Source organism: Oryctolagus cuniculus, chromosome 16 (assembly GCF_051225735.1).
Source record: "Oryctolagus cuniculus isolate XC-2025 breed Fujian yellow rabbit chromosome 16, ASM5122573v1, whole genome shotgun sequence".
Lineage (NCBI taxonomy): Eukaryota > Metazoa > Chordata > Mammalia > Lagomorpha > Leporidae > Oryctolagus > Oryctolagus cuniculus.
Genome location: NC_142882.1, coordinates 19,231,973 through 19,437,500, shown reverse-complemented (window position 1 = coordinate 19,437,500; position 205,528 = coordinate 19,231,973). Strand labels below are relative to the sequence as shown.

The window sequence follows — 205,528 nt, the reverse complement described above, 5'->3', positions numbered from 1 at the left end:
CGCTCTCAAACAAGGCCCTGCCGGTGTCCCTGCTGGGCTCGGCCTGGGACAGATGTCCCTTCCAGCCCGTTAAGGCTTTGGGCTTTGAAACTCCTCTAGACACTTAGCCTGAAGGCGATCTCCCTCACCCTAGAGCACCCTGGGGTGCCCCGAGTGGCTGAGCCCCCGCCAAGGCCTCCCAGGAAGCACTCAGACCCCGGGTCTGTGCCTGTGAGCACTCACTGGCCCTGCGCCCCTTGGAGTGGGTGGCATGGTGGACGTTGGAGCTGACGCCGAGGCAGGGTGGTTCCGTAGAACGTGCTGACTCAGCAGTCAGGCGGGCACCGTGAATCAGATGGGCTTGGCAGCGAAGGTCATTGCTCTCTCCTTTTCAGCAACTGCACACGCTCGAAAAGGACCTGGTGTCAGCCTGCGACCTGCTGGGCGTGGGCGCCGAGTATGCCCGGGTGGTGGGATCCGAGTACACACGGTAGGCACCCGCCCCTCCCCGCTCCCGTAGGAGCTTGGCCGTCCTAACCCAGGACCCTAACAGAAAGGTGCTTCAGGTGCGCGTTTGGCACAATAGCTAAGACACCGACTAGAGTGCCCGCACTCCTTATGAGAGTGCCTGCTGGCTTCAAGTCCTGGCTCCATTTCCAACTCCAGCTCCTGGCCGCGCCGCCGCTCACTTGGCTAATCCTCCGCCTGCAGCACCGGCACCTCGGGTTCTAGTCCCAGTCGGGGCGCCGGATTCTGTCCCGGTTGCCCCTCTTCCAGGCCAGCTCTCTGCTGTGGCCCGGGAAGGCAGTGGAGGATGGCCCAAGTGCTTGGGCCCTGCACCCCATGGGAGACCAGGAGAAGCACCTGGCTCCTGGCTTCAGATCAGCGCAGCACGCTGGCCGTAGCAGCCATTTGGGGGGTGAACCAATGGAAGGAAGACCTTTCTCTCTGTCTCTCTCTCTCTCTCTCTCACTGTCTAACTCTGCCTGTCAAAAAACAAACAAACAAACTAAAAAACTTCCAGCTTCCTGTTAATGCACACCCTGGGAGCCAGCGATGATGGCTCAACTAGACGGATCCCTGCCGCCCACGTGAGGGAATTAGATGGAGTTCTGGGCTCCCATCTTCGGCCTGGCCCAGCCCTCCCCAGCTGTTGTGAGCCTTTGGGGAGTGAACTGGTGGGTGGAGTGTCTCTCTCTCTCTCTCTCTCTACCTTTCAAGTAAGTCCATTCGAGGAGAGAGGCATTGCAGAAGAGCGCGGTGGCCGCCGGGTGCACAGCAAGGGACCTGCAGATCAAAGTGGGGGGGGGGGGGCGGCTGGCGTCTTGGTAGGCTCGGCGCGTCATGTTCCCAGGGCCTCTTGAGATCTCAAGTGCTCCTGGAGCTGCTTGGCCACTGTCCCTTGTGGCAGAGTGGCCTGCTCGGCCTGTGGGGTGTGTACTAACTAGAGGGGACCCGAGTGTCCCCTGCTCGGGGTGGCAGGACACGAGGGCGGCAGCGTAAGCTGGCGTGTGAGAGAGGGCTACAGGGGGCTGCTGGGCTGCGGGCAGAGGCCACCAGTGCTCCTTGCGCAGCTTCTGTGACGGATTCCTCTCCGCCTCCTTTCCCCACGTAGAGGCATCCCCTCGGTAGCAGTGCGGTTTGGTTTGGTTTTTGGTTTTTTCCTTTTTTAAGATTCATTTTTTATTTACTGAGAGGCAGACTCACAAAGGGAGAGGGAGAGACAGAAAGACCTGCCATCCGTTGCTTCATCCCCAATGGCCACAACAGCTAGGGCTGAGCCAGACCAAAGCCAGGAGCTCCATCCGGGTCTCCCACGTGGGTGCAGGGGCCCAAGGACCTGGGCCATCTTGCACTGCTTTCCCAGGCCACAGCAGAGAGCTGGATCAGAAGTGGAGCAGCCGGGACTCGAACCTGAGCCCATATGGGATGCCGGCACCGCAGGCAGCAGCTTCACCCCCTGTACCACAGCGCCGGCCCCACAGCAGTACTTTAACTGCGTGTGTGTGTCGGAGTTCTGGAGACTTCCTGCCCTGAGCCCCTGTCCGTGAGAACTTGTCCCCGGGGAGGTTAGGACAAATGAGGCCAGCTCTGTTCCAGGCTGCCTTCGAAGCCCTTGCATGTCGTTGGGGAGGAGGTCCCTGCAGCTCCCCGAGGCCAGTCCCGTCCCTAGAACACCTGTTGGGGTGGGGGGGAGTTTGGAGCCTGCTTGGCCACCCTGCCCCGATATGGCGGCCGTCGTACAATCTGGTCCAGTGGCCCTTTGTTCCAGGCCTTCGCTGTCCCCAGTGTGTCCTCTGTCACTGGGTCTGTGGGGGCACAGCAGTCCGTTAGGACACCAGGCTCCGTGGGAGCCTTGAGACAGCTCTCGCAAGGACACCCACCCACGGCCTCCTCCCCGTGAGCGCTGCCTAGGCCACATGGGCCGGCAGCCTGGTGTTGCCGTCTCTGCGCTGAGGAAACTGGAGGGTTCTGCCAGGAGACAGCGTCTGCAGGCCCCCGGCTCAGAGCCTGACGTGGCTTAGGGCTTACGAGCTACTGTGTGCGCTGTGGCGACCCTGATGGGTGGTCCTCCACTGTGGAGTTGAGCACCCAGACCACAGCTGAGTGGACCCTAGGACGTCCCCATGGAGTGCAGACAGGGAACAGTGAAGACGGGAGCCCAGCCTCGCACCTGTGTCTTCCTGACCTCCCCGCGTTGGTCTCCACCCTGCTTGATGCGGGGTTAACCAGAGCTCCCGGTGACTCTGGTGATGGCTGGAACACAGGGTTTGGTGTTGGACTAAGCCGGGCGCCCTGGGCGTGAGGCAGACCCGAGCCATCCCGCTTCCCGTCTCCGTTCCTTTGCTGGTTTCTAACCTTGCCTTCCATGGTCCGTCTTGTTATTTTCTTGTTCTGGGATAGCTGTACCTACGTGTTTAGAGAGTGTGGGAAGAGGAGTGAGTCACTGCTGGGGACACCCAGGTGCTGTGTTCGGCGCTGGTCCCTGCTGCCACCGTGGGAGACCAGGATTGCAGTCTGGGCTCCTGGTTCACCCTGGCGTAACCTCAGCTGTTGTGGGCATTTGTAGGGTGAACCAGTGCATGGGAGATGTCTCTCCTTTTGTCTCTCTGTCTCTGCCCCTCAATTACAATGAAAATTAAAGAAAAAAAAAACAGAACAGTTTAGGAGACGCTGGGCGTCTCCAGTGGTGGTGGCAGGAGTGCGGGCTGCCTGACCTGCCTGGGTGTGTCCCCTCCACCCTGCGGGGACCCTGGTGGGGATTCGGGCTTGGCTCACAACAGGGTGTGAGGGGCGTGTCTGGGGGCAGGGGGCTGAGACGGCCCCTGCCCACTGCCTGCTGTGTGAATGCCATCTCGTCCCCAGGCCAGGAAGGCAGCCTTTAGGGGGCCCTGTGTGCCTTCTGGTCACGGTACAGCAGCCGTGCAAATGGGAGACCCTCGGTGGGTACCCTGCAGTGTCACCCTCCAGTCCCTGAGGGCCTGCACCTGCACAGCCTGACTCCCTTCTCTCTCCCAGGGCACTGTTCCTGCTCAGCAAGGGGATGGTAAGTTGAGGCTGGGCAGGGTGGCAGGTGTGTTCGCAGTGAGGCCTGACTCCCCATGTGGGCTGCCCAGACCCCTGCCTGCTCTCCGTGGCGTGGCCCTGCAGGCAAGTGAGCAGCCTCTACGGTGAGGCCCTTGTGCCCTGACTGGGGTGAGAGGTGGGATCTGTGCTAGGAAGAAGTGGCTTTGCCCCTGGGGCGGGGAGGGGGCAGCCTCGTGCACCCGGAGCTCCCGCACGCCCTGCAGCCCCGTGCCTGCCCCCCCCCCCCCGCCAGCTGCTTCTGATGGAGCGCAAGCTGCAGGAGGTGCACCCGCTGCTGACCCTGTGCGGGCAGATCGTCGAGAACTGGCAGGGCAACCCCATCCAGAAGGAGTCGCTGCGCGTCTTCTTCCTGGTGCTCCAGGTCACCCACTACCTGGACGCTGGGCAGGTGCGTAGCCCTTCGCACGGGACTGCTGGCGCGTGGGCAGTCGGCAGGCGCAGGTGCCACAGCACAGGGGCTCGGGCCACCGTGTCAGCTCTGTCGTTGCGGCTTGCGCTGGCCCCGGCAGACAGTGCGCCCAGAACGGGGTCTGTCCCAGCAGCTGACCTCACATTTAGCTGGGCGTGGCCCTGGAGCAGGAGCCTCCGAGCGTTCTGGAAACCTGGGAGAATAAGCCATGAGGGCCCCGGCGGGTGGCTGGCACACAGCAGGTGCTCAAGCAGTGTCTGTCCACGCCCCTCCCCAGCTGTTGACAGCTCTGTGGGGTTCGAGTAGGGACTGGCGTGTGAACTCTGTGACCCTGGTGTGGGTGAAGAGCCGCTGTGTTTCTGTGCCAGGTACACGGTTGTGTGGCCATTCCATCACCTCAGCCCAGGGCCTCCGCGCCCTGCTGGGAGGCTGCAGGTGGAACCTGGCACAGCGAGGACCTCTCGGAAGCGGCCTCCGCGGTTCTCTTGCCTTTGAGGCTGAGCTTGCGATCAGGGAATGAGACCCCCGCTGCCAGCTTTCACAGGGTGCCGGGGACCACAGAGCTGTCTCATGGGGCCACAAGACCCAGTTGGTGGGAGCCCCAGCACCTGCAGGACTCCTTGGCACAGGGGGCGCTTGCTACCCCCAAGGACCACCTGCCCGCTGCCCAGCCTCCTGCCGTCTCAGGGTCGCAGGTGGGCCCAGCGCTGGGTGGTCGCCGAGCAGCCGCTGCATGGATAACGCACCTGGCTGCCTCGGGCCTTGAGAGCTCGGGGGTTCCTGGGGATGGGAGAAGGTGGGCCTTTGCGGGAGGAAGGGGTGAGGGCTGGGCCGGTGGGGGCGACGGAGAGCCGGCCGGTGCTGAGGCGCGTGTGCCGCCCGCCGCAGGTGAAGAGCGTGAAGCCGTGCCTGAAGCAGCTGCAGCAGTGCATCCAGACCATCTCCACGCTGCACGATGACGAGATCCTGCCCAGCAACCCCGCCGACCTCTTCCACTGGCTGCCCAAGGAGCACATGTGTGTGCTCGTCTACCTGGTGAGCGCCAGCGGGGCCCGCGGCCAGGGCAGCCGGCCGCGGGAGCCCCCATTGACCCGGCCGTCTGGTCCTGTTGCCAGGTGACCGTGATGCACTCCATGCAGGCCGGCTACCTTGAGAAGGCGCAGAAGTACACGGACAAGGCCCTCATGCAGCTGGAGAAGCTCAAGAGTGAGTCCCGTGGCCACGGCGCCCCCTAGTGGGCAGCGGCAGCAGGCCTGCCCCGCGGGTCTCCTGACCTGCAGGTGGCAGCTGCCAGCCACCCGCACGTGGGCGGGGCAGGCCAGGCCAGGCTTGGGGTCAGAGGACCCGGAGCGCCCAGGGCCTTTGTTTGCAGAAGCAGCAGCGTGGGTTGGTCGCCCTGCTCTGCTGACACGGGTGTGGGTGCTCTTGCTGATTATTACCAATGTGACGACGTGGGCCCAGGGTGAAGCCAGCGCCCGAAATCAGTCCTCGGGGACCCGGGCCAGGGCGCGGGTTATGTCCAGATGCTCAGCCGTGTTGTCTGTCCCGTGGGACCTGGGGCCTCGGACTCCCCTGGCTGGCTCCCTGTCTCCGTTAGCCTGCTGTGCTGGCTGGCTCTCCTGAGCACCGCTGGGGGAGAGGTCCCGGAACTGGGGACCGGCAAAGCTCCTGGGCCCGCGGGGCTCCGGCTGGGAGAAGCTGGGACCCTCTCAGGGCTCCCCTTCCTGCCTGACGTCAGTGTTCCCGAGCGCGCTGCGTGCGCAGGGGGAGGGTGGATGACAGAGGCTGCAGAGGGCTCTCGCGCTCAGCGCATCCTCGGGCTCAGCCCTGTTGGTGAGGGGAGGAGGCGGCACCAGCAGGGCTGTGGTCCAGAGGCGGCGGCGGGGAGGGGCTCTTCAGGACACCTCGTCCCCCACCCCCCACGCTCACCCGACTCTCGCCCCCAGTGCTGGACTGCAGCCCCATCCTGTCCTCCTTCCAAGTGATCCTGCTGGAGCACATCATCATGTGCAGGCTCGTCACGGGCCACAAGGCCACGGCGCTGCAGGAGGTGGGGCCGCGGGGCGGGGCCGCGGGGCGGGGCACGGCGCTGCAGGAGGTGGGGCCGCGGGGCGGGAGGCGGGGCACGGCGCTGCAGGAGGTGGGGGCGCGGGGCGGGGCACGGCGCTGCAGGAGGTGGGGGCGGGGCGCGGGGCGGGGCACGGCACTGCAGGAGGTGGGGCCGCGGGGCGCGGGGCACGGCACTGCAGGAGGTGGGGCCGCGGGGCAGGGTGCGGGGCGGGGCACGGCGCTGCAGGAGGTGGGGCCGCGGCGCGTGGGGCGGGGCCGCGGGGCGCGGGGCGGGGCGCGGCGCTGCAGGAGGTGGGGCCGCAGGGCGGGAGGCGGGGACGCGGGGGGGGGAGGCAGGGCACACAGGGCTGGAGGCAGGGCACGCAGGGCGGGAGGCAGGGGCACGCGGGGTGGGAGGCGGGGAGGCGGGGCACACGGGGCGGGAGGTAGGGGAACGGCGCTGCAGGAGTTAGGGCGGCCGCTCAGGGCGGGTGGCTGCAGGCCGGCCGTTTGCTCAGCCCAGAACCTGTGCGTTCGCCGTGTGGGCATGGGTGGGACATCACGGCCTGTTCCCCTCCTGTCTTTGGGATGTGTCTCCTGTGGGGGGCGGCTGGAGACTGCTGCAGAAACCAGCAGCCTTGCCCAAGCAGTCACGTGCCTGGGGCCATAGTCCTTGGTGTCTGAGGGTGTGCGGTACCCGGACAGATCCTCACACCTGCCCTGCCCCAGACCGTGAATCCCACCCCTTTCGCCCCCCGTGCCCTCCTTTCCAAGAGGCCAGGTCAGGGGGCCTTGGCTAGGGCAAAGGTGCTTTAAAGTCAGGACCTGAACTATGGGGTGGAGGAGGCGGGAAATAGCCAGCGTCACTGCCCACTGTCCACCGGGTGGTCAGGGCTGCCCAGGGCACCGAGACCTGGGGCCTGTCATGGAGTAGGCAAGAAGTGGACACCCCGCCAGCTTTAGGGTCTCCGTGCGGATGCCGGGCACTGACATTGGGGGTGTTCTGTCTCTCCCAGATCTCCCAGGTCTGCCAGCTGTGCCAGCAGTCACCCCGGCTCTTCTCCAACCACGCGGCACAGCTGCACACACTGCTGGTGAGTGCGTGTGGTCGTGATGACCCTCTCACACCCCGGGCAGGATCTGGAACATTCCCTGTGTGGAACCCAGTAGCCACCCCAGGCAGGATCTGGAATGTTCTCGGTGAGCTGTGTTCTCACGAGCAGCTCGTCAAGTCCCGAGCTGACTTGGGCAGGAACAGTCAAGCTTGCTGGTTGCTGCTGCTGCATCGGGGTCACTGGCCCAGTGGAACCACCTGTGCTGGTCTGGGTGCAGCCGTGTGTGGTCTGAGCCCTCAGTGGACGTCCCCTGGGGACCACCCCAGCTGACAGCACCTTTTCTAGGGCCTGTACTGTGTCTCGGTCAACTGCATGGACAACGCGGAAGCCCAGTTCACCACAGCCCTTCGGGTGAGTACGGTGTCATGTGCCCTGACCAGGACAGCAGCTGAGTTAGGTCAGCCTAACGCCAGCTGTCAGCCCCCCATTCCCTGGGCGAGGGCACTCCTGGCCAGCCGGGGGCGAAGCTGAAGGCAGCGGGAGAGGCACGGTGCCAGGGGCCACGCAGACCCAGTGCCTGCTGGGACCGTGGCCTGGCCAGCCACTGTCGTGTCTGTGAGACCTCTTGCAGCAGCCCACCCAGGCTGGACAGGTTCACGTTGCAGCTGAAGACTGGGGTCACCCTAGGCTTGGGGCTGCCACCTTGCCACGGGTGCTCTGGGGGCAGAGGGGAAGCCGGGTCCTGCCGGGTCAGGAAGAGGCTCTGTACTGTGGACACCCCAGGCTCCTGGCCTCAGCGTCCTCACAGGACAAGGCGGCTGTGACACCTTCTCCCCAGGGCCCCTGGGGAGGCCCCAAGTGGAACTGTCGGGGTGGTGCCACCTGCACCCTCTGACTGTCGGGCAGGGGCTCCCTCTGCCGTGCTCCATGAGCCCGCCTGCCGCCCCCTTCCCCCCCCCCCAGCAGGAAGAGCTGGCGCGGTGGCCGCTCCCCAGCTTCCCCGCCGTGGCCCTCCTACCTCATCTCACACCTGACAAGTGGCTGCTACTGCCCCTGCGGGTCAGCATCGAGGTGCCTGAGGCCCCGTACCCAAAGAGGTCCCTCAGGACCTGGGGCAGCCTGGCTGTAACCCCCAACCTCAGGGGCTCCCTGTGCTCCCACGACAAGCGTGCCCACCCCGCTGTGTCTCAGGACAGATGCACTCCGCTCACAGGCAGCCCTGTGGGCAGAGCTGCGGTCCAGCAGCCTCTGGCCTGTGACACCGCTACATCCCCTGTCCTCGTGTGGCCTGGGCCCTGCCCCTGTGGGCTCCAGCTTCCTAGTACAGAGGGCCCGCCCCCCCAGGACAGCACGAGCCTCTGTCGTGTGCTAGGGTGGCGGGAAGGGCCTCCCGTGTCCCAGGCCCGAGAGACGAGCAGAAAATGGGCCGGGGCGGCTCCCTTTCTGTTGCCTGACCATCCCGTGACGTGGATGTGCTTTGCTAGTGAGCCAGCAGCGGGGGGAGGAGATGAGGGCGGCGGCCTTTGCCTGGGTTCAGTCGCCGCCGTGGAGCGTGGGGAGGCCCCAACATGCCCTGGTAGGACGCGGCCGTGCCCGGCCATCCCCTGACACCGCGTGTCCCATTGCAGCTCACCAACCACCAGGAGCTGTGGGCCTTCATCGTGACCAACCTGGCGAGTGTGTATATTCGGGAAGGAAATAGACATCAAGAGGTAGTAGGTGACATGCTTCGTGTTTGGTATCCTTTCTCTCGGTTGTCTTACTGGGGGGTGGGGGCTGTCCTGTGCACCAGCAAATCCTAGCAAACCCCAGGGGGCCTGCTCCTTGGCAGAGGGCACACAAGGCACAGACCCAGAGCTGGTTGGGTGGCAACAGCTGGGGGCCGATCTGGGAGGGAAACGTGCTCCCAGCCACATGACCCTAACCCCTGAGGGAGACAGGCCAGGCCTGACCGAACCCCACAGCCGCAGCCTGCTGACCTGTGGCGTGAGCCGTGGGCTCCAGTCCCAGGGAGCACCCAGGGCTCCCTCATAGGCCAGCTGCCCTCACGTGAGCTCCTCGCCAAGGCTCAGAGAAGAGTCCCCTTCTCCCACGATCCCAACCCTGTGGCCAGGATGTGGCCGCCTCCGCCCTCCCTGGCCTCTGCTGTGGTTCAGACCCCGTCACCACGCTGACCTCCCAGGGTCCAGGTGGCTCAGATGTACCGCAGTGCAGGGGGCAGACAACCTAGCCCTACTGCTGCAGCTGGCAGTGCCCGCTGAGGGCCCGGGTGGGTCCCAGGATCATCAGCCACGTCGCACTGCTGTCCACGCCCCGTGGAGCAGCCTGCACCCTTCCCTCCTCCCCCTCCACCGTCCTGCAGAGGCTCACCCTCTCCGGGCACGAGGGCCCTCCCCCACACGCACAGGCAGGTCAGCCCAGACAGCGGATGTCCCACAGGTGTCAAGGAGCCCGGGGCTGGGGCTGCGGTTCCTGAGACCTGTCCTTGCGGGTGAGCCCCGCGGGCTCCCGCGGCCGGCCCCGTCAGCCCAGCAGCACCTGGGCGCCCTCGCCGTGGCGGTGCCCAGCGCTGACTGAGGTCTCCTCCACAGCTGTACAGTCTGCTGGAGAGGATCAATCCCGACCACAGCTTCCCCGTGAGGTGAGCCTCCCGGCCCAGCCTCCCTGAACCTGCCCCTCACCCCCCGCTCCACGCTCTGATGCCCTCCCCTCCCCCGCTCTGCTCCGCCAGCTCCCACTGCCTCCGAGCAGCCGCCTTCTACGTGCGTGGGCTCTTCTCCTTCTTCCAGGGACGCTACAACGAGGCCAAGTGAGTGCCGGGCACAGGCAGCTGCCTCTCCCCGCCCCCAGCCGGGCCCCACTGCCTCTTCCTGCAAGCTGTCCCCAGGCAGCAGCACCCCGTTCCCTCGCCATCCCCCGGGCAGCAGCACCCCGTTCCCTCGCCATCCCCCGGGCAGCAGCACCCCGTTCCCTCGCCATCCCCCGGGCAGCAGCACCCCGTTCCCTCGCCATCCCCCGGGCAGCAGCACCCCTCTTCCCTCGTGCAGGCGATTCCTGCGAGAGACCCTGAAGATGTCCAACGCCGAGGACCTGAACCGCCTCACAGCCTGCTCGCTCGTGCTCCTGGGCCACATCTTCTACGTCCTGGGGAACCACAGGGTCAGTGTCTGGGCCTGGACCCTCCCTGCCGTCTGCTGGGCTGGGCCAAGGGCTAGGAGGTAGCCAGGGTGGCGGCCTGGGGGACGCCGCGTGCAGCCCAGCGTCTCCCTGACGCTCACCAAGGACAGGTGTCTCAACTCCGAGGGCCTGGGCCGGCCTCACAGCTCGGCACCGTGGAGCCTGCACCACAGGGCCAGCTGACGCCCAGTGCCGGGCAGGCGGAGTCCCGGAGCTCAGAGGGGCTGCCCTGTGCTGTCGGCCAGGAAAGGGGTCCCCATCCTGTGTGTCAGCACCCGGGAACACGAGGCAGAGAGGCACCACCAGCTGCTCTCTCCCGCGGATTTGGCAGGACCTCGCCTTTGTTTTTGTTTTAAGATGTATGTGTGTGTGCATTTAAAAGGCAGAGTTAGAGAGAGAGAGAGAGATACCTTCATCTGCTGGCTCACTCCCCAGATGGCTGCAACGCCCTGGGCTGGGCCAGCACGAAGCAGAGAGCTCATCGGGGTCACCCATGGGTGCAGGGACCCACACCCTTGGCTCATCCTCCGCTGCTTTCCCAGGTGTGTTAGCAGGGAACTGGATTGGAGATGGAGCAGCCAGGACTAGAACTGGCACCCGTATGGGGGGCTGGTGCTGCAAACAGCAACTTAACTGCTGTACCACAGTGCCAGTCCCCGCTTTGTTTTCTTAAAAGAGAATTTTCTCGTAATATAGATAAGACACACACGTGTTAAGAAGTGTGGGAGGCCGGCGCCACGGCTCACTAGGCTAATCCTCCGCCTTGCAGCGCCGGCACACCGGGTTCTAGTCCCGGTCAGGGCGCTGGATTCTGTCCCGGTTGCCCCTCTTCCAGGCCAGCTCTCTGCTGTGGCCAGGGAGTGCAGTGGAGGATGGCCCAAGTGCTTGGGCCCTGCACCCCATGGGAGACCAGGAGAAGCACCTGGCTCCTGCCATCGGATCAGCGCGGTGCGGCGGCCATTGGAGGGTGAACCAACGGCAAAAGGAAGACCTTTATCTCTGTCTCTCTCTCTCTCACTGTCCACTCTGCCTGTCAAAAAAAAAAAAAAAAAAAAAAAAAAAAAAGTCTGGGAAACAGGAGAAAGAGGCGCATGTCCTCTGTGGTGGGCCCGAGCCCCACTCCCATCTGCGCCCTTCCCTGCTCTCTCCAGTGCCTGTAACTGGGCACGTGCAGCGTGGGGTGAGGGCGGTGCGTGTTTCCCAAGGTGGCCCAGAAACACTGCACAGGGGCCGTTTGAGGTGGGCTCTGGGGGAGGAGTAGGAGTTCATCAGGCAGTTCAGCGGCAGGAGGGCACAGCCTGGCCTGTGTTCAGCGGGGGGATCCTGTCCTGCTGGCCCCACAGTCCCCCCTTGGCTGCTCCCGGTTACAGGAGAGTAACAACATGGTGGTGCCCGCCATGCAGCTGGCCAGCAAGATCCCGGACATGTCAGTGCAGCTGTGGTCGTCAGCCCTGCTGAGAGGTGAGGCCCCCGCTGGCCCTCCCCCTGACCTTGGCCTGGCCCCCCAGAGATCCTGGCCGCTGGCCAAGCCTGGCTCGGCCGGCCTTGTCCGTGGCCCGGTTGTCACGTGGGCAGGGAGACCCCGTTGGCGGGCAGTGGCCCTGGGCGCCCCCGCCTGCTGTCTGCTCAGTGCAGCGTCTGCTCGCTGTTCACGACCCCGGAGGCTGGGACTCGGTGTCCGGTAGGCCCCGGCTCTCAGCCTCCGCGCCCCTTGGGCAAGCTACCCAGGGCGCTGTGTGCCCAGTGTCGGTGTTTCCGGAAGCCAGGAAGCTGGGCGCTGCAGCAGCAGTGGGCTCTGGGTGCCCTGCCCACTGACTTCCGTGCCTGAGGCTGTCCAGGGGTTCCCTGGGGTCGACAAGGGACCCCCCCCTCAGGTTACCACCACCCACCCAGCCTGTGTCTGCCGCTGAGGGGCTGCCGTGGGCCTTCATCCCCGGGATGGGGTCCACGTGGGCAGGGGCCAGGCACACAGAAACCCCTCACAGGGGCCGGAGTCTGACCCTTGGGCTGGGGCCCCTCACGCACGTGTCCTCCCAGACCTGAACAAGGCCTGCGGGAACGCCATGGACGCCCACGAGGCCGCCCAGATGCACCAGAACTTCTCCCAGCAGCTGCTGCAGGACCACATCGAGGCCTGCAGCCTCCCGGAGCACAACCTCATCACGGTACGGGCGCAGCGCAGGGCGGGAAGGCACCGGCGTGGCCTGCGTGACCCTCGCTCTGCCTCGGGCACCCTCGGGGAGGGAGACGACCACAGCAGCCCTGCCAAGCAGTGGCCAGGGTGCCTCTCGGGGGCCTGGGGTTTGGGTGTGAGGGTGGAGGGGCCTGGCTGAGCAGCAGACGCGGGAGGCTGCCTGTCGGGCTCTCCCAGGGCCAGACTCCTCACCCGTGTGCTCTCCCTCACAGTGGACGGACGGCCCGCCCCCCGTGCAGTTCCAGGCCCAGAACGGACCCAATACCAGCCTGGCCAGCCTCCTGTGAGGCCCCTGGAGGGGGGCCCCAGCTCCTCAGGGCCTCGGCAGGACCCTGCGTGTCCCTGACTTGCACCCAGACAGCACTTGAGCTGCCCGGAGCTCGCTGGGCGCCCCCAGGCTTCTTCCTGATGTCCCTGGAGCTGCCGGTCCTAGGGAGCGTGTGGAGCCGGAGCTGCCGTCCGGCCGCTGGGCCCCGTGCTGCGGCTCGCAGGTGGTACTCGGAGCCAACTGCAGAGCCATCCTCTAAGCGGACGTCAGCTGCCAGTCCTGCTGCCACGCCTGAGCCACTCCGATGCGGGGGCATATCTGGGCCGGATGCCAACCCTGTGTGCCAGGGCGGAGTCCTTCCCACTCCATCACGGGAGCCCACGCGTTTCCTCTGCTCCAGGCGACTTCAGAACCCAGAGGCGCAGCACTGGTTTCCACCCTGTGTGTGGGACGGAGCACACAGTGCTCTTCCCGCCTTGCCTTCCTCTCCAGCACGTGTGTCTTGGACGGCAGGGCCTCTGGTCAAGGCCGCTGGGGGACCTGGGAACTTGGCGTCCGAACCTGGGCGCCGTGACAGGACTGGCTTCTCCCGGCGGCGTGTGCATGTGCACGGTGTGAGTGTGCGTGCGTGTGTGGTGGACTTTCGCAGTGCTAGAGCCGGGCCCGCGCCTGGGTTTGCGCCAGCCTGTTGTGTCGCTCCTGTGGGACAGGAAGCAGGGCCAAGGGACTGCCGGCCGACATCTGAGCCCCAGCGCTGGGTGCAGAGCGCAGGGCCCCTCGGACCTGGCACGGAGGCGCCTTCTTCCTGGCAGCCCTGCGCCTCCTGCGGAGCCTGCCAGGTCTCGGACGGCGCCGGAGCCTCTTCCTGAACTGGACAGCACTTGGCTTTACGCTCTTGTCTTGGATCGTCGGGGCGGTGGCAGCAGAGGTCGGACACTCGCAGTGCATGCCGAGAGGCAGTGGCCATCGTGCCTGGCACGGTGGGTGCGGGTGGCCGTTTCGGGTCTTGTCACCCTCGTGCTTTGAGGCCCGCCTCTCCGTGTCATCGTCCGACTCCCACGAGGACAGCTCAGGTCGCGGCGCGGGCCCTGGGGCCTGAGTGTGCCTTAGCCACAAGCAAGCCTATTGGCAGCCCCTTCCCTGCCTAGACCGCGGCCAGGGTGGGCTGACGGGGTTTTGTCCTGAAGACCCACCACCTCTGGGTCCCTGGCATGTCCCCTTGGCCAACACCCATTTCTCCACGAGGCCGATAAGAGAGTGGCACCCACCGCGAGCTGTGCCCGTCCTGTCTTCCTCACCAGCTGCAGCCGCTGCCCGGCTCCGCCTCCGTGGAGCCTGTGCCGCCCCGCCCCGCCCTGCCCCGCGCCACAGGCCCTGGTTCGCAGCAGTCACGCTGTGTATCATGTTTGTCTCTATTTATTTAAGTCTCTTTGCGTAGGGCATTTTGTACGTAGAACGCTGGAGTAAGGACCTCACCACTTTAACATCCGTCCTGATGTTAAAGGGCTCTCAGTGACCGCCGAGATCCGTGTCTGTACAGCTGGGGAGACCTGACGTTTACAATTAAACATTCAGTGCTCGGTATTTGATAGTCCACTCGGGCTCCTTGGAAGCCAAAGCGTGCGTGTGTGAGTGCACACACACGCGTGTGTGAGATGATCCAGTGAGCGTCTGCTTTGACCCCCCCCCCCGTGGCATCTGACGACAGAACAGCTCTCGTGAGTCCCTTCCCATCAGGCCAGAGTAAGTGCCCCAGCTTCCCATTCTATCCTGGAATGGAAGGCCAGCAGCAAGCCCCCGAGGGCACCGTACGCAGCATCCTGCGGCCAAGGGTGGAGAAAATGGACAGGAACTCCGGACCCTGCAGGAGATGGACGAGACGGGACGGGGCGGCAGCCGGGAGGGAGGCTGGGCGTGGCGGGGAGCGGGGCCACCCCCGCGGACCGGCAGCTGCCAGCTCCGAGCAGGTAACCAGCGCTCGGCGAGGGCCCTGTCCAAGGGCCAGGTGGAGGAACTGGGGGGATGCGTGGTTGCACTGTCTCGTTCCGGTCTTCTCGGACGTATGTTGGGCCTGCTGTCCCTCAAAGGGTCTGTAACATCTTGGTTATAGCAGCCTGTGACTTCTCAGCTGGTGCTTTTTAATCAGGAAAACATTTTTTACAAAGATTTGTAAATACAGAATGTTGTTTCAAAGACATAACCATAGAACATAGCTTCTCGTTTGTGGATTTCTTTTCCTATATATAAATATAAATATATATATATATATTCAAAGTAAAGTAACTTAACAAGAGCCCCTCACTGTGTCTCTCTGGGTTTGTCTCCCCGCCGCCCCCCCAAGCCCCTTGTACCATCCCAGAGACAGCTGCCACGCACTCTTCCCAGCCAGCAGGGACCCCACCGCCCGCTACGGGGCCGCAGCCTGACTAACAGGTGTGAGGTTGCAGACCCCAAATCCTGAGCCTTCATCTGTCTTCTGACAAAACTGGGTCAGCCCCAGCTGGAGGGAAGCAGACCCCAGACAGCTTGAGCGCAAGGCCCCAACTGCGGCCTGCTGCTCCCTCCTGCCCCTCCCCTTCCCTGCCTCCCTTGGACCAGTCGTCCCCACACGACAGGGTGGCCTAGCCTCTGCATTAGAAAATGAGGACCGAGCCGGCGCCGTGGCTCAATAGGCTAATCCTCCACCTTGCGGCGCCGGCACACCGGGTTCTAGTCCCGGTTGGGGCGCCGGATTCTGTCCCGGTTGCCCCTCTTCCAGGCCAGCTCTCTGCTATGGCCAGGGAGTGCAGTGGAGGATGGCCCAGGTGCTTGGGCCCTGCACCCCATGGGAGACCAGGAAAAGCACCTGGCTCCTGGCTCCTGCCAGGATCAGCGCGGTGCGCCGGCTGCAGCGGCGGCCATTGGAGGGTGAACCAGCGGCAAAAGGAAGACCTTTCTCTCTCTGTCTCTCTCTCACTGTCCACTCTGCCTGTCAAAAAAAAAAAAAAATAAAAAATAAATAAAAAAAAAAAAAAAAAAAAAAAGAAAATGAGGACCGGGCAGGTCATCCCATATGGGCGCCAGTTCAAGTCCCTGCAGCTCAACTTCCCATCCGACTCCCTGCTGTGGCCTGGGACAGCAGTGGAAGATGGCCCAAGTGCTTCTGCCACCCACGTGGGAGACTCAGATGAAGCTCCTGGATTCCGCCTGGCCCAGCCCTGGCTGAGGCAGCCACCTGAGAAATGAACGAGTGGATGGGAGATCTCTCAGTCTCTTCCCTCTGTAGCTCTGACTTTATTAAATGAATGAATGAATAAGGATCAGAGGGATTTGGTTCTGTTTTTCCATATTTTTGTTCTTTACTGGGATGAAATTCATGTAACTTTTTTTTTAAAGATTTATTTTATTTATTTGAAAGAGTGACAGAGACAGAGAGAGGTCTTCATCCACTGGTTCACTCCCCAGTTGGCCGCAACAGCTGGAGCTGTACCAATCCTAAACCAGGAGCCAGGAGCTTCTTCCAGGTCTGCCATGTGGGTGCAGGGGCCCAAGCACTTGGGCCATCTTCCACTGCTTTCCCAGGCCACAGCAGAGAGCTGGATGGGAAGTGGAGCAGCCGGGACTAGAACCAGCACCCATGTGGGATGCCAGCGCTGCAGGCAGAGGACTAACCCACTGTGCCACAGCGCCAGCCCCAACATAAAATTAACTTTTTTATTTTGAATTTTTTGATTTACATTTTATTTGAAAGACAGAAATCTTTCATCCTCTAGCTCACTCCCCAATGTCCACAACAGCCAAGAGCCAGAACTCGATCCAGGTGTCCCACATGGGTGACAGGGACCCGAGTATGTGAGCCGTCACCTGCTGCCACCCAGGGTGCCCGTTAGTAGGTGACTGGAATCGGGACTCAGACCTGGGCACTTGGATGTGGGGTGTGGCCTCAGTGGTGCACCAGACATCCACCCCGCGGGTGACACCCACCCAGCATGACCTCTGCTCATCACCCTGAATGGGACTGGGCACACCTGCAGCCGCTGTGCAGGAATTACAGATGGCCTCCCTCAGCCTGGGATCCCCGCGGGCCAGGGCCACTCAGCACCTCCTCATAGGCCGGTTCCAGGTCACTGTGCCACCTGTAGCCTTCTTGGGGACTTTGGGCTTCCAACCTCACCACCCTCAGGTGGTGTCCACATCTTCGTCCTGTCCCTGTCACCCAGCACGGGCAGCTTCCAGAACCCAGCAGCCACCTCGTGTCTGGTCTCCTGCTGTTCAGACCGCTACGACCAAAGGCTATGACTGGAGCCGGCCTCAGTGGCATAGCGGGTAAAGCCACTGCCTGAGGTGCCGGCATCCCATAGGGACACCAGTTTACGTCCCCGCTGCTCCACTTCTGCTCCAGCTCCCTGCTCTTAGCCTGGGAAAAGCAGCAGAGGGTGGTCCAAGTACTTGGGCCCCTGCACCCACATAGGAGATCCAGATGGAGTTTCAGGCTCCTGGTTTTGGCCTGGATCAGCTCCAGCCGTTGTGGCCATTTGGGGGCGTGAACCAGTGGATTGAAGAGTTCTCTCTCTCCCCTACTCTATTTCTGCCTTTCAAGTAAATAAACAAATCTTTAAAAAAAAAAAAAAAAAAAAAGCCATAGACCATGTGGCCTTTAAAAGGACAAATATTCTCATCTGGGAGGTCCACGGTGAAGGCCACGGGTTTAGTGTCTGTTCCTGGCTTGCAAATGAACGTCTTTCTGTGCCCTCGCGTTGGGTAGGTGAGGAAGGGGTGAGGGAACTCTCTTGGCATTGGGACAGGTGTTTGGCTCAGTGCTTACGACTGCCTAGACCCTGGCACTGTGGCTCACTTGGCTAATCCTCCGCCTGCGGCACCGGCATCCCATAAGGGCACCAGGTTCTGTCCCGGTTGCCCCTCTTCCAGGCCAGCTCTCTGCTGTGGCCCGGGAGTGCAGTGGAGGATGGCCCAGGTGCTTGGGCCTTGCACCCGCATGGGAGACCAGGAGGAAGCACCTGGCTCCTGGCTTCGGATCAGCACAGCACGCCGGCTGTAGCGGCCATTTGGGGGGTGAACCAATGGAAGGAAGACCTTTCTCTCTGTTTCTCACTGTAACTCTACCTGTCAAATAAATAAATAAATAATCTAAAAAAAAAAAAAAAAAGACTGCTTAGAGGGGCTGGCACTGTGGCGCAGTGGGTTAAAGCCCTGGCCTGAGGCGTTGGCATCCCATATGGACACCAGTTCATCTTCCGATCCAGCTCTCTGCTACGGCCTGGGAAAGCAGTGGAAGATGGCCCAAATCCTTGGGCCCCTGCACCCGTGTGGGAGACCCGGAAGAAGCTCCTGGCTTCGGATCAGTCCAGCTCTGGCCATTGGCAGCCATTGGGGAGTGAACTATTGGATGAAAGACCACACCACCCACCCCTGTAACTCTGCCTTTCAAATACATTTTTAAAAATCTTTAAAAACCAAATGCTTCAAGGCATGACTGCCGTCCCCAAACTCAGTGAAGAGCCTGTGGGAGACAGGTCAGCAGCACCCGTGGTCCCACCCCTGTCGTGAATGCTGAAAAGCCCTTTGCCGAGAGGGGTGTGTGTGTGCGCGCGGTTCTGAGTCAGTCTGTCCACAGCGCGTTCCTGCTGGCCCTGAGCCATTTCCTGCTGTCGCAGGCTCTGAGCACAGAGGCCTCCCTGAAAGGGTTAAGTGCAGACTGCTCAGCCCTCTCGTCGTGAACCATGAACCGGAAGTGTATCTCCCATTCTGTCTTCACACGTCCCAGTTGCTGCCACTGGTCCTGCCTTGCCCTGCCCTTGACCGCCAGGGGGCAGTGGCGTGCCCAGGAGCTACACAGGGCAGCCTGAGCAGCGTCTCCAGTAGGCAGAGCAGGCAGGAGTCACAGAGCCGACAGGACAACCTGGTGGTGACTGAAGACAGAGAGTCTGGTGGCAGGATTTGACCTGCCAGACTGAGAGGGAGGAAGGAATGTTCTGGAAGGAGGGCAGAGGCCTGGACTGCAGGTGTGATGCACCTGCCACGTGCAGGGAGCAGGGAGGCCTCCCTTCAGGCCCAGGGCCCGGGGCAGTGGTCTCAGGGCCAAAGGAAGGGGGTGAAACGCAGCAGGATGAAGAGTAGGACCTGAACGAGGGCATTCAAAATACGCATAGAAAATGTAATTAACTGACAAGCTGGGGCAGGCATCTAATGGTGTGGGTGAGGTGCTGCTTGGAGGGCCGGCGCTGTGGCGTAGCAGGTAAAGCCATTGCCTGCAGTGCCTGCATCCCATAGGGGCGCTGGTTCAAGTCCTGGCTGCTCCACTTCCGATCCAGCTCTCTGCTATGGCCTGGGAAAGCAGTGGAAGATGGCCCAAGTCCCTGGGCCCCTGCACCCGTGTGAGAGACCTGGAGGAAGCTCCTAGCTGCTGGCTCCTGGCTTCGGATCAGCGCAGCTCCAGCCACTGCGATCGGTTGGAGAGTGAACCAGCGGATGGAAGACCTCTCTCTCTCTCTCTCTGCCTCTCCTTCTGTGTCTGTGTAACTCTTTCAAAATAAACAAATACTAAAAAACAATGCTGCTTTGGACACCTTTGTACATATCAGGCAATCGGGTTTGAGTCCTGGCTCTACTTCTGATCCCATCCCTCCACCCCACCCCACCCCCACCGACTAATGGGCACCTTGTCCTTGGCACCCACATGGGAGACCTGGATGGAGTTCCTGGCTGTGCCTGGCCCAGCCCTGAATGCTGGAAGCATTTGTGGAGTAAACCAGTAGACAGAAGGTTCCCCCTCTCTGCCTTTCAAATAAATAATAATAAATACTTTTTTAATTATAAAAAATAGGAGCTGGCATTATGGTTAAGCTGGCAGCCGCAACACATCATCCCATACTGGAGTGCTGGTTCAAGCCCTAGCTCCTCTGCTTCCGATCCAGCTCCCTACCGACACCTGAGAAAGCAGTGGACGATGGCCAAGTGCTTGGGCCACTGCACCCCTACGGGTGACATGGATGGAATTCCTGGCTCCTGGCTTAGGCCTGGCCCAGCTTCAGCCACTGGGCAACTCAGGGAGTGAACCAGTGGATGGGACATCTTTTTCTCTCTCTCTGTCACTTGTAAACAAAGATTTATTTTCTTTATTTGAAAGGCAGAGAGAGACAGAGGCAGAGAGGTCTTCCATCCACTGGTTCACTCCCCAAATGGCTGTAACAGCCAGAGCTGAGCCAATCAGGAGCCAGGAGCTCCATCCGGGTCTCCCACACGGGTGCAGGGCCCAAGCACTTGGGCCATCCTCTACTGCTTTCCCAGGCCACAGCAGAGAGCTGGATCGGAAGAGGAGCAGCCAGGACTCGAACCCTGTGGGATGCTGGCTCCTCCATGGTAGTCTGGAGTACCTTTTAGAAGTCTGCTTCCGGCGTGACCCAGGGTTTGGCTCCTCCCTCCTGCACACAGAGTGGCCACACTTATCCAAGATTGACCGCCTTCCTGTTCAGAAACACTTTTCCTTCCTGGTTGGGCAGGTCACCATTCTGACTTAGAAGTCTGCCACGCTGTTGACAAGTAGGTGTAGATAATACTTTTATTAGAGATAAAGGGTTATCACTAATCCCACTTAATTATGCCAGTAAGAACTAGGTAATATTTGCTGCTAGGCTTTTGAGCGGGCAATCAACAACAGTCCTGCTTAAAAAGAGTTCTTGAGCTCCACCTGGACTTGATTCCAGGTTTTCTTGGCAACCAGGACCAATAAAGCTACACTCTGCTCTCCACACCTAGGTCACACAGGTGCTTCAGGCTTTCTCTGGGGAAGCACTAGGCCAGCCTAGTTCTGTTTATTTCTTTTCTTTTCTTTTTGAAGGTTTATTCATTTGAATAGCAGAGTTACAGAGAGGGAGAGACAGAGACACCAGAGATCTTCCATCTACTAGTTTGCTCCCCAAATGGCCACAACAGCTAAGTGTGGGCCAAGCCAAAGGCAGCAGCCGGGAGCTCCAACCAGGTCTCCCACACGGGTGGCAGGGGCCCAGGCACTTGGGCCATCTGCTGCCTCCCCAGGCACTTTAGCAGGAAGCTGAATTGGAAGCAAACCAGCCAGGATCCGACTTGAACCACTGCCCTGATAGGGGATGCTGGGGTCTTGGGTGGCAGTTTAACCTGCTATGCCACGACACTGGGCCCAGCAGTTCAATACACTGCGCGCATCTGCATCGAGGGCACCGCTGTGCACCTGTCCCTGAGCAACACTGGAGCCTCTATCTCTTCCCCCCGCTTAGCACTCTTCCCACTGGTAGTTACAGGCGTCATTCTCCATGCCGGGTTCCAGACCACAACACCAGCAGGAGGTCTCCTAGGCTGGCACCCCCAGCACTCGCTTTCCCAGCTCGCCCTGAGGCCTCGCCTCCCTCGCCACCTGCGGTGTGTCCTGGCTAAGTTCCTGTTTCCCTGTTTGGATGTGAATGTCACTCAGCCAGTTTGCCTACAGGATTCCTGAGACCCAGGGAGGGACGTGCCTCGGTGCACAGATGCTATCGCTGCTGCCCCACGGAGAAGACAGCACATCCTTGGTTCAGTCATGTGACTTCTTCATTTTTTTTTTTTTTTTAATGTCAGAAACTGTGATGGGGGGGGGGTGCTTGGCACAGTGGCTAAGATATCCTTGTGCCTACATGTATCTTGGAGTGCCCAGGTTCCAATTCTGGCTCTGCTTCTACTTCCACCTTCCCGCCGGTGTAAAACCTGGGAAGCAGCTGGTGATGGTTCAAGTAGTTGGGGTCCTGCCACCCACTTGGGAGGTCTGGATTGAGTTCTGGGCTCCAGGCTTCAGCCTGGCCTAGCCTCAGCTATTCCCAAGTATTTGAGGAGTGAATCACACATTATCTACACCTATATTTGAAAGGCAAAGTTACAGAAAGAGAGGGAAAGATGAGAGAGAGAGAGAGAGAGAGAGAGAGAGAGAGAGAGAGAGAGAGAGATCTTCCATCTGCAATAGCCAGGGCTGGGCCAGGCTGAAGCCCGGAGGCTGGAACTCCATCTGGGTCTTCCCAGTGGGTGATGGGGCCCAAGTACTTAGGCCATCTTCTCTGCCTTCCCAGGAGTATTAGTGGGGAGCTGGGTTGGAAGTGGTTGGTAGTGGAGCAGCGTGGACTCAAAGCAGCGCTCATATTGAATGCTGGTGATGTAGGCGGTAGCTTAACCCGCTGTGCCACATGACCAGCCCCATCTGTCTTTCAAACAGATAATTTTTAAACACGTGATCCCAGTTAAACATGAATCTTAATGAAGAATGCAATGGGAGAGGGAGCAGGAGGTGGGATGGGAGTGGGGGTGAGAGGGCAGGAATGGGGGCAAGATCCGCTATATTCCTAAAAGCTATACCTATGAAATTTATATTCATTAAATAAAAAGCTTTTAAAAAATAAAACTATTCACACTAAAAAAAATTTGATCATATAGGGGCCAGTGCTGTGGCCTAGTGGGTAAAGCCACCCCCTGCAGTGCCGGCATCCCATGTGGGTGCTGGTTCGAGTCCCGGCTGCTCCACTTCCCATGCAGCTCCCTGCTGTGGCCTGGGAAAGCAGTAGAAGATGGCCCTAGTCCTTGGGCCCCTGCGTCTTCCTGGGAGACCCAGAAGAAACTGCCAGCTCCCAGCTTCAGGTTGGCCCTGGGGGGTGGGGGTGGGACTAGCAGATGGAAGATCTTTCTCTCTCTCTCTGCCTCTGTCTGTAACTCTGCCTTTCAAGTAAATAAATTTTTTTTTTTTAAAGTGATCATATAACCCATTTTGATGGGGCATTTCCCTCCCTCCCTCCAATCAAAGTCCATTTGTTTTGAATTCTTCCAGGGTAAAATTCCCCATCTCACTGAGATTATTTCTTATGCCTCAGATACCAAATTTTATCAATATCTCAGTCTCACTCACATCTCTGCCTCCAGGCAGTACCTTCATCCAGAAAATCAAAGAAATTCTGAGCATTCTGGAAAAAAAAAAAAAAAAGGTGAGATATAATGATAGACCCTAACATTTCCATGGGATAGTCTGGAAGCAGCACAGGGTAGGTCTGAAATAAGCTCAGTGCAATTGCAAGCTCACTTTCACAAAGTTACTTTGGGTGCCCTTGACTCTGGTCAGGGGCCCCACTTGTTCTTGACCTGGGGTTTGGGGATTCTATTTGACCTATATCCAACATCTCCCTTCAGGGAAATGCTCCTCACAGCTTGTCAAAGACTCAGGAAGTTTTAAGTTCTTTTTTTTTTTTTTTATTTTATTTTATTTATTTATTTTTTTTTGATAGGCAGAGTGGACAGTGAGAGAGAGAGACAGAGAGAGAAAGGTCTTCCTTTGCCGTTGGTTCACCCTCCAATGGCCGCCGCTGCAGCCGGCGCACCGCGCTGATCCGATGGCAGGAGCCAGGATCCAGGTGCTTTTCCTGGTCTCCCATGGGGTGCAGGGCCCAAGCACCTGGGCCATCCTCCACTGCACTCCCTGGCCATAGCAGAGAGCTGGCCTGGAAGAGGGGCAACCGGGACAGAATCCGGCGCCCCGACCGGGATTAGAACCCGGTGTGCCGGCGCCGCAAGGTGGAGGATTAGCCTATTGAGCCACGGCGCCGGCCTAAGTTCTTTTTTTTTAAGATTTATTTATTTTTATTTGACAGGCAGAGTGGTGGGGTGGGGGAGGGGGAGAGAGAGAGAGAGAGCGAGCGAGCTTCCATCTGCTAGTTCACTTCCTTGCAATAGCCAGAGTTGGGCCAGGCCAAAGCCAGGAGGCAGGAAACTCATCCAGGTCTTCCATGTGGATGGCGGGGGCCCAAGCACTTGGACCATCCCCTGCTGCTTCCCAGGCGCATTAGCAGGGAGCCGGATGCGAAGTGGAGTGGCCGGGCCTGGAACTGGCGCTCCAACAGGAGATGCCAGCATTGCAAGTGGCGGCTTAACTCGCTGCACCACAATGCTCTCTGTAGTTTAAGGTTCTTCATATGGCTCTGCTTTGCATGAGGGAGGACTCCGTGGCATAGGACCCACGTTCCTTTCACCTTTTTTTGCATAGGAGCCCCAAAGTGAGACTTAGACAAGGCAAGCTGGGTGCGCGCGGGCCTTTCTCGTCAGCGGTAAAGACACTGGTTAGGACACCCTGTGTTCCACATCGGAGTACCTGCATCTGATTCCCAGCTCTTGGCTCTGGTCTTCTACTAATGCAGACCCAGCGGGGCAGCCATGATGGCTCAAGCAGCTGTGTTCTTGTCATTTATAGGGGAGACCTCGATTGAGTTCCAGCCTTTGGCCGGGCACAGCCGCAGCCATTTTGGGCATGTGGGGAGTGAACCAGCAGATGGAGCTCTCTCTGTCAGTCTCCATCTCCAAACAAACAAACAAACAAACAGAAAACAAAACAAAAACCCAAACCCACCAAAACCTGTCGGCTGGGGCTTTAACCCGCTGCGTCATGGTGCCGGCCCCATAAGCTACTCTTTGATCCCAGTTTGACTCAACAATGATGAAGTCTTGTGAAATGGACAGAGGAATTCCTTAAACGAGTAAGTGAGATTCCTGCTACTGGGACGCATTCCAGGTAGCGACTGGAACAACATTAGAAATGTGAGAGTCCTACTGTGCACCAAGTACCCAAGTACTTTGCAGGGAATTTCCAAGTCACAATCTGCAGTGTAACCCTTAGAGACCCATGTCCTGTTTAAATTCATTTTTAAAAATGTATTTTCATTTTATTTGAAAGGCAGAGAGACACAGACAGCTCATCCGTGGCCTGCTTCATTCCTCAAATGTCTACAACAGCCAGGGCTGGGCCAGGCTGAGGCCAGAAGCCTGGAACTCCATCCGGGTCTCCCATGGGGGTGGCAGGGGCCTAAGCACTTGAGTCATCTACTGCTTCCTAGGATGGGATGGGTTAACAGGAAGTTGGATTGCAGATGGAGCCAGGACTTGAACCCAGACAATGAGTTCAGTTTAACTTCTGAGTTAAATTCTGTCTCTCTGGGGGAACCTCAGACACAGTCTGACCCCGGCTATGCCAGCTACAAAAGCCTAAGTGTTCATGGCCCACGTGGATTGTTGCAGACACCTGCATCACGTGTCAAGAGCCACACAGAGGTGCAAACAAGGCGCCCAGGGAAGGCGCCTCCATGTTTCCAAGGGTCTGTTCTTAGCCCAGGACTCTGCCAGTCTTGTCACTGGACAACAGGCTGCCAGCCTCCCTTCATTGTAACTTTGAATTTCTTCTCTACTCTCCTTTTAGGAACATCCGTTCACTTGTAACAATAACAAGCCTCCTTTCCCACGTGGGCACAGTGTCTCAAGGTTTCCAAAGCACTCTCCCGTCTACTATCTCATTTAATCGCTCGCTCCTCCACATCCAGACAACCTATTCCTGGTATCTCTTGAAAAGAACTTTCTGTGTCCTAGTAGTAGCAGGCCAAGCTCCCTTGATAGCATCTACCTCGTCTCATAAGTTCAGTCCTCAAATTCAGGACACGGGGCACGTTTCCGGGCACACCGAGTGGAGGAGGTGATAGTCTCGCCACATCGCGGCGTCTTCCATGTTGCAGGTTTGCCCACGGCTGCCTTCTTCAGCCCTTCCACTGAAAGGACACTGGATGCCTACTAAGGTCCACGACAGCGTCCTTCCTTCGGGGGTGCCAATCAGGCAAGGAGTGAACAGCCAATTGGGGAAAGACAGCAGCAAAAGCTCTCAACTCCTGGTGGGTTACGGTCTTTGGTACAAACGCCCCCCGAGGAGCCAGGGCCACGATTCCCGAAGATTCTCCTCAGAACGAGGGGGGCCGGGGCAGAGAAGAATCCCGAAGATTCGCCTCAGAACGGCGCCGGGGGGCCAGAATCCCCGAGATTCTCCTCAGAAGTGGGTCGAGGCCACGACTCCGGACCGGAAAGAGCACGAGGCGAGAGAAGCCCCCGAGGAACAAGGCCCGGCCAGGACTCGCGCCCGGGAGTCTCCTCTCAGGCGCCTCCCGTGGCCCCGCCTGCGTCACTGCCCCACGCCCGCCCGGCCCAGGCCGCCGCCGGTGCATTGTGGGTGGGGCGCCCCTGCTGAGCACTGTGGGGAACCCCCTGCCCAGACAGTCGCCGGCCGCCGGGAGGCCCAGCCGAACCGCCCTCTGGGGTCCAAGCGAGCCGGCCACCGAGTGACGCGTCTTCCAGGCCCCGCCTCTAGCGGCGTTCCCGCCCCAGCGCCTAGGTCCCGCCCCTGGAGAATTATGATTGGCCCTTCGGCCCGCTCCTGTCTCTCATTGATCGGACGCATGTCAATCACCTCGTCCCGCCCCCCCCGTTCGGGCCCGCCCCGGCCGCCGGCGCGCTCTTGAAGACCAGCCGGCCCGCGCGGTCATTGGCCGCCGCGCGCTGTCTGTCGTGAGGCAGGCCACACCCTCTGTGAGGTGCGGATCCTGGGAGCCTCAAACGGACCTCATTGGCCTGCGGCGCCGCCACTCGGAGAGACGCGCCTCAACCCGGAAGTGTGCGAGGCGAAATCTGCCTAGCAACCGGGGAAGCCGGGCTGCGAAGCGGGCAATTTCAGTGTGAGACGGAGCCGCGAGACCGAGCGGCCGCTCCGAGCGCGGCGCGCCGGCTCCTCCCGCCCGGGGTCAGCGCCCCGGCGCGCGCACGCGCACCCCCGCCGCCGGAGCGCGCCCCGCGCCGCCCGCGCAGTCGGTCGGTCGGTCGGTCGTCCGTCGAGCCGCGGGCGCCACCTGAGGGAGCCGCAGTCGCCGCGGGACGCGCCCGGACCCGCCGCGCCCGCCGCGCCCGAGGCCGTCCGGGGGCCCAGGCGCCAGCGGCGGGCTCGCCAGGCAACTTGGGTGAGTGAGGGGCGGGAGCCGCAGGGGTCCCCGGCTTCCGGTGCCTTGGGCTTCCGCTTCTGCACTTTTCGCTGGGGAGACCCTTTCTCTGAGCCGCGGAGGGGTCCCCGGCCTCGGGGAGACCCCTCCCCACTTCGTTAAGGAGACCTTTTTCTGAGGGGCCCCTCACTTCCCTGGGACCCCCCCCCACTTTCCATGGGGGCCGCTGCTTCCCTCGGGGGGGGGGTCCCAGCTTCTCTCAGGAGCCCCCTGCTGTCTGAGGGGATCCCCGCCTGCTTCCGGGGGCACCCCCACTTACCTGGGGGGTACCCTACCTCTGCACGGGACCCCAACAATCTCCAAGGAGATCCCTGCCAGCCCCTCCCCCCTCCTTGCCTGCCCTTTTTTTTTTTTTTTTTTTTTGTCCCCTCCTGCTTTGGTCAACAACTTTCTCTGAGTGGTGCCGCACTTTTGCTTTTTAACTTTTATTTGTTGGCTTATTTTTGCTTATTGGAAAGGCAGAGAGAGAGAGAGAGATCTCTGATCCTATCCACGGGTTCACTCCCCAAATGCCCACCACAGCCAGGGCTGGGCCAGGCTGGAGCCAGGAGCTCCATCCGGGTCTCCCCATAGGGGTGGCAGGGGCCCAAGTATCCGAGCCATCATCCGCCGCCTTCCCAAGTGCACTAGCCGGAAGTTGGAGCCCAGACTTGAACCCGTGCATCCCAAGGTGGGATGTGGGTGGCCCCAGCCGGTGTCTCGGCCGCTGGCCAGGTCCCCGCTTGGGGACGAGCGCCTGCTCTGGGATGCCCGGGAGTGACCAGATCCTCAGGCGGCTCTGAGTGGTTCTGGCCTTTCGAGCCCCCTACTCGTCTCTGGATGCCACAGTTTTCTGAGGGCTCCCCCGGCTTCTCTGCCCGTCCTGGCTGCGATTCAGGAAGCCCCAGGCCTGGCTGGGAACAAGCCTGCGATGAGCAAGCCGGCGCTTCTGCGGGGCACCCGGCGGGCCCCTTCTCCCAGAGCTCCCCCTGTGCTGGGCCCGAGGCCTTCCCCCCTTTCTGGAACCTTCTGTCTGGATTCTCTCCAGGAGAAACTCTCCATTTGTCTCTTCAGCCCCCAGCTTCAGTGTCCCCCTGTTCCGGTGGGTGGCACCTGTCCACCTCCGTGGGAGGGGGGAGGCCAGAAATGCGCCCCACCCCCACCTCCACCCGCCACGAGGAGTCTTGCCAGTTGGATCCAGGATCTTCTCTGGCCTGGGCCTGCAGGATTTTGTGGCTTGAGGGGAATTTGTGGACCGAGAGGCCCAAAGCGCCGTTGCCCGACGGCTAGAGCTGCTAGATTTGGGGGGGTGGGGGGCACAGGAGTTGCAGCCACAAGGCCACCGAAGTGTGGTCAGAGCAGCGCAGAGGCAGGCGGGACAGGGCAGAAACGTCGTCTCCCCATTATCGCCCTGGCAGCCTGGGGACCGACCCACACTTCCTGTCCCATCCCTCGGTCCTCCCTCTGCGTAGTGGCCCTCCCCTCCCCACCGGCAGCAAAAGGAGAAGAAAGTGCTCCCTCGGGTCTTCCGGCTGCGTCTCTCTCTCCGTGGGTGCTCGGGTTCACCCCTCGATCCAGGGAGGCTGCCCGGCTGTGGGCCGCTCTGGCCTGGGAGGCAGGGCCAGAAGCAGGAAATGGGTCACCTTGGGTCCAGGGAGGGTGGAGACGCGGCTCTCAACTGCAGTTTTAAAAAAAAGTTTTAGGTGACTGGCTCGGCGCAAAGGAAGTTTTTACGTGGCTTTTACACATCTCCTATGTGCTTTTTTTTTTTTTTTTTAATGGCCCACCCTGGATTCCAAGTTCACTGCAGTAGCTAATTTTATCTGCTTTGCCCAACGCAGAGCTCTCTGGAGCCCCAGCACATGAATGCTGGCATTGAGAGATGGTCGAGAGAGGACAGGAACCTGGGCTTGAAACCTGAGTAACTTGTAACCACTTCGTGCCCGCCCGGGTCTCAGGCTGGAGTCGTGGGGTGCGCTGGGCTGGGCGGAGGCGCGCGCGGTTCAGTGTTTGAACAGGTTCTCCCCTCTGCCCCCACGCCCGCCGCCGTTCGCTTCACGGTTTGACTTAAGGCGATCTCTCTCCCGTCCGCTTCCCTCTGGGCCTTGCCTAATTTGAGTCCTTTTGTGGAGAGCCTATAATTTGAGGTCTAAATCTGTCGGTGGACCGTGTGGACACAAGTTGCAACTCGATCTATTTTCTTCTGTGGAGAAGCACTTGGAGAGGTTCCTGGGCCCTCCGCTCCTGGGGTAGTCAAGTCCAGGCAGGAGGCTCTGCTGCCGACCTGGCTGGCTGCTCTCCTGCCTCTTCTTGGTCAGCTGTAGGCACTGCCCCTTGGGGAAGGGAAAACTGCGGGGACTAGGGGTCCTGGAGGGTGCCCAAAAGAGGGCAGAGACGTACCTGCGTAGGTATGAAAAAGGGAACGGGCGACTTTGGAGTCAGAAGCACCTAGCGCAGACCCTGCCTCTGTCTTTCCTGGGTGTGTGGCCCTGGACAAGTCGCTAAGTGTTTGAGGGAAGCCATCTCTGAACGGGTGTGAAGGCGCCTCCTGTTGGGTGGCGGCTTCTGTTTTTGGTTGGATGAATGAATGAATCGAGGATAATTAACTGGAGGCAGCCACTGGCACATGGCTGGTGTGCAATCAAGGTCGGTTGTTTTGCTCGTGAGATTAAGATCCTGGCTTGGATCTCCAGACCAGGAAGTGCTTGACATTTTGCTAACACTGAGTACTGCCCAAAGAGAAGGAAGCCTGGTGTGCCTCTTGGGAGACCCACAGCCCCCCTGAGTCTCTTTGCAGCAGTTTTTCGGGCGGTGAATTTGCTGTGTGGCAGGGAGTGTGTGTTTGCCTCAGCCTTGGCATCTCCCTCCATCAAATGGGGGTAATTTGGGAGTTAGAGGCAAGTAGGGAGATGCATCACTCTAATTAGACCAAAGGCGAAGTAGATTATAACGAACTTGGAGGATTGCGAGAAGGAAAAAAAGCAGGGGAAGCAGAATGTCGGGAGCCCAACCATATTTTGAAACTGCGTGAGCGCGTGCTAGGCAGCCGTTACCGGCAGTGATCCGTGATCCGTGCTTCCACTTTAGAACCTTGGGAGAAGCACCATTCTTCCATGGTAATGGATCAGATTTGGGGACAAAAGGCTGGCAAAGTGATGTACAAAGGCGTTTGACGCCACACAATAATAGTACTTTGAGAGGGCCAGTGTGCGCTCTGCGCCCACAGCGGTCAGAATTCACCTTGACTCCCAGGACCACGGAGCTAGAGAGCTGTCTGTGGAGTTGCTAACGCAGCTTCTGGGGGCAGGGAACACGGGGCGGGAATGGAGTGTGGGGTAGAGAAGCCGGACCCTGATTTTTTCTTTTTTTTTTAAATTTATTTATTTACGCAGAGTTAGAGATCTTCCATTCGCTGGTTCACTCCCCAAATGGCTGCAACCACTGGAGCTGGGCTGGGCTAACCCAGGAGCCAGGAACTTCATCTGGGTCTTGCCTGTGGGTGCAGGGGGGCCATCTTCCACTGCTTTCCAGATGCATCAGCAGGGAGCTGGATTGGAAGTGGAGTAGCTGGGACTTGAACCGGTAACCACAGGAGATGTTGATGTCGCAGGTGGTGGCTGAACCAGCTACACCGCAACAGCAGCTCCTTTTTTTTTTTAGCCAAATCTCTTGAATCATGGCCTATGAATTGGGCCCTGCTTTCTCCCCTTACTAGTGTGGGGACAGATGGCACTCTCCTTCCCACAGATAAAACCCAGGGGCATAACAGGTCTGAGCTGGGCCCCTAGTGGGCTGCTTCTAAGTTTGCAGAAAAGGTGTTGTTGTTGTTTTTTTTTTTCTCTTGAAATATACCTTACCTCTGTCTCTCTAGACACACACACGCACACATACAAAATGACTTTGGTACTGAAGCAAAGAAATACCCATCAATCCTAAATTTCTTTTAAGGACAATTATTACATTCCATGAGCAAGGAGCAAAGTTTATTATTATTTTTTTTTACTTTATTTTTATTATTTTTCTTTTTGACAGGCAGAGTAGACAGTGAGAGAGAGAGACAGAGAGAAAGGTCTTCCTTTGCCATTGGTTCACCCTCCAATGGCCGCCGCGCTCGGCGTGCTGTGGCCAGCGCACCGCACTGATCCAATGGCAGGAGCCAGGTGCTTCTCCTGGTCTCCCATGGGGTGCAGGGCCCAAGCACTTGGGCCATCCTCCACTGCACTCCCGGGCCACAGCAGAAAGCTGGACTGGAAGAGGGGCAACCGGGACAGAATCCGGCACCCCGACCGGGACTAGAACCCGGTGTGCTGGCACTGCAAGGCGGAGGATTCGCCTAGTGAGCCGCGGCGCTGGCCCTATTATCATTTTTTAAAGATTCACTTATTTATTTGAAAGTCAGAGTTAAACAGAGAGAGAAGGAAAAGCAGAAAAAGAGAGAGAGAGGTCTTCCATCCACTGGTTTACTCCCCAATTGGCTGCAACGGCCAGAGCTGTGCCCATCTGAAGCCAGGAGCTTCTCCCAGGTCTCCCATGCGGGTGCAGGGGCCCAAGGACTTGGGCCATCTTCTGCTGCTTTCCCAGGCCACAGCAGGGAGCTGGCTCGGCGGTGGGGTAGCCGGGACTTGAACCGGCGCCCATATGGGATGCAGGGACTGCAGGTGGCAGCGTTACCCGCTCTGCCACCTAATTTTTTTAAATATAAAAAATTTTTAAGCTTCAAAGGGCTCATGCTCCCCTTTGAGATTGTGCTGTGTCTCTCCTGTGCCACGGACTGCACTCTGGTGGGCCGTGGCGCCAACAGCAAGTCTTTATCTAGCAGGATGTTTTTTTAAAACTTTTTTTTTTAATTGAAAGATCCTTATAGCAATAAAAAACCTTGGATACTTAGAAGTGATATTGATCTTGGTACATTTATTAGATGTAATGTAACGTGGTTATCCGTTGGTGGGCAGCTCTAAAAGGCATGTGGGTCCGAGTACGGCCCAGCTCCTAACTCTGGATTATAAGCTGCTGATTTATATACCTGAAATAGCTGGGGAAGTCAGAGCTTCCTTCCTGCTGGAGACGGCACTGGGGGCATTGGATCCCTGAGAGAGCTTGAAGACGAGAAACTAGCCGGGCCCTTTTGGAGTTGGGAAGGAACTAGCGTATGGAGCGGTTCCATCCAAATGAGTGGATTTATTTTAAACGTCTGCTATGAAGTTTGCTTTGTATCCTCTCTGTGCCCTGACTGCCTTGGCATATGCTGGTGTGTTGTTTAAATACGAGCCGATTCCCCCAACCTGGCCCACAAGGCAGGTTTTCCTGTGTGACCATAAAGTACGGTGTCTTATTAAAAAAAAAAAAAAAAAAGAAGGGGGGATGGGGCTGGCTACCCTGTTCAGCTACTGGCTGCTCCACTTCTGATCCAGCTCCCTGCCAGTATGCCTGGCTGGAGGGGGGCAGCTGAAGACTGTCCTGGTGCTTGGGCCCTGCCAGCCGAGTGAGTAGGAGACCCGGATGGTGTTCCTGGCTCCTGGCTTTGGCCTGCCCCAGTGCTGGCTGCTGTGGCCATTTGGGGAGTGAGCCAAAGGATGAAAGATCTCTCCCCTTCTGTCTTTCCCTCCCTCTCTGTCACTCTGTCTGTCAAATGATTAAGTTTTTTAAAAAAATAATTTAAATGTGGTTAAAACATTACAAAGTATTAAGTCTTGGGAATGTTTGTGCACCTGCAGTGCCCGTGCTGGGTGCTGGGGGTCTAGCATTCGGCCCTCAAGCTCCTTGTATCCCAGTTGCGGACAAGTGAACAAAAATGGAAGGACACCGTGGGGTTTCTTTGGGCATATCCCTGGGTGCCGCAGCCTCACTGGGAGCTTGTGGTGGAGATTCAGAAGTGAAACCTCACTGCCCCTCTCATGTTCTCAGCTTCTGTCTCCTCCCGCTAGAAGGCGGCCGACATGACGGCATTGTCCCTGTTGATTATTGGTTGTCGGCCACAGCTGATCCACCAGGACTGTGGCTGTGACCTTGGAGCAGCAAGCGTCTGGGGTGGTCACTGCAAGGGAGCATTTCCAGTTTAGCTTTCTTGAAGCTGGCAGTAGTGCGTGTGTTTGGAACCACGTGGCATTTCTTCATGGGACTACAAAGAGTGAATAGCTCTGAAAGCCCTCCCCACTTTGCTTGAAATTAAAACAACAACAGCAACAAACACACCAGGAAAGAGGCTGTGTGGCTGTTGGAAGTAGAACAAGTGAGGTCCGATGGTGGACGGCTGCCCTGTTGTGTGCTGGTGGACTCGGTGCGAGGGCCTCCCTCTCACACTGGCACCTGCAAGGTGCTGTTTTAGCTCCAAGAGTTAGATTTGCTGTTCGTCCACTTGGGTCAGATGTGTGACAGGTGCCTTTCTGCAGTGTATCTGTGAGGGGTGGCGCCACAGAGCGGGCTGGATCCTCACTTAGGGCCCAGAGTGTTACAAGGAAACTTTCTGGTCGGCTTTTTTTCTTTCTACCCAAGCACTGACTCCCGAGGTGGAGAGGCAGTCCCAGGCCGGAAGTGGGCGTGGACACATAACGCAACTGTGCATGTGACCAGGCTCCCACCTCTGGGCTCCTGCTGTCCTTGGGAAGTGGGTGCCTGCACCTTCTTCACTTCCTGTTCTTTCTTCCTTCAGGCTGAGTTTATGTGGGCTGAAACGTGAGCAGGGAGAACAGGTTCGAGTTCCCCTTTTCCCTCGGTAAGCCACTTGATCAGCGGTGGGAGCACCAGTGGGCCTGCACTTGGCAGTGCTGGGGCGTGGGCTCGTGTTCCTCCGAACTCAGAGGCCTGTCCGGAGGGGTGTCCCACAGGCGACTTCCTGCTGCGTGGTCCTGATCGCAGCGTTCTCGGGGGCCTGCCTGCACCGCGGGCTGCGCGCTGGAGGTGTGCGTGTGGAATGGGAGGCGCACACAGCAAGGACTCGTCCCTGTGCTCTCAGAGTGGTGTGCAGTTATCTGTGCCTTTGTGCTTTGCAGAACCATGGGGGGGGGGGGTCTGTGTGCAGTAGATATCTGAGAGCCAGAAAAACTCGGGGTTTGGATCCGGATTCCACTTGCTGGCATGTGGCCTCTGGGAAGTGGCCTCACTGCAAGCAGCCTAATCTTTTTGAACCCCTCTTTCCTCTCTCAGGGGGTGTGGGGAGAGGGGTGCTGAGCACACAGCAGCAGTCAGATCCTTGCAGGTCCCTAGTGCAGGTGGTGGTTAGAGAATTATCGCCCGTCTGACTGTCCGTCTCATTGCTGTCTGTGGCGGTTAATGCTGCCCAAGATGGGGCTAGCGTTGTAGTGCAGCAGGTTAAGCTGCCGCTTGCTACACTGTCATCCCGTGGGGAGTGCTGGTTCAAGTCCTGGCCGCTGCTTCCAGTTCAGCTCTGATGTGCCTGGATGGTGACAGAAGATGGCTCAAGTACTTGGATCCCTGCCACCCCTGTGGGAAACCTGGATGGAGTTCCTAGCTTCAGCCTAACCCAGCTCTGGCTGTTGCAGGCATTTGGGGGAGTGAACCAGCACATAGAAGGTCTCTGTCACTCTGCCTTTCAAATGAGTAGTTTTTTTTTTTTGTTTGTTTTTTGTTTTTTTTTTTGACAGGCAGAGTTAGAGAGAGAGAGACAGACAGAGAGAAAGGTCTTCCTTCCGTTAGTTCACTCCCCAAATGACCGCCACGGCTGGTGCTGCGCTGATCTGAAGCCAGGAGCCAGCTGCTTCCTCGTGGTCTCCCATGCAGGTGCAGGAGCCCAAACCCTTGGGCCATCCTCCACTGCCCTCCTGGGCCACAGCAGAGAGCTGGACTGGAAGAGGAGCAGCCGGGACTAGAACCTGGCCATAGGCGCTGGCCCCCAAGCAGATTTTTTTTTAATATATTAGCTTTATGTTTGGTATCTGCCTAATTTTTTTAAAAATACTTATTTTTGCTTATTTATTGAAAGGCAGAGTTACAGAGAGGCAGAGGTTGAGAGAGAGAGAGAGAGAGGTGTTTTCCATCCACTGGTTCACTCCCCAAATGGCCACAATGGCCGGAGCTGTGCCGATGCGAAGCCAGGAGCCAGGGGCTTCTTCCGGGTCTCCCACATGGGTGCAGGGGCCCAAGGACTTGGGCCATGTTCTACTGCTTTCCCAGGCCATAGCAGAGAGCTGGGTCGGAAGTGGAGCAGCTGGTTCTTGAACTGGCGCCCATATGGGATGCCGGCACTGTAGGTGGCAGCTTAACCTACTATGCTGGCCCCATGAATAGGTAAATCTTAAAAAAAAAGTATATATACACACACACACAAACACACTACCTAAGAGTAAAAGAGTAAGCCAGTCTACTTTGGGCCACAGGCTGTGAGCATCCGAGGGCCGGTGATGTCCCGGTCGCGCACTGCCGCAGCGTGGCCTTGGTGTACTTTCTGTGTGGACTTGCAGTGACGTGTGGAGTAGGATGGCTGACTGCACTCTGTGAGGCAGTAGTATGTGCTGGAGAAACCGCACTTCTCAGTGGGGCGAGAGTTCTCATTGAGCCCGCTGAGGCTCTCAGGTGCTGGCACTCAGTGTCGTAGCTGCGTGAAGGAGGGCGGGGGCCGTGGGAGCAACTAACCTGTTACGTGGCCAGGCCTTCCGGGGAGAGGAAGGCCAGAGGAATGGCGTGGCCACTCTGGGACGTGGCAGTGCAGAACGGCCAGGTGAGCGAGCACCTTTGACCGTCAGAGTTTGCGCTGAGAACTTTGTCAAGAAAAGCCCAGCGTTATTTCAGAGGAAGAAGGTCTTGTAAAATGTGCCGTCATTTCCAGGGATGAGCAAAAGAAGAGAGCCATCGTAGGCTCCTAGGCTGAACTCAAATGCAGATAATATTTGAATTCAGTTTTCAGTGAGCCTCTTTGATTGGAAACCAGTGATATTCTGCTAAATCAGGCCATTCAGACTCCCTGTTTGTTTGTTTTTTCTTTTCATTATCTAACCCCTTGGCAGGCACATTTTCTTTTTTCTTTTTAAAGACTTATTATTTTATTATTCGAAGGGCAGTTAAGGAGCAGGGGAGAGAAAGGGAGAGGGAGAGAGAGAAAGACATACTCTGCCCGCTGGTTTACCTCCCAGATAGCTGCAGTGGCTGGGACTGGTTCAGGCCGAAGCAAGGAGCCTGGAACTCCATCTAGGTCTCCCACATGGGTGATAGGGTCCCAAGCAGTTGGTCCATCATCCACTACCTTCCCAGGCACATTAGCATCCCTGGATGCTGGATCAGAAGTGGAGCAGGGGCTGGCACTGTGGCATAGTGGGTAGAGCCGCCGCCTGCAGTGTCAGCATCCCATATGGGTGCTGGTTCGAGTCGCGGCTGCTCCACTGCTGATCCAGCTCTCTGCTCTGGCTTGGGGAAGCAGTAGAAGATGGCCCAAGTCCTTGGGCCCCTGCACCCACGTGGGACACCTGGAAGAAGTTCCTGGCTCCTGGCTTCTGATCGGCACAGAACCAGCTGTTGCGGCCACCTGGGGAGTGAACCAGCGTATGGAAGACCTCTCTCTCTCTCTCTCTCTCTCTCTCTCTCTCTGCTTCTTCTCTCTCTGTGTAACTCTGACTTTCAAAGTAAATAAATACATCTTTAAAAAAAAAAAAAAGAAGTGGAGCAGCTGGGACTTGAACCGGTGCCCATATGGGATGCTGGTGCTGCAGGTGGTGTCTTTACCTGCTATGCTACAGTGCCGGCCCCTAAGAAAACAAATTTGAGGGCTGCTTTTGAATTTTTTCCTTTAAGAATTATATTTAAACTTTTTTTTTTTTTTATTTGAAAAGATAAGTAGAGAGAGGAGTAAGGCAGGCACACTGAGCTCTCCCACCCACTGGTTCACTCCCCAAGTGCTCACAACAGCTGGGTCTGCATCAGGCTGAAGTCAGAAGCCAGGAACTCAATCTGGTTTTCCCACATGATGACAGCTCTTTGAACCACTCAAACTAAGACCATCACCTGCTGGCTCCCAAGGTGCACGTTAACAGGAAGCCGGAATTGGGACCTGAGTCAGGAGAGGAACCCAGGCACTGATAAGAGATGTGGGCGTGCCAAGCAGTATCTTTTTCTTTTTTTCTTTCTTTCTTTTTAAATATTTATTTATTTATTTGAAGGGCAGAGTTATAGAGAGGCAGGCGGGGGGTGGGGGGTCTTCCGACTCCTGGTTTACTCCCCAGGTGCCTGCAACGGCCAGAACCGAGCTGATCTGAGGCCAGGAGCCAGGAGCTGCTTCTGGGTCTTCGACATTGGTGCAGGGACCCAAGGACTTGGGTCATCTTCTACTGCTTTCTCAGGCCACAGCAGAGAGCTGGATTGGAAGTGGAGGAACCAGGATTCGAACTGGAGCCTATATGGGATGCCAGCACTGCAGGCGGTGGCTTTACCTGTTATGCCACAGCGCTGGCCCTCACCAAGCAGCATCTTAACTGCTGTGCCAGATACCCTGCCACCCCCCAACTACCACCTCCCATTATCATCACTTAAGCTGGTCTAAAAATTGTTGTTTAAGATTTATTTTATTGAGGCCGGTATTGCGGCATACTAGGTTAAGCTTCCACCGGTGGCACCAGCATCCCATGTGAGCCCTGGTTCGAGTCCCGGCTGCTCCACTTCCAGTCCAGCTCCCTGCTGATGGCCTGGGAAAGCAGCAGAAGGAGGTGCAAGTGCTCGGGCCCCTGCACCCATGTGGGAGACCCAGAAGAAGTTCCTGGCTCCTGGCTTCCGATCGGCCCAGCTCTGGCCGTTGAGGCTGTTTGGGGAGCGAACCAACAAGTGGAAGAACTCTCTCTCTGTCTTGCCCTTGCTCATCTGTAACTCTGACTTTCAAATAAATAAGTATATCTTAAATATTTTTTTTGAAATTTTATTTATTTGAAAGAGTTACAGAGAGAGAAAGGGAGAGAGAGAGATCTCCATCCACTGGTTCACACCCAAAATGGCCACAATGGACAGGGCTGGGCCAGGCTGAAGTCAGGAGCCAGGAGCTTTATCCAGTTCTCCCACAGGGGTGCAGAGACCCAAGGACTTGGGTGATTTTTCCACTGCTCTCCCTGGCACATCAGCAGGGAGCCAGATCAGAAGTGGAGAAGCAGGGACTAGAACGAGTGCCTATATGGGATGCCAGTACTGCAGGCAGAGGCTTAACCCGTCGTGCCACAATGCTGGCCCCTGGTCTAACATTCTTTATTTTTGTAAAAGATTTATTTATTTATTTGAAATTCAGAGTTACATAGAGAGAGGAGAAGCAGAGGGAGAGAAAGAGAGAGGTCCTCCATCCGCTAGTTCACTCCCCAGATGGCTGCAACAGCTGGACCTGCACCAATCTCAAGTTAGGAGCCAGGAGCTCCATCCGGGTCTCCCACGCGGGCGCAGGGGCCCAAGGACTTGGACCATCTTCTACTGCTTTTCCAGGCCATAGCAGGGAGCCGGATCAGAAGTGGACCAGCCGGGACTCGAACCGGTGCCCATGTGGGATGCCGGCACTACAGGCAGCGGCTTTACCAGCTACTCTACAGCACCGGCCCCTAAAATTCTTAACATACCAGAACAACTTTTAATCTTTCATTTCATTTTCAAGGTTTAGGCTTTAGATGTAGCCTAATACCCCTACCGATCATTGTCTTTTGACCTAAGTTTGAAATAAAGGTCTTACTCTTCCCAGAACAGTAGTAGGTAAACGCAGGGCTGCTTGTGCCTGCACAGGGGCGTGGTTGTTTGTCATCAGGTTGTGAAGGAGAACAGAAAGAGGGCTGCGCGTGTGCGTGTGTGTCCATGTACCTGTCCTACTGGGCCAACCTTTGGGAGGACCGTATTTCTTCAGAATGTGTCCAGATGGAAGACCTGCCATTTGCCGGCTAGAGAGGGCAGTGTGAGCTGGATGGGGAGTGTGAGCTGGATACCGAGTGTTGAAAGCCCGTTTTTCTTCCTGTCCACTGTTTATTAGTGGACTGTTGATGTGACTGACGCTCTTCAGGAGGTTTTGAATAGGTTGGTCACTGGACTTGTGACTGTGTTTCTAATTTTTTTCTTTAAACTCTTTAAGTGATAAAAAACATAATTCACTTACTAGTTTTTCAAAGACTTTAAGCAGATCTAAATTAGGTGGGACTTTTGTGTGTGTGTGTGTGTGTGTGTGTGTGTGTGTAAACCTTATATGGACACAAATGAGCCTTTCCTTGCCAACTGGGGACGTATACCAGTGAAGACAGAGTGGGAGACACACTTGCAGTTCATCTGAGCAGTGTGCACCTAACCCTGTAGGGGCGGCTTTGTGCTTAGAACCTGCAGCAGCAGGACATGCCCAGGGCCACCCAGGGACTCGCTGTGGACAGCACACGCCTCCCTGCCCTCCACGCTGCATAAACATGGACTATAAGGAGCTGCAGTCAGAGACTGCATTCAGGATAGCACACACGCACACTCTCTCACTCCTTGGCAGAGGGCACCGTGTCTAGAGAGCTTTTCAACATAAACGACAGATGGGAACCACAGGTGCTGCTGACCTGTCTCCCACAAACTCCTCCTGGAGCGTGAGAGTGCCGTGGCTGAAGACATGACACCGGGCAGCGGTCATGGCTCGCAAGTGTTACATTTTTCATAATGCATCATTGTTAAGTCCTGTTGGGAATCTTCTGGTCCTTGAGAAAAGAATAAAAAAATACCACAGTGCTAAGGAAATCAAATTCACATAAAAATTAATCTTTTCCTTTCCTTTCCTAAACCATGTCTGTGGCATCTCACGGTGCAAGCATGAATTTGGGGTGAAATAAGAAACTTTATAACAACCCTCCCTTAAGGAGTATGGTTATATTGTTCCTAAATTCAGTGGAAACTGTTTTAGATTTGGAGTCCTAAAAATGCAAGTATGGAAAACAGTGCTCTTTTTCAGAAGGGTTATTAAAAAAAACTTTATATGTATATATATATTCAAGATTTATTTATTGTATTTGAAAGGCAGAGTTAGAGGGAGAGACAAAGGAGAGAGAGAGAGAGAAGAATCTTCCATCTATTAGTTTACTCCCCGGGTGGCTGCAACGGCCAGGGCTGGACTGGGCTGGACTAGGCTGAAGCCAGGAGCCAAGAACTCTCGCTGGATCTCCTGTGTGAGTGCAGGGGCCCAGGCACTTGGGCCACCTTCCACAGCTTTCCCAGGTGCATTAGGAGGAAGTTGCATTGGAAGTGGAGCAGCTGGGACTTGAACCAGCACTCTTATGGGATGCCAGTGTTGTAGACAGCAGCTGATTCCATTGCGCCACAACGCCGTCCCCAGCTTGCTATATTTTTGAATGACCACTCTGTTGAGAGAACTTTGCAGAAAACAACAGGGGCCTGCTATCTCCAACAGCAGTGATCTCAACATTGGCTAAAGCCTTCATAACTTGCACTGTAGGCAGCGGCCCATATGGGTACCAGTTCGAGTCCTGGCTGCTTCACTTCCGATCCAGCTCCTGCTAATGGCCTGGGAAGGAGGCAGAAGATGGCACGAGTGCTTGGGCCCCTGCACCAACGTGGGAGACCTGGAGGAATCTCCTGGCTCCTGGCTTTGGCCTGGTCCAGCCCTGGCTGTTGCGGCCATTTGGGGGAGTGAACCAACAAATGAAAGATTCCCTCTCTCTGCTTCTTCCCATCTCTCTCTCTTTGTTTAAAAATTTTTTTAATTAAAAAAATTTTTTTTAAGATTTATTTTTTTATTTGAAAGTCAGAGTTACACAGAGAGAGGAGAGGCAGAGAGAGAGAGAGAGAGAGAGAGAGGTCTTCCATCCAATGGTTCACTTTCCAATTGGCCACAATGGCTGGAGCTGCGCCAATCCAAAGCCAGGAGCCAGGAGCCTCTTCCGGTTCTCCCACGCGGGTGCAGGGCTCCAAGGACTTCGGCCATCTTCTACTGCTTTCCCAGACCATAGCAGAGAGCTGGATTGGAAGTGGAGCAGCCGGGTCTTGAACCAGTGCTTCAGGCCAGGGCGTTAACCTGCTGCGCCACAGCGCAGGCCCCCTCCCTGTCTCTGCAAAATTTATTTATTTGAAATGCAAAGTTATAGAGAGGCAGATACTGATAGGGAGGGAGAGGGCGGGAGAGAGAGACAGAGGTCTTCCATCTGCTGGTTCACTCCCCAAATGGCCACCATGGCCTGGAGCTGGGCCGATCTGAAGCCAGGAGCCAGGAGCTTTTTTCAGGTCTCCTCCATGGGTGCAGGGGCCCAAGGACTTGGGCCATTTTCCACTGCTTCCCCAGGCCATAGCAGAGAGCTGGATTGGAAATGAAGCAGCCGGGACTTGAACCGGCACCCACATGGGATGCTTGCACTGCAGACAGCGGCTTTACCCGCTATGCCACAGCACCAGCCCCTCAAGGTTTTCTGATTGGACCGGCAGTGTGGCGTAGCAGGTAAAGCTGCCGCCCCTGATGCCAGCATCCCATATGGGTGCTGGCTCAAGTCCCAGCTGCTCCACTTCTGATCCAGCTCCTTGCTAATACGACTGGGAAAACAGCAAAAGATGGCTCAAGTCCTTGTGCCCCTGCACTCAGTGGGAGACCCAGAAGAAGCTCCTGGTTTCAGCCTGGCCGTTGTGGCCATTTGGGGAGTGAACCAGGGGATGGAAGACCTCTGTTGTCACCCCCTACCCCCGTAATTCTACCTTTCAAATAATTTTTTTCCAAAAGTACAGTACCTTGAACATTCAGTAGGTGATGCTACTACTTTTCAGTTGATTTCACAGCACTGTGGAGCCTTGGCCAATTTTTGCTGTAAAAGCAGACACAAACCCAAAACTTGGCCCTTTTTTTTTTTTTTTTTTTTTTTTTTTTAGTTCCTGTGTTGTAGGGATAGGTTCAGATGGTGCTTAGAATCTTATTTACTAGTCCATTTGAAAGGTAGTTTTGGGGTTGTTGGGGGTAAGGAGGTCTGGCTATTATCAATAATGATTTGGCTTATGAAAGACAAACTTTAAAATGAATTTAGAAGAAGAAATTTTGGGTTCAATTACAGAAGTGTAGTTACTTACTTATTTAAATTTTTTATTTATGTACTTGAGGGACAGAGAGAGACACAGGCAGTGCAAGCTCCCAGCTGCTGGTCTGCTTCCCAGATGCCAGGTGAAAACCTGGAGGTGGGAATTCCATTCAGTTCTCCCATGTGCGTGGCAGGAACCTGCTGCCTCCCAGGGTGCATACCAGCGGGAGCTGGACTTGGGAGCTGAGCTGGGACCTGAACCCAGGCGCTCCCATGTGAGATGCAGGAGTCTGGACAGCCAAACCAAATGCCCCCCCGCCCCCCCACCCCCGAAAAGTTTTACAAATGTCACATTGGCTGGCGCTGCAGCTCACTAGGCTAATCCTCTACCTGTGGCACCGGCACTCCAGGTTCTAGTACCGGTCGGGGCACCGGATTCTGTCCCGGTTGCTCCTCTTCTAGTCCAGCTCTCTGCTGTGGCCCGGGAGTGCAGTGGAGGATGGCCCAAGTGCTTGGGCCCTGCACCCCATGGGAGACCAGGATAAGTACCTGGTTCCTGGCTTCGGATCAGCACAGCGCCGGCCGTGGTGGCCATTTGGGGGGTGAACCAACGGAAGGAAGACCTTTCTCTCTCACTGTCTATAACTACCTGTCCAAAAAAAAAAAAAAAAAGTCACAATAACAACTGATATACAGAAGCTTTTTTTTTTTTTTTTTTTTTTAAGAATTACTTATTTGTGAGGCAGACAGACAGAGACTGGGCTGGACTGCTGCTGGGACCCAGGCACGCCATCCGGGTCTCCCAGGGTCGTGGTGGAAGTCTGGTTGCTTGAACCTTCACTGTTGCCTCCCAGGGTCTGCAGTGGCAGGAAGCTGGTGTCAGGAGTCAGAGCTGGGGTCCAAAGCTACAAAGCGCGACACAGGCCCCTTACCCACTGGTGGATGGAATGCCTGCTCTTTCCCCGAAGTTTGACTGCCTTGTTTGTAGGGCAAAGGGGAAACTGGGAGAAAAACATGGCTGTAGGCCTGGATGCCTCTTAGCTGGAGTTTCTTCAGCTTAGAATGGCATTTGAGGGGGATTGTATCATATTTCATAACTGTGTAGCTGAGCCATTTGCTGTTTGCCCCAGCACTAGGGAGCCAGGTCTTTAATCACTCTTCGCCCAGCCAAGCACTGGGACCCCACGGAGGTGTGGATTCCTCTCCCTGGCACCCAGATAAACCCTGGAGCTGTTTAACCCCCTGGCCCTACTCTCGCAGCTGGAGAGGTGGGCACGGCCCTTGCGCAGCCCACCTGCCACCCGTGCTCACCTCGGTGCGCAGGGGCGTGCCCCGAGCCTGTAGGAGCCGCAGGGGTGTGCCAGGAGCCCGTCGTTGGCCGGCTGGCACCTTGGTGACTCACAAGGGCCGGCTGACTCGGCTCTGGAGCCCCTACCTCCACCCGAGTCTCAGGTCTCCCAGCTGACCTGTATGTCCGGCTCTGTCGGGGGTTCATTAAGTTGGCCCAGCTGAGGGGCGGAGGGGTAACATTGCTTTAGGCTGCACCGTGTGGTTCTCCGTGGCGCTAAAGCAGCTCCCACACACACAGTGGCCAAACCAGAGTGAAGAGCTCAAGGCCTCGGCTCTCCGCGGACGGGGCGCCAGGGAGCTTTGAGTTCCTGCGCCAGGTCACCTGTTTGCGAATGAGACTGTTTTCCTCGGGACATTTAGTTTCTTTGTAGCAAAGCGGAGGGACTTGCTGACACATTTGGGCCAGGGCCGGCACCTGGGGGCGGGGGTCGCCTGTTTGTATTTTGTATCGTTTTTAGGTCGAGGAATGCTTCTCGCCTAGGGGAGGTCGCGCCAGATGTGGGGTGGTTTGGGGGAGGTGTGGAAGTCAGGCGAAACTTAGCCTGAGATTAGGGCGGGGTCTTTAGGGCACGTGCTCTGCAGGTCTGGTGTGGAGACCAGAGGTGGGGAATTGCAAAGATCCTCCCCCCGGGATGAAACGGAAGAGCGCGGAGAGGCAGTGAGCAGCTAGGTTCGGTCAGACTTGAGTTGGGTTGTCTGCGTAGGTTCCGGGGTCAGGAGCTGGAAGGCCGGATTCTAGTGTCTCGTCGTGGGCTGTTCAACGCCGGGGAAAGAGCCCGTGTAGCTGGTAATTCAGCACGCGGTCTTGGCTGCGTGCTCGCCGCACTGGATTTTCTGTGAACTTCGTATTTTCCCTGTGGAAGCTGCCTCTGCCTCGCGTACGCCAGCAGCCCCTCAGTCTTTGGGGTGAGTCCCCCCGGGTCCCCTCCACGTCGCTGCAGAGCGCACGGAGTGTGTGTGTGTGTGTGGGGGGAGGTTGGCTCGTCTTCTTGGGGCGCCAACTAGAGAGGGAGGGCCGTGGTCCCGTGAATTCCGGGGATCGGTCTGGAGCTTTCGCCGCGCCGGCAGGCTCTTAGCCTACCGCCCCGCCAGACCCCAGGGCCAGTGCCCCTGGGCAGCTTCCGCGCCGAAGGCTCCGCAGGGGCGGCGTCCCAGCCTCGGATCCGAGGCAGCTCGCAGGCGCGAGGGCGGCCCCGCGCGCGCTGAGTCCACGCTGGCCGCCGCCCGCCGCGCTCTGCAGCGCGGAGCCAGCGAGGACCCCGCGGGGGGCGACTGGCCGCAGCCCGCGTGGGAAACTCGGCCGCCGAGCCGGGCGTCGCGTGGGAGCGCGGCGGGAGGGGCGGCGCTTCCGGGGCGGGGCCGGCGGCTGCGCCCCGCCCCCGCGGGCCCCGAGCCCCGCCCCCGGGCCTGGGCCCCGCCCCGCCGGGCGCGGGCGGGCGGCGTCGCCTTTAAGAGCTCCCCGGTGTTTTGGGGGCCGCGGGCCGGGCGCGCTGACCTGGTGCGCATGTCCCGGGCGGTGACGCCGGCGCCGGGCTCCATGTGTGCGGCCGAGGGGCGCATTATCTGGCCGGCGGCGCGGGCGGGCGGGCGGACCGGCGGAGCGAGCGCCGCGGGCCCGGGCGGCCCCATAGGCGGAGCGAGCGCGCGCGGCCCGGCGCCCCCGGCCCCTCCGCCGCCCGGCCCCGCGGGCGACCCCGGCCCCACGGTCCCGAGAGCCCGCGCCCTCCTCTAGGGCCCGGCCGACCGGCGGCCCGGTAAGTTCGGGACCAAACTTGGCGGGGGGCGGGGGCCGCGGCTGGGGGCGCGCGGCGAGCACCGGGGCGGCGCGGGCGGTCCAGGGTCGTGGGTCTGGGGGCTGCGAGGGACCCCCGCGTGTGCGTGGAAAAGTGAGAGCGGGCGAGTTCTACTTGTGTTCCGTGAGCGTCTTCCTCGCGCCGCCTGCAAAGTTCCCCGCTCCGACGCCGCCCGGGCACGTGGGGGCCGGTGGGGCGGGGGTCCCACAAAGTCGCGGCGTCGCCCCGCTTCCCGCTGCGCTTCGTCCTGGGTCGGGGGAAGGGCCGGGCCGCCAGGCGCCGCTTGTGAGCGGGCGGGGGTCCGCGGGCCGGCGGCACGTGGGCGCCCGGGGCAGGGGTCCCGCGCGGGGGCGGGGGTCCCGGGCGGGCCGGGCCGCGACGCTGAACCCCGCGGCGGCGACGGCGGCGGCGGCGGCGGCGGCGGCTCCCGTGTCAGAATAAGAGTCCCCGCGCGCCCACGCCTGCAGGGCCGGCCCTCCCCCCGCCCTTCCCCCTCTCTCGCCCTTCCTGCCTGACCCCCGGGAGCCGCAGGACCCTTCCCCCTCCCTGGGCTGCAGGCTTTCCCAGGGCCCTACACTTTAAATCTGCCTCCCCGTGGAGGAGGGGGCTCTGTTGATCGCTGTTTCTCCCACCTGGAGCGGGTCGGCGTCAGTGACTAGACAGCAGCAGCTGGCTTTTTAAAGGGATTATTGCCAAGAATCGGAATTGATCACTTCAACAAGGGAAGGCTTGCCGGGCGGGCCCCAGCCGGACCCTTGCGTGTAGGTGCACACGGGGACCCAGAAATGAATGAAGTCCCCTCCCTGAGGGACGGGGGCAGTCGTGGCGTGCAAGGTTCTTGCCCTGCCCTGGGAATTTCGCAGAAAAGACTTAATTCTGTGTCTGTGACCCGGCGTCTTTGGGTGTACGGTTCATTCTTATCTTAAGAGTTTTGAATTCTTCAGCTCAAAGTCCGGGTGTGTCAACTGAGCCTTTAATTTTCGCTTTTCCTCACTTCTCTCCGCTTTCCCGGGTCCACAGTGCTGTCCCGGGCCGGGGTCCGTGTGCCCATTCCCGCAGTGACCCCTCCCGGCCCTGGGCTGTGGCGGCACAGAGACGTGGAGGGCCGGGCAGCCCTGCGTTCCACCGTCGCAGTCTGGGCTCACCCGGTTTCGCTGATGAACTTTTTCTTCTGGTAGTGGTTACAAGTTTTCCTTAGAGCGAGATAACATGAAATAATGTTTGCTGGCAGCGGTGTTCCTCTGCTGAAGTTAGTTCCCACGGCAAGCTGGGGAGGAGAGCTAACACTGGGTTCCCACTGGCCCCCTGATTTGAGTGCCTACTGTGTGCCAGGCTCCACCCCCAGGCGCCAGGCGCCCCCTAACAGTCCCACGAGAAGTAGGGCAGAACTGTCTCCACTTCATAGGTGAGGAAGTGGGGCTTCCGGGGGCCGGGCTGCCGGCCCAAAGCCACCTGGTGGAGGGGCAGAGCCAGACTAGTGCCTGTGCTGGGTTTCTGAGCCCATGGGTGCTGTGAGTTGCAAGCCCTCTGTGAACATCCCGTGGGGGCTCTTCAAATGTGAGGCAGCTTTCTCGGCTGGGATGCGGTGCACCCCTGCCTGGAGGTGGAGGAGGGAGGCCCTGCCTCGTCCTTGGAGAACGGGGCTCCTAGGTAGTCTTGAAGGGGGCGAGCGGGCAGTTGCCTCTCTGCGTTGACTTCCTCAGCCTCGCACTTGGAGAAAGCTGCCCCCGTGTTATTTTTAGGGCAAGGGGGTTTTGAGTGTGGGAATTTAAACAGCGGTTTTTCTAGACCTTCTCCACCCCCGTCTCGTTCCTTGTGTGTCCCCTGCTCGCTTGTGTCTTGGAAGTGGTGTGAAGAACCAGAGGGCTGTGCTTTGCTGATTTGAATGCATTGTTATTTCCACTCAGATGACATCATTTTTTTTAATGTCAAGTCATCTCTATTAGTGCAGTATCATTTGGCAGATCTTACAATCTTATGTTGATAGTGAGGAAAGAAAAATAATGCTACTCTCAGAAGGAAAAAAAATCCTGGAAGGATTTGTACCAAAGGATCGATAAACTCCCTCATTAGGGTAGCAGTTTTTCTTCTTCTTTTTTTTTTTTTTTTTTAAGACTTTTTGGTGTCATACTTTTGGATTTTTTTTAAAATGTGGGCATTTAAACTTTTGATTAATGAAACACATTTTAGCAACTCCATTTCTCAGTTTTTCACTAGTTTCTCTGACTTGCTTTGCATCGTTTATTTGGTGAATTCCTGGCATTGCAAATGGTGATTTATTTTGGATTGATTTATTCAATTAATACCAGTGTGCATAGTGTGCCACTGGCACTGTGCGAGGAATATCCGCGCGGTAGTTCAGTGAGATTAGTGGGCCAGGAGTCGTCCTTAATCTCATAAACGTGAGGAAACTCACAGGGGCCAAGGAGAGAAGAACCCTGTGACCTGGGGGGCGCAAGGGGGCCTTTCCCCTGCTGGGGTCAGAGGATGAGTAGGGTTAAGTGGGGGGGGGGTGCTTCTCAGAGGCTGGGAGTAGACAGGAGGTGGCGGTCCTGCCTTTCCCTTGAGCAGAGCTGTGGGACCCCGTGGAGCCGATGAGGCTCCCACATGGCACCTCTTTGGGCCTCAGACGACTGAAGATGCCTGCAAGGATGTGGGCAGGATAGAGCGGAGCCCTCCTGAGGTGTTGAGTTTTCTGGTACTCCCCGACTTGGGGAGCGAATGGAGACCGACCCGCAGTCTGGGATGTGCCAGTCCCAGCAGACAAACGGGTTAGGGTCCTTACCAGGAGTTGTGGAGGGCCCCCGGGTGTTGCTGCTGTTGCCATCGAGTCTCTAACCTTTTTTTCTGCCCCTGAGAATGGAGTTAATTTATGCACGTTTGTAGAAAACCAGGAAGGTTGCGAAACGGGCTGGGAGGTGAAGCCTTCCCGCGCAGCTGTCCTGGGGTAATTGAGCATCCCTGGGATTGCCTCCTACCCGAGCGCTGCGGAACCAGAAGAACGGGTTGGAGGTGCCACGGTTGGAGGCTGGCGGAACTGTGCTGCCCGCGCGCGTGGTCGCCCGTCAGGAGGGATGCTCGAGTGATGGGAGCTGTTCCGGGAGGTGACTGAGGCAGGCGCCTCACGCTGCTCTTCTCCCAACTTGTCTCCTGTGCTACCGTGCAAAGCTGCCGCTTTGAATTGAGTTAGGCGGGCAGCCTGTTAAGGGGTGGAGATAAAAAAGACAAGGGTCTTGAAGTGGCCGCTGCGGGTGGAAGTGCGAGACTGGTGTTTTCAGAAACAAAAGTGCGGCCGGCCCGGGACAGGTCCTGCCCGCCGAGGGCTCCGCGAACGTGATCCAGGACCTTTGAGTCAGGAGCGAGTCAGACGCTGGGCTTTCTGCCCCTCCCCCACCCGGCGCTTTCCAGGCTGTATTTGTGACCTCTTTTTGTCTGATGAAAATGTAGGTTAGTCTCTTAGAAGACAAAGGAACTTATTCTAGAAGAATTACCCTCCGGGGTGTGGGGGAGAGGACCCTCAGAGAGAAGGTGTCTCTCCTTCTCTCTCGCTCTTGCGTTTTGAGTTTGTTGGGGAACTTGGCTTTGGGGCTGGGGTTGCTAGTTCTGGGGTTCTCTGTGAAAGGGTGTGGAAACCTGGTACCTGTCCGTCGAGCGCAGTGGGATGCGCCGGGGGGAGCCGGCAGTGCCCGGGCGCGGGCCTGCAGGCACATCAGGACAGGGGATTTGGGGCAAGGTTGGAGGCTGCTTTGCTCTGATGATAGCCCAGTGGGGCTGCAGCCTGGGGGAGGAGGGGCCGTGGCTGGATGAGCAGCCTCACTCCCACCTGACCCACCTCACCAGGCGGCTTTCAGGGTTGGAGCCCTGACACTCAGGCTAAGGGGGGTGGTCCCTTTGCACACACTGGAGGCACTGCTGTGTTCCAGTGGCAGACCAGTTCCTCCTGGGCCGGGAAGGGCCCCCACGTGCAGGCTGCCTCGCTGCTTGCCCAGTGAGGAGGCCTGTGGCTGCGTAGTCAGTCCTGTAGGAGTGGTGGAGGCACCGTGGCTTTGCTCCTCAGCCTGCGTGCCATCACCTCCTGCCGCTGCTGGTGACAGCACCCAGCTGAACCTCACCCTCTTCCCCTAAGGGGCGGTGGTCGCTGCTCTCTGCCCTGGAAGTGGAGCTGGATGAGAACCACCAAGCCGGAGCCGGAAGGCCTTCGCTGCTGCTCTTGTGTCGGGAACGCCACGTGCTGCTGGGATGGGCTGCGGCTGTCTGCCGTGGCTCCTTGCAGCCTTGCCTCAGCTTTGTGCCACAGCTGTCCCCACGTTGCAGATGCAAGAAGGCAGAGCCCCTAACCAGGACTGGCACTGGCTGGGTGTGGTGCGGGTGGGACGCAGCTGCAGCCTTTCTGATTTCAGACTGGTGTGTTTTCTTCACGCGTGAAGAGAAGCAGAGTGGCCGGCTTGAGTGTCCCCTAGCAGGGGAAAGGAGGCAGCCCAGCGACCCGACTTCAGGGGCAGCCCCTCCGTCTGTGATTGGGGACACGGGTTTGCCAGGGAGGTCTGCGTGGATTCTGCCTTTGGGAACTGAGCGGGGCCCAGGCAGGTCTGGTTTTGTCTCCAGGTGGACTCTGGCCAGGGGTGGCAGTAGGTTGTACGGTGCACGTGGTGGCAGCTGAGAGCCCAGGCTGCAGCTCGGTCCCCCCGGACTTCCTCTGGACTTGAGCTCTCCGGCTGGGTTGAGAGCCGTAGGATTTGTCCCTCACTGCGTGGTCAGCCCTGGGTGGATCACCGGGCCTCGGCATTCTCATGTGTTGATGGGGTCTTGACTGTGAGGATGAGTGGGAAATGTTTGCAAGTGGCCAGCGGCATCCCAGCCCCTGCTCCTTCGTTTACCATGGAGACAAAAGCCTCTCTCCCAGGTGACACCTGCGTGGTGATTCCCTTGGTCCACATCTGTCGTCACGTGCGATGAAACCAGCACTTGGGTGGAGGAGTGAGGCCTGCGGCGGGCTGGCAGTTTGGAGGCCTTCAGAGCTCGTCACCGGGAGGTTGCACCCACAGAGGTGGCCAGATCCCCTGGGGGGAAGTGCAAGGCCTGTGGCCCGCAGCCTGTGTGATGCTTCCTCCAGCTACAGCCGTTCTGTGCCCCTAGCCTTCGAGTCCATGGCTGTCACAGCTGATCTTACCTCAGAGGCAGTGGCTCACCACGGTCTGCGGGGGAGTCGCTTCCAGGCCGGCGTTCATGTGCTCTGAGTTTCCACGTTGAATGATTTGTGGTAGTGACAGAAGACCTCCAGTCTGGTGTGTTTCGGACGGGCTTGCTGCCAGCAGGTCCGGAGAGCTTTGTGGATGCCATCTTCATTCACATCCAAGAGGAAGCGCGTTTTCCCCACCTGGTAGTGAAGCCCTATGGTTTCGTGGAGAACGCGGAGCGGCGTTCCTGGTTTGAAGACGTGGATTGACTTGGTGGAGTCGCTCGGGACCTGTCTTAGCACTCCCTCGCCATTGGCGGAACACTTGAACTTCATCTTCTGCTGTCTCCTGTGGTGTTCTGGGCTTGTCGAGGGTTAATGCCCAGCCCGTCCAGGTGATTCCTTCAGGGGACTCCCCAGTCCGCTGCCTCCCCGGGATTGTGTTAGACCCGCTGTCTACACTCTCTGCCAGTCCGCTGGCACTTCTCTTCACACACGTGCTTGGTTAGCGGACCTCCCCAGGAGTTTGTATGTGGGTCGTCTGTCCCTTACCCGCCCTCCCCAGACCTTTAGTCCAGTGTTGTCGCGTCGTCTTGTCACGTTTCTGGCTGGACGAACGACACTGCCTGCTGCTGGAGTCTGGTTGGCGTGTATGTGTGTTGGGGGCTGCCTCGTGGCTCAGCGGTAGGAGCTGCCTGGTCTGCCTGTGCTGTCCTCTTGGGCAGAGGTGCTGCGGTGCTGAGCGACTCGCAGGTAGTTGCAGCCCCCTGTCCGTCTGTATTTATCAGGCCGTAGGCTTTACAAACTGTTCTTGGAAGCTGGGCAGCAGGCAAGCTCAGGATTCACCTGAGCTGGTTTTCTTCTGTGGGCTGCGTCCTACTGAATCCAGCACCAGGCACTGGACTTCAAGATGAGCCAGGCAGCCCTTGGTGTTACGGACTGGAAACTGAGGCCTGCCCAGAGACATGACCTGGCTTAGGCAGACTTGTTCATTCTGATCTCTGTGTTGTTCGTGCCGATTTCTGCACGGCTTGATTTTGTTTTGTTTTAGCTTCCTCCTCGTTTTATTTGCGGAGGTCCATTGGCCAGTTTCCTTCCTGGGGCCTTGTCTTTTTTGAGCCCTGAGGTCATCCTGTGTGTCTGGGAGGATGCAGCAGCTCTCGGGGGAAGGGAGGGGATCTCGGACTGCTTCTGGCTCTCAGGGCTGCCTTCAAAACCAGCCAACCAGCCAGCAGTGTTTTCTGCTCTGGGATGGAGCGGGTGATGGTTTCAGAATCTAAGAGCATGAAGTGGTGTGCCCCTGTCTATTGTAAAAGATAATGGCGCTTGTAGCCGTGCTTCAGGTGATGGGTGAGTGAGCGCGTGAAGATCCGAGAAAGCAGTCCGTGGCAGTGGGGCAGGGCACGGTAAATGTCAGGTCCCACGTTGGCTCTGACAACGTTTAGGGCAAGAGTGAGGCCTTAATTCTCGGCAAAGGATGCTGGGTGGTTCTGGAACAGTGCTACCTGTTTGTTCTTGTGCACCCTGTGTATCTGGAGAAGTCTGTCCTGGCTTCTGGAGTGGTCCTCACCATGTCACAGGAGAACTGGTTAAGGAGATTGAACAGGTTTTTGTTCCGAGGCAAGAAGTCTGGGGTAGGGGGTGGGGCAGAGGTGGAGCCCACAAGGGCCGTGAAGGGCGGATGGACAGCCTTTCCTGCTGCTGGCACCGTGGCACCGTGGCGCCGTGGCTTGCTCACGCCTTTGGGAATGTGGAGGGCGGGCCTTTTTCCAGAGATAAGATCAGGTGATCCTGCCACAGAAGGCTGAGAAGTGGGCAGGAGGTCACCTGGGGAAGGCGCTCAGCCAAGCCGTGTCTCCGTCCTCTGCTGTGTCCTTCTCACTTCTGGGGGGCTGCTTGTAGGGGAGAAGGAAACTTCCCTGAAAGTTGAGTAACTCCCATCTGTGTAGCCAGTCTCCCGAGTCTGTGAGTCACTGTTGGCCATTTTTTTTTCTTTACCTTACTTAAAAAAAAAAGTTATAGAAATTTAGGAGCCAAGATATTACGGTCAATGCCTCATGGAGTGAAATGTAGGGCAGACTGTGTCACCCACAGTGAGGGGAGCAGGGCAGGAGGTGTTGCTGGCGGCTGGGGCGGGTGGCAGGCGTGTGGACAGATCCTTGTGGCCAGGCAGCCCCAGCTCTTCCAGCTGGAGGAACCTCGTGTCAGTCCAGAGTGCTGTGCAGATCTGACATTTGTGAGACGGCGCATCTGATCTGCTGCCCCTCTGCACTGTTCTGAGAAGAGTGCGATTTTCTTGGTCTCAGAGCATCTAGGGCTCCTGTGGAGAATCTGGGCTCTGGGACTGTTCATGCGGAGTTCAGGAAGGGGCGGGAGTTGGCAGCCCCCGTCCTGAGTCTCTGGACCAGTGTGGAGACAGGTCATCGCAGTGACTGTGGAAGCCTTCATTCAGTAGGAGACCGTTGGCGCTTCATCCTGAAAGCCTGGGAACCCCCGGAGGTTTCTGAGCAGAGGCGTGGCGGCCTGCATCAGGCAGGGACCTCAGGGAGGGGGGAGCGGCGGGGAAAGCCATTGACAAGAGGCAGGCGCGAGCCGAGATGGCCTTGGATTTGTCTGGTGGGGAATAAAAAGCAGGGACAGGTGCCGCGGAGAGAGAGACACACACACACGCTGCAGGGGGATCGGGTGGGGATTAACTGGGGGCCGGGGCTGTTGGTTCACCACCTGTTGGAGCCCCTTCCCTGCTCTGCTGGATCCGAGTCCCTGGGGGGTGGTGATGGTGAGATGGCCCATTCTGCCAGCCTCACAAGCAGACAGGGCAGGGTGCCTCAGAGAAACGTCTGGGCTGCCCTGGAGGAGAGGTGGAGGGACACAGGGCTGACCTCAGTGGCAGGAGGCGCTTCCTGGCAATGCAGGGGTCCTGCGAGAGGCTCTGTGATCCCAGGGTTCTGGGAACTGATGGGGAAGCTGCATTTTCTGTGCTTCTGCGCCATCTCTGGAATATCCACATGAATTATCCTAACAGCTGCTGCGTTCTGGTTTTAGGAAGTTTGCTTGTTTTGTTCGCTGCTCAAATGTTTTTGAATCCTGGCTCCTTTGGCATAGTCTGAGGGAGGAGACAGGTGGATGTCCCCCGACCACGACATTGGTTTTGAGAATGGGGAGGGCTCGTGGTCTTGGGAAAGGAAAGGAACCTGGGGGATTTAGCATTTGGATAAAAAATGACTTGGCATCTGGCTGCTGATTACCACTACCCTGTCACGGTCCTTATTTGGAGGCTGGGGTGGGAGTGAGGAATCAGATGAGTTATGCGGGGACAGGCTGGGACATGCCTTGGCCCCCGCCAGTCCTGAGAAGCCCTCCTCACGGGGCCTGGCTGTCCGTCGGGGCTGCGTTCTCTGTCGTCTCCAAGTCCCCTCGCTGTCAGTGGTCAGGGGCCGTCCCTCCCACTGGTCTGTGTCTCCTGTCTGCCGTGCTCACGCCCTCACCCAGTGGTGCTGGTGAGGAGGGAGGCAAGAGCACGTGCACGCCGCTCGGGGATCCTCTTTCCTCCGGTGGCGCCCTCAGTGCATGGAGGGTGCGTGCGCGCATCTTGTTGGAAGTGAAGGTGAAAGTAGGTCCTGGCTTGTGACCGAGGCCAGGCCGTGTTGCATTAATGCTTCAGGCTCCAGTCCTGCTGCCAGGCAGGGACTCAGAGGCAAGGGTTTGGGCAGCCAAGGCCAGGTGGTTGTATGTGCGCATTTGGGGCACACTGAGGGTTTTGGTGCCTTTTTGTTAGTTAGTTTATTTATTTATTTATTTATTTTGACTGAAACAAATAGTGTATTTGTCTTTTTTTTTTTTTTTAAGATTTATTTGAAAGGCAGAGTTACAGAGAGAAGGAGGGAAAGAGAGGGAAAGAGAAATCTTCCATCCCCTGGTTACTCTCCAAATGGCCACAAAGGCTGGGGCTGGGCCAGGCCGAACCTAGGAACTTCTGGGTCTCCCACATGGATGCAGGGGCCCAGGGACTTGGGCCATCTTCTGCTGCTTTCCCAGGAGCATTAGCAGGGAGCTGGATCAGAAGTGGAGCAGCCAGGACTTGCACTGGCGCCCATATGAGATGCTGGCATCACAGGCGACGGTTTAACCCACTGAATCACAACACCGGCCCCATTTTGGTGCCTTTTACAAAGGTGATGAGGATACATAGGAGTCACTGAATTTGCTCTGTGGGCCAAAGGACGCAGCGTGGTACAGCTGGGCTCGCTCATCTAGGCCTTATCAGGCCAGTAAGGGTTAAGTTAGTGTGAACTTGGCAAGTGCTGAGAACACGAATCCTGGGCCTCTGCTCTGCGCCTCCCCTCTTTGCTTGAAGAAGTGTTCCCAGAGCCTTGGGAATGATCTAGCCCGGGCTGTCTGCGGGTCAAGGAGGCCCTGATGCTGCAGCAGGTGGTTCAGAGCTGGGCCTGGAGTGCTTAGAGAGTGGCTCTGGGCAGTCGACTGGCTGACCTCTCTCATCTGTCCACTGTCGGTGCATTCCATGAGGTGTGCAGCTAACAGCGCAGCGCCTGGGTGACGTGTAGGTGATGACAGTGGTCGTGCCCCGTGTATGGCGTGGGTGTCCATGGTGGCATCTGGTTCTGAGGTTGGCATGCAAAGTGCTGGCACTGCTTCTGGCACCAAATAGAGACTTTAAAAACTGTTCACCACTGTTATGCAAAGTCTCTTGTCAGTGTATTAAAGATCATTCTCTGGATGTCCCTGAATTTTTCTTACGTGGGTTTTTGTATTCTAACCGCGGCTTTCTCAGTGGAGGGTCAGAGTCTCGCCTTCCCATCCCTTCAACGCCTGACAACCCACAGAGGGAGCTGGACCCTGAGGATGGTAGTAGCCTTGGTCGTGGGCATGGGCAGGCTGGGTGTTAGGCTAGGTGTTGATGGTGGCGTGAGGGTTAGGTGGGGCCTGGGTCTGCGGGAGGTGTCTGGGGATGCGAGAGGAAGTGAGTCCTAGGGGTGGGCCTTGTTGGCAGACGTAGGAGGATGCCCTGCACACTGGCCCGGTAAAGGCGAGTGGTGTGCGTGGACGCTGATGGCACCCGCCCACCGCCACGGCCCTGGCCCCCCCCCCCAGCTGTCCCTTCACCTGCCCGGTGACCTCCCTGGGGCTGTCCTGCTTGGGTTTTGCAGGGAAGATTCTTTCGGGGACTCTTGGGAGCCTGGCCACATTTAGATCGGTGCTTCTCTGTGTTGTGTGCTTAGTTGTCACCTTAGAAGTGTGGACAGCAAGGTGTGTGCCGGCCTTGTGTGCATTAGTGTGTTTGCTCATGTGTTCCTGCGTGTGTGATGGCCCCGTGTGTGTGTGCTTGTGCAGCCGGCCCTGTCTGCTGGAGTGGAGGTACTCTGTTGTGTACAAGGGGAAGAAAGACATTCTGGTCTGCCGTGGCGTATGTGGGCTGTGTGGCAGTCCTGCCTCTCTAGGCCCCGCCCTCCTTGGGGGTGAGTCTGACACAGTGCAGGCCTCCAAGGGGCACAGCCTGAGGCTGCAAGGTTTTGCAGGTCTTCAGACCTTCTTCCCTTAAGGCAAAGATTGGTGTGTCGTCGCAAGGCACCTCACAGTGCGTGCACCTGAGGTTTAGTGGTAAAACTCTGACCACCGAGGAAGACTGCTGCTCAGCGCAGAGCGTGGTCCTTGTTCAGAGCGCCTGGGTTTGGATCCCGACGGACCTTTGAGTATCCAGGAACACTTAGCTTCCTTAGACCCGTCGTTTGTTCCCAGCTTGGAGGATCCTGGGGATCTGGTGGCTTCAGGTCCGTCCTGTCCGCTGCAGCGGGACAACCTGAGCACTCTGCCTGCTGCTGAGCAGGCACCCGGCCTTGCCTCCCAGGAAGCGTCCAGTGCTGGGCGTGATGGCAGAGGGTTAGAGGTGAAAACTGGTCCTTCCCCTGGGTCGTGCTGAGATCTGCCAGCTACTCGGGGCACTGTCCCTCTGGATGCTTTTTTTTTTTTTTTTTAAGTTTTATGTTATTTATTGAAAGGCAGATTTATTATCGAAAGTTACAGAGCGAGGGAGAGACAGAGAGAGAGATCTCCATCCACTGATTCACTCCCCAGATGACGGCAGCAGCCAGGCTGAAAGCAGGAGCTGAGGAGCTGCTTCTGTGTCTGCCACGTGGGAGCAGGGACCCAGGCCCTTGGGCCATCCTCCACTACTTTCCCAGGTGCACCAGCAGGGAGCTGGATCGGAAGTGGAGCCTCAGGCTGGCCCCTCTCTGGATGCTCTGTCCTGAAGACAGGCATTCTGGGAAGTCAGGCCTGCCTGTGAAGCATCACTTGCCCCGCAGGTAGTGAGTTTTCTGCCCGTGGCAGCTCAGGGGCTTCTCCCCAGAGTGGAAGAGGGGCTCGGCTGGAGTCGTGCCCTGGTGCTCCGTGGCCACGGGACCTCGCAGAGGCAGCAGGTGCGCTGTCTATTGGCGAGGGAAGGATGCTCACCTTTCCAGGAGGAGCCTGCCACAGGGCGCTTCTTTAGAGACAAACCTACCACAAGCATAGAATGGCTGGAGGCTTTGTTTCTCCGCGTGAAATGGGCAAAGCCCAGCAGCGACCATAAAGCTAATCCAGGGAGACGGGCTCTGGAGGCCGCCTGGGTGGCGCGGCCCTGGGGCTGCTGCCGGCACTCCGGGGCCCTGCGGTGCGGGGTTGGTGTCTTCTGCCCCGGGGCTGCTTGTGCTCCTCGCTCTGATTCCCCTGTTCTTCCTGGTCCTGGCCGCTCAGCTGCACCTCCTGGCCGCCTGCTCTCCCTTTTCAGAGTCGGCCCTGCGGGCCGCGTGTGTTTTGGAGTCAGGTCATGCAGGTCTGTGTGTGCACAAGAGCCAGGGCCGCCTGTGTGTGGAGCAAAGTGGGGTGCTGGGACGGTCGCATTCACCCCGTATCCGGGAACGCTCGTTGTGGCAGCTCAGGGCACTTCCAGCCTGCAGTGGGTGAGGAAATACAGGCCCTCTCCGTGCAGACGCAGTGCAGCGCCGTGGACGGGGCCGCTCAGCGTGGCCGCTCGCTTTGGCCTGGGCCTCCCTGTTGGGTGGACAGGCCTGCTGCCCTGAACTTGAAGGGAGAGTGACTTAACTGGGGTTTTCTTTCTTAGTGGCGCTGACTGGCGGGGCCGCTGTGTGGCTGGTTGTGTGGAATCTCCCTGGTCTAGAGGTGGATGGCACTGGAACTTGGGATGCAGACTCCCATGGGCCTGTGTACGGGCCGCCTCGTCAGGCCCCGGTGTTCCAGGGAGTGGATTTGGGGCCGTCTGCAGTGTCTCTGGCTCCTACGTAGAGGAAGAATTTGTGCCTAGGATGACCATCCATCTCTGTCATTCATCTGACAAGTGTTTCTTTTTTTTTTCTCTTAGATTATTTATTTATTTTTAAAGATTTATTTTATTTGAAAGGCAGAGTTAGGGGCCGGTGCTGTGGTGCAGTGGGTTAATGCCCTGGCCTGAAGTGCCGGCATCCCATGTGGGTGCCGATTCTAGTCCTGGCTGTTCCTCTTCCGATCCAGCTCTCTGCTGTGGCCTGGGATAGCAGTGGAGGATGGTCCAAGTCTTTGGGCCCCTGCACCTGTGTGGGAGACCAGGAGAAGCTCCTGGCTCCTGGCTTCGGATTGGCACAACTCCGGCCATTACGGCCATCTGGGGAGTGAACCAGCGGACGGAAGACCTTTCTCTGTGTCTCTACCTCTCTCTGTAACTCTTTCAAATAAATAAAATAAATATATATATATAAAAGGGCAGAGTTAGAGGGAGAGAGACATCTTCCATCTGCTGGTTCATCCCTCCAATGGCTGCAACAGCTGTAGCTGGGGCAGACCTAACCCAGGAGCTTCTTCCGGGTCCCCCACCTGAGTGCCGGGGTCCAAGCACTTGGGCCATTTTCCGCTACTGTCCCAGGCGCATTAGCAGGGAGCTGGAACCGCAAAGTAGCAGCTAGGAGTTGAACCGGTTCCCGTATGGGATGCCCGTGTCAGGGTAGGAGCTTTACCTGCTTCGCCACAACACTGGCCCCAACAATATGAATGTTTTTAATGCCGCTTGACTGCGTTTAAAAACAGTTGAGGTGTACATTTTTTTGTGTTCCTTTACCTCAGGTTGAAAAAGGTGGGCTTTTGTGAATTCAGGAGGAGCTCCTGCATCCCTGTGCAAGCACCTGTTCCGTCCTCCAGGAGTGAGCTGAGGGCCTAACTGAGGTGCTCACACCAGGGGCCTCGTGCCAGGCACTAGGGGGTTAAAGGTGAAGCCGCGCGTGGCCCTCGAAGGCCCATTGTAACATCATCAAGGGAGAGAGCCTTGGCGTGCAGAGATTCCGTGGGTTTTCTTCAGCCCCGGGAGGCCAAGGCCGCCTGCTGGGGAGACCCTAGGACCCCTGAAGTCTTCAAGGGATTCAGGGAGAGCAGCGGCCAGGGACGTGAGGTCTGCGCTCCAGTGTCCTGCTCAGGGAGCACAGGTATTTCTTACTCCTCCCGGAGCTGCCTGGGAATTCCTTAGCAGGGCACTTGGTGGGGCGGGCGTGAGCATGCGTGCTTGGAAGCTCCGTCCTCCCGTACTCTCTCAAAGCAGGACACTCTGTGCCCTGAGGTGGGCTTGCGAGCAGTCCTTCCACAGCCCGGTGTCCGCTCACGAGTTCAGGGTCCACACTGTAGCTGCGGGGGTGTGTCCCATCCCACAGGTTGAGGGCGATTCTCCCCAGAACTGCTGCCCACCTCCAGTGCCAGTCGTGAACCTCAGCTTGGCTTGTGCTTTGACTGCCGGATCCAGGTGGATCCAGGTTCCCATAACACCCCCCCACCCCTCCCCCGGGGTTCGGCTGACTTGCCGCCGCAGCTCAGAGCCCTCAGGGAAGCAGTGCTGAGACCTGCTTTACTATGGAGAGTACGAAGGATGGGGGGGCACGGAGCCTCTGTACCCTATCTGGGCTCCCACCTTGTAGGAACCTCCGTGCGTTGTGCTGTTTGGAAGCTCCCAGGGCCCAGTCCTGTTGGTTTTATGGAAGCCTCATTTCCTACTCATGGCTATATCGCTGACCACCTTAACCTTTTTCGGCTCTTTCCACTTCTCACCTGCCAATCCAGCCTTGGTCTTCCTGGGGACCAGCCCCATTCTTAGGCTACCTGGGGACCTCTGGCTTCAGTTCCCTTATTAGCATATAAAGACACTTGCCACCTCGGGTGTTAGGAGTTGTGTGCCAGGAAAGGGGACACAGCCAACTGATATTCACAGTACTGAGGCTGGGTCTCATTATTACCAGAAATGATCTCTCTCTTTTGTTCTTATGACCTTTTCAGTGTTCCTTAACACTGTAAAACAATAAGCATCATAATGCTGCACACTGGAATCTTACAGAATCTTAGAGCGTGACTTTTTTTTTTTTTGACAGGCAGAGTTAGACAGAGAGAGAGAGACAGAGAGAAAGATCTTCCTTTTCCATTGGTTCACCCCCAAAATGGACGCTACAGCTGGTGCTCTGCGCCGATCCGAAACCAGGAATCAGGTGCTTCTCCTGGTCTCCCATGCAGGTGCAGGGCCCAAGGACCTGGGCCATCCTCCACTGCCCTCCTGGGCCACAGCAGAGAGCTGGACTGGAAGAGGAGCAACCGGGACAGAATCCAGTGCCCCAACCGGGACTAGAACCCCGGGGTGCCGGCACCGCAGGTGGGGGATTAGCCTAGTGAGCCGTAGCGCCAGCCTAGAGCCTGTCTTAAAGTCCAGCATATGTAGACATTTCATTTCTAGGCATTTTATTTTTATTAGATTTATTTATTTATTTATTTGAAAGGTAGTTATAGGCAGTGAGAGGGAGAGACAGAAAGGTCTTCCTTCCATTGATTCATTTCACAAATGGCTGCAATGGCCGGAGCTGCACCGATCTGAAGCCAGGAGCTTCTTCCCAGTCTCCCACGAGAGTGCAGGGGCCCGAGGACTTGAGCCATCTTCCACTGCTTTCCCAGGCCATGGCAGAGAGCTGGATCGGAAGAAGAGCCCCCAGGAATAGAACTGGTGCCCATATGGGATGCCGGCGCTGAAGGTGGAGGATTAACCCACTGTGCCATGGCGCCCTCCCCCCAGGCATTTTAAATGTGAGGGTTTCTCTGCAGCTTTGAACTGCCCAGGGGCACTGCCCAGCAGCTGTTGGGGAGCAGCGGTGGGAGCACTGAACATTCAGACAGAAAGGAAGATGTTTTGAGGACAAACATCAGTCATGGCAGTAGAAGTGGAAACTGGTGGAATCCATGTTGTGGCGTGGGAGGTTAGACGCTGCCTGTGACGCCAGCATCCTATGATGGGAGCCAGTTCAAGTCCTGGCTATTTTTTAAAAACATATATTTATTTGAAAGAGTTATATATAGAGAGAGGTCTTCCATCCTCTGGTTCACTCCTCAGTTGGCCACAACAGCCAGAGCTGTGCCGATTTGAAGCCAGGAGCTTCCTCCGGGTCTTCCATGTGGGTGCAGGGGTCCAAGCACTTGGGCCATCTTCTACTGCTTTCCCAGGCCACAGCAGAGGGCTGGATTGGAAATGGAGCTGCCAGGGCTTGAACTGGTGCCCATATGGGATGCCAGCGCTTTAGGCCAGGGCATTAACCTGCTGCGCCACAGTGCCTGCCCCGTGACTTGCTATTCTAATTAAGGACAGCCTTTATATTTGTATCCTTATGTTTTTCCTCCAGTCTGTGGTGGAAACATTGTGGCTGAGTATTGACAACAAGGATAGGATTGGGTAGGGTGGTGCCTGGTTGTGGGGACGATGAGATGAGGAAGAGCCTTGTTTGTCATGGGGCAGTGGATCACCGGTTGGGAAGGGAACCTCCTGGATGCTTGGTGTGGGATGTCAGATGTCCGTGAGTGGAGCTTGGTGCCGGCCGGGTGAGCTGGTTTTATTTGAGAGGGAGACATAGACAGAGAGCTTCCATCTCTGGTTCAATCCCCAAATGGCTGCAACAGCCAGGACTGGGCCAGGCCGGAGCCAAGAGCCTCATCTGGGTCTTGCACGTGGGTGCAGGGGCCCAGGTGGGTGGGCTGTCTTCTGCTGCTTTCCCAGGGGCTGCACTAGCAGGGAGCCGGATGGGAAGCAGAGCAGCTGGGACTCAAAGTGGCACCCACATGGGAGGCTGGCGTTGCCGCGGCAGTTTAACCCATTGTGCCCCAGCGCTGTGAGTGGGAGAAAGGCCGTTCCTTCCAGTGGGAGCAGCATTGCAGTGGGGGGGCCAGGTGGTGGGAAGGTCTGAGGAATGGGGAGGAGGCCAGGTGGTGGGAGCCGGGAGCTCGTTAAAGGGATATTTCAGCAAGTGCATGTGAAATGGAAATAAAAGATGGTGCCTGTTTTCTGTGAATTTTTGATGTGCCCCATGCATATGTGTGCACCTGGGGCTAAAACAGGAAGGGTGTTAGAGACCACAGTGGGCGCTGTGAGCACTTGGGGGCCGAAGGGGCGCTAGGAACAGCTGTGTTGCTTAGTGTGTCCCTCCCTCGGGTGGCCATGGCTACTGTAGCTGAGGGAGCACAGGCAGGGACAGACCAGGGGCCTCAAGGGCGTGGACTGACATGGACTGACTCACTCCAGAGGGTGGCTAAGCTTCAGAGTGACACTGGGACTGTGCGACCCCTCTGTTGCCAGCTCTGGTTGCCAAGACAGGCTTGTGCAGCCCGCCTTGCTGTTGGCTCCTTGTCCCTCCTGGGGCCGGTTCTTCACGTCTCCAGTCTGCCGAGTCATACTGTCCCCCACTCCATGGGGACACGGGGTTAATGAGGCTCTGTGCCTTGGCGAGAGCAGGTAGTGTGCTTCGTGTCCCCTGGGACCACCCTTGAGCCTCTCCTGTGTGTCTGCCCTGCCTTGTCGGCACCGTGCTGCCTTGGCTGAGGCCACTTCTGTCCCTTACTGAGCAGCCCATGGGGCACGTTTGCCTTCTGATCCTTCAAGGCTCAGGTGGCACTTTTGGCTTTCAGGCCTTGCCATCTCTGTCACTACCACGCGGCTCTGCCCTTGCAGGAAAGAGCCGCGGTAGGCAGTATGTACTTGCGCACTGGGCGGGGCTGTGTCCCAGCAGGACTTTCTGTGCCAGAGCAGGTGGCCATGGCGGTAGTGTGCCAACCCCCAGATCAGAAGATGTGACCTTTGTCTTGCGCATCCTGCCCTAGCTGGCCAGCATGTTACAGCAGCGTGATGTCTGGGCTTTCTTGGGATGTTCTACTTGGCCCTGCCTCAGTTCCCCCCGTAGACAGTTTGGTACCAGTTGTCAGGCCCTTCAGCAGTGAGGGTCCAGGTGACCTTTGTGAAGGGCGTGGGACGCTCAGTTTGCGCAGGACCCAGTAGACCCAAGAGAGGGGCAGGGAGAAAGTAGACAGTATTTTGGGGTCCAGCTTGAGCTTTGTCATGTCCCCAGGACCAGGTTGAAGCTGAAGTGCCAGATATTTGCGTGTAGCCCTGGGTGCAGAGTTCCTGAGGCAGCACAAGTGTTAGCACAGATGGTGGAAGGCCTGGGCCCGTGGAAGGGACAGCAGGCCCCGGGGGTACCTCACAGAGCCCAGGCTTCCCTGACAGGTGCCAGCCACCCCAGAGATACCTGGGCAACCCCAGCGTCTCCAAGGAACTGGGCTCCCCAGACAAGCGGTCCTCCTCGGCCCTTGCCTCCTCCCCTCCAGTTAAAAGGGAGCTGACAGCGTCTGCTCGAGTTGGAGAGGATAAAGTGGCAACAAAGGAACTCTGCTGCACAAAGCAACAGTGACTTGATTTCATGCAGATCACCATGGCCACCACCTGCTGCGAGGGATCCGCCCCCAAACTGTGTGTGTGTGTGTGTGTGTGTGTGTCTGTGTGTGTGTGTGTGTGTGTAAGTGGAGTACCCAGGTGCAGGGTCAAAGCCAAACCATAATGATTTATCGAGGGAGCGGAAGAGTCTCTCATGAGTTGGTAATTGTGTACTTAAGGGTTACTTGATACTGTTTTAAATGTATGGGTTGGAAATAAAAACAGTAAAAGCTCCCTGAACCCTGCCAGTTCAGGGTAGATGGCAAAACAGTCCACATGGTCTATCAGTGGAAAGCGATTACAGTTTATTCTCAGCCAGTGCTCCTCGTTCTAAGAGTGAGGAGTGTTATCTGCTTGGTGTTGGCTCCTTCCAAATTCCACACTGAGTGTGTGGAGGGCCCCTCATGTGCAGTGCTCAGTCATCCCTGCGCGTGCGTTCCAGTGTCCCGAGCACAGCTGTGTGGCAGACACTGTCCTAGGTGCTTGAAGGGAAAGCAGGCCTCAGGCAGGCAGCCACGTCCCCTTGTCCTCGCGATGCTGGTGTCGTCGCTGGGTGAGAAGGTCCGCAGAGACAGGGCAGCTGCATCGTGTGGCGTGTGGTGTGTGGTGTGTGGGAAGGGGCCAGGGTGTGGAGGAGAAGGAACAGGGTAGGAGGAGGGCTGGAGGCCTGGAGGGGACAGGGCAGCAGCTGAGCGCACACACTCACAGCTGCCATTGGGACTGGGCACCCATGGGTACTGGTTAAGTTTTTGGGTGAACAGTGCTGTGTGTGGTAGTTCGGTTTAGGGACACGTTCAACTTGGGGTGCAGGTTGGAGAACTGACTTTGAATTGCCACAGATGCTGAGATTTTGTTTAAAACACAAATGTCCCCAGTGGGAGGGTACCTGTTGTTGGAGGCAAATGAAGTTGGTGATGGGTTGGGTTGGTGGGTAGGTGCCGCTGGGTCAGACCTCTGGGGCCAGAAGGGGCCAGGGCTTCCACTCTGAGTGAACGTGGAGTCTGATTCAGAGGCGGCCTTCCCAGCGGGGTGGGGTGGGGGCGGGGGGTAGTGTGAGAAGTGTTCACAGGCCGGATGTATTTGATGGCAGAACCAGCAGCATTGCCTAATGGACTGGATGGTCAGGGGAGTCCCGAGAGGGCCACGGCAGGTTTTAAGTCGGGCGTTTGAGAGAGTGGATTTGCCACAGGCTGCATGGGGGAGCCGTGGTGCAGTGTGGACATCTGAAATGGCCTTGAATCCTCTTGCGTGTGCCCTGTATGTTGAGATGTGACCTTTCTTCATGCAGTTAACCCTTGAGGAAGACACAGGGTACTGGGAGCTGGCGCTGTGGTGTGGCAGGTGAAGCCACCGTCTGCAGTGCTGGCATTCCATGAGTGAGTTCTGGTCCTGGCTGTTCTGCTTCCAGTCCAGCTCGCTGGTACTGTGCCTGGGAAAGCAGAAGATGCCACCTGAGGGGATACAGATGGTGTTCCAGGCTCCTGGCTCCCGTCTGGCCCAGCCCCAGCTGTTGGGGCCATTTGGGGAGCAAACCAGTGGGTGGAAGATCTCTCTCTGTAGCTCTGCCTTTCAAATAAATAAATAAATCTTTTAAAAAGGAAAAGGGAGTAGGGTGCTGGGATCCTGTTGAATCATTTCTCCTCCCGTGGTCGGTAGTTTGTGTTTGATCTGCCTGTGTTCCTACTTTGTGTGATCGCTGTTTTATGGTAAATCTCCACACGGGTAGGGTAAAGCCTCCAGACTCCTTCCTGTTCTTGCTAGTCGAGCGCTTTTGTGTTTCCTGGTAAGTTTTGGAACGAGCTTGTGTTTTCTGCAGAGAGTCTGCTGAGTGTTTCTGCCTGAGATTGCGGTGAATCTGCAGATGGATCTGGGAGAGAGCTGACGCCTGCTGGCCCATAAGCCAGGCGCGTCTCTCCGTTGCTTATGTTTTCTTCCATTTCTCTCAGCGATGTTTTATTGCGGCACATCTATGCTAAGGATGTCATGAGTGTGTCTTTGTGAGACTCTGGTTGCTTGTTGCTGCTGGGTTTCCACGGCGTGGGTGCCCCTGACTTAGACTAGGGCGACATCCCGGTACCTGTCAGCAGTTGGAAGCCATCCCGAGTCAGAAATGCGTTTACTGCACTTAATTCACATCCTGGTTAGCAACACAGCGAGCGCGCTACTGCGGCGTCCCCATTACTCTGCCTGGTTATTCCCCTTGTGATGGGGGGGTGGCCGACAGGGAGCCGCGGCACTGCTGCTGCCCAGTGTGCCAGGAGAACATCAGACGCACATTGCCAGCCCGAGGAGAGATGTGTACTCAAACTCTGAGGTACAGTTTCTACTTACTATGTGTCACCTTTGCACGGTCATAAAGTTGAAGAACTGTCAGACTGCCAGAAGCTGGGGACCATCTGTGTTGACCTGGATCTCGGCAACAGTGCAGGTGCTTGGGCTGTGTGGTTGCAGAGGCTCCCACCTCCGGGGCAGAGTGGCCTCAGCTCGGTAGGTTTGGAATAATCAGGGTTCTCGGTGCCTGTTGGGTTTCCCAGCCCAACTGGGGCCAAAACCGTCCTTCCCTGGGAGCCAGCCCTGGCCGTGTCTGCAGCCAGCTCTGGGCCTCACTTAGAGGTCACCATGCACCCCCCAGTGCCCAGGGTCTTTCTACAGAGCTCACTGGTGTGTGCTCTCATCTGTACTTTGCAAGTTCCCTTGTGAGTGTTTCTCGCCGTCCGCAAGCTGGATTGCTGTGGATCCAGTTTAAAAATAATGGTCTCATAGCAGAGCAGACTCCTTCCTGGTAATCCTGTTGGTGCAAGAGCGACAAGAGGTGATGTGGACAGTATTTGGCGACTTGCAGTGGACAGATCTGCCTGGGAGTCGGCCAGCTCACTGGGTTCAGCCTCTGGCTCACAGCCCTGGACATTGGACGTCTGACGTCACAGATTAGGAGTGAAGTCCGTGACCTTGGGAGAGTTCCTGAACATTCTTGAGCTTTTCCTTTTACCATTTTTATTGTTAAATATTTATTTGAAAGGCAGAGTTATAGAGAGGCAGAGAGCAAGAGAGAGCGAGAGAGGTCTTCCATCCACTGGTTAACTCTCCAGATGGCTGCAGTGGCAGGAGCTGAGCTGATCAGGAGCCAGGAGCTTCTTACAGGTCTCCCAAGTGGGTGCAGGGGCCCAAGCACTTGGGCCAACTTATACTGTTTTCCCAGGCCACAGCAGGGAGCTGGATCAGAAGTGGAGCAGCCAGGACCTGAACCAGGGCCCATATGGGATGCCGGCACTACAGGCAGAGGATTAACCTACTGAGCCACAGTGCCAGCTCCAAAGACTGACTTCTTTTTTATGCCCCGAAGATTTACTTTATTTGAAAGGCAGAGCTACAGAGAAGGAAAGAGAGATTACGTCTGCTGGTTCACTCTCTAAATGCTGGCAACAGGCAGGGCTGGGTTAGGCAAAGGCCAGGCATCAGGAACTCCATGCGGCTCTCCCATGTGGGTGACAGGGACTCAGGTACTTGGGCTGTCATCCGCTGCCTTTCTAGGTGCGCCGGCAGTGAAGCTGGATCAGGTGGAGGGCGCGACTCAAGTCGGCGCTCTGAAGCTGGGTGCCGGCGTGGCAAGTGGTAGCTCCTGCTGCGCCGCAGCACCCACCTCTGGCCGTGGTCTTCCTGACCGTACAGCAGGCGCCCCTTCTGGGCAGTGTCCTGCGGAGGTGGCCCTTGGGGTCAGGGAGAGCTGCCTTGATCCTGTTCTCGGGCGTATCACAGCCTCAGTCCCCTGAGAGCAAACCCAGTGCTGCCTGGAATGGCGAGTGCTTTCGCAGGGGTCCAGCGTCTTTGAATTCGGGGCTGTCTGTGTAGACTTCACTGCGTGAGCATCCCCAGTCCTGCCGATGTGCGTGCTGGGAGGCAGCAGTGGTGGCTCAAGTCCTTGGTTCTCTGTGCTCAGGTTGGACACCACACTGGGCTCCAGGCTCCTGCTTTGGCCTGATTCCACCCTGGCTGTTTTGGGCATTTGGAGAGTGAACCAGTCGATGGATACTCACTCTTGTTTAGTCTCTCTGTCTCTGCTTTTCAAATAGAATGAAAAACATAAGTAAATAAAGATTTTTAAAAATGTCCTTACTCTTGTCTCTGTTGTAGAAGGCATTGCCCTGTTGGAAGTCTAAATCTCACTGCGCAGTTTCAGGGGATGGAGACATTCCAGACCGCCGCTGTGTTCCAGAAGCCTCCCTGGGAAACTCAGTGTTTCTCTTTCTGTCATTCGGTTTAGGTTGTTGGGTGCGTTGACGCAAGCTGCCTTTCGTGCGAGTAGCCGCAGCCATGACCGAGTGGTAGGAGCAGCATCCTGGACCTTGAAGCAGGTGAGTGCTGGGGCTGAGGCCTGTGGAGTGAAGGCTCCGCCTCCTGCAGCCGCAAGTCAGCTCTTGGACGCGTGAAGCCAAGTGCTTCCTCGATAGCCGATGGCCAGCCTGGAGCAGATGGGGAGCAGGTCCCTGTGGGGTTGCAAGCCCAGGCCTGAAGAGGATGAGGATCGGGGCGATGATCCTGGCCAGGTGGCCTTTGCCCTGTGCCCATCCCGTGATTTCCCAATGCTGGCCCAAACAGAACTTTCCCTTGGTCACTGCACAGCACACGGCCCCATGTGGAAGCTCAGGGCTGGTGCCCCTTGCCCTGTCCTGTGCGTTTGGTGGGCAGCTGAGCCGGCCCTCCTTGCGCCGAGCTCTGCAGTGAGGACCCTGCCAAGGTCTATGTGAACCCAGCAGGACAGAGCCTGGCATGTGTGTGGGGTTTTCTGTGACTTGGGCCCAGGGACGCCTGCCTGGGGAACACTTTAGGACTGAGCAGGGTCTCTTGGTGACCTCGTGGGTCAGCTGCTTTGTCCCACTGAGGGAGGGTGATGTGGCTCAGAGTTGGCGGGCACGTGTCCAGGGGCTCAGCCCCCATCTGACAGCATCCTGATGACTCCATGTTGTGAGATTTGGCTGCTCTGGCTTGCCTGCTGTGGCATTTGCAGTCTGTGACAACTGGTGAATTATTTTTATGGGGTTTCAGCTTTTACCTGCCCATGCATGGCAAGAAAATACGGCACTGTCAAGTGCTTCTGGTGTCAGCAAAACATTCCTGAATGTTCTGCTAATGAGACCAGATCTTCCTGTTGGTCATTTTGTTCTGTTTTCAGAAAAATTGAGATATACTTTGTACATTCAAAAAGTAATTCAGTGGGGGTTCAGAGATTGTGCAGTTACCACCATTATTTAATTTCATACACTTTCATCACTCTGGAAGAAACCCTGTATCTGTCAGTAATTTGTGCTCATTTTGCCCTGCCCTGGCCCCTGGCAGCCCCCCACTCCTCTGCTTCCTGTCTCTGTGGATTGGGGTGGTCTCTACATTTCCTACCCGTGAAGTCACATACTGGCTTTTCCCACTCAGCATCAGGTTTTCCAGGTTCTTCATTTTGTAGCAGTGTCAGTGCCTGGGTCCTGTTCGTGGCAGAGTAATGTGCCCTGCATGGCGGTCCTCAGTGTGTGTATCCGTTCATCTGTCCACAGACGTTTGGTTGGTTTCTACTTTTTGGCTGTTGTGAACAGTGTGTGTGTGTGTGTGTGTGTGTGTGTGTTTTAAGGTTTATTTCTTTGAAAGAGTTTACAGAGAGAGAGAGGGGGGGGGGAGAGAGATCTTCCATCCACTGGTTCCCTCTCCTAGTAGCCACAGCAGTTGGAGCTGGGCCAGGCCATCTGGGTCTGCCGCATGGGTGGCAGGGACCCAAGCTGCCTTCCCAGGGTGCATTAGCAGAAAGCTGGGCTGGACGTGGAGTAGCCAGGACTTGAACCAGTGCTTTGATGTGGGATGGGGGCGTCCCAGACGGTGGCTTCACCTGCTTTCCGCAACACTGGCCCCTGTGTGTCACTCTGAAATGGTTTCAGGAGCGTCCAGACTGCCTGCCCAGGTGGCCGGGCACTATTTTACGTTTTCCTGGCCCTGTACTGGGCTCCCAGGGTTCTTGGGAGGTAAGGGTAGACTCGAGGTCTGCGGGTTTCGTGGAGATTGGGGTTGGCAGTGTGCCTAGCGCCCACTTCCTGGTGCGGGTGCCAGTGTGCCACCACTGCCATTTGGGCGTGTCAGACATGACAGAGGCAGGAGGAGGACCGGGGGCTCGGAGTCCTGCAGCCACAGTTGTCCTGGTGTTTGTGCTGTGGCGTTCACTGCTGCTGAGGGAGAAGCCCCTGCAGCCCAGGGGCCTGGGGTGGAGGTGTGGCCTGCCCCTCACCCGGCTTCCCAGGGCGCTGTCTGAGGGCAGTGGGACGTGCTCAAGGTTCTCCAGGTCCCACGCCTGGCACCTGTGCCTCTGTGGGTCCCTTCCCTAACTCGGAAGTACAGGTCCTGAGCAGCAAGTTGTTCGTGAGTGAGTGAGTGAGTGAGTGGGGAAAGCTCTTGTCCTCGCCAGCAGGCCGCAGGGAAGGCACAGCCGTAGCAGGAGGAGCACCAAGTTAGGGGGTTCAGAAAGGAACTTCCAGAGGCCTGTTGTCCCCACACTCTGCATGCCGGGGTTTTAAGGCTTATAGATAGGTGGGGTGTAAGTCAGCCCAGCATGTTGATTGATTGCAGGTTTGGGCCTCCTCTTGGCTATTTCCTGGTCAGCACTAGCCGACACCTGCTCTCGGCCTCTCTTCACCTGGGGCCTTCCCATTCCTGGCCCCAGGACTGAGTGGGCACAGAGGCGGAGCGGGGCGGGAGGAGGGCTGGCTCCCTGTGAGGCAGGTGAACAGTCCACACAGTGCCCGCTGCGTGCCTTCATGTTCCTGAGCAAGTGAGTCAGGCTCTGCTCCGGCTAGTGGGCGGGCAGGGACACTGCTTGTCCCACAGGTCCGTGCTAGCCCGTGTGCTAGGGTTAGGATCAAAACGGCGTGGCTGTAGGAAGTCAAGCCAGTGGCCTGTGGCCCGAGTGTGAGTGCGGCTGAGTCTGACGGTAGCACTCAGGCACGCTGGAGCTTCACTGGGCCCTCTCTGAGCCCTTGGTCAGACCAGAGGTGGGCACGGTTGCGGTCATGGGATTGGGCTCTGCTGTAGTTCCTTTTGGGATTCCCGACTCCTTGGAGTGGGGTTGACGGTAGCCAGCAACACTGCCTGTGCGTTGGCCCTTCACTCTGGCCGTTCTAGCTCTAGAAACGGAGCCCAGAGGGAGGGTGGCGAGGAGCCGCTCTGCGCAGTGCTCAGACAGCAAGGCGGGAGCGGCGCACACGTGTTGTCCGGGTGGAGCTGGGGTCCCAGCGGCGGGAGGAGGCGAGGAAGTCTTCGTGAGCCATGTGGTGGGATGAGTGGGCCAATGGCAAGCGGAAAACAAGACAAAGACGAGATGCTGAAACAGCCGTGGGGTGCTGGCATCGGTGTGTGCCTGTGCATTATTCCTGTTTTTAAACTGGCAGCAGAAGTGAAGCAGAGCACAGGGTGACTCCAGGAAGCGGGGTGGAGGTGGCGCTGGGGTTCCCTGGGCCTCCTCTGAGTGTTCCTTTAGTTCTTTCTTTAAAATTTATTTATCTGAAAGAGTTACACAGAGAAAGGAGAGGCAGAAACAGAGAGAGAGGTCTTGCATCCACTGGTTCACTCCCCAGTTGGCTGCAATAGCCGGAGCTGCACCAATCCGAAGCCAGGAAGCAGGAGCTTCCTCCAGGTCTCCCATGCAGGTGCAGAATCCCAAGCACTTGAACCATCTTCCACTGCTTTCCCAGCAGAGAGCTGGATCGGAAGTAGAGCATCTGGGACTTGAACTGGCGCCCATGTGGGAGGCTGGCACTGCAGGCGGGAGCTTTACCTGCTACGCCGCAGCACCGGCCTCCCTTTGTTTCTTTTATTTTTTACTTACTTATTTTCATTTGGAAGGTAGACAGAAATCTTCTATCCTGTGGTTCGTTTCCCCAATGCACGCTCAGCCTGGCTGGGCCAGGCCAAAGCCTTTCAGGTTTCCCACATGGTGACAGCAGCTCAAGTACTTGAGCCATCACCTGCTGCCTCCCAGGGAGCACACTGACAAGAAACTGGGTCAGAAGTGAAGTGACGGTCTCAAACCAGGCTCTCCCGTATGGAATGTGTATGTCCCAAGTCCCGACTTAACCCCAGTGTCAGATACCTGCCCCAGAGCGTTCCTGTCCTTGGAGCTCCATGTGCTCGTTGTATGTCCACGATCACTGGCAGAAGCAGGCCAGGTGGTGGTGATGGTGGAACTTCTCACAGATTCAGGGGCAGAGCGAAGTATGTGGGCCTGGGTGCCCGTTGAGGGGGCTCAGTTGGTGGCTTACCCTCTCAGGGAGGGTTCGTTTCCCGTGACTTCAAAGCCCAGTGAGCAGTTGGACTGTGAATCTGTTAGTGAGAGAAACCCTAAGGGCAAACAGAAGTTTAGAAAAACAAACCTTAGCCTGTTTCTTGGGATTCACAGTTTTGGTTTCAGGATAACAGTGCCATTATTATTCCAGTCGGGTGTTGCAGGAGGAGACAAGGAGTTAATGTTTCTAAGAAAGGAAAATGCAGACATAAAGTCACAGCGCCTAAGTAAAGCATTTAATTCTAAATCTGTGTTGGGAGTGTCGCGATTGTGTAAGGTGCTACCTGGGTTGTGTCAGAAGGACCCAGTGGGCCCCTTGGCCAAGGCTGGGATAGGTGGGGGTGAGCTCGCTCAACCCGTCCCTGCGCCGAAGTGTTCAGAACCCATGGGCAGGAAAGGAAAGACTCGGCCGTGCCTTGTGGAGACTGTCCGAGGGAAGTGGCGAGCATTTGCACGTGCCCAGTGGACACGTGGTTAAGTTGTTGACGGTGTCGTGGTGCTCGCTGGTTGTGTGGACACAGACTGACTCCTTCATTCGTGAGCACCAGCACGAGGCCAGCAGGGGTGGGCGAGGAGCAGCAGGTGGAAGGCACGAGGCTGGTCCGAGAGACTGGGACCTGGGCTCGTGCTGCGTGCCACCCGTCTTCCCATTCTCTTCACATCTGTGGGCATGTTTGAAATGTTCCCTACTGAAAAGTGTAATCCCAGCGTGTGACCACGTAAGCACTTGTCCTCGTATAGAGAATGAAGTGTTTTTTGTTTTTGTTTTTGTTTTTTTTTTTTTCTGACAGGCAGTTAGAGAGAGAGAAAGGTGTTTCCATTGGTTCACCCACCAAATGGCCGCTAAGGCCAGTGTGCTGTGTTGATCCAAAGCCAGGAGCCAGGTGCTTCCTCCTGGTCTCCCATGCGGGTTCAGGGCCCAAGCACTTGGGCCATCCTCCACTGCCTTCCAGGACACAGCAGAGAGCTGGACTGGAAGAGGAGCAACCGGGACAGAACCGGTGCCCCAACTGGGACTAGAACCTAGGGTGCCGGTGCCGCAGGTGGAGGATTAGCCTAGTGAGCCGCGGCGCCGGCCAGAATGAAGTATTTTTAAAACATGCAATCTTATAGGTGATCAATAGGATAGTTTTCATTTTTGACAAGAATATATAACTATGCATGAAGGATAAATACTAGATGTATAAGCAAATTTCAAAAATAAAAAAATATAAAAGTTTAATCTCAGCTGCTCCGCTTCTGATCCAGCTTCCTGCTGATGTGCCTGGGAAGGTAGCGGATGATGACGTAAGTACGTGGGCTCCTGCTACCCGCCTGGGGACCCGAATGGAGTGCCAGGCTCCTGGCTTCAGTCTGGCCTAGTCCGGGTTGTTGTTGGGGCCATTTGGGGAGTGAATCAGCAGCTGGAAGATATCTCTCTGTTTTACCCTCCAGGCCAGGGCTCTAACCCGCCGCGCCACAGTGCCGGCCCCTAAAATAAAGTTTAAAAATTGGCATTGGGGGGCCGGCACCATGGCTCACTGGTTAATCCTCCGCCTGCATCCCCGGCATCCCATATGAGCTCTCTGCTGTGGCCCGGGAAGGCAGTGGAGTATGGCCCAAGTGCTTGGGCTCTGCACCCACACAGGAGACCAGGAGACGCACCTGGCTCCTGGCTTTGAATCAGCATAGCTCCAGCTGTAGCGGCCATTTGCAGGGTGAACCAACGGAAGGAAGACTTTTCTCTCTGTCTCTCTCTCTGTGTCTCTCTCTCTCTCTCTCTCTCTTACTGTCTGTCAAATAAAAAAAAAAAATTGGGGTTGGGGCACGTATTCGGCACAGCAGTTAAGTTGCCCCTCGAGATCACCACAGCCCGTGCTGGATGCCCGAGTTCAGGTCCCCCCGCCACTGCAGCGTTCCTGCCCGTGCACCCTGGGGGGCAGCAGTGCGTGCTCAAGTACCGCGTCCCTGCCGCTGCGTGGGAGTCCCCGATGGAGTTCTGGGCTCCTGCCTGCAGCTGGCCCAGCCTCGGCTGTTGCGGTCTTCTGGGGAATGAACGAACACACGGGAGATCTCTGTCTCTGTGCTTCTCAAGTAAACAAAATAAAAAATTGGGTTGGCCCAGCCTGTACCTCAGGGAGCCTCACGGCGTAGATCGTGCAGGCAGGGAGCCGGGCAGTTTGCCCGAGTTGGGGTCTGGGCTGCTTGCAGGCGGTTTCAGTTGAAGCAGAAAGCCTCCAGCAGAGGGGCCGTGGCCTGTGGCTGAACCTGCTGGGCAGCCTCGCGTTGCGACACTCGCCGTGTCTGTGCTAACCGTGCCACGTGCTTATGCTTCAGGGCGCCTTTGGAGAGTGTCAGCCGCAAGCCTGGGATGCACCCATTCCGCAGGTGAGGAAGCTGAGGCACATGAAGGCGGGCCGGCCTCTGGAATTCTGAGGTGCCTGGCAGTGATGGCGACAGTGGTGTCCGACGGAGCCCCCACAGCGGGAGCGCCCCCGCCAGAGGTGCTGCTGCGTGCCCGCGCTCGTCGTGTTCTGTCGGAAGTTAGGGTTTTCTTTTCTTCTGTCTTTTTTCTTTAAATTTGAAAGGCAGAGTTACAGAGAGAGAAATAGATCTTCCATCTGCTGGTTCACTCCCCAGATGGCTGCAATGGCCAGGGCTGCCCAGGTCAGAGCCAGGAGCTTCTTTGGGGTCTCCCACGTGGGTGCAGGGGCCTAAGCACTTAGGTCGCCCTGCAGTCTTTCCCAGGCTGTTAGCAGGGAGCTGGATCGGAAGTGGAGCGGCTGGGACTGAAACTGGCACCCGTGCGGGATGCTGGTGTCACCGGCGGCGTAACCCGCTATGCTACAATGCTGGCCTCCAGAGAGCTTTCTTGATCATAGACCAATCCCACCTCGCTGCTGGCATCATCTGTCCACAGTGGTTGTGACCAGTCAGGGGTGGATGGATAAAGTAGGCGGCTACTCAGTTCTCAGTGGAACTTCATTTCATGAAAAGTAGTCCTTACAGGTTGTGACCTACAGGGCCAGTTAACGAGGTGGAGGGACGGTCCCCTTGTCTCGTGGGCCTGTGCTGTGCCTGTCATCCTTCCAGCCCCATGTTGTTCTGCTCTGAGTGGGACGTGTGACCCCAGGGCTGTCAGCGCTGGCCCTTTGCAGAGAGGTAAGCAGGAGTTTGGATGAGTGGCAGAAGAAAACACTGTGGAGTTGAGGTCTGAGGCACATCCCCGGCAGTGTGTTAGTGTGTGATGCAGTGTGCATGGGACCTGTGACAAGGCCTTGCTTCCATCATGCTCTGGGTGGTGGCCTGTGTGACTCCAACCCCCTGAGACCTGTTCTCTTTCTGTCTGGGCTCCTCATCAGTGTGTGGTCCCAGGCGTCCTGTGTCGTGACGCTGAGGTGCTGGCCACTGACTGGGAGGTTTTTATTTTTTATTTTTTATTTTTTTAGATTTATTTTATTTATTTGAAAGACTGAGTTACAGAGAGAGAGAGAGGTCTTCCATCTGCTGGTTCACTCCCCAGATGGCCGCAACGGCCAGAGCTGCGCCGATCTGAAGCCAGGAGCTCCATCCGGGTCTCTCACGCGGGTGCAGGGGCCCAAGGATTTGGGCCATATTTCACTGCTTTCCCAGGCCATAGCAGAGAGCTGGATGGGAAGTGAAGCAGCCGGGACTAGAACCGGCTCCCCTATGGGACGCCGGCGTTTCAGGCCAAGACCCGCTGCGCCACAGTGCCAGCCCCTGAGAGAAGGTTTTTACTTCCTCTCTGTATGGCCTCCTAGTCGGTAGGAGAACAGCACGTGGAAGGGAGGCTGCCAGCCGGGGGCTCTGGGGACCGAGTTCTGTGCTCTTGGGGTTGGGGTAACCCTGCTGTCCTGTTTGGCATCTCTGGATGGACTTGTGGCTGTTACAATTAGAATTTTTTTTTAACCCCCATGCCTCTTAAAAAAAAAAAAGAAAAATAGGCCAGTGCCTCGGCTCACTAGGCTAATCCTCCACCTGTGGCGCTGGCACCCCGGGTTCTGGTCCCGGTCAGGGTGCTGGTTCTGTCCCGGTTGCTCCTCTTCCAGGCCAGCTCTCTGCTGTGGCCCGGGAAGGCAGTGGAGGATGGCCCAAGTGCTTGGGCCCTGCACCCTCATGGGAGACCAGGAGAAGCACCTGGCTCCTGGCTTCGCATTGGTGCAGTGCGCTGGCCGTAGCGGCCATTTGTGGGGTGAACCAATGGAAAAGGAAGATCTTTCTCTCTGTCTCTCACTGTCTAACTCTGCCTGTCCAAAAATAGATAGATAAATAAATAAATAAATAAATAAAGTGAAATTCACCTAATGTAAATTTCACCATTTTAAGTGTTTTACATTGCAGAATTCAATGGTATTTAACACATCACCCTATTGTGCAGCCGTCACTTCTAGCTCCAGCTCCAGAATGTTTGCAGCACCCTGTCTGTCTGTTCTGTGGCTGTAACAGGACGCCCGAGAGTGGGTAATCTGTGAAGCACAGAGTTTGTTTTGGCTCACTCACAGTTCTGGGGGCTGGGAAGTCCAGGAGCGCGGTGTTGGCATCTGCCGGGGGTTTCGGGAGGTAGACGTGAGCGCCCCTTTCGTCAGTCCACTCTCACACAGGGGTTCTGCAGCTCTTCTGTGACAGAGGGGCGGACTGTGTGCCATCCTGCTCACCTGCCACTGGCAGAGGGAGAGGGCCCATTGTTTCCCCGGCCCCTAAGGCCTCCTGCGGTCACTTGGGCTGCAGAGTCCCATTCAGAAGCCCCCAGGCACTGGCTGCCTCCATCGCCACCTGCCCTAGAAACTGGGTGTCTCCGTCAGGGGTGCTGTGGGCTGTGCACCCCTCCCGGCCTCTCCACCCTTTCTTCCAGCGGAGACTCAGGCTCAGCGACCACAGAAAGGCCGCTGTGGAGTGGACCATACTGGCCTAGCCTGGCCTCCAGGTACCCTAGCCCTAGGCCGAGGGAAGCCCCACCCCCCACCTGCCTAGGTGCCGTGTGCCCCTCCTCCAGCTGTCCAGCCCTGCATGCCCCTTGGTGCCAGTCAGTCCTTGTGTGGTGTTGCCCCCTTTCCCCTGGGGCTGGCTCGGGGCACCCTTCCCTCTCTCTCTCTCTCTCTCTGCTCACACTCCCTGGGGTGTTTCTTCGCTGATTGTTGAATGTGATGTTAAAGAGTGGAAAATGAGTCCATGCATTTTTATTAAAAATGATTCCTGAATAAAACAAAAACAATTCACTGTTAAGACAACTGACTCACCCCCATGAGAATGGCACTGATTCATTCATAAGTGTGGTTCCCCCATGACCTCGAATTACCGTTTCTTGAAAAGTATTTATTTAGAAGGAAAAGTGGCAGAGAGAGGGAGAGAGAGATCTTTCATTGTCTGGTTCACTCCTCAGATATCTCCCAACAGCCACAGCGGGGTCAGGCCTAACCCAGGAGCCTAGAGCTCCAAGGGTCTCCCACCTGGGTGACAAAGATCCACATACTTGAGCCTTCACCTCCGGCCCCCCAGGGTATACATTCAAAGGAAGCTGCATTAGAAGCGGAGCTGGTACTGAAACCCCTGCACTTCTATGTGGGACGTTGGTATCCCAAGAAACTGCTGTGCCAAATGCCAGTCCCATAAGAAGATTTTCACTCTGGGGCTGACGTTGTGGAATAGCAGTTAGGGCCACTGCCTGCGACATCCATATCCCATGTGGGTGCCAATTTGAGTCCCGGCTGTTCCACTTCCAATCCAGCTCCCTGCTGTGGTCTGGGAAAGCAGTGGAAGATGGCCCAAGTGCTTGGGCCCCTGCATCCACGTGGGAGTCCTGGAAGAAGGTTCTGGATCCTGGCTTCAGACTGGTCCAGTTATAGCCATTTCTTCTCCCTCTGTACCTCTCCTTTGTATATATTTTAAGATGTACTTATTTACTTGAAAGGCAGAGGTACAGAGAGAAGGGGGGTGGAGAGATAGACAAAGAGAGAAATCTTCCACCCACTGATCCAATCTCCAAATGGCCGCAGTGGCTGTAGCTGGGCTGGGCTGGAGCCAGGAACGAGGAGCTTCTTCCAGGTCTCCCATGTGGGTGGCAGGGGCCCAAGCACTTGGGCCATCTTCTGCTGCTTTCCCAGGCACATTAACAAGGAGCTGGATCAGAAATGGTGCAGCCAGGATTTGAACCAGTGTCCACATGGGATGCTAGTGCCACATGCCACAGCGCAGGCCCCATAAGTAAAATACTTAAAAATCTTTTCATTTTGATGCAGTTTAAAAAGAGTCATTTTTTTTTTCTTTCCTTGTAAAGTGTTCTTTCAGTTCTTATGGCCAAATCCAAGGCCATGAAGTTGTACCCCTGTTTTCCTCTAATGTTTGTTTGTTTGTTTGTTTGTTTTTTTAAAGATTTTATTTGAGAAGTTGAGCTATAGAGAGAGGGAGAGATAGAAAGAAAGGTCTTTTCTGTCTGCTAGTTCACAACACAAAGGAATGCAACGGCCAGGACTGGGCTGATCCGAAGCCAGGAGCCAGGAGCTTCTTCCAGGTCTCACATGCGGGTGCAGGGGCACAAGGACTTGGGCCATCTTCCACTGCTTTCCCAGGCCATAGCAGAGAGCTGGATCGGAACATGATGGGACTCGAACTGGCACCCATATGGGCTTCAGGCCAGGGCATTAACCCACTGCGTCACAGCGCCGTAGTGTTTTTTAAATAGATATTGCTCTAAATATTTCAGTATTTGGTCCATTTTGAGGTAATTTTCATATAAGCCTAAGGGTTTAGTTGTGTGTGTGTGTGTATGTTTTTTTTTTTTTGACAGGCAGAGTGGACAGTGAGAGAGAGAGACAGGTGAGAAAGGTCTTCCTCTGCTGTTGGTTCACCCTCCAATGGCCGCCGCGGCCGGCGCACCGCGCTGATCCGATGGCAGGAGCCAGGAGCCAGGTGCTTCTCCTGGTCTCCCATGGGGTGCAGGGCCCAAGCACCTGGGCCATCCTCCACCGCACTCCCTGGCCACAGCAGAGGGCTGGCCTGGAAGAGGGGCAACCGGGACAGAATCCGGCGCCCCGACCGGGACTAGAACCCGGTATGCCGGCGCCGCTAGGCGGAGGATTAGCCTAGTGAGCCGCGGCGCCGGCCTTTTTTTTTTTTTTTTTTTTTTTTTGACAGGCAGAGTGGACAGTGAGAGAGACAGAGACAGAGAGAAAGGTCTTCCTTTTGCCGTTGGTTCACCCTCCAATGGCCGCCGCGGCAGGCGCATTGTGCTGATCCGAAACCAGGAGCCAGGTGCTTTTCCTGGTCTCCCATGGGGTGCAGGGCCCAAGCACGTGGGCCATCCTCCACTGCACTCCTGGGCCACAGCAGAGAGCTGGCCTGGAAGAGGGGCAACCGGGACAGAATCCGGCGCCCCGATCGGGACTAGAACCCGGTATGCCAGCGCCACAAGGTGGAGGATTAGCCTAGTGAGCCATGGCGCCGGCCTTAGTTGGGTTTTTGATCAACAGTTCCGGCTCATTTAGCCAGGAAAGGGGGCGGCAGGTGTGTGCTGGGCATTCTGAAAGTGCGGTGTGTGATCTGCGTGGCAGCTGTGTGTCCCTCAGCTCTGGTGTACCGAGCGTGGTGCCCGCGTGGGGACGGACACACAGAGACGAGCACTGAACAGATGTCAGGTGACACTGAGACAGGAAGGCCAGCTGGGGCGCGAGACGCGTGCTGTGGGAACGTGTGTGCGGGGCAGGTGCGTTGTCACTTTGTCCACTGCCCCTGAGTTCTGCGGGGAGGGGGACGTCCTTCAGGCAGGTCAGGCGCGCAGGTCCTGAGGGCCTGCACTGGTCAGCCAAGATGTCAGTGAGAATGAGAGCAGGGTGGTGGTTGTGTTGGGGACAGAGGCTGCCAAAGATGGGGTGGGGGGTTTCTCTCCCAGCTCCTAAGGCTGTGCAGTGCTGCAGGCTTTCCAGCCCAAAGGGCTGCGTCGAGACCAGACACTTGTGTCTTGGGAGTCCTTTTGGAAGTAGGTTTCCTGGGACTTGTGTTGCCCCAGGACGCTTGAGGGAGGGACCTGACCGAGAGAGCCTGGGCAGGGCCTGCAGCCCGAGGCAGCGCCATGTTGCCGGGCGCCGGACAACGTGGCGAGGGGCACGCTTGGTCCCCTCACTCTCATCACCGGCTCAGCGTTGCCTCCAGGAGCCAACATGGCTTCTTTGGCCCTTCCTGAAACTTTCTGTGTGAAGCCTCCCTTGTCGTTTCCAGCCGTGTGCCTTGATGGAGCTGGCCCTGGTGGTCAGGACCACAGCCTGGCCGGCCCTGCGGGAGGTGTGGCCTGCAAGGGCTGAGGCTCCCACTCTGTGCTGTGAACATCGCTGATGGCACGGAAATGGCAGGCGATCTCCTTCACAGGAGTCGGCCAGGAGAGACAGCATGGGAGGGGAGAGGCCCTCAGGGACCGGCTCCCCGCGTCCTCCCTGTGGGGGCTGATACCCTGGCGGAAGCACCTCAGCCCCTGCGTCGTACGCTCTGTCGCTCGGGCCGGCCCCTGCAGATGAAGGCCCTGGCCATGTGAGGCTGTTTCAGTGTGGTCTCAGGTGGGTGGCCTTGGGCCCCCCGCGCTTCCAGGACGTCCCTCACAGAAGCCAGGTGCTGATCTCCGCTGTCTCCCGAGGGTCAGTGACCTGTTTGGGTGTACTCTCCCTGGTGGCTGGTTCATGTCGTGTCACCCGGGAGGGGCGCCGCAGGGCCAGGACTCGTGTGTGGACGAGCAGCTTGTGGTTGTGGGGCCTCTGGGTGGCTTGTGTGTCGGTGGTGGTGTCCCCGTTGCAGAGGTGTTCAGGTGCGTGTCTGCGCTTGGGGGAAGACCAAAGCGTAGCCCCTCTACCGTCTTCCCGGGGTGGGAACCGTGCTTCTCCAGTGTCCCCCAGATGGCTTCAGAGAGGGAGGTGGAGGTGGAGGGGCCTGGCCCTCGGGTCCCCACGGTGAGTGGGCGTGGCCGGGTGTGCCCTCGGCTTGTGGTTACTGTGGCTAGGCCCTGTGGGAACAGTGAGCTGACCACTTCGTAGAGGCTGTGTGAGAGCTGCCTGTTCTGCATGGTGCCAGCAAGCCAGGGCTGCCCTCCCCTGCACAGGCTTGGTGTGTCCCGTGTTCAGGTTTTATTTCTTTTTTTAAATGTCGGTGGTGACTTTACTTGAGAACATTAAAGTTTCTGTGATAATTTGCTCTACAGGGTAACTTTGTTAAATATACCCACTCCTACCCCAAAAGAGTGTAAAAAAGTCAGATTGTAGATGTGCATTTATTTAAAAAAAAAAGATTTATTTGTTTGAAAATCAGAGTTACACAGAGAGAGGAGAGTCAGAGAGAGAGAGAGAGAGAGAGAGAGAGTCTTCATCCACTGGTTCACTCCCCAAATGGCTGCAACAGCCGGAGCTGTGCTGATCCGAAGTCAATAGCCAGGAGCTGCTTCTGGGTCTTCCACGTGGGTGCAGGGGCCCAAGGACTTGGGCCATTTCCCGCTGCTTTCCCAGGCACATTAGCAGGGAGCTGGACTAGAAGTGGAGCAGCTGGGACTCAAACTGGCGCTTATAGGATGCTGACTTGGCAGGTGGCAGCTTAACTCCCTGCGCCACAGTGCTGGCCCCCCACCTCCTCCTCTCATTCTTAGCCTGATCTCTGGCTTGTTCTGCATCCAAGGGATGGGTCTGACTTGGCCTGGGACTCCCTGCACTGCTGGGTGATGGGCGCACGTTTTTGTTAAGTGAGTCATCCACCTTCTAGATGGAGAGTGGGGAGGGACATCGTTCAGCCCGGTCACAGTGGCCCTTGGCGGGAGGCAGATCTGTGCTCCCGAACTTAGCTTCTCTGTGTGAGTTCTCTGCGTCTGGCCCCGGAAGGGCTGGGCCGGAGAACTCGGGCTTTGCGTCTGGGTGGCGTGAAGGGAGACGCCTCAGCTGAATCACAGGTGTTTCTGCTGCTTTCCAGCTCTCAGGGCCCCCTCCCCACTCCCACAAGCCGGGGGCATCAGGCCCCTAGCCTGCCTTGGTTGCCAGGTGCCCTGAGCGCCGGGAACCCCCGAGCAGGCCTTGTTGCGACGCTTGTTCTTCGTTGTTCGTCCCTCATGCTGAATGCGTGCAAGCGGCCTCTGTCCCCAGATGCTGTTCCCTTCTAAGCGGCCTCATCACGTTTTAGAAAGAGGTTCAAGTTTGAGTCCCCTGTCAGCTGCTTTCCCTGACTTTTCAGGAACGGATCATCCTTCTGTGCCACCTCTTCTTCGACTCCTTCCCCAGGGCTGGTCTGCGATGGTGCTCCCGGCACCTCCGGCCCTTGCCAGGTCTGTCCCCCGCAGAGGCCGGCCCCGGGTTGCTGCTCCTCTGCTCGCCCTCCTCAGAGGAAGCACCTCGGGGTCCCCTGTCCCGTCAGGGCTGGCGAGGCGAGGCGCCTGAGGGCCCGGGGGCTGGGAGGAAGGCTGTCCTGGGCGTCCCTGTGCTGAGCTCACGCGTGGATAAGCGCTGGTGGTAGGGCCTCTGTGGGAGGAGGGGCAGACACGCGCGAGGCTGCGGAGCTGGCATGGCAGTCTGCAGCCGTCCTGCTGCTCCTGCTAGGTGAGGACGCTCCTGCTGGGTGAGGAGGTCGGGCTGAGCAGCAGGAGGGGGTGGACGACAGGGACTGCAGCCTGCCTCAGCCCCGGCCAGAGCCCATTTTCATACTCCTGGCTTTCCAGATTCTTGGGATGGGCGAGCAGCTGTGTGGACCCTGATGGCTGCTGGTCTTCTGCACAGAATTGAACAGAGAAGAAAGGACTTTTCTGAGACAGTTGGGCAGAGTTTGAAGTGGAAGAAGGGGATAAAAACGGTTGTGTGCTAGTCCCCGTGGGTGTGCGTGCGGCACAGGACCGCATCTGTGAGGAGTCCTGTGTGCCAGGCTGTCCTGGAGGGTGAGATGCTGTGTGTCCCGTCTGCTTCCCTCTGTCCTTGGCGCGCTCGGCGTCCTGTGGGGCTGAGGGCTGAGGCTGAGGCCCCGTGACTGCAGAGGCCAGCAGTGAGACTGCCCCTGGGAGAAGCCTAGGAAGGAACAGCTGAGCCCTTAAACAGGACGGAGAATTCGCTGGTCACGTCTCTGATTTTCATAAATTGATATTCTCATGGATTTTGTCACCTGTCTTTGCATTAAAGAATGTTTTGGGGGCTGGCCAGCACTGTGGCGCAGCAGGTTAAGCCACGGCCTGCAGTACTGCCGTCCCTTCTGGGCTCTGGTTTGCGCCCCGACTGCTCTGATTTTGATCCAGCTGCCCGCTAATGCACCTGGGAAATCAGTGGCAGATGGCCCAAGTGCTTGGACTCCTGCACCCACGTGGGAGACCTGAAAGTGAAAGAAGCTCCTGGCTTAGGCCTGGCTCAGATCCAGCTGTGGAGGCCATTTAGGGAGTGAACCAGTGATGACCGGTCTCTGTCTCTCTTCTCTCTCTCGCTTTCTCTCTTTCTCTCTAACTCTGGCTTTGAATGAATAAATAAAAAAAAAAAAATTTTTTTTTTTTTTTTTTGGACAGGCAGAGTTAGACAGACAAAAAGGTCTTCCTTCCATTGGTTCACCCCCCAAATGGCTGCTATGGCCGGCACGCTGCGCTGATCCGAAGCCAGGAGCCAGGTGCTTCTCCTGGTCTCCCATGCAGGTGCAGGGCCCAAGGACCTGGGCCATCCTCCACTGCCTTCCCGGGCCACAGCAGAGAACTGGACTGGACGAGGAGCAACCAGGACAGAATCTGGTGCCCCTACTGGGACTAGAACCCGGGGTGCTGGCGCCACAGGTGGAGGATTAGCCTAGTGAGCTGCGGTGCCGGCCTTTTCAGCCTTTCAAATAAAGAAGTAGAGCCGGCGCCTTGGCTCAATTGGCTAATCCTCCACCTTGCGGCGCCGGCACACCGGGTTCTAGTCCCGGTCGGGGCGCCGGATTCTGTCCCGGTTGCCCCTCTTCCAGGCTAGCTCTCTGCTATGGCCAGGGAGTGCAGTGGAGGATGGCCCAGGTGCTTGGGCCCTGCACCCCATGGGAGACCAGGAAAAGCACCTGGATCCTGGCTCCTGCCATCGGATCAGCGCAGTGTGCCGGCTGCAGCGGCGGCCATTGGAGGGTGAACCAACGGCAAAGGAAGACCTTTCTCTCTCTCTCACTGTCCACTCTGCCTATCAAAAAAAAAAAAAAAAAAAAAAAAAAAAAAGTAAATAAACAGTCTTCAAAAAAATAAATAAAACTTTTTTAAAAAAAGGAGTTAACTCTGCAGGCCAGCACTGTGGCATAGCCAGTGCACTTAGGAAAACAGCAGAAGATGGCCCAAGTATATGGGCCCTGCAGGGAGACCTGTAAGCTGCCATGAAACACACCAAACACCAGAATAAGGGAAAGGGTTTATTGGGGGAAACCTTACAGACCGGAGGGAAGGGGCAAAGAAGGAAAAGAGGGAGAACGAGAGCATAAGAGATCGAGAGAGAGAGGGAGAGATAGAGGGAGAGGGAGGGAGAGAGAGAGAGGGAGAGAGATGGAGGGAGAGAGAGAAGGAGAGAGAGGGAGAGAGAGGAGGGGAGAGAACGAGAGACAGGGAGAGAGAAAGACAGAGGGAGAGAGAGGGAGGGAGAGACAGAGGGAAAGAGCCATGTGTTCAGGGACAGGTCCTCTTGATACTTTTCTGGGGGTTGAACAGGGAAGTAGGAGCAGCAAATCCCAATAAGATGGGGCTGGAGCTGACACCAGTGGTTGGGCCATGGGGTCACCTGGCTTCCAGCAGTGGCAGTGGGGGCTGGGGCCTAGGATGGTGTAGAGCCTAGGATGGTGTCGGGTGTAGATCGCACCATAGATGAGACTGGGCCATTTTACTAACAAGACCCAGATGGGAGTTCCAGGTCCCTGCCTTTGGCTTGGCCTCGCTCTAGCTGTCGTCTGGGGAGTGAACCCGCAGATAGAGGCTCGCTCTCTGTATCTCCTTTTCTGTACCTCTGCCTCTCAAATAAATACATCATTTTTAAAAAAAGATTTATTTATTTACTTGAAAGGCAGAGTTAGAAGAAGAGAAAGATCATCTGCTGATTCACTTCCCAAATGGCCACAATGGCCAGAAATGGGCTGAACTGGAGCCAGGAGCTTCTTCCATGTTTCCCACATGGGTGCAGGGGCCCAAGGACTTGGGCTACCTTCCACTGCTTTCGCAGGCCTTAGTGGAGAGCTGGATCCGAAGTGGAGCAGCGGAGATTCAAACTGGCATCCGTATGAGATGCTGGCACTGCAGGCAGTAGCTTTACCTGCTGTGCCACAGCACCGGCTCCCAAATTAAATAAATCATTAAAAAAAAAAAAAAAAAGTTGGGAGGTCAGCATTGTGGCAGAGTGGATTAAGCCACTGCTGCAGCACCCCCATCTCGTATGGGCCCTAGTTTGAGTCCTGGCTGCTCTGCTTCTGATTCAGCTCCCTGCTAATACACCATATTCGCTGCTTGAGCCCCAGGCACCCACATGGGAGACCAAGAGGAACCTCTTGGCTTTGGACGGGCCCAGCTCTGGCCGTTGCAGTCACTTGAGGGAGTGAACCAGCAGATGCAATATCTCTGTCTCTTCTTCCTCTCTTTGTAACTCTGCCTTTCAAATAAATAAATAAATCTTAAAAAAAAAAAAGTTAATCCTGCATCCTGGGCTTGGGTTGAATTTATACATTCAAGCCCTCCCTCCCGACATGTGCTTTTTAAAATTTATTTTTTATTTATTTGAAAGGCAGATAAAGAGATATTGCCTCCATTGGGTGACTCTGCAATGTCTGGGATTGGGCCAGGCCAAAGCCAGGAGCCTGGAACTCCATCCGGTCTCCCCCGTGGCCACCTCCCACAGAGCCATCCGTCATCTCCTGCCTTACCAGGCACCTAGCAGGGAGCTGGATCAAAAGCAAAGCAGCTGAGACTCCAATCTGTCCATGTTTCAAGGGCGACCTGATCCGCTGTGCCGCCACGCCAGTCCCCAAGGCCTCTCTTTAAACCTACTCCTCACTGGAGTCACTTCTGCCATAGGCTTGTTTGTAACAACACTGTTGGTGTGTCAGGGAACAGTTGGAGGGGAAACCTTGGCTGGGAATCAGGAAAGTACGGCCTGCAGGCCGGTAGCCCATGTTGTTAAAGTTTTATTGGGATGCAGCCGTGCCCATTAAAGTCTGTACTGTCGGATCCCCAGGACCGAGTGTTTGTGACAGACTAAATGACCCACAGGGCTGGAAATAACGATTGCCTATCCGTGTAAGACTAGACTTGTCCACTTCTCCTACCTGTCAGGACAGAGTCCAAGTGCCCACACCTCAATCTCCATCCAAGCCCCCCCCCCCCCCCCCCCGGGCTTCCAGTCACACCCATCCCCTTCTGGGCTCAGCCAGGCCTCCTGCTGTCACCCCTACCCCAGAGGTCGAGAGGTCGGAGTTGTGTGGCATTTGTGTGTCGTCAGTTGTTGAACACGCGTGCATCTCCTTGGCCGCGTTGATCGGGGTCCGTTGCCACAGGTGAAGTTTTGGGGTGCTGTGCCGCAGCCACGTGTCCTGGAGCTTGGTGTCGTCTGTGCCGCACAGTGTCACATCCTGCAGTGCCTTTTGAGGCCTCTGTGTGTTGTATGCCACAGCAGAGCTTCCTGGGCTTGGAGGGCAGACCCAAAGGCACGCTCTCACTCTGCAGACGCTCAGTGAAGTCATCAGCCCGTGTCTTGCCTGCACCCTGTGACGTGGAGCAGGATGTTGAGCCCATGTCGCCACGCATGATGTGCTCCGGGTCTTTCAGAAACCGGAGGTCTGGCTCCGGGGCCTGGGTGATGTGGTGATGTGGCAGCCACCGCCCGAAGGGGCTTCAGCTCCCAGCACTGTGCCACGCCTCCATGCCACCAGACCCTTTGGTGCCTCCGTTTCCCCACCTGAGGATGGCCCCCCGCACAGGTGGCTGTGAGGGTCGCCAAGGTGACACGGGGGAGGGAGGTAGACGCACAGGCGGCAGGAAGTGCTTTGCAAGGAGACCGCACGTTTCTGTTAACAGAGAAGTGACAGACACAGATCAAGGCCTGAGGATCCCAGTGCCGAGGGGTCTGAGGTGTGCGGTCCAGGAACCACTCCAAGGTCGCCTCTCTGTGAAGCCTGCACCTGCTGACACGTGAAACATTCGCTGTGAACCTGTTGTGTGGCAGGCACCTTCCCAGGGTTGGGAGCACATCGGGGCGGTGACAAGGGTCCTGCTCTCAGGCCATCATCCTTGGTGGGTGTGAGAGGCAGAAGCACTGACCAGTACGTCCCTCCGCCCTGCTGGTCACCTCCTAAGACACTGCAGGGGGAGGGCTGTCCCCTGTGTCTTGCCGTCGGAGCTGGGACCATTTGGTGACGTGTGAGTGTGAAAGAGAAAACCCTGCCTCTGGCAGCTTTGCTTTCAGACCTGAAGGCCGAGACCCCAGCATCAGCAGTGAGCGGGAGGCTCCTCCTCCCCTGGAGAAAGCCTCTCGCCCAGAACTCACAACGGCCTCCCTGCTCAGGGGCTGACCCAGGCTGCTCCGCTGCCTAGAACGTGGCCTCTGGTTCCTTGGCCTCAGTCTAGGAGGGCTGGCTGTGACCGCACGCCTTCCAGAAAGGGCGCAGGAGCGTTTAACGAAGGCTCGTCGCCTGTTTGCTTCGCGCGGGGCTGCCCCAGGAGTCACTGCTCTGACTCATGCACATGGAGGTTTGACCCAGTCGCCTGCCAAACCCGTACTGTTGGCTCCACACAGGTTAAGTGAACATGAATGGGAAAGAATTTTCCATCATAGAAGGCTTTAGAGTTGAGCCAGGAGGCGAGAGGAAGCTGTTGAGTGGCGCAGGCCCCTGGCGATGGGTGCTGTGGCCTCTTGTCGCCACGGCACAGCCGCCGGCATAGCAGGAGGGAGGCTGTGGGGATGAGCCCGGAGTGGGAGCTTCAGAGGCTGTGGTGTGTGGCGGGGGGGGGGGGGGTGAGGATTTTAAGCCCTGGGGACACTTCCAGTAAACAGCAGGGGGAGGTGACAGGGTGTCCTTGCTTCTGCCTGGTAGAGGGGCCACCGCCTGTCCCTGGCCTTCCCTCTGCCCCCGCCGCCTGGCTCCCACTTGTGGTGTAAGCAGGTGAGGTGACCCTCTGCCTCCAGACTGATGACTGGTCACTGTAGAGAGAAGGCATCGAGCAGCAGCAGGTTCACTCGCTGCAAAGTGGGCTCCTTCATCACTCTGCCGCCGAGTTCAGCTGTGTCCCCTGCACTTGGCCTTCGCTAGGTCTGGCGTCGTTTAAAAGCCGAGAGCCGGCGTTTTCGGCAGGGCTTCCTTCTGGAGTCCAGGCTACTCTGCCACGCGTGGAGATGAGCGTCGGGAAGTGGCGCGGCGCCGTTCCTGAGCAGCTCGAAGCTGCTTCTGCACAGGAAGATGTGTGCCCGTCGGGGGGGTGGGGGGGGCTGGCGCCACGCTTGGCCCAGCTGCTCCTTTCCTGACCCCTCCCCAGATGCCTCCCGGCCACGTCCCGGTACCTGGGTTTGACTCCTAAGAAGATGGGATTTAAAGAAAACCAGAACCCAAGCTCTTAGCCTGGCAGACTAGATGCCTGTCCCAGATGGTAGTGCCAGGGGTTGGTTCCTCTGGCTTCTGACCCCTGCTGACGCCCACGCTGGGAGGCAGTGGTGACGGCTGCGCCACCGCACAGGAGGCCTGTATGGAATTCCGAGCTCCTGGTTTCAGCCCTGGCCCAGTCTCAATCACTGCAGGCTGGAGATCTCTCTCTCTCTCTCTCTCTCTCTCTCTCTCTCTCTCTCTCTCTCTCTCTCTCTCTCTCGAAAATAAACAAGGTGCGGGGCCACTTGAGGGAGCGCGGTCCAGCGGTGCAGCTGCGGGCGGTTCCTCTCGGCGCGGCCTCAGGGAGAGTGCGAGGGTCCTGTGTCGGGCGGCTGATGAAGGGGGCTGGGAGAGGGGCCAGCCCAGCCAGCACCAGGATGTGGACACCGCGCGGGCCTCTGGCGCTGCTCTGGCACCTGGACCCGTGTCCGCCCGAGTGCCTGCCGCGCGGGCTGCTTCCTTCCTGACGGGAAGAGGCGCTTCCTGCTCCTTGGCTGTCCATGCCGCACTTGGGCCTGCTCCCCTTCTCTGTTCCTTCCCCACCTCAGAAGCGTGGACGACGTCCTTCCAGTTGCTCAGGCAGAAACCGAACACAGCCCCTCCCCCGTGCCCGCTTCTGCTGGCTCCCCAGAGCTGCCCAGCATCAGTGTGGCCCTGCTCCCACGGCCAGCGCTGAGATGCCTGGAAGCGCACAGAGGGTGTGGGTGGGATCTGTCGAATGCCAGGCCTCGCTGGGGCAGGGAGGGGTTCAGATAGTGAGGGGTGGGTGTGTCGCTCTTGGTAGTGCTGCCTCATTGGTAGCATGGTGTAGCACAGACAGGTCGAATGCTAGGACTAGGGCTTTGGCTTTATGATCTTTGTTCAAATTTTTTAAAAGAATTCCCGAGAACGTTAGCCGGCCTGGTGTGCAGGCCCGGGCTTTTCCGCTGGCGCTCTGCTGCTCTCCTGAGTCCTGTCCTCTTGAAGAGTTGTTTCCTGCCGCAGCATCGTGCTTCCTGCCTCAGGTTCTCACCCGCTGGATGGTGGCATTTTATTAAACGAGGCATTGTTGGATGAGAGGTTATTGGAATTTGCGTGTGCCTCAGAGCCTCGCCCCCGTCAGCATGCCACTAGGGACTCACTGGCCCTGTCGTTCCGGGGCTGTGCTGTGCCAGTGAGGGCCCCTGATGTGGTCAGCCCCTGGCTGAGGGGACCCTGGCCTGTGTCTTCATCTGCCAGCCCTGTGAGACCAGGGGACACCCGAGGCCTGGCCTGGGGTGAGAAGAGTGAGGAGGGCCTGCGACCAGTCCTTAGGCCTCAGGTAGCAGGGAGGCCCTGGGGTTCGCGCCCTCACCGTACAAATGGGCAGAGTGCTGCCCAGGCAGGTGGCAGGCAACACAGGACTGGGCCTGAGTAGGGGGCTGCTCTTGGTGGGCAGGCAGTCCTGTGGGGAGCAGCTGCCTTCGCCCCACGCTCAGCTCCTCTGTGCTGGGAAGTTCGAAAGGCATCCTGATTGGCCAGTCGGTGATGCAGCCCCTCGCTGGGTTTGAGAAGGTTTTCTGTCGACCACACCTCTGTCCTGGTCCTGCTGCAGAGGCCGCCAGCCCTAGCATGCTGGGGTGCGGATCCCGCCTGCCCAGCTCCCCGGGAGCAGATGCCCTGTGCAGGCCCCACAGTAACCACCGCAGCTGTGGAGGAGGCGCCAGCCCAGTGCACCCTCTGCACGGCCGGCTCCGCCCCTCCAGCTGTGCTTGTCCCTCGAAAGGTTGGGGGAGGGGTACAGCAGATCATCCCCCACCCCCACCATGGCCCTGCTCAGAGAGGCACAGGGCAGGCGGGCGGGGTGTTCATTGTGAGGCCGGCCATCACTTCTGAGCCTCGCGTTGGCCGAGTTCCAGAGCTTTGGTTTCTTAGTGAGCTGCCTTGACACTGCGCATCAAGCACAGGCCGGTGGGCTCCTGGGCCCTCTGCCAGAGGCCTGCACCAGCTACCGGCTCAGGGGCCAGGGTGGGTCTGTGGGGCTGGAGAGGGTAGCCGCATGAGGGGTGACTAAGACCCCTGCTCATGACTGGAGCAAGCAGAAGACCTTGGTCTCCCACAGGAGTGACAGTGAGACGTGGCCTCTCAGGTGCGGCCTTGCAGCCGGCTCTTCAGGCTGCCTCGCCCTGTGGGCTGGGCGTCTCAGGCAACTTCCCGTAGGATCTCGGGTTCCAGGGAGCTTTGTGGAACAGAACCCGGGGCTTACGAGGATGGAGCTACCCTGGGAGAGGCCCCTCTTGGCTGGAGCAGAGGCAGAGTGGGGAGTACAGGGGTCTGTGTGTCGGGGGTGTGGTTTCTTCTCCCCACCCACCTGCGGCCCCCCACCCTGCGGTTGGCACCAGGCCAGACTGGGGGCTTTACTGTGAGAGGGGAGAGGATGAACAGCGACTTGTCCGTGTGCCCTCGGCAGACAGGACAGGTAGCCGGTGAGCTGGCTGGACAGGGTTGACGACCAGGACACGTAGTTGGAGGAGGAACACGTCACAGAACTGAGTGGGCATGGAGGGATGGGGGCGTTGAGCAGGCAGGCTGAGTGGCAGCTGCAGGCCGAGCCTTTGGGGTCCGGGAGTGACAGATGTGGCTGGGACCTCACACACACCTGGCCTGGTCATGTTGGGGTCAGCCATGGTACCTGGTGGTGCTCAGTGGGTAGGAGTTCTTGAGCCCCTGCCCTCCATCCAGACACGGTGAGGAGCACCCCCGGGGGACATGGCCTTTGGGATGAGCTTCCTGTGACAGCAGAGGCTTGGGCACCCAGACCATTGCTGGTCCCCTCTGCCTGCAGCTCCAGAATCACAGACAGCTGTCCCTTCCTGGCCTTCCAGTCCGAGTCCACCGAAGGGCACATTTGGGCAGGGCCCTGCACTGGGGCTCGTTTGTGAAATAAGCTGCTTTACAGAGGCTGCCAGTGAGTCAGCTCCCGCGTGTCCCGTCAGTGGTGCTGGGACCCATTCCTTGCCAGGAGGTGGCCTCACCCAGGACGGGCCCTCCCAGGGTGGTGCTCGCCAGCGAGGACGCGGATGGAAGCAGGGGCTCGGCTAGGGCAGGCGTGACGCCGTCTGCGTGGCTGTGGCCGTGGGCGCCACCTGTGCCGTGGGAAGGAGTTGAGGAGCTTGGCAGCTAAGTTTCTTTTTTTGTCCCCTGGTCAACTCTGGGCGACTTTTTTTTGAAGAGCCTGCCTCTCCCGGTCTCATTTCTCCTGCCCCCCTTGGGACGTCGAGGCTGGAGGCGGGAGCCCGGGGCGGCCCCTTTAAGACCGCCGTGTCCCAGACCCTGCTGTGGAATGCCAGCCGCCTCCCGCTGTCCTCCTGTCTCTGTGAGGGTTAACAACACTTCAGCGTGTTGTCTGGAACCGGTTCAGACTGGTTTTCTGGAAAGTGCTTTGTCTCTCCGACTGAATCCTGGGAAGGGTCATGTGGAGCCCAGTGATGTCATGGGATCAAAAACTGACTCAGCTGTTTTTTTCTTCTTTTTCTTTCTTCTTTAAATCAAGATATGTGTGTGCTGCAGGTACAGGGCGGTGGCACACCCACGGGCAAGGCACCACCCTGCTCAAAGTGTACCTGCCTGGCACCCAAAGGGTTAAGCGTGGCCCCCACTGCCCACTCCTCAGAGGTCAGCAGGGAGTGAGAAGACCCCCACCGCCTTTCAGGGACGGGGAGAAGCGGGGTCCGGCCGAGTTACTGCAGTGCAGGCAGGGCTGGACCCAGGCCCAGCCTCGCTCCTGGGACAGTGCGGTCACCCCCTGCCCGGGTTCCAGCCACCACCATCCAGTGCAGGTGCTCAGAGCCCATAGGCCAGGCTGCCTCTGTCTGGAGTATGTAGGATTCCTCTTCTCCCTGCTCAGCGGCCACCTTCCTTTGTTCCTGTCGGGGCCCCTGACAGGGTAGCCTGCAGCTCTGGCTTCCCCGAGGCAGGGAAGAAATGTCCTGGGCGAGCTGTGGTGGGCCCCGCGCTGCTCTTGCCTGCCTCTGCCGTCACTGCACAGCGGCCAGGGAGGCGCTCAGCGGTGCTCGGCGCTGTCTGAGAAGGTCCCAGTTTCGTGGCCGCCAGTCACCTTGTTGTGTCTTCTCCTCCCGAAGTTCAGAATGACGGAGGAAGCATGCCGGACCCGGAGTCAGAAGCGCACGCTTGAACGGGACCCAGCGGAGGACGATGCGGAGAGCAAGAAAATAAAAATGGAGAGAGGATTGTTGGCTTCAGACTTCAGCGCTGACGGAGACCCGAGGGTCACACCTGAACCGGGAGCGGGCCCAGCCCCAGGACTGCTGAGGGCAGCAGAAGTGACTGTGTCGGGCCGAGGTGAAGGACCAGCTGGCGACGGGCCTGTGGATATGCGCACCTCACACAGGTGAGTGGGAGGAGCCAGCAGAGGTGGGGGCGAGCCTCGGCCCAGGCCTGGGGGAAGCCGCTGAAGGGTAACTGTGCAGGTGTCTGTGTGCCCTAGCGTTGTCCCCACTGGCAGCTGTGCTGGACTGGCCAGGGGACCTTCTTGCTGGGACCCCAGATCCTGGACGTCGCGTGGCCGGGGTGGGAGCAGTGCCTGCCGTCAGCACGTAATCGCTGTGTTTGTGCTGCCGTGTGTCCCGACTCGGCGCTTCGGTTTGTAGGAAGACTTGAGGTTTTCGGTTAGTTGTGCTTCCCTGCTTTCCGTATGTGGAGGTTGGGTTGCCAGGGGTGCTCGCCTCTCCTGGATGAGGAGCCCAGCATGCTGCTGCCAGAGGAGAGGGCCACACCGCCAGCTCGGCATCTCCTCTGTCCGCTCTCCACCGCCTGCTCTGCCGGCCTCTCCTTGGTCACTGCTGACTGCAGGAGGTTCCCTGATACTCAGCTTCGTGAGGTTCTTGAGGTGAAAGCTTGAAAGAAAACAGAGACTCCGTTTCCCACGTTACTTCTCCATTCAGATACCTTTATTGTTCTGTGAAAAATTCAGACCCACATCTGCCCCGGCATCGCCCCTCCCTCACCCAGAGTTCTCCAGGATGCTCACTCCCAGATGCCTCCTGGGTGCAGCCCCCGGTGGCCTGTAACAAGCTCGCCTGTGGCCCTGGCTCACTGCCTCTCACCATCCGCCAGAGCCCTCCCCATGGGTGTTGCCTGGCCCCCAAGAAGGGCCCCAAACTCCCTTTTTTTTAAAAGATTTATTTATTTATTTGAAAGAGTTACACAGAGAGAGGAGAGGCAGAGAGAAAGGTCTTCCACCCGCTGGTTCACTCCCCAGATGGCCGCAACGGCTGGAGCTGCGCCAGTCTGGAGCCAGGAGCCAGGAGCTTCCTCCAGGTCTTCCATGCAGGTGCAGGGGCCCAAGGACCTGGGCCATCTTCCACTGCTCTCCCAGGCCACAGCAGAGAGCTGGATGGGAAGTGGAGCAGCCGGGACTCAAACTGGTGCCCACATGGAATGCCAGCACTGTAGGTGGCGGCTTTACCCACTATGCCACAGCGCCGGCCCCGCCCCAGACTCCCTTCTTAGCGTGGAGTCCCTTGTGGCGCCCAGGTCGTTGGGACCTCAGCACTTTAGAGATTGGTCTGGCATTTCTTAGCTGCTTGAGGTAAATGGTGAACTCTGACCCCCCCCCCCCCCCCCGGTTCTGGAAGCCGCACTTTGTGTCCTGCCATCCAGAAAAGCCTCTTGTGTTCGTGCTTCCTGCAGCCCCTCAGAGGGAACTAGTGGGCCAAGGCCCCTTCCAGTCCCTGTGGCATCTCAGGTGGGTGATCAGCAAGTGGCAGGTCGGCCTTCACGGGGTCTGCTGGGTCCCCCTGCATCCCTGGGACCCCAGTGTGTCTTTCCTCCTGCAGTCTCCATGCTCCCTGTTGTCTGAAATGCACAAGGCAGGGTGCTTACAAAGAGCAGTGGTTTATTTAGCTCACCACTTGGAAGGCTGATGTCTGAACAGCATGGTGCTGATTCTGTGGAGGGCCCCGACTGCACGGCATCATGGGGGGGGGGGGTCGTGCAAGCTGGAGGCCAGGGCGGGGCCAGGCCTGCTCTTCCACAGCCGCCCTCCTGTGAGCGCTGACCAGGGTCCAACAAAAAACCACCTTAATCTCTTGCTATGGGCAAGGCCCTTCCAGGACCTCCCACTAGGTGCCACCTCTTAAAGGGCCAGAGGTCCCCAGTGCCTCTTCAACGTTGCCACACTTGGAACTGCTTGCAGACCAGACTCCCTGTAGGCAGGAGGAGGTTAATGTTGGATAATCTTAGAGTGGGGGCTTGATTGCCAGAGCCTGGGGCCACGTCAGGCCCGGGGCCTCTCTCGGTCCCTCTCCCCACTGTGTAGTTGGCTGTCACGGGCAGATGTGACTGTTGTTTGCCTAGAGTGGAATGGGATGCTTTTGTGACATCTAGGACACAAAGGAGCGGGCACTGGGATAGGGGTTCTCCAGCCCTGGACGCAGCCCAGCCTGCTGGTGAAGCAACGTGAGAGTGCACAGAGTCTGGCTTTGGAGGCCGCCAGGCAGAGCAGGGCTCACATCTTGCTCCCTGGCGGATCCTGTGTGGAGAGCTCACCCTGTCTCGGCCTTGCACGCGGAATCAGCCCCGCGCCAACCCTCCTCCGGTCTGTGCAGGGTGCGGCACGCCCCCTGGGGGAATTGGTGTCCCTAGTTCTCGCATGGAGGTCCCACCTGGTTCTCAGAGGAGCAGAGTTGTGAGTTGTGACAGAGTCGCAGGGTCACCTTCTGCCCGAGGAGTGGGCAGTCTCTGGACCCCTGTTGGGAGTGTCTGGGGGATGCTCGTCTCCAGGTTAGGGTTCATTTCTCTCTCAGGGCTTGGCTGTGTCTAGACGTGGGTTAGGGAGGCTGAAGCCCTTTGGCTTTGGATTCAGTGTGTCTTATAAGGCTGATAAAACTATTTTAATTAATTTTTATTTTTATTGATGTATTGAGAGGGAGAGACATAAAGATACCCCTCATCAGCTGGTTCACCCCCTCAGTGGCCACAGTGGCCAGGGCTGGGTCTTGCTGAAGCCGGAAGCCAGGGACTCGGTCAGGTTTCCTACATGGGTGGCAGGAACCCAATTCCTGGAGCCATCGTTGCCGCCTTCCAGGGTCTGTGTTAACAGGAAGCTGAAACCAGCAGGTGGAGCTGGCAGTCAGAACCTGGGTACTTGGAATCGGCTTGCAGGCGTCCTCACTGCGAGGCTGAACGCCTGCCCCCAATGTGGTTTGTTTTCTTTCTTTCTTTCTTTCTTTCTTTCTTTCTTTCTTTCTTTCTTTCTTTCTTTCTTTCTTTCTTTCTTTCTTTCTTTCTTTCTTTCTTTTTTTTTTTTTTTAGATTTATTTATTTTTTGGAAGAGTTACACAGAGTGGAGAGGCAGAGAGAGAGAGAGAGGGGTCTTCCATCCACTGGTTCACTCCCCAATTGGCTGTAATGGTCGGAACTACGCCTGTCTGAAGCCAGGAGCCTGGAGCTTCTTCCGGGTCTCCCACAGGGATGCAGGGGCCCAAGCACTTGGGCCATCGTCTGCTGCTCTCCCAGGCCACAGCAGAGAGCTGGATTGGAAGTGGAGCAGCCAGACTGGAACAGCAGCCCATATGGGATGCTGGCACTGCAGGCGGTGGCGTTACCCACTGTGCCACAGCACCGGCCCCGCCCCTAACGTTTAATTGAAGTATAGCCAACTGGAAAGCACGTGTACACACCACGGACGAGCGTCACTGCCCCCCCACCCCCGTGTGCCCCCCGAGGGCAGCCTCACTCCTGACAGTGGATCAGTGTTTCCTGCCTGTGTTTTAAATACATAAATGGAGTTCTACAACACGTGCCCTTTGTTCTTACTTTAACTGAAACTGAGATTCCCCCTGCTACGTGTGGAGCAGTTAGTTCATCTCCGTGTTGTGTAGCATCCTGTCCTAGAATCTTTGCTTGCCGTTCTCCCTAACTGCCGTCTTTCTCTTCCCTGCTGCCTATTTGTGTCCTAGGATCCCATTTGGAGTAATGAAGGTTAGAGGAACTTTATGGAAGCTTTTAGGGGGAGAATTCCCTTTGTCTTTAAAAGAAGAGTGAACTGAAATCACCAAGAAACGGTTCCTGCCTTTCCTCTTTCTAACTTCCTTCCCTTTCTTGTTCTTTCCCTCCCTTCCCTCTCCATCTCTCCCTTCCTTTCTTTCTTGCCCCCCCCCCCCCCCCCGCGAAGACAGGAAGACAGCAGGGTCGGCTGTCCCCCCCCCATCTCTCCCACCTGGCAGTGCTTCATCCCCCTCCCCATTGGACTAGTCTGCTGTACTTGCGTTTCTGCGTGTTGTAAACCCAGCTCCATTTTCACATGGCTAAACGGGTCCTTCTCTGTTCACCCACACGCGAGCCGTTGGCGGTGTTTATGTGGCAGTGTCCTTCCTTCCTTCTCGTCTGAAGGGTGGCTTTGCTCGACCTGGAGCCCTGTGTTGGCAGTTCCTTTCTTCTTTGTGTGCTTGGAATGTCATCCAGCTCCCTTTCGGTTTCCGTTGTTTCCAGTGAGCGGGCAGCTGTAGGTGGTGTGGATGTCCCCTGGCTGTGAGGAGCTTCTGTCCTCTGGCTAGATGTGTCTGGGTGTAGATCTCATGGTATTTATGCTACCTTAGGGTTTGTTAAACTTCTTGGATGAGTTTTCTCTCAAATAGATTTTTGGCTGCTATTTCTTCAAATAGCTTTTTTTTTTTTTTTTTTTTTTTTTTTTGACTTGCTTATTTATTTGAAAAGGCAGAGTTACTGGTGTGGAAGTGGGGGTTATCGTACATCCACTGTTTTATTCCCCAAAATGGCCACACCTGCTGGGGCTGGGACAGGTCTGGGTCTCCCATGAGGGTGGTGGGGCCCAAGTACTTGGACCGCCATCTTCCACTGCCTTCCCAGGCACATTAACAGTGAGCTGGGTTGGAAGTGGAGCAGTCGGGACTCGAACCGGTGCCTGTATGGGATGCCAGTGTTCCAGGCAGCAGGGGAACCTACTGTACCACAGTGCCGGCCCCTCAAGATACTAATCTGTCAAGTAGATTGTGACAAATTAATATGTCTTTTTTTTTTTTTTTTTTAAGATTATTTATTTGAAAGGCAGAGTTACAGAGAGGCAGAGAGAAAGGTCTTCCATCACTGCTTCACTCCCCAAATGGCCGCAATGACCGGAGCTGTGGCGATCCGAAGCCAGGAGCTTCTTCCGGGTGCAGGCGGGGGCTTTGTCCACTATACCATAGTGCCTTTTGTAGTCCTTAGAGTAACTATTAAGAAAATAACTTGGGGGGCCGGTGCTGTGGCCCAGCGGAATAACGTCCTGGCCTAAAGTCCTGGCATCCCATTTGGGCGCCGATTTGAGTCCCGGCTGCTCCTCTTCCCATCCAGCTCTCTGCTATGTCCTGGGAAAGCAGTGGAAGATGGCGCGACACTTGGGCCCCTGCACCCGCGTGGGAGACCTGGAAGAAGCTCCTGGCTTCAGATTGGTGCACGTCCGGCCGTTGTGGCCATCTGGGGGAGTGAACCAGCGAATGGAAGACCTCTCTCTCTCTCTCTCTCTCTCTCTGCCTCTGCCTCTGCCTCTCCATCTCTCTTTGTGTAACTCTGACTTTCAAGTAAAACAAATAAGATCTTAAAAAAAAAAAAAAAAAAAAAGGAAAATAACTTGGGAGGTGGTTGCATTGTGGCACAGCAGGTAAAGCTGCTACCTGCAGCGCTGGCATCTCATGGGTGCTGCTTCGAGTCCCGGCTGCTCCGCTTCCGACCCAGCTCCCTGCTGTGGCCTGGGAAAGCAGTGGACGATGGCCCAGTGCCCGGGCCCTGCACCCGCGTGGAGACCCGGAAGAAGCTTCTGGCTCTGGCTTGGGATCTGCCCAGCTCTGACCGTTTGTGGCCGTTTGGGGAGCGAACCAGCAGATGGAGGATTTCTCTGTCTCTCCCTCTTTCTCTGACACTATCTTTCAAATAAGTAAGTCTTTTATCTCTGAAAAGCAGAGAGAGAGCTTCCGTCTGCTGGTTTGCTCCCCAAATGCCCACAACAGCTAATTTTGGCCAGGCCAAAGCCAGGAGCCCAGAAACCCATCCCACATGAGTGGCAAGCACTCAGCCTCTCAGGATTGGATTAGCAGGGGCAGCGCTATGGTGTAGTGATTAAGCCACCACCTGCAGTGCCAGCATCCCACATGGGCAGCAGTTCAAGTCTCAGCTGTTGCACTTGCGATCTACTTCCCTACTAAACTGCCTGGCTTCGGATCAGCCCAGCTCCGGGCACTGCGGTCCTCTGGGGAGTGAACCAGCGAATGGAAGACCTTTCTGTCTCTCCATTCTCTGTGTAACTCTGCCTCTCAAATAGATAAATAAAATCTTAAAAAAAAAAAAAAAAAAAGGATTACATAAGCCTGAAGCTGGATGAGACGCAGAGTAGCTGGGGCCCCAAGCACACAGTAAGGCCTGTGGGTGCCCTAAGCTGTGGCCTCACCCACTGCGCCACACACCTGCCCCTGGAGTGACTGCAGACATGAGGTAAAGCACAACTTAAGGCAAATTGCTCCTAGAACCACGTTATGGGGATGCATGTGGAAGTCCTAAGTGCACATGTGCACCTGCTGGCACAGCCCCGAAACACCTGAGGCGTAAACTGACGGGACTGGACTGTCGTAGGCTATTCGTCAGGTACAGTTAAAGGTTTCAGTAGCCCGCTCCAGAGAGCTGGGAGGGCAGCCAGACTGACTCAGCAAGGTCAAGGGAAACTGAAGAGTGATAGCAACCCACATGGCCAGTCTCTAGAACGCTGCACTGAGTGCGGATTCATTTTCTCGAGGGCACCTGGAACCCCCCCAGGGCAGACCATAAAGAGCATCTCGGGAGTGGTGCAGAAGACAAGCAGCGCAGGTGTTGATGGCTAGGGGTTGGGGACCCTCATACGTTGCTAATAGACACGTATATTGGCACAACAGGCGATTTCTTACAAAGATAAGCTTAGCAAGTGACTCGCGGTCTGCCCCCAGAGAAGTGAAAACGTGTGTCCCCATGAAGGCAGGTTTGTGGGCGTCTGAGAAGCAGCGGACCCCGGGGCCATGTGTCCTGTCATTCCGCTTTCAGGGCTGTCTAAAGAAAGCAGATTGATTCTCGAGGTGGGAAACCATCAGTAGTAGCCAAGGGCAAGTGGGAGTGGGAGTTAAAATCACAGGACGCAGGGGAACTTCCTGGGATGATGGGATTGGATTGTGGCGAGGATTGCACAGCGCTGTGTATTTACGAAACATCGCTGAATGGAACTCTTCAGAGTGGACGAGTTTTGTGGTATGTAAATTATACCCCCACGTAGACGTTTAAATAAATAAATAAATGGAAGTTGGAATCGTTTGGTTTTCACCCTGGCGCTTGGGAATGTGCTCACAGAAACCAGTCCCACAGGGCAGACGTTGGGAGTGCGTCTGCGTTGTGAGACACACCAGAGGCTGGCACCTGCCATGGCCGCCCAGAAGCCCAGAAGCCCAGTGTGTGAGCTGGGGCAGGCGGCTCCCGGGTTTCTGTGTGGCTCCTGTGATGAGGCGCTCCTCACGCCCACGTGAGCGCAGCCTGCTGCTGCTGTCGGGGGAGGCATGCTTGATTTGGTAACCCAGCGGTCCCGCCCCTCAGATGTAAGGATGAGGGCTCCCTGACACTGAGGGTGAGGGCTCCCTGACACTGAGGGTGAGTTTGCCCGTTTCTGAGGCGTCTGCTCTCCCTGGATCGCCTGTGAGATGAGACCAGGCCGGCTCTGTGCCAGGTGCCACGCCGGGGCCAGGTGTTGAGTTGTGCAGGTCCATGTCGTGAGGTCTTGAGAGAAAGAGTCGACGACAGGAGGGTAGCTCACTAGGGCTGGAAGGAACTGGGCCCTTCCGCAGACAGACTCCGCCTCCTCACTGTACCTCGGGGAGACTCACAGCCCGGCAGTCAGGGGCACCCGAGACAGGAACCCTGCTGCTGGGGCCGGGCCTTGGGGCAGCCTGCAAGTCTCCCTCCTCTGGCCCTTCTTCCTTTGCATCATGTGGTCTATTTGCTGTGGGCAGAGTCTGCACTCGGACCCCGGGTCTGCCCCAGGCGTGGGCTGCATCTGCAGGCTGGGGTACACCTTCCAGGGGCTCCGGGAGAGCTCTAGTTCTCTGGGCTCCGTCTCCCTGGCCGGGCACTCATGGCCTGCCTCAGACTGTAGCATGCTCCGGAAATGTTGTCTGTCTACCAGACCTGCAAAGTAGGGTGCTGTTGTTGACACAGGTGTCCCTGAAGATAGAACCCCTGTCCCCAGCCCAGTGCTCGTCCTTCTTGGCATTCGTTGTGGGGCATGGGGTGTGTGTGTGTGTGTGTGTGTGTGACACATCTGTAGGAAAATGGGCCCCTTTGGCCGTGGCTGGTCACCTGGTATTAAGACAGGACTTGGAGGCCTGCCGTGGTGGGCGTGCACGTGCACGTGCACGGTAAGTCCTGAGTCCTCTAACAGCGGCAACGGGCAGTGCAGTCCCCTGTTGTCTGGGCTGTGGGCAGCCTCGGTTTGTTCTGTGTGGAAACAGGGCCAGCCGGGAAAGACGTGCGTCGCCCAGACTTTGCCAAGACGATTCCAAGGGTTACAGGTAGAGTTCTTGGGGTTTTACAAGTGGCCGTTTGGGAGCTAGGGATAAGGTCCACACTGGCTTTGCTCGCCCCAGGCAGTTTCACTGCAGCCCACGTGGGCCTCTCCTGGATGGGCACTGGCACCTGCACCCCAGTGGTCATCTGGCTCCCAGCAAGGCTCGGAACCTTGACTTGCCCTGGGATGACCCCTGGTGAACGCCTGCCCTCCCTGGGCGTGCTTCCCCAGGCGTGCTTCCCCAGGCTAGACCAGTCTTGCCCTCGCTCCTTCTGGGGCTTCCTAGAAATGCACCTTCTCAGGGTCGGATGCCTCGCTCGCTGCGTCGGGAGCCCCGTCCCTAGTGCGGGCGGACGCGTCCCTGGGACGCAGCGGGCGCTCCTCTCACCTGTTGGCTGGCACCTGTGCGGTCTCCTGTCTGGTTGACGTGAGCTCCGCTACCATGCATGTCCGCTGTGCTTGCCCCGTTGCCGTCTCCACAGGGACAGCGGCCCACGTTTCTCCTGGTAGACACCTAGCAGGTAAATTGCACGGTCGCTGGGTCTGTGTGTGTGGCTGCTTTAAGAGGAGGGCAAGGCTTTTCCTCCAGAACGGCCAGGCCATGTCATGCCTGCCTGCTGGGTGCTTGCTTGCTGCCGTTAGTCTGCGTGGTGTCAGCGCCTGGCTGCCCAGAGGTCAGGGTCCGTGGGACCGCGTCCTTGGCCGTGCACGACCAGACCTGTGAGGGGAAGAGGTGCCGTACTGCCCAGCCTGCTGCCACGCAGTGGGGGGTGGGGCAGGTCGGGGTTCCCAGCAGCAGTGTGCATGCCCCTCTGCCCCCAGCTCTCATGACCAGGCCTGCCACAGCTGTGCGGGCCCGGCTGTCTGCTGGAATGCCCTTCCCCGGGCCAGACGGTGAATGTGGCACAGCTGTCGGCCTGATGGCTCCGAGAGGGCCGGGCTCTCAAACAGGCCCTGCCTGGCCTGGGGACCCTCTCCCCGGCTGTCCTGCAGCTTTCCCGAGGGCCTGTGCCCTGCCCCCGGACGGGAGCGCTTTGGAAGCCCCGCACCAGGAAGTGGGTTTCCTTGTCGCAGTGCTGGTCTGCTGCGCCCTGGGCACTCTGTGGGGCGCTCCGTGGGCGGCTCTCTGGAGCCCCCTTCTCCAGGCGCCTGTTCCCCAGCCCCTCCCCAGCACCTGTTGAGGGCTGGCCACTGCCTTTCACTTGCTAATTCTCTTGTCTGCCACTGGGCCACCTCCCGGGAGAGGGAGAGGCTGGGTGACCCTGGGGAGCCTCCTCTTTGGCTCAGCCCTCCGACTGTGGGAGTGCAGAGGTGCAGAGGTGCGTCCCTCAGAGGTGGGTGCCCGGTGCTGTGCTCCTCCCATGCCTGCTGCTGCCTCTCCAGACCCCTTCCTTCTCTGCCTCGCTCTGCGCCCTGCCCGGTCCTGCTGGCTCCTCCTCCCCTTCCCCTCTGTGTCGACCTGCCTTTGCCCGGCCCCTTTTAACCTCAGGTTTGAAGTGTGAGGGTTCACCTGGATTTCTAGAAGCCAGTAGATTATTTGGAGGCAGCAAGATCACAGACTCTGGGTGCCCAGTCTCGCATTCCCAGAGTCACCTAGCTCACGTGGGGGCGGCAGGATACACCGCCCTGGTGAGGGGTGAAAGGGCGTTGCCTTTGAACTCCTGCCTCCTCCACCTTGAACTCCCCCCGCCCCCACCTCTGCTTGCAGCACTCTCTTCTGGTCGGGGATGGGGTGTGGGATCCCTGATTTTGAAACAGGGTTTCTCGTGGGACCAAGCACTCTTGGGGGTGTCGCCTTTTGGGGTTGCGTCTGTGTGGTCCTGGAGGCCATCACCTGTGAGACTCGGGTGAGCTCTCCTCTTCACACATGTGTAAGTTAAGTCAGTCTCTGAAATGGTGTGGCTGGTGCCGTGTCACCCCCACTGTGGCGGGGAATTAAAGGGTCACGCCTGTGAGGGTGTTGGGGGGGAAGGCCTGCAACCAGCCATCTGGCATGCCCATGAGGACTGGTTTTGTGTGCCTCATTTTTCAGTTTGCAGACGGTTGGTTTCCCTGTCATGGGGAGTGATTGTGCCACAGCTGGAAGCAGCCAGGAGTGGGGATGTGGTGAGCGTGTCCACATCGTGTGCCCCCTGTGTCTGGTGGATGAGGCCTGGGCCTCTGTGTAGACCAGAGGAGGCCCAGGTGGGGCAGGCAGGAGCCGCACTTGGGGGGCCGTGTTTTCCCAGTTAGTAGAAAGCGCCTGGGTGAGAGCCGGCCTGACTGGCAGAGATTTCTGAGCTGTGCTTTTCTCCAAGAAGGTGATCCTGCGAATGCTAACCGCTTATGAGGCCGAAGGGGCTGCTGGGGGCAGGAAAAGAACATGCGTGTCCAGTAGCCCGAGTCACGCGTGCCGAATGCGTGTGTGGCCTGGTGCAGTCCATCCCTCACCTCTCCCCTCTTATCCCCTCCGTGGCCCTGCGGCCCGGCTGGCCGTCTGCCGAGTGTGATTTGTCACAGTGCAGATGGGAGCAGTGCTCAGGAGGGGGCCGGCGGCAGAGGGCCCCACAAGAGGAAGCTGGGTGACGGGTGCCACCTTTGGTGCCTCAGCCGCCACGAGGGCCTGTGCTCTGGGCTGCGGGAGGCGAGGGAGGACCCAGTGTCTGAATGGTGGGAAGGTGGGAGACACACCAGGTGTTGCTTTGAGCCCCCTTCTGTGGGACCCAGGCCTTGGAACTTCTTATTTTAGAGCTTTAAATCTTAAAAGTAGTTACAATGTAAGCAAACTGAAAGGCTCGGGGTTTTAGTGGGACTGAGACCTGGTGACGTGGAATCCTCAAGGCAGGCCTGAGAGAGATCAGTCCAGGTACCCACAGCCCAGAAAGCCAGGTGCACAGGCACAGGGTCCTGCGGGCACGCCCTGGAGCTGGGAGGCCTTCAGACACTGCCGTGCGCGGGGGAAGGGAGGGCGCCTGTGGCGGGGCCGTGCGCGCTGTCGCAGCGCTGGAGCCCCGGGGGCCCCTGCTGTGCTGGACCCGTCCATCTGGAGGCGCACGGTGGCCAGCGGGTATTGGAATTGTGCCGGATCATGGTGGACTGTGTGACTACGGGTTCTGTAGGGAAGTTATGTCCTATCCAAGGGGTGAGTTCCATTAAATTTCTAGTACGTTTTGCTTTGTAAGACACAGTTTAGCCAGCAAGAGAGGGTCACGGGGCCACAGTGTGCCAGGAGGACTGGGCCCGGGAGCTCCGTGTGTCTGTGCTGCGGCCAGGGTGGGATCTGCTTCTCCCTGAAGTGGTGCAGCCTCTCTCTTCACCCTGGGCCCTCTCCCTCCCTCCCTCCCCCTCTCCCCCCGTCTCTGTAACTCTGCAAGTGTTGTGACCAGAAAACAGTTTAAAATGTGTTGAGGGAACTGGTGCTGTGGCACAGCAGGTTAAAGCCCTGGCCTGCAGTGCCAACATCTCATATGGGCACTGGTTCGAGTCCCAGCTGCTCCACTTCCGATCCAGCTCCCTGCTAATGGGCCTGGGAAAGCAGTGGAAGATGGCCCAAGTGCTTGGGCCCCTGCACCCACGTGGGAGACCTGGAAGAAGCTCCTGACTCCTGAGCCCTGGCTTTAGATCGGCCCAGCTCTAGCCGCTGCAGCCATTTGGAGAGTGAACCAGCAGATGGAAGAGCTCTCTCTCTGTCTGTAACTCTGTTTTTCAAATAAATAAAATAAATATTTAAAAAAATAATGTGTTGAGGAGCAGGCATTGTGGCGCAGCTGGTTAAGCCACTGCTTGGAACACCCATGTCCCGTATCAGAGGGCCTGGGATTGAATCCTGGCTACTTGAGTTTCCAATCCAGCTTCCTGCTAATGGATCTGACAGGTGGCACGTGATGGCCCAAATACTTGATTTCCTGCCACCCACATGAGAGACCTGGATGGAGTTCTGGGCTCCTGGCCTCTTCCTGGCCCGCCCCACCTGTTGCAAGCATTTGAGGAATAAGCTGGCAGTGGAAGGTCTGTCTCTCTCATGTGTCTGTCACTCTGTTTTTCAAATAAATAAATAAATAAATAGAATTATTTTAAAACAGACATTTGATTTAGGGGGAAGATGCGTCAGATACTCCTAACCTGCAGAAATCCTAGTTGAACAAGCCGCGTACCCTGCACTGCGGCCACGCTCGACCCCAGGTCTAACCAGCGTCGGAGCTGTGGGCCCCGGGCTGCTAGGCGGGCGAGGGATCCCAGTTCCAGATTGAAAGTGTATTCTACTCAGTGTTTTGCTTTCACAGCATCGTAAGATAGAAACCATCAGGCACTGTCTGTAATCTGCAAGTCTTTTTTAATACTGGGCTTAGCAGGAAGACAGCTGCTCGTGTCCCCCATCTCGCGCGTCCAGTCTTGGGGGCTGCTGTCAGGGTGGAAGCAGGCGGGGAGAGTCCGGCTCTCCAGAGGCAGGCGCCGGAGCGGGGCGCGTTCCTGTGGTCATTTCAGTAATGGCACGCTTCCTCCATGTGAAACCAGAAGAGCCAGTGGCCCCTCCCTACCTGGTCGCTGTCAGACTCAGACCTCAGCCCTGAGTTTTGTCCTCAGTTACTTTGAAGGCCGTTGGACTGTTCTGAACTTTGACCAGTCAGAAAACTACTTTAAATGAACTTCTAATTGTAGCGTAGTTTCAGATTCACAGGCTACCGCAGAGCATTTGTGACTGAGTCAAGTTGCTGCTTTCCCTAATCCACCTGTTTTTAAGATTTTATCATTTTATTTATTTTAAAGAGTTAGAGGTCTTGCAATGGCTGGAGCTGAGCCAATCTGAAGCCAGGAGCCAGGAGCTTCTTCTGGGTCTCCCACGCTGGTGCAGGGGCCCCACCATCTTCCACCGCTTTCCCAGGCCAGAGCTGGATTGGAAGTGGAGCAGCGGGACTCAGACCGTGCCAGTGGGATGCCAGGGCTGTAGGCCGCCCCAGCACCAGCTCCAGCCTTGACCGTTTGGAGTGAGGAGCAGCAAGGCACTCTAAGGCTGTCCTTGCATTGGGACTTGTCTGCTGTTTCTTCTCACGGTTGGGCTGGAGGAGGGGCGCCCTCACCATCACATCCGCTCAGCCACGCACACCGCGGTGCCAGCCTCCAGAGACCCCCAGCAGGCAGGTGTCCGTGAGGCTTGTCTGCTGGGGGGAGGGTTCCTCAGCTCACGCAGCTCACTCCGAGGGTTGGGGGTTCAAACCCTGAATACATGACTTGGAGTTCTGCCTGGGAGTTGGGTCTCTGCTGCACTGGATCTGCTCCGTATGATACCAGGGAGCTGTGGAAGAGAGCGGTTGACCGAGTCGCAGAGACGTTTCGCGTGCACGGATCATCATCCTGTGTTACCAGGTCAGGCTTGTCAGTGGTACCACTGGCCAGTTGTGAGTGGCAAATGTTAGCTTCTCCCAGATTCTAACCTTTTTGGCCTACTTGGAAGTTGACACTTTATCACTGGCAATAGGCGGTGCCAGGGACTCTGCGTGGAGTGATGGGCCTTGTGCAGAGCATTCTGGGGGAAGTGCCTGCTGGGCACCCCGGCCTGACCTCCTCGCCTGGCAGTCCTGGCTTCAGGCAGTGGGTGTGTGAAGCCCACTGCTTTTCCTCCTACACCGTCTTGCTTCATGCAGTAGGAGTGTTCCATCTCGTCACAGTCTGTCAGGGTGTGAACACCCGGAGCCCCCGAGGAGAGTAGCACCCCATTCTCCAGGTGAGAAACCAAGGCTGGGAGTGGTGACTGGGCCAGGTCCCTCCCCCAGAGTCAGCTGAGCTGGGGCAGTAGGATGCCCTGGGATTTGCCAGGGGCACGTGGGGAGGTCCTGCGACTTGCAGCTGGTGTGTTGAGAGGGGCAAGGGGACAAGGGCGCCTGCAGGACCTCTGTGCCTGGCGAGAGCCTGCGCTCTCGGGGAGCAGTGCTTGCCTCTTGTGTGCGGCTTTCTTGGGCATGCGGGTGACTCCTCTCCCGCTGTGTGAGGACGCAGCACTTCTCCCAGCTGTCCCCTGCATGCTTGCCACAGGTGCCCTTCCTCTGCTCACTGGGGGAGCTCTCCTCCCAGAGAGAGGTCCGCAGGGATGCTCTGTGGGGACCTCGGTCAGCCAAGCGCTGTGGCGGAGGCCTGGCTCCTGTAGGTAGTGGTCCACGTGTAGCACGAGGGCCCACCGCCCCTGGTTCTGTCTCTGACTGGCCCCGACCCTGCTTGTTGCCATTGTAGAGTTGAATCTGAGGGCCACATCTGTCCCCCCCTTGTCACCTCAGGTGCTCAGTAGAGGGACAATGCTGGCTGTGCAGGGTCTTCCAGATGTGAATAAAATTAGCTTTTGTGTATTCAAAAAATGGCATTTGATAACTCAGAGTAGTGGCTGCCAGAACTGGTGGTCCCGTGGGCCCTGTCCTCTCGAACCTCGCAGCTGTGTTGCTGGGATCCCCCGGGCCCTGATGTAGGCCCAGGGTGTCTGCAGGTCCCGGCTGTGACGTCCAGGCCTCCCCCAGCCGCTGGGAGTTGGAGGACAGACCGCCGTCGTGCAGGGTCAGCAGGTGTTAGTAAGGTCCTCCCTGTTTCCGAGGGGCACATGAGTTTGGTTCAGTCTTCCTGGTGGACCAGCTGCCGGCAGCATGGTGCTGCAGTGGCCGCCATGCTCTCTGGCTGCAGCGCTCAGCCGCTCTGCGCCCCTGAGCTGCCCCGCCTCAGGGAGCTCCTCCGGGCCTGTGACTTCTCGGGGCTGCTGCATTCTCAGAACGCTGGGAGGAGTCGCTGCGTGGGGCTCCCCCTCTGCAGCTGGCGGCCTGAGGCCGCTCTTAGTTCAGGGGAGGGATTGGAATGGCCACATGTGTGCTCTCCTTTTCCCCCGGGAGGTCTGGCCATGGCCGTGACTATGGCGGGGCTCTGCATAATGGAGTCCCCTAGTGGTTGTTGGAGCTGAAGTCTCCAGGAAGAGTGATGGCTGGGTTTCAAAAATCCCATCCCAGCTGCTTACCTCCTCGGCCTTGGTGCCGGAGAAGCCCCCACCAGGCAGCCAGGAGCATCTCAGGTTACGGGCTGGGAGGAGTGGTAATGGATGCTAGGAAGGGGGGCAGGCTGGCGAGAAGCAGGTGGACTCCAGGGTCCCTGGAGAAAGGCGGGGGTGTCTGGGGAGGGGAGCACATGCCCAGCCCATCGGTGTTCCCGGCCCCCAGGACGGGCGGGGGTTTGACTTTGAGCCTCCGGGCTCCCTATCTAATCATGTCAGCTTCTCTCTGAGACCCGAGGGCTGGGGGGTGTGGTAAGGAGATGAGATGCGTCCAGTGGTAGGACAAAGCTGGGGAGGCTGTAATTGTTCCATTTGAAGTTTCTAGAAGTGTTTCGTGGGTGGGGTGGGGTGGGAGAGCTCATTGAAGGAGCATGTGGGCTTGTTTCTGGCAGTGCCTGAAGCCACGGCGCCTCCCTGGGCCCAGTCACCGGCTTCATCCAGTGCCTTGCGCGTGCAGCTCTGATGTTCCCAGCCTAGAGCTGCTCCTCCAGCTCATGGCGGGCCAGGCATCGGCCTCGGGCAGCAGCTGTGTGCAGGACCCTGCTGCTGGTGGCCCCTTGACAGGGGCTTGTGGGTCTGCGGGGGGGGGGGGGTAGGTAAGCCTTGGACTTCCTTGCTGACTCCCCTATTGTCCCTGGGATAGCATGTAGAGTGGGTGGACAGTGTGAGTGGGAAGTACAGGGATGGGGTGTGGCTGGCTCCCTAGTGACTGTCCTGGCTAGACTGTCGGCCCATTAGCTTTTAGTGGTTTAAAGCCCAGATGTACGCACGCACTGCTGGCTTGGCTGGCCGGGCGCTGCTGCTGCTGCTCCTGGCGGCTCCGTTGCTCACCCAAGTGCAGCAGCCAGGTGCGTCTCTGTGCCTGCTCCCTTTCTTTCCCCTTGCTGGCTCAGGCGGCCTGCACTGTCCTGATCTGGGGCAGCTGGACAAGCATCCCAAGGGCCTGGGCGCGAGTTGTGAGGCTGCTGCGCTGCCCAGAGATGGAGCAGGGAAGCCATCCTGGGCAGGGCTGCAGGGCTGGGAACGGGCCGTTGTGCTGCCCCCTGCTGGCGCTGCGTGCCTTCTCGGGGCTCTGCAGAGGTGGCCTGGGGGTACAGGAGTTTTGTCAGTCTTGAGTGGGGCTCCTCATTTTCTGCGGGCGTCCGCGGACTCGCAGGGTAGGGACTGGACTTCCAGGGCCTACTGCTTAATTAGATCCAGGGTTCAGAAATCCTTGTAAGTAGATTTGCGTTCCCTTGAGCACAGCAGCTGTGTGGGAGAGCGTGTCGGTCGGTCTACAGGTGTCGCTGGCCTCTGTGTGCAAGGCTGGTGCAGGCACAGGAGGTGCTTGGCTGCTTCTGAAGTCCTGGAGGCCCCTCCCGGAGGGCGCTGGGGCCGAGCGCTGCTCCCGCACCCCTAGCTCCTTCCCGGCCGAGTCCTGTCAGAGCCTCTCCTCCTAGGAGTCTGTGGTGGTGCTGCCTGCTGAGTTCTGGGGACCGCCTAGAGCTTGGTCTGCCGGCAGGTCACCCCTACCTGGGCAGAGGGGAGCCCTGGCCCAGCTGGGAGTGGGCTGTGGTTGCAGGAGCAGACCCAGCTGTCGTCCTGTGCTGCAGAGGGCTCCTGGTGAGAGCCTAGGAGGTGCGAAGGGCTGCCCGGCGTGGGGGAGTGTCCCACGGGAGTGCTTGCAGAGGGACAGGTGGAGCAGCCCCCACCCTGCCTTCAGACACGGCCGTCAGCCAGTCGCCTCTCCCAGCTCCCCAGGCCTCCAGGGTTCCACGGCAGTGGTGCTGGGGAGCGGCGCTGGTCCTGAGCAGGATTTCTCGTCCTCCTCAGGCCCCGTGCGTGTGCAAGAATCTCGGGCTCTGGTGCAGGCTGTGGTCAGGCAGGGGCTGGGCGTTGACGCTGCTGGTCAGACTGCAAGGGGCCCGCCCCTCGCACATGTCCGCCCCTGCTCGTTTGTGTCTGAACCGGGGCTCTCCCCGCTGCCTGGTGCACTCCTGCTGCAGTGCGTCTCCACAGATGTGAACGAGGAGTTCATGACGGAGGGCGGGGGCTACATGGGTCCTGCACACCAGGCGCAGGCCGAGGGACACTAAACATTAACCGCGCACCGGGGAACCCTGCGTGTCGTGGAAGTTGGTGATCTGGCCTCCCCGCCAGTGACCGGAAGTTCCTGGCAGGTAACAGATTCCTGTGTCGTGTGAGGGAGGAGGTGCCGAGAGCCTTTGTGCTGATAACAGCCTGACCTGCTTGTGGCGAGTTTGTGGGTCACTGTGTTTTATGTAAGCTGCTCAAGACGGGCAGGACAAGTTCATCTGACGCCTGGGATGTCACACAGTCTCTGGGTCAGGCGGGGGTAGGCGCTGCTCCCGACTGGGACGGACGAGCCCCTCACACACCCCATGCTGGGTGAGCTCAAGTCCTGTGCCTCTGTTCTGCTGGCTTTTATAATTAAGGAATTGTTTTTCCAGAATCTCGCCTGTGGTCACTGGGAGCCACTGCTCTTTTCCGGAATTAGCACTCTAGAAAAAGTCCTGCGGAGGCTTGAGTTCTCCTCCTGGAGGAAAGTTTCCCACCTTGGGAACTAGAGGGGCCGGCCCTGTGTGTGTGGCAGAGGTGTCCCGGAGCCCAGCAGGGCCCCTGCGGGCTGACTGACACAGGAAGTGCCTGCAGTCAGCGGCCCCTGGGGAGCCTGGCGCCTCCATTTTCTGATAGCACCTGAACCCTTACCTCCCTTCTCAAAATGAAGGCTGCGTGTCACAAACCGGTTCCAACTGGCCGTTGCCATGGTTTTCACGTTGGAAGGCACAGTTAAAGGGTCACATGACCACGGAGGGAAATGCCTTTGTCATGTGACTTTTTGGTGGCCTGATTAGCATACAGGAAGTTCACTCCCTGCTGGCTGCTGGGATGCTGAGTGATCATTGATGGGCGGTGACGTCACCTCTTGGATGAGTTATTGATTAGTCTCTGGCCAAGACAGGGCCAGGGAGCGCCGTGGTCCAGGAGGCCTCTTGGGAATGTTCAGCCTCTGGGTGTGCTGGGCCCCTTGCCCTGCGCTCTTCCTCCGGGCAGGTTTGAGTTTTGTTGGACATCTCACCTCTAGAAGGGGCTTGCTCTCTCCGTAAGGTGATAGAGTTAAACCCCTGTGGGGTGGTGCTGCCTCAGCCCGCGCCTGCCCAGGAAGCGTCTGTGATGTGTGAGTGCCCCCGGGAGCCCGCGGGGCGAGACCGCAGCTGCAGCTCCGTGCCAGGGGCTGGGTCTCCTTGGCTCTGTGGCACGTGGAGCCCACCTGCACATCCAGAGAGCCGGGAACGGGAGCCCCAGGGCACCCTAGAGGCATCATAGAGCCAGGAGAGACACCCCGGGTCACTGCACCCTGAATGCGAGCTGAGCGCCCTGTGTCAGGACCGGTAGGTGTCGGAACGGGCGCCTTTCTGTCCACTCTCCTGGGCTCCCTGAGAGGCTGGCCAGCCGTCTTCCTCCTCAGGTGGAGCCGGGCCAGGCCTGGTGCTCAGGTGCAGCCGCCACGTAGCTCGAGGGGGGATGAGGAAGGATCCGAGGACTGTGGGGGCAGTGGCTGCCGGGCCACTGGCGAGTCCAGGGTAGAGCTTGTTAGGCCTCAGCCTCTGGTCCCTGCTGCCGCCTCCCCTGGGGGTACAGCCTGCTGGCGTGGAAACGGGGTCTCTCCCCATACAGCCCAGTCAAGTTGCTTGTAACTGTCTTCACTCCGCCGGGCCTCCTGGAAAAAGCCGGGATAACTTTGAGCGGAGCTGCTCCTGGTTAACTTCATCTGAGTTTTCCTGGGTCACAGTGCCACCTAGTGGTGTGCTTTGTCAGCCGCCAAGGCAGGCAGGCTTTGTACCTAAGTGTGAAGGGAAGGTTTGCAGCTGCTGGCAGCGGATGGGGCTGCTTGGGGGGGGGGGGGGGGCACCAGAGCACCATCTCTGGGTGCCCTGTGTGGGTCAGCCACACAGCACCGTAGCTCGAGTTCATGCTGGCCTCGGGAGTGTCAGGTGCACACACGTCTCAGAGGATCCTCCCCAGGAAGGGCAACAGCAGCCGTTGGCCTGTCCCTGCTCAGGGCAGATGGCACCGTGGGCACCACAGCCAGCATGGAGTGGACGCTCGTTCTCAGCCCCGCCCGCCCCCATGATGCTCCGCTCCTGTTGGCGAGAAGAGGCGCCGCAGGTGCTGGCGAGCAGGTTAATCACAAGAAAAGGGGGAGTGGCCTTGGCGTCCACTCTCAGGGGTGGCAGGGGCACCCAGAAACCAGTCGGTGAGTAGAAGGGTAGCAGAGAAAACACGGGTCAACGCATGAAGCTGGCACCGCTGTATGTGGCCGCAGAGGGACTTGCCGCAGGCTTTCTCTGGCCACCGTGAGGTGGTGAGCTCCCGTGTCTGCCTTTGAGTGCAGGCCAGTAGCACCTGAGCAAGTGTCTAGCTCTCCTGGGGGCAGGTGGGCTGCCGTGGTGCGCACGGCGTGTGGGAGCAGTCCAAGAGGCCGCTGCGGCTCCTCCCTCCGCAGCCGGCCGTTCTCACCCAGTGCCAAGCCGCACGGCAGAGCAGGACGCCTCGGGGACCCAGCTGTCACTGAGGACGGGGCCGGCTGTGAGCCACAGGTTTGGGTGCAGCGGCGGGGAGGGGGGCGCTGGGGGCCATGTGGAGGCTGCCCAGGGAGAGCGCCAGGCACACAGCGGTCCTGGGGCCTTTGCGGGGCCGTGTGGCTGCAGTGTCCCAGCAACGGCCGCTGTCTCCGCCCCGCAGCGACATGAAGTCCGAGAGGAGGCCGCCCTCGCCCGACGTGATCGTGCTCTCTGACAGCGAGCAGCCCGCGAGCCCGCGCGTGAACGGGCTGGCCACGGTGGCCGCGAAGGAGACCAGCACCGAGGCCCTCCTGGTGAGCCCGGCCGTGCCCGGCCCCACGCGCCTCGCCCTCCCGCGGCCCGGTGGTGCAGGGTCTCTGCTCGGGCCCCCCTCAGCCCCCTTCTCCCGCCCTTGCAGAAGAGCAGCCCCGAGGAGCGAGAACGGATGATCAAGCAACTGAAGGAGGAGCTGCGGTTAGAAGAAGCCAAGCTCGTGCTGCTGAAGAAGCTGCGGCAGAGTCAGATTCAGAAGGAGGCCAGCGCCCAGAAGGTGAGTGTCCCCGCCCGCACGGCACGGCACGGCACGGCCGCGGAGACGTTTTCCGCGGTGGGAGTGGGGCTGGACAGAGCAGGTCCACGTGGACTTCCGTGGGCTCGGGCACACCTTGGAGTTTTGCTACAAGGATGTCAAAGGACTCTCCTGTCCAGGATGTCTGAGTATGAATGCTGTTTTCTTAGCTCGGGATGTTTATAACATTTATAACATGATTTATAGGCAATACAGAATTCTTAGCTTAAAAAATAGCCTGCTCTAGGAGGACTGGATTTCTAGTCTGCTGCAGGTGTCTGGCTGGACACTCCCTGTTGCTTAGAGACTGAGGAATGGGGTGCGGGGTCTCTGGTGCCCCTGGAAGCTGGTTTCTGGCTGGAGAAGGCTGCCTGGAGCCCAGTTTCAGAGAAGCCTCCTGGCCCGCAGGTGTCCCTGTGGACAAGTTCCAGATCGTCATGGGCACCTTCTGCCCCGAGTGCGCACAGCGTGCCCACCCTGACCGGCCTGTGCTGGTCGCCCCCAGCCCTCGGCCTGCTCCTGTTCTTCCTCCCTGGGACCCAGCCAAGGTGCTCCTGCCCTGTCTGGGAACTGTGACTCATTTATCTGCAAGGCTGTGTATGCGTGAGAGAGGGAGGGAGGAGAGAAAGACTTCATCCGCTGGTTCACTCCGCAGAGGGCTCCGGTGGCTGGGGCTGGCCTAGGCCAAACCCCGGAACGTGGAGCTCCATCCGGATTTCCTACGTGGGTGGCAGAAGTCCAAGCCCTTGGGCACCATCTGCTGCCTTCCTAGGCACAGTAGCAGGAGCTGGTGTGGAAGCCGAGCAGCCTGGAGCGAGGCAGTGCAGTGCGGGGGCGGGGGGGCGTCAGCATCCTGGCCCGTGGCGCAGCCCGACGTGCCGCAGGCTGAGCCTTCTTCCTCTGTTCCATTAGACCAGAAAGTGGCTGCGGCGTGGGTAGTGAGAGCTGAGGGCTGTGTGGGAGAGGCCAGGGGACGCACTCCCTCATCTGACCGGGAGTTGGCTTCGACGCCCCGTCCTCCAGTTTGCAAGTGAGGTGGATGGAGCCCGCGTGTTTGTCTGGCCTCAGTGAGCAAAGCTGGGGCCCGGTGTGTCTCCGGTGGAACCTGAAACCCACACAGCTGGCCCGTGCTCTCACCTGATGCGCGGGGCCGCCTCTGGCTCCTGTGTTCCCTGGGAGCAGAGCAGGCCTCCAGGCTCGCTGTGGGTCTCAGGAAGCGGCCCAGGAGGGAGGCCGTGAGCCCCCGCTCGGCCCCCGTAGCCCCTGCTGCAGGCTCACTTCCCTGTGCCCTGCCACCCTCACACGCCCGCCCTGTCCTCTTGCAGCCCGTAGGCTCCACCGGGAGCGCTGTGACCACCCCTCCCCCACTCGTGCGGGGCACCCAGAACATTCCCGCGGGCAAGCCATCCCTTCAGGTGAGTGTCCCTCCTGCTGGAGACACCTGGGCACGCTGTGAGGGAGGGCCCGAGACGGCAGACGGCTGTGAGGGGGGTCCGCTGTGAGGGGGGGCCCGAGACGGCAGACGGCCATGGGGGGGGTCCGCTGTGAGGGGGGGCCCGAGACGGCAGACGGCCATGAGGGGGGTCCGCTGTGAGGGGGGGCCCGAGATGGCAGACAGCCGCTCGCTCCCCCAGAGCAGGCTCCAGTGAGGCTTTCCTGCCGGCAGCTGTGGCCCAACCAGAGGTCCCAGCTCGTGGTGGGGAGCGGCACAGGCTCCTTCCCTGTGGGCTGCCCCCAGCCCCGCCCCGCCCCAGGCCTGGCTTGCGTCCTCCTCTGCGCACAGGGCGATGGGCAGGGGCACTGCGGCCTTGGGAGTGCAGTCTGGAAGGGGCTTCCCTCTTCCCACAGACTGAGTCCCCAGCTTGTCCCCGCCCAGGGCGCCCGGCGCTGCCGCAGTCCACATTTGGAAGAAATGGGCACTTTAACTTTCTTTTTCCTTAATCTTCTACCCTTTTAACAACAAAAACCAGTAGAATGCTTTCACAGTGCCACCAAAGCCCTTTGAATGTTTTCACACACACACGCACTCAGGGCAGTGTGGGCGTGGGTGTCGTTGACAGACCTCGACGCGGATGCCCGGCAGCGTGATCCCACCGCCCCTGGTTCGGGGCGGGCAGCAGGCGTCCTCGAAGCTGGGGCCGCAGGCGAGCTCCCAGGTCGTCATGCCCCCCCTCGTCCGCGGGGCCCAGGTGAGCGGCGCGGCCCACGCGCATGTCCCGGCGGGCCCTGCAGCTGGCTGCCTCCACAGGGCATCCTGGCCAGCCCTTGCCCGCCCCGTGGTCGGGCTCAGCCACGTCTCCTGTCCCCCGACAGCAAATCCACACCATCAGACAACATTCCAGCACCGGGCCGCCGCCCCTCCTCCTGGCCCCTCGGGCCTCCGTGCCCAGCGTGCAGATCCAGGGACAGAGGATCATCCAGCAGGGGCTCATCCGTGTGGCCAACGTCCCCAACACCAGTCTGCTGGTGAACATCCCACAGGTGAGGGGCCGGGCGCCACCGCCTCCTGCTGCCCCCAGCTGGGCGGAGCCCTGGTGCCCCCGGGGCTTAGGCTTGAACGCCTGGGGGCTGTAGGGGTGCAGGTGCCGAGCAGGGCTGCGTCTGGCAGAGGTGGAGTAGCTGCTGCACGAGCGAGGGTGTGCGTCTGGCCGGGTCTGGGGGAGAGGGGAGGTGGACAGGGGCCTAGGGACAGCTAGGGGCCGTCCGCCACAGCCGGCTCCCGCTGACTGGTGTCCTCGGCGGGGACGTGAGGGAAGCAGGCCCGCGGCTGTCCTCAGAGCACTGGCACATCTATTCTCAGCCACACGTCCCCCACCTCTGCAGCGAGCCTGGGCTGGGACTGTCCGTCCCCGCCCCCTGGGAGCAGGAGGGAAGAGACGCGGGGGCCTTGGCTGGCACATGAAATTGCGGGGTCTGCAGCAGGGCCTTCTGGGGGCGTGCTCGCTCCTTCCTGCCTGCCCTCCTCAGACAAGCAAGGCCAGCGGGCTGGGGCGTCTGCCTTCTGTAAGGTTGACAAGTGCTGAGCCAGTGCCACCCACCACGGGAGGGCGTCCTGGGCGGAACAAAAGGTCGACTGCAATTCCACCCGCCCGCCAGTCTTCATCCGTCCCTGCTGTGCTGTGTGTCGAGGGCGGTGGTGGGGCAGGTGGATCGGCTGCCCACAGGGTCGGGGGGAGGAGGAGCTGGCCAGTGAGAGGTGGGGCCGGCCAGGGTCGCCTCTCGGCTGTCGGTCAGAAGGGGTCCTGGGAAGTCCTGTGGACCCCTGGGTTCCCAGGCATGTTGCTCGCAAGTTGTCCGTCCTCCCTGGGGCGGTGTGCAAGGCTTCCCTCTGGTGTCCAGGGGTCACCAGCCCCAAGGAGCTGAGGACACCAGAGAGGTCACTTCTGAGTTTGGGGAGAGCCCTGGACAGTTGTGGGGCAGGAGCGGACACTGGGAGTTCAGCCCTGGGGTACAGTGTGGAGCAGAGACACGAGGGGCAAGGGTGGGGCCTGGGGCCTCTCAGACCTGGACCTGAAACCTGGCAGCGCAGCCCCGCCCACGTGGCCGGTGTGTGCGCGGCGCGCTGGACACTGCGGCGTGTGCCGACGAGCCTCGGCTCCTGCGCCACTCCGCACGCTGTCCCCGCTGCCTCGCCCTTCGGAGTCCTGTCACCATACGCAGCTGATGGGGGCGCCGGGGAGTCGCCTCGGGCGGCGTTCGAGTGCTCTGATGGTGGTGTTGTCTCCCCAAAGCCCACCCCGGCATCGCTGAAGGGGACGTCGGCCGCCTCGGCTCAGGCCAGCTCCACGCCCACCAGCGTGGCGGCGGTGGTCACGTCTGCCGAGTCTCCAGCCAGCCGGCAGGCGGCTGCCAAGCTCGCGCTCCGCAAACAGCTGGAGAAGACGCTGCTCGAGATCCCCCCGCCCAAGCCCCCCGCGCCGGAGATGAACTTCCTGCCCAGCGCCGCCAACAACGAGTTCATCTACCTGGTGGGCCTGGAGGAGGTGGTGCAGAACCTGCTGGAGACCCAAGGTGAGCCCGGCCAGCTCCGGCCCTGCGGCCGCTCCGTCCTGTGGCTGGTTGGCAGTGCACCTCACACCCTGGAGCACCCACTGTGCACCCACAGCCGTGGAGGGTGGGAGCTGAGAGCCACGCCTGCCTGGGGCGGGTGTCTGCAGGAGGCCTGGGTTCCCAGCAGTTGTGGGGTCATCACCCCAGGCAGAGCTTTGCAGATCCTTGATGCCGGGAGCTCCAGCGGGGAGAGGGACATGGCCGCCTGGGCTGCGGTCACCTTGTCCCCCTCTTTGGGGACAGTGTGGGAGGGACCGTTGCTGGGTCGTGATCAAAAGCAGCACTGGAGAGAGGCGGGCACCGTGGCTGTGCCCTGAGAGTTGGTGGTGATGCTGGTGGCCGTGCAGGAGTGGGGGGGGGTCCAGGGGGCTTCACACTGCTCAGCCCTCAGCTCGGGCTGGGGGCTGCGGTGGGGTGAGTACGGAGGAGAGCGTGGCCTCCCCACCTGCCGTGGGACCAGAGAGAGGAGGAGCTGGGAGGACACACCCCCTTCCCCAGGGGCTCTGCACCCAGATGGGCTCCAGACCAGCGGTAGCCCCACAGTGCTGGACGCCCCACGGGCACCTCAGGTTGGCCTCTGCAGCTCCACCCGTACTCACAGCAGGCACGAGTGTGAGCCCAGCCCGAAAGGCTCCACCTCCCATCTCGGCTGACGGAGTGGGGGGGGGGGGGCCCAGAGCCCAGGCCAGCGGTGGAGGCGAGGGCGGTGGCGGGGCCTGGCTGGTGTCTGCAGTAGGTAGGGTGGGCAGGAGGCCCGAGTCGGACGCCCTCTGCTTGCACAGGCCTCTGCTCGTTCTCTCATCAGGGGTCAGGCTCCCTCTCCTGTTGCCAAAAACAGGACCTAACTGTGGGAGGGGCTCAGAGCCCTCCCTGAAGGCGTCTCCTGACACCTCCCAGAACCCCAGGCCGGGCGCTCAGCGCAGCCTCGCGCCATGTCCCAGCTCTGGTGCTGGTCCCACCGGCCGCAGCCACCTGGGAAGCAGGTACCACATCCTCCTTCGGGGCTGGACGTGTGCGAGGAGATGTGCTGTTGTCCCCAGGTGGAGGCCTGGAGCTGAGGGCCCGAGGCAGGCCCTGGGCTTGGGGGCGGGGACAGGTGACATCCCACCCACTCTCTGGGTGGGGCTTCCAGAGTCGGGGTCTGTCGCTCAGGATTGCATGAGGCAGGCCAGGTGGGAGCGGGAAGGCCAAGGGCCAGCACTGTGGTCCGTCGTGACCAGGAGGCAGTCTCGCCCCGAGTGCTGGGACCAGGATGCTGGCGAGAGTGTCCGCCCCACAGCCGTGCAGGCGCCTCTGGGCCCTCTGTCCCTGAGCACCGGGTGCGGCCTGGGCACCTCCTCGGGACCCCTCACGGGGGGTGGGCGCCCCTCCCCACAAGGAGACCACCAGGCAGGCACTCACTGGGCCACCCCTCTGCTCGCTGGCGAGGGGGGAACTCGGTGGTTTCCTGTTGCTTTGGAGAGGGGACTGGAGGCTGGGAGAGGCCAGGCTGGCGCCACGACGTCATTGGCACATTGGCGCCATGGGCCCCGTCCCGTGGTGCTTTCTGGAGGTTCAGCGTCGTGTCCACCCATGGGGGTGCCTGCTGTGTGTGCAGACACGCTGACCGCGCTGGTGGTCTCCAGTGGCCTAGCAGTGCCCAGGCAAGGGGGCGGGGGGCAGGGCAGGTCCCGACCCCCTGGATGCGAGCCACCCCGTGTCTCCTTGCAGCAGGCAGGGTGCCAGCCGCCGTCGCCGTGTCCCGGGAGCCCTACGTGTGCGCGCAGTGTAAGACGGACTTCACCTGCCGCTGGCGCGAGGAGAAGGGCGGGGCCGTGATGTGCGAGAGCTGCATGACGTCCAACCAGAAGAAGGCGCTCAAGGTGGAGCACACGAGCCGGCTCAAGGCCGCCTTCGTGAAGGCGCTGCAGCAGGAGCAGGAGATGGAGCAGCGGCTGCTGCAGCAGGGCGCCAGCCCCGCGCAGGCCAAGGCCGAGCCCGCCCTGAAGCAGGTGAGCACCGGGGCCGTGCCGGCGGCCGCCGCCTGCTTGCCAGCTGCGTGTCTAAATCGCACTTGATGGTGGCGCTGGGCAGCGAAGACACTAATGTGCAGTTTCTCTAGCTTCCGGAGCTCCGGCTCGCGGCGCGCCCTGGCCGGAGCGCACGGAGACCGGGCGTGCGGGAGGAGCGCTCAGGCTGCACGTGGAGCTGCTTGCTGTTGGGGGTTTTTACTTGTTTATTTTTTTAGTGACTCTCTTCCCCCCTCTGCAAACCTGGCGCTGCCCTGGAAGACGTTGGCTGTTGGCTCTCCCCAGGCCCCGGGAGCCGGGGCGGACCGTGGGACTCGCAGGCCTGCTGACCTCCGTTTCGCCCCCGTCTGTAGGTCGTAAAGCCGCGGCGTAAGTTGGCGTTCCGCTCGGGAGAGGCCCGCGACTGGAGTAACGGGGCCGTGCTACAGGTCAGAACCGCGGCGCCCCAACCGCACACCGTGGCCTCGTCACTCGCCGGCTGTCACGCTGCTGCGTCTGTCTGTCTGTCTCGCTCTCTCCCGCCCTCTCTCTCCACGCCCTCTGTCGCCCTTGGTGTAACTTAGCTGGTCTGCCGATTTTGGTCTCCAGGGAGCCCGCGTGGGTGGGAAGAGGTCAGCCAGAGCCAGGAGCGGCTGCGCCGAGCGCCCTGCCGGGGCCGCCCTCCCCCCGCTGACCGTGCCGCCTCCCCTCTCTCCACTGCAGGCCTCCAGCCAGCTGTCCCGGGGCTCGGCCACAGCAGCCCGCGGCGTCCTGCACACGTTCAGCCCGTCACCGAAACTGCAGAACGCGGCCTCCACTGGGACCCCGGTCAGCAGGGCCGGCAGACATTCCGAGAGAGCCGCGGGCACCGGCAAGGGCAGCGCCCCCTCCAACTGGAAGAAGACGGCCCTCAGCACAGGTGGGCGGCCCGGCCCTGTGCGGCACCCTCACGCCTGGGCTCACCCTCTCCCACCCCTCCCCTGAGGGGTCAGCTCGGACTCACACGTGCTAGACAGCGTGGATGTTAAAACTTCCTCCGAAAGCAGGAAAGCCAGGGTAGGCAGGAAGGGACAGGTGAAGGCGGGTGAGCTCCGTGCGCCGGGGTCCCCGCAGCCTGCACCCCGACAGCCCACTTGGCGCGGTGGGGACATGCCCAGGGCCCAGTGGAGAGAGTGCGTGTCGAGGCCAGGGCTGCGTGTGGGCAGGTGCCCCAGACAGGCGTTTGCCCCAGGCGCCTCCCCTGCCGGCCGTGCCGAGTGGGCACTGTGGGCACTGCACGGGCGGCACAGGTCAGGCTCTGAAGCCAGAGGGAGCCGGCGGAAAGGCCCATCTCGAGGGCGTGCCCGGGCCGAGGATCCGGGACACGTTCCCCACACAGCAGCCGACCCCGGCCACTAGGGGGCCTCGCTGGGCAGCGAGGTCGTGTCGGTATGGCCTGGCCCAGGGCGACGGACACTGCCCTCCCAGTCCGTGTCCCTCAGCGCGCCCAGAGCTGCACCCGCTCTGAGGTCGGGCCGTGGGCTCCGGGCCGCGCTCGCCCGGCCTGGCCGTGACCGGCCGCTGTCCCGGTGCTGTTGCAGGCGGGACCCTCACGTTCGTGAGCCCGGGCTTGGTGCACAAGGCGTCGTCGGCCGTGGACCGCCAGCGAGAGTACCTCCTGGACATGATCCCGCCGCGCTCCATCCCGCAGTCGGCCACGTGGAAGTAGCGCCAGGCCCGGGGAAGGGCAGCTCCCGCTCCCCGGCCGCCTCCGCTCGCTCAGGAAGACCCCGGGCTCGCCCGAGCGCAGGACCCGACTCTGGGCGGCTCGGGCAGCGGCGGCCTCGCAGGCGGACGAGGCTGAGCCGGGCCTCCGGGGTTCTTCTGCCTTTGCCTTTCATTTGCCGACACCAGCAGACAAGCAGACCCGGGGCTGGGCATGCCCGGCGGGACGCGGACCACGGCCGCGGGGCGGGTTCCTGTTTCTTTCTCCGGTCTCAGGCGCCCGCACCACCACCTTCCTCCAGGCTGTCCGTAGGTTGAACGTTGTTTCTGTTTTGTTTTTCCTGATCACCTCATGATGATGGAGTTAGAAGTGGACGTACCGGCCCAGGGGCCCCTGCCGCTCACGCGTGGGTCCCCCGGCCCCGGAGGGTGGGCCGCCCACGGACACGGGGACAGCCCGCGCAGCCCCGCCCCGGCTCAGGGCCCCCACTGCTGCTGGTCCCCGCGACCCCGGACCTCGCACTTAGCGGAAGAGCACGCCGAGCCGAGCAGGGGCCGGGGCGGGGCAGGGCAGGGCAAGGCAGGGCAGGGCAGGGCAGGGCAGGGCAGGGCAGGGCCGGCGGGGCTCCTGTTGTTGCTGTTGTGGTTCTATTTTATTAAATCTTTTCCTTTCCTAGTCATTTGATGGACACAATCGTAAGCCGGCCCGGCGTGCGCACGGGCAGGGAGCGCGCCCGGGGGTGGCGGCGCCGCGCAGGCGCAGGTGCGTGGGTCCCCGCGGGGGGCGCGGAGCCCTCCTCCCCGGGGCCGCAGACGGCTGTGCTCCCTTGAGCGGCTGCAGTGTTCCTGTCTGGTTTTCTGTTTTCGTTTTTTTTTTTTTTTTTTTTTTTAAGGATCAGGTCTGCTTTTAGTTTTATTTTTCTTTCTGTTCCTTCCTCCGACTCGCTACAAATCAGTTCCGAAAGGAGAGGCGGACGCCGCCGTCTGTGCGCCGCGGGCGGGGCCCCTCGGCACTGGAGGGCGGGGCCGCGGTCCCTGGTCAGTTCCAGCCCCGGTTTCCCTAAGGACGCAGTTAGGGACTTTAATTTAAAACCCTCATTTTGTAGGGCCGCCTTCTTCCAACACCTGCTACAACATTCTAATAAAGGCTCATTTAACCCCTGGCGCCTGTCGTGTGGGTTCACGGGCGTCCCCTTGGTGGGCGGCTTCCACTCCAGGAGCCGCGGATCTGGAGGGGGGTGGGCCCGCGGGTGGGGGTGGGCGCTTTTACACCAGCAGAGTGTGCACGCGTGCCTGTCCTCACGTGTCGGGGCGCCAGGCCTCTGCCGGGGGAGCACCTGCTGCAGGGCTGGGAGCCGGGTCCCTGTCCCGAGCTCTGTGCAGCGAGTCGGGAGCGGGGAGCCCCAGGGTGCGGAGCCGACGCCCCGCTGCTCCCAGCCTCGCCGAGCGTGGCCGGCTGTTCCTCCAAGCCTTGTCTGTGGCCCGGCAGGGTGGGACGGGCAAAGCCCCGCTTCTGCGTCCCAGGGAGCGGCCGGGTCAGGGATGGCACGCTGTGACGTAAACGAACTGAGCTGGGGGAGCTGCCCGGTCATTGCTTCATTTCCGGCCTTGGCCGTCCTGCACCTGTTACTGGCTTGGGTTCCCCCTCTGCGGGGCGGGGTGACGTTCTCTGAGCCCCAAGCGAAAGGCCCCGCGGCGGGGTGTGGGTGAGCGAGCGCTGCTGGGGTCCAGATCCCGCGCTCCCCGGAACCTGGGAGCACCCACCCCCCAATCCCATCGTAACCAAAAAACGTCCCAGAACCTGGCCAGCAGGGGCAGGCCCCAGGGGGCATCCCAGGACCATCGCGCACCGCGAAATAAGTTAGACCAGGGCCGGCTGTCTGGGGAAGGTTGTCACCCGCATTCTTTGTGACTGAATCTTCACTATTAATGTTCCCCTCACCAGAGAGGCCGCGTGGGTGGCTGGCGTCCATTGTATGCTGAGCTTCGGACTCTAAAGGACAATAAAGGGAGGGACACGGTGTGACTGCTCCTCTCCCCCCCCTCTCTCTCCGCCCCCAGCCCCGGGCTGCAGGAGGCACCTGCTGCACTGTGGGCTCCCGCAGTCCCTGCTGACCGCTTGTCGTCGGTGTTAAGGATGTGCCGGGCTTGGCCTCTGGGGCTCGCGAAGCCCAGGCTAAGGCAGAAGTTAAACCCCAAGGCTGTCCCGCTGCACCTGCCGGGCTCACCGGCTTCTCCTTGTCCCTTCTGACCCGGGCCCCTGGCTACCGAGCTCTGCACTCCCATCCGTCAGCCAGCGACGGTGGGCAGAGGGCCCCAGCCACACAGCTGGGCGTGGAGCGGGGACAGATGGGTGAAGAGGCCCCGAGGTGGGGACGGACAGACTCCAGGCCCGCGGGGTGGGGGGTGAGGACGCGGTTTAATTCGGAGCCTGCACGTCCCCTCCCAACACCCGCCCTCCCTGTGAGGGAAGTCCAGCCAGGACCAGGGCCACAGCCGTTAGCAGGGGGGAGAGCGGGGGGCGCTCGGTCCCCGGGGCTGCAGAGTGAGCAGGGCTGGGCATGGTTGGGACCGCACACAGGTGGGTTTAGGGAGAGGGGCAGTCAGCGGCTGCGAACCCACCCTGTGGGGTCCCTCTGGGTAGACCCCCGCCCCCGCCTGGCATCGCTACAGCTCGAAGCTACTTGACCTCCACGTCTTTGACCTTCCACTGGCCTCGCGGACAAGGGCAGGGTCCAGGCCTGGTCACACAGCAGGTGTTCAAGGAGCCGGCCCCTTACTCCCCCCGGGGGACCTCGGGGTCAGGGGGCCCTCGCCGAGCAGGGCTTGCTCGCCCCCGGCCCCCGGCCGGGAGCCGGACACGCGTTTCTCTCCAAACGGGGCCAGCCTCCCCTTTCCCCGCTGCGCTCCGTGAAACAGGTGCGAGGTAGAGCGAAGTTTATTGCGGGTCTCGACGGGAAACCGGGCATCCGCGGCCGCCTGGGGAGCGACGCCGTCGGCGCGCGGCAGCCCCCCCAGCAGCTCCTCCCGGACGCCGCGGGCCGGGGAGCCGTCGCTCGTTCCGCGCAGGCGCAGGCGCAGGCCGTCCATCTCGTTCTCGCCCCGCCCCTCCTGGGGCCTGGGGGCGGGGAATCGAAGGCGCGCGTGCGTTCTCCGGCTCTCGGCGTGGTGGAGGAGGGGGAGGAGCTAGCCTCGGAGGCGGGGCAGCTGCGGCCTCCGCCGTGGGAGGGGGGGACCGGGGCAGGGCGCGTGCGCCGTGGCGCGCGGCGGCACGGCAGGAACCCGGAAGCGCGGCGGCGTCCCTTGCGCGTGCGCCGTGCCGGCCGCGACCCGGGAGGCGGGCAGGGCGGGCCCCCTGCCCTAGCCGGAGTCCCCCGACCGCAGCCAGCCGTTGCGCGCCACCTGGCCGGCCGAGGGCCTGGCCGAGGGGCTGAACTGCAGCAGCTCGGCGATGAGGGCCTTGCAGCGCTCGGACAGCTCGAGCCCGTCGGGGTACAGCACGCCGCGCTTCTGGCGCCGGGGCAGGCCGGCGATGTCCGAGTCGTCGAAGGGCATGCAGCCCGTGACCATGACGTAGAGCACCACGCCCAGGCTCCACACGTCGTACTTCTTGGGGTCGTAGGGGATGCCCAGCAGCACCTCGGGGGACGCGTAGGCGGCCGAGCCGCAGTAGGTGGTGCTGAGGTCCGGGTAGCCGTGCGCCTGGCGGCCGAAGCCGAAGTCCGTGAGCTTGACCCGGCGCTCGTCCGGGCTCAGCAGCACGTTCTCGCACTTGAGGTCGCGGTGCACCAGGTGGTGGTCGTGCAGGTAGCGCACGGCGCCCGCGATCTGCGCGAAGAGGTCGCGCGCCTGCGAGCCGGGGATGCGCCCGTTGCGCTGCACGGCCTGCAGCAGGTCGGTGGCGGCCGCCTCCATCACGATGTACAGCTTCCCGTTGCACACCTCGATGAACTCGAAGACGTGCACGATGTGCGGGTGCCGCACGCCCCGCAGGATGGACAGCTCGCGCGGCAGGAACTTGTTGACGAAGTCCGGCGGCGCTCGCCGGCGGTCCACCACCTTGATGGCCACCGTGCCCTTGTACTTCTTGGACGTGGCCACCTTCACCTTGGAGTAGCTGCCCTCTCCTATGGTGCGGCCCAGCTTATAGCCGAGTTCGCTCAGGAGTTTGTCGCCCGACATGGTGGCGCGCGGGGCGCGCGGGGAGCAGCGGGGGGCGGCCGGACTCCAATCTCGGGCCTAACCCATGGCGCTTGGCACCCGCACCCCCATGTGCCCACTCCCGCGTCCCCGCCGCCGCGGGGGCCTTACATCACCCCGGTAACAATTTCAGCCTTGTGAAGTGACCGCGGGCGTCACTCCGCCTCTCGGGGCGGGGACCGCACACACACCCCCGCCCCGCGGGGCTCCCCTGGCCCCGCACAGCCCCTCACGTGCGGCCTTGTGACTCACAATCGCCCTGCACGGCCGGCCGGTTCGGCAGAGAGGACGCCCGCCCCCCACCACCACCGGGGGGCACAGCCCCTCCCCGGACTGCCGGTGCCTCCCCGTGCGTCCGAAGCGGAGCAGCGAGCCGCCCCCGACCTCGCGTACCCCCAGCCTGTGGAGCCCTGGGCCCCGAGAGGGGGTCCAGCAGCCCGGGGCCCCGACGCCCCCCGGGGGTTCGGGGTGTCTGATTCTCCGGTGCATCGCGAGGGGCTAGCGGGCAAGGAGCCTCAGCCCCTAGGGGTCGTCTGCGTCACACCCCGTCGGCGGGAAGCTGAAATTAGGCTTCCCCGGCCGCGCCCCCCGCACCCCCCAGCCCGCCCGCGAAGTCTGGCAGCTCCACCGGCGGCGCTTCCGCCACACTCGTCATGGCGGCGCGGCCCGATGGCGTCACTTCCGCCGGCGACCGGAAGTGCGGCGTCCAGCGAGCATGGCGGCGTCGAAGGTGAAGCAGGACATGCCCCCGCCGGGGGGCTACGGCCCCATCGACTACAAGCGGAACCTGCCGCGTCGGGGACTGTCGGGTCAGTGCCGCCGTGGGCCGGGGTGGCGGGGGCGCCTCCCGGGCAGGTTCACCTAGCGCGGGGCCCAGGCTGCTGCTCGGCTCCGGGCTTGCTTCGCCCACGGCCGCGGGCATCGGCCCATTGTGCCGCGGGTGACACTGAGGTGGGCGTAGCAGGCGGGGGTCGCGGAGACCCGGGCGAGGGCGGCAGCTCCCCGCGCGACCCCCCAGGCCTGGGCTGGGGCCGAAACGCAGAGCCCAGAGGGAGTCTGTGCCGAAACGCAGAGCCCAGAGGGAGTCTGTGAAATGGCCCTGTGCGGGGCTTCCCCCACCCACCCGCGCGCAGGGCGACCGGGAATCCGAATTCGAAAGACAGACAGACAGATGGCCGCAGCCGCCGGAGCTGCGCCGATCCGAAGGCATGAGCCAGGCGCTTCTCCTGGTCTCCCATGGGGTGCAGGGCCCAAGCACTTGGGCCATCCTCCACTGCACTCCCTGGCCACAGCAGAGAGCTGCGCCCATGTGGGATGCCGGCGCCGCAGGCGGAGGATTAGCCAAGTGAGCCACGGCACTGGCCCTGTTTATTTTTAAATTAATTTTTAAAATGTATTTGAGGGGGCCTGTGTTGTTTTGCAGTGGGTTAAGCCGCTTGCTCCGCTTGCTTTGATGTGCCAGCATCCCGTTTGGGCGCCAGTTCGAGTCCCGGCTGCTCCTCTTCTGATCCAGCTCTCTGCTGTGGCCTGGGAAAGCAGTGGAGGATGGCCCAAGTCCTTGGGCCCCTGCACCTGCGTGGGAGACCCGGATGGAGCTCCTGGCTCCTGGCTTCGGATCAGCCCAGCTCCAGCCATTGCAGCTCAGCTCCGGCCATTGCGGCCATGTGGGGAGTGAACCAGCGGATGGAAGACCTTTATTTATCTGAAAGGCAGAGCTACTCCCCGAGCGGCCACAACAGCCAGGCTGGGCCAGACTGACGCCGGGAGCCAGGAATTACATCCGGGTCTCCCGCGCGGCTGGCAGGGGTCCGAGCCCTGGACGCCTTCCTGCCTCCCAGGAGCGTGAGCAGGAGCTGGGCGGGAGCGACCGCCGGGCCTCTGCCAGGCCAGCGGTGCTGGCGCTGCAGGGGCGGCCCACCGCGCCGTCCGGGCCGTGGGGGGTCTGAGATGCCCCCTGCTGGCCGGGCTCCAGGTCCATCCGCTTCCTTTGCAGGCACAGCCACCGCCCTGCGTGGACGCTGCGCGCTCAGGTGTCCATGCGTCCGTCCCTGAGCACTCGCTGGTGGCGCCGCCTGCTGGCCGTCGCGGCTGTGCCTGCAGGGGCGCCCCGGGTTTTGTAAGGACCCGAGCACCTGAGATCTGCCGGTTACTCCGCAGATGTCCACCACAGCAGGCCTGAGCCACGGCCACGGCCACGAGCTCCATCCGGGTCTCCCCGCGGGGCCAGGGCCCCAGCACCTGGGCCATCTTCCGCTGCTCTCCCAGCCACAGCAGGGAGCTGGACCGTCAGTGGAGCAGCCGGGACTCGAACCGGCGCCCATACCGGCGTCGCAGGCGGCGGCTTTACCCACTGTGCTACAGAGCCACTCCATTTCTACTTCTTTACAATTAATTACCTTACTTGAGCGGCAGAGAGCGCTCCCTCCTCTGGCTCGCTCCCCAGATGCCCGCCGCGGCCAGGCTGAGCCCGTGAGCCCTCGGCTGCACTCAGGCGTGCGGCCTGGTGGCGGGTCCGCAGTGCGGGGGCCGCCTTCTGATCGCGGAGCCGGAAGGCCCAGGGGTCCGGGAGCCGCTCCCCTCGGCGCCCTCGGGATGGAGCCGCAGGGAGGCTTGATCGTCAGGAAGCCCGCCGGGCCGTTCCTTTGCTGGCTTGTGCGTCCCGCGCCCTGCGGGACCGGTTCCTAGGTCCGTGTGAGGTAGAGGGCGGGCGCGGGTGAGGAATGGCCCCGCGCTGTCGGGACGCCCAGGCCTACCGCCTTCTTCCTCGGGACGGTTCTGGCTCCCGGTGCCCGCGCGGCCGGGAGGGAGGGGGCGGGTCGTGGGGGGCTCTGCCACCCGCAGTTTCCGCGCCCCCTGCCCGGCGCCCGCGGGCACAGGCCCTGTGGCCCTTTCTCGGGGTTCAGAATGGCCCCGGGACGGCTGTTGGGTGCCCGGCTGGAGTCCGCCTCTCCTCCAGCTTCCTGCACCTGCACGGCAGAGTGGGCCCTGCCGCCCCCGCGGGAGGCCCGGATGGGGCGCCCGGCTCCTGGCCCCGCCCCGCTGTTGGCATGTGAGGGTACACCAGCAGTGGGAATCCTGCCCCGTCTCCTCCCCATTCTCCCTCCCCCCAACTTTCAAAAGAAGGGAGAAAACCGGCCTCACCCTGCACACGCCCCACGGGCGCGCCCCCAGCTCAGAGCCAGCCCCCCCCCCCCAGTCCAGAGCCAGGCTCCCCCCAGTCCAGAGCCCAGGCCCCCCCCCAGTCCAGAGCCCAGGGGCCCCCCAGTCCAGAGCCCAGGCCCCCCCTTGGCCCTGGCCTTCCCACAGAGGAAGGAAATACCAGGGTCCTTCAGAAAGTTCATGGGAAATGTAATTAAAGGATAAGTTGAAGCTGGCGCTGTGGTGCAGTGGGTTAACGCCCTGGCCTGCAGCGCCAGCATCCCATAGGGGCGCTGGTTCGAGACCCGGCTGCTCCACTTCTCACCCAGCTCTCTGCTGTGGCCTGGGGAAGCAGTGGAGGATGGCCCAAGTCCTTGGGCCCTGCACCCACGTGGGAGACCCAAAAGAAGCTCCTGGCTCCTGGTTTCGGATCAGCACAGCTCCAGCCACTGCAGCCAATTGGGGAGTGAACTAGTGGGTGGAAGACCTCTCTCTCTCTCTCTCTCTCTCTCTCTCTCTGCCTCTGCCTCTGCCTCTCCTTCTCTCTCTCTATGTAACTCTAACTTTCAAATAAATAAATAAATCTTTAAAAAAGGATAAGTTAATTTGAGTGAAGTTTTTTTAGATTTGTTTGTTTATTGGGGCCAGCGCTGTGGCTTAGAGGGTAAAGCCACTGCCTATGATGCCATTTTTTTTTTTACATTTATTTATTTATTTGAAGGGCAGAGTTATAGAGAGGCAGAGACAGAGAGAGAGAGAGAGAGGTCTTCCATCCGCTGGTTCACTCCCCAGATGCCCACAACAGCCGGAGCTGGGCTGATCCGAAGCCAGGAGCCAGGATCTCCATCCAGGTCTCCCACGCAGGTGCAGGGACCCAAGGACTTGGGCCATCCTCCCCTGCTTTCCCAGGCCACAGCAGAGAGCTGGATGGGAAGTGGAGCAGCCGGGACTCGAACCAGCGCCCACACGGGATGCTGGCACCACAGATGGTGGCTTTCCCCGCTACACCTCAGCGCGTTTAAAAGTTCCTGGGAAAACATATGAAAAGATCGTGTGCGGATTCCACAGCGTTTACACCAAAAGAAACTTGCCCTGTAATTTCACTTTCCCACCGCATTTCTGAGCCCCCATCAAGGAGTCTCCAAGACCAGATAGGCCTGCGTGAGGGCCGCAGGTCTCCCGGGCCCATTTCCCCAGGGAGGCTGGGGGCGGCCTCGCGTCTGCAGCTGTTGGAGACGGGAACTCCCCTGTAGTGGACAAGGTTGGGTGCAGGCAGTGCCCGGGTGGGAAATGTCTGGGTGTGTTGTGGTGAGATTTGTTTATTTTCTGAGAGGCAGAGAGAGCGCTTCCGTGCCCTGCTCACTCCCCAGATGCCCAAGGCAGCCGCGCCTTCCCAGGTGCATTAGCAGGGCCGGAGCAGCCGGGGCTGGGGTGAGCACTCTGGTGCCGGTGCCGATGTCCCCAGCCTCGGCTAAACCCCCTGGGTCAGCACCAGCCCTGACCTGGAGGTTTTAGCTGGTCGGACGGACCAAGTGGGCGGGACCTGAGGCGGCTCCACCTGCATGGCCGCACCCAGCAGAAGTACCAGGGCCGAGCCGGGTGGGAAAGGCGAGGACCACCCCTACCCGGCTCCCGGAGCCCCCCTGCGCGCCCACCCGCCCGAGGCCAGGGCCGGGCCTGCGATTTATCCGGGCAACCCCACACCCATCTGGAGAGGAGGCTGAAAGATGGGGGGTGGGGGTGCGGGGTGAGCAGGGCAGCCTGAAGATACCCCCCCGGCACTCGGTAAATATGGGGGCCTCTGGCCCTCCTGGTGCAACCCCACGGGGCCCAGGCAGCCCCAAGCCCCCGGGCACCGGGACACGGGCGGGCACCGGGACCTCCTTGGAGCTGGTGGAAGCAGGCCCACCGACCGCGCCCATCCCGCGCCTGCGCCCTCCCGAAGCCCCCTCCTGAGGGGGAGGGGCCGGGCCGCGCTGGGGGCGGGGGGGGGGGGGAGGGTCCCTCCCGGAGCACTGAGCGGGCCTCGGTCTCCGCAGGCTACAGCATGTTCGCGGTGGGCATCGGGACCTTGCTCTTCGGGTACTGGGGGATGATGAAGTGGAACCGCGAGCGCAGGTAGGGGCCGGGCGGGGGCGAGGGTGGGGGGGTGCCCTGACCCCTCTCCCGTTTCTAGGGTTCCCTCGCCGGGAGCTGCACCCCCTTCAGCCGCGCGCCGCTAAGCAGGTTGCTGCTGGTGCTGACCGCGCCGGGCCGAGAATCGGAGCTTAGAAACCGAACCAAGAGGCGGCGGCGGTGTGGGGTAGAGGGTGCCCACCCCCACCCCGGCCCTGAGCCAAGTCACGGGCGCCGCTCCCACAGGGGTGGGAGGGGGCGGGGACGGGGCGCACTGACGGCGGGGAAGCTGCCAGGAGGCGGCACCCCGCGGCTATTTTGAGAGAAGGGGAGGAGGAGACTGTGTGAGGCCTGCCCCCGCCCCGCGCCCCCTTCTCCGCCCTGGTCAGCAGGCAGCGCTATTTTTAGGGTAAAAGTTTTTAATTGAGCAGAAAGCGTGAAGCCAGCAGTTCTGGGGACGAGGTGGCCCGGGCCGGCGCCCGCAGCCGGGGCTGACCCGGGCCCTGCTCTGGGGTCCGCAGGCGTTTGCACATCGAGGACCTGGAGGCCCGCATCGCGCTAATGCCGCTGCTGCAGGCCGAGAAGGACCGCAGGTGCGTGGGGGCTGCGGGGGGCCCGCCCTGCGCCCTCAGACAGTGAGGGGCCGGGCAGAACGGGGTCGGGGAGCATGGTTTCCCGGGAGCCCTGCAGGCACTCAGCCCCCACCCCACCCCGCAGGAGGAGGGGGCCCTGCAGGCACTCGGCCCCCCCACCCCCACCCCACAGGAGGAGGGGGGCCCTGCAGGCACTCAGCCCCCACCCCGCCCCGCAGGAGGGAGGGGAGCCCTGCAGGCACTCAGCCCCCACCCCGCCCCGCAGGAGGGAGGGGGGCCCTGCAGGCACTCAGCCCCCCCCCACCCCGCAGGAGGAGGGGGGCCCTGCAGGCACTCAGCCCCCACCCCGCCCCGCAGGAGGGAGGGGAGCCCTGCAGGCACTCAGCCCCCACCCCGCCCCGCAGGAGGGAGGGGGGCCCTGCAGGCACTCAGCCCCCCCCCACCCCGCAGGAGGAGGGGGGCCCTGCAGGCACTCGGCCCCACCCCCCACCCCGCAGGAGGAGGGGGGCCCTGCAGGCACTCAGCCCGCCCACCCCGCAGGAGGAGGGGGGCCCTGCAGGCACTCAGCCCCCTACCCCCCCCCCAGGGTGCTGCAGCTCCTGCGGGAGAACCTGGAGGAGGAGGCCGTCATTATGAAGGAGGTGCCCGACTGGAAGGTGGGGCCTCGGCGGGCGGGGGGGGGGCTGGCGGGGAGGGGCCGGGGGGAGCCCGCACCCACGGATGTGCCCCCCCCCGCAGGTGGGCGAGTCGGTGTTCCACACCACGCGCTGGGTGTCGCCCATGGTCGGGGAGCTGTACGGGCTGCGCACCGCCGAGGAGAGGCTCAGCGCCAACCACGGCTTCACGTGGTACACGTAGCGGGCGCCTCGCGGGCCGTGTCCCGCCGCCCGCGGGCAATAAACGCTGCACCCCGCCTGCGCGTGTCCTGCGGCCTGGGGTGCGCGCGGGGGAGGGGGCGGCCGCGGCGGGAGCCCCTCCCACGGCCTGGCTGACCGGCGGCGGCGCCGGCCAATGGTCACGCGCAGCGCCTCTGCGGCGCTCCCTGATTGGCGGGAGGGAAGGCCCGCCCCCCTGGTCGTGTTGTTTAAAGGCGGTGGCGGCGGCCGCCGCGCTCACCGCGGCCATGAGCGGCGCGGGCGGCCGGGCTCCGGCGGCGGCGGCCGAGGAGCGGCGCTTCCTCAGGTCAGCCGGGAAGCGGGGCCGGGGAGGCCGGCGGCGCAGGCGCGAGGGGCCGGGGCCGGGACGGCTGGGCCGCGGGGCGGTTCTCCGCCTCGGGCCGGGTGGCCTTTTCTGGGGCGGGAGGCTGCAGGCTGAGCCGCTCGCACGTCAGGTGTGCACCTGCTGAGTGCCGGGCGGCCAGGTGGGCGGAGCCGCGCGTCCCAGCGAGCGGCAGCGCCCGGCCTGGGCACCTGCGCCCTCCCTGAAGCGTTTGGGGAGGGACAGGTCCAGCTCCCATCGGCCTGAGGTCACCTCTGGCCCCACTCCACGCAGAGCTGCCGGAGGTCTCGCGGGTGGCAGGGCAGCAGCCAGAACTCCGGAGGTGCAGGCGGGGTGAGCTGTTTCTCACCCTGCATCAGCTGCAGGCCCAGGGCCTTCTGGGGCTCTGGGGCCCCGTCTCCCCAACCCGCGGAGACCCAGTGTAGTGCTGACTGCATGGCCGAACCTGCTGCGGCTGCCCTGGATGGTCCTGCCCCTGGGTCCCCTCCTACAGAGCTGCACACCTCCTCCAGGAAGCCCTCCCTGACTCCCAGCCCTTGCTGCTCTCTGTCCACCTGCCGCCCTGACCGGTCACGCCCCAAAACCGTCCCGTCCGGCCCCTGCCCTCTAGGTCTGGCCCTCCCCGACTCCCTCTGGGTTCCAGCGTGGGCCTGCACAGCCATCTGGCTCCTCGGAGTCGTGGTGGTTCCCTGCGGGTGTCCCCAGTAGGAAGGGAAGGGGTCCTGGCCGGGGGAGGCTGACCCAGCCCCTGATTCTGGACTATCAGCAGCTTCCATGCCAGCACCCCCCCCCCCCCCCCAGTTCTCCTTGGGAGCCACGAAGCCAGGCCCGGCTTGGTCCCTGTGCTTGGCTTAATTCTGCCCTCGCTTTTTTTTTTTTTTTAATGTTGGGGACATACCTAAGGTCTCCTTATCTTTCTTTATTTTCTTTTTTTAAGATTTTATTTATTTATTTGAGAGGCAGAGAGAGAGGTCCTCCATCTGCTGGTCCCCAAATGGCCGGAGCTGGCCAATCTGGAGCCAGGAGCTGCTTCAGGGTCTCCCGCGCAGGTGCAGGGGCCAAGCACTTGGGCCATCTTCTGCTTTCCCGGGCCACGGCAGGGAGCTGGATCAGAGCGGAGCAGCCGGGACTCGAACCGGTGCCCACATGGGATGCGGGCGCCGCAGGCGGAGGATTAGCCTCCGTGTTTGCCCAGGTCCCGCCAGTTACCCTGGGTGAGGTAGCCCCTGGCCCTCGGCCCGGTGGGGGCCCCAGCTTCCCTGCCTCTAATATTCCTCAAGGGGCTGAGCCAAGGGCGCTGTAGCCGCAGGTCCCCCGTCTGCCCCCGCGTGAGCCACCCAACTCTGCAGCCCTCCACCACCCTCTGACGTCCTGGCGCCGGCTCAGGGACTCCCGCGGCCTGAAGTCAACCCAGGGCCCCATCAAAGCCCCGTCGCCCCCACCCCCCATTCCTCTTGGGAACGGGGTTGGGGGCACCTGGGGAGGTGGTCTGTTCTCCACGCTTCCGACGAGGGAATGAGCGCTCGCCGCACTCGCATCGTCGGCCAGCAGAGGGCGCCCGCGCTTCGGCTCCAGCCTGGAAGAAGCGGGAGGGGGTCCGCGGCCAGCCCCGTGGGGAACACGGGGGCACTCCCGGCTCCATCTGAGTGTCCGTCTGCGGGGCGACCCCGCGTCCCTGCCTCCCTCCCTCTCCGGCCCCCAGCACCGCAGAGGCAGCCGCCCTGGAGCGGGAGCTGCTGGAAGACTATCGCTTCGGGCGGCAGCAGCTGGTGGAGTTGTGCGGCCACGCCAGCGCCGTGGCTGTGGCCAAGGTACCTGACCGCCGTCCGCCGCCCGAGCGGGACCAGCTGCAGGACCCCGGGGGGCAAGACGGGCTGGCCTCCCAGAAGCCTGCGGGTCCTCCTGCGGCCAGCCCACACCACGGAGAGGAGAATCGAGGTCCAGGGACAGCGCCCAGGGCCGCAGCTGTGCCCCCTGAGGACGGGGCTGGTAGCAGGCACCGTGCAGGGTGCAGGGAGCGAGCGGAGTCATGGGAGGTGCCCCATACGGAGCCAGTCCCGCCCCCCACCCGGTCTTTGGCCGCAACTGTATACTGTTTCAAAAACAGTATCTTTATGACTCAACTTCTTAAATATGTATTTACTTATTTAAAAGGTAGAGTTAGAGAGGGTCTTGCATCCGCTGGTTCACTCCCCGAATGGCCACGATGGCCGGAGCTGCACCCATCGGGAGCCAGGAGCTCCATCCAGGTCACCCACGCGGGTGCAGGGGCCCAAGGGGCACTGCTCTCCCAGGCCACAGCAGAGAGCTGGATGGGAACTGGAGCGGCCGGGACTAGAACCAGCACCCATATGGAATGCCAGTGCCACAGGCAGCGGCTTTACCCACCATGGCAGGGCACCAGCCCCTCCTTTTTTATTTAAATGTTTGTGTTTCTAAACCTGCCCCGTGTGAAGAGAGGAGAGAGCAAAGCCGCAGGAGCACACCCAGCGCAGTGAGCGCGTCTGTGCTGGGCGACAGCTGCCCGGGCAGTGCGCCGCGAGCCCTGGCCCCCCCAGACACAGCCCTGGGCTCGGGCCTGCGTCAGTGGCAGGGTGGGACCGTGCCGAGACCCTGGAGCCGAGGCTTGCCCCCCACCCCTGGCTCCCTGTGCCAGCCCTGGGGCCACACCTGGCCTCCAGACATGGGCATCCCTGTGGGGACGGTGCTCACGCCCACTGGGTACCCTGGACAGGAGGGTGAGGAGCCACACGGCTGCACTCCTCAAGGTCCATTTCATTTTTCTTTGAAAGGCAGAGTTGGAGAGAGGAACCCTCCATCTGCTGGTCACTCCCCAGGTGGCTCGGCCAGGCTGAAGCCGGGAGCTTCTGGGTCTCCCAGCACCTGGGCTGTCTTCCTCTGCTTCCCCAGGGCAGAGCGGAGAGCGGGATCGGAAGTGGAGCAGCCGGGACTCGAACCGGCGCCCATGAGATGCCAGCACTACAGGCGGCGGCTTTACCTGCTGTGCCACGGCTCGGGGGCCCCCACACCTGCTGCCTTAATTCCGACTTCGGGGGGAGGGGAGGGCCGGAGCGGGTGGGGGCGCCCACAGCCCCTACTGCGGGGCCTGGGCTCACGTCCCAGCCCTGCGTCAGATCCCCGCTCCCTCGTGTGCACCCCGGGAGACAGCGGTGCTTGGGCCCCTGCCCCCCACACATGGGGTTCTGGGCTCCTGACCCAGCCGTCTGGAGAGTGACCCAGGGGATGGAGGTCTCTGCCTTTCTGAATAAGATAGTAGAGAGCTGTGGGTAGTGGGTAACGCCCCGGCCTGCGGTGCCAGCATCCCATCGCCGGTTCCAGTCCCGGCTGCTCCACTTCCGATCCAGCTCTCTGCTGTGGCCTGGGAGAGCAGGAGAAGATGGCCCAGGTCCTTGGGCCCCTGCACCCGCGTGGGAGACCGGATTGGTGCAGCTGTGGCTGTTACAGCCCTCTGGGAAGGAGGGTCTCCCTCCGGGTCTCTGGAACTCTGCCTTTCAAATAATAGTACAGTGGGCAGGGACAGAGGCACCGGGCCTTCGGACAGCCCCCCACACGCACACCGGGGCCTCCGGGAGGGGCCGAGCCCTGGCCGCGCGGGAGGGGAGGGGCCGCCGCGGTGGAAAATGTCTGCAGCCGGGCGAGGGTAAACAAACCGCGGGGCTGCCGGCGGGGGCGGGAGGCGCGTTTGCCAGCGCGGGCTTGGCGCAGCCTGACGAGGCCCCTGCCTCCCGCGGGGAAACTGAGGCCCGGGCCTCCGCTGCGCCCCCGCCAGGTGTTCCCGCTGCCCGCCCCCTCCCGGAAGCAGAGGACGGTGCTGGTGGTGTGCGGGCCGGAGCAGAACGGGGCGGTGGGGCTGGCGTGCGCCCGGCACCTGCGGGCCTTTGTGAGTAGCCGGGCCCTGGGGGCGGGGGGCGGGGGGCTGCGGCCGCCTGCCCGGGCCGCCCCCAGCGCCGACCCTCCCGCACCCCAGGAGTACGAGCCCAGCGTCTTCTACCCGACGCGCTCGCTGGACGAGTTGCACCGGGACCTGACCACGCAGTGCGAGAAGATGGACATCCCCTTCCTGTCCTACCTGCCCACGGAGGTCCGCGCGGGCCACAGCGAGCACGGGCGGGGGCGGGGGGCGCCCCGAGGCCGCCCTCTGACCCTGCCCCCCCCCAGGTGCAGCTCATTAACGATGCCTACGGGCTGGTGGTGGACGCCGTGCTGGGCCCCGGCGCGCGGCCGGGAGACGTCGGGGGCCCCTGCACCCGCGCGCTGGCCACGCTCAAGCAGCTCTCCGTCCCCCTCGTGAGCCTGGACATCCCCTCAGGCACGAGGGGGGCCCCGCACCCCCTGCAGTGCAGGCCCAGGGTCATGGGCATCCCGAGGACGGGGAGACGGGGCAGCTGCCCCCAGGTGACCCGGGCCCCCGCCACCCCCCATGCCCAGCTCGAGTGCCCGCTGCCCACCCCTGGCCCGGCTGCCCGGGCAGACGTGAGCTCACTCAGCAGAGGCCGCGCCCGCCCTGGCCGCCGCCCCGCGCCTGCTGGAGCCATTAGGCGACACGCGGTCGGAACAAACAGCCCCGCGCCGGGCCTCCGTGGGGGAGGCTGGACTCCGGGGGTGTCCCCCAGCCTGCGGCGGCTCCGGGGGCGGTCTGGTCTGAGAGGGGAGGCTGCATGCCCCGTGTCTGAGCGGGCCGTGTGGGACAGAGTGCCCTTTAGTCTGAGGGTGGAGGCCGGGGTCTCGGAAGCAGTCGGGTCCGATGGAGGAGCCGGTGGCTTCCACTCGGTGACCCCGGATTCAGGTCAGAGGCAGGAGAGAAGGCGGGGGCCCTAGACTGAAGGTGGAGGCTCATCCCAGAGGTGACAGGCTGGGGCCCACTGACGGGGTCTAGCGGGGCTCTCAGGTCAGAGGGGGGAGGCTTGCCTGGGGATGGAGGCAGATCTGAGGGGGGGGTCTAGAGGGGGGACCCGAATGGGGAGGGCAGGACAGGACAGATGTCAGGTCAGAAGGCAGAGGTGGAGTAGCAGGGCAGGAGTGAGAGCAGAAGAGTCTGAGGGCAGAGGCGGGAACCACTCCAAGGAAAGCCTGACGGAGACCTGCGGGTCAGAGGGCAGAGGCTGATATCAGACGGGGAGGACGCGATCGGAGGCGGGGCCCGGGCCCCGCGTCGGACAGGGAAGGTGGGGCCGGGGCTCCAGTCTGAGGACAGACGACCCCCGCCCCAGCGCCCGCTCGCCCTCCTCCCTCAGGCTGGGACGCGGAGACCGGCGCCGAAGCGGAGGACGGGCTCCAGCCCGACGTGCTGGTGTCGCTGGCGGCGCCCAAGCGCTGCGCCCGCCGCTTCTCCGGGCGCCACCACTTCGTGGCGGGCAGGTTCGTGCCGGACGACGTGCGCCGCAAGTTCGCCCTGCACCTGCCGGGGTACGCGGGCACCGACTGCGTGGCGGCGCTCTGACCCCCGCCGCGCCGGCCGCGCCAATAAACACCTGCTCTGCACCTGCGCCGCGACTCCGCCTCCTGCGTGCGCCGGGGTCGGGGGCGCGCGGGGTCGGGGCCCGGGGTGCCGTCGAGCGGGGACTTGGCGCTGCTGTCCCGGGGAGGCTCCAGCGAGGAGGACGCGGGTTGGGGCTGCTCCAGGCGGCCCGGAGCCCGCACGGCCGCCGCGGGCCCACCTGAGGGCACGGGGCGGGCGCTCCCGCCGGCGACTAGAAAGCCTGGGCCAGCTGGAGGGCGGAGGCACAGCCGGACGCACCGAGGGGGGCGACCAGGGGTTGGGGGGCGGCTCCCGCGCCGGGGGCGTGGCCTGCGGCGCGCCCCGCCCCCTCCCTCAGTCCCCCGCGGCCGCCAGACCCCGCCGAGTCAGCCCCGGGCGCGCCGCGGAGCCCGGACCCTCGCTGGGACGCTCGGAGCCGGCGATGGCGCCCCTGCTGCCCCTGCTCTGCCTCGGTGTGGCAGCCGCGCACCTGGCGAGTGCCCGAGGTGAGGCGCCCGCGGCGCATGCCTGGGTCCCCGTCGCCTGTGGGCTGGGGGCACGAGGGGGCTCCAGTCCCGCGTGCGGCGGGCCGAGGGTCTCATCCGCGCCCCTCCCTCCTCGGGGGCAGAGTAGGGGCCCGGGCCACTCCCCACCTGCATGGCCCCGGGACAGAGCGCCGAGAGTCGGGGCAGGAAGGGGCTTGGACGACGTCCGGGCCGCCCCTGCGGTCTCCCGGCGGGCAGCCCAGCACTAACCGCTAGCCGCTCAGGCCCCAAGTGCAAGGATGGGAGGTAGACTGAGGGAGGGACTTCCAGGTGGCCAGCTCAACACTCGGAAAGGGAGGCCTGGCTGGGCGAGCGGAGTCAGCCCAGGAGCCTGGGGCAGGCCTGAAGGGCTTCCTGGAGGAGGCGCGACACCCCCCCCCCGGCCGGAGTTCAGTTCTGGCCTCGCAGGTCTCGTTTTCCCCACAAAAACGGCGACAACCGGAGCCCGAGAGGCGGCCACCGCGGCCCCCCGTCAGCTCCCTTCACTACTCCTCACCCCCTCCCAAAGACGCCGCCTCCACCCAGGAGCCCCCGGGGCCCGCCTGGGGCCTGCAGGGCCAGCCCTCGCCCACCCTGGAGGGCTGGGAAGGTGAGTCCACCTGGGCCTGGGTCAGCAGCGGCGGGGCGTGGGGAGGTCACGGAAGGAGGGGACCCCGAGGCTCCAGGAAGGGAGGACCCCAAGCGTCCGGTCAGGGGGCGGCCCGCGGGCACGCAGGGCCCTCCCCACAGAGCGCAGCGGGGCGGGGGTCCCGGCAGGCCGTGGCCCGGTTTCCCAGCGCGTGCGCTGCCCGCAGAGGCCAGCGAGTGGACGTCCTGGTTCAACGTGGACCACCCGGGAGGCGACGGCGACTTCGAGAGCCTGGCCGCCATCCGCTTCTACTACGGGCCGACGCGCGTGTGCCCGCGGCCGCTGGCGCTGGAGGCGCGCACCACCGACTGGGCCCTGCCGTCCGCCGTGGGCGAGCGCGTGCACCTGAGCCCCGCGCGCGGCTTCTGGTGCCTCAACCGCGAGCAGCCGCGCGGCCGCCGCTGCTCCAACTACCACGTGCGCTTCCGCTGCCCGCTCGGTGAGCGCGGGCGCAGGTGGCTTGGGCCCGGGGGGTGCTGGGTGGGCAGAGTGCGGTGAGCAGGGGCCAGAGAGAGCCTGGGAGGAGGGTGGGGCCCAGGGGCACGGCCGGAAGCGCCCCTCGCCCATCTGCGATGGCTCCATCCCGGGGAGGGAAGGCGCCGGGCTGACCTCACGGAGCTTACCTGGGGGCGGGAGGGGCCGCACCGGGCAGCGCCGGCCGGGGCCCCGCTTTGTCACCAGGGATCCAGACGGATCCGCCTGACCACCCACCCTCCTGCCACCCGCAGAGGCCGCGTGGGGCGCGTGGGGCCCATGGGGACCCTGCTCAGGGAGCTGCGGGCCTGGCCGTCGCTTGCGCCGCCGCAGCTGCCCAAGCCCTGCCGGCGGCGCCTGTCCGGGGCGCCCCCTGGAGGCGCAGAAGTGCGTGCGGCCCCAGTGCCCAGGTAGGAGAGGCGGGGCCTCGCGGGGGCGTCGCCCGGTGGGCGGGGCCTCGCGGGGGAGGATGGAGCCTGGCGCAGGATGCCGCGCACGTGGGGCCGCCACGGGGGTCGTGCGCAGGCGGACGGGGCCACACCCAGGACGGCGCCTCTCCCGTGTGCGCGCACGGGCGTCCGCGGAAGCCGCTCCCCGCGCGCGGGGGGGGGTGGAGTATGGAGTAGCGCACAAGCACGTGGCTCCCGCATCCACACCCGCGCCCACGCCCACGCCGACACGCGCTCGCCCATGCCCTGGCGGATGGGACGCCGGGGCCCAGGCACGGCGGACGCGACCTGACCTGAAGCTGTGCCCGTGGGGCCTGCGCAGGGCGGGGCGCGGTGGCCCGTGGGGGGGGCTCTGCCCTCCTGGCGCCTCTGCCCCGACGTTACCAGTGGAATTTTCCGTTTTATGGACAAACCGCAGCGTTGGCAGCGCTGGGAGGTGTCCTGGCCGTGGCCCCAGCCCCCCGCCCAGCGCCCCCAGCCCTCGCCAGGCATTTGGCGGCTCCTGCTCCCCTCCCCCGTCAGGTCTCCCCTCCCTCACTCCCCAGACACCCCCTCCCGCCCCGCCTGCTCGGCCCCTCCACGCTAGGGGTCCCCCAGCCCCTGAGGGCCACAGTTTGGGGCTGTGGCTGCCTCTGCGTTTGAGCACAGCCCCTCCCCAGGAGGCCTCTGCCCCACTGTGTCCCGTCCCCCAGGGTGCCCCGACCACACCCTGCTGGGCTCGGTGCTCACCCCGTCTGGCCGGCCGCTGCCGGGAGCCAGGGTCTCCCTGCGAGATGACCCTGACGTGGTGGCGACCACCGATGCCCGAGGGGCCTTCCGGGTGCCTGGGGTCTGCGCCAGCAGCCGGACCAACGTCAGTGCCCAGATGGATGGCTTCTCCGTGGGCGCCGCCCAGGCCCAGGCCAACAGCTCCGTCTCGGCCGTGGTCACCGTCATCCTTCACCAGTTAGGTAGGGACACTCTAGGTGATGTGCAACGCGGCCGAGGGAGCAGGTGGTGGGGGCGCGGGCAGGGCCCTGACCCCTGTCCCCCCCCCGGCCCCCCAGAGAAGCCCTACCTGGTGAAGCACCCGGAGTCCCGAGTGCGGGCTGCGGGCCAAAACGTCACCTTGTGCTGCAAAGCCTCGGGGACCCCTACGCCCAAGAAATACTCGTGGTGAGTGCCCGCGGGCGCCTCAGAGACGCCCGGGGAGAGTGCGCTGGCCTGGGAGGGAGGGGGGAACCCGCGCCCAGGGTCCCCACGGTGCTGCTCACCCCCCAGGTTCCACAATGGGACCCTGCTGGACAGGCGACAGCACAGGTACGGCTCCCACCTGGAGCTGCGGGGCCTGCGTCCGGACCAGGCGGGCAGCTACCACTGCAAGGCGTGGAACGAGGCAGGCGCCGTGCGCTCGGGCACGGCCCAGCTCACCGTGCTGGGTGAGCCGCCCGGGGCCCCCTCCCGGGCCAGCCCCCACACAGGGTCCCAGAGACTGCTTTCTGCGTCCAACCCCAGCCTCCACCCACGGGTGCTAAGCTGGGGCTCAGGCTGAGCCCGTCCCCCCCACCCCCCGCAGCGGAGCCCTGACCTGGCCCTCTTCTGGTCCCCCAGCCCCGGGCCAGCCAGCCTGCGACCCCCAGCCCCTGGAACACCTCATCAGGCTGCCGGATGACTGCGCTCAGCCGGGCGGCGGCCCTGCCTACCTGAACGTGGGCCACTGCCCCGACACCCCCTGCCCCGGCACGGCGGGCTCGGGGGCCCGGTGCGGGGACAGCCCCGCCCGCTGCTGCTCGGTGCAGCGCCTGGAGAAGCGGGAGGTCCGCTGCTCGGGCTCCCTGCTCCCGGTCAAGGTGGTGGCCGAGTGCGGCTGCCGCAAGTGCCTGGCCCCCCGGGGGCTGGTGCGGGGCCGCGTGGTGGCCGCCGACTCGGGGGAGCCCCTGCACTTCGCCCGCATCCTGGTGGGCCCCGAGCCCGTCGGCTTCACCTCCTACCAGGGCGACTTCACCATCGAGGTGCCCCCGGCCCGCGAGCGGCTCGTGGTGACGTTCGTGGACCCCAGCGGCGAGTTCGTGGATGCTGTCCGGGTGCTGCCTTTCGACCCCCGGGGGGCCGGCGTGTACCACGAGGTCAAGGCCATGCGGAAGCGAGCCCCGGTCATCCTGGAGGCCGGCCAGAGCCACACGATCCCCCTGGGGGAGCTGGAGGCGGCGGGCCCCTTGGGCGAGCTAGTGCTGCCGCCCGGGGCCTTCCGCCGAGCCGACGGCAGCCCCTACACGGGGCCCGTGGAGGCCCGCGTGACGTTCGTGGACCCCCGAGACCTCGGCTCCGCGGACACAGCCCCCAGCGACCTGCGCTTCGTGGACGGCGACGGCGAGCTGGCGCCGCTGCGCACCTACGGAATGTTCTCGGTGGACCTCCGCGCGCCCGGCTCGGCCGAGCAGCTGCACGCGGGCCCCGTGGCCGTGCGGGTGGCCGCCGACCAGATCCGCATGGCCGGCCACGTGGAGGCCCTCAAGCTCTGGTCGCTGAACCCGGGGACCGGCCTGTGGGAGGAGGAGGGCGGCTTCCGGCGCGAGGGGGCCCCGGGCGGCGGCCGCGCACGCCGCGAGGAGCGCGTCTTCCTGGTGGGCAACACGGAGATCCGCGAACGGCGCCTGTTCAACCTGGACGTGCCCGAGCGCCGCCGCTGCTTCGTGAAGGTGCGCGCCTACCTCAGCGACAAGTTCGCCCCCAACGAGCAGGTGGAGGGCGTGGTGGTCACGCTGGTCAACCTCGAGCCGGCGCCGGGCTTCTCGGCCAACCCCCGCACCTGGGGCCGCTTCGACAGCGCCGTCACCGGCCCCAACGGCGCCTGCCTCCCCGCCTTCTGCGACGCCGAGCAGCCCGACGCCTACACGGCGCTGGTCACGGCCACGCTGGGCGGCGAGGAGCTGGAGCCGGCCCCCTCCCGGCCCCAGCCCGACGCGGGCGCCGTGGGCGTGGCGCAGCCCTACCTGGACAGGCTGGGCTACCGGCGCACCGACCACGACGACCCGGCGTTCAAGCGCAATGGCTTCCGCATCAACCTCGCCAAACCCAGGCCGGGCGAGCCGTCCGAGGCCAACGGCCCCGTGTACCCGTGGCGCAGCCTGCGGGAGTGCCAGGACGCCCCCGCGACCGCCAGCCACTTCCGCTTTGCGCGCGTCGAGACGGACAGGTACGAGTACAACGTGGTGCCCTTCCGCGAGGCCGCGCCCGCCTCCTGGACCGGCGACCTCCTCGCCTGGTGGCCCAACCCCCAGGAGTTCCGGGCCTGCTTCCTCAAGGTGCAGATCCGGGGCCCCCAGGAGTACACGGTGCGCTCCCACAACGCGGGCGGCAGCCACCCGCGCACGCAGGGCCAGCTGTACGGGCTGCGGGACGCGCGCAGCGTGCGCGACCCCCAGCGCCCCGGCACCTCGGCCGCCTGCGTGGAGTTCAAGTGCGGCGGGATGCTGTTTGACCAGCAGCAGGTGGACAGGACCCTCGTGACCATCATGCCCCAGGGCAGCTGCCACAGGGTGGCCGTCAACGGGCTCCTAAAGGACTACCTGGCCCGGCACCCGCCCCCCGTGCCGACCGATGACCCGGCCACCTTTGCCATGCTGGCCCCTCTAGACCCGCTCGGCCACAACTACGGCGTCTACACAGTCACCGACCAGAGCCCACGGCTGGCCAAGGAGATCGCCATCGGCCGCTGCTTCGACGGCTCCTCCGACGGCGTCTCCCGGGAGATGAAGGCCGACGCGGGCACGGCGGTCACCTTCCAGTGTCAGGAGCCGGCGGCCGGCCGGCACAACCTCTTTCAGAGGCTGCTGGAGTCGCCGGCGGCCGTGCTGGGCGACATCCGGCGGGAGATGGGCCAGGCCCAGTCGCGAGCCCTGGGGCCCCTCCGCACCCGCAGGGGCAGGGCCCGGCAGTGACCCCAGCCAAGTCCCCGCCTAGTCGACCCCCTCTGCGCGCCCTCCCCCTGCCCAGAGTGCGGCGCGCGCACCCTTCCCCTGCCCAGAGTGCGGCGCACCCCGAAGTGTGGCTGCAGCCTCACCCTGACCTCCCACGTCCTGCCCTTGGGGCCCCTGCCCCAGCAGAAGTAATCTTGGGGTTATTTATTGAAACAAAGCCTGGCTGGGGGGTGTGAGGGGGCATCAAGGCTGGGCCCCGTGAAAGCGAGGGAGGGGCTCCACTGGGGGAGGCCCTGGGGCTGGGGAGGTTGTTGGGGGGGGGCGGGGGCGGCTGCTCGGGGACGTCATTAAAAAAACGCTTCGTTATTTCAGACTGTGGTGTCAGATCGCGGCGCCTGGGGACGGGGATACCTGGAGCAGGTGTGGGGCCCTCGCCACGTGTCCACGACACCAACGTGCCGACACGCGTGAGCGGCCAAAACCGCGGGACTCGGCAGCGGCTGCTCCGCGGCCTGGCGCGGCCTCTCCAGCCGCCGGCCGCTGGCCTTGTGCCCGGGACTCTGCAGTGGGCAGGGTGGGGCCCCGGTGGGGGAGTGCAGGCGGCTGTGAACTTGGACTTCCTCAACGGGGCCACGGCAGCCACGCCTGGGCCATGTGGTGAGCAGGCTGCCCAAGGCCAGGGTCCGGGGCCACAGTCAGGGCTCCGCCTCCTGTGAGGGGGTCCTCTGGGCCTCCCCACCCCCGGGGCACATCCACGAGCCTCCTCAGGGTGGACTTGGGCCTGGAGGGAGCGGGAAAGGCCTTGGTCTCTGAAGCTGGGCGGAGACCGGGGGAGCTGGGGCTGCCTCTCCGCCCCACCCCAGCTCTGCTTGGGGCTGCCTTGGGGGGGTCCTGAGGGAACAGGGGCACCTCCCCCCAGTGGCTGCCATGGCCTGCAGGCCCAGTGTGACGAGGTGTCAGGATCCCCAGGCCAAATACCTTTCATTGAGAAAGTGTTGGGGCCTCGCCTGCTGCCAGGCCTGGCCCCGGGCCCCTTCCCTCGGGCGGCGCGGGGGTGGGGTCCCTGAAGCCCCCTTCGCCAGCACTGAGGCTGGGCCGGGGAAGGCGGCCAGGGAGGCTGTTTCAGGCACGGGCCCCCGAGCCCTGGCTCCTCCCTAGCCCACTGCCAACTCTGGCCTCGGAGCCGGGGGCCCTGCCCCTCCCTCCTGGAACACAGGCTGTTCACCTCCTGGAAGAAGCATCGCTCGCCCCCTCGGGCCTGGTGGGGGAGCGGGAGACCCTGCTCCGGCCGCCCCGGGGTCAGCTCAGGGCACAGGAAGCCCCGGGGCCTGCCCACTGCGCTGCAGGCTTTTATAATTTTAGAACCAGGGGCTCTTAAAATGCCTAACAGCACCGTGGGGAGCAGAACGGGAAAATGCCTCCAGCAACACTCTTAAAGCCACAGGACCCCAGAGAAAGAAGGTACCCGCACGCACACTGAGCGCTGACCGGACGCACGCCCCCCGCCCCCCTCCCCACTTGAAGGGCGTCTGATGTCGTTATCTTCGGCCCTGGGCTGAGGGGGCGTAACCCTCGGCCCCCTTTGCCAGCTGAGCAGGGGCACTGTGCTGCAGGGGAGAGAGGGGGCCAAGGCGCCAGGTTTTGCAGGACGCGTAGGAGTCTTCCAAGTGGGTGAGGCAGGAAGGGCATTCCAGGCGGAAGCCCCAGGAGGGAGACGCGTGGGGCAGGTGAGCGGGCCCTGGGGAGCCACGGAAGGCTCCGCGGCAGGAGCTGGAGGGTTAGTCTCTCTCTCTCCGCTTGTTGGAAAGCCTTGCGTTAATGGAAATGGGGTCTGCTCCCTCCCACGGTGGGGTCCAGTGGGGAGGCAGCTCAGCGCGGCTCCTCCCCCGCGCCCCCGGCCGCCTCCTGTCCTGGCTGAACATCCCTGGCGCCTCCGGCGGGGCCTCGTGGGCCTGGCACGGCCGCCGCCACTTCCCCGGCCCCGTCTGTCTCGCTCATCAGACCCCAGAGCCTGCAGCCAGCCGGGGGGTGCAGGGGTGGGGGCGTGGCCTCCGTGAGGCGGTGGAAACTGAGGCAGGCAGCAGCAGGGAGACAGCAGGCCAGGGGGATGCTGACGCCCCGCTGCCTGGCCCTGGGGGTGGCGTCTGGGCAGGCAGGAGTGGGAGTGGGGAGACCCCCTGGAACTTGGGGTACCACAGGTGCTGACACTTGGAGGCAAACTCAGGGTCACGGCACGGCAGGCCCAGGAGCTGTGTGGCAGACCCAGACATGCCTGTCACCCGACCCGCAGTCCCACACCGTCCGGCCACCTCTTGGCCCCCTCAGCACAGACACACGGGCAGTGACACCCGCACACGCCGGACGCCACCCCACCCCCCACCCCTCACGGCTGCCCAGGTAGACAGACGCCCAGCGCGGCGGCCAGGTGCACCTGTGAGTGCCTGTGTGTAGGGTCCCCTTGGTCCCTCCACAGCTGCCCCGCACATCGGGACGCCCTGGACCCCAGAGGACCTGGGTCAAGGCCAATTCCAGCCCCCCGTGCCCTGCCCTGCTTCAGCCCCACCAAGCACACCTGGCCACAGGTGGGCACACACAGGCCTGGGGGAGCTGGGGCCGGGGTCTCCGGAGTCCCGGCCCATTTTCCAGGGCGGTTCGGAATCCTGATCCCTTTCCTGCTGACGCAGCCCCGGGGGGTGCCAAACCTCAGGTATGTCCCCGGGCCGCCTGGCGGGGAGGCGGGGGGGGGGGGGGGCCTGGCAGGACTCAGCCCTTCCCTGCGCCTCGCTCCCCCCTCGCCCCAGCTGGAGCCAGAGTTTGCCTGGTGGAGCGCTCAGCACAGCGCCAGCAGGCCGGGCGGGGGCGGGGGCGGGGGCGGGGGCTCCCGCCCGGCAGGGACTCTTGGTCAAGGGCCCGGCTCCTGCCGCTCCGCCGGCCTCGTAAAGACGCCGCTGTCTGTGGGGAGCTGGCGGGGCTGCCTGTCCCAGGGCCAGGTGCTGGGAGGAGGAGACACACACACGCCCACGGGGTGGCTACACGCGCATCTGTGGCCACGTAGGTGCTCAGTCACGCACCAGCAGTCCCAGGACTGGGGGCCGGCCGCTCAGTGTGTGGGGTCGGAGTCAGGGGGCCGGGGCCTCTGGGAGCAGGGCTCAGGGAAGGCTTCCTGGAGGAGGCAGGGGCTTGGCAGGGTGGACAGAAGTCCGCCGGGGCAGCCTCGGATGTCCTGAAGCCTTGAGCCTGGGTTTCTAGGGTTTGCTTGAGACGGACCCCAACTCGGGGACCTGGGTCGGAGCCGGGCATCGCCAGACGCAGCCAGGAGGCCCAGGCGGGCTCGGGTGTTGCAGGCACCTGCTGGCGAGCTCTGGCGACCCCCGCGCCACACTGCGGACATGGAGGTCGAGAGGGAGGCAGGGCTGTTTACGCGCCGCGGGGACGCTGACCTGCAGCCGTGGCCGCTGACCCGGTCACAAGCACACGCTCGGGTCTCCGGCCAGAACACTAAAGCTCCAATAAGCCAGCCTGGAGACAGTTCCGGCCAGGCCTCCCCTCCCCCCACCCCGTCCGTGTCTGCGAGGGGCTTTGATGGGGGCGGGGACCCAGGCAGACAGATGTCTGCCTGCAGGTCTGGCAGCGGGGGGGTACGGGGGGTGGACCCTGGCCTCGGCCTCTGCCTACCGCCTGGCCCAGCAGCACAAACACTTGGAGATGGCCGCCCCAGTGGAATCTGGTTGTGGTCAGGCCGTGGCTGAAGAAGCCACTGGAAAAACACGCAGCCCACGGGGCCAGGCCCAGCTTACGTTTCACAGGGTGGCAGCGGCCTGGCACGCAGGAATGCCTCCCCTGGGACACGGCCACCACGCCGGGCCGCCCTCAGCCCTGGTCAGGCTGTGACTCACCTCCCTGTGTGTGCTTGGGGTCAGGCCCCCTGGCACGACTCTGTGGAAGGCCCCTGGTCTGCGTGCACGCCCCTGGCGATGGGGAGCTCACCCCCTCCAGGAGCCAGGGGCCTGTGGCCGGGCCTGGTCCCCCCAGGAGGCTCTGGTTCCCGTGGCCACGGGGAGGGGAGGCCGGGGCAGCTGAGCGGGGAGCCCCCTGCATCCCCCAGGGCCCGGTCCCCTCAGGCCACCTGGGACCAGTGCGCCCCACTGCAAAATGAGCTCCTAGCCTGGCAGCTGTGGGTCAGGGATCCCCATCTGCTCCCGCCCTGAGCTGCAGGCGGGGCAGGAGGGTTCAACACGCATTGAGCACCTACTGCATGCATCTCCTCACCGACCCCTCCCAGTGAGGCTGGTCCCGCGAAGGCCCCGTTTTGCCGATGAGGAACCCCCCCCAGGCCACCACAGGGACCCAGGGAACCTCGTTCTCCTGACGGCGGCGGCCCCTGGTGGCCACCGCGGGAACTGCAGGCTGGTTGCTCCCCAAGTCCCTCAGTCCTGTTCCCTGGGCACAGCCCCCGCCTGGTCACCATGGAAACCTCTAAGCCCCAAAACCAGCTCAGGCCAGATCCCCCCCCCCACCCGAGGGCTAACCCGACGTGACCTCTGGTCTCCAGTTGTCACCCTCAGTGACGCGCGGGGTGCTCCAGGCAGCTGCAGCCCCTCCCTCCCCTGCTCCGGCGCCGCCACCTCCCCCCCACCGCCCCGCGGCCTTTGCCCTGGTGTTGGGTTCCGACCCCCAAGGCCTGGGTCAGGCTCCACTTCCTCGCCAGGGTCTGGGGGCCTCCCAGCTTTCTCCAGGGCTCTGGTGGGCTGGGCCTTCAAGCGCCCCCTGGAATCGCTAGACTGGGCATGGACCTCACCAGGCACTCATGGAGGGGCTCTAGAAACTTCTACCTTGAAACTGTCTAAGGGGAGGACCTTGAAACTGCCGCTGCATCCCTAACTTGGACCTGGACACACCTGTGACCTGGGGCGCCACGCGAGCTTACAACTCCCGTTTCCAGAATGACTGAAGCAGCAGGTGCAAGGGGAGGAGTTCAGGGTGAGGGGGCGGGGCCAGACGAGAGGCGGGGCCAGGTGGAGGCTGGAGGCTGAGAAGGTGGGCCGGGGCTGAGGTCCCAGAGAGAGGGTGGGGCCAGCTGAGGGGCGGGGCCCAGGTGGGCTGCGCCACGTGGCCGGCGGGTTCCCTCGCTCGCAGCTTCCGGCCAGTATGGGACGTGGAACGCGGGTGGGTGGCAAGGGAGACGCCCTCACAGACAGACCTGGAGGGCGGGAGGGAACAGGACGAGGAGGGCGGGGCGGCAGGGCCGGACACAAGCATGCGTGCTGTGAGAGCGCCTCCTGCAGGCCCTTGGGGAAGGGGCAGGGACGTGGGGCCCCTGGGGGATGTCCAGCCTCACCCGGGGCTGTCGGCTGCCACCAGCTGTTCCTGCTGTGACCGGGACGTCTGTGAGGGCCCCAGGGGTGCGGGGAGTCCAGTGCTGGCAAGGTGCCGGCCTTGTGCCTCAGTTTCCCCAACTGTCCAGTTTAGGGAGGTGCATGAGAACAGCACTAGCTCCCCCCTCCAGCTGTCCCCCAACTTGCTGTGGTGTCTGACTGCCCAGTGGCGTCGCTTCCGGGCTCCCTAACTGGCTCTGACGGAGAGGCCAGGACCTTCCGTCTGCCCGCTCACTCCCCAAAGGCCCGCAGCAGCCGGGGCTGGACCAGGCCACAGCCGAGGAGCCGGGAGCTCCGTCCGGGTCTCCCGCGTGGGTGGCAGGGACCCAGGGACGTGAGCCCTCACCTGCTGCCCTCCAGGTGCCCCTGAGCAGGGAGCTGAGCTGGGACGCAAACGCAGGCCCTCTGACATGGGATGCAGGGTCCCAGGCCACGGTTTAACCCATGTGCCACAAAGCCCTGCCCCAAGCGGTATCTCGACTGCTGCACCGAACGCCCCCCCCCCCCGCCCCAGGCCCCGTCTCCTGCCTGCCTTTGAACTCTTCTTGCTCTCAGAAACCGCAGGGCGCCACCTGCGAGGCCCCCGGACCACCCGCTGCCCCAGGCCCTGGCCTGGCCTGGCCGGCGGCCCGAGTCCCAGTCTGGGAGACCAGAGGCAGGGCCAAGCCCCTCGTCTGCACCCCCTGCAGGCCCCGGCCAGGCGCCCCCATCAGCCCAGCCACCTCCCTGCCCCTAGGGGCTGAAGCCACAGGGCACCCAGCTGGGCTGAGCTGGGGCGGAGGCCACAGTGACAGGGGTCAGAGTGCTCCCAACCGTCTGGCCCTACGCACGCCGCTCTGAGAGTGCCAAAGGGGGGAGATGGGCAGGACGGGCAGGGCGCACGCTTGGGGCATTTATCGACTTCCAACTGGAACCAGACCCGAAATTCCCAACAGAGCAAAACAGCACAAGGAAAGACAAGGAAACACGGGGCCACTCCCAGAATCCCTCGCTCAGGACGGGCCCCAAGCCCTGCGGAGGGGAGCCCCAGAGACCACAGGCGTCCCCGAGGCCGCTGTCACCTGAGACGGATCTGTCACGAGCGGACCAGGAGATAAGTCAGCCACTTTAATGGGAACCCGTGTGCCAAGGCCCGGCACAGGCGGGTCCAGCCTGACCATAGACATCGCCGCTGGAAGCCAGCGAGCAGGGGAAACGCCCGGCCCGCACCCATCCCAACCCGGCAGGCGTGGCCGGCGGGTGCGCACAGGGGCCACCTCCCAGTGCCCTGGGCCTCTGAGGTCGCCGTCTGCACGCTCACGGGGGCCGGGGGGGCCGGGGGGGCCTGTCCTGCTGGTCCCCACACTCAGATGGAGGCTCCAGCGCTGGAGGTGGCTGACGGCGGGGGGCCGGCCCCCTGCCCGCCGACCCGGCCCTGCAGACAGAGACCGTCAGAGGGGCGGCGGGGGAGGTTGCAGGGCAGGAGGCCGTGCCACCCCAGCCGCCCTGGGCTCCGGCAAGGACTTGGGGCCACCGAGAGCGCGGGGGACGGCTCAGCTCGGCCAGAGGGAAGAGGCCCAGAAGCCCAGCCCGACGGCTCCCGCTGCGCCGCAGGCCCAGTGTCAGGCCCACCCTGGGGAGAGAGCGGTGACCAGGCGCTCTGGCCTCGTGGTGGGCCTGAGTTCCCGAGAGGAGGGGAGCGCCCAGGGCGGCCCTGTGGGCTGTGAGGGGCAGGGTGTGGGCGGGCGCAGGCAGGGGGCCCGCACGCCCGCACCGCCCCTGGGGCTCCCGGAGTCTCACTCAGGGCAGGGCCAGGCGCCCCCGTGCCCTCCGCCCTGCCGGGTGGCCGTGCCGATGCAGCCCAGGCGCCGCCCCCGCCGGCGTCCACTCTGAGCTCCCAGGGGCGGGGAAGGCGAGCCCCTCCCAGCCATTCCCCGGGGAGGAGCCCAACTTTCCTCCTGGCCGCCCCTACCCGGGGGACCCACACCGCCTCTTCTGGGGCACGGCGCCCCCCACCCCCGGGCCCCGACACCGTCATCCTGCGGGCTGTGGGGGCAGGGCAGACTTCGCGGTGAGCGCGGGGTGGACCCCACGGCCGCTCTCACCTGGGACTTCAGGCAGGCGCCCCCTGGAGGCGGCTGGAGGGAGGCCAGCGTCCGCAGGCTCAGAAACACGTCTCCAGCGCCGGCCAGCAGTGGGAAGGGGGCAGGGGAAGCTGCAGGGGGCCGGGTCACAGGGGGCGCGGGGTCAGCTGGGGCTGCGCGGGGGAGCGCAGTGAGCGCCGGGCCCCAGGGGGCCGGCCGGCCTCACTCACCGGGGCCGGGCGGCGGCGGGACCCCGACGTCGGGGGCGTCCGGGGCTGCTCTCCCGGCGTACGTGGCGGCCTCCTCCTGGAACTTGCCCGTGTTCTTTTTGTAGCGGATCCTTTTGTTGCCGAACCAGTTGGAGACCTGAGGACACACGGGGTGGGGGGGGGGGGCGCTGCAGGGCCACGCCCCACGCCCACGGGCACGCGCTGGTGACTGAACCAAGGACCCGGGAGACGTCTGCTGGAGGACACCCTGGAGGTGGCGTCTCACAGGCGAGCCGTGACCTGCGCACTCTGAACTCCTTCTGGAACCTTCTAGATTCCTCTGGGAAACGCGACAGCCAGGGCGACCCCACTGCTGGGAGGTTGGCAGGAAGGCCCGGGACCGAGTCCCAGACATCCAGGGACAGCGGGGCGCAGAGGCGGCTGGCTGCAGTGGCCGCGCTCGGCCCTGCGGGGGCGCTGCAGCCTCAGGGAGAGGAGGGAGGATGGCAGCCAGGCGGCGGCGATGTCCGGCCGTTCTGTGCGCTGCAGCAGGCCAGGGGGCGCCATGGCCTCGGCTGCCCGGTGACGGCAGCACCCCCAGTCCCGACGTCGAGTCGGGGACCCTGCCCACGGGCCTGAGCCCCAGCGCGAGCCAGTGCCTCGCCATGCCAACTGGATGAAGCAGCTGAGTGGCCGCAGGACAACCACCGCTGCTCCTTTAAAAACGCTTTGTTCCTGGGGTGGGGTGGGGTGGGTGGGTGCAGCGGTTCCGACACCGCTTGGATGCCGCACCCCGTATCGGGCGCCGGGCTCAGTCCTGGCTCCGCTGCCAGCGCCAGCGCCCTGCGCATGCACGCCCTGGGTGGGGGGGCGGCCGTGCCGGCTCCGGGGCTGGGGTCCCTGCGGCCCACGGGGGAGACCCGGGTGGAGCTCCTGGCTCCTGGCGTTTGCGGAAGGAACCAGCAGTTGGGGGATTCCTCTGTTCCTCCGCCACTCGAAATGAAATAAAGGCTTTTTAAAAGCTTTCCGCTAATGATTTTTTAGTTTCTCCCGCGGCCCTGCCGGCGGTAGCCAGGACAAGAGCGTCTCCCTGGTGCCTGGGCTGCCTGCTCCACCCCAGCCTCCCACCACCCGAAGGGGCCTCCTGCTGCCCCAGCCTGGGGTGGGCCCTTGGCTTCCACTTATCTGTACGGAATGTTCCAGAACTCTGCAGAGCTAAGTCTGCCAACACTCTCCCGTGCGAGTCCGCTCGGCACTGCAGAGGGACGAGCAGCGAACCCGGCGTGGGTGAGTGCCGGGGCCCCTGGGCGCACCCGTCCTAGGTGCAGGCACACGCCTCGCTCTGGGCGTCTTCTCTGCCCTCAGCCTGAGCTGCCGCCAGTCCTGTCCTGTCCCTTGCAGGGCCGGCGCCGCGGCGTGGCAGGTAAAGCCTCCACCTGCGGCGCCGGCACCCCACAGGGCACCAGTTCCAGTCCCGGCTGCTCCACTTCTGACCCAGCTCCCTGCCAACGTGCCTGGGAGAGCAGGGGCACCTGCACCCAGGTGGGCGACCCGGAAGAAGCTCCTGGCTTCGGTCTGGCCCAGGCCTGGCCGTGGTGGTCCTTTGGGGAGTGACCCAGCAGGTGGAAGACCTCTGTGTCTCCCCACATCCCTGCCGCTCCCTGTCTCTGTAACTCTTTTAAATAAATAAAAAAAAAAAATCAAAAAAAAAACCTCCCTTGCCCGAAGGGAACAGTCCCTCCCCAAACGGTTCCTGGTGAGACCCTCACAGCCTGCGGAACAGCGGGACCCACATTCAGGACCCTCCCTTCAATCGTCGCCCCCGAGAGCGTCCCAAGCCCTGGTGGACCCAGTTAGGAGAGTCCCAGCACAGAGCTCCACTGCTGGGTGCGCTCGTGCCCAAGGCACACAGGGGCGGCAGGGGGCGGGGACGGGGCCGCCGTGTGCACCCAGCTCTCTGCAGGGGGTGACACGGGGATGGGGTCAGGCTGCCGTGTGCACCCAGCTCTCTGCAGGGGGCGGCAGGGGGTGGGGACAGGGCTGCCGTGTGCACCCAGCTCTCTGCAGGGGGCGGCACGGGGTTGGGGCCCTGACAACACACAGCCCAGCAGCCTCCCCTTAGGCCCCGGCCTTGCTTCTGAGGACCCCAGAGCAGCCCAGGTGACCCCGGGGGCTGCTGGGGGCTTGGCCTGGGCTGGCGGCCACCTGTGGCAGGGAAGGCGGGGAAGGGGCTGAGCACACGCGAGACTTTGGCCACACGGTTGTGGACAACTGGGGACTGCACCAGCACACGGAAGCCCTCCCTCGGCTGCTCCAATGATGAACAAACAACGCTGTAAAGTTTCCTGACCTCTTGGCCAGCTGGTCAGGGAAGAGAGGGCCCACGCGTACCCCGCGCTCAGGGTGCGGACCCCCGCGGGGCCCCGGAGGCCGGTGGGAGGCGTCACCTGGGAGACGGTGATGCCGCCCCTCCTGGCCAGCTCCTCCTTGGCCTCCTCGCTGGGGTACGGGCTGCTCAGGTGGGAGTAGAAGTACTCGTTCAGCACCCCCGTCGCCCACTTGCTGAAGTTGCGCCGCTTCCGCCTGCAAGGACAGACCCCCGGCGGTGGGCCCTGCTCGCGGCCCCTCTCCCCGGACCTCCCCGGGAGGACGTGCGAGGCCCGCGGCCCGGACCTGGCATCCAGGAACCGCGAGCGCAGGGTCATCACGGCCTCGCAGGTGCTCTGCTTCAGCTGCGTCTGGATGGCGCGGAACCTGCCCCGGATGACGCCCACCATGCGCTCCATCTCCAGGGCGGACACGGGCCTCATCCTGCCCTGCTCCCGGAGCAGGTGGGTGACGTGCGTGGTGAACTCGCCGCAGGCCTGGGGTGGGCACACACGCGCGCCAGCCTGTGACCGGCAGCAGGGGGCAGCGCAGGGCCAGGGCCAGGTCCCAGCCCCCCGCCCCGCCCCCAACAGCTGGCACACAGACTGGCTTTGAGCGCGCCCTCCCCGTCCACACCGCAGAAGGCGGGCGTGCGCGGGGTGAGCTTTCTGGGAGAATCGCGTCCGCGCCAGAGGGTCGCGTCCACGCAGAGATCACCTGTTCATATTTCTCCAGCTCAGAGCGGTACCTCTGCCGGATCTGGGCCAGCTGGGCCCTGTAGTCCGAGCGCTCAGTGCGACCGCCGTTGGGACAGCCGCCGGGGGCCGCCGCGCCGGCCACGCCCTCGGCCAGCAGCATGCTGTCCAGCCGCAGGAGCTGGGCGCCGGGGGGCTCCTCTTCCTGGGGGCAGCAGATGCTCACCACTGCAGAGGGGAGAGCGGGACAGAGCAGGACGTGCTGCCGGCACGGCACGGCCATGGAGACACGGCACAGTTCGCGTGGAACGCTTAAGGGAAAGGACACTTGGCTTCCGGGGAAACTTGGTAGCAGACGTGGGGTGACCCGCTCTGACGGTGTGCACGAAGCCGGGCAGGGCAGCGCCAGGAGGCGCCCTGTGCTGGGAGGCGTGAACCCCGGAGCCAAGTCTCTGCCAGCGCTGGGAAGGAGGGCACAACCCAGGCGCTGGCACGGACACACAGGCAGGCAGCGGAGCCCGGCATCCGGGGCGGGGCCCTCCCATCGTGCGTGCGTGCGTGCATGCGTGTGCGTGTGTGTGTGTGTGTAGCGGGGCGTGGGGTGGCGTCACTCTGTAAGGTCAGAGCGGCTGGGAGCTGTGGCTCAGTGTGATAAATCACCTGTTCGGACCCCTGCATCCCATACCACAGTGTCTGAGTTAGTCCGGGCTCCACACTCTTGTTTTTCTTTTTTTAATTGATTTATTTGAAAGTCAGAGTTACAGAGAGAAAGGTCTTCCATTCGCAAGTTCACTCTCCAAATGACCAGGGCTGGACCAGGCAGAAGCCAGGAGCCAGGAGTGTCTTCTGGGTCTCCCACGTGGGTGCAGGGGCCCAGGCACTTGGGCCACCCTCCGCTGCTTCCCCAGGTGCATTAGTACAGAGCTGGATTGGAAGTGGAGCAGCCAGGACTTGAACCTGCGCCCATACGGGATGCCAGCATCACGGGCGGCAGCTTAATCCACTAGGCCACAACACAGGCACCCCCAGGCTCCACTTCTGATGCAGCTCCCTGCTAATGCACCCTGGGAAAACAGCAGGTGACGGCCCAAGTGCTGAGTGCCCGCCACCCACATGGGAGACCCGGATGGAGCTCCTGGTTCCTGTCGTTGGCCCGGCCCGGCCCTGGCTGTCGCGGGCATTTGGGGACTGAGCCAGCAGGTAGATCCCTCTCTGTCACTCTGCTTCTCAAATAAAAGGGAAAGAAAGAAACTTGGAGAAGCTGAGGAGCTAACGCTGGCCGGAGGAAAAGGGCAAAACACCGTCCCTCAGCTCGGGACTTGTGGCAAAGCCCACGCTGTACCGTGAGGACATGTGAGGAGGGGAGGCAGAGGGAGGGGTAGAGTCCACAGACGGACGGACAGATGGACAGAGACCAGTCGCTGGCCTGGAAACAGGCGGGAAAGAGACAGCAACAAAGGGGCGGAGCTTTGCTGTAGCTGCTGGGTCAGAGGTGCCTGTGCCACCCCGCCCCCCGCCGTGAACAAGGACAGGACGCAGGGCACAGGGCCCCGTGTGCAGTCAGAAACCTCAGAGCCCACATTCCTCCAGCGACCTCCACACGCGCCTGGGGCGGCCCCACCCGCAGGCGCTCCTCTGACTCTGCGCACCTCTTCCTTCTCTCTCTCTCTCTTTTTTTTCCTAAAAAGACTGATTTGAAAGACGTCTTCCATCTGCTGGTTCACTCCCCAAATGGCAGCAACAGCAGGGCTGGACCAGGCCAAAGCCAGGAGCGGGGAACTTCATCCGGGTCTCCCATGCGGGTGCAGGGGCCCAAGGACCCGGGCCATCTTCCACTGCTTTCTCAGGCCACAGCAGAGAGCTGGATCAGAAGTGGAGCAGCTGGGACTCGAACCGGCGCCCCTATGGGATGCCCACACTGCAGGCGGAGGCTGAACCTGCTGACCGCCCTCTGCGGGGCCCTGCACACCCTGGGCCCTGTCCTGGGATGGGCCCAGCAGCTCCTCCCTACGTGCCTGCAGCTGGGCCAGGCACCAGGACCAGGCTGAGACCACCAGGGGCCAGCGCACCAGAGCCGGGTGTGGCAGGGCCTCCGCCACCTCTTCGGTACAAGTTCGGCTGAGGAGGGCAGCAGCCGCGTCAGCCCCCGTGTGTGCGGGGGGGGGGGGGTGCTGCAGGGCTCGCGGCGCTCTCTTAGGAGTCTATTTTTAAGGATTACTTGTCTATTGAAAGGCGGACAGAGAGAGAGAGATGTCTTCCATCCGCTGGTCCACTCGCCGAACGGCCCCAGTAGCTGGGGCCGGGCCAGGCTGAACCCGGGAGCCAGCCAGGGCTCCACCCGGGCCTCCCCGTGGTGGCCGGGCCGCGGGCACCGGGCCGTCGCTGCTGCCTCCAGGTGCCTCCGGGAAGAGGGACGGCCGGGACTCGGCCCGGCGCCCCGGTGTGGGATGCGGCGTCGCAGGCCGGCGCTGCCCCTGCTGCACCACCACGCGGCCCCCTTTACTTACTGTCAATCCAACAGGAAGCATCTCAGAGCCGTCGAGGGCGAGTACCACAGCAGGTGCCGAGGAGTCTTCAAAACACCCGAGAACGTCGGCCGGCGCCGCAGCTCGCTAGGCTAATCCTCCACCTGCGGCGCCGGCACCCCGGGTTCTAGTCCCGGTTGCCCCTCTTCCAGGCCAGCTCTCTGCTGTGGCCAGGGAGTGCAGTGGAGGATGGCCCAGGTGCTTGGGCCCTGCACCCCATGGGAGACCAGGAGAAGCACCTGGCTCCTGGCTTCGGATCAGCGTGGTGCGCCGGCCGTAGGGACCAACTGAAGGAAGACATTTCTCTCTCTCTCACTGTCTAACTCTGCCTGTCAAAAAGCACCAGAGAACAATAGGACTTACTATTCCCCAGTCAAACCTCTCTTCACAAGAACACTCGCCCCTCAGGGGACAGGGGCTTCCCGACACCGGTCTCCACGCCCCCATCCTGAGAACTGATCCTGGGACCACTGACACCCACGCTCAGAGATGTCCTCCCTGGACGTACACAGTGGTCACCCACGAGCAGCACGCCGTGAACGCCAGGAGAGGCAACCTAGTGTAAGAGGAAAACCCTGTGCCTCGGTCACCATCATCAGTCCCTGCTGGGGATGCCGCTGACCCAGGGCCGAGGGCTTGGACTTGGCTGGAGCTGTGTGCCAAGTGCAGCGTGGGCCCCTCCCCCCCCCCAGCTGCTCCGTGCACACGGCACGCAGCGCCCTCAGCCTGCTCCCCAAGCGCAGTCCTGGCCTGATCACGGTCATTAGCCTGCTCTGTTGTTACCATTAATTACAGCAAGCTCTCTTCCAGCAAAACACCCCAAGCATCCCAGGGGTGCCCCGGATTCTCCCGGGGCTCCCCATTAGCCACGGGGCCCAGGGGCTGAGCACAGGGATCCCGCCTGCCACTCGGGGGGAGCAGGGTGTAGAACACAGCCGGCCCACGCCCCATTCCCTACTTATCAGGGCGATAAAAACCTCCGTGAACCAAACCACAACCTGGAACCGAAGCCAGCGGGCAACGCGCCGTGCTTTGTAGGGGGCTGCTGTGACGGGGCATTAGGCGTCAGTAGGGTGGGGCCCACGTGGGGCCCACCCAGCAGGCCTGGCGTCTTCCTAGGCAGAGACGCAGGGGGCGCCACGGTGAGACGGCGGCCACCCACCGGCCAGGCGGAGGCCCTCAGAGAGAAGTCGCCGGCCAGCACATCCGGCCGAGCTTGGCGGCGGCTGGAGCTGGGAGCGGCAGCCTGAGCAGGCTGATACAGGAGCGCACCTGGGTGACATCGCCCCTGCCCAGGGAAGGCACTGTGGGGCAGCTCCCTCCCAGGCTGAGCTGGGGGGCGGGAGCCTCACCCTCCTGGGAGGAAGCCTGCTGAACCCCGGGGTTTGGCGCCCGAGACATCAGACGCCCGGACAAGCCCCTGGGGTCGCCCACAAACCCGTCACCCTGGCACACGTAGCCGGAGGCTGCTGCCCTGTGCGTCACCACTGCCGGCGCTGGGGTGGAGACGGCGCTGCCGGCTGGACAGGACCACCCAGGCCAGGCCAAGACTCACTCGGGCATCCCAGGAGGGGCCACACAGCCGGAGCCGGATCACAGACGGGAGTGAACCACGCCCGTGGGAGACCTGTGAGGTGGGCATCACATGTCATTCCCAGGACAAGGTGACCGGCGGCGGGGGGGGGGGGCGCACCCCTCCCTGGTGCAAGCACAAGGCGAGGGCAGGGCACGGGAACAGGTGCGGGCGGGGCTCTGAGGAGGGACAGGCACAGCCGTGGGTCCTCTCTGTCACCAGGGGCCCCAGCAGGAGGCTCTGGGAGCTGGGAACTCGGGCGAGAGCTGAGCAGGGCTCACCAATGACCACCTCTGCCCCTCTGCCTGCTCCCCCGCCACCCTAGAGGCCACCCCAGGGGCGCACGGCTGCCTGTACTGTCCTGCTCTTGGCCACCTCCCAGCCTCCTAGAATCTTGTGCTAAAACACCTTTCGGCCGGCGCCGCGGCTCGCTAGGCTAATCCTCCACCTGCGGCACCGGCACCCCGGGTTCTAGTCCCGGTGGGGGCACCGGATTCTGTCCTGGTTGCTCCTCTTCCAGTCCAGTTCTCTGCTGTGGCCCGGGAGTGCAGTGGAGGATGGCCCAAGTGCTTGGGCCCTGCACCCCATGGGAGACCAGGAGAAGCACCTGGCTCCTGGCTTCGGATCGTCGCAGCGCACTGGCTACAATGTGCCAGCCGTAGCAGCCACTTGGGGGGGGGGGGTGAACCAACAGAAAAAGGAAGACCTTTCTCTCTGTTTCTCTCTCTCTCACTGTCTAACTCTGCCTGCCCCCCCAAAAAAAAAAATCCCCACGGGGCCAGTGTCATGACACAGCAGGTAAAGCCACCACCCGTGTCGTCAGCATCCCAAATGAGTGCCAGTTCAAGTCGTGGCTGCTCCAGTTCCAACCCAGCTTCCTGCTAATACACCTGGGAAAGCAGCGGGACATGGACCAAGTGTACCCGTGCGGGAGACCCAGATGAACTTCCAGGCTCCTGGCTTGCGGCCATCTGGGGAGTGAACCGGTGGATGGAAGCTGCGCACGCGCGCGCGCGCGTGTGTGTGTGTGTGTGTGTGTGTCCTTCCCTCTAATACTTTAAGTAAAGCCCAGGCCCTCACGGACACTGCGGGAAACCAGCGTGAAGCAGGGCGTGGGTGACAGGCCAACAGAACCTTTTCGGCCCAGGAAAGCTTAGTCACTTTCCTGCCGTCGCCAAGCGCACTGGTATCTGCCGGTGCCAGGGCGTTCCAGGGAGCGAGCCAGAAAACAAACCAGGAACAAGAGTGCAAGCTAACTGCAGGCGACAGCCAGGCCCTGGGGAGAACTCTCACCCGGCCAGCAGTGCTGCGAGACTGCGTGTGCGTGTGTGCGTGTGTGTGCGTGTACGTGGGCGGGCTCTCCCAAACATCCACAGGAAAATGCAAGTCAGAGACAGGTTCTGTCTTGGTGCAAAACATCCGCCATCCACGCACGGTCCTTCATAATATGCCTTCTCCGTAACTGTCTTGAGGACTCTACACAAAGGCCTTAAGCCAAGGCCCGTTCAGAGCCACAGCACCTGCCCAAACTCTTCTGCCCTGAAGCTCATGCATTTTTTTAATGTTTACTCGTTTATTTTTCATCTATTGAAAAGCAGAGAGAGAGAGAGAGAGAGAGAGAGAGAGGGAGGGAGGCTGGTTTACTCCCCAAGTGCCCCCAGGAGCTGGAGCCGGGAGCGCCATCCATGAACTTGGCCATCACTGCTGCTTCCCAGGGTGCGCATCAGCAGGAAGCCAGACCCAGAGCAGACCCAGTGGGACTCAACCCAGGCATGATGCGGGTGCCCCCACCACGCCCGTCCCAATGCAACAGTTGGAGGTATAATTCACGCGCCATACAGTCCACCCAGTGAGCTGAAATACTTCGGTGGTTTTTGGTTTACTTCAGGGTTGTGCCGTTTTCGCCACCCTTACAAGGAGAGCCTGTCTCAGCAGCTGCCAGTCTCTCGTGTGCTTCCTGCCGCATGGATTCGCCGGTTCAGGGCACTTCCTGCTGACGGCTCATCCAGCAGGAGGCTGGCGCGCCCCGCTGCCCTTCTGTGGGGCACCTGGCAGCGCCGTTCCTGCTCCCGGCTGAGTGATATTCCGGGCTACGGACATGCCACACTGCGGGTGCTGGGTTGTGTTCCTGGATTTGTCTGTCTCTATCACCCACCCACCTTTCCATCCAACACAATTTATGCCATGTTGGAATGTTCTAGACCACATGTGGCTATGCGGTTCTTAAAATGTGGCTAGCGTGGCGGGGGAATGTGCTGGTTAATCATATGTGGTTTGGGGGCCGGCGCTGTGGCGCAGCAGGTTAAACCCTGCCTGCAGTGCCGGCATCCCACGTGGGTGCCAGTTTGAGTGCCAGCTGCTCCACTTCCCATCCAGCTCCCTGCTAATGCCCAGCCCTGGCTATTGTAGCCATTTGGGGAGTGAGCCAGTGGATGGAAGATCTCGCTCTCTCTCTGTCTCTCCCTGTCAAACTCTGCCTTTCAAATAAATAAATATTTTTTAAATGATCACACGTGGTCTTAATTAATTCAAAGATAAACAGCCCGTAGGTGCGGCCGCTGCCTGGAGGAACCATCGCTCTGGACTGCAGGGTGACTCAGCTGCTCGGAGGCCCAAGTCCCACCCTGAGAGGGGTCCAGGGAAGACGCCGGCTCCAGGGGCCCCTAGCCCGGCCCTCGAGCTCTCCATGGGACTCACCCACAGGGACAGCAGGCGCCAACCAGGAGGCCGAGCCGCGCGACCAGCGACCTCCGTACTGCAACAGCAGCCTACCCAACCGGCTGACAAGGACAGGAAACAGGAGTCACCTTCATTGGCAGCCACCAGCAGGACAGGCGAGCGCAGACAGGAAGCACCAGGGTGTTTCCGGAAGTTATCAATCACTCCTGTGCACTCGGCAAGCGGCCAACTACCTCCACCCCCCACCACGCAGCACAGCGAGGGTTCCCAGGCCCAGCACAAGTCGGCAATGCAGCAGGCCCATGTCCACTGAACCAAGACCCAGACGCGGGCTCGCGACCCACAGAGGGGACAGTCACGCTGCGGGGAGGACAAAGCAGGCTCAGCAACTGCCCGGGACGGGACGGCCAAGGGGCTTCTGGGGCTCAGCATGACAGGGCTGAGCTGCCTGCCCACCTGCACCCCAGGACCCAAAGGCCTTCGCACAGGCTGGATCCGCGTCCTGCTCTGGGGTCAAGCGCCACCGTCTGAATTCAGGCCCCACCTCACTCTCGCTGGGAGGTCCACATGACTGACCCCAATCCAAACACTATAGAAAAAAATTCATTTATTAATTTGAAAGTGACAGAGATCTCTCATCCGCTGGGTCACTCCCCAAATGCCTGCAACAGCCAGGGCTGGGCCAGGCTGAAGCCAGGAGCCAGGAGCTCCATCCGGGGCTCCCATGTGGGTGCAGGGCCCCAGCACCTGAGCCGTCTCCTGCTGCCTCCCAGGTGCCCCAGCAGGGAGCCGGATGGGCAGCTGAACAGGTAGGACTCATCCTGGCACCCTGCGGCCCCCAGCGCTGGTCCTGGCCCTGCGGGTTTGTCCTCTTCCGCCAGGGGGCAACGTGAGACTCGGGGTTAACTGGAGAAGCAGCCCCGTCGCTCTGGGACCCCTGCTCTGCACTGGCTCCAGACCACACAGGGTTTTCTCTGGGCTGCACACGGGCTATTCCTGGTCACGGGGCCGGGGGCAGGTGGGGCGGCACTGCGGTCTCCCTCACCTTCCTGCCACCACCGGCTAACTTCTCAGACCACACGGCACAGCTGCCCCCCTCATCAAGGCCGGGGCCCAAAGCAGGCCCCCCCGCGATCCCAGCTGCACGGCCACGGACGTGCTCAACTTGGCTCTCAAGAAGAGGCTGCCCTGGACTTAGACTGCAGGTGTCTGAGCGGCCCACGGCCACTGTCGACAAGTCAGGCTTTTCACGGCTGCACGGTGGCTGCCCCGTCCTTGCCCCACCGCACCCCACGTGGGGACAGCTGGGCCGGCAGCGGAAAAGCAGCATTCGTTTCTAAAAAGAGATGCACGGCGCTGTGGCATAGTGGGTAAAGCCACCACCTGCAGCGCTGGCGTTCCCCCACCATACGAGTGCTGGTTTGAGTCCCGGCTGCTCCACTTCCGGTCCAGCTCTCTGCTGTGGCCTGGGAAAGCAGCAGCAGATGTCCCAAGTCCTTGGGCCCCTGCACCCACCTGGGAGACCCGGAGGAAGCTCCTGGCTTTGGCCTGGCCCAGAGCTCTGGCTGTCGCGGCCATTTGGGGAGTGAACCAGCAGATGGAAGACCTCTCTCTTCTCTGCCTCTCTCTGTAACTCTGCCTTCCAAATAATTTTATTTAAAAATCTTTAAAAAAATAAATAGAGGCGCAGGCTGAACGTGTGTGACTCACGCTGAGCACCAGTGTCCCGCGAGGCCCTGCCCGGGGCTCGCATGCGCACACACCTTGGCCTGTCCCTGGGAGCCGCAGGCTTCAATCCTTATCTTTCCCTGGGAGATGCTGGGTTTGAAGCTGACCGAGCTGCAGTAGCAGCCACGCAGGAGGTGGGGTAGAACAGACAGGCCCAGGCTGCACACCCAGGCTCCCAGTAACAGGTTTCTCGCCCTGTCCCGGCAGCCGGCTGGTAGAAAGGAGGTCACCGGGGTGCCAGCTTCCTGAGGCGACAGGTGAGCCACGACCGCTGAATTCCACCTCTTCACTGCTAAATTGTTCCTGTGATGCGAAAGCCAGATGCGGGGGGCAGTGGGGAGCCCCCACAGGGCTGTCTCCCAGGGCCGGGGAGGGGGCCGGGCAGGGTGTGGCCAGGCCCACTGCCTGTCGGGTCCTGTCTCTGCATGTGGCACTAACACTGCGATTTGTCACAGGTGACAGATAAACGGGGTCACCATGACCCGATTCCATCACACTCAGCTACAGCCAAGTCTCCAGGGAGGGGAGGGCCAGACACGAGCTGGCCACGCCCCCTGGCGTACTGGGGCCTTCCCACGGCTGCTGCAGCACCAGCGGGGAGGGCTACGGGGCTGGAGGGCAAATCCGCTTACAGCCAAGTCACCGCCAGCGCCAGCACCAGGCTTGCGTGTCTGCGTCCCCCAGAGCAGCCAGGCCCTCAGCACTCACACACCCCAGGAGGGGTCTGCGGGGGCAGGGGTGTCCAGGGAGGAGGACAATCTGGCAATGGGCGCTGCAGGCCAGAAGGGAGCACCCACAGGGGTGTCGCGGCGGGAGGGGGTGTCAACAGCAGAGGGGGACGAGGGGTGAGGGGGACAGGAAGGAGGGAGCTGATGCAAAGAGCTGCACAGGGGCCCCGCCCGCAGGGAAAGGGATAAAGTCTGGGAGAGAGAACACGGGGCTGGCTCTACGGTCCTCTAGAAACAGATACCGGAAGGAACTTCTCACGGTGGACCCTCAAACAAGGTGGGGCTCAGGGATACTGCCTCCTACCTACACGGTCAAAAATCTGGGCGTGGGGCCGGGCGGGCGTTCGGCTCAATGGGTAGCCGCCATCTGGCACATCGACACCCCATATCCGAGCGTCTGCGTTCAAGACCCAGCTCCACTCTGATCCCAGCTCCCTGGGAGGCAGCAGGTGATGGCCCAAGTCCTTGGGTCCCCACCACCCATGGAGGAGACCTGGATTGAGATCTGGGCTCCCAGCTGTGGCCTGGTGGATGCAGGCAGATGGCGGGTGAACCAGGAGACAGGACCTCTCTCTCCTCCCTCTTATTCTCTCTCTCTGCCTTTCAAATAAAAAATAAATAAATAAAATTTTACAATAATTTAATGGGGGCCAGCACTGTGGCATGGTAGGCTAAGCCTCTGCCCATGGTGCGGGCATCCCATATGGCTGCCAGTTTGTGTCCTGGCTGCTCCGCTTCCAATCCAGCTCTCTGCTGTGGCCTGGGAAAGCGGGAGAAGATGGCCCGAGTGCTTGGGGGCCTGCACCTGCGCGGGAGACCCGGATGGAGCTCCTGGCTCCTGGCTTCTGGCTTCAGATCAGATCGGCTCCGGCTGCTGCAGCATTTGGGGAGTGAACCAGGGCATGGAAGACGTTTCTCTCTGCCTATAACTCTGCCTCTCTAATAAATAAATGAAATTTTTAAAAAACATATTTTCCTGGTTACGGTAGTAAAGTGTATGCTATGTTTATTTTCACTACAATTGTAACAGAGGGGGTTAAAAAACAAAAACATGTCCTTTTAGTGATTAGGGGAGATGTGAATGCAGGTTTACGGTGGAATTTCCCAGAGGCGGGGCATCTTACCGCAGCCTTATGTGAACTCAGTTTCCACGGGCCTCAGCCACCCTAAGTACTAGCACTGTGCCCAGATCACAGAGGAGGACCGAGGACAGAGAGGTCAGTCACACAAGGTCACACAGAACCCACTGGCGCTCGGGCCACGTACTGTCACGTCCATGCCAGTCCCCCGCCCCAGCAGCGCTCTGACAGACGCAGCGCGTCCCGCACACCGCTCTCCCGGTGCCCGTGTGGTGCCAGCCCTCACAGACACAGCGCGTCCCGCACACCGCTCTCCCGGTGCCCGTGTGGTGCCAGCCCTCACAGACACAGCGCGTCCCGCACACCGCTCTCCCGGTGCCCGTGTGGTGCCAGCTCTCACAGACACAGCGCGTCCCGCACACCGCTCTCCCGGCGCCCGTGCGGTGCCAGCCCTCACAGACACAGCGCGTCCCGCACACCGCTCTCCCGGCGCCCGTGCGGTGCCAGCCCTCACAGACACAGCGCGTCCCGCACACCACGCTCCCGGACATTGTGTGGCGCCAGCCCTCACAGACGCAGCCCGTCCCGCACACCGCTCTCCCGGCCCCCCTGCGGTGCCAGCCCTCACAGACACAGCGCGTCCCGCACACCGCTCTCCCGGTGCCCGTGTGGTGCCAGCTCTCAGAGACACAGCGCGTCCCGCACACCGCTCTCCCGGACATTGTGCGGTGCCACGCTCCCTGGCGACTACAGAACTCCCACCAGTGACTCAGCCGACCCACTCACTCCCAGAAATCCAGTGGTCGCCCTTCTGCCAATGAATGACCTTCATGGGGTGGCCGCTCTTGTAATCTGTCTTCAACTTCTCATCAGCCTTGACCACGTGATCGGGGCGGACACCACAGCGATGGGGCCTGCGACCGGCACCCCACCCCCACCCCCACCCCCAGCAGGACGCAGCGAGGACTTGTCTCCTGCACCATTCCTGTCCTGGACCCACAGCTTCAGGCTAGCCACCAGGAACCGCAGACAAACTGGACCGAGGGAGGGGCAGTTCCAAGGCCACGCACGGAGCACTTCTCGCCCAATGTGTCCAAGCCAGGGGCCGCCACCAGGGGACACCGGCGTCCCAAGTCAGAGTGCCAGCTCCGCTTCTGATGCAGCTCCCCGCTAACGTGCCTGGGAAAGCAGCGGAAGGTGGCCCGAGTGCTGGGGCCCCTGCCACCGCCGTGGGAGACCCGGATGGAGCTCCCGGCTTCCGGCCGGCCCAGCCCTGGCTGAAGTGGAATTCGGAGAAGGAACCAGTGGCTGCAAGACCTTTCTTTGCCTTTCAAATAACTAAATCTTTTTTAAATAAAGACTGTCCTCACTCTGCTTTGCTAATCCGGGCCTCTTTCTTCTATCTGCGTGACTGGGCGCCGCGGCACCTCGCAGGCCTCGCAGGCAGCAGGCAGGTGCGTGGGGGCGTTTGCTCTTTCCTGGATTTCTCCAGTCATAAACGGGGAGGTCAGCGAGCAGACGGAACAGAAGCCGGGATGCTGCCGAGGCACCAACCCGGCCTCCCGCTCACCCGGCGCCAGAAGCGCCCGCGAGGACGAGTGGCGGCCGGGGCCTGGGGAGGACCCCGGAAGTGTCTTCTAGGCGGCCTACCTGCCTTTTCCTTGATCTCGCAGAGCACGCTGAAGAGAGCCGGCTGCATCCGATGGCAGTGCAGGGCGTGCTTGCTGGAAGGGGCGAGAGCAGCGGGTGAGGAGCGGGAGGCGGGTGGGCCGCGAGGGCGCACACGCCCCACCGGGAGAGACCGAGCCCGCTGGGCCGGCTGTGAGCACGCGCCATCACAGCGTCCCAGGGGAAGCGGACTCGCGCGACGTGAACAGTGCACCGGGCAGGCGGCCCTTGGCGCCCTCGGGTGCCAGCGTCCTCAGACCGAAAATCATTCCCAAGCAAACGGCGTCCGCACCGAACATGCGCAGAACAGGTTACCTTGTCTTCACTCTGCACGGTTCCATATAGCAACTGTGTACACAGCGCTGCCTCTCTATTAGGCATCACCTATCACCTACAGATGGCTTGAACGTATCCCGGGGCGGGGCACTAGGGCGCAGCGAGATAATTCACCACCCACAGCACGATGGCCGAGTTCAGGCCCCAACCCCACTTCTGATCCAGCTTCCTCCCAAAGTCCACCCTGGGAGGCAGCAGGGGACGAGCCATCCTCAGGGGAGACCCAGAGGGGGTTTCTGGCTCCTGGCTTCAGCCTGTTGTGGGCATTTCAAGACTGTTTTCTGGGACCGGGGCTGTGGCACAGTGGCTTAACCACCTGCGATGCCAGCAACCCATATGGGTGCCAGGTGGAGACCCAGCTGCTCCACTTCTTTTTTTCTGTTTAAGATTTATTTTTTATTTATTTGAAAGGAAGAGTTAGAGAAGAGACAGAGACAGAGACAGAGAGAGAGAGAGAGAGAGAGAGCGAGTGCAAGCTTCCATCTGCTGGTTCACTTCCCAAATGGCTCCAACAGCCGGGACTGGGCCAGGCTAAAGGTAGGAGCCTGGAGCTTCTTCTGGGTCTCCTACATGGGTGCAGGGCCCTAAGCATTTGGGCCACGACCGCTGCCTTCCCAGGAGCATTAGCAGGGAGCTGGATCGAAAGTGGAGCAGCCAGGTCTCGAACCGGTGCCCAGACGGGATGCCCACATCAGAGGCGGAGGCTCAACCTGCTAGGCCAGAACCTTGGCAATTGGCTACTCCACTTCTAATTCAGCTCCTTGCTAACGTGCCCAGGAAAGCAGCAGAAGATGGCCCAAGTGCTTTGGCTCCTGTACCCACGTGGGAGACCCGGATGAAACTCCTGGCTCCTGGCTTTGGCCTGGCCCAGCCCTGACCGTTGCAGCCATTTGGGGAGTGAACCAGCAGATGGAAGATCTCTCTCTCTCTCTCTCTGTAATTCCTACCTTTAAGAAACATGTTTTTTTCCTTCTAAGAGTTTTAAAGATTTAGCTCTTACACTTAGGTATTTGGCCTGTTTGAGTTTTATATATGGCGTGAGGTAAGGGTTCAAGCCCATTCTAATGCACGTGGAGGTCCAGGTATCCCATACCGCGTGTGGAAGGAGAGACTGTTCTTTCCCTATTGCAGGTCTCTGAACCTCGCTGAGAATCAACTGGCCATAGACGTGTGGGCTCCCGGGTCTCCTGCCTATCCTTAAGTGAACTTCACTGCTTTCAAGTGTTTATTGATCATTTATTGGAAGGTCAGAGTGACACAGACAGGGGAGGAGATTGAGAAAGAGACTGACTGTCCACCTGCTGGTTCTCTCCCCAGAGGCCCGCAACAGCTGGGGCTGGGCCAGGCTGAAGCCAGGAGCCAGGAGCTCATCCGGGGCTCCCACGCAGGTGCAGGGGCCTGAGTACCAACGCCACCACTGCTGCCTCCCGGGAGGCAGGAAGCTGGACTTGAACCCAGGCACTGCAACATGGGCTGTGGGTGGTGGCCCCGTTAACCACAGGAGGGAGCAGAGTTGAGCCTGGATCAAGGGACAGGTGAGACACCTTGACCTAGGCAAGACGAGGCGTCAGAGTTGCAGCTGACACCCAACACACAGGCGGGCGGCACTGGCAGGGCCGAGAACACAGATGGAGAAGGGCTCAGGCCCCAGGCCAGGAACAGGGACTTAGAGAGGCCAGCAGCAGGGAGAGCCTGCAACGGAGGCTGGGACCAAGATGCCGGTGAGAACAGTTTTAGGAGGGAGGCTGAGAGGCCAGGCAGGCGAAGAATCCAGAGGTGACCTGGCGTTGGCAACCCGGAAGTCACAGGGGACTCAGGGGCGGGAGGGAGGGAGAGAAGGTGGAGGTGGACAGGAAGTGCCAGCGGCAGCCACAGCTCTTTGATGTCCTGCCCAGGAGGGCAGAGAAACCCAGCAGGTGCCCCAAGGGGGTGTGACCTCATCGTGCGTTGACGTGTTCACATCCCGGGGCTAGTGAGTTTCGAGAGAGACGGTGAACAACCTGCCGGTGACCGTGTTTTCTCCAGGTAAACCAAAGCCCGCACCCAGAGCCCAGGCCCACCCACCTCCCCTACCTGGTGCCCCCCACCCCCGCCGCCGCCGCCCCGCACCACCCCAGGGGCCAGCCCCGCAGCCCTGAGCCTGTGCAGTCACTTGACTCCCCCGGGGCTCAAGCTTCTTCCCACAAGCCCGGGGCCAGGCCTGCCCAGCACCCCCACCGCCTCCTCACCAACCAGGTGGCCCCCTCCCCGGGAGCTGTGACAAACTATCCTGTCAAGGCAGTCGCTGTGTCTGTCACCTCGCCACATCGTCTTCTTTTTAAGATTTATTTATTTACTTGAGAGGGAGAGTTACAGACAGAGGTATGGAGAGACAGAGAGAGAGGTCTTCCATCCGCTGGTTCACTCCCCAAATGGCCGCAATGGCGGGCTGGGCCGTTCCGAAGCCAGGAGCCAGGAGCCAGGAGCCAGGGGCTTCTGCTGGGTCTCCTACACAGGTGCAGGGGCCCAAGCACTTGGGCCGTCTTCTGCCATTTTTGCAGACCATTAGTAGGGAGCTGGATCAGAAGTGGAGCAGCCAGGACTCGAACCAACACCCACAGGGGAAGCCTGTGCCACAGGCAGATGCTTAACTTACTACGCCACAGCACTGGCCCCGGCTACACCTTATTAATACAACTTCTGGGGGCAGGCATTTGGCCTAGTGGCTAACATGCCCGCCTCCCATATTGCAGTGTCTGGATTCAAGTCCCAGCCCTGGCTCCCGACTCCCAGTTCCTGCTAACGCGTGTTGCAAGGGACAGCAGGTGATGGCTAAGGGAGTCGGGCCCCTGCTACCCACGTGGGAGACCTGGATTGGGCTCCTGGCTCCAGCCCGACCCAGCCTCAGTCTTTGTGAGCATTTGGGGAGAGAACTGGCTGATGGAAGCTCTCTACTTCTGTCTCTCAAATGTAATGTAATGTTATATGTATGTACATAAAGTTTCAAACCAGAAGACACGCTCCCCACCCTTAAGAATTAAACCCCTGGGGTGGACATCCTCACGGACGTCTAAGTCACCACGTGGGCTGCCGGCTGCCACAGCAGAGGGCCTGGGTCAAGACTCTACTGCACTGTCCAATCCAGCTTCCCGCTGATGCACCTGGGGGCAGCGGATGATGGTCTGAACACTCGGGTCCCTGCCCCCCGCGTGGGAGATCTGGATAGCGTTTCTGGCTCGCGGCGATTGCAGGCACTGGGGGGGTGGGGTGTGAACCAGCAGATGGAGGACTGATCTCCCCACCCCCCACTACCCCACCACCTTGCCCTCTCTCTCCCTCTCCTCTCTCCCCCTGTCTCGGCGGCTCCACTTCCAATCCAGCTCCCTGCTAATGCTCCTGGGAAGCAACTGACAATGACCCAAGTCCTTGGACCCCCGCCACCCCAGTGGAAGCCCCGGATGGAGCTCCTGGCTTCCGCCTGGCCCAGCCCTGGCGGTTGCGGCCATTTGGGGAATGACCCAGCGGATGGACGATCCATCTCTCCCTGTCTCACCGTGAACCCCCTCCTCCAGGCCTCCTCAAGGCCCCCGCGCCCCGACATCGGCCTGCGACCCCGCCCCGCCCCCCGGCGTGGCCCCCCACAAACGTCCCGGGCCAGCACCTGGCCTGTGCCTCGTCCAGGCTCTGGTAGGTGATGGCCATGATCTGCTGCAGGACGCCGCTCGTGTCCGGGCGCGGGCCCGGGGGCAGCGGCGGAGGCGCGGGGCGCGGCGGGGCGTCCATGGGTAGCGGGAGCCGGCGGCCGCTGAGGAGAAGCCGGTGGGCTTGCAGCGCTGGCTCGCGGGCGCCACGGGCAACCGCCGCAGCGCGTGGCTGTGTCCCGCCCCCCGCCGCCGCCGCCAGCCAATCGCCGCTGCGCAACGCTCACCGGCACGCCCCCACCGCCGCCGCTAACCAACCAGCACCGCGCACCGACCCCCGGGACACGCCCCGAGCAGCCTGCCTCAACGGCCCAGGACTCCGCGAGGGTTGCCCCGGCAACGGCACCGCCCACCTCCTCCCACCCGAGAGGGCGACGCCTGCTCGGCTTCCTGAGCCCCGCACCCACGCGGACTCCTCAGATCCTGCCTCTTTGGCACCTCAGAGCCCTGGCTCCTCCTCAGGGGCCCCCACATCTCCTCTAAGCCAAGTCCTCAGCAGCCCCCCCACTCACTTCCAGAACCCGTGACCCCTCCCCAGCCCCACAGGGCACCTCACCCAGCTGAGGGTCCCAGGTGCGTCCAATGTCAACACTAAAAAAAAAAAAAAATCCCACCCCTTTCAATATCCGGTTGACAATGACCTTGAGTATCCATCGAGCCACGTGGTTAAGGAATGAATGCAGGCCGCCCACTGAGTGCACCCCACTAGGGAACGAGCCACACAGGTCCGCGTTCGGGGCCTTTGGGACTCAGGGTGGCGCCACGCAAGGACCCCCATGTAAGGGGAGACTGGATTTGATCCTTCGCCAGCGTCATGCACCTGCAGATGTGAGCTCAGTAATGGATGCCCATCCCCCAAGTATCTTCTTCAGGGCAGGGCTCATGGCCGGGAATGGAAGGGAGAGCCACAAGTGCACACATGCGCACACACACCACACACACCCCGTGTGTCAGAGCCACAGGGACGGTGCCCCACCGAAGGCAACCGGATGCTTGGCCACAGTAACAGGAAGTAATCGAACATGTGGGGGCCACGGAGAGCCGTGCCCCATGTGACAAGGTCAGCACCGCACAGGAAGCCTGCTAAGTACGGTCTGTGAGAGAACTGGAGGGAGGCAGGCTCTGCAATTTCTAGAACTAAAATCCTGAAGTCACCTAGCGGATTCGTTTCCTACTTGGGAGACCTGGAAGAAGCTCCTGGCTCCTGGCTTCGGATCAGCTGAACTCCTACCACTGTAGCCATTTGGGGAGTGAACCACCAGATGGAAGACTCTCTCTCTCTCTGTAACTCTGCCTCTCAAATAAATTAAAAAAGCAAGCAAACAAACAAACAACCTCCCCCTCTGCTGCCTGGACAGGACCACCTGTGTAATCTTGAATGATCTCGACCTTGACCAAAGGGCAGATAGGAGTGAGGAGGCTCCTACAGCCCAGAGACCACCTGGGCTCTAGAGGAGCGAGACAGACAGGCAGCAAGTGAGATGCAGGCAGAAAAACACAAGAGAAGACAAAAAAAAAAAAAAAAAAAAAAAAAAAAAAAAAAAAAAAAAAAAAAAAAACAGAGGCAGAAGGGCAGGTTCATGGTGCAGCAGGTGAAACTGCCACTTGGGACTTCCCATATGGGAGCGCTGGTTCGAGTCCCGGCTCCTCTGCTTCCAATGTTAATGCCCCTGGGAGAAAGCAGGTGATGGCCCAAGTATGGCAGCGGGGGAGGTCCTTGCCAGCCACATGGGAGACCCGGATGGAGTTCCTGGCTCCTCACTTTGGCCTGGCCTACCTATGGCTCTTGGTGAGTGAATCAGCTGATGACAGACTGTCTAAACCATGACCTAAATAAATAAATAAATAAATGCTTTGGAGACCTCAGAGAGGATAGAAAGGTTTACTCCACAAAGTGTGTTCTCTCTCTCTCTCTCTCTACCGGCCCCTCCGTTCTAACGAGCACAGGCCAGCCCCCCGGAGGCTGCGAGGGAACCTTTCCCCGCTCACCCTCAGCAGCCCTTAGTCCAGTGTCGCTAAGGCATCAGCACAGGTGATCTTGAACATTCTGGAAGAATCAGGAAGACGTACGTCCATGGTCTGTCCTTGTCAACCCGCCACACTGCGTCGCATGGCCTCGGCTCTCATCTCCCACCCGCCAGAGAGGAGAAACCAATCCACAGGGCTCACCAGGGGTGTGCAGTAAAAATACAAAAATGTCCGTTAAAAAACCCAAACCTGAGACGACTGGAGAGTGAGATTCCCACACTCCGTCCAACAGTCTTCCGGGAACTTGGAGATGACCCCTAACCCCGGCCCTCACGCAGGTAGAGCTGTGCACCTGCAGAGCCTTGCCCGCAGGCGTGCCCCCTCTGACACGGCTGAGCCAGTCATATCCAAGAGTGGTCCGGGGCTGGTGGTCCAACACGTGCTGCATCCCATTCAAGTTCAAGACGGCTAGAGGGTCGAGTCCATCAGGGAGTGGCCGTTCTCGGGCAGCATGATGCGCGTGCTGGCACCTGTCCTAGGGGACGAGGCATAGTGGCCGGTGGACTCCCGGCTGGCCCGGCGGAGGCACACACAGCAGAGGAGGCGGCGGAAGGTGCGGCGCATCTCGGCGTCGCGGCACGAGTACACGGCAGCATTGACCAGCGAGTTGGCCTCGGCCAAGAGCAGGAAGTACTTCTCCACGGCCAGCACGTTGCACGACTTGCAGTCCAGACCATCTAGAAGCAGCACCACCTGGCCTGGGGTCCAGCAGATCACGAAGGCCCCTGGGAGACGGAGGCCTGAGTGAGCGGGATGAGACCTGGCACCCAGAGCTCAGCTCAGGGTCGGAGGGGTCTCCCGAGCATGGGGGGGAGGTAACCATGCAGGACGTAGGAAAAGACAGCTTGTAGGCTGGCTTCACCTGCAGTGCCGGCATCCCATATGGGCGCCGGTTCGAGTCCCGGGTGCTCCACTTCCAATCCAGCTCTCTGCTGTGGCCTGGGAAAGCAGTATAGGATGGCCCAAGTCCTTGGGTCCCTGCACCCGCATGGGAGACCCAGAGGAAGCTCCTGGCTCCCGGCTCTGGATTGGCGCAGCTCCAGCCGTTGCGGCCATTTGGGGAGTGAAGCATCTTGGGTCATCGTCATTGCTTTCTCAGGCACAAAGCAGGGAGCCAGATTGGAAGCAGAGCAGCTGGGATTCGAACTGGTGCTCATACGGGATGCCGGTGTTGCAGGTGGCTTAACCCGCTATGCCACACCACCAGTGCAGGACACCTTTCTTAACCGGAAGATGGCAAAGGCCCTGGGTGTTTCAATGAGGGACATGACGGCACTGTGGGGCAGGCAGGTCGTTCAGCAATGGACAGGGCACGGTGAGTAGAATCAAGCCTGACTCTGGGGGAAGTGGAGTGTGTCCTCATGGCTACGGGGGTGGATCCTGGCTACCTGCCCCGCCCAGACCATTTTACACCAACAGCCAGTGTGACCACGTGACTCCACGCTAAGCACTCCTTAAGGGGACCAGCATTATGACGTCCATCCCAGGTTAAGCCACGGCTGGCGACACCAGCATCCCATATCAGAGTGCTGGTTTGAGACCGGCTGCTCTGCTTCCAATCCAGCTTCCTGCCCATGTGCCTGGAAACGCAGACAGGTGACGGCCCACATACCTGGGCCTCTACCATCCATGTAGGGGATACAATGGAATTCCTGGCTCCTGGCACAGCCCCAGCTGTTGTGGTCATTTGGGGAGTGAACCAGTGGATGGAAGACCTCTCTCCTTCTTTCTTTGGCACTAGGCTTTTCAAATAAATAACTCTTAAAAAAAAAAATAAGATTGATTTACTTGAAAGGCAGAGTTACAGAGAGAGGGAGGGAGAGATGGAGAGAGAGGTCCTCCATCCACTGGTTCACTCCCCAAATGACTGAAACAGCCAGAGCTGGGCCGGTCCAAAGCCAGGAGCCAGGTGCTTCCTCCTGGTCTCCCATGTGAGTGCAGGGCCCAACCACTTGGGCCATCCTCCACTGCACTCCCGGGCCTCAGCAGAGTCCGGCGCCCCAACCGGGACTAGAACCTGGGGTGCTGGAGCTGCAGGTGGAGGATTAGCCTAGTGAGCCACGGAGCCAGCCAGCAGCAGCCCTATAAATAACTTAAAAAGGAAAAAAAAAAAGTTGGAGTCGGCATTGTGGGATAGCAGGTAAAGCCATCAGCTGCGATGCCAGCATCCCATCTGGGCGATGGTTCAAGTCCCAGCTGCTCCACTTCCGACCCGGCTCACTGCTAATGGTCCCGGAAAGCAGCGGAGGACGGCCCCAAGCGCTTGGGCCCCTGCACCCACCCGGGAGACCCGCAAGAAGCTCCTGGTTCCTGGCTTCTGCCTGGCCCAGCCCTGACCATTGCAGCCATCTCTCCCCACCTCTCTGTAACTCTTTCAAATAAATACTTTTTTTTTTTTTTTTAAGATGCAAAACCAAAGCTTTTTAAGGACTTCTGATAGAACTCAGAACAAAACGCGACTCCAGTCCCCGACCTTTGACCTCCGAGGCTGGCCAATCTGCCCCCCCCCCCCCCAGCCAACCTTGAAGGCTGCTTTCTTCCCAGACTCTGGGCTACTCCTGCCTTGAGGCTTTCCACCTTCTGTTCCGTCTGCCTGGAATTCTTTTCCTCCCCCTGGAGCATTCAAGTCTGTGCCGAGATAACAGCTCGCCAGGGATCACCGCCCACGCCCGGCCCTTATCAGGTGTAGTTCACGGTCTCTGGGTGTCGTGGGGTCAGAAGGCAGAGGCCCTCACTCACCTAGGATGATGACCACCGTCTTGACCAGGCTCAGCGTGGTCTCTTGGTAGCGGGGGTGACAGCTGACATGCTCCGACATACGCTGCACCCTCCGCCGGACGTAGAAGAAAATGTGGATGTAGACGGCCACCATGAGCAGGAAAACCAGCAGGCTAGACAGGGCCCAGACGGCCAGGTAGGAGCGGCTGAGCAGGGGGGCCATGCGAGAGCAGCGGTCCAGGGCGCAGAGGCAGTGCCACGAGTGGGCGGGCAGCAGCCCCAGCCCCAGCGCGGCCAGCCACACGCTCACAATGAGCATGATCACGCGGCCGCGCGGCAGACGGCTGTGCAGCTGCACGGCCATCACGCTGCGGTGACGCTCCACGGCGATGGCCAGCAGCGTGGCCACCGAGGCCGTCAGGCTCGTGTCCAGGAGGCCCTGCCGCACGAACCAGCCCTCGAGGGACAGCCGGGCTGTGCGCGGCCCCGTGTGGAACATGAGGAAGAGGTAGGCCACGCCGGCGAAGAGGTCGGCGGCCGCCAGGTTCCCCAGCAGGTAGTAAATGGGCTGGTGGAAGCGGCGGTTGGAGGCAATGGCCGCGATGACCAGCAAGTTGGTCAGCAGCACCAGCACGCTCACCGTCAGTCCCAGCGCCACCACCAACACGTCCTTGGGCCGCCAGTGGGAGCTCAGCTCTTTGCCGCTGTTATTGTAGAAAAAGCCCACAGTCTCGTTGTAATAGCACTGGCCCATGGTGGCCACCTGGGGGGGGGGCACAGAGTCGGGGGTCAGTGCAAGTGAAGCTCCTTGGAAACACACAAGGAGCCAGCAGCAGCCTGGAGAGGAGGAGGAAGGCAGACAAAACGCATCCGCAGTCCAGTGCCGGCCGGGCCCCGGGGGGTGGGGGTGGGCCGCCAGCTTGACCCGGCTGGGTGGGTGGGGTAGAGGGGAGCTAGGGGAAGGGAGAGAACAGGGCAAAGGGGCGTGAGCTGCGTGAGCAGATGAGGTGCCCGGGTCAAGTGCGGGGAGGAGAAACCAGGAAACGCGTGTGTGTGTGCGTGCATGCACGCGCACGCGCGCGCGCGCGCAAAGTGAAGTCCCTCGCCGGGACCCTGCGGGAGCTGAGCGGTTCCTTTGGGAGGCGGCGGCTAGGCGGTCCCTGCAGTCCTCGGGCCGGCAGGATTTAGGTGCCAGAGCTCCCGAAGCGGGCGGGGCATCGGGCCGTTCCGGGTGGGACGGAGGACCCTGGAGGCCGCCGGGACAAAGAGGGCGCTCGGGGAGAAGGCGCTGGGCGAAGCCGCCCGGAGCCCCTAGGCTGGGGGTGGGGAGGGAAGGGAGAGGGGGCGGCGCCCAGGCCCCGCAGACACGTGCCGCGCCCTCCCCGGGGTCCGCGCTCCCCGGTCCCGCGTCGGTGCGGGCCTCACCTGGGCAGCGCGTCAGGCTGCAGACGGGGCGCGCTGGTCGGGGGCTGGGGTGGGCCCGGAGTCCATGGCCCCGCGACCACGGCGGGAACGAAGGCGCGTCCGGCTGCGGAGGGCGCGCGGGAGGCGGGGTCGCCCGGAGGCCCCGCCCCTTGGCCGGAGCCCCGCCCCCGCCACCTGGGGGAGCCCCGCCCCGCCCCGCCCCGCCACCTGGAGGGAACCCGGCCTCGCCCGCCTGCAACCCAAGCTGGGTCGCCCGGAACCGCAGCCCCCTCATTTCCTCCCCGCCTACCCCGGTCGCCCCCCTCCATTTCCGGCGCGGGACCCTCACCCCGGCCCCCGCACACCTTGAACGCGGCCGCACTTTGGAGACTGACTCTCCCAGCGACGGAGAAAGCCCGCCGGGACCACGCGCGGCCCGGGCGCAGCCCCGGGTGGTCTCCAGGCCGCGCCCCCCGCCCCAGAACCCCCCCTTTCCCCGCCCTCTCCCTGGCGTCCAATCGGCCGCCGAGCTGCAAGCCACGCCCTGATCCGACTCGGCTCCCACTGCCGCGACCCCCGCCCAGCCAGGGCTTCCCCAGCGCAGGTCTCCCACCCCGCAGACCCCCGCCCCCGCCCTCCGGCGCTCTCCGCCTTGGGACAGCGCTGCCCCCTGCATAGCCCCGGCCTGCGGCTTCCTCCCCCAGCCTCCCTGCGGCGGCCCCGGACTCCCACGGAGTGCAACACGAGGCCCTATTGTCCCGGTTATCTGTACTTGGTCGTGTTTGTTTGATTACACAGGACCGGTTTGGGGACGCGTAGCTGTGACTCAGCCGCGTGCCCAGGCCCCTTCTGCCTACAGGTGGGTCAAGGGTGTGTGGGCATGAGGAGGAAAAGGGGGGCCCTCGGCTCACTCGGGGGCAAAGGGGGCTTGCCCTGGCCGGCCTCTCCCCAGCACCCTCCTCGGCAGCCACACGCGGTGTACACAGGGCGACATTTATTCAGAAACCACCAGATCCCGGGCACCCAGGGGGCTGTGGGGTCTGGCTGCCCCCCCACCAAGAACTGGTGGGTGGCTTGGCTCGGTGAAGTAGGCAGGCGGCGGTGGGGCAGTGCCCACACCAAGCAGCAAAAGGCACCCAAAGGGTCAGAGTCCGGGGTGGACCCTGGATACTGACCGTGACCTGGAGCGGCCCTGAGGCTTTGGCCATGACCTGTGTGTGTTGGGAAGGTTCTGGGCCTCCCCCAGGCCACGCAGTCTTTATAGGAACCCCCCCCAAGTGGAGCTCTGGCCCCAGGTGTGTGCTGGGGGGGGCGGTCAGGCACGCGAGACATGGGTCCATCTTCACAGTCCCAAGCCCCCCCGCAGAGGGTCCAGGGGTGGTCAGAGATGCTCCTCATCTTCCTCTGGCTGGGGGTCGGCGCTGCCGGCGGTCCTGGGCACAGCCTCGCTGTCCAGCTTGGAGAGTAGCCGGGCGGTCTCTTGGGTGATCTCAAAATGTTTGGGCAGCGGGGTGCGGCACAGGGGGCTGGGCCCCCGCCTCCGCAAACTCCCTGGGTTCACGGAGGCCACGGGGGTCTCTTCGCACAGCTTGGAAGCCACCAGCGCCAAGCTGGACAGCTGGTGGGTGACAGGCCGCACGCCCCCCCGGGGGTACTTTACGGGCTGGCGGCTGAAGTGGCCCCGGGACTGTGTCCCCAGGAACGAGTCTTCGGGGCCTTGGCTGGTCTCTGTGGGGAGGGGTGGCCAGTGCTGAGCATCCCCAGGTCTCTGCATGCGACCCCCAGGATTCCCGAGCCGCTCCCCCCACCCGCTCACCTTCCTCGGCCTCGTCTTTGGTGTCTTCCGCCACTTCCTCCCTCTGATCACTCGGTGGAGCTGGGCTCTGCGGGGACAAGTCCAGGAATGAGACCCCAACCCTGAAAATCCCAGCCCTTGAGAAGGAAGCCGAGGGCTTGTTCCTGGGTCTGCAAAAGTTCCGCCCTAAATGATGCCCTTAAAAATGTACAGCTTGGGGACCGGCGCTGTGGCGCAGGTCCCGCCGCCTGGGACACCGGTTAGACTCCCCCGGCCGCTCCACTTCCAGTCCAGCTCTCTGCTGTGGCCTGGGAAAGCAGTGGAGGATGGCCCAAGTGCCTGGGCCCCTGCACCCACATGGGAGACCTGGAGGAAGCTCCTAGCTCCTGATCAGCTCAGCTCCAGCCATTGCGGCCATTTGGGGGGTGAACCAACGATGGAAGACCTCTCTCTCTGTCTCCCCCTCTCGTTGTCTGCAACTCTACCTCTCAAATAAATAAAATCTTAAAAAAAAAAAAAAATGAGGAGCTGAAGCAGGGTGTTGAAGGGAGGTACAGTGGGATGTGGGAGGCTTGACCAAATGCCTGCCTGAAAACTTGTTTTGTAATTTCGCGTGAATACCCTCGTGTAGCAGCACCCCGTGTGTAGTGGGTGTGCATTCACTGGGAGCCCAGGCTTTGTGCAGAGTGGGTGCTCAGTGCTGGCCTGCACCCTGCGCATAGTAGGTACACAATCCACAGTGGTGAGCAGGGCCCCCTGTGCCCGTCCCTGTTTGGTCTCACTTCCTGCCACTCTCCCCTCATTCACTGAAATGTGGGGCTGTGCCTTCAACACACCAGGCATGCTTCTACCTCTGGGCCTTTGCACTGGCTGTCCCCTTGGCCTGCAACAGCCTTCCCCAGGTCTCCACATGGCTTCTTCCCCACATCTGTCCAGTCTTTGCTCAAATCCACCTGTTCTGTAAGACTTATCCACGGGGTAGGCACTGGGCACAGCCATTAAGACACCGCGTGGGGCTGACATTGCAGTGTAGTGGGCTTAGTCTCTGCCTGCAGCACCAGCATCCCATATGGGCGCCGGTTCGAGTCCTGGCTGCTCCACTTCCCATCCAGCTCTCTGCTGTGGCCTGGGAAAGCAGTGAAAGATGCCCCAAGTCCTTGGGCCCCTGCACCCGCGTGGGAGACCCAGAAGACGCTCCTGGCTCCTGGCTTTGGATTGGTCCAGCTCTGGCTGTGGTGGCCATTTGGGGAGTGAACCAGCAGATGGAAGACCTCTCTCTCTCTGTAACTCTACCTCTCAAATAAATAAACTCTTTTTTAAAAAGATTTTAAAAAGACACGGCGTGGTGAGTGCGCATCCTGTCTGAGAGCCTGGTTCCAGTCCTGGCTGTGTTTCCTGATGCCAGCTTCCCGCTAACACACTCTCCCCAGGGCACAGTGGTGGTGGCTCAAGTGCTTTGGTCTGTGCCATCCATGGGGGAAACCTGAATGCAGCTCCCAGCCGCAGCCTGGCCCAGCCGCAGCTGTTGTGCGCGTTTGTGGTGGGAGCTGTCTACTGACTCTTATTTGTTTATTATGTTTTTTTTTTTTTCCCACCAGAACGCAGGCACCCAGAGGCCGGTGACTTTGAACACTGAGCTCCCTCGAGTCCCGGTTATGCCTTCGTGCGTGGCATACAGTAGTAGTGCCTGGCACATAGTGGGTGCTTAGTGAATTTCCTGTTGGAAGAAATGGCTGGTGCCTGCGTTACGTCACCCCTCACTCTTCCTTTTAGAATGAGCGTGGGTTAAATGAGGAAGGAGAACGTTACAGGGAAAAGCAGCAAGACAGGAGAGATGAGTCAACCTGGAGAAGCCCCTGCCCCCCGCTGCGGCCCCGTGGGTTCCTACCTCGGGGGTCGTGTCCTCTCCACGCTTCTCCAGGGATCCGTGGGGATGCGGCTCCGGGCCTGGCCCCGAGGCTGGCGCGAGGCAGGGGCTGGTGATGGCGAGGGGCCCCGGGGCCGGGCTGGGGTCTTGGGTCAAGGGCTCGCTGGCCAGGGGCAGCTCATCCATCCCGAAGATCTGCTCGTAGTGCACGATGAGGAACTCCACGAGCTGGGCCTGGTACCCCGAGTCCAGCAGGCAGGTGGCGGGGCTGGCACCGGCCGTCCGCGGGTCCTCCGCTGGCCGCAGCAGCGTCGGCCCGAACACGATGCCCAGGTTGTTGGCAGACATCCTGTTCTCCTCACAGTGTGCGGCCACCCTGGGGACGGTGTGAGGGGAGGAGTCAGGGCACGGGTGCCAGGCCGTCGGGCCGAGGGCAAGGACAGGGCCCGCAGGCTAGCCCGGTGGCCACCTGACCAGGTCAGGGTGGGAGACCGCCAGCAGCCACGGGCCCAGCACGGAGGGTCGGGTGTCAGCACCCAGAGTTACGAATTAGGCTTCAGCGGCTCGGGGGGGGGGGGGCAGGTCAAAGGTCAGGGGTCAGGGCGTTGTCGACTTTCGAGGCTCAGGCCCAGTGCACACCTGAACAGATGAGCCACCAGGTGCCGTAGGGTGTTGTAGTTAGAGTGAGGCAACTGTACCAAGAGGGTCTTCAGCAAGTAGACGACCTCAGGGCGGGGGCTGGGGGCCCCAGGGTCGGCCCCAGGGTCTGCATGCAGGGTCTTAGCCAGAGAGATGAAGGCGCCGTACAAATGGAAGGGGACCACGGGGTCGGTGAGCTGGGGGCGGAATGGGTGGGGGTGGACACGAGTGTGGGTGGGCCGCGGAGGGTCCTCAGCCTGAGTCCCCAAGCCCCTGCCCCCCTCCCCACTCCCATCCCCCCCCACCACCACCCACCACCACCACCACCAGCCCCAGAGCACCCACCTCCTGCAGAAATCGCTTGAGGACACTGGAGACATCGTGGGGCGAGTTTCCGGAGAGTTCCACCAGCGCGCGCCCGTTCTCAAAAGCCTGGCACAGCCGCTCCACCCGGACCCGGGACCCGCTGACCCGGTAGATGCCCTGCGGGGTCAGGGCGAGAGAGGGCCGGCCCGCTCGTGATCCGGCCACCGACGGCAGCGGGTCACTTCTGGGGATGGTCAGGGTCAAGGCTGCACCTGCACTCCCAGGGCGCGGTGCTCGATCTCGGCCGTGCACTTGGTGACCACGAAGGGCACCTCCTCCGGGAAGTCCCTGGGCAGCTGCAGGAAGTCGACTCCAAAGAGAGGCGTCCGGGCTGGGAGCTTCCTGTGTCCACAGAGGATCAGCAAGGTCTCCAGGCAGCGCTTGTGACAGGTCAGGAGGCACTGGGGGGAAAGGTCACAGGGTCACGGGGGGGTCACGGAGGGCCAGCAGAGCTCCCTGGGTCACCGCCCCAGGCCACACCTCTTCGCACTCGATCCCGTTGACCATGAAGGCGTCACACTCGCGGCACTTGGCCGGGCCCCGCAGCCGCCGCAGCCGGTGGGTCTGAGCCGCCAGGGAGAGCGTCCACTTCCTGCCCAGCCCGTTCTCCAGCCCCTCTCCCAGGTCTGCAGGGAGACAGGGTCAGGGGCACTCGGTCCGCCTCCCGCCCCCCCCCACCCCTACCCCTGCTTGCCTCCCGCCCCCCCCCCACCCCTACCCCTGCTTCCAGCCTCACCGGGATCTCGCTCCTCAAAGTCATCGGAGGACTCAGTGCCTGTGGACGAGACCTTCACCAGCCGCCGTGTGCCTGGGGTCAGAGGTCAGGAGGGGGTCAGAGAGGTCAAAGGTTAAGGGTTGGAGGATGGATCAGCAACTCCGGGGAGTGGTTCAGAAGTGGCATCGAGAGAATGGATCAGGGGGGTGGGGCAGGTTGGGGTCAAAGGTCAGGTGAGAGACTGGGGGTCAGAGAGTAGCTGGCCCACCTGGGCTGGAAGTGGGGGAGTCCAGGGACCGGGACTCGCTCCCACCGCCCACGCTGTCCACATCACTGCCTGGAGTGGGGCCTGCGGTCCCTAGGAGGGGACAAGTCATTAAGGATGGTGCCCAGCCCTGACGCCCACCCTCCAGGCCACCCCCGCACTCACCCTGCCTGCCTGCGCCTGGGTCCTCCCAAGCACCCGGCTCAGCCAAACTCTCGTCCAGCCTCGGAGGTGGGGGCCCCGAGAGCTTCTTTCTGGTGTCCAGAGGGGAGCTGGGAGGGCAGCGATGTGGAGGGCTGAGCCTCAGGGTGCTGGCCCCCCAGTCTGCAGAAACCCCAAAGTCCTGAGCCTCCCAGAACTGGGGGACACCCCCTTCCCCCAACAATAGCCCCGAGTGCTATATTCCGCTGCAGCCTGGCGTCCTGGGGCCGGCCGCGGGGACCCCTTCCCTCCATCATTCCCGGGGGCCCACCTGTGCGCAGGGGGCGCAAACTCCTGGAAGCAGAAGGCAGGCGGCGGGGCTGGCGGGGCCTCGGGCCGCAGCGCCCGCACGTACTCCTGGTAGCGCTGGCCGGGCTCAAAGGGCTCGCAGCATTCGGCCAACGCCGCGAAGGCGCGGGGGCCCCGCTCCGCCTGCGCCCCCCGCAGCCCGAACAGGCCCAGGGTCACCTGCGGGGCGGAGACCGAGAGTGATGGGGAGAGGGGCGGGGCCTCTCCCTTCGGGGGATGGAGGCGTGGCCAGGGCATGGGGGCGTGGCCTGGGCGTGCTCAGAGGGCGCTGCTCCTCCTGCGGGCAGGACCCCCGCCCGGAAGGGACCTGGGGACTGGAAACAGGGTGGGGGGCGGGGAGGGCCTCACCCGCCGCAGAACCTCGTCGCCTTGCAAGACCAGCTTGCGCACGTGCGACACGATCCGCTGCTTGGCCGCCTCTAGGTCCTGCTGCCTCGCGTTGGCTTCGCGCACGCAGGCCTGGTACAGCGCCTCGGCTTCCTGCGCCTGGGGCGGGGAGACCGAGGCAGGGGGGTGGGGGGTGTGGCCCGTGGGAGAGCGCAGAGGCGCGGGCAGAGCACACCCGCCGCCAGCTCCCGCACCTTGGCTTGGGCCTCCTCCCGCGATCGCCGACGCCGCTCCTGCTGCTTGCTGGGGCCTGGCGAGGCCTGGGGGGCCGGGTCCTCCGGGGAGCCCTGGCAGCGCGCCCGCAGGTCCTCGCAGCGCTGGAAGTAGTGTAGCTGGGCCCGCCGCAGCGCCTGCACCGCCTCGTTCTGGGAGGGCAAGGGGCGCGGGGGGGGGGGGGGGGCTCAGCGTCCGCCTCTCCTCCCGCCGACCCCTCCCCACCCTCCGCCCGCTCAGGGCATCACCATTCTCTTCTGTTCTTTCATCCACTGCTCCTTGAACTCCTTGCGCCACTTTTCAATCTCTGTCCGCTTGGCGGCCAGGGGCTAGCAGAGGTGGGGAATGGGTTTGAGAAGGTGGACAGACGTCATCTCAGGCCCCCCCGCCCCCCGGGTCCTTTCTGCTCACTGCACCCCTTTCTGCCTCTCTCTTTCCTCAATTGCCCCCTGCGACAGCCAGGAGACCGGAACTCAATCTGGGTGCGTCCCTGGGTGGCAGGGTGGGGCGCAGTACCCTGCCACCCACGAGGGAGACCTGGATGGAGCTCCAGGCTCCTGGCCTCAGCCTGGCCCAGCCCTGGCCGCTGGAGCCATTTGCAGAGTGAACCAAAAGATGGAAGGTATCTTTCTCTCTCCTCTCTCTAATACTCTGCCTTACAAATAAATAAACAAGTCTTACCCAAAAAAAAAAAAAAAAGCAAGTCGGGACTAATACCCAAGCACTCCCATATGGGATGCGTGTATCTAAAGATCTACTTATTTATTTGAAAATCAGAGTTACACAGAGAGAGGAAGAGAGAGAGAGAGAGGTCTTCCATCTGCTGGGTCACTCCCCAAATGGCCACAACCATCCAGGCTGGGCCAGGCCGAAGCCAGGAGCTTCACCTGGGTCTCCCCCGCAGGTGCAGGGGCCCAAGCACTCAGCCCATCTACCACTGCTTTCCCAGGCACAACGGCAGGGAGCTGGATCGGAAGTGGAGCAGCCGGGACTCGAACCGGCGCCCATAGGAGATGCCCCAGGCAGCAGCTTTACCCACTACACCACGAGGCTGGCTCCAGGATGCACACACCTTAACCACTGCACCAAATGCCTGCTCCTGGACCCATTTCTGAGTGTGAATTCTTTGGGCAGCGGGGAGTGGGGGTTGGTTGTACAGGAAGGGGGGGTATCTTCTCACCTAGCCCTGCCGGCCCCCACCCCCCGCTGCCACCACCACCACCATGTCCGCAGGCAGAGTCTCAGCGGCCATCAGCTCCCTTCTGCCTGGACCCAGAGCCACCGAGGCCCTTCCTGGGGACACAGAGCCCCTCGTCACAAACAGACGCCGCGCCATGTTGCAACCGCGCAGGAAGCCGGACTGGAATCTGCAAGGCCGCCTTGGGCAAGTTCCTGAGCCGCGCTGGCCGGCCCTCGGCTTCCTCCTCAGCTGAAGGGTCATGACTGATGACGGCAGCACCGCCTCCCTCCGGGGCATCCCCCGGGGCACAGCGGGCCGCCCCCCTCGCCATCCTGCCCGCCCTCACCTGGCAGTAGTCTCGTCTCTGCTGGGCCACCGTCTCCACGGCCAGGGCTCCCAGGCTAAGGTCATGCTCCAGGAAGAGTGTGTAGATATACTGCAGCGGCATATGGCTCTGGCGGGGGTGGAGGGGGTGGACTCTGAGCATGGCGGGGGGCGGGGCTGGGGTTGGGGGAGGTGGGGGCTGGTGGTCTGTGGGGGAGGCCAGGTCGCGGCTACCTGCTGGTGGATGGACACCTTGCCAGCCTCGGCGATCTTCATGACACTTCTGGCAAACTCCAGCTCTGTGGGGGCGGGGGTGGGGGGAGACACGGCAGGGCTCTGGGTCCGGCTGCAGTCTCTGGGTCGGTGCCAGGGGCGCCGGGGCTGGGCTGCAAGGGGTCCTCACCGTAGTTGGCCCTCTTCTCGGTCCAGGCCAGCAGCTCCTTGGCGTAGCGGCTCCAGGTCTTGGCATAATCCAGCGCCATGTCCACGCCCCCTTTGGTCCGAATGAGCCGCAGGTCCAGTTCCTCTCCTGGGCAGACGGGCAGCAGACCCCTGCTGGCGGAACTCCCCCCTCCGACCCCTGGGGTCCCCACACCACCACGGCTGCTCCTGGAGCGAGCCCTCCTCCCCCAGACACCCTTTTGGTCACCCGTGGCATCTTACAGACCCCCTGCCCAGACTGGGGGCCCTCTGAGGTTTGGATCTGCTGTGTGCATGTTTTGACCGTCCTACCCGAAAGAGGTGCAGGGCTCTCTATGGAGGGGCAGCTCCAACAGCTGGCTTCGCTGGTCTGCGGGGGCAAAAGGGGACAGCATCAAGAGCTGGTGGGGCAGGGGCCCACCCCCCGCCCCAGGAGGGTCCTTCCCCCTGTACCTCGACCCCACTCACCACCGTGGCTGTGGGGGCCTTGTCAGGCTCAGGGTCTGCTGAGAGTCCGGGGTCTCCAGGCAGCATCTCGAGGGCCCTGGGGGTAAGGGTGTCAGGATGCCAGCGTCCGCCCAGTCTGTCCCCGCGGGGGGCGCTGGGGGAGTCACCTCCATGGCAACACTGGAATCAGAGGCCTGAACAGTGAGGTTTTCGGAGAGGACCTACTTTACTATTATTGTTTCCAAACGAGCCTTGAGAAAGGGTTTGAAGGGTCCCTTGAGTGGCTCACATGGGCCTAAGGGGTGACAAGAAGGACCAGGTTGGGGGGGGGGGAGTGTCCAAGACATCTCTGGGGACCTCCAGTGAACTTGGGGGCATGATTTTTGGAGAGTCACATCGGACCTCTCAGGTTAGCCGGGAAGTGGGTTGTGACGTAGGCTGGTACCAGAGAAGGCATTGGGGGGGGGGGATCCTGGGATGGTCTCGGGGTGACCTAGGCGCACTCACACATTCCCCAGAGAGATCTCGAGGTTGTCCAGGCTCCGGAAGATGTCACTGTACCTCTTCCTGCCATCAGGCGCCGGGGTGAGCCCTGGGGGAGGGGATATGATGTGATATACCGGGAGGCCTGTGCCTCTCTGGAGGGGTTGACAGGCAGGCAGGCAGAGGCCTGGCCCCGAGAGCTTGGGTCGGAGGGGGGAACACGTTGAGGCCGACAGATGGACCCAGCAGACACGCGCAAAGAGAGACAGCTGCGCACAGCCGCAGACACCCACACAGGCACAGCCCCAGAAGCCAAGCGACAAAACAGACGGCCCAGAGGCAGCCGCCCTTGACAATGGAGCCACATGGACCCCAGGCCAGACAGATGGGAATACACGTGGTACACACAGGCGACACCAGGGACACAGAGACCGAGTAGTGACCCCCGCGCGCACACGCACAGCACAAAGACGGCTGCACGCCCAGGTCGGACCTGGCCACGTTTCTGCAGCCGCCGCCACGCCACCCCCGGTCCCGCCCCCCTCCCCCTAACAAGGGGGCCCAGGTCTGCACCCGGGCATCGGGGAGGAGGGTGGTGGTCCAGCGCGCTGCCCTCGCCCCCGGCGGGCGTGACACCCTGCCCCCATCACAAAATCAGAAGCAGAAGCGGCCACTTCCCCTTCCTGGGCCCCCTCCCCCCCACGGCGTCCGGGGTGAGGACTGGCTGAGGCGAGGGCGGGTGAGGGCTGGCGTCCTGGGTCCCTGCTGGCTCCGGGGGTCCCCACGATGTTAGAAACCTGCGCCCGTCCCATTCAGGAGCTCGTCTCCCGGCTCTCGGGACAGGCGGGGCTCCTCTATTTAGGAAGCAGAGGGGAACGGTGGCGGGGGAAGTGGCCTCTCCTGAATCCCGGATCCCCTACCCGGCTCTGCTGCGTCCATGGCTAGGCCCGGGAAGCTTGGCGAGGACCGGGTCCGGGATGGGCTCGCGAGCTGGCCCGGCCCAGCCCCGATTTCCTGCCGCCGCCGCCGCCGCCCGGGTTCTGCGCGTGCCCCGCCCAGATGAGGCCACGCCCCCGGCGGAGGCCACGCCCCCTTCCTGGGGTTCCTTAGACCCTGGTCAGGCTAGGGAGGGCCCCTTGAGCTCCGCCCCAGCCCTTCAAAACCCACTCTGGCTTGACCGGGGCCATGGCGCCCTCTGATGGGAGGTCTGATTGTTCTGCCTGACTCTGGTTGAAACATCCCCCGCGCGCTGGGACCTGAGAGGGGGACCACTGGCATGGGGGGACCTGCGGTGACCCTCAAAGCTGCACAGGCTCTGCATGCCTGGTTCGCAGGCACGGAGCGGGCATAGCGACTGCCTGCCTGCCCTGGGCCCCCCGGGAACCACCCGCCTCAGGTAGCCGGCTCCTCCCCTGCATTGCACGCCAAGGCTGCAGTCTCTGCCTCATGGGCTCTGGCCCCACTTCTCTTCCCTTAAGCCCGTCCAACCCCGCAGGACCCGCCGCCCGTGTGGGCCCCTTCCCATGCTTCCACTTGGCATGGGTCAGCATGGAGGGAGCAGGCAGGGGATGGACAGAAAGAGGTATTTCCAGCAGCTCAGGTCTAGGGGCTGCTCCAAGCCATCTTGTCATAAAATGCACCTCACAGCGGCCACTCACAACCCCGGCATCCCATATCCGAGCCCCAGTTCCAGTCCAGGCTGCTCGGCTTCCAATGCAGCTCCCTTGCTGTGCCCAGGAAGGTAGATGGCCCAAGTGCTTGGGCCCCGCCACCCACACAGGAGACCTGCATGGGTGTCCCTAGCTCCCGGTTTCTGTGGCCATTTGACAAATAAGCCAGCAGGTGCAAGATTTCCTTGTCTCTTCCTCACTATGTCACTTTGCTTTTCGGGTAAATCCTTTTTATTTATTTATTTATTTATTTTATTTGACAGGCAGAGTTAGACAGTGAAAGAGACAGAGAGAAAGGTCTTCCTTCCGTTGGTTCATCCACCAAATGGCCGCCACGGCTGGCACGCTGCGCCAATCTGAAGCCAGGAGCCAGGTGCTTCCTCCTGGTCTCCCATGTGGGTGCAGGGCCCAAGCACTTGGGCCATCCTCCACTGCCTTCCGGGGCCACAGCAGAGAGCTGGACTGGAAGAGGGGCAACCGGGACTAGAACCCGGGGTGCCGGCGCCACAGGCAGATTAGCCAAGTGAGCCGCGGCGCCGGCCTGGGTAAGTAAATCTTTAACAAGCACCTGGTAAAGGCTTTAAAGTGCACTCATAACGCTGTTAGCGCTTCGTGAGGTTCATGCGGCTTTAGAAATCTTCACAGCCGGCCCTCCAGGCTGAGCAGCCCAGCCCTCTTCAGATAAAATTTCCAAATTCTCTGAGAGGCAGAGAGCGAGCACTCTCCCCAAATTCCAACAACGCTGGAGCCAGGAACTCCCCCTGGGTCTCCCGTGTGGCTGGCAGGGACCCAGCCCCTGGGCCTGCACTGGCAGAAGCGGGCTGGCGTCAGCAGCCTGGGGCGTCCCAAGCACTGCGCCCAAGGCCCCAGCCTGTGGACTGCTTGGAGAGGAAGCTTCCAGAACTAGGGCCATGCCTGCTGCCTGCGCTGGGAGACGGCGTCGGCCTAGGTCGAGGTTGTGGTCGGGGTGTCTATCCCCTAAAACTCGGGTCACAGCTTAATACCCGGAGCCCTGAGGCCTCTGGGAGGTGACCGGGATTAAGGGGGCTTCCGTGGCTGTGCCCCAGGCTTGGAGTCGGGGGAGACCCCGTGTGGCTTCAGCACCCTGGAAGCAATGGCTTCCCGACCCTCGTCCTCCGGAACCGCGAGCTGAGCTAGCTCTTATCACTTTATTCAAAAGGGGGAGGAGAGCGAGCTCTCCCATCTGCTGGTTCACTCCTCAAACGCCTGCCAACTGTGGCTGAGCCAGGCCAAGGCCCAGAGCCGGGACCCATCCCGGTCTCCCCGGGCACGGCAGAGACCCAGGCACTTGAACTCCCTCCCAGGAAGCTGGAATTTGGTACAGAGCTGGGACCCAACCCAGGCACTTGTGGGGCGCACGCATCCCAAGCAAGGTCTTCGCTGTGCCCGATGCCCGCCCCCAGACCGTCTCCTTTATGATCTGCCCAGTGCGGCACTCGGACACACGGGAAAGCCGCACAGACCGACCCCGAGACACGCGCCCAGCGCATGAGCGTTCTCGCGTCAGGTACCTCGGGGACGGGGGCTCGGACGGAAGGGGGAGAAGCACCAGACGCTGGGGTCCTCCCAGTGCCGGGCCGTGGGGTGGGGGTGTGCGCTGCACAGAGGCCTGACACGCCGAGGCCGCATGGGCCAGATGGAGTTGCGGTCGGCAGTGTCCCACGGCCTGTCCTCGGCGAGCACCTGACCCCCAGCGGTCCCCTGGTGGGGGTGGCACAGACACACGGAGGCTTCCTAAAACCTTGGGTGCTGCTTTATTTACCAAAGGTGCCGGCCCGGGGCAGGCTCCAGCAGCCAGGCCGGCATCCGGCCGTGGGCATCCGGCTCAGTCTTCCGAGGGTGAGGCCGGGCAGGCAGCCTCGCCGTGGGGTGTGGGGGGCAGTGTTCCCTCCCGGGGGGGGGGGCCAGGCTGGGCAGTGGGTGCTGCGACCCCCGGCTCAGGAAGGCACTTTCAGCTTCGGGGTCCCCAGCAGGCACTGCAGGACGCGGTCGGCCAGCAGTGCCAGGCAGAAGTCCAGGAGCAGGACCTTGGCGATGACCAGCTTGAACTGCGGGGGCAGAGAGGGCTGGTGAGCGCGGGACCTGCGGCTGGGCCTCGGGGTCGCCCCCACGGGCCCACTCACCTCCACAGGGATGTCCACAAGGCCGAACTGGCTGTTGAAGTCCGGCGAGGAGCCGAGGAGCAGGCCGATGATGGCCAGCAGCGACAGGGCCAGGCTCCACACCAGCGGCTTGTTCTCGGGCAGGCTCTCCATGAAGGGCGGGCCCTGTGGAACCCAGGGCCAGGGTGGATCTGTGAGTGCGGCGGGGCGGGCCGGGCTGGGCTGGGGCAGGGCGGGGCGGGCCTTACCTTGTAGTTGATGGCAAAGGTGGCCATCTGCATGGCCATGGCCATGATGTACACGGTGCTGTTCACCAGGCTCGGCTCGAACTCCTTGTACAGGTCCACGAACTGCTCCTGCCTGCACACGGGGGAGGGGGAAGGGGAGGTGAGCCCTTGCCCTGCGCACGCGCCCACACCTGCCCCGCCACTGCAAAGGATCCGGAGGCTCCCACGGCCACGGGGCCGCCCCTCCTGGGGCCGGCACTCACTTCTCCGGGCTCCGGGCCTGGGCCTCTCTGTACAGGTACACGAGGCTGAGGAAGTGCACCAAGAACTGGAACATCACCGTCAGGATCGTGTACAGGTTGAAGATGTTGGGCAGGGGCCGCTCTCGGGACAGGGTCTTGAGGGGCTGCGGGGCACAGGCGTGGGGGTGGGGTCACGGCGCCCGCCCAGCAGCCAGGGACAGCCCAGCCGCCTGGGAGGCCGCTTGCAGCCCCGCCGTCCCCTCCTGCTCCGGCCTGGGATCCCGCCGTCCCCTCCTGCTCCGGCCTGGGATCCCGCCGTCCCTCCTGCTCCGGCCTGGGACCCCGCCGTCCCCTCCTGCTCCGGCCTGGGATCCCGCCGTCCCCTCCTGCTCCGGCCTGGGATCCCGACTACACTCTCCCCGCAGCCACGACCGCCTCAAATCATACAGCAGACCCCGCCCTGCCTGGCCCACACCAGCTCCTTCCTGCTACCCCAGGACGACCCCAAAGCCCTCCCTGGGGCCCAACCTCCAGCACCTGAGACCTCTGCTGCAGCCCGCACCTGTCTGGGGCCCCTGGGCCCAGTCCCTGGCCGCCTGCGCCCTCTTCCTCCCGCGTCAGCCTGAACATTAGCACCCACACCCTCTCCGTGGGCCCAGGAGGCTGCCCTGCGCAGCCCGGGAGCACCCGCTGTTGCCACGGCAACGCACACCTGGGCTTGCCTGTGGGCAGCGCTGGCCCTAGTGCTCCCTGGCCTCCCGTGCCCCTCCCAGGCAGGCCACCCCTCGGGTCCCGGATCCCCGTCTGCACCGAGGACGAGCGCTCCCAGGAGGGGAGGACGCGTGGGGCCACGGGGCAGCGAGCGCAACGGCAGCCCCGGTGGCCCCTCGCCCTCGCTCACCTTGGATCGGGAGATGAAGAGGAAGCAGCCGGCCAGCAGCAGCCCCTGCAGCGTGGCCTGGAAGTCGCTGAACTTGACGCCCTCCAGGTAGAGCACGCTCTGGCTGTAGGCCAGGATGAGGGCGTTGAGCGCCAGGATCTTGAACATCTGCAGCGTGGTCACCAGCGTGCAGCGGCCCTGCTTGATCACGTGGCAGACTGCGGGGGCGGGGGGGACGGGAGTGGGCGGGCGGCCAGGCAGGGGCGGGCGGGCAGGGGCGCGGGGTGGCGCGGGGACTCACTGCACTGGATGGACGAGAGCTTCGAGGTGAAGGGCGCGGCGATGCTGGCGTCCCCCAGCTTCACGATGGGCGTGCTCTCGTCCTCCAGGTCACGCAGCACCTGGCTCAGGCGGTCCTGCGGGCGGGCGGCAGGAGTCAGCGCCAGCCAGGACGGGGTGCCGGCGGCGGCTGCCCCCCAGGACCCACCTTCTGGGAGGCCAGCTGCTCCTCGGGGGGCGGGAGCCCCGACCTCTGCTTGGCCATCCTGGAGGTGGCCCTGCCGCCGCCACTGCTCAGGATCGGGCTGTCCCGGGGCCGCCGTCGCCGCTCCACCACCCGCTCGGGGGCGTTGGCCAGGAGCGCCACACCTAGGGGTGAGAAGTCTCAGAAGCCGCCCCCTCGCCTGCCCTCCCATTGTCCGTTTCCTTTTCTACAAACGACTTAAGAAAACAAAGCAACCAACTGCACGGCAGACCCAGCGCCCACAGTGCCTGGCGCCAAGGCGCGTGCCCAGGGCAGCTGGCGGCTCCTGCGTTACGCCAGGGGCGCAGAGAGCACGAGCCGCAGCCCCGCCCAGCAGTCAGTGACCCCGGGGAAGGGCAGGGTCTGCCTCGCCCCCACCCGCCGGCTCACCAACGTCCGCGTGCTTCAGGGCGCCCACGTCGTTGGTGCCATCCCCGCACATGAGGGTCACATAGCCCAGCTCCTTCAGGCTGGTGATGACAAACTCCTGCGTGGTGGGCAGGGGCTGAGAGGGGGCTGCGCGCCCACCCCAGGGCCCCTCCCCCAGGCCCCGCCTCTACCTTTTGCTTGGGAGCCACGCGGGCGAACACCTGCACGTGGGGGATGAGGCGGAGCAGCAGCTGGGGGGCGGTGGCCTGCAGGTGCGCCAGCCCATCCCCGGTGAGGCAGAGCGCGTGCTCCATGGTCAGCGCCTTCGGGGAGCCCGGGCCCAGCGGCAGCACGATGCTGCCATCGATGGAGCGCCACTCACACGGCCGGCCTGCGGGGTGGGTGTCCAGGATCAGACTCGGCCCCGGCGACATTCTGCTAACCGTCTGGTTGGTCCTGGAGTCTGAGCCGGGCCACACTGCAGCCCCCGACAGAATCGGTGCGGTGGGCAGACCGGGAGCACGTCCCTGCGCCTCTGCTCCCTGGCCAGCCACACCACCTCTCCCCACACACTCTGCCCGCCAGTCTCCGCCAGACACCACACTAACGAGGCCACCAGAGGGGGCTGTGCACCCCCAGCTGCGGGCGGAGTAAGCGTCCTGCCCTCCTAAGTGGCTCCTCTCAGGCATGTCCCCTACAGTCACCAGAGCAGACTGACCCTTGTCCACTCAGGCCTGGGCCCCTGCCCGCGCCCGCGGTCTTCACAGCCTCCCTGCACCGAGCCCTGGCCTGGGCGTTGCACACCGCGTGCACAGAAGCCCAGGGGCAGAGATGGGAAACAGAACCAGGGCCTGAGAGCACAGTGGGCCAGCCTGGAAGCCAGCGGCCAGCTCTGCCACACCTAAGGTCCCCAACACGGGGTCGCAGCCGCGCGGAGCACCTGCCGGCTGCCCTCCTGAGGCTGGGCCCCCTGACTACTCCCAGTTCTCACCAGCTGGCCCCAGCTGGGGGCCTGACCTCTCTCCCAGGCAGGGGAGGAGACTCTCACTGGGCCTCAGCCTAGCTGCTTCCTGCCAGCAGCTCTGGTCAGCCAGGGGTCCGATCGTTCCCGCCACACCCCCTGCCCCTCAAAGAGTCCAGCACCTGGGGCTGGAGTTACAGGGAGAACTGGGACCAACAGCACAAATGCAAGATGGTGACAGAATTCCCGGAAGGTTCTAGAAGCCACCCCGGCTAGGCCGCATCCACCACCCTGTGGCCCTGGGAAGCCCTTGCTCCATACGGCTCCACGTGGTCACTCGGGAGGGGCCAGGAGCTCTGGGTCCAGGTCCCGAGCCCTGGTGATACCGAGTGACCCAGGCAGGTCCATCCGCTCCAAGCCCGTTTCCCAGTGTGCCACAGCTGGCTCGGGAGTCGGCGTCCTCCTCCGGGGGGAGGTACAGGTGTGACACACCGAGCCCTTGGCCAGGGGTCTGACCACACGAGCCCCGGGCACACTGTGCGTCCTTGGCTGCTGGGCCGAGCAAGCACGGTCAGAGGGCTCCTGCAGGGAGCACGCAGGGACCCCAAACTGGCCTGACCGCGTCACCTCCTTCGGTCACACCGGTGAGCGCCCGGCCCTGCTGCTGGTGGGGGCTGCCCGGGCGGGGCTGACCTTTCTCGGAGGGCGGGTGCAGGATGAGCGTGTGCGCCTTCTCTATGAAGTGCAGCTCCTGGGCCACGTGGCACGCAGTCAGCGGGTTGTCCCCTGTGATCATGACCACCTGGGGGCAGACGGCGGAGGGGAGGCTCAGCGGGGCGGGCCCGGCAGGAGACGCGGTCACCCCACCAGTCTCCTCCCGAGGAAGGCCGGGGCGGGGGGCGGTCTCAGCCCTCTGGGGAGACCCCAGTGGGTTTCCACAGGCGACGGCCGAGCGTTTACACACAAGTCAGGGATGTTCCTATTTGTAATCCAGATTCTGAGCCAGCTCCGCTATGGACCCTCCCGGCTTGGTAGCTGCCATGGGGGGTGCGGTGGGGTGGGGGGTGTGTGCACACTCTCCTCCGCCCCCTAAAAGCAGGCCAAATCCGAATGTAGAAAACCAAACCACCAGAGACAGACAGGCGGACAAAGGCCTCCAGGACACAGCGCTGGCCCCACCCACTGATCTGGGCAGCCTGAGGGAGCAGGGAGAACCACCCGGCTCCCAGGACGCTGAGCGCCATGGCAGGCCCCGGCTGCCGTCACCCTGAGCCCAAATCTAGCCTCCCCTCTGCCAAGCCGGCATCGGCCTCTGCTGCCACCCGCGCGTGAGCGGGCCCAGGCCCCGCCCCGTACCCGGTGGGACGCATTCTGGATCTCGCGGATCACGGCCTTGGAGTCAGACTTGAGCGGGCAGGAGACCACGATGAAGCCCACGAACTTGAGGCTGCACTCCAGGGCCTCCCGCTTGACCTCCCGGGCCTGAGGACACACGGATGGGGCCCTCAGCGGCTGTCCCTCCTGGGGGCCAGGTTGACAAGCCGGGGAGGGCAGCGCGGGGCTCCTGGCTGTGGACACGGGCGTGTCACAGAGCCCTTTGCTCGGGGTCGGCCTAAGAGACGTGGGGCCCTCCTCCGTGAGAGGCCAGGACTGGGCAAACCCCTGCCCCGAGTGGCTGACCCTTCAGCGGGAAGCCAGATGGTGGCTTAGAGACAGCCACCGTGAAGGAGGGAGCCTGGCCGCCAGGGAGCAGGGGCCAGGGAACCAGGCAGGGAACGGGAGCCTCGACCCGGCCTCGGACTCCGAGCGTGTACCATGGCCAGATGGTAAGTTCTGGAAGGACCTCGTGGCTGAGGTGGGAGTAGGGGGAGGGGCAGATACAGGTGGCCACGGGCTGAGGGTGCTGAGGGTGCCACAGGACCCTGTGGGTCCAGGTGCTCAGCCAGGCCAGGACCAAGGACCAGGGACGCCGAGACACCTCCTGAGGGAGATGCGCTCTCGGGGCGGCGCTGTGGCGTAGCAGGTGAAGCCACCACCTGCAGTGCCAACATCCCATGTGGGTGCCAGTTCGAGTCCCGGCTGCTCCACTTCCAATCCAGCTCTCTGCTGTGGCCTGGGAAAGCAGTGGAGGATGGCCCAAGTCCTTGGGCCCCTGCACCCATGTGGGAGACCTGGAAGAAGCTCCTGGCTTCAGACAGGCCCAGCTATGGCGGTTGCAGCCATCTGGGGAGTGAACCAATGGATGGAGGACCTCTCTCTCTCTCATTGCCCCTGCCACTCTATAACTCTGCCTTTCACATTAACAAATAAATCTTCAAAAAAAAAAAAAAAGAAAAAAGAAAAATGCAAGCGGGAGGGGAGGAAGAAACCGGGACCCCTCAGGGTGGTGCTGCGGGGACGGGGGCCCCGGGGGCAGGCGCTTGTTGTGTGGGGGTGGGGCCCGCCGCACCTGCTGGTGGGTGAGGTGCCCGAGCTCCTTGTACCCCAGCGCCAGGACGCGGGCTCCTTCCCGGGAGATCTCGGTGTGGATGTGGTGGTAGTCGGCCGGGCACTGGGCGAACTGCAGGGAACGACGGAGGGGCCGTCACCGGCTGCCCGCGCCCCCCGCCTCCCTCCCAGCCCGGTCAGGCCGCTCACCATGGGGTGCAGGGTTTCGGGGGCGCCCTTCACGGCCGCGATGTAGCAGAGGTCGGTGGAGCCCAGCTTCTCGTAGGAGGCGAGCACGGACATTCGCTTTAGGGCACTGGCAAAATGAAAGCGCTGGTGAATTTTCAGCCCCTGAGTTTTAATACTTCGGGGGAATACTTTCTCATCTGGAAACAAATAAGCACAGTCCTGAGGGGGGTTGCCCCCGCGCCGCGGCCAAGCCCCTCCCCTCCCCTCCCCAGCCCCACCCCTGCCCCAGAGCCTGCCTGAGGGGAATCTGAGCTGGGAGACCCGGGCTCGGAGGACCCTGGCCCCACAGCCTCAGACAGGACCCAGCGGGGACGCCCGAGGATGTGGCCCTGTGTCTTCTCGTGTGGGGTCCCGAGAGTCGCAGGCCCAGGAAAGCCAGCAGCCCACCCACACCGGGCCTGAGGCTCCAGCCCCTCACCTTTGGTCAACGTCCAGTCCACAGCCGTCAGCATGGCCTTCTCGAGAGGGTCACCCACAAGGGTGCCGTCGTCCAGCTGCATGAGGGAGTGGCAGGAGGCCAGGGCCCGGTGCGTCTCCACAGGGATGCTGGACACGGGTGTCACCTCCTTCCCGTCTCTGCAAGCACAGGCGGGCCGCACGGTGGAGGGAGCGTGGCAGCAGGCGTGGGGGTGGGGCCACAAGGTGGAGGAAGCGTGGGAGCAGGCGTGGGGGTGGGGCCACAAGGTGGAGGGAGCGTGGCTGCAGGCATGGGGGTGGGGGTGGGGGCCACAAGGTGGAGGGAGCGTGGCTGCAGGCATGGGGGTGGGGGTGGGGGCCACAAGGTGGAGGGAGCGTGGCTGCAGGTGTGGGGTGGGGGTGGGGCCACAAGGTGGAGAAGCATGGCAGCAGGCATAGGGGTGGGGGTGGGGGCTGCATCTAGATCTTCACGAGACCCTCACTGGCCCCACAGAAGCCCCCCGAGGTCACGCCCTGTTCCTGGGGTCTCACAGCCGGCGTGGCAATGGGGAAGGCGGGGGTGGGTGGCTCTGGGATCAGGCTGAGCCCCCACACCGCCCCACCCCTCATCCAAGGCCCCGCTGGGCAGTCCCAGGGAACGGACGCTGGAGGCAGGGCTCGGACAGCCCCGCGCCGGGTGCCCCGCCATGGCCCGGGCCCCGCCGGTCACCTCAGCCCGGCCACTCCGCGCACCACGAGGCTGTCGCTGGTCAGAGTGCCGGTCTTGTCGAAGCAGCACACCTCCACCTTCCCGGCGAAGGGGATCCGGAAGGGCTCCGTGCAGTACATGTCTGGGGGGAGGGGCGGGTCAGAGGCCAGCGGGGCCCCGCCCGCCGGCGCCGCCCACCGCAGCACTCACAGAGCTTGGCCAGGGCGATGAGGGAGGTGTTGACGGCCAGGGACAGCTCGATGGGCAGCTCGGGGGGCACGACCGAGGTGAGGATCAGCGTGCACTCCAGGAAGAGCTTGTAGCGGCTCCGGCTGGGGTCCTTGGTGCCTGGGGAGGCGGGGCCTTGAGCCGGGCACGGGCGCAGGGCGCGGGGCGCGGGGGGGGGGGTGGGGGGCCTCCGCTCACCTTCGATCCACACGTAGGCGGCTGCGGCGATGGCGAAGACGAGGAGGAAGAGGATGAAGATGAAGGTCTCCAGGTTGTTGGCGGTCACGCGCTTCACCCCGAAGAGGATGGTGCGCAGCAGCTTGCCCTGGGGGGGGGGGGCGGAGCCGTGACACAGCCCTGCAGCCCGCGCAGCCGGGCCGTCCGGGAACCACAGGGCCGGCCCAGAGACCTGCGGGCGCGGGGCAAGGAAGCCAAGGGCCGCACGCCGGCCGCCGGGAGGAACCTGGGCCGTGGCTGTCCTGGGGTCTGGGGGCCCGAGCGTGCACGCCCACCACGCACCTGGGACGTGTTGAATCCGGTCCGCAGGACGTAGGCCACGCACCCGTTGTCGACCGCTGAGGAGACAAGCAGAGGCCCGTCACTCAGGCCTCTCGCCCGACTTGCCGGCCGGCGGGCGGGTGGGTGGGCGGACGGACGTGGGGAGGTGCGGGGCCAGGGCACCCGGCGCTGAGGCACCTACGCTTCAGGCCCGTGGAGGCCTTCTGCGGGGGGATGTGCTGCACCACTTTGGTGCCGCCGAAGATGACGTGGAGCCGGGAGTCGGCCTGCAGGTCCAGCACGCGGTCGGGGCTGAGGTCCTCGATGGGCTCCTGGGGAGAGGCACGGTGAAGCCGGGCAGCCACCCCACCCTGCCTGCCTCTCAGCCCAGGCCTCCAGGGGGCTGGGGCTTCCCGCCCGGCGCCTCCACACCTGCACTCGGCAGCGCTCGCCTCCCCCAGACCCCTCAGGGCACGCGGGTGCACCCCAGACGCCCCAGCCCCTCAACCACCCAGGGCCGTGCCCGCCGGCCCCACACCTTCATCTGCGGCACCGACTCCCCCGTGAGCATGGCCTCGTCCACAATGCAGCGGCCTCGCAGCAGCAGCACGTCACACGGCACCAGGTTCTCCTGCGGGGAGCGGCCTGCAGGGCAGGGGCGAGGGGCTCAGCCTGAGGCCCTGCGGCCCAGGCATGGACTGCACGGCACCGCCGGGGACTGGGCCTCACCAATGGACACGATGTCCCCAGGAACAATCTCGTCGCTGGCGATGGGCCTCCACTTGCGGCTTCGGTAGACCTGGGAAGAACGTGTGTGTCGGCAGGAGCCCAGGCAAGGCCATGCCCGCGCCCGCCCCCGTGCCCGCGCCGGCGCCCCCCGCACCTGGATCACATGGGGCTTGTTGCCCATCTTGCGGATCTCGGACATGTTCCGCATCTGCTGCTGCACCAGGGAGGCCTCGAAGGCCACCAGCATGGACAGCGTGAAGACGCTGTAGTACCAGTACTCGTCCAGGCACCAGAGCCCCACGCAGAACACCTGCGGGACAGCAGCCGTCGGCCCCCGCCCACCCGGCCCCGGAAGGCGCCCGCGCGTCCCAGTGGGGTGGGGGCCGGGGCCACTGCTGTACCTGGAACACAAAGAAAGGGGCCGTGGCTCTCTCCTTGAAAAGCTCCGAGAAGTCAGGCACCACCATCTCGGCCCTGCAAGAGATCAAAGGCCACATCCAACACCCGCCCCCGGCGCGCCGCCGGCCTCCGGTGTGTGTCCAGAGCCCGGGCAGACCCCGGCAAAGCTTCCAGCAGGTGCCGCCCAGGCAGGCCCGGTGGGAAACGAGGACCCGGGCATCTGGGCGGCGGGAGAAGCAGCGTCCACCCGGGCTGCTGACCGGCAGGGGCGACGGGCACAGGCACCTCACACCTCTGTGTGGGCCGAGGGTTGCAGCTCTTGTACCTGTGGTCTCTGGGAACAGCGACTAAGCCAGGAGGCTCCCCGAGGAGTGCGGTGGCTCCAGGCCACGCACGCTGTCCCCGCGGCCACCTCACGGGCTCCAAATCCCAGCCCTGCCCCTCTTCAGGCATGGCTCGGGCGACACCGGCTGCTCTACGCAGTGTGAGAGAGAGAACTTTCTGGATCACAACATCCAGGCTGCCGCCCCCAGGTGCTGAGAGGCAAGGGGTTTCCCAGGGTTCACGCAAGGCAGAGTCGGGGAGAAACAAAACCTACGCGTGGATCTCAGACCCCTTTTCGTGGGCAGCTGAGTAAACTGAATCCCGCTTTTCCGCACGCTGCTCGCGGGGCAGGGCGGACCCCCCCGACCAGGCGTGCGGGGGCCCGGGGCTCACTTGTTGCTCCCGAATTTCTTCTCAGCCGCGCGGATCTCGGCGTCCTCCTGGAAGCCCCTGTGGCCCTGGTAGAAGGAGAAGGCGCGGGCCACGGGGAAGGCCACGGGCACGAACCGCTTCTTCTCCAGGGCGTCGTACGAGTACTTGATCTTCTGGAACTCGAAGGACAGCACCTCAAGGCCGTCTTCGCCCTGTGGGAGAAGGGGAGGTCATGGCGGGGGACGGGGGGCAGGGGTGGGTGGGAGGCCCCCGCGGCTGGGGGGGGGGGGCGTCCCTACCTCGTCGCGGTGCAGGGCCACGAGCTCCGTGGAGCCGTTGTTGGGGGTCGGCACCACCTTCACGAAGGTCGCCTTGCGGGGGTCGTACTCCTGCGGGCGCAGAGTGCAGCGGGTGAGGCCTCCAGCGCCCCCCGGGGGAGGCTTTGGGCACAGCAGCTCTGTGGCCGCGTGCTGGCCCGGCCACTTCCCGGGCGGCCCCTGGGACAAAGGACACTCCCTGGCTGCGCCTCTGGCTCTGAATCAGGGCTGGGGGCCACGGTCAGCACCCAGGGCCCCGCTGAAGGCGATGGGAACGCAAGTGGGATGGATGGCAGGGAGCACCGGCACACCCTCCACCCCCGCGGCCACGCCCGAGACCCCGCCCACCCGGCCTCCTGCCCCCGCTCTGCCGCTGCTCCAGCCAACTGTGTTCTCGCTGACCTCTCTCGCTCTCGTTTTCATTTATTTGAAAGGCAGAGAGAGAAGACAGACACAGATCTCTATCCCACTGGTGTGCTCCCCACAACAGCCGGGGCTGGGCCAGCCCAAAGCCAGGAGCCCGGAGCTCCATCCGGGTCTCCCACGTGGGTGCGGGGGCCCAAGCACTGGGGCCCTCACCTGCCGCTTCCCAGGGTGCACCTCAGCAGGCAGCTGGAACCAGATGTGAGGTCTGGACACGCGCACTGCGCAGGCACCCCTCGCTGCCTCCTTAGGGCTCAAGGTCTGTCTGGCCCTCAGCCAGCACCTGGGCGTGTCCGTCTCCCTGGCTCAAATGTCACCTTGGGGGAGGGGGCACGGTTCACCGGAAGTTCCCCGGTGGCGCCAGCACGCAGCTCCTGTTAGCATCAGCTGCTAAGGCCACAGAGGAAGTGGGTTCTGCCTCGTGCGTCCCGGCGCCTCCCTCAGTTCCGGGAGCTGCACTTGACCCCCTGCTGCCTGGGTCAGGGGCTGCAGCCGGGACCCCAGAGGCAAACGCCACCCCTCGGGGAGCTCGTGGGCCATCAGGCAGGCACAGAGCGACAAGATACAGAAGTGCTTCTAAGACTTGCTGGGGGAATGGACCAAAGGCTAAAGTTTATTTTGGTGTGAAAACATTTTTTAAAAACCACGCATAGGGGCCAGTGCTGTGGCGTAGCGGGTAAAGCCGCTGCCTGCAGTACCGGGATTCCATATGGGCGCGGGTTCAAGTCCCGGCTACTCCATTTCCAGTCCAGCTCTCTGCTAATGCACCTGGGAAAGCAGCAGAGGATGGCCCCAGTGCTTGGGCCCCTGCACCCACGTGGGAGACCCGGATGGAGCTCCAGGCTCCTGGCTTTGGCCTGGCCCAGCTCCGGCTGTTGCAGCCATTTGGGGAGTGAACCAGTGGATGGAAGACCTTTCTCTCTCTCTGCCTCTCTATAACTCTGCCTTTCAAATAAATAAATAAATATTTAAAAATAAATAAACACATGTATCCACCAAAAAACACAAAACAGACACACACACACCCCCCATGCATAGTATTTTGGTAACACATTTTTCTGCAAACTTTTTAAATAATTTTAATTTTTAAAAAGATTATTTATTTTATTTGGAAGGCAGAGACGGGGAGATCTCTCATCCACTGGCTCACCCCCCAAATGCCCGCAGCAGCCTGGGCTATGTCAGGAGCCCAGAACTCCTTGTGGGGCTCCCTCACCGCAGACACCACACAGGCCGCAGGGACTCAACCACTTCAGCCCACCGGCCCCTGTCAGCAGGGAGCAGGAACCCAGGCCCTCCAAAGCAGGATGTGGGTGTCCCAAGGAGCATCGCACGCCCTGGCGCCAGATGCCTGGCCTGCCATGAACTTGCCAAAGCCCCGGAGTGTGTAACCAGAGCCCCTGATAAGGCGTGGAGTCCAAGTACCACGGCAGGCGCCCTGCCAGTGTCACTGGGCTACTTCCCCCACTGGCCCTGTTAGGGCTCTCCCGTTACAGACCAGGCCCAGGGGAACCCAGAGGGCAGACGGGGCGCTGCCGGCTGCTCAGCTCCTCCCGGCTCACCCTCCCAGGAAGGAAGTGAGCAGCCCCAGGGCTCAGCTAGCTAGAGCCACGGTCCCTCAACCCCTCTCCTGCATCCTGTTCCTAGCTGGGGGCTTTCATGACACTGACCAAAGTCCCACCGGAGGGGAGAAAGTCACTCGGGGAAGAAAGCGATGGCTTGAGCCACAGCCACAGTGGGCTACGGCCCACCCCCCTCCACCTCCACGCAAGCAGGTCGCAAGGGACCCCCTACCCTCGGCTCCAAACCTACCAGAGCCAGCCGAGGCAGGCCCAGAGAGGCGGGCAGCATGGTCGCCGGCCGGCACCTGCTGACACAGGGCGGTACCCGGCCGCCGCCTCCTGGGGCCGCGCGCTCTCATTCAGAACTCGGGACCCGGGATCCCACGCACCCTCAGGGTGCAGATGGGCGGAGCGCCCCTCGCCCGCGCCAAGCCGCTGGGACGCAGGCCCGGGAGCACCTGCTGCTCCTCGCAGCGTTTGACGCCCGTGAGCTTCGCAGCGCCGAAAGGCTGCTGAGCACTGGGCGGCGGGATGTGGTCCTCGGGCCGAGTCCCGCAGGTGCACAGGTCTCTAACCTCACCAGCTGAGTACCGGGGTGGGGGAGACGGAGACCGGAGGGAGGGCTGTTTTGCAAGACAACAACGCTACCAAGTCTCATCACACGGCAACGTAACCCCGGTGAAACCAAACCAGGAAGGCATTTCAGAGAAGGAAGTAAACCGCGCCGGGGTCGCACAGCCAAGTCGGCTGCAGGGTCCGGCTCCAGGCTGCAGCGGGAGGTAAGAGGGCACCGCCGGGGACCCAGGCCTGGCAGGGAGGGTGCCGCTGCGACCCGCGGGGACGCCCCACGCTGCCGGGGGTCCGGCTCGTGCGCGCGCACTTACCGGGGTGCAGGTGAGCGCGCAGTGCGCGTGCACGGACCAGTGTCCCGAAAGGACGGTGAGCGCGTGCGTCAGGCAGATGGTGGCGAGCACGAGCAGCGCGGCCTCGGGGACCTGCGTCCAGTTGCTGCCCCAACCCCAGCAGCCCGAGGCTGCGGCGCCCACCCAGGCCGGGTAGAGCAGCCCCGCGAACGGCAGCACCGTGAGCCGCCGCAGCGGAGCCAGCCGCCGGTACGGCCACACGGCGGCGACCAGCTCGTCGCCGCTGGCTATGAGCGCCGGCCCGGCGGCCAGGGGCGTGCGCGGCTGCGGCCCGGGCTTGGGCTGCCCGCCGGCCCGGGCCCCGCAGGGCACCGCGTTGCCCACCGCCGCCGCCGCCGCCGCCGCCGCCGCCGCCATCTTTCCCAGCGCCGCGCTCGCTTCCGGGCGGAGGCACCGCCTCACGTCCGAGGTTTTACTTCCGGGGGCACCCAGAGCGCCGCCATGCCAGCCGGGAATACGGAGAGCCGGGGCGACACAGCAGGCTGAGTCCGGAAGTAGCTGCCCAGGGCGCCGCCATGACGGGCCGGGGCCGGAAAGAGAGGCACGGCGCCACCATGACGGAAAAGGGCTGAAAGGCTGCCCGCGCTGCCACGCCGGACTTAGACCGGAAAAGACTCAGGCGGGCTGGGCGCCGCCATGACAACCCCGACCGGAAGAAGCGAGCCCTTTTCCCCGACCACCACGCCGCGGGTGTCCCAGGAGGGGCGGAGCCTGGGCTCTGCGCGGCCAATCAGCGAAGGGCCGGCGCTCTCGGGGGCGGGGCGTGGTGTGGAGGCGTGGTTAGTTCGGGGGCGGGGCCAAAAGGGCAGGGTCTCGGAGGTCCCGGGAAGACTGGGGCTTGGGGGTGCTGATGCCAATCGCATATACCGGAGACCCGTCACAAGGCGAAGTCGTTACTACGACAGAGAAATTAAAAGTGGGCGTGTACTTACAATTTTATACATATATATATACACACATGCTATTATTTGAACAAAACCTCATAATCAGATGGGGAAAAATGGTTTTTAATTTTTTTTTTCTGGGGTGGTGTTCTGGCGCAGAGAGCAAAGCTACCAGCACCTGCCGCAGGCTGCTCCCTGCTAATGAGCCTGGGAAGTGGCGACGGTGGCCCCTGCTGCCCACGTCGGAGACCTGGACGGAGCTCCTGGCCCCTGGCCGTGGCCTGGCCCAGCCCTGGCTGCGGGGAGTGAACCAGCGCACAGAGGATTCTCTCTCTGCCTTTCGAATAAGCAAATACGTCTTTGAAAAATAAATACATTTTCTGAGCTCCTTTTAAAGTTCTTTATTGGGGATTTACGTTTTGCAGGCTATACTGTTTTGTATTAAGATGCATAAGAGTAAGACTTTGTGAAAGGGGCGCAGCGGGTTAACGCCCTGGCCTGAAGTGCCAGCATCGCATAGGGACGCCGGTTCGGGACCTGGCTGCTCCACTTCCCATCCAGCTCTCTGCTATGGCCTGGGAGAGCAGTGGAAGATGGCCCAAGTGCTTGGACTCCTGCACCCACGTGGGAGATCTGGAGGAAGCTCCTGGCTCCTGGCTCTGGATCGGCGCAGCTCCAGCCATTGCGGCCAACTGGGGAGTGAACCAGCTGACAGAAGACACCTCTCTCTCTCTCTCTCTCTCTGCCTCTGCTCTCTATGTGTAACTCTTTCAAATAAATAAATAAAAATCTTTAATAAAAAAAGACTTTGTGAAAGGAGACCAGTAAGTGCAATAGGAATTAATAATCAGATATTTAACAAGATCAGTTCAATAAGAACATGCTTCTTCCTGTCTCACTGCACAGTACATGTTTGCACTTTCAGTTTCTTTTCCACTAAGACTCTGCAGCCTGGATGTGCTCGGTTCATCGCCGACTCCCTTCCGTTCATCTCCTTCGACTCTTGGTGTCCGTCCAAGGTGATGACATCAAGTCAAATAACCTCACAGCCAAAACCTTGCAGTGTGGATTTTACTTCCTAGTAACGGTTTTGTTTTGTTTTTGTTTAACTCATTTATGTGAAAGGCAGAACAACAGAGAGCGGGATCTTTGCCCACTCACTTTGCAAATGACTGCAACAGCCAGAGCTGGGCTAGGAGCCGGGAACTCCATCCAGGCCTCCCGGGGGGGTGGCAGGGACCCCGGGACTCGGGGCATTGCCTGCTGCCTCCCCAGGGGGCTGGAGTCTCGGCCACACCCGGGCTTTCCAGTTTGGGGTACAAGCCGCAAACGCCCGCTCCCCAGGCTCGCTTTAGAACAGGTGTTGGCCAGTCACTTGCGTCTGTAAGTTCATGATCCGGAACTTTCTGAAGCAAGCTGGGTGTCACTATATGGGCAAACTCTCTTTCTTACGGAAAATGGTTTTAATTTCTGTTTATAGAAGTTGATTTCTTGGCCGGCGCCGCGGCTCACTAGGCTAATCCTCCGCCTTGTGGTGCCGGCACACCGGGTTCTAGTCCTGGTCGGGGCGCCGGATTCTGTCCCGGTTGCCCCTCTTCCAGGCCAGCTCTCTGCTGTGGCCCGGGAGGGCAGTGGAGGATGGCCCAGGTGCTTGGGCCCTGCACCCCATGGGAGACCAGGAGAAGCACCTGGCTCCTGGCTTCAGATCAGCACGATGCGCCAGCTGCGGCGGCCATTGGAGGGTGAACCAACGGCAAAAAGGAAGACTTTTCTCTCTCTCTCTCTCTCACTGTCCACTCTGCCTGTCAAAAAAAAAAAAATTATTTCTGTATTTCAAAGGCAGCGTTACAGAGAGGCAGAGAGAGAGGTCTTCCATCTGCTGGTTCATTCCCCAGATGGCTGCAACGGCTGGAGCTGCGCCGATCCAGAGCCAGGAGCCAGGAGCTTCTTCTGGGTCTCCCATGTGGTTGTAGCAGCCCAAGCACTTGGGCCACCTTCTACTGTTTTCCCAGGCCACAGCAGGGAGCTGGATGGGAAGTGGAGAGCCGGGACTCGGATGCCGGCACTGCAGGCGGGGGCTTCACCTGCTACCCCACACCGCTGCCCCTGCTTTATTTTTTATTTATTTATTTATTTTTTGACAGGCAGCGTGGATAGTGAGAGAGAGAGACACAGAGAAAGGTCTTCCTTTGCCGTTGGTTCACCCTCCAATGGCCGCCACGGCCGGCACGCTGCGGCCGGCGCACCGCGCTGATCCGATGGCAGGAGCCAGGTGCTTCTCCTGGTCTCCCATGGGGTGCAGGGCCCAAGCACTTGGGCCATCCTCCACTGCACTCCCTGGCCACAGCAGAGAGCTGGCCTGGAAGAGGGGCAACCGGGACAGAATCCGGCGCCCCAACCGGGACTAGAACCCGGTGTGCCGGCGCCGCAAGGCAGAGGATTAGCCTAGTGAGCCACGGCACTGACACCCCTGCTTTATTTTTTTAAAAAGATTTTATTTATGGGGGCCAGGGCTGTGGTGCAGTGGGTTAAAGCCCCAGCCTGCAGCACCAGCATCCTGTATGGGTACTGATTCGAGTCCCGGCTGCTCCACTTCTGACCCAGCTCCCTGCTAATGCACCTGGGAAAGCAGTGGAGGATGGCCCAAGTACTTGGGCTCCTGCACCAGCGTGGGAGACCCTGAGGAAGCTCCTGGCTCCTGGCTTCATATCAGCACAGCTCCGGCCGTTGTGGCCATCTGGGGAGTGAACCAGTGGATGGAAAACCTCTCTCTCTCTCTCTCTCTCTCTCTCCTTCTCTTTGTAACTCTACCTCTCAAATAAAACCTTAAAAAAATAAGAAAAATAATTTAATGACCAACTTTTTTTTTTTTTTAAGATTCACTTATTTATTTGAGAGGGAGAGACAGAAAGGTCATCCATTTGCTGGTTAAGTCCCCAAATGGCCGGCGCCGTGGCTCACTAGGCTAATCCTCCGCCTAGCGGCGCCGGCACACCAGGTTCTAGTCCCGGTTGGGGCGCCGGATTC

General features: G+C 61.7%; 10 protein-coding genes and 1 long non-coding RNA gene across 35 annotated transcripts in view; 6 read left to right on the top strand and 5 right to left on the bottom strand.

Moving 5' to 3' along the window:
- The window catches only part of MAU2 (MAU2 sister chromatid cohesion factor), a 26,515-nt gene extending 11,503 nt beyond the window's left edge, over positions 1–15,012 (top strand). The window contains exons 5-19 of one of the 3 annotated variants that reach the window (XR_007912452.3): positions 375–469; positions 3,499–3,526; positions 3,800–3,955; positions 4,865–5,011; positions 5,092–5,182; positions 5,923–6,026; positions 7,042–7,119; positions 7,426–7,491; positions 8,709–8,799; positions 9,672–9,721; positions 9,812–9,889; positions 10,128–10,239; positions 11,628–11,718; positions 12,295–12,422; positions 12,664–15,012. Coding sequence is in view for 2 of the 3 variants with exons in the window: in XM_051828223.3 (XP_051684183.1) it covers positions 375–469; positions 3,499–3,526; positions 3,800–3,955; positions 4,865–5,011; positions 5,092–5,182; positions 5,923–6,026; positions 7,042–7,119; positions 7,426–7,491; positions 8,709–8,795; positions 9,672–9,721; positions 9,812–9,889; positions 10,128–10,239; positions 11,628–11,718; positions 12,295–12,422; positions 12,664–12,738 (1,386 nt within the window). In the remaining variant the exon portion in view is untranslated. The remainder of the gene's footprint in view (positions 1–374; positions 470–3,498; positions 3,527–3,799; positions 3,956–4,864; positions 5,012–5,091; positions 5,183–5,922; positions 6,027–7,041; positions 7,120–7,425; positions 7,492–8,708; positions 8,800–9,671; positions 9,722–9,811; positions 9,890–10,127; positions 10,240–11,627; positions 11,719–12,294; positions 12,423–12,663) is intronic. The other 2 variants (XM_051828224.3, XM_051828223.3) reach the window with 2 other exon arrangements.
- An 11,175-nt stretch (positions 15,013–26,187) lies between these two features.
- Positions 26,188–121,026, top strand: GATAD2A (GATA zinc finger domain containing 2A). Of its 14 annotated transcripts, none has more exons than XM_051828219.3 (13): positions 26,188–26,524; positions 66,831–66,921; positions 91,540–91,803; positions 111,734–111,866; positions 111,971–112,102; positions 113,446–113,535; positions 114,181–114,309; positions 114,434–114,601; positions 115,852–116,131; positions 117,881–118,161; positions 118,533–118,607; positions 118,882–119,077; positions 119,739–121,026. In XM_051828219.3, the coding sequence occupies exons 3-13, from the start codon at positions 91,541–91,543 to the stop codon at positions 119,864–119,866; spliced, it is 1,875 nt and encodes a 624-aa protein (XP_051684179.1). In that variant the 5' UTR covers positions 26,188–26,524; positions 66,831–66,921; position 91,540; the 3' UTR covers positions 119,867–121,026. The 14 variants fall into 14 exon arrangements, with proteins under 14 accessions (XP_051684179.1, XP_051684174.1, XP_069915176.1 ...); XM_051828214.3 differs by having other exon boundaries at positions 91,535–91,803; XM_070059075.2 differs by lacking the exon at positions 26,188–26,524 and adding an exon at positions 33,112–33,254.
- TSSK6 (testis specific serine kinase 6) lies at positions 120,717–124,725 on the bottom strand. Its single transcript, XM_051828235.3, has one exon. The coding sequence runs from the start codon at positions 124,042–124,044 to the stop codon at positions 123,223–123,225; it is 822 nt and encodes a 273-aa protein (XP_051684195.1). The 5' UTR covers positions 124,045–124,725; the 3' UTR covers positions 120,717–123,222.
- Positions 124,726–124,763: 38 nt separating this feature from the next.
- NDUFA13 (NADH:ubiquinone oxidoreductase subunit A13) lies at positions 124,764–130,823 on the top strand. The gene is made up of 5 exons (XM_070059076.2): positions 124,764–124,871; positions 129,240–129,318; positions 129,837–129,908; positions 130,495–130,564; positions 130,647–130,823. Exons 1-5 carry the CDS (start codon positions 124,778–124,780, stop codon positions 130,764–130,766), a joined length of 435 nt encoding a protein of 144 aa, XP_069915177.2. The 5' UTR covers positions 124,764–124,777; the 3' UTR covers positions 130,767–130,823.
- A 145-nt stretch (positions 130,824–130,968) lies between these two features.
- Positions 130,969–136,633, top strand: YJEFN3 (YjeF N-terminal domain containing 3). 2 transcript variants are annotated; one of them, XM_051828234.3, is made up of 6 exons: positions 130,969–131,090; positions 132,829–132,937; positions 134,917–135,027; positions 135,115–135,228; positions 135,306–135,456; positions 136,382–136,633. In XM_051828234.3, exons 1-6 carry the CDS (start codon positions 131,032–131,034, stop codon positions 136,585–136,587), a joined length of 750 nt encoding a protein of 249 aa, XP_051684194.3. In that variant the 5' UTR covers positions 130,969–131,031; the 3' UTR covers positions 136,588–136,633. The 2 variants fall into 2 exon arrangements, with proteins under 2 accessions (XP_051684194.3, XP_089171901.1); XM_089315775.1 differs by having other exon boundaries at positions 134,917–135,228.
- A 113-nt stretch (positions 136,634–136,746) lies between these two features.
- On the top strand, positions 136,747–142,968 carry CILP2 (cartilage intermediate layer protein 2). Its single transcript, XM_051828206.3, has 8 exons — positions 136,747–137,111; positions 137,659–137,739; positions 137,945–138,217; positions 138,507–138,662; positions 139,394–139,651; positions 139,748–139,856; positions 139,962–140,119; positions 140,292–142,968. The coding sequence occupies exons 1-8, from the start codon at positions 137,048–137,050 to the stop codon at positions 142,619–142,621; spliced, it is 3,429 nt and encodes a 1,142-aa protein (XP_051684166.3). The 5' UTR covers positions 136,747–137,047; the 3' UTR covers positions 142,622–142,968.
- Positions 142,969–149,282: 6,314 nt separating this feature from the next.
- On the bottom strand, positions 149,283–169,791 carry PBX4 (PBX homeobox 4). 3 transcript variants are annotated; one of them, XM_051828227.3, is made up of 8 exons: positions 169,266–169,512; positions 165,272–165,345; positions 153,332–153,537; positions 152,921–153,111; positions 152,695–152,830; positions 150,269–150,404; positions 150,060–150,169; positions 149,283–149,389 (listed from the first exon to the last, which is right to left on the bottom strand). In XM_051828227.3, the coding sequence occupies exons 1-8, from the start codon at positions 169,385–169,387 to the stop codon at positions 149,321–149,323; spliced, it is 1,044 nt and encodes a 347-aa protein (XP_051684187.3). In that variant the 5' UTR covers positions 169,388–169,512; the 3' UTR covers positions 149,283–149,320. The 3 variants fall into 3 exon arrangements, with proteins under 3 accessions (XP_051684187.3, XP_089171893.1, XP_051684188.3); XM_089315767.1 differs by lacking the exons at positions 165,272–165,345; positions 169,266–169,512 and adding an exon at positions 160,105–160,260; XM_051828228.3 differs by lacking the exons at positions 149,283–149,389; positions 150,060–150,169; positions 150,269–150,404 and adding an exon at positions 151,056–151,502 and having other exon boundaries at positions 169,266–169,791.
- Positions 169,792–171,173: 1,382 nt separating this feature from the next.
- LPAR2 (lysophosphatidic acid receptor 2) lies at positions 171,174–175,948 on the bottom strand. Of its 3 annotated transcripts, XM_089315766.1 has the most exons (4): positions 175,821–175,921; positions 175,477–175,579; positions 174,073–174,814; positions 171,174–172,058 (listed from the first exon to the last, which is right to left on the bottom strand). In XM_089315766.1, exons 3-4 carry the CDS (start codon positions 174,803–174,805, stop codon positions 171,742–171,744), a joined length of 1,050 nt encoding a protein of 349 aa, XP_089171892.1. In that variant the 5' UTR covers positions 174,806–174,814; positions 175,477–175,579; positions 175,821–175,921; the 3' UTR covers positions 171,174–171,741. The 3 variants fall into 3 exon arrangements, with proteins under 3 accessions (XP_089171892.1, XP_089171890.1, XP_051684190.1); XM_089315764.1 differs by lacking the exon at positions 175,477–175,579 and having other exon boundaries at positions 175,821–175,948; XM_051828230.3 differs by lacking the exon at positions 175,821–175,921 and having other exon boundaries at positions 175,477–175,611.
- A 486-nt stretch (positions 175,949–176,434) lies between these two features.
- On the bottom strand, positions 176,435–186,121 carry GMIP (GEM interacting protein). Of its 4 annotated transcripts, none has more exons than XM_070059071.2 (21): positions 185,987–186,121; positions 185,091–185,175; positions 184,590–184,680; positions 184,449–184,506; positions 184,120–184,245; positions 183,951–184,015; positions 183,739–183,846; positions 182,461–182,541; positions 182,194–182,364; positions 181,961–182,098; positions 181,575–181,771; positions 181,268–181,374; positions 181,106–181,195; positions 180,859–180,930; positions 180,603–180,748; positions 180,335–180,523; positions 180,102–180,239; positions 179,757–179,953; positions 179,139–179,493; positions 177,272–177,338; positions 176,435–177,183 (listed from the first exon to the last, which is right to left on the bottom strand). In XM_070059071.2, the coding sequence occupies exons 1-21, from the start codon at positions 186,003–186,005 to the stop codon at positions 176,837–176,839; spliced, it is 2,847 nt and encodes a 948-aa protein (XP_069915172.2). In that variant the 5' UTR covers positions 186,006–186,121; the 3' UTR covers positions 176,435–176,836. The 4 variants fall into 4 exon arrangements, 3 of the variants coding, with proteins under 3 accessions (XP_069915172.2, XP_069915173.2, XP_089171889.1); XM_070059072.2 differs by having other exon boundaries at positions 184,605–184,680; positions 185,987–186,117; XR_016222793.1 differs by lacking the exon at positions 179,757–179,953 and having other exon boundaries at positions 185,987–186,117.
- A 2,371-nt stretch (positions 186,122–188,492) lies between these two features.
- On the bottom strand, positions 188,493–201,998 carry ATP13A1 (ATPase 13A1). The gene is made up of 26 exons (XM_070059082.2): positions 201,579–201,998; positions 198,692–198,781; positions 198,414–198,604; positions 197,699–197,771; positions 197,452–197,607; positions 197,298–197,367; positions 197,107–197,213; positions 196,771–196,900; positions 196,590–196,645; positions 196,269–196,395; positions 196,053–196,190; positions 195,864–195,984; positions 195,156–195,313; positions 194,699–194,874; positions 194,511–194,621; positions 193,418–193,543; positions 192,755–192,863; positions 191,292–191,491; positions 191,122–191,218; positions 190,696–190,856; positions 190,510–190,624; positions 190,230–190,426; positions 189,350–189,492; positions 189,108–189,219; positions 188,881–189,024; positions 188,493–188,805 (listed from the first exon to the last, which is right to left on the bottom strand). Exons 1-26 carry the CDS (start codon positions 201,972–201,974, stop codon positions 188,695–188,697), a joined length of 3,615 nt encoding a protein of 1,204 aa, XP_069915183.2. The 5' UTR covers positions 201,975–201,998; the 3' UTR covers positions 188,493–188,694.
- Positions 200,737–203,305, top strand: LOC138845701 (uncharacterized). Of its 2 annotated transcripts, none has more exons than XR_011382897.2 (2): positions 200,737–201,473; positions 202,661–202,887. It is a non-coding gene; the product is annotated as an uncharacterized LOC138845701 (long non-coding RNA). The 2 variants fall into 2 exon arrangements; XR_016222792.1 differs by lacking the exon at positions 202,661–202,887 and adding an exon at positions 202,927–203,305 and having other exon boundaries at positions 200,779–201,473.
- The last annotated feature ends 2,223 nt before the right edge of the window (positions 203,306–205,528 follow it).

Bases quoted from the DNA above. Each gene is read 5' to 3' on its own strand.
- GATAD2A (XM_051828219.3), top strand. From the start codon at position 91,541: ATGACGGAGGAAGCATGCCGGACCCGGAGTCAGAAGCGCACGCTTGAA. The intron at 112,103-113,445 runs GTGAGTGTCCCC...GTCCTCTTGCAG, and splicing joins AGGAGGCCAGCGCCCAGAAG to CCCGTAGGCTCCACCGGGAG. The intron at 118,608-118,881 runs GTCAGAACCGCG...TCTCCACTGCAG, and splicing joins GTAACGGGGCCGTGCTACAG to GCCTCCAGCCAGCTGTCCCG.
- TSSK6 (XM_051828235.3), bottom strand. From the start codon at position 124,044: ATGTCGGGCGACAAACTCCTGAGCGAACTCGGCTATAAGCTGGGCCGC.
- NDUFA13 (XM_070059076.2), top strand. From the start codon at position 124,778: ATGGCGGCGTCGAAGGTGAAGCAGGACATGCCCCCGCCGGGGGGCTAC. The intron at 129,909-130,494 runs GTGCGTGGGGGC...CCCCCCCCCCAG, and splicing joins CAGGCCGAGAAGGACCGCAG to GGTGCTGCAGCTCCTGCGGG. The intron at 130,565-130,646 runs GTGGGGCCTCGG...CCCCCCCCGCAG, and splicing joins AGGAGGTGCCCGACTGGAAG to GTGGGCGAGTCGGTGTTCCA.
- YJEFN3 (XM_089315775.1), top strand. From the start codon at position 131,032: ATGAGCGGCGCGGGCGGCCGGGCTCCGGCGGCGGCGGCCGAGGAGCGG. The intron at 132,938-134,916 runs GTACCTGACCGC...CGCCCCCGCCAG, and splicing joins GCGCCGTGGCTGTGGCCAAG to GTGTTCCCGCTGCCCGCCCC. The intron at 135,229-135,305 runs GTCCGCGCGGGC...GCCCCCCCCCAG, and splicing joins TGTCCTACCTGCCCACGGAG to GTGCAGCTCATTAACGATGC.
- CILP2 (XM_051828206.3), top strand. From the start codon at position 137,048: ATGGCGCCCCTGCTGCCCCTGCTCTGCCTCGGTGTGGCAGCCGCGCAC. The intron at 138,218-138,506 runs GTGAGCGCGGGC...TGCCACCCGCAG, and splicing joins GCGCTTCCGCTGCCCGCTCG to AGGCCGCGTGGGGCGCGTGG. The intron at 139,652-139,747 runs GTAGGGACACTC...CCGGCCCCCCAG, and splicing joins CGTCATCCTTCACCAGTTAG to AGAAGCCCTACCTGGTGAAG.
- PBX4 (XM_051828227.3), bottom strand. From the start codon at position 169,387: ATGGACGCCCCGCCGCGCCCCGCGCCTCCGCCGCTGCCCCCGGGCCCG. The intron at 153,112-153,331 runs GTGATCTCTGCG...TGCCCACCCCAG, and splicing joins AGCTGGAGAAATATGAACAG to GCCTGCGGCGAGTTCACCAC. The intron at 152,831-152,920 runs GTCCGGGCCGCG...CTGTCCTTGCAG, and splicing joins TCGCGGTTCCTGGATGCCAG to GCGGAAGCGGCGCAACTTCA.
- LPAR2 (XM_089315764.1), bottom strand. From the start codon at position 174,805: ATGGGCCAGTGCTATTACAACGAGACTGTGGGCTTTTTCTACAATAAC. The intron at 172,059-174,072 runs GTGAGTGAGGGC...TCCGTCTCCCAG, and splicing joins GACGGTGGTCATCATCCTAG to GGGCCTTCGTGATCTGCTGG.
- GMIP (XM_070059071.2), bottom strand. The intron at 181,772-181,960 runs GTGAGGCCCTCC...TCCGCCCCGCAG, and splicing joins GCGACGAGGTTCTGCGGCGG to GTGACCCTGGGCCTGTTCGG. The intron at 179,954-180,101 runs GTGGGTGCTCTG...TTCCGCCCCCAG, and splicing joins TCAAGCGATTTCTGCAGGAG to CTCACCGACCCCGTGGTCCC.
- ATP13A1 (XM_070059082.2), bottom strand. From the start codon at position 201,974: ATGGCGGCGGCGGCGGCGGCGGCGGCGGCGGCGGTGGGCAACGCGGTG. The intron at 198,782-201,578 runs GTAAGTGCGCGC...CTGCGCCCGCAG, and splicing joins GCGCGCTCACCTGCACCCCG to GAGTACGACCCCCGCAAGGC. The intron at 188,806-188,880 runs GTGAGTGGGCCC...CTGCCCCCGCAG, and splicing joins TTGTGGACATCCCTGTGGAG to TTCAAGCTGGTCATCGCCAA.